Raw genomic sequence first — 288,358 nt, forward strand, 5'->3', positions numbered from 1 at the left:
GTAACATAGCTAATCAATTGATACTGCCATAGCCTTTTTTCATACCAATAACCGCGACACCCTGCACATGGTATCTCTGCATATTCAAAGCAAAACAAGAGATCTAGAGTGTACGCTCTATAAAAACTCGTAATTCCGGTTGTTATCTGTACGTAGTGTGTCTTTGAACGGTGGTCTCCGGTACATGGTACAGTCCGGTTGTATTTTTGATGTTTTTGTTAATTCCCCATTAATTGTCTTATCTTTCCAGATGAAAATTGTACCTGATAATAAAAATTAATACAGGTCCAGGAACCCGTGTAGGAATCTACAGATCCCATTACTCAATTTGAAATGGACGATACTCTATTGGTGGGGGACTCGGGTTCAAACTCCACTGAAGTATTTGTGCCATACTGTGCCAGAAGCCAATGAATGGGATTTGTAGTAGCAGATCAAATGGACCAACGCCTGAAAAGCCTAACCCTCCGAAAAGGGTGGCAAGCTTAACATCAGCTGGGACAAATGTAGCCGAAAGTGTAATGATTTAGTGGTATGAGTTAGAGTCATACCACGAAGCTTCCCTACCGAAATGTGGTTGGACGATAACCTAATGATGATGCAAACATCAGTCCTTGGCAATATTGTATAGGTAAAGAAAGGCTTCTTTAAGCCAGGCTGGTTGACATTTAACTACTGAATGGTATTGAGTAGAGTCAGAAATAGTAATATCATTAAAATTAACTTTGCACTTGACTCAAGCATATCTGATAGAATTAATCAAGGTTTGGATACCGAAAATAACTTTAGAAAATAGATTTCAACATACAGACATACAAAAACTTAATCCACTCGGATATCTATAAGGATCCGTAATTTACATACATATGTATGTACTTTATAGTGTCGGAAAATTATATTGTGGAAATTACATACAGTATGACAAACTGTCAAATGGTAGCCACGGGCAGTTTTCTTATTTCAGAAAATAAAAGAATTCATGATAACTGAAACAGTGAATGCATTCATTGAATAATCTGTCCTGCACATTAATAAGAAGGATATCAACATTGAATATCAGTGGGTGCTTACAAAATTGTATTTATATTCATTTTTATTATATTTTTTTTTCTACTTCGAGAAAAAAAAGTAATTTCGTAAAGGCAACAAACTTTTGTAGATTATTTTTGTTTTTGTACATTTTTATGAAAAAATACATGAATATTTTTGTTTACCACCCCCCGTCATAGCGCCATATTTCTGAGTTGAAGATCCTCTGCTCCTCAAAAAAATCAACAAATATAAAGGGGGAGGTTATTATAGAATATTGTTAATAAAATGTTATTTTTTGTTGTTGTCTTTTTTTCTAACGTTTCTTATAGAATTTTAGTACATGCCAACAATATTTGTACATGAATATTTTCCATTTGGAATTGGGGGGCTGGGAGGTTGAGTCCTTTTTGGTTTAAATGGTTTCATGTCGTTGTCGTTATTTTGTTGTTATGCTTGTCAAGCTATTTTTAAGGGTGGCATAAATGTCTAAACGATATATTGTTTTTATTCGTTTGTTTGTTGGTTTGTTTCTCTTACTTACTATATACATTCATACATATGTACATCGACTGACAAGTTTTTATTATTTGATATCTTTGGATGCCATCATTTAATGTATTTTTATGACTTTCAATGTTTGAAATTATTATATGGCAATGATGTGTTGTAAATATATGTACATACGTACACACAGAAGTATATAACAAGTAAAAGAAAACCCAATAAATACATACTATGTTATATGTGTGTTGTACATACTGCAATTATATTTCTTCCTTAAATTTATGAAAATTATTCTTATTTCCAGCATAAACCCGAACTGCGAGTAGATTAGCATAATTTCAATCCAAACTACATACATAACTACAATCCTAACTATATTTTCAAAAGAATTTTGGTTCTTATAAAACATATGTATGTTGATATTTTTAATCCATCGTCCGATTTTCACCTTTCTTTACAGTATAATTTCTGCAGCCCATTAATTAACCATAATAAATTTAGTTCACGGTTTATTTGGTAAGATATTGAAGTTTTTTTAGTATTATTAAAGCAGCACCCAAAATCCTATCTCTTCGGGACCCCAGTTACATAGAACACGTTCTGAATTTTCCTTTTGTAGATCACAGTATCTCCATAGATTCGTTAGAGAGTTAACTAGAGTAAATTGATGGTACCTGAGACCACAAAAACAAGTAAGTAATCCGTTTAGTACTCTCGCCCTTATTGAGCGCATTTGGATTTTCCTATTGACAGCGAGAGATTGAAGATGTCTTTTGAGGTTATTAAAGCAGCACCCAAAATCCTATATGTACGGGACCCTAATAATGGCAAGTTTCATAGAATATGTTCTGAGGTTTCCTTTTGAAGGCCACAGAATCTCCATAGATTCGTTATAGATATGCCTAGAGTGAATTGATGTCCAGTAAGTAATACTCTGATACTGAACATACAAAGCTTTTGGGATTTTCCTTTTGAAGGCGTTATAAAATGCTTTGTTAGTTTGAGTCCTGGTACTGCTTCCCATTGGCGAAAAATACAAATTTACCCCATGAGTCACACTTTGCCTTGCTGTATCCTCGAGGAACCCAAAATAGGACCAATAAATAGGCGACGAGCTCCTCGTTTTGCCAGGCAATCTGAACTCTCATTGCCAGATCCTCAGATCAGTTATCTAACATAAGGTCAGTTTGTTGTATCTGTCTAATATATTCAGTGAAATTAAGCAGTCCATTACAACAGCCCGAAAAATTGAATTGTAGTTTCCCAGGGGAATGCATTTTTGCATTTATTTGTTTGGAAAAATCTATAAACCAAACATGATCAGCATTTTCTTGCCACCAAGTTTATTCAATCCATTTATCACTGTTCGGTATGATAAAATCAAATGATCAATGGAGAACTTGAATTTATCGGTCATTTATGAATAATTTATGAATATTCATATGCACACCTAATTCACCAGTTTTCAAATTGGCAAAACCTGATGGGCGTATTTCTGATTTGTAAGCTTCATCCTTAATGAGAATAGGCAGTGGAGGAATGAGCAGAACGTGTGTTATATATTCATAAATAAGACGATAAACCTTGTCCAGAGAAGCCCGAATTGTGACCTGTTCTACCTTTTGCACCAAGCCTTAAATCGAGCTAAGGTTCCTGGATAAAGTACACATCCAAGAGATCGCTGGTGCCTCAAGTCCTGGTTGTGGGGGTATTTTAAGGTTTAGTTGACAGTTTTGTCGTTTTTCTGGCATGGCTCGAGCCGTGGCTGCTTCCTAGCTTTACACTAGAGTTTACCGTGTGCAAAGCTAACACAGAGGGAAAAAGAAATATACACGCTTGGTACTAAATTGACACCAAACTGTTTCTAATTTTTCAATACCATCCGTTGTCAAAGTATATACATACATAAGCTCACTATTGACAAACCATCCGTTGCCAATAGTGAGCTTACCGCATTTGTTAACATTTTGACAACGGATGTGTATTTCGACAACGAATTGTTGTGTTGTCGTACGTATGTATATACTTTGACAACGGATGTTATAGAAAAATTATAAACTCTTTGGTGTCAATATGGTACCAGACGTGTATACTACTCCTTTTCCCTCTGTGTACATGAGTAAAATATTTATTATTGTTTAAACTTTATTACGGAGGCCACTTGTATTTTGTCTTGGTGATATCGTGGACCCATTTTGCTCATTTTCAATAACAAGCAACCCTCAGTATCGTAGTTTCAACAGAGAGACGGACCTGGCTAAATCGTATAATAGCCCATGTTCGATATGGAATAAAATCTTTTTGATAATGGATATAAATGGATATTTTACAACTATTGTCTATGAAAGTTCTTTATAAGAGATCTAAATAAAAAAATCCATCAAAGACTGAATCCATAAGTTCACATATCCTTTGATCAGAAGCGTAATATTATCAGGTTCTCATAACTAAAAACCTATAAAGGCTCGGCAACAATTTTAATAATCACAATTTATTATCTACAAAATATAAACACATTTAAATAATACTCGTTTCCATATTACATCTATTATCATGAATAATGAATAAATTTTTTGCTCTCGAGCAAAAAAAAATTGGAAAATCTAATTTTATTTTGCATATTAATCTTCGTATGATAATGTTTTTGTCTGTTTTTCTCATTTTATTGTTCTTTTTCATTTATATCTGATGGGAAATTATTGTCAAACATTCTAGCAGCCAACCAAATAACAGGAGCATCAGTCGCAGCAGTATCACCAACAATTTTATCGTCGTCATCATCATCTTCATCAGAAACAGCAGCCATATTTAAAAGATAAAAATAAGACATAAAAAAGGAAATGCAATCTACTTGTATGTATTAAATAAATCCAGTTGTATGTGTACGAAAACTTCCTTTCTATAATTTCATTCCTTAAAGTCAAGGCTAGGAAGGGGAGAACGAGAAAGTGACATTATTGCTTATGACGCGGCTTATATGGATTTAAAATTTATATTGAATACTTTTGTTGGTATGATTATTAAGCCTATTATTATCTTATATAGTATATGTAAGAGAACATATTCATTCATATGTATGTAAGTGTATACATATAGATGTGTGGGGTTTGCTTTGATTCTTATTTTATGCATACATTTGAAATAAGGATAAAAAAATTTAACAAATCTAGTAAATATGTATTACGACATTTTTGGTATCTTTTAAATATAACAAATATCAAATTCTTATATATCCAACATTAAAACATAAGTCCCAAATTTAATAAAAAATTCAGACGATCATATATATGGACATACATACATATGTAGGTCAATACCGATAAATTATTTGGACATTTGTTATCACTGTTTTATTGTGAATTGTATGAATATGAATATGAACAAGTAAAAGTGTTATATTCGGCTGTGCCGAATCTTGTATACCCACCATCAAAATATTGCCGAAAAGGAGTGCTTGCTTATAAATAAACTTTGATATTTAAGAATCGATGCTTTTGTTATCATCAAAACAATTTTCTCATTCATTACATATATGTATAATTTTACCATCATACATATTATGTATATCGATAGGATCCTCCTAAAATTTGGTAGAGAAATTTGTAACAAATTTTGTCGCTGTACTTGTATTTTTAAGGTAGTATAAAGCGTTAAAGTTATTTTCTGAGAGGGACCTTATTAGGGGGGGAGGTTTGGTCAATTATGGACCGATCCTCGTCAAATTTTCTAGAACGATTTTAGCTAGTAATGAGCGTTAAAGCCATTTGTGAAGGGGACCTTATATGGGGGGTAGGGTCAATTATGAACGGATCCTTATAAAATTTTACAAAGCGATTTAGGTTCCTATAAAATATGTTCATGTTGAATTTCATCGCTATAGTAATTTTCTGAAGGGGACCTTATATGGGGGATAGGGTGAATTATGGACCGATCCTTATAAAATTTTGCTATGATATTAAGGTTCCTATAAAATATGTTCATATCAAATTTCATTGGTATGGATGCTTCTTTTAGACAATTATGAACCTTAAAGCCATTTTCCGAAGGGGATCTTATATGAGGGTAGGGTCAATTATGGACCGATCTTCGTAAAATTTTTCAAAGCGATTTAGGTTTCTATAAAATAGGTTCATGTCGATTTTCATCGCTATAGATGCTTCTCTTAGACATTTATGAGCGTTAAAGTCATTTTCTGAAGGGGATCTTATATGGGGGTTAAGGTCAATTATGGACCGATCCTTATAAAAATTTACAAAGCGATTTAGGTTTCCATAAGATAGGTTCATGTCGAATTTCATTGCTATAGATGCTTCTTTTAGAGAGTTATGAGTGTTAAAGTCATTTTCTGAAGGGGACCTTATAGGGCGGCTAGGGTCAATTATGGACCGAACCTTATAAAATTTTACAAAGCGACTAACGTTTCTATAAAATAGGTTCATGTCTAATTTCATCGCTATAGATGCTTCTTTTAGTCAGTTATAAGCGTTAAAGTCATTTTCTGAAGGGGAGCTTATATGGGGGATAGGGTCAATTATGGACCGATCCTTATAAAATTTTACAATGATATTAATGTTCCTATAAAATATGTTTATGTCGAATTTCATCGCTATAGCTGCTTCTTTTGGACAGTTATGAGCGTTAAAGTCATTTTCTGAAGGGGACCTTATAGGGCAGCTAGGGTCAAATATGGACCGATCCTTATAAAATTTTACAAAGCGATTTAGGTTTCTATAGAATATGTTCATGTCGAATTTCATCGCTATAGATGATTATTTTAGACAGTTATGAGCGTTAAAGTCATTTTTTGAAGGGGACCTTATATGGGGGGTAGGGTCAATTATGGACCGATCCTTATAAAATTCTACAAAGATTTTAAGGTTTCTATAAAATATGTTTATGTCGAATTTCATCGCTATAGGTGCTTCTTTTAGTCAGTTATGAGCGTTAAAGTCATTTTCTGAAGGGGACCTTATATGGGGGCTAGGCGAAATCGTGGACCGATATTGCCCATTTTCAATACCAAACGAACTGCATCAACTAAAAGTATTTATGCAAAATTTCAGCTCTCTAGCTACTTCCGTTTGGGCTCTATCGTGTTTTCAACAGACAGACAGACAGACGGACAGACGGACGGACGGACAGACGGACAGACGGACAGACGGACGGACATGGCTAGATCGTCTTAGAATCTAATAAGGACCCAGAATATATATACTTTTATGGGTCTTAGACGAATATTTCAATGTGTTACAAACGGAATGACAACAAGTAAAAGTGTTATATTCGGCTGTGCCGAATCTTGCTTATAAATAAACTTTGATATTTAAGAATCGATGCTTTTGTTATCATCAAAACAATTTTCTCATTCATTACATATATGTATAATTTTACCATCATACATATTATGTATATCGATAGGATCCTCCTAAAATTTGGTAGAGAAATTTGTAACAAATTTTGTCGCTGTACTTGTATTTTTAAGGTAGTATAAAGCGTTAAAGTTATTTTCTGAGAGGGACCTTATTAGGGGGGGAGGTTTGGTCAATTATGGACCGATCCTCGTCAAATTTTCTAGAACGATTTTAGCTAGTAATGAGCGTTAAAGCCATTTGTGAAGGGGACCTTATATGGGGGGTAGGGTCAATTATGAACGGATCCTTATAAAATTTTACAAAGCGATTTAGGTTCCTATAAAATATGTTCATGTTGAATTTCATCGCTATAGTAATTTTCTGAAGGGGACCTTATATGGGGGATAGGGTGAATTATGGACCGATCTTCGTAAAATTTTTCAAAGCGATTTAGGTTTCTATAAAATAGGTTCATGTCGATTTTCATCGCTATAGATGCATCTCTTAGACATTTATGAGCGTTAAAGTCATTTTCTGAAGGGGATCTTATATGGGGGTTAAGGTCAATTATGGACCGATCCTTATAAAAATTTACAAAGCGATTTAGGTTTCCATAAGATAGGTTCATGTCGAATTTCATTGCTATAGATGCTTCTTTTAGAGAGTTATGAGTGTTAAAGTCATTTTCTGAAGGGGACCTTATAGGGCGGCTAGGGTCAATTATGGACCGAACCTTATAAAATTTTACAAAGCGACTAACGTTTCTATAAAATAGGTTCATGTCTAATTTCATCGCTATAGATGCTTCTTTTAGTCAGTTATAAGCGTTAAAGTAATTTTCTGAAAGGGAGCTTATATGGGGGATAGGGTCAATTATGGACCGATCCTTATAAAATTTTACAATGATATTAATGTTCCTATAAAATATGTTTATGTCGAATTTCATCGCTATAGCTGCTTCTTTTGGACAGTTATGAACGTTAAAGTCATTTTCTGAAGGGGACCTTATAGGGCAGCTAGGGTCAATTATGGACCGATCCTTATAAAATTTTACAAAGCGATTTAGGTTTCTATAGAATATGTTCATGTCGAATTTCATCGCTATAGATGATTATTTTAGACAGTTATGAGCGTTAAAGTCATTTTTTGAAGGGGACCTTATATGGGGGGTAGGGTCAATTATGGACCGATCCTTATAAAATTCTACAAAGATTTTAAGGTTTCTATAAAATATGTTTATGTCGAATTTCATCGCTATAGGTGCTTCTTTTAGTCAGTTATGAGCGTTAAAGTCATTTTCTGAAGGGGACCTTATATGGGGGCTAGGCGAAATCGTGGACCGATATTGCCCATTTTCAATACCAAACGAACTGCATCAACTAAAAGTATTTATGCAAAATTTCAGCTCTCTAGCTACTTCCGTTTGGGCTCTATCGTGTTTTCAACAGACAGACAGACAGACGGACAGACGGACAGACGGACGGACGGACGGACAGACGGACGGACATGGCTAGATCGTCTTAGAATCTAATAAGGACCCAGAATATATATACTTTTATGGGTCTTAGACGAATATTTCAATGTGTTACAAACGGAATGACAAAAACAATATACCCCCCATCTTTTTTGATGGTGGGTATAAAAACAATATACCCCCATCTTTTTTGATGGTGGGTATAAAAATTGTGTGATTTTTTCAATAGGACCTTTAATGCAGGGTTGCGTAAATTATGGACCAAGCACTACAGAATTTTAAAGATACGATTAACGACTTAGAGGTGAAGATTCGTACATTAACAATCACATCATCGACTTACAAAACTTAAGTTTTAAATCAAATTACTTTATCCTCCTACTCTTAACAATCGCAATTAAATCGTAAACAGACGACACAAAAGTAAATTGGGTGACAATTTATGACATACAACAAACCGAACAACTAAAATGAAAAAAGGAATCAATAATGATGCTGCTAATGGCCTCCTAAATATTATTGTTCAAAAATCCATTCCCTCGCACACAATGTAGAAATGAATATCTACGAATGTGAATAAAAAACCAGCATCCTTTATTTGTATATGAATTCCAATTCGTGCGTACAACCAGAAGACCCCTGCTAAACAAAAACTAAGAACAGGTCATTGAAACAATACATGCGGCATTGTACTGGTATGGACAACTACTACTGACACCTCATGTTATATGCTCATATGAAAATCATAAACATTCTTACTCTGCTGATGCTGCTTTTGATTCTGGTTATATTTTTTTCTGCTTTTCTTGGGACTACTGACACAACTGACATGTGAGCAACGAATATGCATTTTAATAAAATTTCTTAAAAGCCCTATAAATCACATACGAACACACCGGCTCACACTTCAGAGTAAATGCATGATGAAAAAATGTTCCAAGATTAACTAAATTTACCGACTATATACAGAGATTTAAATGTTTAAAAAAGTTATGTTTAGGCCATAAACAAATTTTGTTTTTTTTTTGCATCCGCTTTTTTGAAACTTAAATCAGAATTATTGACTTTATCTGGGCTTTCCCTTAGGTATAAAACTGACTTATCTATTAAATGATTGAAGTCTCTGGCCCGAAAAATTAAAAATATACTTACATACCCAGCAAAATCTTTACTTACTCGATAAGTAGGCGAATAATATTGGAGCAAAGTGTAAGTACTTACTTTTTGGGTGAATAACTACTTATTTTTGTTCGACGATGAACAAAAAATAACTGGTTACAAATGTGCTTACAAGACATTCCCGGATTTAAAACCGGCTTTACAGTTAAAATCAACATTTCTTTAAAAAACTTCTAATATTGACTAGGGTCTACTACTAACTTATTCCTTATTAGAAATACGCTATAGACAATTGTCTACAAATCCTATTCAAAAAAATTAATCAATGCTTTTGATAACGCCCACTTATTACCAAGTAATGTATGAAATAACTACATAACCTACAATACCCATTACCAAAATTTGAAAATATTTTACTAACTAACTAACTAACTAACTAACTAACTACTAACTAACTAACTAACTAACTAACTAACTAACTAACTAACTAACTAACTAACTAACTAACTAACTAACTAACTAACTAACTAACTAACTAACTACTAACTAACTACTAACTAACTAACTAACTAACTAACTAACTAACTAACTAACTAACTAACTAACTAACTAACTAACTAACTAACTAACTAACTAACTAACTAACTAACTAACTAACTAACTAACTAACTAACTAACTAACTACTAACTAACTAACTAACTAACTAACTAACTAACTAACTAACTAACTAACTAACTAACTAACTAACTAACTAACTAACTAACTAACTAACTAACTAACTACTAACTAACTAACTAACTAACTAACTAACTAACTAACTAACTAACTAACTAACTAACTACTAACTAACTAACTAACTAACTAACTAACTAACTAACTAACTAACTAACTAACTAACTAACTAACTAACTAACTAACTAACTAACTAACTAACTAACTAACTAACTAACTAACTAACTAACTAACTAACTAACTACTAACTAACTAACTAACTAACTAACTAACTAACTAACTAACTAACTAACTAACTAACTAACTAACTAACTAACTAACTAACTAACTAACTACTACTAACTAACTAACTAACTAACTACTAACTAACTAACTAACTAACTAACTAACTAACTAACTAACTAACTAACTAACTAACTAACTAACTAACTAACTAACTAACTAACTAACTAACTAACTAACTAACTAACTAACTAACTAACTAACTAACTAACTAACTAACTAACTAACTAACTAACTAACTAACTAACTACTAACTAACTACTAACTAACTAACTAACTAACTAACTAACTAACTAACTAACTAACTAACTAACTAACTAACTAACTAACTAACTAACTAACTAATAACTAACTAACTAACTAACTAACTAACTAACTAACTAACTAACTAACTAACTAACTAACTAACTACTAACTAACTAACTAACTAACTAACTAACTAACTAACTAACTACTAACTAACTAACTAACTACTAACTAACTAACTAACTACTAACTAACTAACTAACTAACTAACTAACTAACTAACTAACTAACTAACTAACTAACTAACTAACTAACTAACTAACTACTAACTAACTAACTAACTAACTAACTAACTAACTAACTAACTAACTAACTAACTAACTAACTAACTAACTAACTAACTAACTAACTAACTAACTAACTAACTAACTAACTAACTAACTAACTAACTAACTAACTAACTAACTAACTAACTAACTAACTAACTAACTAACTAACTAACTAACTAACTAACTACTAACTAACTAACTAACTAACTAACTAACTAAACTAACTAACTAACTAACTAACTAACTAACTAACTAACTAACTAACTAACTAACTAACTAACTAACTAACTAACTAACTAACTAACTACCTAACTAACTAACTAATGTACAATTGGGAACGATCATGCAAACCTCAGTATATAGTACGGAGTCGCATTTTTGTTGTCAAATTATTTACAACCAGATTTTTGTACCCGGCGTTCTCCGGGATTTAAGTGATTTCATTTTCCCTTTAAAAGAGACAACAATCAGTCCAAAGTGATATTCTTGTTTTTGCTCTTTTCTCTATTTTGTCCACTTCTGGTCCAACTTTCGCAAAGGCGCTTGACTAAAACATATGTCTGACACTTTAAGCTGCTGAAAATAATAATATTTTCGCTTAAATACAGGCGCTTAAGTACATTTTTGTACAGAAGTACTAATTTTTGCCTGTTTTTCACCCATTTTACCCTTTTTGTTCCTATATACATGCTCTAGGTATATTTCTACATATCTTCCAAATTTCAAGAAATTCGGTCAAGCCGTTTAGGCGTGATTAACGAACAAAGAGACTTACAAAGAGATTTTATAATACATATTTATTAGGATAATTAGATTAGAGCTTTAAAGCTTAGTCAGCTTTTTCATTCTTCTATTATTTCATAAGATTTAAGACAAATTGCCTTTTATTCAGCAAGTATCAGTTGTATCATTAATAACCTTTTGAAACAATAAATAACTAATTTCTTTTGTAATTACTTTTATTTTAAGCATTTAGCATTATACAACATATACACAACATTACTATTTTTTTATGAGCTAGTAAAATTAGTACGTTTTTCATACGAGTATGTGTTTAACCTACGCCCTTTGATTACTAGAAGCAGGAAACCACCGCTCATTCATTATAATCTCTTTATATATTGTTCTAACAAAAACATATAAAACATTAATTCAAAACTTTTATTATACATAACATAAATAGACCAGGCAGATCTTGGAACTTGTTTTGCGTTGAAGAATAAGTTGGTTTTTGAAAAGTTATACTGATTACCTAACAGCCTTCTAGTAATACTGTTGACTGGCGAATTCTTAACATGCATAGGTTATTGTGAGGGAATATCTGTTTCCGAAATTCTGGGTTCATTAATTTACTCATACTTATACTCATATAGAATACTCATACTCATATAGAATAGTATTCTTATATATATATATTTATGTACTTTGGAGTATTATTTACTAGTCATAGCTAAATATTTATAGTACAAGAAGTCTAGGAAGAAAAATGTGAAAAAATTAAGTAAAAATGTAAATAGGTCCCGAGTGACTAATAAATTTACAATTACATATTTAACATACACATTCATATAATGTAACATATACATAAATACTAATACGTACGAACTTACTTACATACATACATTTATAATATATGAGCTAAAATTTTTATATCACCCACTCCACTTTGCTACACACATAAATACATGTCCATATGCAGGACTTAAAAGAATACATTGAGAAGGGAGTTTTTTCAAACTGCTAATGATACGGTGCTACTTCCCAGGTTAAACATGGTAATGTTTAAAATAAAATGTTTTTGACAAAACTAATAGTAGACGTCGTGAAGGATACGTTCTATAGTTTATAGTACTTCGTAGTAAGAACTTATCTAACTGCCTACTTGTGAGCGAACGTGGTAAGTACTTGCCTCCAATGTCACTGTGTTAAAATAATGACTTAAAATGTTATTGTGTAAGTAATACTTTTCGATGTAAGTTTTTCCTGGGTCTGTCCAAGATTTGTCATGAAGCTTGTGTTTCCTTAAGTTAGTCCTCGCTATGTCTTCACTGGGCACACACTTGGGTCCAGTATACTGATCCCTTTGTGATAACTGAAACGAGAGAAAACGATCAGCGTATTAGTACACTTCGACCTAATTACTCTGGTGTCCTAAACCAAACCAGTTTGTCGCACGAATATAGGAATCTATCTTTCGGATGTTGATCTACGATAGATCCGCTAAGTCATGCAAAAAGTAGCTACTTAGCAGACCCATTCTATGATCTGCTAGGGCGGGACAATGACATAGGAAGTGAGTTATACTCTCTTCTTCCTCTTCATCCTGGCAGCTCCTACAGAAGTCATTACTGGGTAAGTTTAGTCTTCTTGCATGGAGCCCGAAAGGCCAGTGGCGCGTCACCATCGCCGTTAAGTTCTGTAGATTGACTCCCGGAATATGGAAAAGGGCTTATGATCTTTGTGGGTTGAATTATGGCCACATGATCCTTGCCTGTCTACAGGTGGCCTCAGTCGACCATCTGCATTGCGTAAGCTCATATAGTTTTTCACGTATAGAGCGTTTGCAGGTTGAGAGCGGTATGCCGACGAAATGGTCGGTTTGCCGACGAAAGGTCTTGCAAGTGAGAAACCTTATACGATCCGTCAAGGAGGATTGTTCCCATCATATTTGGGGCGTGTTGGATAGTCACTAAAAAGCTTCAATCAAAAGGTGGTTTGGCGATGCAATAGTCAATATTGTCAGGGATTTCTCCTAGACAATTGAGAATGTTAGAGTGACCTGAATGCATCATATGCCACATACCAGTTGTGTTGAGTCTAATAGCCTCGTTGAGGAGAACCTCTTGGGCCATTAGATCAAAAGGTGGCCATCCCATCATGACAAAAAGAGCCTTTGTTGGGGTGGTGCGAAGGGCCCCCGTTATCAACAGAGCTGAGGTACGAAGGACGTGAGGTGAGAATCCTTTTGTACAGACTTCTACCATACAAGTGTTCTATATAATAGTATGGGTTGATTACCATGTCAAAGAGTCATTTGGTATTCTTGGGGTTTATGCCCCATGACTTACCAATTGCTCTCTTACACAAGTATAAGGCCGCAGCCGCTTTTGACACCCTAGATTGAGTATTCAAATGCCATGATAGTTTTGAATCCAGGATTACTCCCAGATATTTAGCACTATCATATAACTTCAATTCTACCCCATTTAATCGTGGAGGAGTGAAGATGGGTATCTTGTACTTCTTAGTAAAGAGAACAAGTTCCGTTTTCGATGGATTTACACCAAGGCCGCTGATAGTGCTCCAAGTGCTGAGTGACTTGAGTGCTTTGCGATATAGAATCCATATATTTGCTTAATTCTTCAGAAGTTTGTTTTATTCCATATTCGACAGATGGTAGCCTTCAATCTTCGGAATATGTGAATGGCTAAAAATAATTCTTCTGTTTTGTTCAGCTTCTGGGCATAGCACCATGCAATCTTATGCAATCTTATAATATAATTTTTTTATCTCAATTATCTAACTTGATAATGAATATTAACTATCCAATGAAATCAATGTTTCACATCTCTCTCTATCACTCCCTTCTTTAAACGATTTTGAGAATTCGGTGGACCCCGGGGTTAGCTTATTTTGATATTTCGTGAAGCGGGAAAATCACGTAGCAGATGTTGATTCTTCTTCTATAGCAATTCTTTCGTGAGTAGCTCATACCTTCCGAATGTGTCCAATCCTACATTGTCATTAGACGCCTTAATATATTTCTATTAGATGTATCAATGGTCTTTTCTGTGAAAACAGTGATTTGTCTCCTACTCGTTGATCATATTCAATATTTCTTCCATTAAAACATAAATATCGTTTAATGTCTTGAAGCCTATATCAACCCAATTTCAAGATGTAAAACGACCCATTTGGAAATCTGTAAAAGTTTTCGAACCTTTAGAGTAGACAGAATTTGCGTCGTCCCGAAGGACTGTGCTTACAGATCAATGTGATCATGTCTTAACACGCTCGAATTTCTGAGTATTACAGCCGATCTAAAAGAAAGGTGTCAGGTACATGTACGTCTAGCATGATCGCCTTTTTCATAAGATGTTGATAATAGTAAAGTCAAACATGTCCAAGGGTCTTCATCGCTTACCACTGGACAAGTGAATCATGGATCAGTTTCACGTCCTTTGACTGCTGTCCACCAAGGTATTTACATTTACATGAAAACTCCAAAACTGTACCTATTAAAGATTCGGTATGTATTCTTACTTGTCCCTCAGTCATTAGTATATTGGACAGACTGACAATTTCCAATAAACATAGATTAATTGTTACCCCTTTAGGAATTTAAAAAGAATTCCTTAAGCAATATTTCGATGTGTTTGGTGGCAGACATTAAAAGTGTAACTTGCTATTAATACAATGAATAAATACCTTAACAACTCTGTTTACTGCTACACAAATCCAAGTGTACACTTGTAAAAACCTATAATATAAGTCATCGGTAAAAATTTGTCTAGTTTACAAAAGGCAAATGCACGAAAAAAAGTTTAAATGTTATACACCTTAATTTCATTAAAAGATTAATAACGACTTGTTAGTTTATGTCTCTTTGTACAAAAGAATATTTGTAAAATACCAAAAAGCAAAAAGGAAATAAAGTTTCTTTTTGTATTTTTATATGCATATCCTCCTTTTAAACGAAGACTTCCACCCCTCACATTCACCTTTCCACTCTACACTAATATGGGTGTCACATTTTAGTTGAGGGGTCAAATTTTTTTCAGTTTCAGCAAAAACATTATATTTTTTGGGTTAAAACACGTAAAATTACAATTATTTTTATGTACTATATACGTATTTGTATTTTAAGGGTGTCATGTAATATTTAACAATTTTGCTTTCGTATTGAAATAACGTTTATTATATGGACTTGTAGTCAATTATTTGTTATTCGTATATTTTAAGTGCCTATGACCAATCATGTGTATTACGAGTTTTGTTTATTTTGTTTCATTTTTGGAAGTTTGTAAAATTGCAATTTATGTACGAATAAGTGGAAAATAAAAACATCTGTGACCCTGTTGATAAAATGCGTTAAAAATTTTATTGACATGTATGCAATAATCGGTTATAAATTATGAACACTATGAGTGCCAGGCGGGTACTTAAATGTTTGACATTGTAATTGACATTTTGTTGAAGATTATTTGCAAAGAATAAAATGTAAATGAAAGCTAGTTGGAAAATTTAAAGGGAATATTTAACTAAAGTTTTAAAGTGTTGGGTACTAGGTGTCTATTCTCCCCTTACTTTGAGTTAATAGTCGTTAGCAGCTCATATGGGTCCATTTAATTTGGTCCCGTTACGTTACCCTAGTGATCACAGGAGTATAATAAGGTATCATCACTCTCTGCTTCCACAACTAAACCACCCAGTTCATTTATAAAGTTGAGTATGTTTTTAAGACCTTTTCCCTCAAAAGGTAGCATCAAATTCCCTGCAAAAGTTGAGAGTACTCCGCAAACGAGTACTCCTAAAAGGACTAGGACTGGTCCAAAACGAATCCAAATATAAGGAAAAAACATACTCAATTTTACATTGTGATGTCCTAAGTGAGGACCACGTAATCCATCAATGCATTACATCGGAGTAATCCAAAACTACTCACTTGCTACCATTATGGGAGCACATGTTCCGTAACATGGTCCCATGTAATGCAGGATATGGACCATGTTGTTTTCAATAAACATGATCCATGTCTGCATTACATAGGACTACTAAACGGATCATGTATTCCAATATTGATTACAGGGGAGTAGTTTTTGGATTACCTGACAATGTGTACCAATGAGACAATGTCTTGTAATTACTGATAATAGCATTCTTATCTGCTTTATTCGAAAGCTTATGATGAATTTTGTCTTGAGAACATCATATATAGGCCAAATAGACCCTGAGGTCTGACAAGAGGTTTCGCTGAACCATCTAATTTGTGCTTTATAGTTCATTTAGAACAAATGTATTACAATTTGTAAGAGAGATATCAGTAAAGGTGTCGATTTCTTATTCTGTCCCTGGAAATTGTCGTGGCCTGGGACTCGTACATATGTATTAGCGTTATCCTAGAATGTTTCGCTATATTATTTGGAGATAACCGGCATTCTCTGATTAACTTAGATGTCTGTAAGACACCCGCTAGATTTTGGATAGCAGCTCTTCTTTGGAGTCATCAGTGTATACTCTCGTTACCCCAGAGGTGGGAGAGACTTTAGTTCTGAATTCCTTTCGGGAATCCTATTAGGAAAGTGATTATTGAAGTTGGGTTTCGTAACCAAAAATAATATCAAGTATGTGGAGCGCGGTATGAGCGCATAACGGTGACGAATACTGAGGAAGATAAGGTTGATATTGCAGCGGTTGCACTAACATGACTCATTCAATATAAAATTATGGTCCGAGGTTTTGTTCTATTCTGGTTTGGGTCAAAAGTATTCGATCTGGTGGCAATATATTCAAGATATTTTCAAACTTTGACGATATTGTAGAGCCTAATATTTTTGATAATCTAAGGAATCTATAGAGGACTTATCTGTTATAATATTAGGTATATGGAGCGAAATATGAGCGCATAACAGTGACGAAAACTGACGAAGTTGATGTTAATGTTGCTCAGCAACCGTTGTTGTTATTGTGCTAACTCTTGGGTGATAGCTAGCGCTCTAAAGATTACAACCCTCCTCGATCCAAGAAGTCCAAAAGGGTTAAAGAACTAACACCTAATTTGGGAGTTCGCAGACCGTAACACCGATGACTATACTATTTAATCAGACAATTGTAGTAAGCTTCCGAGAATTTTGATATTGAAAATTTCAAATTGGTCTTTTACTAACAAATTCTAATTTTCCTTTGTGTGTGTATTTGTTAATAAGATACTAGCATTATACATACATATATTTTACTTTATTTTTGTAATTTTATCATTTTATATTTATTACTATAAAAATGGCGTTTTTTTTCCTCCAATACCCCCAATTGCTGTTCAATTCTTTTTGTTTGTAATTTCGCTTTTCCTCTCGCTATCGTTTGTAATCTTATTGTATTTTGTGTTTTTTTTTTCTTATTAGACAAGGATATTTTAAGGATTTACATTGTTTTGTGTGTGTTTATTATTTTAATTTTATGTAAAACTGAATGTTAATGTCCTTCCATTTTTTGTCGTTCCAAATTAGCTGGGGAACAGGATAAAAATGATGTTGTAGAATGTCGTGGTTGTTGTTATTTGTACACTTGTATGTCCTGCCGCCTGACAAATTTATGCATAAAACATTAGAAATTGTTGAGCTTAACTTTTAATCGTATACATTTAATTGAAAATAATAAATCAATCAATTCTTGTGTATTTTTTTAAGCCAATTTAAAATTAAATTAAAAATGACACATCTTTCGCTAACACACAGTGGGTAAGCGTTTTTAATGAAAAATTAAGTTAGAAAATTTTATTTAGCTGACAATAAGATTAAAGACATACGAATACATAATTTAGTATTTTTTTAAACTATGTAATAAAATAATCCTTATGACAAAATTATCAACAAAACAAATTTATCAATTTAAAATGTTCAACCCTTTTGCTTTCAGTTTTAGTGAGTGCCCCCTGAGGTGTCACCCAATCCACCCATATTAAAGCAAAAACAACGAACAACTTAAACAACAGGCCAAAATTCAATTTATCAGTAAATTTGTTTTTTAAAAAATTATTTAAAACCATAATTTGCCATTTATGGTGTTTCCCTTTGAGGCAACAGAAAAAAAGGCGACATAAATATAAAACCCACATTCGGTCTTTCATTTACTTGGTTGCCAGTGTTGTTACCACATATATTTCCGACGCCTCACTCCAGCAGTAAACAGCGAAGAATCCTGAGGGTTTCTGTTGTGCGTGTCACTTGTATGCTACTGACACTGACTTCTTTCACCATTGGTGGTGGTAATGATTATTAGCCTCCCTGTCAGTTGAAACTTTAAAACAAAAACAAGGGGTGACAAGGATTTAAAAATAAAATAAAGATTGAGATGAACTAAATTGTAATATGAATTGTACAATACATTTTCGAAAAAGTAAACTTTAAACCTTAAAAATTTGTAAATATCAACAATACCTCTCATACATTTGTTGTATCAGCGATTTGAACTTTAAAGATTGCAACGCAATCCGGGAAACTATGTTTGTGGATTTTAAGGAAATCAGAAAATCTTAACATTTATAAAGCCGAGTTAAAGGTCATAATTTTGAATATGTACACACCTTTGTATTATTAGCTTTTGTTGAAGTTCGAAAAATCAGCTTCAGTTTAAACGATTCGTCAGCTGATGACCAAAATATACATAAGTCTAAGAGAACCTTCTATAATCATGCAACATATTCATAATCTAATGGGAAGTATGTATGAGGTACTATAATTTCTTTTTTGCCTTGGACCAGTAATCAAATATCAATGTCCACTCATGCGATAGACTGTGCTAGAAATAGGGAAATAGGTTTTGGGAGATAGGATAGAGCAAGTAGTGTTTGTGAGCTCAAGTGCCTAGAAAAACCTCTGAATGGAGTTTGTTTTACGAAATGAATTTTCCTTACAATTTTCTATGGGGACCACTGGTCAATTGTGTTGCGTATAAATCGGTGAGACTATAGACTAGACTATAGACTAGACTAAAGACTATAGACTAGTCTATAGTCTAGTCTATAGTCTAGTCTATAGTCTAGTCTATAGTCTAGTCTATAGTCTAGTCTATAGTCTAGTCTATAGTCTAGTCTATAGTCTAGTCTATAGTCTAGTCTATAGTCTAGGAAAATAGGAAATCCGTACTTCGGAGACTGCTCTGGATTGATTTGAGTACGGATTGCTAAATTTCTTTTTGAGTAATAGCATGTTAGATTCCTACTTCTTTTCTTACTGTACACATTTTTTAAATTAAGTAAAATTTTTTTTAAATACCCTTTAGTTTAATACTTTCACTTTCTAATGATTTATTATTACTTAAGTCTAATGTCAGCCACTTTTACGACATGGTTTATGTGCCATTAACATTTCGGAAAATCTCCAAAATAACCCCGATTAACATATGACAGAACATAATTTTTCAAAAAATTTTCCCAATAAACGGATATAAATCCCATAAAAAATAGATCTTAAAGGAATTAACAGAACATAAATAAAATCAATTGATAATAATCTATAGATACAAGAGTATTGTAGCATAAACTTACAAGACACGCGTGACTTTTATGTACGAAGTTAAAATAATTCTGATATTGGCTTTAGAATTTTGAAATAAAACATAAGTTTCAACATTTCAAATGCTTAAGGTCACAAAAACAAGAGCACAATTTCGATCATTAGAGCAATATGTATGAAACAAAAAATGACAAATGTTTAAGGTAAAGAGTGTTAATCCCAAAAACTTGTCTTCTTTTTTTCCCGTTTGCTGTCAAGTTAAAAATAATTAAAGGGGGAGGGAAAAAAAGTGGAAAAATCAAAACAAAAAATGACAAATTTCTTTGTTTCCGCTGAAGCGGTATTGGTGGTATATTTTAAAAATATATTTCGTATTAAGTGAGTTGGTAATTTAAAACAACAAAATGTGTTGTTGTTGGTGTAGGGGATTTAAGGCGAGTGTGTGTATTTTGTTCCGAAAACTAGTGCATGTGTTGGAGATCATCATAAAAAGGATTAAATTGTGATTTTTTTTTTGTGCTTCTGCTGCTGTTTATGTTGTAGCTGTTGTAATGTTGCAGTTGTGTTACAGTAGTAGTTGTTTTTCATCAGATACTCTTGCTGCTGATGTGAGAACAAGACAATGTGTTCTTGTTTGACATTGTCTGAAAATTAATGAGTAATTTGATGTTAAACATGGAAAATTTGATCTTAAACGTGTGTCCTAAGTCAATACAAAAAGATTAATATTTGCCAAAACAAAACAAAAACGCACTAGAAATGTGAGAACTTTTATGTTTTTTTGTTAAAACTTCGTTCTAGCTTCTTTTGAACAAACACATACATAAATAATTGTTTTGTCATTTTTTAACAATTGCTTTTCATTGTATTTATTTTTCCCCGTTAACGGGGATTTTGATTTGAAAATTCTCTGGGGTTTTGAAAATGCTAAACTTTATTCTATGTTTTTTTTTTTCGGAAAAATATTCAACAAAATGTTGGGTGTTTTTTTTTTTTTTTGGAATGATGGCAAAAAAGTAAGATTAATTTATAAAAATGTTACAAAATCTCTTTTGATAGTTGTCCCTAGAGTACTTGTTTTGAGTGAATTATGTATATTTTCATTCATACAGTAATTTATTTGAAATAGTAAGATTCCCACCACCGTTATTATTTCGCTAGACAGACATAATTTCACACTTGTTTTGTTTACAATACAATTGTAACGAAAGTGACACATGGCACTTGTTTAATAAACAATTTATTAAAAGGTTTCTTTATTCACAGTTATTATGTGATGACCAACCAAAGGCCCTCAAATAGGTTTTTCATTAATAATAGATGTCTACTATGTCATTTGGGAAATTTTCGGAATAGGGAATTTCTTCCAAATTAAAAATATATTTTGGGAAGATTTTATCATAATACTCAACTTTAGGTACGATTTATTGCCAGTTGACTGATTTTCTGTATGAAAGGTTATTGCATTACCTAACCATTTCTTTCGACACAATTCCAGTATCACATCATTACGTAGTCTCGAGAATTCCTCTTTCAGTTAAATAATTGTTTCCGATGGATCCAAGACAATGAAGAGAATTTTTGCATCTTCATTGAATAATTTGGGACTAAAATTTTATTTAGTCCCAATGACGACTGTAGTTACCTTTAAGCTAGAATATTGGATATTTAATAGGGATATCAGAATTTATATTGATAGTCAAGCTGCTATTAAATCCCCGATCTAACGAGATGGCGAGACATTCAAACATTACCCTCGCATGGAGCATGAGACACCGGACTACTTATGGCAATAACACTGCCGACGTTGTACCATGAGCTGAAAATATGTTGAGCGAGCTGGAAATTGACTACCTAAGACTGTTGGGGCCACGTCCTAGGTCAGCTAAGTAATTTGGTATACTTCTGCAGATGTTGCAATAATGAGGATGAAGAAGCTAAGTAATTTGGTATACTTCTGCAGATGTTGCCATAATGAGGATGAAGAGGACGGTAGCCCATCTTCTTTGTAACTGTATATACTTGATCAATCAAATGTTCAATTAGAACGACTCTGGGCTTCCTTGAACTTGTTAAAATGGATGCGAACTTTAAATTCTCACTAGGCTGGACGTAAGATTCACACTATGTCTCTATTTGCGACGTTCATTGTTTTTCTCCCTACCTTATTTCTTTCTCTACTACCTTTCTCCCCAATATCTCTATTCTCTTTGTCCTTACATGTACTTTACAAAGAACAGTTTAAACCGAATTTAATAAAGTTGACCATTATATACGTAAATCCTTCGATAGCAAACTGTATACATAAGCTGTGCATACTGATACTCTTATCCAACCCTTAGACCAGTTTTATGTAACTAGATAACTATATGAAATGGAACAGATGGATAAGCTGCAAGATCTACGATATACATTTGCCCTCTTTACTCTGGGTTACCACGACTAATAGCCTCCTAAGGACCCTAACCGTGAAATGATTTAGACCTGTCTGTTATGGAGATTATGTTGTAATATTTCTAAGTGGAAAGGATCCTAATTACTTTTGTAGAAGAGCTGAGGAGGTTCTGAATAGGGCCTAGAGCTCGACCGAGAAGCCTCAATTTTAATCCGACAAAGATTGAAATATCCCTTTCAGAAGAACGACAAAAGCATACTTAACTCTGTTTCCTAGGCAAGAAGATACTGGTGACAGACAGAGTTAGTACTAAGGTGTAATCGTTAACCGGAAATTAAAATAGAGACACCACGTAGAGGATAGGATTAACGAATTCTATATTGGATACATTGGAAGGCTATACACTAGAGCTCTAATGGTTCTAAATTGTAGGACACATGGGCCTGGCGTTCTATATTGAAGACTCAGAAACAGAAATATACCAACGTTTACCTAATCACAACACAAGTTTCCAGGCAAAAGTCCGAACTATAACGGAATGCGTAAATTAGATTATTATGAATGTGCCGCACACGGGGCTTAATATATTTACCGACAGTCAGAAGGCAATTAGAGCGATATTAGATGATAAAGTTAAATCTTAGACCGCATTGGTTTTTTAAAAAGCTCTAACTGAATGTTCTCACAGAGGTAAGGTTTACATCATATGGTTACCAGCCTACATCGAGCTCCCTACCCTTTAGGGTAGGGCTGAATCAAAAATATGGGTGAGAGAATCCCATAAGGCCTCTACGAAAAATGAAACGGTGGGTAGAACCGCAAAGATCCTATGTGGTGACCCTGATGAGAGCAAGACGAGAAATCTCCTCAAAATGAGCAAATCTGAGATTAGTATGATGGTACGTATTCTGAGTGGACACACAGGATTACGAGCACATCTATATAAAATTGGCCGTGCGGATTCAGACGAATGTAGAGCATGTGGAGAGGACAGTAAAACTCTGGAGCACTTTCTTTGCCACTGTCAGACATTAGTCGAAGTTAGATTCAAGCATCTTGGAAGTGATGTTATTCCGGAAAAAACTTTCCTGACTAACACTGATTGGAAAATTCTTAAGAATTTCGTCCAGGAAACTGAGTTTCTGAACATTGAAAAATAATTCATTCAGTGAACAATTTCTTTATTTTTTTTTGAAAAGGAGCGCATAACAGGCCCGAGAGTAGCCTAGGTGTATTTCTTCAGATTTGTTGTAGTATACATCCTTATAACCTAACCTAACCTATTATCCCTTACGAATACTGATTGGAAAATTCTTAGGAATTACCAATAAGAAACTGAACTGAGTTTGGTCGATAATACATTCAGGAAATAGTTACTAATTATGTAAGATATATTCTTACCAACAAACACTTTCCATAAAAAGGAGCGCACAATAAGTACTCCTATATACAAACTGTATATAAATAGAGTTAAAATAACACCTTGTTGTGCAAATTGTCTAGACTTCTTGACAAAACATTTCATGGCCTAAGAGTTTAGTTCTGTTCATTAAAAAACAGAATTTATAAAAAAAAATATTTGGAAAAAACAAACAGCATAAAAGATTGCACGCACCAGTTCGTTATTAATAATATTAATATGTAAGGGGAAAATAAATTCTTCGAATAGTATAAAAATATGTCCTTTAAACGCTTGTTATTGCCTTAGGGATAAATATTCGATACAGTGTACAAAGTTTAATAATAAAGGACACTTAAATACAACACCACCGAAAAAAAAACAAGAAAAATAAAATAAATTGTAATAAAAAATATACTGCCACACAAAAATTGCTGTCAATGAGGCATGTTAATTTACCATTGACAAAGTGTCAAAGTGATTTCTTCCTGTGGTGTTTTACCACTGCAAGTATGTGTTCAACAAACACTCAAACGAATGCAACAATATTTGTGGCAATACTCTGGCGAATAAAATATACATATTTACATACATACTTGCTTACATATTCATAAGCATGTATTGTTTATACACAGCAACAACAATATGAAAAAAACCATACATACTCATTATAAAACAAATTATTACAGCAGGACATAACACTCACTTATTATATCACAAGGACCTTTCACATACACACGCACACATTCATTCACCAACTAAACGGTGAACACCCCAAAATGAAAATTAAAGAAAAAATGTAAACATTACAAAAAAAAAAAAACGAAAAACAGGATCCAATGAAGAATGACAGAGAGAAAAAAATGACAAGCACTTAATTTTGAAATAAAGTGCGTAAAATAATTGAAAACATAAAAACGCGTAAAAAATAAAAAAAAAACTAAAGCGGCATCTCGACATGATAAGGGCTGTTGTATCAACACAAATAAAACAACCTTAACATTCATATTGTTTGTTGTTCTTGTTGTCCTTATAAAAATGTCAACAAAAGCCAGCAATAACAAAAAAATAACAATAAGCAACTTCCTTTTTAACCAACACTGAAAGCTGGAGATGCTCAGCCAGCCTTGCAACTCTCACATATCCTGCCAGTGAACGAACGAACGTAATAATAAACGTGCAAGATTTGTTTTGATGCCATAATGAAAATATTGGGTTGTATTACAAACAAACAAAAAATCACGGTAATTTTACACAATGAATATTTTTTTTATAAAATGTTTATTATTTTTGTTGTTGCTGCTGCTGGATGTAAGTGACAAATGTAAACAATATCCACTTTATAAGGACATTATTATTCATAGTCGAGAAAAAAATATTGAAATGATATTTCTTGGATGGAGAAAGTAAAATTTTTCATTTTAAATTAAGTAAATGAATACAAGTTAAACAGGAAAATATGAATGACAGGTTTTCCCAAAATATTTTATATTGGAAGACGCTGAAACTGTAAACAAAGGAAAACATTTTTGATATTGTCATCTCCGTAGTAGCCTTTTGCTTGCCACAGGTACTGCGTTATTTGGACCCTACACCGTAACTTTTGTCTTTTTATTTCCTATATTTGTCTTCTTTCCAGTTTTATCCAATTTCATAAGGATCGGTCCACATTTAACCTTTCGACCATATTAGCAGAAAATCACTTCCTTGTCAATAAATCGTCTAAAAATCTGAAATTCTAATCACTCTCTCGAAACCTAACTAGTTCGGTCATTATTGGCCTAAGTGCCTGTAAAAAGGCGCTCTTCTGAAAATGTATAAAATCAATATAAGATTAGATTTTAATTCGTCATAGTTAAGTACCATCATACTAACCTCGGACTTTATCATTCTGAAAATGATTTTCGTATTGCTCTCATTAGCGGCATCCTATAACATCTTTGTTAAACTACCCACAGTTTCATTATTTCAAGTGGCCGTATGTCCATGTTTTTAATTCATCTCCCGTTATCTCGAACGGATTTTCATTTATCAGATTAACTTCCACTAGTTCCCTTCCTTTTATAACAAGTACATTTGCTCTTTTGTTACCGATCATTCTCAAGTGTTCTGGTATCCGTATAATCGAAATCTCATAGAAAGTACATTGCTCTCACCGTAATTGCTTTCTGGGTTTTAGTAAATATATTTACCACAGTTGACACATTCTGTTATAGCATAGACTCCTTCATGATAGATAACCTCACGCTTGGGGGATAATGACTACAATTTCAATTTGAAGTAATTGTAATTGAAGTTTTGCCAATTACTTGTAATTAAAATTGAAGGGTTTCCAATTACAATTATTTGTAATTCTAATTGAAGTTTTGACAATTACAATTACTTGTAATGGTAATTGAGGGTTTGCCAATTACATTTACTTGTAATTGTAATTGAAGAATTTCCAATTACAATTACGTGTAATTGTGAATTTTATTCCTTATAATTACTTGTAATTTGTAATTAGGAATACCGTAATTACAATTACAAGTAATTTTAATTGAAAATTGTAATTGGCAAAAATTCAATTACTAGTATTTATAATTGGTTATTAATCCATTATACATTACAAGTAATTGTCTATGTCCGTCCGTCTGTCTGTCTGTGTAAAACACGTAAAAATGATACTAAATAAATTAATGAAATCCGGCCAAAAGATTCACTATTGTCCTAGGCAGTTTGGTATTGAAAATTAGCAAAATCGGTTCACATCGGCAACTACGAAAAAAATAAGCATTTTTTACACATTCTGATGTAATTTTTTCGAAAACTATGCAAGATAATTCCATGAAAATCATCATACATTCGTTTCTACACAAGAGCTTGATTCCTGCTGAAAATTGCCAGAATCGGTCCACAATACAAAAGTACATATTCCCGGAAAATGAGTTTATTGTTAATAACTTCCGTCAAAATGTTGATATCTTCACAAAATTTTACAAATTAAAATCTTATGTCAATGTAGTTCATTCAAAGAAAAAATTTTCTAGATCGGTTCATAATTCGGCTCCCATACAAGGTCGCCTCCCGAAAATCACTTAAACGCGCATAACTCATTACTGAATTAAGATATCCTTATAAAATTTGGTACAAGTATTGCTCATATGCACAGAAATATTACTGTGAAATTTTGTTTCCGATCGGTCCATAATTGGTCATAGCTCCCATACAAGGTCCCCTCCCGAAAATCACTTAAACGCACATAACTCATTACTAAATTAAGATATCCATATAAAGTTTGCTCATATACACTAAATATTACTGTGAAATTGTTTTCCAATCGGTCCATAATTGGTCATAGCACCCATACAAGGTCCCTTTCAGAAAAACACTTAAAGGCACATAACTCATTATCAAATAGTGATACCCATAATAAATTGGCACAAATATTAGTTTTGTATACAAAAATTCTATTTCAAGATTTTTTCACGATCGGTTCATAACATGGGTGTGGTCGGTCTCATACAAGGTTCCCTTCAGAAAATCACTTAAACACACATTAATTATTACTAAATTACTGAAATATAGCTTTTATGTACAGAAATTTGCTTAAAGGATTTTTACGATCGGCCTATAATTGGTCATATCTCCCATACTAGGTCCTGCCCCTAAAAGCACTTTAACCGCATTATCAATTTGTGTAGAACAAAATTACATATATGTATTTCAATAATCCTTAAATCTTTCACACACATGCATACATGCAAATTATTATATATCGCCAAAGCATATCTTAAGGCGCTATAAAAATATAAAAGAAAATAGCGTTTGTAATGTTCAATAAATCTTGGAATTGTAACAGATTTAAGCTGTTTAAATCTTGCGGTTTTTCTATTTAAGACATGATAAAACTTATTTCTACAAATATGTATTGGATCAATTAAAATAGTATTAATTTAAAAGTAGCTGGTGGAGGGTATTTAAGATTCGGCTCAGCCGAATATAAAGCTCTAACTTGTTACCTTTAATATTTAAATGTTTTTGTAGATAGGGCCTTTTGTTTTTTGTCAATGAAATCCCTAATTTTGGCCGGAGAAGTCCAATTTTTTGTGTGGACATATGTTTTGACGCAATACATTATAAACAACAATAAAATTGATTTTGAATTTTTGGTTAGTTAGGGCCGTTTGCGTTTCAGGTGACGATATGTAGATCTTCGTCATATATTCTGCTTTAATTCATGTTATTGACTTTCCGTTCTAAGGTTTTAAGTAGGAAGGATGTAAGATTTATCGGCAAACAATATTTTGGAGTCACCTAACTAGACTTTCCAGGTTTTCAAATAAATAGGATGCATGGGTAAGTATCATTGATAAATGAGTCCATTATAGATTGCCAGATTCTCCCTACAGCTTTTTAGGATGCAAATCTCTTGACAATGCAAATCTTTGACAATGCCCTTTTCGAACAATTTCCTTATAATAACCGAGTTTACTATGATATTCATTCGAGTATTATTTTTATGTTGTGCTCAGTTGAAGAGTCTTCCCAGCTTTCCGAATATGGCCTGTTAGAGTTGAACTATACAACCGAGGGACTTGTGAACGTTTCTAACTTATTAACTAGCAGTTTCGATGTGCTCCAGGATAATTCACTAGGCTTTCTATAATATTACCGTGTCGAGAAAGTGTTGATTCAATTAAAATGTTTCTGATTCTAGCTTGCGTACGAAGCCGCAACTTACTATTTGACCAATATTGTAGGTAGTATATAAAAATTATATGTGACTATTTTTCTAAGGTTATAACCTAACTAAATGCATAGCTTTATGCGGGAGGCTCTACATTAGCAATCATTTGTTGTTTGTCAGTAAAACAGGTAAGAAAGTATTTAGAATAGAATGGCCTCAAGAATTGAGCACAATATTTATATAAACATCCAGCCAACATAACTCCCACTTCGTAGGTGTAGGATATAAAAGTTCCTTTTTAAATACATCACTCAAAGCTTCTGAAAGTACTTACATTTATTTCATTATAAAAATCGATATTCAATTCACTTGATTATGTTCAATTTAACTTCCATTATGCCAATAAGTATAAAAATTAAATTATGTCTTTAATTTTTTTTCTCTACTTTGAAACTTACGACTGACAAATAACAACAAAATATTCGTGAATTAATAAATTAATCATTTTCAAGCGTTTTGTAATTTATGAGACACACCATTATGCTCATCCACAAACATAAACGAACATAAAAGAAGAAAACTTCCTTCCACCTACTCGTACTCAGTGCTCCAAAGTCAACAAATGGGGATAATTTATTCATTAATTCATCTACATTTTGACATGATATTATTGTTGAATTATATAGCGTATCATAAGCCAACCAACGAAGTGAGACTCAAAGGCAGATAGACAGACAGTCAGGCAAACAAGTCACCCATCATTAAACGATGATGATGATGACTGCTAGTATTAAACTTTAACAAGAACAAACTTTCCACCCACATTTTAAACGTCATCATCGATCAACCGACAAAGTTACTTTTCAGCTAAATTCAGCTATGAGGAAGACGAAGGAACAAAACTCCATAATACCAATAATAATAATAATAATGACGATAATGATGACAATGATGCCAAAAAGAAGTTTTGAATGAATACTTGTACCATGTTTGTTTATTGAATAATACTTGTATCCGCCGCATTCGTACCAGTATGTTGGGGTTTAAAAGCTCCCTTTCCTATTCGTATACATTTGTTTTCTGATTATGCCAAAAATATAATATTTTTCCAAATGGGGGTTGAAGATGACGGTGTATGTACTATATAGAAAGTAATAAATATAGCTTATCATCGCGAAGAAAAAAACATAAAATTGTATGTATATTTTAAAAACTTTTTGGGTTTTCAAAGAAAAAACTTTTTTTAAATTTATAAAAATGGCAGATAAAGTGAAAAATAAGATAAATATCTGTTTTATACACATTTAATGGCAGCATTATTTAATCGATCACACAGGGATTGCATGTTGTTGGGAAAAAAATAATGATGCGCTATTAGGATTGTATGACGAACAAGGAAGTCAGTCAGTTAGTCACTGAGACCCAACAACTACAACAAAAGAAAATTTAATGTTTTGCAACACGACAATGATGATGTTTATTTAGCCGAGCCATTGAAAAAAGATGGATAGATGGTGGAAATCATACAAAAAAAGAAAAAAAATTGGGGTGAGAGTAAAAGTTTGGGTATTTTCTTGTAAATATAATAAAATTATAAAAATCTAGATAAAGAAGCTGCGGTTGTAATATTTGATTGTAAGAAATGTACATTTATAAATACATACCTCGAATTTTCATATTTTGAGCTGGTTGGTATACTTTAAAGCTTGAGGTCCACACCAGGAGTTGTACGCTTCTTCTCACTTTACAAGTTACAAGTACAAAAGTGTAGGATGCCTTGACGCGTAGAATGCTTAAAGTAGATCTACGTCATAAGCGGCGCACGAATATGTCAGCCGATTTTGACAATTTATATTCTATTTTTAATGAGTATTTATCAATTTTAATAGTTAGTTAGATAGATAGATAGATAGATAGATAGATAGATAGATAGATAGATAGATAGATAGATAGATAGATAGATAGATAGATAGATAGATAGATAGATAGATAGATAGATAGATAGATAGATAGATAGATAGATAGATAGATAGATAGATAGATAGATAGATAGATAGATAGATAGATAGATAGATAGATAGATAGATAGATAGATAGATAGATAGATAGATAGATAGATAGATAGATAGATAGATAGATAGATAGATAGATAGATAGATAGATAGATAGATAGATAGATAGATAGAAGATAGATAGATAGATAGAAGTTAGGTAGTTAGTTAGTTAGTAGTTAGTTAGTTAGTTAGTTAGTTAGTTAGTAGTTAGTTAGTTAGTAGTAGTTAGTTAGTTAGTTAGTTAGTAGTTAGTTAGTTAGTTAGTTAGTTAGTAGTTAGTTAGTTAGTTAGTAGTTAGTTAGTTAGTTAGTTAGTTAGTTAGTTAGTTAGTTAGTTAGTAGTTAGTTAGTTAGTTAGTAGTTAGTAGTAGTTAGTTAGTTAGTTAGTTAGTTAGTTAGTAGTTAGTTAGTTAGTAGTTAGTTAGTTAGTTAGTTAGTAGTAGTTAGTTAGTTAGTAGTTAGTTATGTAGTTAGTTAGTTAGTTAAGTTAGTTAGTTAGTTAGTTAGTTAGTTAGTTAGTTAGTAGTTAGTTAGTTAGTTAGTTAGTTAGTTAGTTAGTTGTAGTTAGTTAGTTAGTTAGTTAGTTAGTTATTTTTTAGTTAGTTAGTTAGTTAGTTAGTTAGTAGTTAGTAGTTAGTTAGTAGTTAGTTAGTTAGTTAGTTAGTAGTTAGTAGTTAGTAGTAGTAGTTAGTTAGTTAGTTAGTTAGTTAGTTAGTTAGTTAGTTATAGTTAGTTAGTTAGTAGTAGTTAGTTAGTTAGTTAGTTAGTTAGTTAGTTAGTTAGTTAGTAGTTAGTTAGTAGTTAGTTAGTTAGTTAGTAGTTAGTTAGTTAGTTAGTTAGTTAGTTAGTGTTAGTTAGTTAGTTAGTTAGTTAGTTAGTTAGTTAGTTAGTTAGTTAGTTAGTTAGTTTGTTAGTTTGTTAGTTAGTTAGAGTAGTTAGTTAGTAGTTAGTTGGTTAGTTAGTTAGTTAGTTAGTTAGTTAGTTAGTTAGTTAGTTAGTTAGTTAGTTAGTTAGTTAGTTAGTATTAGTTAGTTAGTTAGTAGTTAGTAGTAGTTAGTTAGTTAGTAGTTAGTTTAGTTAGTTAGTTAGTTAGTTAGTAGTAGTTAGTTAGTTAGTTAGTTAGTAGTAGTTAGTTAGTTAGTAGTTAGTTAGTTAGTTAGTTAGTAGTAGTGTTAGTTAGTTAGTAGTTAGTTAGTTAGTTAGTTAGTAGTTAGTTAGTTAGTTAGTTAGTAGTAGTTAGTAGTTAGTTAGTTAGTTAGTTAGTTAGTTAGTTAGTTAGTAGTAGTTAGTTAGTTAGTTAGTTAGTAGTAGTTAGTTAGTTAGTTAGTTAGTAGTTAGTTAGTAGTAGTTAGTTAGTTAGTAGTAGTTAGTTAGTTAGTTAGTTAGTTAGTTAGTTAGTTAGTAGTTAGTTAGTTAGTTAGTTAGTAGTAGTTAGTTAGTTAGTAGTTAGTTAGTTAGTTAGTTAGTAGTTAGTTAGTTAGTTAGTTAGTAGTTAGTTAGTTAGTTAGTTAGTTAGTTAGTTAGTTAGTTAGTTAGTTAGTTAGTTAGTTAGTAGTTAGTTAGTTAGTAGTTAGTTAGTTAGTTAGTTAGTAGTTAGTTAGTTAGTAGTTAGTTAGTTAGTTAGTTTAGTAGTTAGTTAGTTAGTAGTTAGTTAGTTAGTTAGTAGTTAGTTAGTTAGTTAGTTAGTAGTTAGTTAGTTAGTTAGTTAGTAGTTAGTTAGTTAGTTAGTTAGTTAGTTAGTTAGTTAGTTAGTAGTTAGTTAGTTAGTTAGTTAGTTAGTTAGTAGTTAGTTAGTTAGTAGTTAGTTAGTTAGTTAGTTAGTTAGTTAGTTAGTTAGTTAGTAGTTAGTTAGTTAGTTAGTAGTTAGTAGTTAGTTAGTTAGTTAGGTAGTTAGTTAGTTAGTTAGTTAGTTAGTTAGTTAGTTAGTTAGTTAGTTAGTAGTTAGTTAGTTAGTTAGTTAGTAGTTAGTTAGTTAGTTAGTTAGTAGTTAGTTAGTTAGTTAGTTAGTTAGTTAGTTAGTTAGTAGTTAGTTAGTTAGTTAGTTAGTTAGTTAGTTAGTTAGTTAGTTAGTAGTTAGTTAGTAGTTAGTTAGTTAGTTAGTTAGTTAGTAGTTAGTAGTTAGTTAGTAGTTAGTTAGTTAGTTATAGTTAGTTAGTTAGTTAGTTAGTAGTTAGTTAGTTAGTTAGTTAGTTAGTTAGTTAGTTAGTTAGTTAGTTAGTTAGTTAGTTAGTTAGTTAGTTAGTTAGTTAGTTAGTTAGTAATAGAACGCATATAACATTTTTCTCTAACTGTAACAAATATTGAAGGAACAAAAGACTTCTTAATTTAGCATCACCATCGTAATCATCATCTTGAAATAAATGACTGACGTCTCGTGACAATACACCCTTCCATGTTGCATAAACATGACAATCATAATGATAAAATGTCATGCGATTTAACTGGTATGGGCACAATAAAATACTTTAAATATCAAAATTTTGTAAGGGTACTTATTTATAAACACAATTACCATAAATGTAGAGACAAAGGGAGTTTTATTATATTTTGGCAAAATAAAAAGTATATGTATACAATAAATAAATTTGTTTTTTAATAAAATGAAATACATACTTGACAATATGCGAAAATGATGAAAAATGAATAGAAAATAAATATTTAAATAACAAAATTACAAAAATAATAATTCGGTATCTCGTGTGATTTGAGATATCGTAAATTCCATACTATCGGAGCTAACCATACATATCATAAAACGAGTAGAGTTCTATATTCGGATGTGCCGAATCTTATACACCCTTCACTATAGTGTGTTAAATAGAAGCATCGCCTTTCATATGTTCTCGCTTACACCGGAATCTGCATGCTTAATTTCATTTTTCTAGGTTCAATATTGTATAAAATTCATAAAGTATCTTTAGAGGAACGTAAAACTACTAAAAAATTTCCTTTTATAGGTTATCACTTACTTACAAAGTACCAAAATGTCCCCTTTTATAGGTTATCACTTACTCCGGGACCTACATTCATATTTTTGAAGTACACCTATAGCAGATGTAGGGTATCAAATGTTCTATACTTTATTACTTATTTTAAGCGTGTTATTCTGTAAAGGACCTTATATAAGAGCTAAATATGAACCGATATTGCCATTTGTTGATATTTGTAATATGTATATTATTATTTAAAATTTTATGTTAAAAATTCTTCAAACCGTAAATATTTTTCTATTAACCAATTATTTTTTATTATTTAAGTCTTAAGTGACCGACTCATGTCAAGATTACTACAGTTGATAACAATATTTGATAAATGAGAAAACATAGAAAATAACTTTGTCATTTTGCCTAAAAAGGCAATTTTAATATGATATGCAAATATGATGTGAAGGATTAGTGATATGACACTTTTCTTTTTACTCGACATACACAATAAAAGGGGTTTAGTGTGTAAGTTAGGAATGAGTAAAATGTGAAAAAATACTGTGTAGACTTACATAAGCCCAGTCTGTAACGCCTTGTTAGCCATTCATGTGTTAAAGTTGCATTCAAATACATATGCTATTTAACAGTAACTAAATTTTAGACAGTAGTTTAAAATATTTAATTCTTAAAATAAATAACAAAATACTTATTTAGCATATTATTTTGTAAAACACTTAATTTTGAATAAGGGATTTTCGTAAGTTATTCCGATAAGAGACTTGTACGATTTAAAGTGATTTCAAATACTACATATTGAATCCATTCCTTTAAATTACAGTGCAGCCCTTTACGGGTGTCAATGGAGAAAATTATGCGTATGATTATCGTTTATTCATAATTGTGTGTGAGTATGCATGAATTTAGTAAAATTTACCCCCCAACAAATGTAAAAAAAGGCCAAATAGACGGAAGGAAATATTATGGTGTGATGACAGCGAGAAAGGAAAAACATAAAAGAGTTGTTAAGGGATTAAATTTTTATAATATGATTAGAAACCGATCGGTAGCTGTATACACACACATGTAAAATTATTATTATTTCATTTTCTCTATGAAACATTAATAAGCCGCCTTATGTATTCAGGTTAAAGGGTGTCAAGTTAAAAAAAATCTTAAAATAAAAATTCTTTGAAATGAGAATGAAGGCATGTGCTTTGAAAGGGAGGATTTGAGAAATATGACACGTTTTGACAATGACACGTGTTTTCATTTAGTTGAAATTACTAATTATTAAATTATAATTCAATTAAAAGGTTTTATATTCCTCTTATTAACTGTGAAAAATCTCAACACTTGTCAAGTATTTATGTAGCTGGGAAACGACGCTCTTGTTGCTATTGTGTCATTTACTAAGTATTAATAGAAATCTAAGGAAAATAGATTTAATTAGAAGAGATACTATTCGCAATAATAGACGAGATAGATACAAAAATACATATCGTGGATGTGAAGTAACTGTAAATGAGATTATAGATAGGATAAAGTGTCATAGAATCTTGATTTCAAGAAATATTTCTGTAATATAATGATAATAGTACCATCTTCCATAGATAAACATTGGACGATTGAAAATGTTCACACCATAAAAAAACTTTTTAAATTTGAACATCTTCCCTATTTAACCCCGGAAGTTTGTTAATCCTTAAAGCACTTTACTAATACATACATATGTACACATATACTTAAGAACAAATAAGTGAGAGTGTTATATTCGGCTGTGCCGAATCTCAAGGAATGCTCCTCGATAAACATCAGGAAATATGGCTTAATTCAATTGTGGACCGAGATCTTTTGAACTAACAAAATATTTATTTTTAAAAACAAAATATTTTGTATATGGGCAGTAGGGTCAAGGTTTCGCTTCGTGTAATACTTATTTGTTTCGAATTCCATCGCTCTACTTGTATTTTCGATTCAGTCATGAGCGTAAGAGTAATTTTCTGAAGGGGACCTTATATGAGGGAAGGGTCAATAATGAACCGCTTATTAAATTTTGTACATATGTAGATCTTAATTTGTATAGAACATGTTTATGTCGAATTTCATACTCGTAGTTTTAGATAAGAAATAAGCGAAAACTTTTCCTGAAGAGAACCTTTTTTATAAGGGCTAGGGTCAGTTATAGATCAATCCTCAATAAATTCGGAATGAAGAATTATATGTTCATAAGTATAAACTTTTTGATGCCGATTTCCATTGCTGGACTCGTAATTTTTTAAATCCTACTCATCAAATTAACTGAAGAGAATCTTATAAGGTGTTGGGTCAATAATTGACCGATTCTCATAACACATTTTAGACCAATTTTGGTTCATATAAAACTTATTTACATCGAATATTATCGCTCTCTCATTTTTTTCCAGTAATTAGCTTTAAAGCTATTTCTGTCCTTATATCGGTGGTAGGCCAATTATTATTAACGCTCATTATGTAAAAATCCTGAAGGGGACCTTATATGCGGGGTAGGGTCAATTATGGACCGACCCACATAAATTTTGGTAAAGAGATTTTGGTTCACAAGAAACTTACTTAAGACGAATTTTATCGCTATGCTCGTAATTTTATGCTAGTAGTGTAATTTTATCCAGCAATAGTCATTTTCTTATAGGCACCTTATATGGGGAGTAGGGTCAATTATGGACCGATCCTCATAAAATTTGGTAGAGAGATTTTGGCTCTTATGAAATTTATTTATGTCGAATTTAATCGGTATACTCGGGCTCTGCGAAAACGTGGACCGATATTGCATATTTTCAATACCATACAGACCTTATCAAGGAGAATATTTATGCAAAATTTTCGAATTTATCTATTTTTGCTATTATTTATCTATTATCCGTGTGTCCCTATCGTGATTTCAACAGATAGACGGACAGACATGGCTAGATCGTCTTAAAATTTAATAAGGACCCATAATATATATACTTTTGTGTGTTTATGACCGATATTTTGATGTGTTAGTTAATTTGAAAGGAGGATGTATATACATCAAATCCGAAGAAATACACCTAGGCTCACTAGGGTCAAATACAGACTGATCTTATAAATATTTGGTTGAGGTATTTACTATGTTTATATAGGAGTTAGTTGCACAGAATTTCATTGTAATTCTAACGTTAATAAGGTAATTAACGATGTTCAACCATTTTCTGAGGAGGGCTTTGTATGGGGGTGAGGGTCAAATGTTGTCCGATCATTACGAAAATAGGAAATGCTATATAAGTTTACATAGAATTAAGTTTTGCCTATTTTTGTAGAGATTTTAAAACATAATACATATTTACAAAATTATGAGCAACAAAGCCCTATTCGGATAGATTTCAACAAAAAGAAGCATATGTGCCAAATTTGTTAAAATTAGCTTGAAAATTGCGACCTCTAGTTTGATTGCAAGGTTTACATGGGCGGATAGAAAACTTAGAAAATGATTCTGAGTCGATTGGTACACATAAAGGTGGGTGAGCAACACAATTGAGTTTTGCATTAGCTTTGATAACCCTGCTAAAGTTTGTAATGATCGTGCCTCATTTGACCCCATACAAAGGTCCCTTCAGAAAATAACTTAAATATCCACAATTCGCTTTAAAATACTTATAACGTGATGGGATTTAGCATAAATACATTTTATTCAAACATTAGTTCATCTACCAAATTTTATGAGGAAAGGTCCATATTTTCCCCCAGCCCCAGTAAAGCCCCTTGCAGAAAATTAGTTTTTCATCAATCAATTGTTTACATATTCAGAGGCACGGTACAATTCAACATAAATGCGATTCTGTCCCACTGTGTACAATTCGAGTGCACAGCTCAAAATCCTTGTAAAAAAAATTCTAGAAAACCCGTTAATAATTATCCCAGTTCCTACATTTTATATACTCAAAGTAGAATAATATACAGTCATTTCTATTACATTTCTATTAAAAAATAACAGTCTATTAACAATGGCGACAGTCTAAAATAATTAAATTTTTTTTTAGTAATAACAAATAAAATTTTATCTTAAAAATTAATTCACTTGGAAATTTTTTATTTGGTAAAAATCCTTTAAATGAAAAAATAAATCCAAACATATAAATCCGTGTAAATATTGTACAACAATATCGAACATATTTACTTTATTACTATAGAATATTGAAAAATGCATCATTGATTACAACTGTCATTTCATACTCAAACTCATTGCAGAAATATATATAAATAAATACCCCGACTACAATACATTTATATATCCTAATAAAAGCAAATTCCTATATTCGTATGAAATGAAAACGAGCATGTATTATTTTTTATAGGTTTTTGACTGCAAACAATTTGGTTACAGATTTTTATACTTTTGCTAGAAAAAAAAAGAAACATTTCGTTGTTATTTTTTCCATTTTTTTCAATCATACACTTTCAATAGGTATTGACACGTAACAAATTTAGTGATCCGGAGTGTCTATTTTGCACATGTAAAAGAACATGCATAAAAAATACATATTTTTATCTAAAAGTACCATTGTTTTGTTAATACGTACTCATGCATTTTTACTCGGATTCCTCATTCCCCCAAATCCTGGTAATTGTGCTGTGAGGGATGTATAGAAAATGTTGTTTCGTTGCATATTTCATGCATAGTTTTTGTAAAGCATTTTCAATATTGTTACGAGACAATTGTTTATTTTATTTTTACAACAAATTCTGCAACATTTTAATATAAAGTAGTAAATATTTCAATATTTATACCCTACAGCATGACTATCAAATAGAATATAGCGAATAGGTCTGAAAAGGCATGAAATCAATACTAGTCCTGTCACAATTATAGTTGGGAATACTTAACCCATCATGAAATAACTACATATTTAATATTGCTTCCATTAATAAACGAATAATACTGTAGTGAACATTTTATAACCGTCCTTGCCCAAACATTCATATTTCTATTTACCTGTTATTTATAAACATTTTATTTTTGCTTTCAATTCACTTCAGGAACATTGTGCCGTTATATTGGATGTATGAATATTGTCTATATTTATTTTGGCAAAATATTTCCTTTTTTCCCATTTTTTCCAGAAACTGTTAGGATGTGATATTCAATTTGATTTGATTGTATAGTATAACTTGTACTTTTTTCTCTATATATATTTCTGAATTTATTTACCTTTTTTTGCTTATTCAGATTTTTACAATTTTATTGTAATTGTATTTTATGTTGTCATATCAATGTGCATTGAATAGTAGTATCGGTTGGATTTTGTTCAATTTATTTGCAAATCATGTTCACATGCATATTTAAGATAAGTATTAGAATTTCTATTGTGAAGTCAATATTTATATATAAAAATATGTATGTGTATATTTTTTCATGAAATTTTCAATTTTAAAAATTACGAGGTTTGCATCGATTCGCACAGAATTTGGAAGGATGATTTATCTTGTTTAGTTGTCCTTGGTCAATTACATAACTAAGCACACGTGATTAACCAAACCAGATTGGTATCCATAAAAAATTCCAATAAAAATCGAGACCAAGGTAAAATTAAGCTATGTTGAATCGAATTATCTGCTGAACTTTTGTTTGAGAGATTTTCGGAAGTGGACAAATCCGCTCGGAATTTTGCACCACAAAGTTATACTTAAAAGATTTATAGTCGTAATTAGAATATCGGATCAAGGATTCTGATCCTAAAATGGACCATTTGTGCAATAGACGTATTTTATCAAGAATACACCCATTTGCGATCTATTGACCAATGGGCAGCAGAACACATAGTGAAAATTCGTTCTTAAGTCGTACAACCCGTATTTGAAAAAAACTTTCTGCAGAAGTATTTGCTGCCACTGTCGCTATAAAAAGATCTAAATAAAATTTCTACAGACACTATTCCATTTATCCTCTCTCCCATGACGTTTATAAACAGTTAAACGGGCAGGCATAAATTAGTGTTTGAAATTGATCCTAGCACACTTTCCTGAAGAACGGCAGCATTAATCGCATGATTTTTAGTCACATAATCACCGATATAACTACATATCTCCATTCTTCTGTCTAGCTTTTGAAAGTACGATATTGTCTAAATAGAATAAGATAAGAATTTTCCACAAATATTCTCTAGTAATGAAGTTTGTTTGGATGTGGGCAATATATGTAGGTCCACAATTTCACCTTGCCACCATGTATAGAAATCGTAATATAATTCTGCACAAGATAGTTGTATGAACCCAAAATATATAGTGTGAAGTATGGTATTTAACTCTAACCCCCTTTCCCTTTCAGAAGATGAATTTAACTTATAAATAGATTAAAAATAGAATGATAGCTATGCAATTCGAAAATTTTATAAGGAGTTAAATTTATTTGAGAATACTTACAACAAGTCTTCGTAACAATGTAATGTCCAAGCAAGTGGAGCATGGCACACCACAGGACGGCGTAATCTCTCCACTACTTTGGCTCATCGTTGTTAACTCGATTCTCTTGAACAGGACAACACAATCATTCACAACAAAGACCAAGATTCCAAGCTTCAACTTGCTGCGGTTAAAGAACTGCGAAATCCCCTTATCGAACAATGCTAAATATCTAGGAACTATTCTAGACTCCAAATTATCATGGGAACTCAACATCCAGCACAGAGTCAAAAAGGCAACGTTCGCCTACTATACCTGTCGTAAAATGTTTGGAATGAAATGCGGACTAAGTTCGAAGATATTTTAATGGATGTGCACAGCCATAGTACGTCAACTAAGAAGAAATTTGTTGTAGATCAGCTATACAAAGTTCAGAGATCAGCATGCATTGTGATAACAAGTGCTCTAAGAACTAGTCCTTCAAAAGCTCTGAACACTATATTGCACATCCTACCTATAGATCTGCATGTTATGGCCATATCTGCTTGCAGTGCAACGAGGCTTAACTCATCTTCCAATCTTGAACTAACCATCTGATTATATAACCCCACACATGGACTTCGATAGAGTTTTCAAAGTGAGAATACCTTCCAGGATATTTACAGATGGTTCTAAAATGAACTGTGGTGTTGGTTCTGGTGTGTTCTGTGAGAAGCTGGAGTAAGTATATCAGCCTGAAATATTTGCCATAATGCCAGCTTGTAAGGTACTACATGAACTCAATATTCGCGGCAATATAGGAATTTTTGTCGATAGTCAAACGGCACTTCTCTCACTGAATTCTTACTCTACTACTGCCCTATTAGTTAGATAATACAAGAAGGATCAAGGCTGTTTGACTTACCCTTGTTCGGGTCTCTGCGCATAGGGACTATTATGGAAATGAACAGGCAGATAAGTTTGCCAGAACGGGATCTGCTCTTCCAACGACGTTTCAGTAGCAAACCCGTTAGGCTTTATCAAGAGTGGTATCCTCAGATCTGAGTCTAAGCTTAATGATATCCTGAGATTTTTCACGGCTACAGGCTGGATCTAATACTATACAATACTATATCTGGCGAGTGGAGTGGTCCGTTCAAACGGAGTTTCTTCGATTCTAAGTACTTGACTTTTAGCGCTCAGTGAACTACCACGTTAACCAACCAACCAACAAAATTTCTTTAGCAAATTTCACTAAAAAGCACTAAAGACCAATGGATTTTAACGAAGTAGGAAAGTCCTTACAAATCATGTTGTATATAATTCGCTTATAAGAAAAAAATTCTGAATTTGTTTGAAACACTCTGTTGTAATATGCATTTATGTATGAGTCCTTCTATTATAGTTGTTCTTATTTTTAAACACAACAAACATTTTATATACAAACATTATTTTCTGTTTTATAATTATTTTATTTTAATAGCACATCGTTGTTTTTATAAATACGTGACATAATAACAATTTTGTCATTTGCCATAACAGTTTTTTTATTATTGCATGTATTTTCTATGTAATTTCATCTATTTTTCTATTATCTAATGAATTTTATTACATTTATGGCTTTCTTTTTTTTTTTTGTTTTGGTAAATGTCTATGTGTGGAGGTTTTATCATACTTGATAGGATGAAATTTGATATTTACTTTTACGTGAAGGTTGGTGGGTGGAGTCTATTAACAGAAGGAAATTATATTGAGTCCTATTAAAATGCGTAGTGGTCATATGTTTGTGTGGAATGTCGTTTTTTTCAAATAAAAATTTCATTATAATTGGTTGTGTGACGGTAGTTGGGGTGGGTGGAATGGGTTATGATTTTGCTCAAAAGACCATTTACTTAAGGGTGGACAAGGTATTGTTTATTTGGAAGACAATTTTAATGCGAAGTCACGACAACAGATGGCATTAGAGGTTTTAAAAGTAAAAACAATTGTTGGAAATTATAATTTTTTTAAAATTTCCTTCGATTAGGGGAATAATTTGATAAATTCTTCAACTATTAACCAATTTCAAAATTTTGTTTTGAACCTGTTTCAAATAATACAGATCTTTTAAATCAAATCTAAATAATGGCAAGAGGAGAGGTGAGATGCAATTAATTTATCCACCGTTATTGGTCTAGGACCGTTACTTTTTTATTCATTATTGCTATGAATGAATATTATTTCTCACAAAGCCAAAAATAGTCTTAATGCCAATAATACTCTTTTAGCAAATTATAAAATGATTGTCAGTTTTCAATAATGAAAATTAATTTTAACATACAAAAGATTGACTCTTATATTTGCAACAAATAGTAAAGCAACATTTCAAAGACTACAATACAGCAGCAGCAGGATTAAAATTAAAAAAAAAATATAACCGACAGTTAGTCGAATCAAGTAAATAAATGAAATTTTAATTGATTTTCATCAATAACCATACGGATTCAGCCAGCAAACACACCTCCGCACTTACATGGACCGGCCAAATGCAACAGACAAACGAAAAAAAAAAACAGACATATTTTTGCAACATATTGATGGAATACAAAAAAATAACTACATTTGAGGTAAAAAAGACCGTACGTACCGTGGTAAAATATAAAATAGTCAATGTGGTAAACAGTTTAACGGTTCAACTTATTTTCTTGTTGTTTTTTCTCTCATTTCTTGCCATTTTTTTCATTAAAATTTTTTTTGTTGCAAAAATGAAATTTACACTCACACAAGAAAATTAATTGGAATTTTAATTAATCGCAAAATTTTTCACAAATGATAAAAAAAACAAAAAGAAAAAAATGAATGTAAATATTCTTTATGTATGTTGCATGCAACAAACAAACATAAAAATACTGAAATGTACGAGTATTAAATACCCTCCACAACCTCATCATAGTCATTCAGTTATTCATCAAAAATACAAAAATTAAAAAAAAGAAATTGATCAGGATAAAAAGATTGCAACAACAACTATTGAATGCTACTGCCAACCAAAAGTAAGCAATAATAACAACAAAAATATCCACAGGATATAAAAAGGGTTGATGTAAAAAAATAACAAAAATCGTTTCATTTTCGTTCGTTTTTGTTGTTATTGTTGTTGCTTTATTTATTTAAAATATTTCAATTGTGATTGATTTTATTTATTGTATATGTGTGTGAATGTATAGGAGTATGTGTATGTATGTGAGTATGGATGGCTGTTCGATTGATATGTTTTTAATTAAAAGTGCAGTGATATGCATAAATATTTTAAATATTGCAAAAACAATAATGTTACATTGTATTTTATTGTGAAATTAATATTAGGGGTTGGTATAATCTTCAGACTCTCGAATTGTATTAATCCTACTTACCCCCATTATCTCAATGTCTAGTTATATTTTATCGTAAGGTTAAATTGACAGTTTTCATACAAAAATTATTTTAACCGGCAGAATATCTACCGGTTAAACGATAACCAGAGTTGGTGTTAACGGGGGTTAACAGCATACTTTCTCAATATTCTTGAAGTTGCTCTTTTTTTTTAGTGATAGGGCTTGAAAGTTTCCCATGTTCTTAATAAGGGGACATGATGTCTGTTCATATTGCATATTCCTTGCCCATGAAGGTTAAAATTAACCATCCTTAAACATCTTAAAATGCAGTCTTGCACACTGCAGTGGAAGTAGTGTTTTTGAGCAATTAGACTTTTTCTACCACTATTTTTTAGAATTCTTCAGAAGTCTTTCGATACTTAAGCTTTTGCTCATGTATAGCTTTAGGCGATTAAGTCATTCTGCTTTCAAATACTCCATAACTCTGTTTTGAATATGAAGTAATTGTTTTATTTTAGGTTAGATTTGTAGGACTCATACTCTTTCTCAATCTTTCGTTCTGATACCCAGGAGGATAGCAGTAATAGTTGTTGCATAAGTATTCACGGCTTTGCTTAATCAACCAGATTCTTTGATAACATGGATTTATCCTCAATAGTTCATTGGGACCTGAAAAAGAAGAACCCTGATATTTGAATGTCAAACTATAGCATATAATGTAAGACATAGGCTCTTCCATATCTCTATTGTGACTGATTTTACGATAATCGTTGAAAATGAGACCCTGTCCTTGTAAATGGTAATTACATATATATTATGTTGTGTTTGCTCTCTCCGAAATTTAATATGACCTTTTGTAGACAAGTGGATTTATAGATGTGGCAAGAAATTTCATTGGAACATCAGAATAAATATTGTGAGATGCTCGTTAACGAAGAACACTACAGAAATAAGGCATGTTAAAGAGAATTTTACACCAAACTTGTTGTGATATTGTGGGTTTCATATGCGAAGAGTCTTTGTGGCATCATAATATAATAGAGTTTATCGAAAATAGGCTTGAGAATATGTATCGATTCATTATATGTCAATATTAAGCAAATTCCTTCAGGAACACAATCTGTGTATATAGAATCTTCATTGACCATTGCACAGTGGGGCAGAATGGAAATTTTTTGGAAATAAATCTGGCATTTCTAAACGGCTGATCCGATCGGGATAAAATTTGGCGTGAGCGAAGCCAAGGAGTATTCGAGTTTAAGTTTTGAAGATGAACCCTGCAGATGCCCCAGGGACGGCGCTGTGGCGGCTCAAAGTAGGGTACCTACGACATGTAAAATTTTTAAACTCGTGCCATTTTTTTGTTTTTCACCCAATATATTTTGTGAAAGCGCTCGACGAGATCTTGAAAAAACATGCTTGGACATACTACTTATCTCTTATAATATCCGAGTTATAGACATTTAAAAATTTAGTGATACAAAATTTACCATACCTTGGTCCGCCTTTTTTTGAATACCGGGCGTAATTTTGGACCAAATGGACTCAATTTTTTCTTGTTAGTTAGACAACAAAATTTCCAATAATATACAAAAATTTCAGATCAATATCGTTTACAGATCCAAAAATATACGTTTTTTAATTTAAAAATTCAAAAAATTTTAGATTTTTGGCGTTTTTTTTGCCAAAAATGTGTCTGAACTCTTTTATTAATAAAATAAAATTTTTATTAAGAACATATAACAATTTTATAGTTTTCTAAAAGGTATCTTTACGCAGAACGCTTTGGCGTAAAAAACTTGTCCTATTTTTTGAAAATGTTGCCACTGCGTCCTTCCGAATATGACCTATTTTTTATCAAAACTTCAACTTTGGGCGACATGTTCTAAAATCCCAAAGCTGGGATCAGAAAACTGAAAGCAGTTTTGGAAACCTCAATATGTTTTCTATTTACTCCAAAAGTATTTTCCCAGCCCTGAAAGAAATGTGGACCCTATGGGCAAAAAAGTAAAAAATCCCATTTTTGGGATTTTCATTCCTATTTTTGGGAATTGCGGGATGCCCTTTGACCTTTTCAATTTTTTTTTTGCATATTCTTATTTGAAATGACAAATTTAACAAGCGTTGAAAATTTCATTGAGTTTTGTTCATAAATAAAGATTTTGTCATATATTACATATTTGTTTAATTTCTAAAACTATGATTTATATCAAAATTTTAATAGGATCGCAGATAGCTACAACAATTTAGTCCATATTTATCCCTTAATATCATTTTTTAGTTAGATATGGAAATTCTCGACCCTTTACAAAAAATTTCAAGCCAATATCTCAATTACATTCAAAAATATGTTCATTTAAACCTGTGTCCTTTAATTTCATCTTTTTCATATTTTAGTATTAAGTATGACAGCACATATTTAAATCTTATATTTACCTATTTTCTATTTGTTTGCTTATCCTTATAATTGAAAGGTCCTATTATGCTTGAATTTTCAAAAATTTATAACCATATTTTACCTAAATTTTTTCGACAGATCATTTCGTTCTGTTTCGTTTATGATCATGTAGGTAAAAATATACAGGTAATGATAATTTCGATTCATTCACTAATAAGAAATATCAATGACTGAATTACAGGTTATAGTAATATAGTCCTTAATGTTAATAGGTAGACAATTCGTAATTTTTTACTTTGGAATAGCTGTATCGGAAATGACAAGAATTGGTATATAAGTAAACTTCTCAGATTTTAAGTACCATATTTAATAAATCTACAATGAAGATTACATTAAAGTACGAAGAGTTGTGTTCCGTTTTATGGAGTATATCTTCAAAAGGGCCAGAAAGAATTGAAGACATTTCAAATTATATAAAAACTACATATAGTAGAAAAGTAGACAAAACAGGAATATCAAAAATTGAAAACTTTTTAAAACTTTTTGATGTAAAAAGTAAGTCTGTGGATGGAAATCAAAAGAAATTTCGATTAAAATTTTGTAGTTGGATGGAAACTACTACGGAAATCTCAACTTACAACACATCAACAGGAGCGCCTTGCAAGTCATACGAAGACTTATGTTCAAGGTAAAAAAAAGAGGGTCACACAAAAACTTTTTTCAATCTCAAATGAGGAAATTGCTGATACATTTAACGAAATGCTGAAAAAGGAAAACCAACATATGGATGTCGTACATATTGCAACTATTCTTCCTAATGCATCACCAAAACGACTTAAGCGAATTGTGGAAAGTATACCAACTCCAACATCATAATCAAATTTTACTGAAGAGGAAGCAATAGCGCTTATGTTGGAACTGGGTCTCAGTCGAAATAAGTACCAAATATTAAGGAAAGCTCTGCATGAAAAAGGACACAATATATTACCATCAAGGCGATCCAGGAAAAAAAAACAAACTATCCTACTAAATCAACAAAAAATAATGAAGAATTGAATGAACTGAGAGCTGCGGAAAAACGCAGAATCCAAGAAGAATTTAAAGTTCAGATGGGATTAAACATCGACAAACCACTTTCAAGTTGCGGTAGTACAAATAACGGTAATACGTCGAGAAGGTTTTTTCGTGATTTTAAAATTACTTCAAAAATAACTGGAATCGACAAGGAGTTGCTTCGAAGAGTTAAAACTATTTTAATGGCACTGAATAGTAAACATAAAATTAATGAAAATCGATTTGGGGAATACACATCTGAAATTTCTAAATTACTTGTATCTCTGTATCCATGGAGGGAACTAACACCAACAGTACACAAAGTATTGTGTCATGGTCAAATAATAATTGAATCGAATATTCTTCCACTTGGAGAGTTAACAGAAGAAGCCCAGGAAGCGAGGAATCGAGATTTTAAGCATGTTCAACTATTCAGCTCAAGAAAATGCTCCAGGCAATCACAGAATGAAGATATTTTTAATAGTTTACTTCTATCTTCTGATCCTGTTCTTTCAACTATGCGAAAAAGATGGATTTGTTATGAAACTCTATCATCTCAAAACAAGGAAGATTTAAAGGACTTATATTACCTTCTGGATATGTATACCGATATGACAGATTATTTTATAGAAAATAAGTAGTGTTAGGAATTAACTATATAAATAGGTTGTAAGAATTAATTGTATTATGTTTAAGATAAACAGTTCAAATAAAAAAAGCTATTATACTAACTGATGATATTGTATTAAATTGTGTGGGGTGATTTAGGTGTTGTTGTGCGTGGCTCATAATAAAATTATAATTTTTTTATTTTATATACAATATTATAATAAAATAATTAACTAAATAATTTTTAAAAATTTTCCAAATATTTTATTCAACACCAAATGTATGTTCTGTCATACTTAATACTAAAATATGAAAAAGATGAAATTAAAGGACACAGGTTTAAATGAACATATTTTTGAATGTAATTGAGATATTGGCTTGAAATTTTTTGTAAAGGGTCGAGAATTTCCATATCTAACTAAAAAATGATATTAAATGATAAATATGGACTAAATTGTTGTAGCTATCTGCGATCCTATTAAAATTTTGATATAAATCATAGTTTTAGAAATTAAACAAATATGTAATATATGACAAAATCTTTATTTATGAACAAAACTCAATGAAATTTTCAACGCTTGTTAAATTTGTCATTTCAAATAAGAATATGCAAAAAAAAATTGAAAAGGTCAAAGGGCATCCCGCAATTCCCAAAAATAGGAATGAAAATCCCAAAAATGGGATTTTTTACTTTTTTGCCCATAGGGTCCACATTTCTTTCAGGGCTGGGAAAATACTTTTGGAGTAAATAGAAAACATATTGAGGTTTCCAAAACTGCTTTCAGTTTTCTGATCCCAGCTTTGGGATTTTAGAACATGTCGCCCAAAGTTGAAGTTTTGATAAAAAATAGGTCATATTCGGAAGGACGCAGTGGCAACATTTTCAAAAAATAGGACAAGTTTTTTACGCCAAAGCGTTCTGCGTAAAGATACCTTTTAGAAAACTATAAAATTGTTATATGTTCTTAATAAAAATTTTATTTTATTAATAAAAGAGTTAAGACACATTTTTGGCAAAAAAATGCCAAAAATCTAAAATTTTTTGAATTTTTAAATTAAAAAACGTATATTTTTGGATCTGTAAACAATATTGATCTGAAATTTTTTGTATATTATTGGAAATTTTGTTGTCTAACTAACAAGAAAAAATTGAGTCCATTTGGGCCAAAATTACGCCCGGTATTCCAAAAAAGGCGGACCAAGGTATGGTAAATTTTGTATCACTAAATTTTTATATGCCTATAACTCGGATATTATAAGAGATAAGTAGATAAGATCCCGATCGGATCAGCCGTTTAGAAATGCCAGATTTATTTCCAAAAAATTTCCATTCTGCCCCACTGTGCATTGTATGTTTCCATTTCAGCGTATTGTGGCAAATTCGCTGCTTGGACTTCCTAAAGTGTGGCCTAATCATATGTATTTTCTCACTTTGATTTGTACGTTAATGTCCCTTTGTTGTACAAGACCAAACAATTGGGTGTTAGTAATAACTCAAGGCCAGTAAATTTAAAAAAAAAGTCCGTAAGGACCGATTTATAATGGTTCTCGTGTTGGCGGGTCATGTTTCGCAACTATGCAAAAGAATTGACTTAACACATGCAAAGTGTTTTTAGTGTTGGTGGATAGAGCATTTGATTTCATGATACATATATCGAAGATTATGGAATGTGTCTCTTGCCTTTTGTATTCGGAGATCGATATCCTCATTGGTACCACCATTGGCGTTATAATGCTGCCAAGATTACTCATCTTGTACAAAGAAATACGGAGGTGTACACTCCGCATTTCTTTGTTGTCGACTTTAAAATTAAATGAAGACATACATTTGGAATTATAGTATATTTTTCTGCATGTTATCCTTTGCGGTAGCAACCTAAACTGTTGGTTTACTTTTCACTGTATTTCTCTAGATATGCCAGAGGATACTGATAATATATCATCCAAAGTCGTGTTGAAAAGGAGAGGTGATGCATGTTTAACACTACTTATTCTCTTGTTCTCCCGGCATGTAACATTTGCATAATCAACGGTAGTATAATACTGGCAATGATATGCGCATCAGTTCTATCTTATTCATATAGGGATTTCGATAGGGATCTGTAATGTTGAGGATTGGGTGTTATTTAGTTCATTCTCAAAGCATTCCAAATTATGGTTGTTCAAGACTCGAATGTTGAGTTGAAGTTGAGAGAGTATGTTCCCGTCCTTGTCGTTTACAGGTGCATTGGGAATATGTCGTTTTCCGGATAGTTTTCTTATAACGTCAAAAACTACCTTAATGTCCGCACCCTAATATCCTGCACTTTCTTGATCTATTTTCTAGAGATACAGATGTGGTCTATTAGCTTCGACATTATGGTCCTTTTGTTTCTGGAATGCCATGTAAATTTATGAGGAAAGTATGGACCACCAATTACAAGTTCGAGCAGTGTGTAGACTTCTAAGAACAATTCTCCAATAATATTACTCTCTCCTTAACCGTTTCTGCCTATTACTCTATCAAAACCAGCGTAATCTCCTCCAGTCTCCGTATTAATATCTCCTATTATTATGAGGATGTCATTGCGATCAATGTTGTTAATAACTCTGTTCATAGTTCTTTCTTATCATTCAGTTCAGTGACTTCAGTGGGCGAGTAACAATTTATTATAGATATTTGTCTTAATTTGAGGAGTAATTAGGCGCCCTAAGATTGCGGACAAGCAAATCAGGGACCATGGCGTCCGAAGTATAACCTTGGGAATTAATTAAGTCGCACAACCATTCCATATCATCTCGAGGATAGTTGGGCCAGTTTTGGAATAGTAAGAAATCGCTTGTTATGGTTTCTTGTTGTTGTAATGTTCGTTACTTTTGTTTTTAATAGGGGATTGGCCTAATGCAACCTAGTTTGGTAAAAGGGCTACTATCTTATAGGATTCCTTGTGCTAACATTCTTGAGCTCCAAACATGTCTTATGTTATTCGATTGTCTGAGTATTTATCTCAGGATGTGGTATTGCCTTATATTTGGATGTCAGGGCCTCATTGGTGAGGCCCAGGGTGTGCCACGTGAAGTCTTATGTTGACGGTTATTCTTAGGAGACTATACGAGTCGCATTAAGAACCACGGACTCCGATGGAGCACGCGAATATTATGGAGTGATTTGCTAATCAGGTCAGCTGATAATAATTTTAACATAAATTTTTCAGTGGTTAATCAGTGGTAAGTATGTTCACTAGCCTTCCACGACGTTTTTACACAATAAAACTTAAATTTAGCAGAATCCGTAATTTGCAGAATCTATTAATAAGTTCTTTATTAGTTCTTGCATTCTAGTGATTTCAAGATAGTGTTGATTGACTTCTCAATGTATTTAGGTGGTCGACGAAGGATCGATACTCGTTCCTCAGACTAGGAGTTAAATGCTCTGACAGTCCCAAAATTTTATAACGGACTAATTTGTGGTAAGATACAAGATATCTTGGTCTCTGAAATAATCCAAGCATTTAATATTAATTCTAACACCCAATATTTTGCAAATCAAATGATTTTTACAGCCAAAAACTGCCAATATGAAATCACCGTAAAACTGTTGTATGTCAATTTTTAATAAAAAATACAAATTTAACTTGGTATGAAGGCGTTATTAAAAAATTACAGAAAAATAAAGTGGATTTTTATTTACATAAAGAAAATACATAAATCAAAATTGTATTTATACAAGCAAATAAAATGCATACATATGTATAAATCCAATGACATATGTATGTATGTGAGTAAAAACAATCTGAACGCTTCGCCGAATTATTTCAAATCTGTATGACAGTGAAAGATAAAATCTGTTTATTTTGTTTAAATTTAATTTTTATAAACATAAGTACTTATTGTACATGTGAAAAAAAAAAAACTACAAAAATTAAAAACCCAACATTGGCCTTCTGAATTTGTCAAATTAAAAACAAACAAATGACAAGAAGAGAGCTTGAAGTAGAGAACCACGTTGGATAAGAACATTTCTTTTAAACATATTGTTGCAATGATGAATTGAGAGGAATGGAAGTCAACAGGGTTGAACTGCTTTTGGTATAGTTTTAACTTTTATGTTAACTACTTTTCCCATTTGGTACTTTTCTAATATCAGGGTGCCTGCTCAGGATAGTTGGGAGTGTTCTCTGAACAGAAGAGCTTAACAGGCCCGATTGTGGCCTATTTTTCGGATCTGGCGTAACAAAATTAATTATGTATCTACCAAAAACAGTGTCCGATTATGAAAATCGTACGAAATTTTTTAACAGAAGTACTTTTAGCAAAAAGTTTCATCATCTCTCCCAGATCATCCCTATCATTTGTTCAAAATTGTATTGAAAATTTTGCACCCTTTTCTTGTAACAGTTTTTTATATTTCTGATTTTTGTTTTTCTAAAGTTGCATTATGATTTCTATTGTAAAACAATATTTGAAGAGGGAGACAGAAGGGAAGCAAATAGTTTGTTGACAAATTGTGTTTATTTTTTTTTAGGTTAGAGTAACATCTTTATTGTAGTCAGGGGTTTTTTGGTTAGTTGTGTGTATTTTGGCGGTTGTTTGAAAACTGTCTCTTGTTTGTACACATGTCATCTTTTTGTGTTTTTGTTATTTTGTTTTGTTTAATATAATAGTGCTTTTTAGTTTTTTTCTCTTTTATGAAAGTTATCATCATCAGTAGCAGAAGTATGACAATGGGCATGTAAATATTTGTAAAACATACGTTTTTTGTCAACGTCTATTGTTTTGTTTTTTTTTTTTTTTTTTTTGTTTATTTTGAGGACCAGTTTTTTGTCACCCTAAATTTTTGTTATAAATTTTATTACATTTCCATTAGCCAGATGAAATGCGTAAAAATGATGATTCTAATTTGACACAGATTTAGTTGCATAGATACATCATTATTAATATGATGTCATTTATGATAAGAGTGCATTAAGATTTTTATCATGAGTGTTTTGAAAAATGTTTGATTTTTTGTAATTGTCTCATAATTTGTGCACATTTATGAAACACTTAATTTTTTTAATGTTTCATATTTCTTCCATGTTTCAAACCCTTTTAATTGAGGGTAGTAAAAGGTCTAAAAACAAATATCGGTAGTCAAAATGTAAAAGTTAACTGTTTTAGAGTTACCTAAATTAATTATTCCGTTTAATGTTAAATGGAATAGAATAATGAAATCAGATCGACCGACTATTTACTGAAAATAATATATTTAATTTTTAACTATTACCTAAGTAGTTTTCCTCAATATTACCTTGAGACCCTGCCTACAAAGGGAAACGAACGTTCTCTCGCTCCAGTGGAACCCTCTCATCAATATAGCGATCGAATGATATCACATGAAATAATACTTAGAGGGTCACCCACGCCCATAACATTACTTAAGTTTGGATGGAGCTACAAACCCAAAGCATATGCTAACACGATTTACTCACATATCAGATTTATGCTGAATTTTATAATCGTATATCAATAGAAATATGATAACAATTTTCGGAATACAGCCTTTAATGGTGGTTTGGATTATGGACCGATTTTCAAAGTATATAAAAGGGTGATTAATGTTTAAATCAAATTCATATTATCGAATTATATCATACTACATAAAAGGAGAAGCGTTACGTAAGGAGTAATTAATGCTTCTTCTTAAGAATTAATTATGAACCGATTTTGAGGATGATTCTATAAAAGTTGATTTTTTATAAGCAACTTATGAGCAATATGGAGCAATTCTTATAAAATTTGCCAGATAGGTTTAGTGGTCTATAAAACTTGTTTAGATCAAATTACTTTGCTGTACTGATATAGCTAGTTGTGAGCGTAAAAGCCATTTTCTGAAGAAGACCATTTTGGGGACAATTATGGACCGATCCTTATACATGACTTGTTCATATCGAATTTCATTGTTGTACTAGTTAGGTTAGGTTGATAGGAGCATATATAGTACATCAATTCCGAAGAAATACACCTAGGCTACTGTCGGGCCTGTTGTGCGCTCCTTTTCATGAAAAAAATGTTTTGTTCACTGATTATATTATTTCTAATGTTCAGAAACTCAGTTTCCTGGATGTAATTCCTAAGAATTTTCCAATCAGTGTTAGTCATTAATGTTATTTCCGGAATAATATCACTTCCAAGACACTTGAATCTAACTTTGACGAATGCCTGACAGTGGCAAAGAAAGTGCTCCAGAGTTTCACTGTCTTCTCCACATGCTTTACATTCGTCTGAATCCGTACTGCCAATTTTGAATAAATGCGCTCGTAACCTGTATGTCCACTCAGAATACGTACAATCACACTAACTTCAGGATTGCTTATTTTGAGGAGATTTCTGGTATTGTTCTCATCAGGGTTATCCCATGGGATCTTTGTGGTTTTACGCACCGTTTCATTATTCCAAGAGGCCTTATGGGATTCTCTCACCCATATTTTTAATTTAGCTTTTGTTGCGTCCAAAGGTTTTTGTCAGGTTAACTACCTCGAGCTCCCTTCCCTTTAAAGCTATTACATTTGCCCTTTCGTTGCCGACTACTCCCGAGTGGCCTGGTACCCATATGATGTAAACCTTATCTCTGGGAGAGTATTCATGTAAATCTTTCTTGCAATCCAATACAGTCTTAGATTTAATTATATCACCTGATACCGTCTTAATTGTCTTCTGGCTGTTGGTAAATATATAAAGGGCTGTAGGCATCATATTTATTCTAATCCAATGTACACATTCCGTTATTGCCTGGAAGCTTATGTTATCATTAGATAAACTGTGATATATTTCTGTTTCTGGGTCTTTAATGTTGTACTAGAACTTTTAGCCTGTTATGAGCTTTAAAGTCATTTTCTGAAGGGGTCGTTAATTGGGGTGGAAGAATTATATTGCTATAGTTGAATTTTTAAGCTAATTATGGGCTTTGAAGTCATTTTCTGAAAGGGATTAAGGAAGGGTAGGGTCCCATCCACATAAAATTAAGTAAGGAGGCTTATGTTCCTTGTTAAAGTAGGGAGACTTATGTTCCTTGCCATTTTCTATAATGGCATTTTTTAGCTAGTTGTAAGCATTAAAGTCAATTTCTGAAGCGGATCTTCTATAGGAGTTAGGGTCAAATATGGATCGATCCTCATAAAATTAAGTTTGTAGATGAACGTTGCAATATAACTTGCTTATGTTGGTTTTTGCTATATGTGACCCACATCGCAGAATATACATATGTACATATGTAAGTATATATACTTTGTGAGTCTACGACTGATATTTCGATGTGTTACAAACGGTGTGACAAAATCAATATACCCCCATCCCGATCAAATAAAATGTGCAATTAAAACAGCAAAACTAAAGTATATTTACATAAGTCATTATAAGATTACTTAAAAGTAATGCAGACGGTATGTATTAGTCATTGAAAAGTAATTTGTTGTGTAAGTACAAGTCTTTACTGAGTAATTGCTGGTTATTATATTATTTTGTATTCATTATATTATATTATATATGTATTCAAACACTAAAAGTATCCTCTTGGACAACGCTTTAATGAGAAAATATGGAATATTAGCTGTAAATTCGCTTAGTTTTTGTCAAAATATAATGGGTACTTTCGACTTTATATCTGCGATCTATAAGGTGGCAAGATATTCGAGAATCACACATGTATGAATGATGGGACACCAATCATAATTGTATAATAAATGGGATACCGGGTCTCTTTTAGTAACTTTATTGGCGGTAAATTGACAGAAATGGAACCATGTTGGAAGATTCTGTCATTTACAATTTATCCCATTATCGTCTAATACGATATACATATAAAGGTTTTGACCCCAATTAGCTCGGACTTAAAAATTACGAAACATATTTCGTAACGAAGAACTCGTAATGTTATGTGACATTTTGTAGCATCCATAACTAATGTAAAATTCTTAAAGCTTAGACGTCTTTCAATAATGACATTAAGGCAACACAGGAACAGGACTACACCAAGACACCAAATTCTGTAATATAGGAAGCTACTTAATATTAACTATTCATTGCTCGAGCGCTAAATTTCAATCGATAAATCTATGTAAGTATTTAAATACCTACAGATATTAAACACTAGAAGTATTACTGATAACTGAACAGATTTTACTGTTGTCTTTTAAATTTTATAATATGCGTCACTTAAAATCTGAAAACTATTTACAAATAGTTCTTTTCCACCATTTAAATCTGCTCACCCATTTTCTCAGTTTGCATTAATTTCTTAGACATTTTTGTAATTTATGAATTAATTACATTTCAGACAAAAATTACAAATGCCAGTCACATACACACCGCATGAAATTACAAAAATTTTTCCTTTGTGCACTTTTTCGTGGGTGGAGTTTTGATTTTTTTCAAAAACAATATGGAGCTGAAAAGAACATTTTTATAATTTCTTAATTTTTGTTAAGTCAGCACTATTACGAAGGCAATAATTTTCATGGAAAGAAGCACAGCATCATGAGAGGTAGATAAACAATGCACAAGATACTTATAAGGAATTCTATGTACAGGGTTGCAGGGAATTATCAACATTTCGCAACACCCAAACTTACAGATGCTTCGAAATTTAATGAAGGAATAATGAAATTTTGTCTCCTTTTTATTTTGGTTGTTCTTCAAGGAGTAGTTGCTGCAAAAGAAAGTTCAGTCATTTGGAAAATTTTTCTTATTTTCTTCAAAAGAAAAGCAAAAGGACAGGATATTCAAGCAAAAGGTTCAAACTTAAGAGGAGTCAGAGAAAATGATGTATGAGAACTGTGGACAAGAGTATTCATCGTTATGGAAGGTAATGCCACAGACGAGTTCTTACCGTAAGTAAATGGCGGCCAATAACTTTAACGCTTGCATAGATTTGTCTTCATTCCTTACACTATTTGGCTGCCCTTGTTGTTGTTTCATTATGGCGGCATATCAGGCTCATTAGATATTGTATAAAATAATAGATGGAATAGAAGATAACAGACAGGAAGAAAGAAGGCGGTGGACTGACTGGTGGCTGCATGTATAAAACAAAATTAGGAAAAATATAAAATATGCACTGAAGTGGAGGTGTTTTTTATTTTCCTCAACAAAGTGTGACACTAGAATTTTTCCTTGGCCATTGTGGTTGTTCATGGTTAAATATTTAATCAAAGCCGAACTAGAGGAAGAGAGTGGGTGGCTGTCTTTGGAAAATAAAAAATCTCGCTAAAACAAACTTATTAACCCCCCAACTGCCCAGAGGTAATTATAAATGTGTATTTTTTCCTTCTTGCTTTGCTTAATTTTTGTGATTCTTTTCTCATCTTCGTGCTATTTTTTGTCTCTTTGTCTTAATCATAATGAGTGGCAGTCGGACATTTGTACATAATTGTTCAATTATTTTTGGTCCTTTTTAGAAAAATCGCTTAGGATTTTACATAGAATTTATTTAGTTTTTTTTTCTCTCTTAACTTGATGTCAAGGGGATTATAACTGTTGTTTTGGCTTGTGTTAAGATGGAATGGGGGGTTTTTGTTGTGTCTGAAAATAATAGACAATTATCTAATTAAAGTTAATTTCATTTATGCCACTCAATTGGCTGAAAAAAGTCAAACTGTACTTGATTTTAAACAAGAAATAATAAATATCAGACTTCATTTTGTTTTACATCCGATTTCAAAAATTTTTATATTTTCTGTAAGTGTTTTAGTAAATATTGCTTGTGGTATGACGTATAATATCCGAGTTATAGGCATATCAAAATTTAAAATGTAAAAAAGTACAGTCGGGCATGTCCAACCAAATAATACCCTATACCAAAGGTGACCTACTTTAAGTCAACAGAGTGACGTCCCTGAAGAACTTGTAGGATCCATTTTCAAAACTTAAACCTGGGTACTGTTTGATTACGCCAATGTCAAAATCTTTTTGCTTAAATACATTATAAGTGTCAGTTACCTATTGAATTTTCTTCGAACTTGTAACAAAGGATTTGAAAGAAAAGGCACATTTTGAAAACCAAGTGGAATTGATTGGTTAAATTTTAATAGGATTTGGAATTACAAAGTTATGAATATGTTAATAATAGAAAACTATGTCGCTGGTAATGAAGTGTAAGAATAAAACTTTAGCAGAGAGCTTGCAACAGCCTTTAAAGTCTATGACCCACTGCTAAGAAGAGCTTCCCAATATTATGAAGGAAAGAATGTCTAAGTTCTTAACGTCAACACCTGCCTTGATGGCCGTATTTCACGGTGGTCTTGGGTAGACTTGAGAATGATCTACCACGCGCCTCTGAATCCTTCTATGAAAAAATCAGGTGACAATTTTTGTACATGGCTGTGCCGGTCCATATTAAAGCACTTTGCTGAAGTACTCGAGCTATCTAATCTCTTGTCATAGTAGCCCCTTGAGGAATGACAGGTAGCATGGGATCAATCCCAATGCATACCCCGACAAGGAAAAAGCTATGACTGGTATAAAGTTAATAGAAAGGGTGACGCCAACATCAGGTGAAATCAATCTTCCGGTAAACCGGCAGATGACCACCGTTTTGATTCATGAAATATTGCATTATTTAAAATGCAATACCCATCAACTAATGACCCATCCCAGTGCGTTGCTTAACCTCTTATGTCCAGCGCATTCACACTACTGAGATGACCCTATTGATTCGGCAACAGCACTTAGAGACATATTTGATAGTCCGAAATACTCAGCCAATAAATCAAGATCCCTCTGTATGTTAGATAATGCGATAAAGGATGTAGGAATTTCCAAAGTCAATTCGAATCCAATAATTGCTCTGACAAATTGAGTGGAGGGCCTCAACTATAAGTCGCGTACCATGAAACAAAATGCATCATGTTGAAATGGCAACAGCACCGAGAACTTTTCTGAAGTAAAACGTCTACTAAATCAGTAATAGTCTCCCGGCGTGACAAGGGAGTCTTTCCGGATCGTTCACCAACTTTCATCAGTTCCATTTTTAGATCAGATCATAAAAACGATCTACGGAATGACAGGCAACTACCAATTGTCAACCTGAAAATTCCCCAACCTATATTGGATTCCTACTACGCGAAGAGTAAGAGATACTACTTCAAACCACAGCGCCTACTTGGATCCCGAAGGAAACTAAACCTACTGACCAGTCAAAACATGTGCTGCGGGCAACTTGCCACCTGTAGTGTCATATTATATGGTGCTCTGGTTCGACCCCATGTCAAACCATTCATAGGAAAGTCGGAGGATACATTTGATCATCACCATTTTATAGTCCCAGCAGACTAGAGGTATTGGTAGCACCTCCTTTCCCCGGAATATTGCAATAACACAAAGTTGAAGATTTCAACATGCCGCCGGGGGATTATGAAAGGAAGGGGGATTCAAATTTAGCTTTAGGTCTGAAATCTACATACTCTGCTTAAAAATCGTTTATCGCAAAATAGTTGTCGTGGAGATTATAAGTGAAAGAAGAGTAATTGTAGTCATATAGAGTGTAGAATATTCCAGAGAAATATTGACCTTTAAAATAAATTTGTGTTCGATGTTCAAAAACACAGTCCTGAACGCTGTTCCTTAAACTGATACAATCGAAATTTTAAGGGATACTGTGTCTTATACATATAACACTTTCAAGGCGTTTTGATCTAATTTCGGTGATCTCTGATGTTAATGAGAAAGTGTTCATCACATTTTATATTTATATTAAATACGGACTTACTGATTCTCCTCTCGTTAGAGTTACCAACTCATTGTGGCTATATAAGCTTTACGATCTCAAGCTTTTGACTCGTTGGTAGTACGATTTTGTATTTGCCAGGTTAACTTCCTGAAGTTCCCTATTAAATAAATATTCCCGAGTAAAGTGGTGAGCAAATGATGCTGTTTACCGCTGCAAACCGAGTCCGTATAGTTCTTTTATGCACAGACTTTCGACTGGGACCTAGTTTTGTGATAGTAGAAGTATCATCTTTACTAGATCTCTATATATGGGTTTTAAATTTAGATGTTCAGGCTTGTTCTGTCATCCAGTAACATGTTCTAATGATTCTTTATCTAAAGTCAATGTATCAAAATTTCCAATAACAAAAGTTTAACTTTTCCGACCCGATACGACAGGTGTTAACACTATTATATCTGATCTACCCTATTTTAGACAATTTTTATGTTCCCCGGGGAGAAGATTCAAAAAAGGTTGGGAATCAAAAAATATGGTAAAATTAAAGACTTTTAAAGACTTTTTGATATATTCTTTTAGACATCCCCTTTTAATTACTTCGTTCATATTTTATTTCTTCTAATTTCCAATTGTCGTTAATATTGCAATTTCATGCCGAAATGTTTGCTAATTTTTACTCGCAACGCCTGTTTTTATCTTTAAATGACAACCTATCAACAAATTCAATTACGTCGTTATGTTCCTCATCCAACCCTCTGCCAAACCGGGTTCGTTCTTTAACATCTACAATACATATTGAAAGATTTTCTATTATTATTTCATTTATGCCATTTTTTTTTCGATTTGCAAATAAAATTTAAGTAATAGACGTTTTTTTTTTTTTTTTTTTTTGTTATTTCAAAAATGCCTTCCGGCTTCAGGTGTTGTGTCATTCAATTATAATTTAGTTCCACTCTCACTCGAATTGTTTGTTACGAACAATGTATGAACAGTTTATTTGCCATTTCAAATTTGCAGTTTGGTTTGATTGTGTCTTTTGTTTGGTAAATAAAAAGTAGAATTATTGTTTTTGTCATTTGTCTCTTTGAATTTGTACAAATAATTTTTTGGTTGTATTGTTGCTTCATGTCATGTTGACTTTAAACGGTAAATTTATATGCATTTAAACGCTAGAAAACTTGGTTTTCAAAATTTAAAGGGCGTTTTTTCCAATTCAAATATGAAACGTATGTTTGGAATGTTTATTTAAGGGTATATGGCATGGTAGTCATAGTAAGATGGTATGAAATTGACAGTTATTTTCAAATTAATTTGGTATTTAATTTGAAAAAAAAACTGTAATTTCATCATCATCATTTGAACTTTTAATATTTCACAGTAATTTCAATGTACTTCTTAGTAATGTTATAGCACGTGATAACGTCAGTGGTTCTAATAACCATATTATGACCTTTAACCTATAATTATTTTAGTTAATCATACCTCAGCTAAATTTATTTTGTGTTCGTTTTGATCACCAGTCTGACATGTGTCCACACAGAACGCAATAAATACCCTAAAAAAATAAAAAATTGCTTTGATAGAAACTAAAAATAAAACACCATCATTAAATAATAATCATCTAAGGAGCACCAAAAAACAAAAGAATGAAAACAAAAAAAAAAAAACCTTGGCCGACTGGCTGTTGTTAAACCTTCCTTGGTTTCTATTCGAGCAAGAATGTGGCGTATTTTAACCACTGAAGAACAAAAAAAAAAAAAAAAAAATAAAATAAAATAAATAAACCATAAAAAATGTTTATTGGTAATTTGTTACGCCTAAACGTAGGCACGCGTAATATATTAAGTATAATTTTCATAGTTTAGTTTTTTTTTCATAATAAACTGAAAAAAAACTAAAATTTTTACAGTCAATAGAAAGGGGTTTTATATGGAGAAAATGTGTTAAGTGTAGCTGTGCCTGCTGCAAGTGAATTCCATTCAAATATCGAAAGTTGAAAACACGCGATTATTATTTTTTATATAGTCAGTGAAACAAGGATAATGTTACGTGTTCTTATATTGTTAAATTGTTTATATTTAATCATGTTTAAGTTGGTAAATTGTTTTTTAGGGTTGTCAACTATTCTAGTTACTATTTAATATTTCCTGGGAAATTAGTTTTTCCGGATATCGTCATATTGTACCGATTTTTGCACAGATAATAGTATATTTGACGTAGTTATGACCTAAAAGGTGCATACAAGATTTACACATAGACAGACATACGTAGCATAATCGACTCAGGAAGGGATTCTGAACCGATTGGTATGTTTTAAGGATGGTATATGATCAATATGTTTGGGTGTTACAAACATCAGCACTAACGCATAATAAACTCCAAACTATAGTGGTGTAGGGTATAAATTATGTCAATGGTTACAATTTTTCTTTCTGTACATTATTGCAAAAATATAACTTGCAGACTATCAATGGAAACAATCTTGCTTGAAAGAAATATGGACAATTATTAGGACTTATATAAATCGTTGTAGAGTCAACCTGCCATGAATTATTAGTTTTTGTCAGAAGATATGAAATTCTACAAATACGACCATCTCGATTGGAATATGCAGTTTGGAATTATGTAAATGCATTTCTGCTAAATTGGATTGTCAAATAGTGTTCATGGTACATATATTTTTTCACCATTTTTGGAAAGAACCTTCCTTCTAGAGAATACTAGGTTAGGTTGATAATAGGATCAAATCCTAAGAAATACACCTAGGCCGCTATCGGGTCTGTTGTGTGTTTCATTTCATGGAAAATGTTTATTGGTAAAAATAAAAACCTTTTGTAGTATTCAATAAATGTATTATCGTCCGATGTTCAGAAACTCAGTTTCCTGGACGTTATTCTTAAGAATTTTCCAATCAGTGTTCGTGAGAAAACTTATATACGGAATAATATCATTCCCAAGATATGTGAATCTAATTTCGGCGAAAGCCTGACAATGGCAAAGAAAGTATCTGAGGAGATAACCGATGCTGTTGTGCGTTTAAAGTCCGGTAAATTTTCAGGCCCTGGCAGAATTCCACCATAAAATTCTGAAAACGGATGTATCCCTAATAATGAGGTTACTAAAACCGCTAATTCTGAACTTTTAACTGAACGAAAAATTACCCAGTGAGCTCAGGGAAGGACTTATTATAAAACTTCCGAAAAAGGGGAACTTGCAGGATTGCTCAAACTGGAGGGTAATACCTCTTTTGAACAAGATCATTGCTCAAATACTGCATAAGCGCATCGCGTCCATTATTGAACCCCAGATAAGACGTGAGCAAGTAGGATTTAGACCGATCAGGTCTAACAGCTTACGGGTTATTGTGGAATAGTTGGTGGAATTGTGTTCACCCCTTTACTTAGTGTTCATGGATTTCAAACGTGCTTTTGATACATTGGTTCACAATGATAAATAATAAATTCTGGAGATTACAGAACATCCCAACGAACATCAAACTTAAAGTTTTTAACTCCAATGTAAAGGCTGTACTTCTACATGGTTGCGAAACATGGTACATATCCCGTTAAGAGATGAGTAGTTTACAAGCTTTTGTCAATCGGTATCTCAGACGTATTCTCAGAATTTTCTGACCAGTCACTATCTCAAATCTGGATCTTTGGAAACGTACTGACCAAGCTCCGATTCATATGTGCATACGTTCTCGTAAATTTGGTTGGCTAGGGCAAACTATGAGAAAGCCAAGTACTTACTGATCTCTCCCGACAGGCCGTCGAATTCAACCCCCAGGGCTCTAGAAGACCTGGCAGACCTGCAAATACTTGGACACGACAGATAGAACACGAGCTGCAGGAATTTGGAGTTTCATGGAGCGAGATGAAGATGATGTGTTGTGATAAATCGATCTGTAAAACATTTGTTGCGGCCCTATGTTCCACTGGGAATTAAAGGACTAAATAAAAAGGCCTACTTTGTACCCCAACAGTTTCCTACGGGTATTTGCTCTAATATTCCGCTTTGTATAGTATCTGGTATGCGATCGGGCACGTCCGGTGATTGTATATAACCTTCCAATGTGTTCAGTATTCATTTTGGTCAGTTTTCCCAAAGCTATGAGCCGCTTCATATCTTATACATATATGTTTCAAAGAGTGGAATATCTGAAAACGTTTCCAGAACCTTGGTTGACGTAGAACTCATGGAACCACTTACAATCAAGCAATAAATACATACGCTTCCTGTAGTAGTTTAATATTACACTTTTTAGCTAAAGAAGTCCACCAGATAGCGTGTCAAGTAATCTAAACATCTAATACCCATAACAACTAGTCTCCTCCATTACTAAATCTTAAATACAAGTTCCTTTCATGATCTGAACTTATATTAGAAATTATTAAAAAATAGAAACATAAAAAGAAATAGTTTCTTCTTCCATTCCAAAAATCATCTTATAAAATTCCCAACATTGATTTGGCAACTCTATAATTCCGATTAATAGTTGAAGTTGAAAATATCCTTGTTTGCATATTATTATTTACACTTTTGTTGAAGGGTGCTAGAAATTATCTACTCATGACATTGTATTTTAATTTTATAGAGTTCGTTTTTATATTGTTGTCTTTGGCGGCATGTACCTGTCCGCATTGATAATTAACTTTATAACGTTAAACACGCTTCTCATACCCTAAATATTTCACTTTATACAAACTAATAACCAAGAAAATCTAAATATTTGAATATGTGGTTTAATATACGAGCACAACACCCCTGAGCACCTTTATAAAACTAAAAGAATAGTAAAATATAATATTTATACCTTGAGTCCTTAGCAATCCACTAAACACCCTTAATAACAAAAATCTCAGCAGACATTTAAAGTTTTTCCATTTTTTGAAAAATGACTTTCAAGTAGCGGTTTTTTTAACTGCTTACATACTTTTGTAAAAGTTTAAAGGCGCACAAAACTTTTAAGTACTTTTTCACTTTAGTTCTTTGCAGCGGCATAAAGTTTGTTTTAAGGATTTAATTAAAATAAAGAAAAACACAGTTTTTTTTCTCTCTTTTCATTTTCCATTAAGAAAGTTGTCATAAGTGGTCAACCACTTGAAGAAACATAAGTTTTTCCTTTAAAGCTGATGGGGTGGAGATGTGTTTGCTATAAGTCCTTTCTGTGGTTGGGTGGTGCTTGTTTTCAAATGATTTTTTGACAGAAGTCAGTGAGGCGTTATTAAGCTGCATGTCTTGCGTGTTTAATTTTTAACTTGACTAGTCTTGACTTTTTTATGTAAAACATTCCAATGGCTGTATTAATTGGGCTAAATTGTTCCTTAATAATAAAAAAGGAAAACAGGTTGGCTTGGCTGCTCGACATGATTCCCCCATCCTAGTTGGCCTCATTACATTTGATTTGATTTGTTTTTCCAACATCAGGTGCCGCTTATTGTGTGGTGGAGAAGTTTGTACTTTAAATTTTTTTAAGTTTTTTATTTATTTTTTTTTCATGCCATATGTTAATTCAAGTGGAATTAATAGTTTCCGGTATTTAAGTTTTTTCCATAAGCAAAATTTTCCTTTATTTGTTGTTGTGGTTTAAATACGTTTAAAACTTCTACTTGAGCATTTTGTAATGATTTTCTATTTATTAAGGATATTTTAGGCAAAAAAAGCTTGTAGGACATTTTAGCTATGTATGAGGTTTTTAATAAATAAAAATAATTTAAATTGTTGTGTTTTAAGTTTTTATTCGAATTGAAATACATTTAGGAATAAATTTATTTAATAAGATGAAAGAGTAAACTTTTTATAATAGGTTATGCTTTGCAGTGTTGCCAATTTAACGTTTTCCCGTAATATCTGACGTTTTTGAAATGGCAATTGCGGGAAAAATGTTTTAGCGGTTATTGTAAATTTTGCCGTTCTTTAACAGCGTTCGGAGATTTCTGTTATTTTTTCCCAAATCAAGTTATTTCTAATAAACATTGAATATTTCACATATAAAATGCATTGAGATTGTCTTATGATACCTGTCATACCTCAACGGGCTACTATGGCAATAGATTAGATAGCTCGAAGAGTTAAGTAATCAGAATCATGTACAAAAATTGCCACCAGCGTCTAAGAAACTCAAAGGGGCGATGGTGAGTCGTCTAGGAAGCTCATCATCATAAAATGTAGATTAGTCTATTGTTTAATCAATAGTCCAGTCGAATCTATAATCCAATATATATAATCTATAATATATTAACTGGACTATAAATATACTAATCTATAGTTTAATCTTTTTTCAGTCTATAGTATAGACTAGAGTCTAGTCTATAGTATATTCTATAGTCTAGTCTATAATCTAGTCTGTAGTCTAATCTATAGTCTAATCTATAGTCTAATCTATAGTCTAGTCTATAGTCAAGTCTATAGTCTAGTCTATAGTCGAGTCTATAGTCTAGTCTATAATCTAGTCTATAGTCGAGTCTATAGTCTAGTCTATAATCTAGTCTATAATCTAGTCTATAATATAGTCTATAGACTAGTCTATAGTCTAGTATATAGTCTAATCTATAGTCTAGTCTATAGTCTATAGTCTAGCCTATAGTCTAGTCTAGTCTAGTCTATAGTCTAGTCTATAGTCTAGTCTATAGTCTAGTCTATAGTCTAGTCTATAGTCTAGTCTAGTCTAGTCATAGTCTAGTCTATAGTCTAGTCTAGTCTATAGTCTAGTCTATAGTCTAGTCTATAGTCTAGTCTATAGTCTAGTCTATAGTGTAGTCTATAGTCTAGTCTAGTCTATAGTCCGGTCTATAGTCTAGTCTATAGTCTAGTCTATAGACTAGTCTATAGTCTAGTCTATAGTCTAGTCTATAGTCTAGTCTATAGTCTAGTCTATAGTCTAGTCTATAGTCTAGTCTATAGTCTAGTCTATAGTCTAGTCTATAGTCTAGTCTATAGTCTAGTCTATAGTCTAGTCTATAGTCTAGTCTATAGTCTAGTCTATAGTCTAGTCTATAGTCTGGTTTATAGTCTAGTCTATAGTCTAGTCTATAGTCTAGTCTATAGTCTAGTCTATAGTCTAGTCTATAGTCTAGTCTATAGTCTAGTCTAGTCTATAGTCTAGTCTATAGTCTAGTCTATAGTCTAGTCTATAGTCTAGTCTAGTCTATAGTCTAGTCTATAGTCTAGTCTATAGTCTAGTCTATAGTATAGTCTATAGTCTAGTCTATAGTCTAGTCTATAGTCTAGTCTATAGTCTAGTCTATAGTCTAGTCTATAGCCTAGTCTATAGTCTAGTCTATAGTCTAGTCTATAGTCTAGTCTATAGTCTAGTCTATAGTCTAGTCTATAGTCTAGTCTATAGTCTAGTCTATAGTCTAGTCTATAGTCTAGTCTATAGTCTAGTCTATAGTCTAGTCTATAGTCTAGTCTATAGTCTAGTCTATAGTTTAGTCTATATTCGATATGTCTGTTGTCTAGAGCACCGGTTCCCACCGTTTTTTACTTCGCGGACCCCTTGAGGAATTTATTTAATTTCACGGACCCCCATACATATTTTGATATCTTATTGTTATAAATAACACTGTGATACAAAAGTGAAGAAAAATAAAATTCAGGCGTTCTCATATACCAATTCTATTTCGTTATAGTCCCTAGAGTACGAATATATTTTTAGTTTTCCCCTATCACTTCGTTAACTTACTTTTTAAGAGCAAAAGATGCGAAAAAGAGCCATTTTTGAAGTTTTAAATTTGAAAAATCATAAGTTTAGTAGTTTTCATCCGATTTTCATCCGATATTTTTTTTAATGATACAAGTGTCTTTTAATGCAAAAAAAGAAATCCAAAATTTATGGTCAAATGTCTGAGTTACGGTCGTTTAAGTAAAAAAACTCACACTTTTTTAAAAAATTTTCATTTTCATCATGCTCTACTTTGACCATGAGGCAGTGAGTTCATCTTTTATTACTTTCCTGAAGAATCACATAAATTAAGGTTTCTAAAACTTGTTATTTCATAAAAATCTATGAAAAACTGGATGATTTATGCCAATTTTTCTAATAGCATGTTTCTCGAATTTTTGGTTTTCTCCATACAAATTAATTTTTGTATAAAAATGTTTATAAACATTTTTTAAACTTGTTACAAAGAAAACCAGAAACATGAACGTTTTTGTATGGAAGAAATATGCTATATTTTTATAAAACTTAGCACAACTCATAACCTTTTTCATCGATTATCATAAATTGACCATCATTGGAAACCCAACTTAATGTGCCTTTTTTCAAATGTAATAAAAGCTAAAGTTACTGCTTCATGGCCAACGTAGAGCAGTATGAAAATTAAAAAAATGTGAAAAAAGTGTGAGTTTTTTTACTTAAATGGCCGTAACCAAGACATAACCAAGACATAAATTTTGGATTTATTTTTTTGGGTTGAAAGACAACACTTGTATCTTTAAAACAAAATATCCAATTTGAAAATCGGTTGCAAACTACCAAACATATATTTTTTTTAAAGTTAAAACTTCAAAAATAGCTCTTTTTCACAACTTTTGCTCTTAAAAAGGAACTAAACGAAGTGATCGGGAAAAATTAAAAATAAATTCCTACTCTATGGACTATAACGAAATGGAATTGGTATATGAGAACCCCTGCATTTTTTTGCTGTATCACTGTGTAATTGTTCGTCCGAAAATTGTCTTAGTCCTGGTCCATAAACCCTATAAAATATTCCCGTACATTGAGAACATTTAGTATTTCGGAGATGTTTTCAATTTCATGGTTTTAAATATAGAATGACTTCTAACATGATGTTTAATTTTATGATCGTGAGAGCTTTCATGTTCATTTCTCGTCAAGGTAGAGAAAATGTTTCTTTAACAAGTATTGTCGACATGTGCTTAAAGAGTCATGTTTCTAAATTTTTTTGCGATTGCATAGGAGTGAGCTGAGTATGTAAGATAAGTTTTCGGGAAAATATGTGAAAGTTAGACTTCTTCGATGTTGTTGGGGAATGCGTTACCCCCATAAAATATGACCTGAACTCTTTGCGAATGTACTGTGAATTTGGATCTTAAATTTGAATTTTAAAATACCTACGAATTATTTTATTGCGTGGTTTTGACTATTTACGCAAAACGCTATGAATTTTCTGATGTTGATTTAATAATATTGGATAACAAAATGAAGTTAAAATCTGTGTATCACGTTGGAATGGAATATTTATATTTAAAATTAACTAGATTAACACTTTTGCTTACAATTTAAAAAAATATTATGAAATGTGACCTAACTTCATATTCCGGGATACCAGTATCAGTATTTAATTCTAAGGCAAATCATTATCCGTCTGCTATAAAAACATTTATTTCGATACATATATATTTATAAAAATTACAAATCACGTAATACTTTACTTTATAAAAGTGAAACAATAAATTTGTAGGGCCTAGCTTCATCCTGATAAACGACCGAAACAATAAAATTCAAAGAGTCACCAACAAATCTGGGATTATTGAATAAAAATTGTGTATTTTAGTATTTATGATAAATTTGGAGATACTTTTAATATTTTGTAACATATAGAGAATATTTTTTATTCATGATTTTTTTTCGTTCGTCTTCGCGGACCCCCTAGGATTTTGCTACGGACCACTAGGGGTCCGCGGACCCCCTTTTGGGAACCGTTGGTCTAGAGTATAGTGAAGTCTATGTTCTTTAGTCTAGTCTATAGTCGAAAATATATTGGCAACACTGCTTAATGGCATTAAATTTCACCATGCCGCAAATATCCAATAAGAATGTTATAATATTGAGAAACAAATTGACCGAAGTCCTTCTAAGGATTATGAAGTCGTCTTTACTTTGAATCAAAATTCTTCTACGTGAGCGTGATTGCTCCAAACATTCTACAAACTTAGATGTAGCGGACCCTGTAGTTGGTAAACGAAAACATTTGTAGGATGACAAACTTCATTGGAAAACCTTTCAACCAAAGATAAAGCATCAAAGTCAACTGACCATATAGCGAAGTCGTCAGAAACTTTATAGTTGAAGCATTTTTGACAAAAGTTTAAGCTATGAAGCTAGTTATGATCTATATATGTGTACAGAACAATAAGTCTTGAGGCAGTTGCTATCATTTCGACAAAACACTGAAGAGGTCCTGTCATATAATTCAAATCCTTCAATTCACAACAGGAAGAAAGAATAAATCATGAAGAACGTTCCATTACTAATGAACTATAGATCAATACCATTCGAGTAGATTACCATTTGGTCTGAAATGTCTATTTCAATAATCAGAGGATGGACTTTATATATTTAAGATTCGTTGCCATTTACAAAGTCTTTAATTTAGAAATAAAACATATTGTCTTAAATAGATATCATCATTAAAGAATTTATGTTAATTACCACATACAACACCAACTTAATTTAATTACATATTAAAAGGATGTTCCTTTGTCCAGTTAAGGATTAAATAATTTACATGAACTATTTTATTCAAAATCGAATAAATTAAAAATGTTGATGATTTAATTAAATAAACACTATCTTTAGACCCAGTGTACTTAACAGGTGATGCACAACACGAAAAACAGTGCAACAGGAATAAGGAGAAAACTGTAAAGAACTGCATTCCTAAAACAGATCAAAAGGGTTCGTGCATATTTTAATTTAAACATTAAATACAACATACAAACAAATAAAATAGCGTAATGTTTTGTTTAAATTTATTCTTCAAGTGAAATCTAAATTTGTTCTTTTGCACTATTTAGTTCGTGGTTGTTGCCATTTTTGTAACTATTTTTGCTCCTTAAATAAAAGTGAATTATGTTTTATGACTTCTAGCCCAAAATGGTTATTGAAAGTAAAGCGACCGAACGAATGATCGATCGTCAAACACACAACATACACTTTTTTTTAGTACGACTCGGTCAAAGTCAATAAAATTTACTTTAAAAGCGGATATTTTACTTTGTTCACCACTAAAGTCGACTCAAATAAATTCATCATTATAAATCATGCGTCCCCGTCGGTTTAATTAATCACAAAATCAGCAACAAAAACAACAATAACAATCACATCAACTGAATATTGTTTCAAGCTTGACAAAAATACAGAACCAAACCACTAGAATTCAGCATTATTTGGCGGCATTTTCCTCAACTACTATTACAAAACTCCACACGCTGACACCACATGAGTTCTCTGCGCTCTGCTGTTCTCCAAAAATCGAAAAAGTAAAACGAAATAATAACAAACCAAAAAAAAGATGATATTTATGGCAACTTTGACAGTGCAACACGAGCTTATTCCCTGACCATGCAACAACAACATTGACACAGAAACAACAAAACAGAAATGCGAAAAATGCAACAAAAAATATTCTCAAATCATAATGCAACATTATTTTTATTTACAGAGAAAATTAAAAAAAAAACACAAGTTGATATATAATGATCAGTCAAAATCGATCACTTAATACGCTACATAAGATGTGGCAAGCAGATTTGTTACATCGATATGAATCAATATTGGATGATGATTAGGTAGACCGAGTGTCTCTCTCGAACTCGAGTATATTGTGAATTCTGTGGTCACTAAAAGCCAACTTTCATCAAATTTGACTTGGTGATATATTCATATTGAGGCAGTACGAGAGAATATTGTCCCCTTATACGGACGACTTTGTGAAAGCTGTAGTCCCTTAAAGAACAAACGGTGTTTAGGGTTTTTCTGGATATTTTGCCTGTAGACCACCTTTTCTTCTATCATCTACTCAAAAATCCTGTATACCAAGGCCATTGGAATGTGATTATTTTTTTATGAAACAAAATCACACAAGGACGATACATTAGTTGAGCAGTCGTTGACCCTCATACCATAGAAGCTATAAACCTTTGCAGGGAGTAAAAGCGATTGAAAGGAATTTTTATCTTACTATAATCTAGTTGGAAATGCAAGACTGGCAGCAAATACATAGTCGACTTCTCGAGATAACGTTTTCGCACAAGATATCGAAGTCCCGAGATGCAAAAACATCACTTCCGAAACACGAATCCTTGAAATAAGCCAAGGTCTTTGTTCTTACTCACAAAGAACTCACTGTGGGAAATCTGGTATGAACAGAGTTAACCCTGAACATACCTATACAAGGAAGGAAAACACAATGGTATCACTTGTCATTCATTCGACACAGTCATAGAGAACAACATCCGACACACTCACCATAGGTATACGGGCTGGTAAGTTCTCTTACATTCCACCTGTATTATACACATTTAATACCAACTCCTTTCCAATGCTTAGTCCCATATTCACTCCTCTACGAGATATCTGTCTTTTAAATGACATTATCTTCCCCTAGGATTTGGGTTTAAACCACAGCCACTAGCAGCACCCCGAAGGGACCTCTCCAATAACCGGGACAATATAAAGTCCGAAACTTTGGCCGGCTAACAGTTCCCGTGGTACCAGGTTCGTTAGTACCAGATTATGTAGTTTCCCATTTCAAATCAATCCAAGGAATGGCCGAGGATAGATTTGATAATCACCAGTTTATAGTCCCGGCAGACTAAAGATGAGGTCTTTCATTAAGGTTCGCACAATCTGAGGTGCAAATTTTAGCTTGGGAAGTGGTACAGGCATTAGGCAAACCAATGGAGATCAAAGTTAACTGAGAATATTCTCAGTTTTTAAAATGTCAGTACATACTTAATATCAAGTCATTCCAAATGAGAGTATGTGCAGAATTTCTGGTATTCCAATTCGTCAGTATGCATTTAATCAGTCTTTTGCACCAAAATTGATCTACCTTCTGACGTATTATTGGCAAGGACAGGTAAGTTGGGCATTGTCTCGAGGCATGAGATGTGATGTTATAAAATCAAAATTAATAAATGTTATTGCAATGCGAGGAAAAGGAGGTGCTACCAAACCTCTAGACTGCCGGGACAATAAACAGATGGAGTCAAAAGTATCCTCCGCATTTCTTTGGATTGATTTGATATGGGGTCGAAACAGGGGGCTTTATAATCTGGTAGCACGAGAACCGATAGCCCACAGGGCAGATATGCTGCCTAAGAAGTTTAAATAGATACGATTTTCAAAAAGGGTATAACGAAACCCACCACAATTATCAAAAATATAACTTTGAAAGTTTTACGGTTGTTGAAGATATTTGTGGCCATTACTGACGTTATAGTCGCTGCCGCCGTTGATGTTGCTGATACTTGTGTTATTGCTGTTAGTAAGTAATACTGTTGTTGTTTGTTACTGCTGGTCTACACTTTTATGCTGTTTACTGTTGTTTATTGACAATTTATGATCACCACCTATGTTGATTTTATCATATTCGTATTACGATCATTTCAGATCGTATATTACACACTCTTGCAACGTAATCGTATATATATGTACGTATGTATGTACCATAATGTAGTGCTGTAATATTCTACTACTTTTGATTACTCAATACTACTCAATACTTTTCGTTTGGGTACTCAATACTACTCGATACTTTTAACGGTTTTATTTTAAATTAAAAACGAGGAATTTTTCCTTTTTTTAAGTAAAGTTAGACCAGACATCACACCTCTTTTGAGACATTTTATTTTTTTAGATAGCGTCGATAAATATTTGTAACTGTTTAACTATTATTGCAGTGTTTAAATTATTTTTACATTGATTTGATATTGCTAAGAGTTGCATTTCTAATAATGATATGGTCTATATTAGATTTTAGAGCTGTATTTTTTCACATCATAGCCGTTAAATTTAAATAAGTTAAATCCATATACAAGTCTGAAAGTATTGAGTAACTACTTTTTAGTATTGAGTACCCAAAAAATAGGGCAAATACTCGATACTCGATACCCACTACTCAATACTTTAACAGCACTACCATAATGTTAAGGCATGCAGTATGTATGAATTTGGAATTGTTGCCACCAACCGTCGATCATGTATGTATGTATGTTTGCAGTCATTTACCTGTTTGTGCTGTGTTGACAGCATTTAAACGTTACATTTTTCGTACGTTAGTTCGTTTGTTGATTTCAAATCTAATTGTGATTTGTGTTGAAACTACTTTTTTTTGTTTGGGAGGTTTTTCTTTTTAGTCTTTTTATAATTTTTTGCTTGTTTATTTGTTTTCTTTAAACTTATTAAGAAATATGATGACAATATTTTGGTGTTTGGTTTTTTATAATTGATATGAAATCATAAATTGTTCGATCATAAATGTCAGCGTAAATATTGTATAATACACTGAGAGAAAAGTGTTGTTAAAAGTATAAATGGTTAAGAAATAAGATTTTTGGTCATTAAAATTGTACATTAACGAAACAACTGATATAATGTTCTGGATTGTATATAAGTGGTATCGGATAGCTATACCCAGCCTCAAAGCAAAGATCATTAATAGTTACATATTATTATATTCCTTGGACCAGCACTCAGGGGATGATCATTGTGCTGGAACTAGGAAAATAGGTTCTGGGAGGGAGGATAGAGAGAGTAGTGTTTGTGGACATTTAATTTAAACTCTTTTACATCGAAAGTGGTGGAGAATACTTCTGCAGGAAGTTTGCTCTACATACGATCAGTGCGGCTGAAGAATGAGTTTTCCCTGTAATGTGTTGTGCGGTCCACTGGGCAGTCGACCACAAATGGGTATACGGGTTTCGGGAACGAATTCCCTAATTTCAGAGGAACACATCGATAAAACAGTGAAATACACCCCACGTTGCGATGATGGTCCAGTGGATCAATAGTGATGAATACCCTACTGTCACCGATAAGTACCTTCGCCCTCTAATGTATGCGGTCGTATAGCTTCAAAATAGAATTCGAAGCTCCGGCCGATACATGAGAGTTGTATTCCATTTTCGGTCGGATATAAGTGGTGTAAATAGTAAAAAGATCAGATGGAATGAAGTATGTATTACACCGAGACACTTGAATGCTTCTTTCGACTCTTGAAAAATGTGTTTAGTCCATCGGACATCACACTGTATTTTCATGGCCAGAACATCAAGAGTTTCCGATTCCTTAATATTTACACCACCCATAAATATAGATGGATCAGCATTATCTGCCAAGCGTTTATGTGTTAAAAAGCAACATTGAGTCTTACGGGCGTTAAAATCGACTCTTTTAACAAGACCCCATGCAGAGATTTTTATCAAGTCGTGATTGAGCGATTTATTCATATTGCGCCTCATCTATCTCTCTAGAGGGCTTAGCCCGTAATTAAATGAATAAGAATGGCAGATATTGCTGTCAACGCCAAAAGAGTAGATAGAGTTGGTATTTCTGAATTAATCTTGAACTCGTTTGATGAGATCCCAACTATTGCAATTCGTATAGTATAGAAATAAGTAAATCGAGTGAGGTTATTACCGAGGCCAAATGCAACAAGTTTTGATACAAGTGTACCATGCCAAACTCTATCAAACTCCTTGGAAATATCTAGAGCCACCACTTTACTTTCGCCAAAATGTTGAATAGAATGACACCATTTCTTCGAAAGGAAGACTAGAAGGTCTCCCGTAGAGCGACCTCTACGAAAGCCTTACTGACAGTCGTTAAGCAGTGTCAAGATGTAAATTAATCATTCTTTCCATAACTTTGGAAAGTGCAGAACAAATTGCAATTGAACCATAATTTTCAGAGTTATTAGCCTCTCCCTTTTTGGGAATTGACGTGGTATGGATGCTGAAAAGATGGACGAGCTAGCGTCGAAGAGCACTGCTTCAAGACCAGTGCCGAGATCCGCTAAAACCCTCAAAATAATATACTAGGCATAGTTATTTTAGTTAATACCCAGAATTACTTGAGAATAACTCAGCCAAAAAGGTTAGCTTTATCAACTGGGTCGATGAATGTTTGATCGTCCCTGAAAAGCGTCGGAATTGCAGAACTAGCATTATCCTTTACACTTTTTACGAACGACCAAAAGGTTTTATTGCCTTTGACATTATCGTCTAGGAAACAAAGTTTCCATTTGAATTGCCGAAAGAATTCGTTAAGCTCAGCCCAACGAGCCTTTTCATAGATAAAAATTTAACGTTCCGTAGCTGGTTGTAAAACGTTGTTAAGTTCACAGTGCGAAAAGGATGCGGAAATGGTGCAGTGATCCGAATTTCCTAGAGGTGCAAGAACATCCACTTCATACTTGTCAGTGTGTGAAGTGAGAAAAAGATCGAGGGTATTATGTTGGTGCCCTTAAACACATGAGATATGTGTTGGTTCATTCGCTAATTGTGCAAGATGGTTGTGCGCGGTGAATAGCTCAGGGCTCCGCCTGAACGACTATATTTTCTCACTTGTTTGGATATGATAGGTGCCTTCAATATATGTGAATAAATACGAAGATCTGAAAGAGATAATGATGGATCTACCTCTGCCTTAACACCTTGTCATTTTGATAGCTTTAACAGGTTCTTTCGAATCGCTATAAAAGAAGACACAAACTGTCATTTGGAACGAGCAGATCTCAGTATACACTGATAGTTAAAAGAACAGTAACGACTCAAAAAAATGTCCAATAAGCTTACAAAAAAATTTATTTGTTAATAAATATGCCATTAATGAAATGTCCTTAGATATCGCTATATCGACCATAAAGTTTTGAAAAAATAAAAAATAAAGATACCTGTAAAAACCTTAGCTTAGTTTTTTGTTCAATTAGTAGGGTTTAGCTATTGATAATATTTATTTTCACTATTGATTCAGCCACTAAGAACTGTAGCTAGAATTTTGTTGTATGTTTATTGAAATTTTAGCAGTTTTCTTTTTATAAAAAATATTTTTTACGTTCAGCATGTATGTTCAAAAAAAAAACGGTTTGCATTTGCTTTATGCAAAATCAAAGTCTCCAAAGTATAAAACACTTGAATGTTAGAAGAATATTTGATCGTGTGTGTGCATTTAAATGTTTGTGCATTGAGGATCACTTCCTTTTGGTCCATAATTCTAAACAAATCTGTTTTAAGCTTCTTTTTATTCTTTTCTGGTTGTTGTAGTTGTTAGTTTTGGTGTATCTGAAATACATTTGTTTATGCTAAAATCATCCAATTAGCAAGATTGTTATTTTTTCCTGTATTTCTTTCTCCTCTTGCAATGGTGTATGGAGTTTTTCTCTCGATGGCGCAGATATTGTGCACCAGATATGTCTCTATGTCTGTCTGTACGTATGTCCGTCCGTCTGTCTACTTAGAGTCCTCTTTTTTTTGGAATCATACATGTATGAAATAGTTTTTTTTAAGTTCAATAAACAATATAAAAGAAACTTAAATGTTATGAATCTTATTTCTTACAGATGTGGTAATTACGAGGGTTATTTATTTATGTATTTTAATTAGAACTAAATTTCAAAATTTCTAAAAACTTTCAAAAGTTATAAAAACATTTCGTTTGGGATCTGCTATTCACTTAAAAACTTAATAGTTTTTAGTAGCGAAAAAGAACTTTCTTAATTTTTGCTACAACCCTCGTTTAGTGGGTAGGAGTTAAGAATTCTTAGGCTCTTTTTTTTTTTTGGTACGTTTTTGTGGCTTAAATATACGAGTATTTATAAAATATAAACTACTCTAAAAGCCATTGTATTTTTGCATACAACATATTTTTTTGTTGCTGCTGCTGATCATCCTTCTGTTGTTGTTATTATTATTGTTGCTGCTATTCCTCTATAAATGTATATTTATGCAAAATAAACAATATCAATTGTAATGATATTGTTCGTTTTCCGTTTTTTTGTTGCAAGCATCATTTTGTATGAGCATGTCGTTAAGGATGTTTTAACAAATGAGAAATTTAAAAGAGGGCAGGCAACCAGGCTGGCTGGCCTGTTGGCCGATCGATCGACCGACCGGCTGGTATTTAGTCTAGTGTATAAATGGAGCCATGTATAAAACAAATATTTGTTCACTGATTATTTTAAAAGATATGAATATGGTTCCCACCATACATATAGTATGAACTAAAGTGTTCAGTTGCCTACAAAAATTTGTAAAAAAATCATACAAATACATTTAATTTGTTTTCTTAAGAATTTCCCTTTTCTACAAACAATGTAAAATTTTAATAAAAATATTTCGTATTATAAGACTTGACATAATTATGAAGCTTTTCTTTGAGATTGTTAGTAATGTGAATGTCCTTGAGGTCATAACGATCATGATATTGCCGTCTAAATGGTTTATATTGGGTTAATTGTATGGTTTTGGTCAGTCTTTTCCTGGATTAGCATGATAATAGTTCCGTCTTATCATTAAGTACTTTTAAAAAGCTAGAATACTCGTCTTTTGCGATCTAGTTATCCTATGTAGAATCATGGGTCTTCGAAAGCCGCCGCTACCACGGTAGCAATACAGATTACCGAATTCGGGGAGTTCATCTAGTTAGTCGAGGTCTCTTATAAGGGATGATTAAACATTCACTGACCCGAGTGATATAGCTAATCTTTTAGTTGAATTTTTCGCAAGTACCACTTGCATGCCCGAAAGCAATCAACCATCAACCCGAGCTTGAAAGAGTAACTAAGTCAAACACATTCTCAGCTTAAAGCATATTAGCGAATCTCAACATAAATAAATCTTCTGGGCCATATGACTTCCAGCACTGATCTTGAAGCAGTGCTCTTCGACTGCTAGCTCACACATTGAATTCCCTGCACTGTTGAAGATTGCTAATATTACGCCAATTCCCAAAAAGGGAGACGGTAATGACTCCGCCAGTATGGCATTCGTTGCGGAAATTCTCCGGGTGGTCTACTAGAATTTATTTTGCAATAATGGCGTAATTCCAATCATCATCACGGTGAAAGTTAAGTGGAGGCTCTAGATATCTCCAATAGAGTGAAGCATAATGCAATTTTATTAAAACTAATTTCTTCTCTCGATTTGTATCGAGCTTTCTCAGGGATCGCTCTATACGAGTTGTTATAGATGGGATCTCATCAGTGGAGTTCTGAATGAATTCAGAGCCTCCGTTCTTTCTCCTACTCTATTTCTTTACATTTTGCAAGACCTTCTATGTCAATCTTCCAACCCATCTATTATTTGGATAGTAACAACCGCCATTTATATTCATTCAAATATATGCAACACCCGTTGGCGATTGGAGTAATGAGGCAAAGCATGAATGACTCATTTAATTAAGAACTAGAACTAGTAATCCGTGAGTGGGATCATACCAATAGGGTCGTAAAACTAAATGTTGTATTTTAACTCAAGACAGATCATGTTGCTTCATCTATTTTTATGTGTCATATTAAGGAATCAGAAGCTCTTGATGTTCTGGGCATGAGAATACAGTGCTTAACTCTCTGAAACAGACGTATTGCCACCTCTATCGTTGTGCTCACGTTCCTTTAGGAATGGTACACTCTGACGCACACACACAGTATAGTGTTCGCAAAACACGTTGGTGTCGCCACTCGAAGACTACCCAGAAGAGAGTTTTAAAACTCCGAACCTTCGCTGATGTCTCTACTCCACCTTTTCTCAGACAGATTAGGAGCAGTTTACCGCCGAGCAAGTGCGGTGAAGCTTATTGGTGTGTCAACGTTGGAGGGAGATAACTTGAGGAGAGTTTATACTCCGAAGTCTCAGAGGTGTATCTGCACACGGAAACTCAGCAGCACTGGAAGTACCAAGTATACTCTAAAGTGTCGTTGGGTATACGTGCCCAAGAGAGGAGGAACCTAGGGGAGGTTGCTCAGCTGATAACCTGAGGAGAGTTTTAAAACTCCGAACTCTCAATTTAGCAGCTAGTTCAACCACTTTGACTTTATAGTTATATTCGGTCTAAAATGGGATAAGTACAACTGTCATGTATGGTCCGTTGCTTCAAAGTCTATTTTGAATCAGACTCTATTGACTCACTGGAGCACCGTTTCAAAGCGGGGTGCGTTTCACTGTTCTATCGATAATACAATAGAATGTGTTCTTCTAAAAATTTGCCAAAAACCGCAACCCACATCATTCATCAATAGCAAATCCATTTGTGGTCAATTGACCAGTGGATTGCAAAATGCGCTATAGAGATATGTGTAACAAACTTCTCCCAGAGATCTTTCCTGACACTTGAAGTGTGATTAGGTTTCAATCGAAGGCTCGCAAAACTATTCCCTGTATTCCTGTAACCTATTGCCCTAGTGCCATCTCCTGAGTGCTGGTCCAAGAATAAAAATATAGAAACTTTCTATATATGTATGTACCCTATATAATTCGCTCTTAATAGAGAGGGCAGAACCTGCTAGTTTTTTTACATTTTATACATTCGATTAAACAGAAAACATCCAAATCAAGCACCTTTACTACATACAATCAGAAATCATTCCCAAAATGCACCATTTTTTAATAAACCAATTTGAAAGCCTTTAATTTTGACAACAACATGTTGCATGTTAGTTGATTTAATCATGTCGATATGGATTTTAAATATTTAAGTGATTTTTCTCAGAAATTTCAATAATAACGTTTCCTTTGCAAATATTTTTGTCAACCTTTACTCTTTTTACGCTGTTCAACATTTAATTAAAAATAATTTTTAAAATTTAAACTTTTAATAAAATCTGATAAAATTTTTCTGGACTTTTAAAGCAAATTTTGAAAATAATTCTCCCTACATAAGAAAACACAATAAAAAAAATGCAACATCTTCGAAAAAACATATCTGCATACGATCAAATGTCTGAGTAACTCTGTCCGTCTGTCTAAATGTTTCATTATATGAGATAGAGGTAGAGCAGTATCCTTTCACAACCAATAAAAATAAAATTCGAAGGTATATTTAAAAAATAAAAACAAAAACAGTCAACATTTTATATTTATTAGGCCAAAAGAAAATTTTAATGAACTACAGCTTTTATAAAAAAATGAAATCAACAACAACTATAACAAGTATGAAAAAACTTCTGTGAACCAAACATTTTTATATGTTTGTTGCATTGCAAAATTAATGAAATAAAATTTATATAAATAAATATAAACTACAAGAAAAAAAATATATGGCAAAAAAAACGATTGAATCTAAAAAATAACTGGAGTAAAATGTAAAGACAAAAACATCAACGACCAGCCAAGAAAATAAAATTATTATCATTTTTCGTGTTGGTGGCATTTAACCACCACGCGATCACACAAGACAAGTCAACGAACACAGACAGACAATTAATGCAGAGAACTTTAAGAGTTCATTCTTTTCATGGCATTCAGACAACATTAAAAATTGGCCTTAGCTTGAGACTCCCTAATAAAAAAACTATCTAACTGTCTTCTATGTTGACTTGCTTCGGCCGACTGTGGTCGGTTAAATCCAACTCAGAAGCGTCTGCCTATATGTTTAGGACGGCTACTGAATGTTCGGACCGATTACAATCACCAACACTCTGAAATTTATCTTCTTTCTGGTTATTAACTGTTTGCATGTTAGTTGATCATCCTTGGCTTTTCATTGGAATGATTTTGACCTGGGAACCGATAGTCACAGGGCAGAGTTTCGGACTTTGTCTTGTCCAGGTTATTTGAGAGGTTCGGGGTTCAGAGAATGTTGGTTAAAAGTCAGATACATGGTAAACTCTATTGTCGGATGCTGTTGCCGAGATAACAGATACCTAGAGTAAGTGTGTCGAATGAATGAAATGTGTGCAGTGTTGAATGGTGATGGATGTCTTATATCTTATACAACTGATACCATTGAATTTTCCTTCCTTGTCCGGGTATATTCAGGGTTTACTCTGTTCATACCATATTTATCACAGTGTGTTCTCTGTGAATAAGAACATGTCCTCGGCTTATTTGATGAATCAACAGAGGTCAAGGTGGTTGTAAACGGAGGTAATGTTTTTGCATCTCGAAAGTTAAGCAATGGGACATCAATGGTTAGAGATTATATAGGTCGAGTACTTGAGCAAAGAGCTTATACATGGAGCGGCAGAACCAGCTACAAAAATTGCTCACTCTGTGGTTGTAAAAGTACGAACGTGCAGTAAGACCAACACGGTAGGTGATCACGTCAAGCACTTCGACTTTTTACCAGATTAGTGAACCATAGATAAGACTAAGTCTTATTATCAAAGTGTCAATGTAAGTATTAGGACTCCATCTGTTTTCGAAGGTCTCACAGGTCTTATAGTCTCACAGCTCTGTTGCTAACTCGTTAACTGTACATTAAAATATACATTTTAAAGTAAATGTGTTTATTCGGAGTAGATTTATTACATTTATTCAGGGATTTCGCTTTCCCGAAGTCTAACTCCACATAACTGTTAACTTAGATAAAGATATATGTATGTATAATCTAGATCAAGATATTTAAATACACCAAGGCAAATATCTGGTACTACGAGATCTATCAAAACTCTTATGAAAGATGTTTATGATGAAGTCTCTCAGAATAGGATATATATTTACCAAATAACATGTCAAGAAAATCTTTTAACAAATTCATTCTTTGAAAGTTCTGCTAATACTAAACTATAAAACCAAAAAAATACCAATAACGATGGATTTACTAAACTGATCATTTATGGTTAAAATTTTCATGTTTGAATTATACTCCAATGAATGAATGAACGAAGAAAAAACTTATTTTTTTAAAAAGAAAATTTCAAGAAGAGGGAGAAAAGAACAACTCACAATCTGCGTACGATATTTACTTCTTCCGTAGATACATTCGCATGCAAATGATACAGATACACGTTGTTTGTTGTTGTTGTACGTTCTTAACGTTCCCCACAAATCGCACTATAAAGTATTGAAAGACGTAAGGACAGACACTTCTGTTCTTGATATGCGTTTAAAGCTGCTGCTGCTTTAAATAAAAAAAAATAACATTCCAAGTTTTAGCCAAGTGTAGTCAGTGTTGTGTCTTGTCTGTCTGTCTTCTGGTTGGTTTTATAATTTTTTCTCTTGCTACATTTTGTTGTATTTATGTATTTATTTTGCTCTGATTTTGTTTTTGTCATCGATATTATTGTTGTTGCAGCTCCTATTGCTATAGTTGTTGTTGTTGCGTTATTTATTTATTTTTGTTATTTATTGATTTAATACAATAAATTTTGCATGTTTGCATCCAATTTAAATAAAATTCGACAATTCTAAATCACCACATTTTGACATTGGCTACTGTTGTTCACAATTCATGTTCTCGATCCGTATAAACGTATGAATGAGTTTTTTTTTTTTTGTTTGTTTTATGTCTCTGTATTACGACACACACCTGAGCCGGGTTTTTGAGATACAATGTACTGGAGGAATAAAACTAGAAATTCAAGATGTTGGTCTTTCGTAAATAGTTGATATGATTTTTTATTAATTTTCAGAAAATTCTGCATTTAAATTGAAATGTTGTAAACAATTTTGAGTTAAATATATTTATTTGCATTCGTAATCGTGGTCACGACTCATGGGCTATGCAATATTTTGCTTTTGGGGTAGATCATCTAACACATGTGTATGTCAGCACTCGATCTATTACAGCCACCACTGGAGACAGCGGATAACTTACCGAACCTTTCAGCTTATATTTCTTATATACTATACCGGCAATGAGCATTTTCTTTATATAGAGACTATTTGTAACCCATGGAGTCATTTTGCTTCTCATATTTTTTTATACCCTACACCACTTTAGTGGGGAGGCTTAGAATCGTTTTCTGAGTCGATTAAGCTATGTCCGTCCGTCCGTCTGGCTGGCTGGCTGTCCATGTAAACCTTGTGCGCAAGGTACAGGTCGCAATTTTCAAGATAATTGGATGAAATTTGGCATGCACGTTTTATTTGACCCAAGGACGAAGCCTATTGAAAATCGTTAAAATCGGTCCATTATTTCACCTAGCCCCCATAGAACAGAACCCCCCGAAAAGGGCTTCTGAGCTCATAATTATGTTAAATATACAGATATATTGATAAAATACGGCACAACTAAGTTTTATAGAATTCTTGATGACCCTGCCAAATTTCATAAAGATCGGGCCCCATTTGACCCTAGCTCCCATACAAAGTCCCCTTCAGAAAATTACTTGAATGTCCAAATTAACTTATAAACACAAATATCGCGATGAAATTCAGCACAATAAAATATTATGTAAATATAAATATATTCACAAAATTTTATCGGGCTTGGTCCATATTTGCCCCTAGTCCCCATATAAAGCCTCTTTAAGAAAATTAGTTTTTCATCCATAAATTGCTTAAATGTATCGGAATAAGGAAATATTGAAGATAAATGCTTTATTATGAAAAATAAATCACATTTAATATTCATAACTGGTGTAGGGTATCATATGGTCGGCCTCGCCCGACTATACTTTCTTACTTGTTTGGTTATGAAAATATCCTTAAAGATGCTGATCGAGGAAAACCGGCTAAGGTTTAACACGCAAAAAGTATTAGGTGTATAAATGGAAAAAATATCGAACTAAGAAGTTCATAATATAGGTTATTGAATACATAAGATCATATACACATTACCTGCCAGATTTAGCGCATAAAGCTCCAACATAAAGTCTTATCAATGCCAGAATCAGTTAACAATATAGAGACCCAGATTAATTCTCCTTGTTCCAACAGTCCTAATCTATATGAAATATTGGTGATGATCAATAAGACACGATGTCGAAGTGCTTTACATGAACACCTGCCTTGTAGGCCTAATTTCACGACAGTCTTTTTCATCCACAACTCACCACTACACAACCCTTTCTGCATCTGGAAATTGTTGTACATGGTTCAGCCGGTCCATATACAAACACTTTGCTCAAGTACTCGAGATACTAGATGTAAACACATCACTTCCGTTTACAACCACGCAGATGGGATGAACTCAGGTGAGACGGCAACAGTAACTAGAGACGTATTCGGTAGACCGAAACACCAATCCATCAAACTTTGTTCTTACTCATAGAGAGCAGACTGTGGTAAATCTGGTATGAACAGAGTTTTCTCTGAACATATCTTGACAAGGAAGAAAAATTCAATGGTATCACTTGTATAAGATACCTTTGACCATTCAACCAAGCACACTTCCTATTCATCTAACACACTCGTAGAAAACAACATCCTACATACTTACTCTAGGTATACGGACGGGGGAAGGCCATATACATCTAACCCAACTTATTTTCAACGCTTAGTCCCACAGTCACTCCTCTGTGGAGAGCACCGAACTTAGCTCGAATTATAGATTTCAGCGTGTATCAGTCATTTAACCGACATTCTCTTCCCGCAAATTTGGGTTTAAACCACATCCACCACGTACACATCTCCAATAATAGGTACAGGACAAAGTCCGGAACTGCCGGTTCCTGTGACACCAGATTATGTGGTGCTCTGGTTTGACCTCATGTCAAATCATTCAAAGGAAAGACCGAGGAAACATTTGATCATCGCCTTCACTTCTTTTCTCGGGGATTGCAATAACCCCCAGATGAGGAAAGATTAATCAAGGTAACATTCCCTCGGTGGATATGAAAGAGATACGATAAAGTCGAATAGTCAACAATCCGTAATAATAGTAGTTCTATTGGAGGTGAAAATCCTGTGTGTTGGAGATTTGTGGAATTGTGCTAGGAATCTCATTCTAAGTTGTTTAGTGGATCTAATCTATAACATCTATAAATTTAAGCATTTAGCATGTACAGTGGACGTCCACTAGTACGAATTATATAGTGTCAGGCTCTTTCGTAATACCGAAAAATTCGTATTATTGAACAACACATTTTGTATGTTTAAATTCAAATAATACACATAAAATATTGGATTTTATTTATTTTTGTTTTATTTTTCATGAAAAATTACATAACGGAACAAAATATAATAAATGTGTATTATTTTAAATAAATTTCTTGTACATAAACAGGCATAAAAGGGACATATTTACGTATATGAATTGTTAATTTTGAAAGTATCGTGAGTCCAATGGTTGAAATGAGATATATGTAGAAGGTTTTAAATTTTAATGTTTTTAAAAAGATGTGTGCCAAAGACAATTTGCAATTTACATATGTGTTCTAAAATGTATTAAAATGTTCAGATTACATAAAACTTTTATTAGAAACTTGAATGGAATATACCACAATTCTCTAATTTATAATTTTCTCTTAAAAATTAGAATAGTTATCCTTAAACCCATTGTTTGGAATGTGGAGTCACACTACTTTCAAAATTAACAGTTCATACATACATATGTATATAAATATCATTTTACTTATTAAAAAATCCATCATTTAACATCGATGTTTATTACATTGTAAAATGATTCTTACGGCTTTTTCAATAACAGCGCTTTTGAGGCTTATATTGTTCTCAGCAGAGTTATTGTCGGGAACTAATAAAATACTTTCCTCATTGTCGTTATCATCCAATTTAATTTCTTCTCTTGGGTCATCAAAATTCCAATTAAATAAATTAATAACACTAAATAATTGTTGATTTGTAAATATACATGCAGTAAATTGTGTGTATAGGATTTTTAAAAATACAAAACACTTGTAATAAATACAAAAAAACTTCAAAATTACTGAGCTTAAGGTGAATGATACCGAAATAAAAAAATAAAAACTTCATTCATACGTAAATAAAACCAAAATTCCCATAAAAAATGCGTTATTCGTACTATCGAACAGAAAAATTGTGACTTTATTCGTACTATAGAGTAGACAATGCAACAATTTTGCCATTCGTATTATTGGATATTCGTAATAAAGAGTATACGTACTATTGGACGTCCACTGTATAATAAACAGTAATTACATATATTTACTAACAGACAACATTGGTCTTTGTTCAACAATTTTTGCTTTAGATTTGGTCATATTTTGTATTACAAAAAAACTCAAAAACTCCAGTAGTTATTAGCGGAAATGCAAAACAAGGCCATTGGCAGATTTATTGACATATTTTGCGTTTTATTTTAGTTCTATACTCCTTTTAGTTCCAAAAACCACACAAAAAAAACACATACATACATTTCAAACGAAATAAAACTACAAAAATCATTTTCAAGTTCAAGTTCTCGTACAAGTATGAGGTGAAGTTTGACTGTAGTCACCATAATCTACGACAGCAACCAGCCAGCCAGACAGGCACATGCACATGCAACAAGAAACATTTGCATGTCTCTCTCTCTTTTCTTAATTCCATCTTCGAGGAACGACTAAGTTGGACAAAAAATATATAAATATAAATAAAATAAAACAGTTAATGAATTGATTTTTTTTTGTTTGTTTGTTTTTGTACATATATGTATTTTTATAAGAGAACTACGATCATTGATTGTTTATTTGTTTATCAGAACAAACGTCAATTCATGATAAAAGAGATAAAAATCATTTTTTTTTAACCAAAATAAATTGTTTTAAATCACACACATTGCATGATTTTGGAAACCACAACATTTTATTTAATTTAAGTATTTATATTTTTGGCAAAATGAATTAATTTTTAAGAGAATAGAAAATTTTTATAAGTATTGGAGGAAGTTAAATTTAAGATACTATACACTTTAATTTACTTTAGTACCCACCTATTGTTTTGACAATAGCCGAAACTATGGAATCGTCTATATCTGGCTAACTTTTGATCAGTCTACAGTCAGAGACTGCAGAATCAACTATGGATTAGTTTATAATCGAGACTATAGCTCAGTTTATAGTCTAGAGTTTTGACTCTAGTTTAATTAATAGTCATGACTATATACGTATGTGTTTATAGACAATACTATCAGCTTTTTGTCGAAACTATAGATCAGTTTACAGTCGAGTCCGTGTATAGCCGGAAGAATGGTGACTATTGGTCAGTGTATAGTGGAAATTATATAACAGTCTACAGTGATGTCTATAGATCAATCTACAGTAAAGATTATAGATCAATCTATAGTGAAGTTTAGACTATAGATCAGTTTAAAGTCGAGACTATAGAACAGTCTGTAGTCGAGAATATAGATGAGTTTATATCTAGCAGAGACTAAAGAAACATTTATTGTTGAGACTTAAGTTCGGTCAGCTGTCAAGATTATTAATCAGTCTATACTAGAGATTATATATCAGTCTATAGTTAAGACTATAGATCAGTCTATAGTGAAGACTATAGATCAGTTTATAGTCGATATTATAGATTGGTTTTTATTTAGTCGAGACTAAAGAAATATTTATAGTTGAGACTAAAGTTCAGTCAGCAGTAGATACTATTGATCAGTCTATAGTGAAGACTATAGATCAGTCTATAGTGATGACTATAGATCAGTCTATAGTGAAGATAGATCAGTATATTGTTATGTTGCATTAGATCAATCTATAGTGAAGATTATAGATCAATCTATAGTGAAGACTATAGATCAGTTTATAGTCTATACTATAGATCAGTTTAAAGTCGAGACTATAGATGAGTTTATATCTAGCCGAGACTAAAGAAACATTTATTGTTGAGACTTAAGTTCGATTAGCTGTCGAGATTATTAATCAGTCTATACTAGAGATTATATATTAGTCTATAGTTAAGACTAAAGAAATATTTATAGTTGAGACTAAAGTTCAGTCAGCAGTAGAGACTATTGATCAGTCTATAGTGGAGTATATATATATCAGTCTATAGTGAAGACTATAGATCAGTCTATAGTGATGACTATAGATCAGTCTATAGTGAAGATAGATCAGTATATTTTTATATTGCTATAGATCAATCTATAGTGAAGACTATAGATCAGTTTATAGTCTAGACTATAGATCAGTTTATAGTCGAGGCTATAGATCAGTTTGTAGTCGAGAATATAGATGAGTTTATATCTAGCCGAGACTAAAGAAACATTTATTGTTGAGACTTAAGTTCGGTCAACTATCGAGATTATTAATCAGTCTATACTAGAGATTATATATCAGTCTATAGTTAAGACTATTGATCAGTCTATAGTAAAGACTATAGGTCAGTTTGTAGTCGAGATATAGAAGAGTATATATTAATCGAGACTAAAGAAACATTTATAATTGACACTAAAGTTCAGTCAGCAATAGAGACTTTTGATCATTCTATAGTCAGAGAATATAGACCGGTTGATTGTGTAGACTATAGTCAGAGACTATATATCTGTTTATTGAGTAGACTATAATCTATAGACAACTATGGATAGAGACAAATCTTTATCAGTCTATGATGGCAACTATGGATCTCTCACCAATGTGGTGATCTGTATTGACAACTATAGGTTGATCTACAGTCTCAACTATATAGACTGATCTTAAATCTCAGCTAAAGACTAAACTATAGTCTCGACTATAGATCAGTTTAAATTTGTGGCTATAGATTAGTTTATAATTAAGAATATAGATCAACTTATTGTCAAGATTATAGATACATTTAAAGATAAGTTGACCAGTTTGTAGTCGAGAGTTGATATATAAGATCAGTCTACAGTATATACTATAGATTATTCTTTAGACGAGATTTTAGATCAGTCTATATTGGTAACTATATATCAGTCTATAGTGAACACAAAAATGATCTTGTGTGTATATGGTCTAGAGCGTAGATCTATGGTCGACTCTTCAGATTAGCCCATAGGGACTATACAGTACTTCAATCCAGACTACTTAACAGAGTAATTCTATGGTATTCAATTGATTAAGTGTCGTCCAGTTAAGACATTATATTCGTCGATTAATTTGTTTGAATAATTGATATTTGCAAATTTTCAATTTTTGTTTTACTCGATTAACCGAATAATTTTAAATTATCTAACTATTAACCGGCTATTTGAATCCATGTTATAGCTTATCTAAATATTCCATTTAGAATGTCACGCTACTAAATAAGAGCAAAACTGGAAATTATGAATATTTTATTAATCAGCTCAGCTTCAGTTGAAATTTATTGATTTGTAGACCAAAGACACATTCATCTTTTCAGCTTTTGTTTTCTTGTGGTTGTTGTTTTTGTTTCACCGATACGAGTATACGTTTTTGACTAAATTCATGATTTTCTAGAAATCGTTCGCATATCTTTTTGTTTAGATCGTGAGAACATTTTTTTTTCAATATATATCATTGTCACTTTATCTACACTTAGTATGTTTACTTTTTTTAACTTTTTGGTGACATTTTCTCATATAAATTTAATAATAATTAATGTATAAAATTAATTTCTTATTTATAAATGAATTTATGAATTGATTTTCATTAATTTTGTTTTAAATTTAAATTAAAATTGAAATTAATTCATTAAGCGACAAATGATGATGATGATTTTTATGTTTCTTAAAAAAGTGAAAAAGTTTCAAACAAAAGTGAAACAAACTTGTTTTGCATGCTTTGACAGCAAATATTTAAATACGAAAACTTTTTATAATTTAAAACGAGGAAGGAAACACAATGGGACAAGTGTTAAAAGTTCCTCTGCCTTTGTTACTGTCTGTCCGTCCGTCTTCTAAGCGCTGATAAGATTTGTATAATTGGTTAACTGGCATTGTTAAATTGTTTAGACCATTAAGTAAATTTAAAGTTTTCATTTTTGTCTAAGAAGTTCTCATAACTTGTAAAACAGCATATGAATTAAAGGATTTAAACGATTTTGTATGACAAATAATGTCATTTGGTTATGTTTAGTTAGTTAGTTAGAATTTCTTTATACATTAAACTGCACCTAGAGAAAATAAGGCACGACAGCATATACTAATTATTCAGATTGATTTAATGCGGTAATTTGGACCCAGGTCTTCTGTAAGAGAGATATCTTAGACTCTTACATAACACAATTTTTTTATATTTAGACTTCCGGCTTCACATTTCAGCTGAAATGAAATTTTTACAGTGTATTTTCAATTTCATTAGTTTTAGAAAATTACTACCGAATTACATAAGTATCTCTGTGCTGCTCAAATCCTAATAATGGGCATTAAAGAAGAAACCAAAATCTGTTTATGCAAAAATGTCATTAGTAAATAATTTAAGCTGAAAGTATGAAATTTGTTGTGAAATGATTTTTATTTTAGCATTTTTAATGACAAATAAATATTAGTTTAAGCTATGAAATTCATATTTAGAGAAAATCAAATAAAAATTCGTTGCATATGGGTTATGGTTTATTATAATTGGTGTTTAGGAAGCAAATTATAATTGTTTATAAAAATTCGTTTTGAAAATGTTTAACAAATTCATTTTAAATGCAGAAGAAAAAAATTCATTGTAAAATTTTGGTATATGAAAGATTTGTATAACATAGGCAGGACTATTTTAATAAAATCTTACATAAGACTTCGCAGTACCCTAAAAATGAAACTTAGGCCGATTTTGCTGATTTTAAATTGTTCAAGATCCCGAATATATTTCTCGTCTTCAGAAAATATATTTCAAAACTGACACAGAAACAGGAGGACATAGTTTAGTCGACTCCGCTATCTATAGGAATCCAAAATATATAACATATATTCTGGATTTTTATAGATATACATATTATGTACTTTATAGGGACAAAAAAATGTTTTGTACAAATTACAACCCGAATGACAAAATTATATACACCATTCTCAAGGCAATAACAACAGTAGGTGCTTAGAAAATTATCTAATGTTACCTTCGTTTGTCGTCTGAGAACAACTGTGAGAGCAGATATCTGTCTGAGCGGAACAGGAGATTACCTCGATATTATTGTCGTTGTAAAACCAAACGAGACTCTTGTATTTAGCGTAAACGACATATTGATGATAAAAAATTTCTATCCAAAACTCATGTCCAACAGGAATCTATGATCGATGACATGGGCAGGAGGCTGGTAAATATGGTGGATACAATAAAACTTCTAATGGACTCTCATATCCCATCTGGTATATCAAGTACCAAAGATCAACCGATATTGGAGGAAGGGGAGGCTAACACAGAGAACTTCACACCCTATAAAGCTGCAGTACTGGATGGTATATTCCGGCACTTTTGCAGATGGAGTTTGGTACTGGTTTCCGTACATCAGTCAAAGTGCAAGCGTAATATTTATACCCAAACCCGAAAACCAATTTATGGGACACCAAAGAAACCGAGTTAAATAAAGTAGTCCACTATATAGGTTAATCCTTAGATAGCAAATTGTATACACTGACGGTATGCACTGACATCGAAAGTGCCTTCAGTAATGTGCACACTGATACTCTTATCCACTCTTAGACCAGATTAATGTTGACTGAGTGCCCTGTAACGGGATCAACTATATGCTAATGAACACATGGATAAGCTGTGAGATGTACGATATAACTATCAGGAAAATAGTATTTCGTGGTACACCACAGGAAGGCAGGATATGGTCAACGAGGCATATTGGTACTGGGCGCTATATAGGAAAGCCATAGACATGAAATGGGGCCTTAGTCCTACTATGACACATTGGCTTTATGCCGCAATAATCTGATGGATTTCTTTGGACAAAAAGTGTAATATCAAACTACCACAGGGAGTTCAGCGTACATGATGCTTGGGTATATGTATATGGTGCTACGAGCACTACGTCAACTAATGCTCTGGAAACATTGCTAGATATTCGAAACGTTGCTAGATATTCGACCCATTGAACGGCTCATAACTTCAGGCGAACTGGCCAAAAGCGGTTATAGGACATGTGACCAATGTATATACTGGATACGTTGGAAGGCTATACACTATAATCGGACGTGCTCGATCGCATATCATTCAGAGAATACGTCGCAATCTTTGAAACACTGATCCCATGATCAAGCGAAACATTGCTAGACGGATGGCTCTAAATTGGGAAAAAGTGGGCCTGGAGTTCTATATTGAAGACCCAGAAACAGAAATATACCAAGTGTTTACCTATTCACAACACTAGCTTCCAGGCTAAAGTCCGAGCAATAACGGAATGCGTAAATTGGATTAGAATAAATGTGGCGCCAACAGGGCTTAATATATTTACCGACAGTCAGAAGGCAACTAATGAAGTTAACTCTAAGCCCGTATTGGATTGTAAGAAGACACTAACCGAATACTCTCCCAGAGGTAAGGCTTACATCCAATGGGTACCTGGCCACTCGGGAGTAGACGGCTACCGAAGAGCGAATCTAATAGCTATAAAGGTGAGGCAGCTCAAGGTAGTTAACCTAACGAACGCAAAACTATTTGACGCAACGAGGGCAGAATTAAAAGCATGGGTGAGAGAACTCATAAGGCCTTTTGGAATAATGAAAAGGTGGGAAGAACCACAAATATCCTAGAGTGACATTAACGAGAGCAGGACGAGAAGCCTCCACAAAATGAGCAATTTAAACGCATGTAGAGCATATAGAGAGGACAGTGAAACTCTGGAGCACTTTCTTTGTCAGGCTTTCGCCGAAATTAGATCCAAATATCTTGAAAGTGAAAAAAGTGGACACTTTATTATTTATTACTTCACAATTATGGATTTAAAAGTTGTATTATTACAAATTTACTTACATAAGCAAATATTTTGGTGATCATTGGAGAAGGATTTAGTTAACACCCTCCAAATAATCCAGACTCCCATCATACCTGAAATGCAGATAATATATGTTTAAAATAGCCGAAATACGACTTTCTGTAATGTCCGATTTTATTAAGAAAACGGTTTACCGAAGTTTATGCAAAGTAATTTTCGTAATCGTAAGGACTACATTGTATTTTCAAATCTCTACAGATTTGTTATATCCTTTTACTCTTCGAAAATGTTAAAGTCGCAAACTGTGTTGTTGTTATATCACTAATAAGCTTGTTTTATGGCGTCGATCATCAGTGTCCTTTGGTTATCAACTTTGAAAGTGTGTATAATCATAAATAGTCGTCGATATAGTGTTATCAATGACCAAATAAACCTAAAAGGGCGCTTGTAACCTGTCGGTCTTTTTTGTTTATATTCTCTGTTTTACTCCCTTCATAGTGTAGAGGCAGTACTATTTGGAGCATAAAATATAATGTCTAGTACCAGTAGCTTCAGTTGTACTCCTCAGCTCACCTTACATACCTTACTCATTCTAAAAACAATCTTTTCTGATCCAAGAAAAAATAAATAAGTAAAATTCGCTCCCAACAGCTTAAAAACCATTAGTCAGTCAATAGAGAACCTGATGAATAAAGATTGTTAATTTTTGTACCCACAATTATCCAGAACATTTTACCATTGAAATATGTAAAGAATCTTCAAATTTTATTACCTGCAATATCTAGTCCATAATAGTAAGAAAACTAACTTCACATTGTCATTAAAATTAAAACTTGAGCTTTTTGGATTCAACTAGTATATTATGCGCAAATGTAGATATAAATTTACGAGCATATAATTGCAAAAAAAGACATCAATTCCAGCTTTAGAAGCCGAACGACAAAAATAAATGCTAGAACTACATAAAACTAAAATTGCAATCTACATGGTCATACACAGAAAACACATTTTTCTTTATATTTCGAAATATTCATAAGATGCATTGGCTGGCTAGACAGACAATGTGTGGCTATGGTATGTGGAGTACAAACAAGAAGATGCGGAATGGAATGAGGCAATGTTGGCGGTGGTAATAGATGCCTAGTTTTAGTGGATGTTACATGCGTTAGTTGACTATCATCATCGTTGGCATAAATCAAGCTTCTAATTAATGGTATAACTTTCATGTGGTGCCTCCAAGCACAAGCTCCTCAAAGTTCCAGATAAAAAACACCCATTTAAGTTTTTCAAAAATTAGAAGTCATTTGTGTTTATCAATTATATTTATATTATACTGCAAATAACAGCAGAGACATTACTTTGTTCTAAGGACGCTTTCTTTTGATTTTGGTATTTTTGTTTTTGGAATTCTATCTTTCGGAGAGATTGTAACAGGTTGAAAATTCTGTAGGGAATTTAATTTTCTTAAGATTCTAATAGAATTTTGAGTCAGCTACTAATGTACAAAAAAATTACACACTTGAAAATTTTGAATTATTCTTGATTTCCTGGTTTCTTGGAATAAATTCTTTTTGTCAAGTTTCAGATCTGAGGGTATTTCAATTGATTAAGCTGTTTGCTTAGGTGATTTCAGATGATGTCTCAGTAGATGAGTTCCTCCATTTAAAAGGAAATGTTACAAAATCTTCGATAAATTAATACTCCCGCGCAATTTCAGGCAGTGATTATAAAAATGTTAATTGGTGGTATAAAAACGCTGGCAAAAAGAGATTAATAATTGTGATTAAAAATGGAAGGAGGAATCAGGCACAAATAAACGTATTCATTTTGTGGTGTATTTGTTGTTTTTTTTTTGCTGTATTTTTAATTTTATACTCGCTCTCATATGTATTAAAAAAAGCCGATAATTAAAAATTTATTTGCATTTTGTTGTCATAATTAATTAAATCATGTCAATGCTATTATAAAGTGTATAATTGTTTATAATTATTTAAACAATTTTTTTAGGCTTTTTACTGCAGGATTTTAATTTATCTGTTTTGTTGTTGTTTTTGTATTGTATGCATGTACGCTATGGACCACATGTGACATTAACGAAATTAACGTGATTTTCACTTCGAGGGTTTTCAGTTCTCGTTTAGTTCCAGTTCAGTTTTAGTTCAATTCTAGTGCAGTTCTCTTTCAGTTCTTGTTCAGTTCTAGTTCTGTTTTAGTTCAGTTCTAATTCAGTTTTAGTTCAGTTCTAGTTCAGTTATAGTTCAGTTCTAGTTCAGTTCTAGTTCAGTTCTAGTTCAGTTCTAGTTCAGTTCTAGTTCAGTTCTAGTTCAGTTCTAGTTCAGTTCTAGTTCAGTTCTAGTTCAGTTCTAGTTCAGTTCTAGTTCAGTTCTAGATCAGTTCTAGTTCAGTTCTAGTTCAGTTCTAGTTCAGTTCTAGTTCAGTTCTAGTTCAGTTCTAGTTCAGTTCTAGTTCAGTTCTAGTTCAGTTCTAGTTCAGTTCTAGTTCAGTTCTTGTTCAGTTATACTTCAGTTTTAGTTCAATTCTTGTTCAGTCTAGTTCTGTTTTAGTTCAGTTCTAATTCAGTTCTAGTTCAGTTTTAGTTCAGTTCTAGTTCATTTCTAGTTCAGTTTTAATTCAGTTCTAGTTCAGTTTTAGTTCAGTTCTAGTTCAGTTCTAGGCTGGGTTAAAGTTAAATTCCAGAACAGTTCTGGATCTATTTCAGTCGTCAAAGTAATTAAATGCCAGATTAATTCTAGATCAGTTTTTATTTAAGTTCTAGTTCAGTTCTAGTCTAGTTCAGTTCTAGTTCAGTTCTAGTTCAGTTCTAGTTCAGTTCTAGTTCAGTTCTAGTTCAGTTCTAGTTCAGTTCTAGTTCAGTTCTAGTTCAGTTCTAGTTCAGTTCTAGTTCAGTTCTAGTTCAGTTCTAGTTCAGTTCTAGTTCAGTTCTAGTTCAGTTCTAGTTCAGTTCTAGTACAGTTCAGTTCTTGTTCAGTTATACTTCAGTTTTAGTTCAATTCTTGTTCAGTTCTAGTTCTGTTTTAGTTCAGTTCTAATTCAGTTCTAGTTCAGTTTTAGTTCAGTTCTAGTTCATTTCTAGTTCAGTTTTAATTCAGTTCTAGTTCAGTTTTAGTTCAGTTCTAGTTCAGTTCTAGGCTGGGTTAAAGTTAAATTCCAGAACAGTTCTGGATCTATTTCAGTCGTCAAAGTAATTAAATGACAGATCAATTCTAGATCAGTTTTTATTTAAGTTCAGTTTGTGGCAAGAATTCAAATCATATCTTAAGTAATTTATTTATAGCTAAATTCAAATTCGTGTTACTACAATTATCTGATTCATTAACAGCTAAAAGTTTAATTTATTTTATTTTTTTATTTCCACTTATAGCTTCATATTAATGTCAATACTTTCAATTAAATTTGTTTTCATCAATATTATCATCATTTCACTTTTTTCTGTTTTTGTGGACAATTTTTTGCATTAATTTCTGCATTTTTTTTGCACAAATCTGCAATATGCATTCATTCATTTATTTTCTTTTTTTTGTAGTATTTTTTTATGACAGCGTTTATGTAAAAACATAATTTAAATTATAATAAAACATTGTAATATTGCTGTCATTATTTTAACAGATTTTATTTTTTATAATTTTTTTTCTCTTCATTATTTGTTAATTTGAGTTGTCTATGGTTGTAATTCAATTAAAATTGATGAGTTTTTTAATTGATGTTGTAATGCCCTTTAATAAGTTCATACTGATTTTTTATAATTTTTATTATTTTTTTTTGCTGTTGCATTTTGTTTTACTCAATAATATTATGCATGTTTAACAAAAATAATGCATTGCATAATCTAGGCATATAAACAATTTATGCAAAAATTAAATTGTAAAAAAAAAATCATGAATTATCATTTTGACATGATTACTTGAAGTGCGATGTAGAGCAGTACAGTGCAGCGAATAACGTTGCAATAATGCCAAAGTGGAGTGCTGAGTAAAACGGTTGGGTTGCAGCCGGTAATAAATTAATGTAAAACATTTGTGAAAACAACTGAAATGATTGTTTAAAATGAGTGCAATGTAATAGTTTTATGCAATAAACTGTTAATAAGTTTATTATGTTTTTAAATTTAAGTTGGCATTAATGGGTGATGTTTTTTTTTTTGTTGAAAAATGTGGAAATTTACACAAAGATAATTGAAATGTATTTTTTAGATTTTTCTGTAAAACTTTTTTAAAGGTGTTCTTCTCGAGACATTGAGTTCTAATGGTCCATAAAACAATAGTAAATAAATTAAGTCAAATCGGTTAAGGCTAAACTCCCCGTTTTCCAAAATAAGTTATATTATATAATGATTTCCTGTAATCAGGCATGAGGAGTAATGACTACATTTTCAATTACAATTACATTTGAAGTAATTGTAATTGAAGATTCACCAATTACAATTACTTAGAATTGTAATTGAAGTTTATCCAATTACAATTACTTTTAATTGTAATTGATAATTACATGTAATTTTGTAATTAGTAATACCTAAATTACAATTACAAGAAATTTTAATCGCAAACTTCAATTGCAATTATAAGTAATTGTAATTGACAAAACTTCAATTGCAAGTAATTGTAATTGGTTATTGGTCAATTCCACATTACAAGTAATTGTAAAACCTTCAATTACAATTACAAATAACTGTAATTGGTAATTTCTCTATTACACATTACAAATAATTGTAATTGACCATGTTGTGAATTACTTTGTGTAATCAGTACCCCCATGCCTGCCTGTAATACATTCAAAAATCAATTTAATCACATTACTATTCTTGGTAAAATTTATTTATTTATATATGTATCTTTTAAAGTGAACTAATACAAGTCTTGAAACGTTTAAATACTGATTAATTTGCGCAATTTTGCACCTGTATTTTAAACACAAACATATTTTTTCATTTAATCACAAAACTTAGAGAAGATTATGCTCATGGCTGCCTATTAACAGACTTTGAACATGTTTTTAAGGCAAACTTTATAAAGATAAGAAAGTTTTTTGACTAAAAAATAATCAAGCACCCACTAGTAACTAGTTCCCCCCAAATTTATACTTCTTCACAATGATAAAGAAAAATCGATTAATAATTCATTCGCAGACAAAAAACATGACATACCAAACATTTGTTAATGAAATTGTACAAAACAAGGAAGGAAATGCGATATAGTATAACATTTCAAAGCCCAGTGGCATATTTCTTCTTAACTATAGTTTGTAGTTATGGCTATTGCAGTTAAAGGTGTTTAAGCATTTAGATAAAGTTTATATCATTTTTATATATAAAAGTATTATGAGAGAGGGATATTATAATGATCAAGTTTTATGCATAACAATACGCATTTGTTAAATAAAATTTATTATATAGGGGCTTTTTAGAATAAACCTAACAAATGTTTAGGCGTTGAGCATGCGCAAGGACTACAAATTAATTTTCACTTTTTGTTAATGCCCTACATAATAAGAATATGAGAATTTGGAATTGAATGTTGTTATGGTGAATTAAGTATGAAGGATTGGATATCTTCCAATGATTAAGGATATAGATGATAACCAATCTTCCAAATGGTGTGCGAGTTTCACTCTGTTTAATCATCTTCCAAATTAGTTAGATTTTTATTTTTGATTTAGTCATTCCGTTTACAATACATTGAAATATTGTTCATAGATCACAAAAGTATACACATATATTTTGGGTCCTTACTTAATTCTAAGACGATCTTACATGTCCGTCTGTCTGTCTTTTTGTCAGTCCGTCTGTTTGTTGAAAGCACGATAGAGTCCGATAAGGTTTTTTTGGTACTGAAAATGGGCAATATCGGTACACGTTTTCGATGAAATTCGACATAGGTAAGTTTCTTATGAGCACCTCTCTACTGACTTTTATGAGAATCGGCATATAATTGACCCTACCCTCCATAAAAGCTCTCCTTCATAAAATAACTTTAACGCTCATTACTGCCGAATATAGAAATGAAAATTGCCATAAGTAAGTTTCTTATGAGCCAAAACCAAATTTTATGTGGATCGGTCCATAATTTACCCCTTTTTATATAATTTTATGAAAAACGGTCAATAAAGTTCTTTCAGTAATTTGATGAGTAAGATTCAGAAAACTAAATTTTACGATAATCGGTCCACAATTGACCCTACTGCCCAAATATTTATGTTAACGGCTTAAAAATATTTCGTTAATTCAAAATAGCTCGATCCATAATTTAAATTAAGTCCGGATGCTTATAAATAAGCTTTCCTTTTACGGCATACGGTTTGATGGTGGGTATATGAGATTCGGCACGCCGAATATAACATTCTCACTTGTTTTTATTCAATTCATATAGGAGGTACCTAGAATGTCGAAGTTCATCATACAAATTCGTATGGGAGATACCATGCCCCCTACTGCTAGTCAGCCAATTTAGTTCCCAAATGTTTAAAGGTCTTCGTGCATAATTTTAGGTTTCTAGCTTTAATAGTTTCTCAGATATACGACTTTTTTGTACATAATTCATACGGTAGGTGCCAGACCACCTATAGAAATTCCGCCCATTTTTGAAGCCAATGTTCACATGGATGTTAAAGTTTTTCCTAAAAAATTTAAATATTCTTGCTAAAAAAATCATTTTCCAAAATTTCGTATTTAATTAATATGGGGGGTACTGACGGACTAGCAAGTTTATTACTCAAATGTTCACTTTGACTTCAAAGTTCTTCATTCAAAATTTGGAATAGTTTCTCAGATATACGAATTTTTGTATATGCCACGCCCACCATTACTAGGCCCTCCATTTTATCCTCAATTGTTTACATTAATGATAAAATTGTTCTTGTAAAACCAGTATTTGAATTTATGTATGTAATTCATATAGATTATTGCTAGTCATTCCATTTTTGGTTCCAAATATTCATGGCTCCGAAAAAATTTAAGGAATTTATCTGTAAAAGTCTCTGAGATATTCGACTTTTAATATTTATTTTGTATCCTTCCAGACATACAGGAAGACACTGTGAATATTTCAGGAAAATTGGTCCCGCCGATTAGCGGCCTATAGAATCCAAACATATATTCACTACGGTGTTCTCCTGGGATGTTTCTAGGAATAGGTAAATAAGAAAAATAACAAATAATTTTTCTGGAATGGGCCTTAATGCCCTTTTTTGCAGCGTTTAAAAATCTTGATATCAGTACAATAAAATTGTGGGAAAAAATTAATATTAAGTCGATGTTAATCGAGTTGTATAAATAAGTAGTCGAAATTTTGGAAAAAGTTTAAAAAAGTTAAGAAAGTGCTGCCATATTAAAAATTCCTAAAAAATAAAAGGCTCGGCGGCATTTTGCTCTCATGCTGTGTGATATTCCTGATAATAAAGGAAGAATTACCGGGTATGACGTAAGAACACACGATTTAAAAGAGTTTCCTACCGGCTTAAAAACTGAAAACAGTTGTGCATCCTGGTATGAAACCTCACTATAACAGAATGATCTGTACAGAATACTAAGGTTCAATCTCAAAGTAATGAGATTAATATATTGATTTTTGGATTGGTTAGGACTAGTTATTACTCAACGAGAGTTTTTAGCCGTAATTAGGTCAACTGCATATCAGATTTTAGAAGATTGTGTAAGGATGTTGATGAACTGATAATAATGAATTACATTATTGCAATGTGATTTTCTAAGTGGAAGAATAGGTGGTACACAGTCCTTTTAAGCTAAACAATGAACCGATTCTGGTAGGATTTTTATAACTTTTGAAAAAAAATAACGAATTGGAATAAGTTATAGTGATTTTAAAATTCGTCTTATACTTATTAAAAGGATATTTAATTATTACCATGTTTAACAATGATATTTGTGTGAATATTGATGTTGAACATATATTTCTACCTTTTAAGCGATTATTTTGAAAGAAATGACCCTACAATTGTCATTGTATATGTTTACGCCGTTGTAAAATATTTCCGTTTGTTAAATTTATCATTTATTCCTTAAGCCTTTGGTATTAATTGGATCTTAAGATATGAAATACGACGTTCAGCAACCCTTAGCAAAGTTTGTTTAAAATAAGTTAACATATGTATGTGTGTGTATTTCATCATACATATGTTGTTGTATTTTATTTAAAAAAAAATATATTATTACCATTTATTTGTACTTGTAAATAATACAGAGTCTAAACACTTTTTTTTTTATTTTTTCATTAAATGTTAAAGTTTTAGCGTAATAAATAGTTGTCTTTAAGCATTGACAACTTGATAAACGCTCATCAGCACACATTGCCGCCAATCCTGATGTTATTTTTGTTGTTGCTCTCTACAGGATACTTAATATTTGTATTTATAATTTCATATGTTTTCGTTGTTGCGGCACTGCATTTCAAGCGTTGTCCTTTATTCAACAAAAATGTTGCGCATGCGCATAACACCTGTTAATATTTCATTCTTTTATTGGAGGAGTTTTTGAAAGTATGTATTTTGTATTTGTGGGGGCGATAAACTATGTTATATAATGGCATGTGTTTTTTTTTCGAAAAAAGGTTAAAATTTCTTTTCTAAGGGTTAGTAAGTTTTATTTAAATTCATCTAATTTTTATTCTAATTTCTTAGTTAAACAGCAGGTTTCTTTTTATCTAATTTTTATGGTTTGTTTTCATCCATTTAACACCTTTTTTGTATGGTTTCTACTAGTTTTATTTTCAAACGAGGTGTGTATAAACATTAATTTGAAAATCAACCATGCTTATGACATTTCTAGAGTATTGTCTAAAGAAAGTAATTAATTTCGAAAAACTAACATAATATAAAGAAATTCACATAATTTTAGTTATAAAAACATTTTAAATAAAACATTTGTTACGCCATATAAAAATGGGTATTATTTATATTAAAGTTATATATTTAGTAAAACCCTTTTAGAGCATCTTTAATACTCCGCTTAAGCGCCTAACATCTGTGTGAAAGAGTTCAATCTACATACAAAGATAATGGACAAAGCCATAATAAAGTAATTTTGTCTCCATGCCCTCTTATTTTAGGAAAAAAATCTCAAAATATTCGATTTTCTTTGATTGAACTCTAAGTTAACCTATAACAAGAAGCTTTTTTATCTTTTCGGTTACTTTCTAAATATCGGTAAAAGCAGCGTAGAATCCTAATCTGACCTCAGATATTCTCCATCACATCTGGGATTTAAGATATTGTGTACTGAAATGTAAGAAAACGCAATTTTTGTCCTTTTTTGAGACGTTATAACAGCGCCGAGAAAACTTTATTTGTTTCTAAAACCTGAACTACTATAGTATGGAGGATATTATGCTTTGAAAATATTATTTTTAACGAACAAAAATATAAGATCCACACCTATATGACCATGTTCCAATCGACTCAAAATCATTGTTTGATACCACTTAACGATGTCTGTCGGTCCATCAACTTCTACGGATGATATCTCGACAATTATTACAGATATTAAAACAATTCAAAAGGTATTTTCAAAGGGAAAAATTGGAATGTATAAGTTTTTTTGTAAAATAAAAGCGAAATATACGAACAAATACAGTTGTTGTCTATTTATCGTTATATCAAGCTTTAGGTGAAGATATCTCGAAGAGGAAAGAAGATATGTATGGCGGATGTTAAGGATTTATTTTAAAGCTGACAGAATGGACTTTCAGATGGCATACACAATTTTATAAATAAAGTTGTCTTCGAGCTATTATAACGTCTTATAAAGTGCCAAAAATTGCATTTTTGCAAACTTCAGGACTTCAAATCCCAGATGTGATGCATCCCATCATGATGTAGAAGTTTTGAGGGCATATTCGGATTCAGTGAATAGATTTATATTTATAAATTATTAATTATACCCTACACCAATTTAGTGGGGAGGGTATATTGGGTTTGTGCTGATGTTTGTAACGCACAATAATATTGGTCCTATACCCACCTTAAAGTATACCAATCGGCAATTTTGAAGATAATTCAATGAAATTTGACACACGATCTTTGTAATCCTTGTAATCAAACTACAGGTCGCAATTTTGAAGATAATTCAATGAAATTTGGCACATGATTTTCTATGGTACCGGAGACGAAGCCTATTGAAAATGGTTAACATCGGTCCATTATTTCATCTAGCCCCCATACAACTGTACCCACCGAATAAGGCTCTCTTAAACCATTTATTGTTGAATAAAATTGTGGACATTTAATTCAAATTTTGAAGGGGGCTTTGTATAGGGGCTATGGTCAAATGAGACCCTATAACTATAAAATTTTTGAGGGTCATCAAGGCTAGCATAGAACTTGGTTTTGCAGCTTTTTGTCCATATACGAGTATATTAAGTATATCTGAGGCAAGGTACAATTCAACTTAAATGTTTTATTATGAGAACTAAAACACATTTTAATTTTGTAACAGGTGTAGGGTATTATATGGTCAGCCTCGCCCGACTATAATTTTTTACTTTTTTTAATGATGAATTTAATCATGATATAAGTGCTTATAAGTGAATTATAGATATTCACGTAATTTTCTGAAGGGGACTTTGTATGAGAGAAGGTCATCAAGGCTTGTATAAAACTCAAAAGCACTTTTCGCGGGGTTCTGTTGTATGGGGACTAGGTGAAATAATGGACCGATTTTAACCGTTGGCAATAGGATTTTTCATAAAGAAATTTTTATGTTGAATTTTAACTGAATTCCGATGTATTTAAGCAATTTATTGATAAAAAGAGGCTTTATATGGAAGACAGGGTCAAATATGGGCCAATACTTAACAACTTGGAAGGAGGGATGTATTTTTATATAAAAGTTAGTTATGATGAATTTCATCGCGATACTAATGGTTATAAGTCAATTTTTGGAAGTTTAAGATATTTTTAAAGGGTGGGTAAAGGGTTAAACGACGGCCGATCATTACGAAAATCGGCATGGTCATTTATGCCTATATAAAACTTAGTTTTTGGAGAGATTGTATTATATTTGAAGTAGTTATGAGTTAAAGACCCCAAATCGGAATGTCATGTTGTATGGGGGCTAGGTGAAATAATGAACCGATTTCAGCCATTTTCAATAGGCATCCTTGTGCCAAAAAAAAAAAACACGTATGCTCCGAATTTTATCAAAATATCTTGTAATTGTGACCTGTAGCTTGCGCGCAAGGTTTACATGGACAGCCGGAGAGACAGACGGACGGATGGACAGACTCAGAAAGTGATTCTGAGACAATCATTATACTTAAAGGTGGGTGTAGGACCAATATTTTTGTTAAAAACATCAGCAAAACGCATAATACCCTCCCCACAAGGACTGCCGGACTTAGATGGGGTTATGGTTAGACATTTTGGTCATATAGGGTTTTATTTAAATGAGTGTAACTTTTCACCTATTGGTCCTGTAGCCGCTTAATTGTATGCTAGAGGGAAAAAAAATATTTTTTAACTTAAGAATAAGATTTTTCCCCCTATTTTTTCTGGCCTACTAGTACTAACCTTGGTAAAATTTCATCCTAAACGGAAGACATCGATTTCAGAAATTCGATCACTTGACATGAAATTGTCCATATAGGAAATTCACTATAAATCTGTGACAAAGGTTCTGAAGGTGTTAATATAAGCACTTTATTAATCTCCCACTTTTTATAAAAAAAAAAAAAAAATAAGTGGAACTGAAAATACTTTTCTTTATTTATGAATTTCTTAAAGAAAACAAACATTAAAAAATAATATTAAGCTGATCATTAACACACTATTAAAAATGTTCACACCTTTTTGACTTAATGGTGAAATGATCAAAATACCAACACATTATTTCATATTCAAAATACGCTGATAAACGACATGATAAATGAATGAAAAAGTACAAGTAAACGCAATAAATAAACCGAATAAAAAACCCACAATTAAAGAAGAATTTTTTTTTCAAGTTGATAAAACAATAAACTGACAAGGCGTTACCATAATTCGTCAACACCCAAAACAAAAAAAAGAATAAATTTAAAAATTATAAAAAATATCTATAATATTATCTGTAACTTTATGTATGGCTGCTACGTATGAACATAAGTTAAAAAAAAGAAGAAAAAAAACGTAATAGTAATATAAAATTTTGACACAACACATTATTTTTTCTGTTTCATACGAAATTAAAATTCTCAACACATTATAATTATAACGAAAAAAAGATTGTTTAAATAAATAAATACAAATAATAAAATACAAAATATAATAAAATAAATTGGATCACATTAAAATAAAACTGTATCGATAGTAGAGAAAGGAGACCAGGTGTATGTGAAGAAATCATACATACAACAGATTTTAGTGATAAATATCTGAGAAACTTTAAGCTGAAGGGGCTGCTCACCGCAGACATAACCGGTTATATGATTATAACCAGCATTCGAAAAAAATCTTATATGTAGATGTACGTTAGTTATGGGTCAATTCTCTTAATTTATTGGGGTGAAGCTCTCATAGGACCTATACTACTCACCTCACTTGCGTGTTGTGTACTTTGCCGATAACTAAAGAGGTTCTCACGAGCCGCTATAGGCGGTATAATCGTCCGCTAATTTGTAAAAGAAATCTATAATTTGGTAGCCCCAGATCGGGGATCGGATGTGGAAGCCTAATCAGATACACAGCCTAAACAGAACGATTATCGCAACCGATCATTTAACCTGATGACATATTTTAGCTTTAAACAACGGACAGTAATTACATCATGGAATATATGATCCTTCATAAACTGGTACATCTTTGTAGGGAAATGTTTTTTATACGACTCATCGAGACCAGATGGCTTGCGGAATTAAGAAGATCGAGAGAATAAATCCTCATATACTCGATAATGTTGTCGACCGAGCACCGATCATGTGGAGTTGCATTTTTACTCTCTAGGAACGCTATTCTTGATTCGAAACTCCATTACAACAGGATAATAATGAGTAAATTCCGCTCAAAGGCCAGGAATATGACGTGTGTGCAATTTTAGGCGCCAATGGAAACGAAAAATCACTTCTTTATAAAAATCTCTCAAGAGTTATAACTGGCATAAATTGTGGGGTATTTTGTTTCCAATACGAGACCTCTATACCCAACTAGAAGCTGACAATATCTACGGGAAGAGTATCATGGAACGTCATGTACTCAGGAGAATGCCCGAGAATTGTGTGTTATTTATACACATTAATCACATTTATACTGAATCACATTTATACTAATGAATAAATCCTCATGTACTCTATAATGCACCGATCATGTGGAGTTGCATTTCTACTTTCTAAGAACGCTCGGAACGCTCTTCTTGATTCTAAACCTCATTACGACAGGATAATAATAAGTAGATTCCGCTCAAAGGCCAGGAATATGACGTGTGTGTAATTTTACGCGCCAACGGAAACGAAAGATGACTTTTATAGCAATCTTTCAAGAGTTATATCTGGCATAAATCTTGTGGATATTTTGATTCAAATGTGATACCTCAATGCCCAACTAGGAGCTAACAATATCTACAGGGACGTCACATACTAATGAGAATGCCCGAGAATTGTATGTTATTTACAGAGATATGTACGTCAAATAATCTTGTGATTGGTAGAACAATCTTCCTTCAAAAAAAAAAAACTGTGCAAAAAGTTAAGTGGATATCTCTCGATCAGATAAATCAGAACCAGATCGGACATCTTAAGCTTGAAGTTGATGCGATGAAATATTTGATTTGTAAGAAGATTTAATACTAGGAAATTGAATAACCTTGTACGGTTAACAGGAGTGCCTGATAGGATAAAGGTCATGGATTGACAACTTTGCTAAGAAAGCCCAGGCGATATGTATACAATTACAATGACAAGAATCATCACATGGCGCCTAAACGGTCGTCTGAAGGACCTGGCATATAGAAGCGACATACGCCTTCTATCCTATTGATTCGATGATATGCGGTCGAAACTGAGAGATTGAGATCATTATGCGGTCTTGGTATAAACATTCCCAAGATAAAGGCCATGAGGTTTAACATAACTAACACTAACAGCATTACTGCAATCCGCAGGGTAGCCACAAGAAGGGCAGACCAAGTCTTGTGGCTAGAAGTGGCAAAACTCAAAAAATCATCGAACAAAATAAAGAACAGATAAACAAGAAGATAACGCAATCGCGCTATATTATTCATAGGATCATACGTTATTAATATTGATACCATTTTAAGAAGGATGTTCAAGAAGAAGGCCTAACTTAATCGACGCCCAGCAAAAACATATATTGAAAAGTAAGGGGTTTAAATGCTAAAATTTACTTACACAATAGCATTTTAAATCATTTATTTAACACTGGTATGACATTGGTGGTATGTACTTACCACACTCGCTTACAAATAGGGAGTTGGGTAAGTACTTAATACGATCGCCTGCAAATAGGGAGTTAAGTAAGTAGCTTTGCCTACGTGCATACGTCCACTGCACACATACAAGCCATTGCCATTTCTGGGAATTATAATCATATTTTATTACAAATTAAAATAATATTTTTACAAAAATCATATTTTTTTCTTAGATATGGTCACCTTAATTATAACAATCATAAATAAAAAAGAAACTATCCAATATAATAAAAATAAAATAAAAAATAAGTAGTCCATTGAAGGTAGAAAACCCCATAATTTGTGTCGAAAATAGAAATCTCATTATTAAAACTACATCGAATAGTTAAAGTAATAAATTGTTTAAGAATTCATTTGACTGTAAAAAAAATCATGAGACTTTTAAACAAAATCCAAGCAAAATTACTATGAATTTCATTATTTTTTACAATCTTATAATGTCATTCACACTAAAAGTGAACCATAAAGGCCTTATGGCAAAATAAATTGATTTTATTTTTATTTTCTTTAATTTTATACATTTTGATTAATTTTTCGTATCCTTGTTTTGCTTGACTACGGTGTGAAAAGTGTAAAAAAAATCTTAAAAATTTTAAAAGGATGAGCAAAAGGAATATTATAAAAGTTTTACTTTAACAAAAAACTATATATGTATGTGTATAATATGTACTAAAGCCGGGAGGGAGTCAGCATTGCAGTAAATGCAATCAAATACGTTTGACCAAAAAGGAAAATCATTGAACGGTATTAAAAGTAAGCAAAAGTATAGTATACGAGTCTACCGACGTTTGCGTTCCATCATTCACTCACTCATTCATTGATTCATTCGGGCATTGGGCAAATGATTATGAAAAACATCAAGCTGACTATGATGATGCTGATGATGAGTAAAAAACTGTAAGCTTTAAATACTTATAAAAAAGTAGGAGAATGCACTGCAAGAAATTTAAATAATTATAATTGTTTATAGTTAGATTAGGTTGATTTGGCAGTCGCAAAGCAAAGCTTACTTGAGTCCAAGTAAGGTCCCGTTGTGTTTGCAATGTTGTTACAACTTACCAATTGTCTTTAAATATTTCAGACTTTTGGACTTCAAATTGAAATGTGAGAATGTGCTTTCATTTGCCTCATTTTCATCACTTCAACTAATATGGAAGTCATTATGAGAAGGAAATTGTATCCTCTGTGCATGTATACCCAGTGGCCAGTATAATGTTAAGATCGCTATGAGGTTTCTGAGATGAAATCTTATAGCAAAACTCGTGTGTACGATACCCATCCTAGGCCAGATTTATCTGGTTTCAAGCTGGTGGATTAAGCTTTACAATTTCTATTAGCGATTAATTGAATGCCAATGTTACAGCTTGACTCATTCACTTGTTGAGTATTTCCCTTTTTTGTTAGTGCGTCAGCACGGTTACCTTTAAGTCTCCGTATCCTGAAACCCATGTAAGGGTGTGTAACCGATTAAAATCGGCTCGAGATGTATTCTTCGACGTGATGTACACATTCTCTTGGGATTTGATGACTGCTTAACTATCAGTTAGTATATGAATTTCCTTTTCATATATCATAATACTGTATATTTCAACCTGGACTGTACTGACCAGAGAGCCCTACAGACAGTTAAATATTCAACTGTTCCGAGTATATACCACATCCTACGCACACCCAAGCGTCAACTCCATTGGTGAATTAAACATCACATGTAGGCCATTGGTGTAACTTGTTTTAACTGTGATGTTTATTGCAAAGCTCGGATCGACTGTCGGTTCAGGTATGGCATAGTCACGAGATAACCTCACAATGATTTGCTCTTAAGATTTTGCCATGACCACATATATTATGCTTCCATACCTGTTGACATAATTGCTACCATTCTCATGATGCGTTAAAATTTGCGTAACTTTGAACTCTATGCACTCCTGGAGAAGCAATTCATAGAGTCGAATATGTAGGCAACTTTTGTAATTCCAAGAAATCGCTTCCTAATATGTACACTAAAATTTTCCACTTCAAAGATTTTTTACTTATCTATAACTGTGTAAAAATCGATATTGGAGCAATCCAAAATAATCCAGTCACTTTATGACATCCTAGTGACCCCAGGAGTCTATACTGAGCATTCCTAACGTCTTTCATAAAGTCAAAGAAATGTTTAAGATATATCCCAGTCTCTTAAAAGAAAGGTACTGCCAAAGAGACACTCTATATTCTCGGCAAATGTCGGGCAGTAGCAGAAGAGATGGGGCACTGTCTTATCATTATTTCAATTATGACTGCTATTGCAGTGAATATTTTGAAGACCTTAGTCTTCTGATATGAAGGCCCATGACTCAGTGTCCTGTAATTATTAATAATAAAAGCATTCTTATCAGCTCTCTACGGAAGCTTATAAGTAAGCATGATCTAAACGCATCATACATAAGACAGTTGGATCTCGAAGGCATAGTAAGAAGATTAGTAAGTTGTTTACAACTTGTAAGAGTGATATTAGTAATGACATCGATTCTCGCATTCTACCTCATAGCGCTAGTCTGGGCTAATTAATTAGTTATACGGTTACCCTGACACTTGTTGATTCTAGAAAGTCTCGCTATATCTAAAATACATCCGATAGATTTATTTATTAGAAAGCAAGTCCCCTGAAATATAGTTTAAGCAGTTATAAATATATTGATTGTGTAGCAATCATGGTTTCTTAAGATTTTGCACCATGTAATTTTATGTACCCCGAAAGTTTACTGTAAAGTTTGGTAAAAGGCCCTCTTAAGAATATGGCCTTTATTAAAATACTAGTATTGTCTTATGAAAGGATGAAGATTAGAGTAACCTATTTTATATTATGGTCAGCAACTCAATATATTGCCTAACAATTTTGCCGAGTGTAAAAAATACATTGTATATAAAAATATTGCCCCTAGGATGCCTAATCCGGATTTTATATAACAGTTTTTTTCTTTATTTTTATTTCGGAAAATAAAAAAGACCACTTCCACCGACATATAAATGAAAATTATCGTTTTTCAAAAGCATTTTAGCGTAAAAATCCAATATTGAATTTTATTCATTCATATAAAGACTTTTTATACAACTACATTCATATACACATCCTTTCATGTATAAATATATACACAAAAGGACGATTTTTATATATGGATGCATGGATAAGTGTGAAGGTATGTATATGAGCAAAAAAAAAGTCAATTATGCATTGATGAAATGGAATTACAAAGTATCGGGCACACAAGTAAAGTAATTCATATTGTATTAAACAACAAAATGATAAAAAGAATTTCATTCATTTCATTAAAATTGTAAATAAAATGGCATGTAATCATCATTGTTGTACTTGTTTTTCATTACACAGATCCACTCACACACACACACACACTCTTAATCGAATATACAAAATGTTAATATAAAATTTACATAAAATCATAAATTTTTTTTTCAGGAATTTCGCGAAAAAGATGATGATTCTGTTGACAACAAAATCGCAGTTGTCGTCACTCATGATGCACGTGTGAGAAGAATGAAAAATAAATGGAAAGATTTCAAACAGCAAAATCTTGAACAATTTTTTCCATCTTATTGACAACTCATAAATTCAGAAGAATATAAGTAGGGAGTTCGTTGATAGTTTAAGGCGACTTTTGGGAATCTCTATATTAAGTGATAAAATTGATTTTTGCCATAATTCAATTCAAAATAGACCTTGGATCAAAAAAGTAAGGTCTGGTTAGAATTCGTGTAGTTCCAAAGTATTGAAATATTTTAATAAATAAAATTATTTGAGATTTACAGTAAATAGTTCTACTATTACTCCTGATGCTAGTGGGTAAAACATTTCTCAAGTTATGAAGACAAACATTAAGATCTGCCTATAAAACCATCGCCAGTGATGTAGAGTATTTAAAATAAGAAGAATAATCACAATTGTAAGAATATAAAAATATCTGTCACCTATCAAAAATCACCATAAAAGGACATAACTTAACGAAAACATAACAACCAGCAGAAATATAAGCAACAATAAAAACAGAACAACAACAACAACACCAGTAGCAATATCTGGTTGCAATTGCGGCATTAGCAACTAGCAGTAGTGACTTAAGGATATTTTACTATGACATTGTCACAAATATGTATGAATGTATGACTTTAACTTGTGTTGATTTTGATTTCCCTCTAAATACAATAAACATCATTGTCATGCCACATATTCAATACATTAATGCTCATGACAATCGGCCAAAGATGATGATAATAATGATGTTGATGATGTTGCTGGCGATGCTTTACAGCTGAAGAAAACGTTTACTGCTTTAGCTACTGGCTGCTAAGAAGATGACAAAGATGATGATGATGATGACGATGGGGACGATGACAATCAATGTTTGCATTGCATTATTATTATTGGAATAAATGAATAAAGTTTATTTTTATATGCAACCACCACAGCAGCTTTCATACATATACGAGTACAATAATATGCAGTGACAATGGTTCCACCAAACTTAGCAACACTTTCAACTTTAAATCTCAACTTAACAAATGTTTATTAGGGGTAATCACCTTAACATCGTAATAATCTTTATAATTTTCTTATTTTAAGCCGGAATTCCTATGGAATGTTGGAACTTTGGTGTTATCTGCTATGGTTATTGAATGAACTGCGACTGAACTGACAACAGTTCAGAATTATTCGATCAAGGGCAGTTAACTTCTCTAAAATCTATACAATTTTAACAGGAGGATTTTTCGCAGAATTGTTGTTTCCTATCCTATTATTTTGCGACTAGTTAAACTAAACTTGAACCTTATAAGACGGTGATTAGCGACTATTATTGTTATTTAATGAGAGACTGGACATGCGCGTTAGCATTAAAACAAGTCGACTACCCCATACGGTTATAGACAATTTCATAAGCTTACTAGATATAATAATAGCTACTCCGATCTGATCTTATCAACTCTACTATTTCATCGTCTCTGGACGAAGAAAATACATGAGTAGAAAAAAGGGCGATATGATGATCTTACATCTCCATCGCACATACACCAAGCAAATAGGAAATTTCTCGAAATTAACATCTGGAAACCAATCTCTTCTTTTTGATGGTCGCACAAAGACAGCGAGACTAGCCAACGAAGGCAATGATATCCGCAGCAACAACCCCGGCGACCTGAATGCTCTTCGCGTGTATTCTGACCTATTTATTAAGAGAGAGAGATCTCAGCAATAGTTCCTCTTTCTTTTACACAACGATTGAACGACAACACTATTATGGTGATGATCCTCGTTTCCGATAGTTTTATAATTTCTTGACGACATGTAAAATAAAGTTATTCCTAGTAAATTATTCTCTACCACCGTTATGCTGATTAGATTAGAACTGTGAATGGCTTAGTTCTTGTAAAGAGTGAAGAGTGTTGTGACTTGTAATGTTATGGTTTATCTGGACTGATTTGAAACATGTCGGAAATGTTGGACAAAGCTGAGAAGAAAATACTCCTAAAATTTAAGAAGAAATATTAATCTGATATCACCTTTAAATCTACTACATTTCGAGTGACCTGGTACCCATATGATGTAAACCTTAAATCTGGGAGAGTAGGTATTCGGTTAAAGATTTCTTACAATCCAATAGCGTCTTAGATTTAGCTTTATCACCTGATATCGCCCTAATTGCCTTCTGACTGTCGATAAATATGTTAATCCCTGTTGGCGCTATGGAGCCAGTGTTGTGATTAATTAAACGGTAGTATATTTCTGGATCTTCTATATAAAACCCCAGACTGGCTTTGTCCCCCAAATTAGAGCCATCCGTGTAGCAATGGATTCCTACAGGTATTTGATCTAATATTCCGCTTGACTATGACATTCTATCTAGGATCAGTGTTTCAAAGTTTCAGACATGTTCTGTGTCAGTTATGCGATCGGACACGTCCGATGATTGTGTTTAGCCTTCCAATGTGTTCAGCTTTTGGCCAGTTTGGCTACAGTTATGATCCGTTCGGCTGTAAATGACTCCTCATATCTTATACATATGTATGCATATGTATGTTTTAATGGGTCGAATATCTAGCAAAGTTTACAGAGCCTAGGTTGACGAAGTCTATTTCATCACTTACCATAAACTGTGATCACCCCTAACTATTTGAACAACATTTGTTCTAGATTGTTAATATTATATTACCTTGATTTGTTTCTTCTGGTTCTTGTTACTTTATGATTGTTTGCTGATTCTTTCTATACATAACTATGTACTAGTCTGCTTATAGAATTTTTTTCCGATTTTTTTTTTCTCGTTTCAAAGAATTGTCACAATTCAAAGTCAAAAATCAAAACAATTGATATCAAAAATTGTTTGCGTATGACAATCGGTAACAAGATCACATAAAAAGTAAAACATAAAAAATAATAAAAATAACTTTAACAAACCTGTTGAGTTGTATAAACTTTGTAACGTGATTGTTGCTGTTCGGAAATTAATCTGTTTCTATAGATAAAACAATGTCTTTTTTTTATGGCATAAAAAATTCTGAATTATTTTTATTCAAGTATGAATTTTTGTATTATAGTTATGTTAAACGTATTTAGTAGGGAATATGTTTTACATATCAGAAATCATATTTATTGTATTTATTGGTTCGAGCATTGCTGTACAGAATATATGTATGTATGTAAATAGTTTTTAAAAAATCGAGGTCTGGGTTAGTGACTTGTATTACGACAACTTTTGTGAAATACAAATCCGAATTCCTGGGAACAATTTCGATATATAGACCTTCCCCAATATATTAGCGAAATTGAAAATAATTATCCAACCAATCTAACTAAATTGCTTTAATTTGACAATTCTAAAATTTTAGTTCTTTTTTCAGCTAAAGTTGATCAATTTCACTTTAAATTCATCTCAAAATATTTGTCACATTTTTCATTTTAATGCTCCGTTATAGATTTTTCTTCTTCCACACAAAAAAAGTCCATTAGACGACAGCAATTTTATTTAGTTTGCTTTTTGTTTAATGCTGGAGTGTAATCTTTAAAATTTTTATCGACATCATTATTTCTCATAAGCCCGTAATAAATAATTCTTTGGAATTTCGATAAAAAAAGACAAACTTTCATAAATGCAATTTTTACCTTGAAATTCATAACAGGATGTGTTAAAGCAAAAAAAAAAAAAAAATTACTTAAAAAACTTTAATATCAAAATTTTTTGTTAAAGATCTTTATGAGGTTTTCAAAATGTTGCTCCCTATATTAAGTATATATACAATAGCAAAACTTTTGTTACAGTAAGGAACAAGATTATTTTAAGTTAATTTAGAAATTTAAAAACAATGTATGTATATGAATATTTTGTCGAATAAGGTCATTAACAATGGCCCTTATAAATTTCTTATCTAGTGTAGGGTACCATCTAAATCACATCGTTACTTAATAATTTCTCCTTATTTCTTTATAGAAAAAAACACAATATGAACAGATATAAAAAAATATGCCATTAATGTATGACAAGTGTTGATATTTTGTATGGGTGACAATTCCCTAAAGATGGCATTGTATACTAAATCGCTTTTAGTTTTTTTTAGCTTTTTGAATTTCACCAAAAAGATTTGAGTATAAACCACGAACAAAAAGCCAATAACAAGAACTTAAATATTAAACAACATTCCAACAAATATGCAATCGTTAAGATGATCGTAAGGATACACTTAAAGAAATTTTTATTAGAATAAATTACAAAGTTTTCCATCAAAGGGGGATACCTCAACCGGGGATATATTTGATTCCTTTCATCGAAGGACCATTGATTGTGTTTTCTTTGGCAACTTCACTCCACCAATGCCCATATGTCGTGGAACCGATATCAATTCGTCTACGTTAGGGTTGGGTCGGATCATCGATAATGTATGTTTTTAAAAATGAAACCCTTATATAGTGATCAATCATGGTATTAAGCCCGATATTCAGAAACTCAGTTTCCTGAATGCAATTCCAAAGAATTTTCGTGAGGGATGTTATGTCCGGAATAATATCTTTTCCAAGATATTTGGATCTTATTTCGATGAAACCCTGACAATGACAAAGAAAGTGCTCCAGAATTGCAATGTCTTCTCCGCTTGCTCTACATGCGTCTGAATCCACAAGTCCAATTTTGTATAGTTGTGTCAGTAATAGTGTGTGTCCACTCAAACTACTTACCATCATACTAAACTCAGACTTTCGCATTTTGAGGAGGCATCATGCTGTCGTTAGGGTATAGCATCTTTTTATTATTCCAAGAGGCATTATGGAAATCTCTCGTCCATAGTTCGTTATGTCAACTACATCCAACTGCATTTACTTTAAAGTAAGTAAATTCGCTCTTTCATTACCCGAGTGGCCGAAGTACCAATATCATATATCAATGAGATTTAGCCTGAACACCTGATATCGCCAAAATTGCCTTCTTGATGTCGGTTAACCATTGCGGACTTCTGCATGGAAGCTAATGCTGCGACATGGTTTTCGGGTCTTTACTATAGAACACCAGGCCCGCAAGTAATTCGGATCCTTTTCATTAAGAAGTATTTCGTAGTCCTTTCTCTGTTACTTTCTTTAGGAGGCTATCAATAGTGGTTACCCGCAAAATACCCTTTGCCTGATAATTATATCTACAACTCACATTCCCCGGGGACATGTTACCTTAATGAAATTTCTATCTTGGTGTTATTGAAATATCCCGGAGAAAAGAGGTGCTACCAATACCTCTAGTCTGCCGGGACTATAAACAGGTGATGATTAAATTTATTCCCGGCCTTTTCTTGGAATCATTTGACATGGGGTCGAACCATAGCACCATATAATCTGGCACTACGGGAGGCAAGTTGCCCGCAGGACTTGTCCTAGTTGGTCAATTGGTGAAGGTTTCTTCGGGATCCACGTACTGGCTGTGGTTTAAACCCAAATTCGCGGGGAGAGAAAGTTGGTTTAATGACTGAAATATCCTAAGCCATATATGTCTGGATTCCCTCTCCGGTGCTGTTGCTATCTCAACAGCTGTCACTGGATGATGTAACAGAGCAAATTATTCAGGATTCCTGAACCCGTTGAGTATCTCTTACTCTTCGCGTAGTATGGCGCCAGTATATGTTGGTAGTTGCCTGTCATTCTGTAGATCGTTATTTATGGTCTGAAAATGTAACTGATGATTATTTTGGAAGATCAGATTTCTAATTTAACAAAAATTATAAAAGCGAGAAAACTCTTATTCAGAGTGCCCAGAGCCGACACTTTTATGTAATTATAAATTTTGCTAAGTGTAATAAAAACCCAACAAAAAGATGTATAAAATGCGCAACAAGAAGAACAAATATTTTAAGAGGAAGAAACATAAATATTATGCAGAGTGAAGAGAGAAAAAAAAGAGATTCAGTCGCTTTTTTGATGATATTCGTTTATCGCACCTTTAAATACCGACAATATGACAACACAAGATTCATAAATACAAAACATGATTCTTTGACCGACCAAACGATTTTTGCAAACATTTATGTATTTCACACAGTTCCTTTTTTTTTGCTGCTTTTAGGACAATGTTTTTTAGACATTTGCGATTGTTTTGTTTTATAAACATTTTTTCTTAAACAATAAGTAATGAAAACGAAAAAGAATAAAAACTAAACGATTTTTTAACAAACTGTTGCATAAATGAAATGACAAAATGTGTTAAAAATACATAGTTTTATTGTTGTTGTTTTTGTTGAGAAAGGGGCGAAGATGCCCATGAACCAGTCAACCATCTACTCCAGCTAAACTTTACAGACATACTGTCTGGCAATGCGGCAAACATGTCTAGAGGACATCTACACTGAGAAGAAATATAGGCTGCTTTTTTGTTATTTGTTTTCCTATAAAGTAATATGAAAGAAGAGCTTGCATTCATTAGATGTTTTCTTTATATTATTTTTTCCCATCTGCCTGTCATATAGGATAAGGTTTAAAATCTGAAGACTTCAGTATTTTCCTTTCTGTACATTAGCCCCAAAAAATGGAAATTACCATTATTTCAGGTGTAAAACATAATCAGCATCAAAGCACAAAATGGACAGACAACTGGTTAGCTCATCATCACCATCATCTAGTCCACTTCAAACGTATGTACTTGTTTGAACATACGATGCGACACCACTCATTGTCTAGAACACTTGGGAATCGATTCAAACTTAGCATTTTTTGTTAACAATTGTAAGCAGATTTTTTGTCCATCGTTTATTTAAGATTTCAAACACCTTTCATATCTTTTTTGTAAGTCGAATCAGAAATTTGTTTTGTATCTTTTTGGATTTTATCTAATCATTGGATGTTTTACGTTTATTGTGTTCAAATATTTTATGCAAACAGCATAAATAAAAGAAAAATATGATCGAAATCTTAAAATGTCCATATATGTATAGTACATATGTATATATGCATGTATGTTGCTCATGTTGAACTAAAAAACAAAAAATGTATCGAAAGAAATCGTATGTAAATTATTATTTTTATTAAACTGAAGTAAAAAATGTATGCATTTATGACCTATGAGACCCAGAAACAGAAATATACCACCGTTTACCAAATCATAACACAAGCTTCCAGGCAGAAGTACGAGCAATAACAGAATGCGTAAATTGGATAAGAATAAATATGGCGCCCACAGCGCTTAATATATTTACCGACAGCCAGAAGGCATTTAGGGCGATATCAGGCGATAGAACTAAATCTAAGACCGTTTTGGATTGTATGAAAGCATTAACTGAATACTTTCACTCGGGAGTAGTCGGTAACGAAAGGGCGAATGTAATAGCTTTAAAGGGAAGGGAGCTCGTGGTAGTTAACCTGACAAACGCAAAACCATTCGACGCAACAAAAGCTGAACTAAAAATATGGGTGAGAGAATCCCATAAGGCCACTTGGAATAATGAAACAGTGGGTAGTATCACGAAGATCCTATGGGGTGACCCTGATGAGAGCAAGACGAAAAATCTCCTCAAAATGAGCAAGTCTGAAGTTAGTATGATGGTACGTATTCTGAGTGGACACACAGGATTACGAGCACATCTATGCAAAATTGGACGTGCGGATTCAGACAAATGTAGAGCATATGGAGAGGACAGTGAAACTCTGCAGAACTTTCTTTGCCACTGCCAGGCATTTGTCGAAGTTATATGCAAGTATCTTGGAAGTGATGTTATTCCGAAAATAACATTCCTGACTTACACTGATTGGAAGATTCTTAGGAATTATAAAAAAATAATTCATTCAGTTCCCTTTTTTTCATGATAAGGAGCGCACAACAGGCCCGATAGTGGCCTAGGTGTATTTCTTCGGATTTGATGTAGTATACATCCTCCTATCAACCTACCTACCTACCTACCTATGACCTATTTTCTAGGTTCTTGTGTCATGCTTCGCTACATTTATCGATGTAAAATTAAACTGAATCATTTTCTGTGTCGATTAAGCCATGTCCGTCCGTACGCGTGTCCATGTAAACCTTGTAATCAAACTTGTGGTCGCAATTGGAAAATAATTGGATATCGGTCCATTATTTCACCTAGCCCCCATATAAGCGAACCGCCATAATTGGAATTTGGAGCTCATAATTATGCCAAATATACTAATATCACTACAAAAATAGACGCAACTACGTTTTATACAAGCATCGTAATGAGCCCCCCTCTGAAAATGCTTCAACGTCGTTAATTCCCTTATAATCACGTGTATTTCAATAAAATTTGGCATAATTAACTTTAGTTATCCCTTCACCAAATTTTGTTAGAATCGGGTCATAATTGACTCTAGCCCCCATGTATAGCCACCATTAGGCAGTTTCTGCTACATGGGCATAAGTGGTGCCATGACTCTGGAAACCTTGCTAGATATTCCACTCATTGAAACATATTTGCGATATGAGGCGGCGCTTACAGTCGAACGGCTCTTTACTTTAGACAAACTGGCCAAAATTGGTTATAGGACACGTCATCAATGTATACTGGACACAATGGAAGGTTATACAAAATCATCGGACGTGCCTGATCGCATACCAGACACAGAATATGTCGGAAACTTTGAAACACTGATCCCAGATAAAAAGTCTTGTTTAAGCAGAACATTAGAGAAAATACCAGTAGGAATCCGTTGTTTCCAGGATGGCTCTAAATTGGAACACAATGTGGTCCTGGGCTTCTATATTGAAGACCCAGAAACAGAAATATACCAAGGTTTACCTAATCATAACACAAGCTTCCAGGCAGGCAGGCTCCCGAGCAATAACTGAATACTTAAATTGGATTGGAATAAATATGGTGCCCACAGCCCTTAATGGCGATATCAGGTGATAGAATTAAATCTAAGCTTTAACTAAATACTCTCCTAGAGGTAAGGTTTACACCATATGTGTACCAGGCCCCGAAAAGGCGAATGTAATAGCTTTAAAGGGAAGGGAGCTCAAGGCCGTTAACCTGACAAACACAAAACCATTCGACGCAACAAAACCTGAATTAAAAATATGGGTGAGAGAATCCCATAAGGCTTCCGGAAATAACATTCCTGACTAACACTGATTGGAAGATTCTTAGGAATTACGTCCAGGAAACTGAGTTTCTGAACATTGAAAAATAATACATTCAGTAAACAATTTCTTTTTTTCATGAAAAGGAGCTCACAACTGGTCCGATAGTGGCCTAGGTGTATTTCTTCGGATTAGTATACATCCTCCTATCAACCTAACTTAGTAGAGGGATTTCGATTGATTTTGTTTTTTTTTTTTTCGTGGGGGATAGGATCAATTATGAGACGATCGTCATAGAACTTAATAGAGAGATTAATATAAAAATCCGTTTTATATATTTCAATGAATTTTTAAATCAGATATGAGCGTTAAAGTAATTTTCGAAAGGGAACTTATAGTCAATTATGAACCGATAGTTGTGCAGTTCGGTAGAAAGATTTCGCTTGATATAAAATTAGTTATAAACGTTAAAGTAATTTTCTGAAGCGGTCCCTTTAGAACATCAGCATAGACTGATGCTTATGAAATTCGGTAAAAGGATTTCTGTTTTTATAAAACTTGCTTATGTCAAGCACCATTTTTGTGAGTAGGTCTAATATACAAACGTAGATTCCAAAATATTTATTTTCTAAACCAATTGAAATCTTAATAAAATATACTACATCCACTTAATTAAACATTAAATTGTGAAATTCATAAGTTTCAATACGATCAAAGTCATAAATCCTACTTGTATAAATAAAATAATCTAAATTTATGTAATAAATTGTTGATTATTTATTTACACTTGTACGCCAACAATATTTCGTTCAATATTAAACAAAAGATTATAAAGGAAATAAATAAGTAATAAAAACAATAAAAACGATTTAATGCTACGACGCGTAATAAGCGATAAAAACATCTTTAATCAAGTGATTATCACAGCTGGATATTAAAGGTATAACTACACAGGCACAATAACAGCAACGTCCACACACATTCAATGCAACCAAAAGTAACAAGTTGGAGCAGTGAGTTCTTGCTCGATAAAGAGTTTCAAGATGACAGAGGTCCCAACAATTGTTGTTTTATTTTTCGTGTAATAATGGAAATATCCCTGGTAAACATCTAAGGTAAATGGGTTGCGCATGCATATTCATATTGTAGCAGCAGTATTTAGAACAAACAAATGATTATTATGGTCCAAACAAATGGCGCTTTAATGTGTGAACTCAAACAGAGGTGGTGCCACTTTGACACCTTTTTTTCTCTTACTTTTCTGTTCTTTATTTCTTTCACCTTCTGCAGATGCATTGGTGTTTTTTTAGACACAGTATGAGTTCCATAATTTCATAATTTATAAGCGATTGTGGAATGAATAAAAAATAAGACATTTAAATTATTTTTGTATATTCTTAATATTTAAAAAAATATCAGGCGCCTTAAATTAACTGAAGACTTTTTACTTTGCGGCACAAAAGAAAATTCAACGTTTTTATTCCAATGCGTTTGAGGCGGCAGTGGTTGTGATTATGTTTTCTGTGGTTTATTGGCCAAAGTGATTAACACCACACGATATTGAACGAGAGAACCATTAAGGTGAACTAATAAAAACAATTTATAAATCTTTCTTTCAGTTAAGGGCATAAATATTTTTTTAGATCAGCTTATTTTTTATTATTTTATGGAAAAAGAACAAAAAATAATATTTTTGTTATGCCGCTTAATTGCTGTGAAATTTTTAATTTAGAAATTAAAAAAATAATAAATAAATTAAGAAATAAATAAAATCCATGGAAATCAAGTGGGAACATCTAGTTAATAGGTTATAAATACACGCTAAACACCCTATATGTAGTATGAATGCAGAAATATTTCTCCATGGACCCTTAAATCAAATGGATTAAAACATTTTCTTTTATTATAATCATTAAACAATAGAAATGTACCATTCAAAAAATAGAAACATATAATATTTTGATCAAGTAAAATAAGATCGACCGCGTTCCCATTAAGATCTGAAAGAGTAATTCAAATCTCGAACAATATAGATCCGCAAGTAAATGGTAATACATTTCAAGAATGTTTTAAATTATAACTTGATGTTTATTTTAAAAAGTAATTATAAATATTATTGACACAAGTTTATTTATTCGATTTAAATGAAATAACTAAATGTTTATTTATTAAATACTAAATTTATGGCAAACAAAAATATTCATTACAAAATTTTATTCTATTATTTTCTTAAAGATTTTGTGAGAATTATTAATGGTTGTTTTTTTTTTTCAATTAACAAAATAATTTCGCTTATCAAATATATATTTTTGTAGCCAAATTGCTCAAATCATGTTTTTTTATATACAGGGAAACCAAAAATATTTGTCCGTTATTTCAAAAATATTAATTTTTTGTGTGCTGAAATTCTAGCTTTAATAGTTTACCAGTTGATGTACTATTTTTATACCCACCACCGTTTTCAGCACATCGAAGTATTGGTCATAGACCCACAAAAGTATATATATCATGGGTCCTTATTAAATTCTAAGACGATCTAGACATGTCCGTCTGTCTGTTGAAAGCACGATAGAGTCCGAACGGAATGAGCTAGAGGGTTGAAATTCCACAAATATTGTCTATGGATAAAGTTTGTTTGGTATTGAAAATGGGCAATATCGGTTCACGTTTTCGGATAGCCCCATACATGTGGACCCACGAAAAAAACTTTAACAGGCATATCTGTTTTAAAAGTACGAGTAAAGCGAGGAAATCCGACATAAATACGTTTCATATCAGCCAAAATCTATGCACCAAATTTTATGAGGATCGGTCCATAGTTGACCCTACCACCCATATAAGGTCCCCTTTGGAAAATCACTATAACGCTCATTACTGGCCTAAAAATATGAGTATAGCAATGAATTTTAACATAAGTAAGTCCCTGACGAGCTAAATTTTTTTGTGGATCGGTCCGGGGGGACCGTACCCCCCATATAAGATATTTAACTGTCTTTCAAATACTGTCTTTCAAATACGAGTATAGCGATAAAATTCGACACACATAAGATCCATGCGAGTCAAAATATGTCTATAAATTTTTTTGTGGATCTGTCCGTCTGTCTATATGTTTATTTGGTCCATGTTTTCGGATAGCCCTATACAAGTGGACCCACGAAAAAAAGCTTTAACCGACATATCTGTTTTAAAAGTACGAGTATAGCGATGAAATTCGACATAAATAAGTTTCATATCAACCAAAATCTCTCTACCAAATTTTATATCGGATCGGTCCATAATTGACCCTACCCCCCATATTAGGTCCCCTTCAAAAAATTACTTTAAGGCTCATTACTAGCTTAAAAATGCCAGTATGGCGATGAAATTCGACACACATAAGTTTCATGCGAGTGAAACTTATGTGTGTCCAAATTATATATGGATCGGTCAATAATTAACTCTACCCCTCATATAAGGTACCTTCAAAAAATGTCTTTAACGCTCATTACTGGCTTAAAAATACGAATATAGCGTGAAATTGGACACACATAAGTTTCATGCGAGCCAAAATCTGTCTATCAAATTTTATATGGATTGGTCCATTATTGACCCTACCCGCAATATAAGGTCCCTTTCAGATCTTTACTGGCTTAAAAGTACGAGTATAAAGATGAAATTTTACATAAGTAAGTTTCTTACGAGCCAAAACCTTTATAGGAACTTTTATAGGAACGTAAATCTTCCTACCGAATTGAATGTGGAAAGTGTCGGGAACTGATATTCGATATAAACATGTTTTATATGAACCAAAATCGGTCTAAAAAAATTTATGAACAATTTTATGAAAAACGTTCAATAATTCACCGTACCTCTCATATAAGGCCCTCTTCAGTAAATTTGATGAGTAATATCATCCTGATGTTTATAGGAGAGTATTCATTTTATGGTATACGGTTTGATGGTGGGTATATTAGATTCGGAATATGCGAATATAATAATTTTCTTGTTTTATTAAGTAATTAACATTAATATCCCTACTGAAAGGGTTCTAACATTAATAGTTTCCCCATATGTTCACTATTATAAATGTATAAATTTGAGAATTTATAATGTTACGTTTTCCAAGATTTAGAAGTTTAAATTTTTAATTCATATGGCTGTTGCCATGCCCACTATTGCAGATCATTAAATTTTTCAAAATATTCATAATATTGAAACTAAAGTTAATTGTACACTGAAAATAATCCATGCCTAACACGAAAAATGTTGTACATTGTACGAAATGCTTCGTGGTTTCGCACCACGAAATTCTTTCGTAACATATACGAAATCGTATGAAATATTTTAGTAAAATGCGTAATAATTTTATATAATTTTAGAAAAAAAAAATTATGATTTTTTTAAATATGTTAGTTCTTTAAAAATAATTAAAGATTGCGAATTAAAAATAAACAAATTTTTTGTTTTTTAAAAAAACATAAAAAAATTACAGGAAATTAGGCAGCTAATTTCCTGTAAATTTAAAATTACGTTTAATTTAACTCGCTTAAAATTACGAAAATAACAAAAAAAAAAAAAATCGTAACAAAATAATTTTTTTTTGTGAAATCAAAAATAATTCTTGTATATTACTAAATAATTTTGTTACGAAAAAAATTCGTTACTTTCGTTAAATATTACATGTCTTAACGAAATTATTTTTGTAAAGAAAACAAAGTTTTTTAATATATACGAAAAAAGATATTACGACAGGTTTTCGTACTTTCGTCTGGTGCACTATGTTATACAGCGCTGAAAACCACATTCACCAAACCAATGATCAAAGTCAGATTTTTTTCAACAAGGGATTCAAAATTTCTTATCCGGGCATTTTGGTACAAATTGTAGGGATTCAAATTACCATGATTCCGCAGGTTCATATACAAGCACTTTGCTCAAGTACTTGAGCTATCTAATTTCGGACCATTACTGCCCCACTGCTTAACTTCCAAAATGCAAAAACATCACCTAGAGACGTAATCGGAGGACCGAAATATGAATTCATCAAATAAGTCGAGGACTTGTTCATAGTCAGAGATAATACATAGTGCTAAATCTGGTATGTATATAATAAACCCTGAACATACCTGGAAAAGGAAAGGTAACTCAAAGATATAACTTATATAAGATACCATACATCCATGAACCCAGGAGACTTCACATTTATCCGACACACTCACTGTAGGTATATGAATGGGTTAGACCCGCATACTCCTATATCTATATCATCATCATATACACTTAACACCAACACATTTCCAACTTTTAGCCGCACAGTCACTCCTTTGTGGGATATCTGTTGCCTCGGCAGCTGCACCGACTTTATCCAGAATTATAGACATGTTTCAGTCTTTTAACCGACATTCTCTTCCCGCAAATTTGGGTGTAAACCACACCTACTAGCTGCACCCCGGTGGTACGTCTCCAATAACCTGGACAAGACAAAGTCCGAAACTCTACTCTGTGGGTTAACGAAACCATGTCAAATTATTGCAAGGAAAGACCGAGGATACATATGATCATAACTGCCTTATAGTCCTGGCAGACTAGAGGCATTGGTGGCACCTCCTTTCCCGGGATTGTAATTACACCGTCAAATTTTTTTTTTAACATATTTTTGATAGCCCTGGTTAAAAGTATTTAAGGTTTTCTAATTTTTTCACCATTCTCACTGTTTTCAATTCATTACTGTGTTTTTAAATGATGAAGAAAGGAATTCATTCAACCTTTTCATACCGTATGTTCTCCTCCATATTCAGTTCAATTCAACTGCTGTGAGTATAATTTTCCGTTAATTTTTGTTGTTTTTTTTCATTTCTTCACTTTATACAAAAATTATCTTGTTCCCATAATTTAAATGTCAAGTTTTGTCCATATTCAAAATTGTTGAATTTACCCGTATTCGCAAACGTCTTCGTTTTGGCCACCTTTATCTTGTTTTGCTATGAATACCAAATTGTACCCACCATTTAATTTGTTTTTATTATTTTTATACCCACCATCAAAAAAGATGGGGGGTATATTGATTTTGTCATTCCGTTTGTAACACATCGAAATATTGGTCATAGACCCATAAAAGTATATATATTCCGGGTCCTTATTAAATTCTAAGACGATCTAGCCATGTCCGTCCGTCTGTCCGTCCGTCCGTCCGTCCGTCTGTCCGTCTGTCCGTCTGTCTGTTGAAATCACGATAGGGACCACACGAGAGGAGCTAGACAGTTGAAATTTTGCATAAATATTCTCTATTGTTAAGGTTTGTTTGGTATTGAAAATGGGAAATATCGGTCCACTTTTTCGGATAGCCCCCATACAAGTGGACCTCCAAAAAACAGCTTTAACGGGCATAACTGCTTTAGAAGTACAAGTATAGCGATGAAATTCGACATAAATAAGTTCCATATGAGCAAAAGTCTTTCTAGCAAATTTTTTGAGGATCGGCCCATAAATGACCCTACCCCCCATATAAGGTCCCCTTCTGAAAATTACTTTAACACTCATTACTGGTCCCAAAATGCAAGTATAGCGATAAAATTTGGTATAAGTATGTTTTTTACGAACCAAAATCTCTCTACCAATTTTTTTTAGGATCGGCCCACAAATGACCCTACCCCCCATATAAGGTCCCCTCCTGAAAATGACTTTAACACTCATTACTGGTCCCAAAATGCAAGTATAGCGATGAAATTCGACATAAATAGGTTTCATGTGAGCCAAAATCTTTCTACCAAATTTTTTGAGGATCGGTCCATAATTGACCCTAACCCCCATATAAGGTCCTCTTTAGAAAATTACTTTAACACTCATTACTGGTCCAAAAATGCGAGTATAGCGATGAAATTCGGTATAAGTAAGTTTCTTATAAACCAAAATCTCTCTACCAATTTTTTTTAGGATCGGCCCATAAATGACCCTATCCCCCATAAAAGGTCCCCTTCTGAAAATGACTTTAACGATCATTACTGGCTAAAAAATATGAATATAGCAATAAAATTTTACACAATTAAGTTCTTCGCGAGCCAAAATCTTTTTAATAACTTTTATGTGGATAGGTCCATAATTGGCCCTACTCTCCCTATTGGGTCCACTTCAGGAAATAGCTTAAACGCTCATTACTGTCTTAAAACTACGAGTAAAGCGATGAAATGCTACACACGTAAGTTTCTTACGAGCCAAAACCTCTGCACGAATTTTTTTGGATCGGCCCATAAATGAGCCTTCCCCCATATAAGGTCCTCCTCTGCAAATAACTACATGCTCATTACTGGCTTAAAAATATGAATGTGACAAAAATTGACGCACATAAGTGTAATGCGTGCCAATATCTCTCCACCAAATTTAGGGAGGATCGGTCCATAATTTAATTTTCAGAAAATTACTTAAACGATCATTACTGGCTTAAAAATATGAGTTATGAAATACGGTTATGAAATTCGCTCCGAATTTCATGCGGAATGTGTCGGTAATACACAAAAGGTTCCCCTCAGGAAAGAGTTTTGGCTAATAAACTACGAGTGTTCCTTATTTAAAATACGGTTCATAATTGACGCTCACGGTTTAAGAATTGAAATTAATAAAATTGAAATTAAAAATTAATATTTTGTTAGTTCAAAAGAGCTCGGGCCATAATTGACTTAAGCCATATTCCAAATATCACGCTGATGTTTATAGGGGAGCATTCCTTTTACGGCATACGGTTTGATGGTGGGTATATGAGATTCGGCACAGCCGAATATAACACTCTTACTTGTTACCCTTTAAATTTATTTTTTTTTTCTCTACTGAAGATTGTTATTATTATAACTATTGTTTTTGTTGTAGATGTTGTTGCTGTTACTTTTGTTGTTGTTAGAGTGTTGCTTGCTTTTGATGATCAGTGTCAGTGCAATTTAAATTGTTGTTCAGTTTTCGCTGGGTATGATATGAAAATTGCTCTTCTTTATGTTTATTGTTGATGTTTAAATAAAGTTTTGGTAAATTATTTTAGCCTCTTAGACAGCCAAAATGTATGCAGTTGGAGTGAATAGTATTATGCTGGGAAATATGTTGTTGCTTTAAAGAAAAAAGGACATAATTATTAATAATCTCTTTCCAAATTTAGGTATAACGATAAAAGCTTAAGAATTCGATTATAAGCAGAAGTTAAATAACCTTCACCTAAACTAAGTCAGTTTCACGGAAGTTTTACTCTCCACTTTGTTTAGGTTAGGTTTAGCTGAAAGATTATGGAATTACGCGATTGTTGAGCTACTTATTAGGGGTCGTGTAAGTCCAATTTGGCTAAAAATAATATCGTACGGAGTCTTTAAAATCATTCGTTTAATTCAGACTATTTTACACAATCCGTTTGGTATTCTTCTTAAATCATTAATCGAGAGATGTGCTGTAATTGCTGATGACATTTGGCGTATTATGATGAAAATATTTTGCTGTTGATGACTCCAACTCTATAAGTTGATTTCGGTTTGACAAAAGTTATATTAGTGCTGAAAAATGTTGATCTGTTGTTGAAAAATACTTTACAATTTTAACTCCAACCAATGTTAATTCAGAGAGTACACGTTACTAGCATCTCTGGACAAAAATTTGACATTATTATATCCGTCTAGGAAGAGCTTAGTATTGACAAACTACAATAAGTTTTGTAGATAATATAGGGACAAATCATAGTGTTGAGTAGATGTCTCCTCTTTTGTGGGACATCTACTCAGCACACTGGACTCTCTGAAGTGGAAGTCCGTTATCTACACGAGTGACGTTACGGTAACATCTGAATACAATATCTCAAAGACTCGAGGAAGCACTCAAGATACTAAAGCGATGAATTATCGCCAGTGGACTGGATGTAAACCCAAGCTAAATATTACACTAAAAATCGATAATTTCGCACTGCGTCGATTAAATATGGTTGGACTGTGGTTGGACAGGAACTAAAACTTCTTACTAATTGACAAAGTTCTTAGTAAAACAAATTCAACACTTGGATCCAATATATTAATCCCTTTGTAATACCTGAAACGAGTAAGATGGTCTGCGTATTAATACACATCGAGCTAATAACTCTGGGTTCCTATCCAAACCAGTTTGTCGCATGAATAAAGGAGTATATCTTTCGGATATCAACCTCTGATAGATCTGTTAAGTCAAGCAAGAAGTTGCTACTAAGCAGATTCAATGTCCGCATGGGCGGGGCAATGTCTTCTTCTTCCTCCACGTTCTGATAGCTTCTGCAGAAGTCATTACTGGATAAGTTTAGTCTTCTTTCATGGAGTCCGAAGAGTTACTGGCTAGTTACCACTGCAGTCAAGTTCCGTAGATTTACTCTTGGAACGTGAAGTAGGGCTTGCGATCGTTGTGGATTATATGACGGCATATTAATATAGTTTGTCACGTATACAGAGTTTGCAGGTTGAGAGCGTCATGTCGACAGATTGGTCAGCATCGTCACCTGCTAGTGAGGAGCCAATATTGGTAAGAGAGTCCGCGATGGTATTGCCAGGAATCTGTTGATGACGTGGAATCCAATATAGTCCAATTGTGGAATGTTTGACCATCTCATTTAGGGATGCCCGGCTTTCTGGGACTAAGATTGATGTATAAACACCACTTAGAGCCCTTAGAGCTGTCTGGCTGTCGGTATAAACCTGAACCAGTTTGCAGCCTATTTTATGGCCGATACCTCTATGTACTACGTAGAAGCCATCGCCTATACCATAGTTTGTTTTTGAGCCATCGTTGATGACATTATAAGATCCGTCACGGAGGATTGATTCCATCTCATTCGGTTGTTGAATGGTCACTGAAAAGCTATTATCAAAGGATGGTTTGTCGTTGAAATAATCACTGTTTTTAGGGATTGTTCCTAAACAATTGAAAATGGTAGAGTGTCCTGCAACCTCTTGAGCAACTATCTCAGAGCTAGAGCTATTCCATCATGATGAAGATGGGGTGGTGCGAAGGGCCTCCGTTATCAGCAAAGCTGATGTGCGGTGGATACCATCAAAGCTTTTGCGGTGTATGTCTTTTTGTAAAGATTTCCACCGGAAGAGTTGACGGGCTTAACTACCATGTCAAAGAGCAATTTAATATACCTGAGGTTTATACCCACCCCATGACTTGCCTATTGTTCTCCTACACCAGTATAAGGTAGCATCCGCTTTTGATGCCCTCCATAAACAATTATTACTTACTGATCAATTTTCATTCATTCTCTATTATAAATCTACGTCCTATACTATATTCTATCAGAAATCTCCCTCCTTTCTATCTTCTGTTTTATAATTATAGGAGACCAAGAGTACCTGTGCTTTTCTACAGCGTATCTTAGTCTTAGTTTAAATAGTATACATTACGGAATAGTTTGTGTTAATATGAGCAGAAATTGTGTACCTCACTGAGCTATAATCCAATGTCATTAATAATAATATTTTAATTTCTTTAAAAATTAAATGAACACATTTTATGATCTCATATTTACAGAATGAACGATACGATTTAGTGAGAATTCTGCATCGTTATTTAAATATTACAACGTTTTTTTTATTCTTCATAAATCCTGTCATGTTAAAAAAATGTTATACAGTGTAACTAATTAAACCTTTATTTTTTTTTTAATTTAAATTTTAAGTAGGTCTCACATAAAGAAGCAAAAATCGGTGAAAAAAAAAAAACTTCCAAACTGGGTATAGGAACTTAAAATAAAATACATTATATGTCATTTTTAATTTGCATATTCTTTCAACATACACTTCTTCATAATACAACGACGCGACGTATTGTCGACTTCTTTGCATTGTTGTTGTTTTCGTTGTCGTCATCATCCGAAATATATTTTATTATTGCTATGAGTATCTTTTAGGGATTCAAATGGGATGATACTCAAACACTATCACACGCATACATATCCCGACTAAGTTTCGTCTCATTGTGGAGATGCAAAATCAAAAGGTAGTGGTGGTGATATCTCATGTTGCCTACAACCATTGAGCAGCCATAACAAATGAATTATTGACATTTTTAAACAATATTCGCCAATATTCATTCAACACAGTCAAAAACAGCAATAACAACAACATAACAAATACAACATCAGCATCAACAACAGATATGGAAATTGTCAACAGAACCTATAAGAGTTTGTGTTTATAGACAACAACAACAGCAGCAACATCATCATCTAAAGACAATAATAACGATAACAACAACAACATCAACACCACCAACAACAACAGACGTATAAACTAAAAACAAACGTGTTTGTCACATGAGTAACATTTTCGATGCAGGGATTCTTAAATAAATTATTCTTGTTGATCTGGCAAATTATACTCTACACCACTTTAGTGGGGAGGGTATATTGGATTTGTGCTGATGTTTGTAACATACAAAAATATTCGTCCTAGACCCACCTTAAAGTATACCAATCGGCTTAGAATCGTTTTCTGAGTCGATTAAGCTATGTCCGTCCGTCCGTCTGGCTGGCTGGCTGTCCATGTAAACCTTGTGCGCAAGGTACAGGTACAGGACGAAGCCTATTGAAAATGGTTAAAATCGGTCCATTATTTCACCTAGCCCCCATAGAACAGAACCCCCCGAAAAGGGCTTCTGAGCTCATAATTATGTTAAATATACAGATATATCGGTAAAATACGGCACAACTAAGTTTTATAGAAGTCTTGATGACCCTGCCAAATTCCATAAAGTTCGGGCCACATTTGACCCTAGCCCCCATACAAAGTCCCCTTCAGAAAATTACTTGAATGTCCCAAATTAGCTTAAAACACAAATATCGCGATGAAATTCAGCACAATAAAATATTATGCCAATATAAATATATTCACAAAATTTTATCGGGCTTGGTCCATATTTGCCCCTAGCCCCCATATAAAGCCTCTTTCAGAAAATTAGTTTTTCATCCATAAATTGCTTAAATGTATCGGAACAAGGGAATATTGAAGATAAATGCTTTATTATGAAAAATAAATCACATTTAATATTCATAACTGGTGTAGGGTATCATATGGTCGGCCACGCCCGACTATAATTTCTTACTTGTTTTCCTTTAAAAATGTCCTATCGTCTATTTCCCAGTCGATAATTGATCAAACTGTTATCAATCAGACACCACGACCCAACTGATCAACCGTTAATTTGCATCTGGTTCGAGATGACTCACAGCACGCATTTTGTTTTGAAAATCTATTCAATCGAAGCACCATATACACGTTATTGGCGAAACACATCGGTAAGTCGACCATTGGAAGTGTGAATAATAATGCTACTAGAGTCTAGTAACTAGACTGATCACAAATTCTGACATAAATAAAGCCTATGTTCAGATTATGGTAACTGTTAAGAATCCCTGATCTTTAACACTGACAATCTGTGCGACAATATTATTTAAACATGTAAAAATGAATCTCTGTAGCTCTGTCCGTCCGTCCGTCCGTCTGTCCCACTATTGGTATGTCCATCTATTCATTCATACTAACTGTCCACTCTGCCCATTTAACGTATAATATTTTTTTAAAGTATGGCTCATTAATGAATTTAAATGGTTTTATTTTTTAATATTTAACGGCTTCTTTGCATCATTTTATGGTGATAATATTTTTTAAATGATTTTTTTTTTTTGTTTCTTCTTCTACTCTCTTCATTTAGGAAGCGAAACTGTTGCTGGAGGTGGATTTGTTGGAACGTGTATATACATGCGACTAAATTGTCTGTATGAAAATGAAATGTTTGCTGATTTTTATTATAGTATATTATAAAAAAATTAAGTTTTTAAAAATTTATTAACTAAAGACTAAAAAACAAAAAATAAATACAAGGAAATTAATACAAGAGATGTTAAATTCTGGTTCTTGCAGTTGTTGATTTCTGTCTGTCTGTCTGTCTGTCTGTCCATCGCTGGCAATGGGTCTGTTAAAATTGTTGTTGAAGTTGTTGTTTAAATATATATTTTTTTTTACCTTGTTATCCCTTGGTGTTTTTTGGTTGGTGTTGCTGACGCTGTGAATGTTGTTGTGTTTGTTATTGGCAGTGTTAATTTTTATATGTTGCATGTAGTGTGTGGTGTGGTAATCATATGATGTTTTTTATGTCCACTAATGAAATTTTGACATGTGACATGGTACTTCTCTGTTTAATGTTTTCCTGTGTCTCCCAATACCTTTCATATGTAAATCTTTATACCATGATGGCGTGGAAAAATACACATAACCGTACGCTTATAAGCAAACGTACAAAATAAATGTCTTGACAAAATTTTCTTAATATTCCAACATTAATTTGACGGTGATCTAAGGTATTGTAATTGAAGTTGTGGCATGGTTGTGTTTATGATCAGGAAAGAAACGTAGAGAAATATTTTAAAAATTAACCTAAAATGCATCACTAAGCAAGTGAAATTTCTCAAAACTTTCACATATTTCTATGACTTTTCTAGGAATGTTAAAGTTATAATTAATAGTTAACAGTTTTGTAATGGATATTATTACAAATGTTCAATTAGAGAAATTCATACATTTTTAACTGAGATATAACTTAGAAATTTCAATATAATTTATAAAACTAACAAACTTACAAAATTAGTTTGAAAGGAGGATGTATCTACATATATCAATTCCTAAAAATACAGCTAGTCGCTATAGGGCCAGTTGTTCGCTCCTTCTCATGGAAAATTTTTGTTGGTAAAGACGAGAAGCTTATATAGTATTCACTGAATGTATCATTGTGCGATGTTTAGAAACTCATTTTCCTGAACTTAATTCCTAAATATTTACCAATCAATGTTCGTAAGGGATCAGGAAGAATATCACTTTCTATTTATTTAGATCTAATTTCGGCGAGAGCCTGATAATGGGAATGATAGTGCTCCAGATTGTCACTGTTCTCTCTAAATGCTTCACATTCATCTGAATCCGCACGTCCAATTTGTTATTGCAGAGCTCTTAATCCTGTCTAACCACAATCATATTAATCTCAGACTTGGTCGTCCTGACTAACTAACTAACTAACTAACTAACTAACTAACTAACTAACTAACTAACTAACTAACTAACTAACTAACTAACTAACTAACTAACTAACTAACTAACTAACTAACTAACTAACTAACTAACTACTAACTAACTAACTAACTAACTAACTAACTAACTAACTAACTAACTACTAACTAACTAACTAACTAACTAACTAACTAACTAACTAACTAACTATAACTAACTAACTACTAACTAACTAACTAACTAACTAACTAACTAACTAACTAACTACTAACTAACTAACTAACTAACTAACTAACTAACTAACTAACTAACTAACTAACTAACTAACTAACTAACTAACTAACTAACTACTAACTAACTAACTAACTAACTAACTAACTAACTAACTACCTAACTACTAACTAACTAACTACTAACTAACTAACTAACTAACTAACTAACTAACTAACTAACTAACTAACTAACTAACTACTAACTACTAACTACTAACTAACTAACTAACTACTAACTAACTACTAACTAACTAACTAACTAACTAACTAACTAACTAACTAACTAACTACTACCTACCTACCTAATACTAACTAACTAACTAACTAACTAACTAAACTAACTAACACTAACTAACTACTACTAACTAACTAACTACTAACTAACTAACTAACTACTACTAACTAACTACTAACTAACTAACTAACTACTAACTAACTAACTAACTAACTAACTAACTAACTAACTAACTAACTACTAACTAACTACTAACTAACTACTAACTAACTAACTAACTAACTAACTAACTAACTAACTAACTAACTAACTACTAACTACTAACTACTAACTAACTACTACTACTAACTAACTAACTAACTAACTAACTAACTAACTAACTAACTAACTAACTAACTAACTAACTAACTAACTAACTAACTAACTACTAACTAACTAACTAACTACCTAACTAACTAACTACTACTAACTAACTAACTACTAACTAACTAACTCAACAAACAACTAACTAACTAACTCTAACTAACTAACTAACTAACTAACTTAACTAACTAACTACTACTAACTACTAACTAACTAACTACTAACTAACTAACTAACTAACTAACTAACTAACTAACTACTAACTACTACTAACTAACTAACTAACTAACTAACTAACTAACTAACTACTAACTAACTAACTAACTAACTTAACTAACTAACTAACTAAACTAACTAACTAACTACTACTAACTAACTACTACTAACTAACTAACTAACTAACTAACTAACTAACTAACTAACTAACTAACTAACTACTAACTAACTAACTAACTAACTAACTAACTAACTACTAACTAACTAAACTAACTAACTAACTAACTAACTAACTAACTACTAACTACTAACTAACTAACTAACTAACTAACTAACTAACTAACTACTACTAACTAACTAACTAACTAACTAACTAACTAACTAACTAACTAACTACTAACTAACTAACTAACTAACTAACTAACTAACTAACTAACTAACTAACTAACTAACTAACTACTAACTAACTAACTAACTAACTACTAACTTACTAACTAACTAACTAAGTAACTAACTATCTAACTAACTAAGTTTTTTAAGTGTCAACCCTCTAGATTTCTTAGGGACAGTAACAGGTCTCTCAAATAATGACAGCCTTCAATTCGTTTACAAAAAGGAAGTTCCCCTGTATCATTTCACTCTAGGAATATCTCTCAAACCATGAGCATTAAGTTCGCTACCACCTTTTGAATTGTGATTTCAGTACAATTCATTAAAAAAATTGTCTGCAATCGATTGCAATTCGTTAAAAAGCTGTTCCTCGGGACACATTACTGGACATTTTTGAGAACTCAACTCATATTTCAGACGAAGGTGTGCAAATAATTATGACTTCTCTTCCTTATAGTAATTTATGTTATATTCCTTAAAAAAAAGACCCTAGTCCAAATGTGCATTGCTTAATAAGTTAAATGCGAAGAAATAACCACAGGCTGGTTATATGTATGTGAGGGCGGTATGGTCATTGGGATACCAATATATGTTAAGATGTCGCTCTATCCAGATCTTAGTTGTACCAAAACTACACTCAAGTTACGATATAGACGACCTTCAAGTAAAACAACGTCATGATTTCGCATCAGTTCCATTTGGGATGACTTCTGTGTATCATCCTACATAAGGCTATTAAAGGGCACCATAAACGATAACCATACCTTTCTAACGATTATATTAATTTGCCCATGGTAAAAGCAAGGATTTTGATTTTAATGTTTAGTTACACATGTATATTTTATTTGATAAAAACATATTTTAATTGATAAAAACTATCAAAATTCTACGGAAAAACGTTAAAACAAAGTTAGTATATTTTGGCAAAAAAAAACTAATCCCTCCTACTTCGATTTATACTTAATTTTAACTCATAAATTCCATTTGATGCGTGTATGTCAATTTTTGACAGATAGACCGACAGAAATACACATACATAAATGCTTACATATACTCTCATCTCTGAACACGATTTAGCCCACTTAAGTTTTCACCATTTGTAGCAGGCTTAATCGCCAAATATGTAGTAATTTTTGCAACAAATCGATTTTTGATTGTATTCATTAGAAGTCTTCCTCTGTAAGTGCCTTCATTCTATCTGTCTTACTTTTAGCCAACATTTAATATAATTTCATGTACTTAATAAAATACAAACATATTGAGAGCAAAAAAAAAAATTTATCGTAAGTCATCATCACTTGTATCGAGAAATAAAAAAAAAAAGTTTTGTGGAGTTTTTCTTTGATGATAATATGAATGCATCATAAGTTCAGGCGGCAGCAACATATGAGTACAATAAATAAATCCATCCCTGGGGTATCATAACGTAACTTACAACTACATACTACGTATAAATGTATAAATGTTTTCTGTGTTTTTTTTTTCTCATTAAATCCAATCTGGTGTGATATGTTACCATTATTTCAAAAAGATACTTGTTCATTTATAGATGTTTCCTAAGTATTTGCTATAATTCGTATTACTTATTGTTTTTCTTTTCCTTTTTTTTCATTTATTTAACCTTGTGTAATTGTTGAGTGATTCCAACAATAATATAGATATGTATGTATGTAAGTAGTTGTTGTTGGTGTTATTGTTTCATATCAATTTATATCCTTATATGAATTTATATTGATTTATGTCTTGGTTGAATGACTGACTACTTACTACTGCTGATTGGAATTTGGTGTGGGTTCCATCATTATCTTTTCATTTGCAGGCCTATTTTAGATTAACTAACTTTTATTTTCTTTGATTTTGTTTCTTATTTGTAACGAAAGATTTGTGTCCATTTTTGTAGTGAAAACTTCATTTTCATTATAGTTATTTTCGACGTATGTTCATATTTATGTAAGAAATAAGTGTGTGTTTTTGCATTTATCCATTGTAAGTATGTATCTGTCTGTTAGTATAAGTATTTAGTTTTTGAAAGATTCTTAATTGGATTTATGTGTTTCAATTAAGCTACTTTAGCTTTTATTCGTCTTCTGGTGGTTTGTTTTTGATAAGTTTAATGAAATATTTACGCGCATAAATAGTTTATACATTTAAGCTTTTATTTCTTCAAATGAGGACTAAACTTCTTAACGTCTTATCAAAAGTTGGTTTTGTAGAATATGTAACTATATAAACAATGGGAAATTTTATCAGAATTCGACCAAATAAGGTTTATAAGATTCTAAATATATAAAATATTTTGTTCAGTCTTGTCCACAAAACTTTTTCTTATAATGAACGTAGTCAGTTATATATTCCTGGCTTCATTGTCTGACCTTAACTATGTGAAATCTGCCTAATAAGAGAGACTTTGCAGGTCCATTTCAGATTAAGTCTGGCAATTTATATATAATTTCATCCTGAAGCTTTCTTAAGTTTAACATCAGAAACCACTGTTGCGATACTTGCTCGATTTATTTCTAGACGAGTGTTACCGTGATACGTTATGCCAGATAATAGATACACATTTTATAACTGATAGTAAGTCATTATTAAGGAGGGAGTATTCTTCAAAAGTGGCCCGCATATTGGTCGGTTATGGGAAGCTGATGTCGAAAGCTTTATACTTCATTTTATAAGTTTAGAAGAGGTCTCTACTCCTCTTGCTGAAATAGAAATTATTATAATTGAACTGTGTGTGCATGGGCGCCTTTAATACTCCGCCCAGAAATACTGCCTAACAATTTGTAATTACTAAATTAGTGGGTACGATTGAAAGCTTTCTTAATAAACTTAAAAAATGGAGTACATTAAGGAATTAAGTACATAAGAGTTACAAATGATAGGGACGTTGTGATCCGATCAACAGTAAAACTATATGTGCTCCCGTTTTGTGAAAAATCCATATGTGTTTCTCTTTTCCTAAAAGTTCTTTCCAGATTGGATCCAGCCTAAAATCTTTAGTTGTGTGCTGTTCAGCTACTGAAAGTTATTCTACAATGGAGCAACAACTTTATGTAGAGTGAACCCTAAATGCTTCCCTCGGTCCCAACAAATTGGGTGTTATAACCCAATGAGTGCTTGTAAGTTATACTGCGATCTGTACCACACTCCGCTGCACAATCGGAATTCCACTCAGGTGCCATATTGAAGCTAGAAGGCACAATCATGCCCACACGTTTGTCGGAGACTTCAGCAACCAAACCCACCGCAACAGAGGGCACGGCTAAATGACCACCGCCAATGCCAGCAAGCATTAGTGTTGGAATTAGGAAAATAGGTTGTGGAAAATAGGATAGAGGAAGTAGTTTTTGTGGACTTATGATTTAAATCTTCTTACAACGAAATTAGCGAGAATACTTTTGAAGGTAGTTTATTCCACATGCGAACAGTGCGGCTGAAGAATAAATTTTCCCTGTAATGTGTTGTGCAGTCCACTGGCCAATTGATCACATATGGGTGAGTACATTATGAAAGATGTGTGTTGCGTAACAAAATACGAATATCGAGAATAAGTCCCTAAATTAGGGGCAACATATTCCAATATAATATCGATAGAACAGCAATAAGTATCTACGACCTCTTCGATACGCGTTCGAGTAGCCCCAAAATAGACTTTGAAGATCCGGCATTTGCAGGCATGTACATACCACGCACGCTTACAAATAGGTAGTAAGTACTTACCTATTAAGATCGCCAATTCTGTTATAAGTTTTCACAAAAAAACCGTTTTATGTTACAAAGTTCGAAAACAATATGTCAAGGCTTAAAAGTAAGTATTTATATAATATATTAATTGTAAGTCATTACTAGACTCCATAAAAGTAATGTAGACAGTATTTAGTAGTAACTGAAATTTAAATTGTTGAGTAAGTACAAGCTTTGCTTGGCAAATAGAGGACCTAATCGTCCACTTATCGGCCCTGAATAATATCCCACAAGGTTACGTCAGACAAAGATACGAATAGTGGGTCGAATCTGGAAAGCTACAACAGGGCTTAGACAGACAAGGCGCTTAATTAAGCTATCAAGAGGAAAATCCCACAAGTTGCAGATTTTGTGGCTACCAGGAGGAAATCTCTGAACACATATTGCGCAATTTTCCAACACTAAGGATTCGTCGAGAAAGAATCTTAGGTGTTGTATCCCCGAAGGATATATTCAACCTCTCACCAATCAAACCCGTTATTTTCATATGTGAATTAAGTACAAGTTTTTGTTGGGTATATTTATTATAGTCTAGACTGTATATTGACTATGGTCCAGATAATAGATTGACTTTCGTTCAGACTATATATTTAGTAGGACGATAATGCTGGTCAAAGATTCACACTATTGTATATACCAACTTACTCAGAATCCCGAGTTCATACATTGGATGATATAAAATTTGTGAAACAGAAACGGTTTATTAGGAATAGAGGAATAATGGCTCTTAGGATCGGATCAACAAAGGCAATATCGATAGTTAACTAAAAATCGTATGAGATCACATAAAAGTGTATATATTTTTAACGAAAAATTTATTTTTGCATAAACAAATATTTTACTCATGTATATGAACATCTTTAGTACATTTAAGAAATGTAATTGTAATAAGAAATCTGATCCTAATATAACTCATGATCATTTCATCTAAACACTAAATCTTCACATTAATGATATTTTATGCGAGAATGAATTACGAACGTTGAATGAATGTATGTAGGTTGTAAATAGAGAGAGAGAATAAAAGAACTGAACAAGATTTGCATTTATTGTATTTGCAACACAACACACTATTTGCAACCAACATGCAACAACAACCGAAATAAAAACAACATTTATGAATCAATGCCACATTTAGAATTTCATTCAATAAAATTTATTTATTTGTTTTGTTTATTATTCCACCAGTTTGGTTTCTTTCTTTCTGCATGAAGGACTGACTGAATGAATGAAGAAGTAAGGAACAGGAATGAATGTGTCCCCCTTTTTGATGTAGGGTTTGGACGATTTCTTTTCAGAAAATAAAAGAACTTAATTTGCATAAATATTACGACACGATCATTTTCGAAACCAAATACAACTGAAAAAAATACAAACTTTTGAAAAAATATGGCATACAGCAAATAAATGTTAAAATAAACATTCATACATAAATATTTTATAAATCTTGAGCACAGCCAAAGATGCCTATAATGCTAAACAGTTCCAAGCCACAAAACTGCATCTTTTTTTACTTCCTTTCTTTCGTTTTTTTTTTTTAACACTTTCGTGCAATTTTCTTTCAACACCTCGTTTAACAAATTCAACCACCAAGCAGTCTTGTTACGATCAATGGCCAAGAACACGTCTTATGCAGCATGGTTTAAACAAACATTTGTCGCAAATATGGTCATAATTCATGCAAACAAATAAATTTACATCGTTTTAACCAACATCATATGTACAAACGCTGTAAACGTTTCCAACAAAAACCCACGCAGTTTTCTTAAATTGTTTCTTTCGTTTGACATCTAAAGTGAATTACTAAAGGATTTGAAATCTGTTCATATTTGCTGAAATTTTATTGAAAAATAATATTGTTTGTAATGTCATCATCAAATTTTGCATATTATCATAGTGGAATCTTTGGTTCGTAGCGTATAAGAATTAACATAAGTATTGATTTTTCTTAGGGAAAATTACACATATTTAGAACTTTTGATAGGCCAACATATTTTTAGTACAGAACGAGACTTGTGTTATAACATACATAGCTAAGTGAATGAGTAGTGAACCGTAATTCGAAGAAATCTTTAACGGAAGCAACATATTCTTCTAAATTAAACACTCATAAATAAAAAAATTTGTTTTCCAATATTTTTCTGTATAGTTAGTTATATGCATAACTTTAATATGGCGTTACCTAGGATGAATTGGTTATATCTGAGACCGCAGTGTCCCGTGGAAAAGCCCGTTAGTATTCTAAGATCGCTTTTGTTATGCGATAGATAGCGTAATTAAGAGCTTTGTCTGTCTACGACCTCTTGTAGCTTCCTAGTGGCGAGAAAATTCGCGTCTTTCTCTCGCATACCCTTGTGAGATACCAAGAATGGTTCGGGACGAAAAGTGAGCGCCAGTCGCTCGTTATTTAGTAGTTAGTTAGTTCGTTATTAGTAGTTAGTTAGTTAGTTAGTTAGTTTAGTAGTTAGTTAGTTAGTTAGTAGTTAGTTAGTTAGTTAGTTAGTTAGTTAGTTATTAGTTAGTTAGTTAGTTAGTTAGTTAGTTAGTTAGTTAGTTAGTTTAGTTAGTCGTAGTTAGTTAGTTAGTTAGTTAGTTAGTTAGTTAGTTAGTTAGTTAGTTAGTTAGTTAGTTAGTTAGTTAGTTAGTTAGTTAGTTAGTTAGTTAGTTAGTTAGTAGTTAGTTAGTTAGTTAGTTAGTTAGTTAGTTAGTTAGTTAGTTAGTTAGTTAGTTAGTTAGTTAGTTAGTTAGTTAGTTAGTTAGTTAGTTAGTTAGTTAGTTAGTAGTTAGTTAGTTAGTTAGTTAGTTAGTTAGTTAGTTAGTTAGTTAGTTAGTTAGTTAGTTAGTTAGTTAGTTAGTTAGTAGTTAGTTAGTTAGTTAGTTAGTTAGTTAGTTAGTTAGTTAGTTAGTTAGTTAGTTAGTTAGTTAGTTAGTTAGTTAGTTAGTTAGTTAGTTAGTTAGTTAGTTAGTTAGTTAGTTAGTTAGTTAGTTAGTTAGTTAGTTAGTTAGTTAGTTAGTTAGTTAGTTAGTTAGTTAGTTAGTTAGTTAGTTAGTTAGTTAGTTAGTTAGTTAGTTAGTTAGTTAGTTAGTTAGTTAGTTAGTTAGTTAGTTAGTTAGTTAGTTAGTTAGTTAGTTAGTTAGTTAGTTAGTTAGTTAGTTAGTTAGTTAGTTAGTTAGTTAGTTAGTTAGTTAGTTAGTTAGTTAGTTAGTTAGTTAGTTAGTTAGTTAGTTAGTTAGTTAGTTAGTTAGTTAGTTAGTTAGTTAGTTAGTTAGTTAGTTAGTTAGTTAGTTAGTTAGTTAGTTAGTTAGTTAGTTAGTTAGTTAGTTAGTTAGTTAGTTAGTTAGTTAGTTAGTTAGTTAGTTAGTTAGTTAGTAGTTAGTTAGTTAGTTAGTTAGTTAGTTAGTTAGTTAGTTAGTTAGTTAGTTAGTTAGTTAGTTAGTTAGTTAGTTAGTTAGTTAGTTAGTTAGTTAGTTAGTTAGTTAGTTAGTTAGTTAGTTAGTTAGTTGGTTAGTTACGAACTAGTAAGATAGTTTGAATGAAGGATATATGTATATATCTATCTCGCTTTTTGTGCGCTCAATTGCCAGGTCCTCAGGTGAGAATCGAACCCACGACCTCTTGTCTACTAGAACAGACTAGTCACACACAAATCTATATTGGGAAAATGACAAAAATCGTAAGTGAATTAAATCCTCTGCCGAATATGTGTCGCAAGTCCTTCACACCTCCTTATAATGACATTGCTAACTAGTCTGCTAAAGGATTGGTAATTAATCCTTTTAAGCTTGGGTGTGTTTGTTACCATGTTAAAAATTTCAAATACATATGTTAGTGTTAGCCACCTAAAATGAAAAGCTTTCGTGCAAGTTTTCTATTAAATTTATGGTAAATATACAATTCTATTATTTTCTATATTTATTATAAACCACTTGATGTTTTAGCATGTTTTCGGTTGGATTTTGTTTTCTCAGATGGTTTTGTTTTGATTGAAATTGCGGACAAGAAACATGCAGAATATTTGCACTAATTCAGATTTGCATGTCTTGATTTATTTAGAAGTACAAACATATTTATTTTTTATTACACTTTCAGAGATTTTCAGCGATTTGTTATACGTTTGTTTTACAAATTCATAGAAAACACGAAAATGTAATAAATTTGTGAATAGAAAATAATTTATTAAATTCTTGAAAGTGTTTTAGATTTTGTAAACACAAAGTGTCCATAATCCCAAACTATGTTTGAGATTGTAATAAATTCAATTACATTTTAAATTCAAATAAGTTATTTCCACTAAATATTACTTAAAAACATATAAAATTTAATCAATCTTGATAATAATACATATTACTAAAAAAATCTTCTTTATCAATATAATATTCATATTTATTAATACATATTCTTTATAAGAAAAGATATTTATAGAAAACTTAACCCTAACATCTACTCCAACCAACTTTATCAGCCAATTAAGATCTCAATAATGTGAACATTAATGCGTAGCACTAGTAGATGTTGGTCTTAGCACCTCAAGATTAGTTATTGGAATTGAAATACACAACTAAAAAATTTTTGTAAAAAATAAAGTGAATGAAATGAAAAAAAAAAACTAAAACTTGTTTTAATAAAAGGGACATAGTATCACATCACACACACTCGCCCTCGACCCATCATAATATTTTTGTTCTATTATACTTTAGAAAATGACACAAGAACAAAACGAGACAAAAATGGATGAAATTCTTGAGAAATAAATCGTCATTAAGGAAATCAGTGATAAATATTTTGATATTTTTTTTTCTAACAAAAAATGGAAACCCACAAATTCTACATAAAAAATTAATATATTTTTATTGATTTTTTGTTTCAATAATGAGGCCATATCGGTGGCGTGGTGATAAATAAAAAAGTGAACACTAAACAACTACAAAAAAAGGCAGCCACAAAATCCCAAAGATTCTTTCAACCAGCACAGTACATACATATGTATATCTATTCCATCTTATTCTCTATACATAAAGAACAAAAAACACATGAGAAAACAAAAGGAAACTATAAATTAGATTTCTATGAATCAAAAACTTTTAGAATCATCCTCATTCAGCATCAGTAACAGCAACAACAACGAAACAAAATATTAAAAAAATATCTTTAAATTATTCTAAAATATCTGATTTCGTTGAGATGATAAAAAATATTCATCTTTTTTATAGTTGTTGTTTTTATTATTGCATTTTATGTATAAATTTAAATGTTATTTAAGACTGTTTTTTTTCAGTAAACGTATATGTGAGGGTATACGTGTGTGTTTGTTTTGGGCCATACAAAGGTAGACATTTGGTCTCTTTGTGATCATTAGCAGAGACCTTTGGGAGTCAATAGATTAATGACAACAAACTACAGCAACTATTGAAAAAAAATAAATATTAGAAATATTTTATTTTATTTCCTTTTGGAGGAAAAATATTGGAAATCTTAAAATATTAATTAAAAATATTTTCATAGAGATTTTTAACTAAGATTTTGTAATTTAAAATTATCTTAACGATATTCTAATGAATTTGTTTAAAATTTGTTTTCATTTAACAGTAATAAATATGCCCAGCAAAAACTTACATTGGAAATTATGGGGTTAAGATGCTTAAATTTCCTGACACGTACCATTTAAAGTCCTTACCACGTTCGCACAAATGTAGTTAGGTAAGCACGTACTACGACCGTCCGCAAATAGGGAATTAAGTAGGTCGACGTCCACAGCGTCTAGGATAAGGGGGCCCAAAAGAAGAAGGCGGGGGGAAAAACGAACGAACGAAAGAAGAACGAAACGAACGAAAACGAACGAACGAACGAACGAACGAACGAAGAACGAACGAACGAAGAACGAACGAACGAAGAACGAACGAACGAACGAACGAACGAACGAACGAACGAACGAACGAACGAACGAACGAACGACGAACGACGAACGAACGAACGAACGAACGAACGAACGAACGAACGAAAGAAAACGAACTAACGAACGAACGAACGAACGAAACGAACGAAGAACGAACGAACGAACGAACGAACGAACGAAAAAACGAAAGAACGAACAAACGAACGAACGAACTAACTAACGAACGAACGAACGAACGAACGAACGAACGAACGAACGAACGAACGAACTAACGAACTAACGAACTAACTAACTAACGAACTAACGAACGAACGAACTAACGAACGAACGAACTAACGAACGAACGAACGAACTAACGAACTAACTAACTAACTAACTAACTAACTAACTAACTAACTAACTAACTAACGAACTAACTAACTAACTAACTAACTAACTAACTAACTAACTAACTCTACATGAATTTGTAATAGCGCAATCTGCATGTTTCGATTTAGAAGAGTCCTGCAGTCCATATCTTTGTATTGATATGTTTTAAATATTGTTTAGAGTAAAATTTACTATATTTACTCAGAAAATATCGAAAACTTTAAAACATTTACCGTGAGAACTTTTTTATCATTCGGAAAAAGTGATATAAATATGTATGTACTTTTTCTACTTTATGTGGAATAGACAGGGCCGATTGGTATGTATGTATAAGAGGGGTCCAAAAAATATCGACTTTGCTCAGATGGTTCTTATTTTGTTCATTAGTGCCTGAAACTAACTGGTGTAAAATTTTATCCAAATTGGATAACAAGCGGCGGAAATCTATTGAAAAGTGTAAAATTGGGTAAAAAAATAGGACTTTTTTTAAATTCTTCAAAAATTGTGCTATTAAAAAATATAGTTTCTTATAATTTCGACCAAATCTTATCTTCTTAAGAAAATTATCTTTCCAACAAGGTATAAAATATTAATATGAACGACAAATAACAAAGACACTAATAAACAAAATTAGACCTTTCTGAGCAAAATCAATATTTTTTGGACATCTCTAATGTTTATATACTTATGTCCATAAAATGCTGTTGATATACATACATAGGAGTCACATTGTCTCCAGACTGTTCTTGAGTACAGAGCTTGTAATTGTTAACAAGGTAGTCTTCACGAATTGTACAAAATGGACAAATGCGTTTTTGGCTCCCAACATTTTATTCAAAACAAGATTTTATGATCGCTATATAGTAGATCTAGTTCACAATGTATAAATCTCTTTCGGAAGGATTTCTTAACCACATACAATATGTTCGGCTATTTATTCAAAAGTGTTTATATTTTGTTTCGAAAAACACATTCTAATAACCAATTAAAACAATTTTACACTGTTTAAGCTGTGTTACATTTAGCGTAAAACGCAGAACCCATTAAACATTACATTACCATTGATCTTGCAACTTCAAAGGCAAAGTTCAACATTTGGCCAACGGAGTCAAACGGGATTTATAAATTTTTATGAATCAATTTCAACTTTTACGTCATGATTTAATATAAAAATTCCTGTAATTCAAAGATCTCTTATCACACACCAACGTATTCATGCTCCTCTAAATAGTCATGCAACCAACAAACTATCACACCTAAAATATCAGTGATTTGTATGACACAACAAATTATCCGACGGCTTATGAAAAACCAAGCGAACGAACCAACCAAGAAAAAAGTTCATATGTGCCTTTTTATTGACAAAAACCGAAATAGAGACTCTATTAAGGTGGTCTACTAGAAAACTGAAAACAAAAACAAATTCGACTTAAAAGCCAAACGATTGACTTCTTTGGTGATTTTGTTGTTGTTATTTTTGATACCAAATAATGTTGGTAGTGGTGGTGGCAATGATGATGATGATGCTGACGACGACGATGGTGGAATATCGATATAACTATCGACATATAACACACACTCTAAGCGCACGACACAACTAGTTCACTCACATACACAGTTCCATGGAAGACTATAAAGACTTGTAACCAACAACTACAACAAAAAGACAATACTAGCGATCTTTCTTAGCTGGTAGTAAGCTATTGGGATAACAAAATACAAAAAAAAACATTCTTCAATATCTTAATGTTAAACACCAAATAAGCTTTAGTTCAAAATTGTATTGAAGTCAATAGACAAACGGATGGACGGACAAACAGACATATTGGCAGTAGAGACCAAACCAAGTCAAGCACAGATGATTATGAACGATCGAACATACACAGTCACACATATACACACACATTTTCAATTTGTTAGCGTAGGTCGGGCTCATAGAAGAATGAAAACGTTTATAGAAACTTTAACTCCCTGTATTGATCTGAGATAATAAGGCGAATATGTGTAGCACTCATATAAGTATAAATAAGTTTGTTCAATATGTAGAATGAATACTTTATATGAATTACAGTGGACAAAATGATGAAAAATTTCGAAGTTTTTGTTGTTTCGCATCAGTACTCAGGTTCTAGGTAATAGTTTGTGGGAGTATGGTAAGAAAAGTTATTCTACGATTAGATTAGAGAGGGCATTAAACATCACGAACATGTTTGTGCAGCCTGCATATCCTTGCGGGATTCCACAGAATGGTTTAGGGCCGATAAGTGGGCGATGAGTACCCCTATTTACCAGGCAGTCCGCCCGTTCATCGCCAGAGCGACCTTCATGGCCAGGTATCCAAAATAATGTTAATTTGTTGTGTTTACCCGCTTTATTCAGTAATAGGCCTTGAGCGCTACTTGGCTGTCTGACATTATATAAATTCTTAGACCGCATGTCCTTCTCATCATACACCCCCTAGCACAAATGAAAGATTGAGGAGTATTTTCCCATGGAGATTGCCTTCTGGAAGTTAAGACCACAAAAGCCCGCTCTAATATCACCATATACGTGTGTGAACCCCTTAACAGGCCATACTTGATTAGAGCTTTGCTGCCACTATGTTTGATTGGTCCATTGGTTCCTCTTGGATATGATAACCTCGAAGGAATAATCAAAAACCAGGAATAATCAAAAACCAATGTTCAAATGTCCATGAGATCATTTTCAGTTTTAGCCTTTGACAGGTATATAATGCTCTAATGGCATAATAATGGTTTGACTTCCTCAGAGACGGCTCAATAAATCTCAGAGATCTAGGTCAAATTAATGGTACAAGAATAGTTTTTGAAGGGTTAATTGTTAGCTGCAATGATAATCGGCGCATCCGATATCACCGATTATGTTACATCGTCGTAGCTATGTTAGATATGACAATGTCGTCATATGTACGTAAACCTAAGTCATTAAGTTTTTGAAGTAGACTATCGACGACCAGTGTCCATAATAATGGCGATAATACGCCTCCTTGGGTATAACCTCTACACAGTGGTATAGGAAAAAAAAAAGAGGGAAATAATTCGGTAACTTCTAAACGGTTAATCCGATTTTAATGAAATTTGGTGTGCACAAAGAGGAGGTGTTGTCGAGTTTAGGTTTTGAATTTGGACCTTATAGGCCAACCAGGGGCCCGGCGGGGGGTCATCAAATTAGGACACCTCGGCTATGTTAAATTTTTAAAACTATCCTATTTCTTCATTTGAGTTCCGATTTAAAAAAATTTCGTATATAGAATCTCCTCATCGAGCACTATAAAAAATGTCGTCGTAGCAGTAAATTATCTCTTATAGTTTAGGAGATATTCGCATTTGAATATTAAAATTTTAAAATTTTTACCGTCCTTACTTTAGTTTTTTTGATAATAGCAGGTCCAAATATTTCCGATTTTCGCCATTTTTTTTTATTTGCTTAACAACAAGTTTATATACCAAGCAGTGAAAGAATTATGTAAAAATCATGACTGAGTCCAAAGTTATAGGCATTTAAATTTAAAAAATTAAAAAAAGGCGATTTTTTGTCATTTTTTTGGGAAAAAAGTATCTTTTTCTTTTTAAGTTATCTAAAAAGTTTCTAAGAAGATGTATATAGAATTTATACTTTTTGGAAAGCTGACTTTACATAAAATACGATAAATGAAACAAACCCTAAAAATTTTTGATACCGAGGGGACCAGGTCCATCCAAAAAAACCCTATTTTTTATGGAAAATTAAATTTTGAGCAAAAATTCTCAAATCGCATAGTCGATATCAAATTATAGTGACCTGTTTTATATGACCCAATAAGTTCTTAATCATTTTGTAACGGGTTTCGATAACCCCGCCCCTGGTATGGATATAATAGGCAAAAACCAAAAAATCCCATTTTTGGGATTTTTTAAAACTTTTTTGGGAATTCCGGGATTTCTAATAAGAAAATTCGAAATTTTTATTTAATTTTGGATTTTGAGTAAAAAAATCTACCTAACTGTAAAATTTCATCAAAAAATATTCATAAATAAAATTTTTATTGCAATTTGATAAATTTGTATCTTCGCAAAAACTGAATAAAAAACATTTTTTAATTTTTTTTAAAAAAAGTATTCCGCGAATTTTTTAATTTTCAAAAATTATATACAGTTTTGAAAAATAGACAAAATTACCTTTCCATTGATATATAACATGCCTACCTAATGTTTTTTAAGTGACAAATTAATTAGGGAAAACTCAACATCTTTTAGAAAATTTACCTAGCACTATTATTTTCATCCATATATGTAACAAATTTAAGAGTTAACCTTATGGATGAAAATAATAGTGCTAGGCAAATTTTCTAAAAGATGTTGAGTTTTCCCTAATTAATTTGTCACTTAAAAAACATTAGGTAGGCATGTTATATATCAATGGAAATATAACATGCCTACCTAATGTTTTTTAAGTGACAAATTAATTAGGGAAAACTCAACATCTTTTAGAAAATTTACCTAGCACTATTATTTTCATCCATATATGTAACAAATTTAAGAGTTAACCTTATGGATGAAAATAATAGTGCTAGGCAAATTTTCTAAAAGATGTTGAGTTTTCCCTAATTAATTTGTCACTTAAAAAACATTAGGTAGGCATGTTATATATCAATGGAAAGGTAATTTTGTCTATTTTTCAAAACTGTATATAATTTTTGAAAATTAAAAAATTCGCGGAATACTTTTTTTAAAAAAAATTAAAAAATGTTTTTTATTCAGTTTTTGCGAAGATACAAATTTTTCAAATTGCAATAAAAATTTTATTTATGAATATTTTTGATGAAATTTTACAGTTAGGTAGATTTTTTTACTCAAAATCCAAAATTAAATAAAAATTTCGAAGTTTCTTATTAGAAATCCCGGAATTCCCAAAAAAGTTTTAAAAAATCCCAAAAATGGGATTTTTTGGTTTTTTGCCTATTATATCCATACCAGGGGCGGGGTTATCGAAACCCGTTACAAAATGATTAAGAACTTATTGGGTCATATAAAACAGGTCACTATAATTTGATATCGACTATGCGATTTGAGAATTTTGCTCAAAAATTAATTTTCCATAAAAAATAGGGTTTTTTTTGGATGGACCTGGTCCCCTCGGTATCAAAAATTTTTAGGTTTTGTTTCATTTATCGTATTTTATGTAAAGTCAGCTTTCCAAAAAGTATAAATTCTATATACATCTTCTTAGAAACTTTTTAGATAACTTAAAAAGAAAAAGATACTTTTTTCCCAAAAAAATGACAAAAAATCGCCTTTTTTTTAATTTTTTAAATTTAAATGCCTATAACTTTGGACTCAGTCATGATTTTTACATAATTCTTTCACTGCTTGGTATATAAACTTGTTGTTAAGCAAATAAAAAAAAATGGCGAAAATCGGAAATATTTGGACCTGCTATTATCAAAAAAACTAAAGTAAGGACGGTAAAAATTTTAAAATTTTAATATTCAAATGCGAATATCTCCTAAACTATAAGAGATAATTTACTGCTACGACGACATTTTTTATAGTGCTCGATGAGGAGATTCTATATACGAAATTTTTTTTAAATCGGAACTCAAATGAAGAAATAGGATCGTTTTAAAAATTTAACATAGCCGAGGTGTCCTAATTTGAGGACCCCCCGCCGGGCCCCTGGTTGGCCTATAAGGTCCAAATTCAAAACCTAAACTCGACAACACCTCCTCTTTGTGCATACCAAATTTCATTAAAATCGGATTAACCGTTTAGAAGTTACCGAATTATTTCCCTCTTTTTTTTTTCCTATACCACTGTGCTCTAGTGGCCCATATGGTTCTCAATTTTTCACAAAGGTCAAACTTAACGACTCTTAATGTTGGCATTTCCAGAGTGCAATTTTGTATAACCTTTGGAATACATTTTCTACTTGGTTAATGGAATTTGTATAGCATCATATGATGTATTGCCGAAGGCTCCTTGTATATCTATAAAAGTACATAGGGATATTTATTTTGTACCTTCTCAATTCCCGTCGAAACATGATGCATAGCAGTGACTGACGATTTGCCGGATTGTTAAGCAAATTGAAACCGGTGAATCGGCTTCGTTGAAAGATAGGTTTCCCTAATGTAATTGACAAGTAGTTTTTCGTTTGTTTTTAGGAAAAATTAACTTAGACTAATTGGTCTATTGGATTTGGCAATTGTTCAAATTTTCCACCGGCCTTTGGTATGAAGCCAAGAGTTAGACACATAACTTGTCAAGAGACTCGATTAGAAAATTTTTATAGCTGTGCTATAATGATATACGCACCTTGTTGCAGAAAGCAGAGAAAAATTCCACCATGTCCAGGATATTTATGTGGAATATTCTTTGTTCCCTAATGATTCTTTTAGCCTCTATCCCTATTGGCCATCAAAGGTAACCATGAAAATGATTAAGTTATATACATATATTTGTTTTACATAACTTCTACCTTTTTAAAATTCTATTGGCTCCTTATACAAAGTGTTATTCCTTAAAGAGAAAAATGTTTTATTTTAATGAATTAAAATAAAAAAATTAAAAAATCTATAGTGTAAATATCTAAAAATAATTCACTTGCACCACTGTGCAAAATATATATAAACATAAAAAAAAGTATTTTGTATGTTCATACGATCACATTACATGTTCATGTCTGATGTTTGGCTCAGTTTACTTTTGTTTTGGGACTCGTATGAATGACTGTAACTTTAGCTTTAGAATAAACAGAATATAATTTACAATTGAATTATTAGTTGTACAAAATTTTGCAAAAAAAAGTAAGTAAAAAAACATATTTTATATTAAATGTTTAGATTATTATTTTTTGTAGTTTAAGTTTATGCAGTTTCTTGCCAACATGTGACAACAAAATAACAATATTTTATATGCATAAATTTTTTTTATTTTTTTTAGGTCTCGTTATTGTAGTTTTCCTATATTTTTTGTATTTCTGTTGAAATTCATAACTTGTCGTCACATGTACTCGTTTTACATTATGAATATTATTTTTTTACAATATTTTGTTGTATTTTTATCGATATTGTTGTTGCTATTCATATAGAAAAAGCAAAAAACCAGTAGGTTGTATTTATTTATATTTCTTCTATTGGTAAAATCATTACCTCCCCCCCCCTCCTGTTCCCATTCGATGTTTTGTTTGTTTGTGAGTTTCGTTTGTATTTATTGATCGATCAATTGATAATTTGAACAGATCGATTGTTAAAAGCACGACATGTAAAAATATTAAAAGTTATTGACGTCTATTGCAACAACAAATACAAGAGCAACAACAAAATGCAGTACCAATAACACAAAGTCCATGATGACTTTGACAACAGTCAGTTGATATGAACATGCAACACTCTAATAAATTTAATAAACCTCACACGATACTTGGAAATTATTATTACTGTTGTTGTACTTATTGAGGATTGCCAACTAAATGAATGAGGAGCAGGAATGATGACGCTAGGAAGTATTGAACGTATACATATGTATTCACATAATAATGTAAATCACAATTAGCGAGTACATTGGGAGGCTTTTAATTTAATTTATAATATGCAAGAATTTTCTTTTGATAGTTTTGACTACTGTTACTACTAATATTTAATTTTCTAAACATTTAGGTACGTCCGATTTTATGGCAGCAGAATGATACTATGTAGGATGATGCCATGACACAATCCGCTTTATTCTCCGAGTCTGAGAGCTGATTAGGTGACAGAGGCGGGCATTTTGCTGCGAGGGTCATGTTACCTTGGGAGTCCTCCGGAACATGACAAGGTAACAGAGAACCCAACTTATCTAGAATCACGGGAACCGGTGGTCCTAAGATCATGCTTTTAAAATTTGTCTTGTGCGAATTATTGTATATGTGCCTTCGAGGTGCACGTGGATTTTTTTTTTGCGCGGTGAAATTTATAAATTATTATAACTTCGGTGCTGTTGCAGAGTCAACAGAATCCCTCAAAGGGGTGACTGTGGGAATGAATTGTAACCCTAATTACTCTACATAGGTTAGGTTCTCTGGTCAGACCACCACAACTCAAATGAATTCTCCAGTTCAGAAGCTATAGATGGTATGATCTCCCCGCCTACATGACGTTATTCTAGGAACGTGTCAGGTGAAAAAGTTGAGTGCCTATTTAACTGTTGTCGATAAAACTCCCTTCTATGTCAAGGTATATTCAGGGTTTACTCTGTTTATCCAAAACTTACTTTAGTGTGTCCCCTATGAGTAAGGAGCCATTCGCGTGTTTGTGAAATGCTGTCTAGGCGTCAGCAGAAATCCAGCAGAATTGGTCCAATATTTGGATTTTGTTTATCTTCTGGTTAAAATTTATAATTCCGTTTTATCTGGAAAAAATGATTCAGTGAGATTACTTAACGTTTGCTGATATCATTGAAGATGTGAAGTTCGGTGGAGTAATGCTTTAGGACATTAAGAAATGGTCAGATATTAGATTGCTTAAGATCTACCCATGTACAAAAAAAAAAAAAAACAATTGTATTTTTTGCAAGTCACAATGGGGCCGGTGGTATGCAGGTTCTCTAAAGCTCCATATTTGCCTTATACTGTCTTGGACAAATGTGTTTTGGTTTGGAAGAATTGTCTATCAGAGTTGGTCCAATATTTTGGATTATATATATTTCCTCACTACTACATCAAATCCGAAGAAATGCACATAGGCCGCTATCGAGCCTGTTGTGTGCTCCTTTTCATGAAAAAAATTTTTGTTCACTGAATGTATTATTTTCAATGTTCAGAAACTCAGATTCCTGAACGAAATTCCTAAAAATTTTCCAATCAGTGTTAGCCAGGAATGTTTTTTATACCCTCCACCACCATCAGTGGTGATAGAGGGTATACATATATAACTTTGTCATTCCGTGTGTAACACCAAGAAATATTCATCTGAGACCCAACAAAGTATATATATTCTGGGTCCTTATCAAATTCTGAGTCGATTTAGCTATGTCAGTCTGTTCGTCCGTCCGTCCGTCCGTCCGTCTGTCTGTCTGTCTGTCTGTCTGTGTAAAACACGCTCACGTTAAAACGAAGCAATATAATTTAACCAAATTCCCCAAAAATATTCATTATTATCCGGTACAGTTTGGTATTGAAAATGAGCAAAAGCGGTTCACAACGGGAAAAGTTATATATCAAAATTTAAAACAACCTCGAAAAAAATAAGCATTTTTTACACTTTCTGATGTAATTTTCTCGAAAACTATGCAAGATAATACCATAAAAATCACCACACTTTCGTTTCTGCACAAGAGCCTGACCCATGCTAAAAATTACCAGAATCGGTCCACAATTTCATATACCTCCCATATACCTTCCCGGAAAATGGGTTTTTTGTCCGTCACAATATCGATATCTTCACAAAATTTTACAAAATAAAATCTTATGTCGATACAATTCATTCAGAGAAAACCTTTTTTGGATCGGTCCATAATTGGACATAGCTCCCATACAAGGTCCCCTCCCGAAAATCACTTAAACGCTCATAACTCATTACTAAATTAAGATATCCACATAAAATTTGGTACAAGTATTACCCATATGCACAGAAATATTACTGTGAAATTTTTTTCCGATCGGTCCATAATTTGTCGTAGCTCCCATACAAGATCCCCTCCCGAAAATCACTTAAACGCGCACAACTCATTACTAAATTAAGATATCCATATAAAATTTGGTACAAGTATTGCCCATATGCATAGAAATATTATTGCGAAAGTTTTTTTGGATCGGTCCGTAATTGGTCATAGCTCCCATACAAGGTCCCCTCCCGAAAATCACTTAAACGAGCATAACTCATTACTAAATTTAGATATCCATATAAAATTTGGTACAAGTATTGCCCATATGCATAGAAATATTACTGTGAAAGTTTTTTCGGATCGGTCCATAATCGGTCATAGCTCCCATACATGGTCCCCTCCCGAAAATCACTTAAAGGCACATAATTCATTACTAAATTAAGATATCCATATAAAATTTGGTACAAGTATTGCCCATATGCATAGAAATATTATTACGAAAGTTTTTTTGGATCGGTCCATAATTGGTCATAGCTCCCATACAAGGTCCCTTCCCGAAAATCACTTAAACGCGCATAACTCATTACTAAATTTAGATATCTATATAAAATTTGGTACAAGTATTGCCCATATGCATAGAAATATTACTGTGAAAGTTTTTTCCGATCGGTCCATAATTGGTCATAGCTCCCATACAAGGTCCCCTCCCGAAAATCACTTAAACGCACAAAACTCATTACAAAATTAAAATATCCATATAAAATTTGGTACAAGTATTGCTTACATTTCCAAAAATATTACTATGAAAGTTTTTTGGATTGGTCCATAATTGGTCATAGCTCCCATACAAGGTCCCCTCCCGAAAATCACTTAAACGCGCATAACTCATTACTTAATTAAGATATCCATATAAAATTTGATACAAGTATTGCTTATATGCACAGAAATATTACTGACAAATTCCGATCGGTCCATAGCTGGTCATAGCTCCCATACAAGGTACCCTCCCGAAAATCACTTAAACGCACATAACTTATTACTAAATTAGGATATCCATATCCATTGGCAGAAGTATTGCTCATATACAGAGAAATATTACTGTGAAATTGTTTTCCTATCGGTCCATAAATGATCATAGCTGCTACACAAGGTCCCTTTCAGAAAAACACTTAAACGCACATAACTCATTGCCATAGTGATGTAAATAAATACTATTTTTGTACACATAAATGTTATTTCAAAATTTTTCACGATCGGTCCATTCTTGGTCATAGCTCCCATACAAGGTTCCCTCCCGAAAATCACTTAAACGCACATAACTCATTACCAAATATTGATATCCATACATTTAGCAAAAATATTGCTCTTATATACATAAATTACACTATAAAATTGTTTTACGATCGGTCCATATTTGGTCATAGCTCTCATACTAGGTCCCTTCCCGAAAATAACTTAAATGCACAATATATCTTTATACACATAATTGGTCATAGCTCCCATACAAGGTTCTTTTACGAAAATTTCTTAAACGCACATTACTCATTACCAAATAAAGCTATTTATACAAAATTTGGCACAAATACATATTAGTTTTGTATACAAAAATTATATTTCAAGATTTTTTCACGATCGATTCATAACATGGGTGCGGTCGGTCCCATACAAGGTTCCCTACAGAAAATCACTTAAACACACAATACTTATTACTAAATTACGATATAGATACCAAATTTGACTGAAATATACCTTTTATGTACAGAAATTTTGCTTAAAGAATTTTTTACGATCGGTCTATATTTGGTCATATCTCTCATACTAGGTCCTGCCCCTAAAAGCGCTTTAAACCGTATTTAACTAGTTGCATTATCATTTTGTGTAAAACAAATTATATATATGTATTTTGAAAATCCTTGAATCTTTCACACACATGCATACATACAAATTACTAAGCGCTATAAAAATATAAAAGAAAATGGCGTTTGTTTTAAGTTGTTTAAATCTTGGGATTTTTCTATTTAAGACATGAGAAAACTTATTTCTACAAATAATTGATCAATTAGAAAAGTATTAATATAAAAGTAGCTGGTGGAGGGTATTTAAGATTCGGCTCAGCCGAATATAGCACTCTAACTTGTTCTGGAATAACATCACTTCTTTGATACTTGGATCTAACTTCGACGAATGCCTGAAAGTGGCAAAGAAAGTGCTCTAGAGTTTCACTATCCTCCCCACATGCTCTACATTCTGAATCCGCACGTTCAATTTTGTGTAGATATGATCGTAATCCCGTGTGTCCACTCAGAATACGTACCATCATACTATTCTCAGACTTGCTCATTTTAAGGAGGTTTCTCGTATTGCTCTCGTCAAAGTCACCCCATAGGATCTTTGTGTTTCTACCCACTATTTCATTATTCCAAGAGGCCTTATGGGATTCTCTCACCCTTATTTTTAATGCAGCTTTTATTGAGTTAAAAGGTTTTGCGTTCGTCAGGTTAACTACCTCAAGCTCCCTTCCCTTTATAGCCTGGTACCCATATGATGTAAACCTTACCTCTAGGAGAATAATCAGTTAAAGCTTTCTTACATGCGAATACGGTCTTAGATTTAATTCTATCACCTGATATCGCCCTAATTGCCTTCTGGCTGTCGGTAAATATATTAAGCTCTGTGGGAGCCATATTTATTCTAAGTTATTTAACACATTCCGTTATTGCTCGGACTTCTGCCTGAAGCATGTGTTATGATTAGGTAAACGGTGGTATATTTCTGTTTCTGGGTCTTCAATATAGAACCCCAGACCCACTTTGTCCCCTAATTTATAGTCATCCGTGTAACAACGGATTCCTAATGGTATTTGCTCTAATGTTCCGCTTGACCAAGACATTCTATCTGGGATCAGCGTTTCAAAGTTACCGACATATTCTGTGTCTGGAATGCGATCAGACATGTCCGATGATTGTGTATAACCTTCCAATGTGGCCAGTATACATTGATGTCGTGTCCTATAACTGCTTTTAGCCAGTTCGCCTATTTCATATCTTAAATATGTTTCAATGGGTGGAATATCTAGCAATGTTTCCAGAGCCTTGGTTGAAGTAGTACACATGGCACCACTTATACCGAAGCAGCATATACGCTGAACTCCCTGTAGTATTTTGATATTTCACTTTTTTTCCAAAGCAGTCCACCAGATTATTGAAGCATAAGCTAGAATTACACTTTTATAAAGCCAATTTGTCATAGTAGGACTAAGACCCCATTTCATGCCTATAGTTCTCCTACATATCGACCAGGATCACCCTGTTTACTACTACTTTCTGTGTAGTTATTTACCATTGGATTCATTAGAAATCAATTTCTTTTCGTAGAAAATTTATTCAAATCTTTGTTGAACTATAACCATGACTACATTTAGATTCTATTGAGATTTCGATCGATATCGTATGCCCAGAACTTCTCCATGCCACCTTCTTTATAGAAGGATTCAGGGGCGTGTGGTAGACCGTTCAAGGCAGGGATTTCTTTGGAATTTGAGATTTATTGTCCTGAAGTTTGTTTTAGAAAAGTATACTTTAGTCTTTAGTATACTTTAGTCTCTAGGTCCTGTATTATCTTTTAGCTATGATGATAGTCGTTGCAATTTCTTAGTTCATAAAGCATAAAATGTGTCCAAGTTCACTCAACTGTCTGGATCTTGTAAGTTTTCCAATATGCTAGTGAATTTGAGCAATAAGAACTCAATCATATTGAGATCATACCGGTTGTATAGCCCACTTGAGTGAGGATCGAGATCAATTGTTGATCTACCGCTACTTCTTTTAGTTTACAGAAGCCGTATTTGTTTAAAAGTATAATGTAGTCCATTTGACGTATGCATATCAATCCAATTATATGTAGGTCTTTGTCCTCAATACGGGAGGACTTATTTATGTTTTATGTTAAAAAGGAAAAGTTATACTGTGTCATAAAATGTTTTTAAACAAGATCACCTATTATTTATCATTAACGTTGACCTAGACTTTGATGTGGAGTTGGCAATCCTACAAAAAACTGCAGCAACAAGTTACACTTAAAAATTATGACGCTTTAATACAAGAAACGACAGTTGGCAATTGTACAACAAAATATCGCTTGTACACGTTTATGAAAAATTATTATAAGAGCAAAAAATCCAAAGAAAAATATTATCATTGTTAATTTTAATATTTATGTAAGGTTAATCTTAGTACAAACTAAAACAACCAGTAAATGTTTATTCAAAATTGCCAAGTGATCAGCAGGTTAATAAAAATATTGCTGGTTTGTTGATGCACTTAGATAGAGGCGATGGTGGTGCAGCCGCTTAGCAATCCTCGTTTTTTTTTTTTTTTTTCTATATTCGATCTTAAAAAATTATGACTTGTTTATAACAATATTATAATGAATTATTGCGGTTGATGTTGTCGTTGTTCGCAATTGACAGAGTTGCGACAAACATCACAGCAAGTTTCTAGGAATTATAATTTTGTTTATTCAATTGTTGTACAACACAATACGAATACATGTAATAATACAAAACAACTAATAATAATAATAATTCAATATTCAACTTTTCTTTTAACGTTCAATACAGAACGTCAGTTTTTTCAGTCTCCTGGCAATTGTAAATGCACTTGTTTGTCCCTCAATTGTAGTAAATGTTTTGAAAAATTATAAGTTTTATTTAAATATGTAGTGGTAAGCAGTAGTAGTTACAGTAAGTAGTTTTGCTTATATATTAATAACCATAATCATGATTATTAAATGCTATGACATCGTTTATTGTAAATGAATACAAACAACAACAAAAATGTGAATAATTATTATCATTATGCATAAATTTATAATAATTTTTTATATATTTTTTTTAATATTAAAACAGTGAATAGTTTGCATTTAGCAAATGAAACAGAAAAAATTATAAATTTATTACATGTTAAATGCTGATTTATTAGGAATTTTATTAATAAATTTTAATAAGATTAATGTCATCTTGCTGTGATCGTTAATTTAAATTGGAGATAATTGAATATGCGAATAAAGTATGAAATGTCAATAGCAATTGATTTCATAATAAAATATGTACGTATTTGCTTTTATAATAAAAAAATTCTTTATTCTAACAATAAGTTAACAATTTTTATATTATTGTTTAAAACAACTAGAAAAATAATAATGAAAATTAACTAAAAAGCGTCGGTATATAACAAATAATGTATTAACAGGAAAAAAGGATAGGTCAAAATATTTTTAGTATTAGACACGTTAAAAAAAAATTGGAAACATCGGTGAAAAACTTTATAATTGACGTCAGTACTGTTATTTGTTTGAAATGACGAATGTTTCTAAGAATTATATTAAATCCTAATTTGTCTATTGCTTGTAATTATATTAGATTTTAGCTTAACAATGGAATTATGGATATGATCTGAGTCTAAATGTAAATTAATTTTTAGCCACTATATCACAATTTAATTGAGTCGATTTATCTGTGTTCGTCTGTTTGCCTAAAACAAAGCAAAAGAAATCAGCTAATTTACCAAAAATATTTATCGTTGTCCTAAGCTGTTTGATATTGGAAAATCAGCAAATTTGATCCACAACGTAAAAAGTTATGAATAAAAAGTAAGAAGTTATAATCGGGCGAGGCCGATCATATAATACCCCACACCAGTTATAAAAATAACATGTGATTTAGTGTTCATAATAAAGCATTTAAGTTGAATTGTAGCTTGTCTCAGTTATACTTTAGCCATTTTTTGTTGAATAAAATTGTGTACATTTAAGTCTTATTTCGAAGGGGGCTTTGTATAGAGGCTATGATGATATATGGGTCAAATGAGGCCCTATCATCAAAAAATTCATCAGGGTCCTGAAGGCTGGTACAGAATTTGGTTTTGCAGCTTTTTGTCGAGATACGAGTTTATTGAACATAATTATGAACTTAAAAACCCTATTCGGCTGATTCAGTTGTATGGGGGCTAGCTTAAATATTGGACCGATGTTACCTATTTTCAATAGGATCCGTCTCTAGTACCATAGAAGATCATTTTCAAAATTTCATTGAATTATCTTCAAAATTGCGACCTGTATTTTGATTAAAAGGTTTACAAGCTCTTTTCGGGGGTTCAGTTGTATGGAGGCTAGGTGAAATAATGGATCGATCATAACTGCAATAGAATGTCATATACCAAATTTCATTCAATTATCTTCAAAAATTCGACCTGTAGTTTGATTACAAGGACAGGCGGACGGACGAACATAGCTAAATCGACTCAGAAAATGATTCTCGTCGATAGGTATACTTTAAAGTGTAGGGCCAATATTATTGTGCGTTACAAACATCAGCACAAACCCAATATACTCTCCCTACTAAAGTGGTGTAGGCTATAAAAATTTCAGGCTACCTCGAACTACTAATACTTAAGTAGTTCTCTCAGAAACTATCAAAGAAAATTGGATAAATTTTGTCACACTTTATTGTTTTTGCCCAAGTCTGAATTCAGTTCATAATTATAACAATCGATCCAAAATTTCCCACAGCCCCCATACAAAGGTACATATTCCAGAAATTGGATTTATCGTTAATAACTACCTACAAAATATCGGTATCACCATAAAATTTGGTAAATATAAAAACAATATCAATAGATATCATACTACCAACGTAGATCTATATCGGTCCACAATTGTTCATAGATCCCAAAATAAGGTCCACATCCGAAAATCACTTCAAAAACAAGTAAGAATATATAGTCTGGCATGGCCGATCATACAATTTGTTGACAAAAAAAGAAATTTCTTTCAAGAGGGTTTGTTGGGGGTAATTGTAAATATGAGCCTATCCTTAAAAAAAATTAGAGCAATATACGTCTACATAAAGCTATTTATGCAGAATTTATCTTGACAATTGCGACCATCTTTACATGGAGACACAGAAAGACGGACGGACAGACGAACAAAGCTAAATCGACTTCTGAGCCGATTGGCATATAGTGTGTTACAAACATCAGCATAATAACCTAGCCACTATAGTGGTATCATGAATGTGTTTAAAATTTATGTTAATCGCCCAGCAATACTTTATATATGGACAATTTCGTGTCAAGTAACCCAACTTTTATCGATTGATGTCTTCCAACATGAAAAAAATTTGGAAACAATGAAGAAAAAGCTACCTGAGCTTCTTTGGACAATTATTGCTAGGACTAATAGGTGAAAACTTAAACTCATTTGAATGATGTTCTTATAATTAGTCATTGCTCTCACTTAATACATAATACCTGTAAGAATATCTCTAACTTTTTATACCCACCATCAAGAAAGATTGGGGGTATATTGTATTTGTCATTCCATTTGTAACACATCGAAATATTGGTTATAGACTCTGACGATAGGGACCATACGGGAGGAGCTACACAGTTGAAATTTCGCGTAAATATTCTCTTTTGATAAGGTTTGTTTAATATTGAAAATGGGCAATATCGGTTTTTCGGATAGCCCCCATACAAGTGGACTCCGAAATAGCCTACAAATAACTCTACCCCCACATAAGGTCTCCTTCAGAAAATGACTTTACTCATTACTGGCTAAAAAATACGAGTATAATAATGCCATTTGACATAAGTAAGAAGATCCTCTGCGATTACTTTAATACATGAATCAATGTTGCGCCCAAGAATTATTTTGAATTTTATTTACTTTACTAGTTTGTCTTCTGTTATTAAGTACAGGCTCTTAAATATTCATATCAAAAGTCAATCTGGACCAAATGCTAGGCATACCTATCCTTGATACCTGCACAGAGGCGCACCAAGGTATGAATCCAAAATTTATGGCAAACCGAAATAGTTTTATTGGCGTTAAAATGAGTTTAGTAGCGATAAATGAAAATAAATTTATGTACAGATTAACTGAAGGCATAAAAAATTCAGAACCAACGACTAGGGTCAACTTAACTGAATGTCTGTCTAAAAAGCAGCTGGCTAGTAGTGAATTAAAATGTTTAATTGATTTAACTTTAATTGAAGTGAAAAGTGTAAATTTTAACTCAAATATAAGTGATGAAATATGTATATATACCATAAAGTCATATATTAGTGAAATAAAAAACGTATTGTCATAATTAATGATGTTAAAGTTTTATATTCTAAAAAAAAATGTTTGCAAATGAAAAACGCCCAAAAACAATAGTGATTTCAACATACACAGCGGGATATTACTAATCTAGATAGGTAGATTTTATTAGTATAAAAACAATTTAATGAATAATTTGGCGTAAAACTAAACATTTGACAAATGAAATTTAAAAAGTGGAACATGTTAATAAAGCAAATACGGTGTTGACACTACAAAAGGAAAGGGTTTGTATTATTTACATAAAACATTAATGTTTAATATTTGATTTAGTTTAAAAAAATACTTTGTTTGAGCTGATCACAACAATCATTAATCTTTAGAATAGAGTTTGACATTTGTACGTCTGACATTATATTATTTTTATTTTTTCTTCTGATGACAACTAATGTAGTCAAAGAAATGATTGCATTAAAGTGTTAATTATTATAAATGATTTTTAGTGGCAAATGCAGTGATTAATGAATGTGCGTTATTTTGTGATGATTTTATTATGAATTGGGGATGAAAATATATCGCTCAGCTGGTTATGTTAGTGTTCTAATAATATGATTTAATAAAGTTTTTTAATTGTTTCAAAAAAATCTGTGTTTTATCCCAGCAAAAACTGGGTAATGGCTTTCAGTTGTAATTACTTACCTATCAATGTACTTTTCAATGACTACTACATATCGTTTGGATTACATAGAAGTAGTCTGATAATGTCTTACTAATAATGTGTTACATAACTAATTTATAATTCATTAGTAATCTTGCTAGAAGCTGTATTCGTTTTTTCATACGATTTACATTGACTACTTTTTCTAATTACTTGCAATCGTTTGTGGTATGTACTAGCCTCCAATGACATCACCATGTTAAAATAATGACTTAAAATGCTATTGTGTAAGTGAATTTTAGCATTTGAATCGCTTACATGGTAATGAAAGTTTTTACTGGGATGATATCATTCATTTTGTCCAATATACTGGGGAAATATCAGTAGATTACAGAGGACATAAAATTTTTAACTCAGACACAAATGTATCCTCCAAATTTCTCGATCATATCAGTGCAAAGCCTCCTTTGTTTTTAAAATCTTTTATGTCATCGGAAGACTGATTCTGTCTACTCCAAAGTAAAGGCTGAAGAGCTCAGATAATTTCCACGTTCCATTGCGTAACGAATCCGCAACTTCGTGCTTGGTAGTGAGTTTAGTTAGTTAGTTAGTTAGTTAGTTAGTTAGTTAGTTAGTTAGTTTAGTTAGTTGTATTAGTTAGTTAGTTTAGTTAGTTATTTTAGTTAGTTGTTAGTTCTTAGTTAGTTAGTTGTTAGTTCGTTTAGTTGTTTTAGTTAGTTCGTTCTTTTTTAGTTAGTTAGTTTCAGTTGTTTCGTTGTTAGTTTAGTTCGTTCGTTTCGTTGTTACGTTCGTTCGTTCTTCGTGTCGTTTAGTTCGTTAGTTTCGTTTTCGTTTTCGTTCGTTCGTTAGTTCTTTCGTTAGTTTTAGTTCGTTCGTTCGTTCGTTCGTTTAGTTCGTTCGTTAGTTCGTTCGTTGTTTCGTTAGTTCTTCGTTCGTTCGTTCGTTCGTTCGTTTCGTTCGTTCGTTCGTTAGTTCGTTCGTTCGTTAGTTTCGTTCGTTCGTTGTTCGTTCGTTCGTTCGTTCAGTGTCGTTCGTTCGTTCGTTTCGTTCGTTCGTTCGTTCGTTCGTTCGTTCGTTAGTTCGTTCGTTCGTTCGTTCTTCGTTCGTTCGTTCGTTCGTTCGTTGTCGTTCGTTCGTTCGTTCGTTCGTTCGTTCGTTCGTTCGTTAGTTCGTTCGTTCGTTCGTTCGTTCGTTCGTTCGTTCGTTCGTTCGTTATTCGTTCGTTCGTTCGTTCGTTCGTTCGTTCTTCTTCGTTCGTTCGTTTCGTTCGTATTCGTTCGTTCGTTCGTTCGTTCGTTTCGTTCGTTCGTTCGTTCGTTCGTTCGTTCGTTCGTTCGTTTCGTTCCGTTCGTTCTTCGTTCGTTCGTTCGTTCGTTCGTGTCGTTCGTTCGTTCTTCGTTAGTTCGTTCGTTCGTTAGTTCGTTCGTTCGTTCGTCGTTCGTTCGTTTCGTTCTTCGTTCGTTCGTTCGTTCGTCGTTCGTTCGTTCGTTCGTTCGTTCAGTTCGTTCGTTCTGTTCGTTCGTTCGTTCGTTCGTTTCGTTCGTTCGTTCGTTTACGTTTCGTTTCGTTCGTTCGTTAGTTCGTTCGTTCGTTCGTTCGTTCGTTCGTTCGTTCGTTCGTTCGTTCGTTCGTTCGTTCGTTCGTTCGTTCGATTCGTTCGTTCGTTCGTTCGTTTCGTTCGTTCGTTCGTTCGTTCGTTCGTTCCGTTCGTTCGTTCGTTCGTTCGTTCGTTCGTTCGTTCGTTCGTTCGTTCGTTCGTTTCGTTCGTTCGTTCGTTCGTTCGTTCGTTCGTTTCGTTCGTTCGTTCGTTCGTTTCGTTCGTTCGTTCGTTCGTTCGTTCGTTCGTTCGTTGTTCGTTCGTTAGTTCGTTCGTTCGTTCGTTCGTTCGTTCGTTCGTTCGTTCGTTCGTTCGTTCTTCGTTCGTTCGTTCGTTCGTTCGTTCGTTCGTTCGTTCGTTCTTCTTCGTTCGTTCGTTCGTTTCGTTTGTTAGTTCGTTCGTTGTTTGTTCGTTCGTTCGTTCGTTCGTTCGTTCGTTCGTTTCGTTCGTTTCGTTCGTTCGTTCGTTCGTTCGTTCGTTCGTTCGTTCGTTCGTTCGTTCGTTCGTTCGTTCGTTCGTTCGTTCGTTCGTTCGTTCGTTCGTTTCGTTCGTTCGTTCGTTCGTTCGTTCGTTCGTTGTTCGTTCTTCGTTCGTTCGTTTCGTTCGTCTCTCTCGCTCGCTCTCTCCCTGCTGTTCTCCCAACGTCTCGAATATGGCCAACTAAATGCTTATTCAAGTTTTACGAAACGATATCGCGAAGACCCTATGTGATGCCTAAATTCAAGTTTAGCGAAGCTCAAACCTTTCTGGTCTACGAATTACGACAATGCAAAATTTTAACTAAAATTGTGGTTCTCGGCCTGTAATATGTCACATTGTTTGTTTTTATTAATATATTATTAACAAAGTAAGATATCGCTGGTACGTAAAAATTGCATTTCCCACAAAAAAATAATTTTTATTATTTTCTCTTTATTAATAGAAAGTATAGAATTTTCTAATTTATTCAATATCATTATGCTCGTACACAAATATTATGGTGGAATTAGCAAATATGTATTTATAATGAAATTAATTTCTTTCCAATGAAAACTGTCACAAATGTTAAAACCAAGACCATGTCTAGCTTCAAGCGAAATGAAAACTTCAAAATAATAATAATAAAAAATTCGCATAAAAATCATGTATTTGTTTAGTTCCATGCGTTCATACCTAGTGACCGATAAAACGCACCCAAAGAAAATTAAAAAAAAAAAAGCGAAACAAACAAAAAAAATTAATAGAAAATATTGTAAAAAATTATAATTCTTGTATGAAGAACGTTTTATTTATAAAATATAAGTGCAAATTTTTCATATTGCAATTTTTTTTTCTTCCAACCAAATGAAAAAGACCATGTTTGGAATATTTAATAAATTTGTAGATTTGTTGTGAAAACAAAGAAAAAACAATAAAGTGAAAATATTCTTGACAATAAATACGAGGCATAGACAGAAGACACACTAACTACTATGTTAAAGAAAACATTAAAATATTTTAGTGCTGACAAGGTCGAATTCAAAACATCTTTAGGAGCAGACAGACGATTTTAGTCGTTTGTATTTTAATGTTAGCACGATATGGATTATATGAAATTCTGGTAAATATTTCTTTAGGGGCTAGATGAAGTCACGGACCGATTTAAAGTTTTTCGAATCAACGACTTGAAAGAAAGACAAATGTAAAAAGTGAGTCAGATATGACTTAAGAAGAGGGACCATTATTAGCGGGTGTTACTAACACCGACACAAATGCATTATACCTGAACCACTAATGTACAAACAAATACAGTAAAATTTTAAATTTACTGGTTTTATAATAACATTTTCATATATAATGACCTGAATCATGTCTGTTTTGTAATACTCAACGTAGAGGCCAGAAATAAGAAATACATAATGAAACGAAAAGAACCTTTTTTATAAAACTCGTACTTATATATTTAATTATTATAAGTTGGCAAAACTACACATAAAATTAAATACTTTTTTTTTGCCATTTTTCTTATTATATATTTTATTTAATGTGATTCCATGTGTCTGCAAAAATTCTCATTTAAAATCATATTTTATAGTTGTTGAAAAAACATTAATTTGTAAATTTACTATTTAAAAATGTTTTCTTTTTTTATAACTGTAACTAATTTAAATATTATAGTTTAAAGTAGTACTGAGCTATCGAGAGGACGTTGTCGTTGTGGCTTTCGCTTTTGTTTCCTTACATTTTTCTTAATGTTCGACTGTAATTTGTTCCAAATCAACAACTTTCCATAATCGAAACAAATCGTTTTTACACCACCAATATAATGTGGAACTTCTTCATTTACAGAAAAAAACAAGCAGAATCTGATGTTGAATACTTTTTGTCAAATAACAAAAAAAAAAAAAAAATGCAATGTAAAAGTTGCCTGTAAAGCTCATTTTTTTACTTTGTTTAATTATCCAAAGATCCAGTGTTATATGCCATAATAACCTACCATCGTTACTGAATGTAAAATATGCAAAATAAAGTCGTTTTTTATTATTTTCCTCCACTACATACATACTTAGAGTTAAAGTAACAAAAACACCTTAAGGCTAAAAACTTGAATGATTCATTACCTTCAGCAGAATAGTTTTCCTGCCACCATCATGATCATGTCTTCAGGTTCTCATCAATGTAATTTTATTCTTATACCCTTCAGTCGGAAATGGTAACAGTTCAACTAATCTGTACAATAAAAAGAATATTAAAATTGAAGAATAGAACTAACATATTCTTTTTCGAGCAGTTGTTACGCACAGAGCTCTAATTACAGAAATCTTTAAAATTTCCAGTATTCCAGTTTGAAGTCAACATTTATTTCTTCAGTTAGTTAGTTTGAAAGGAGGATGAATATACATCAAATCCGAAGAAATACACCTAGGCCTCTATCGGGCCTGTTGTGCGCTCCTTAACCAGTGCCTCAGGTGGGAATCGAACCCACCACCTCCGGTCTACCAGACTAGAACACTAACCACTAACCTACCGGAGGCCTTCAGTTACTGAATTATACAGTCGCCTACAGTCGACTGTTTTTCTTCTGTTTGTGTGTTTTTTTGAAAGTTAACAGAAAACATTAGACTTCTGTCTTCTCTACTGTGTTGAGTTCTAAAAGACTTCAGTGATGTGCATTAGGGAGCTTTTGCGTATATTCTTTTTCATTTTAGGAATTATGGATTTAAGTCAAATCAATGTTTCTTCTTTGTGACTTTTTGAGAGCTTCGGATTTTTTTGGACAAAAAGTGTAGTATCAAACTACTAAAGGGAGTTCAGCGAACATGCTGCTTGGGTATAAGTGGTGCCATCATCACTACGTCAACTAAGGCTTAGGAAAGTGTTGCAAGATATTCCACCCATTAAAACATATTACAGCCGAAGGCCTCATAAGTCATTGAGCTCGCGATTGAGCACATCCGATAATTGTGTATAACCTTCCAATGTGTCCAGTAACATTGGAGACAGAATTGCTGTTAGAAAGGGATTAAGACAGGGTTGTGTATTATCGCTTCTCCTATTTAATATTGTCCTCGACTCTATTATGCTGAATGCAACAAACGTCAATCGAGTCATAAGCTGGGGCTTACAGGGGCGTTTAGAGAACCTCGACTACGCGAATGATATCTGTGTCCCAGAACACAGACACTCTGATATGCAGGATAACATTAGAATGGTCGAGGAAATGTTCGAAAAAGTGAGACTGAGGATCAAAGCTTCGAAAACCAAAATGATGTGTATAAATGCATCTACGACGGAACGATTTTTTCTAAAATCGCCAGCCAATAGAAGATGTAACCTCCTTTATATATCTAGGTTGCACGATTACGACAACCGATGGTTCATCCCAGGACATAAAGTGTAGTCTAGACAAGGTAAGACAAGCATTTGGCAAGTTAAGCCCCGTGTGGCGATTCTCCAATTATCTAGTAATACAAAGCTTAGAATTTTCAACTCTTGATGTTGGAGTTAATATTATTTTATGGTGGTGAATTGTGGAATACTGCGCAGATGGGCGGTAATAGTATTCAGGTTCTCGTAAATGGTTGCCTCCGTAAAATCATGTGCATATTTTGGATACGTAGACGCAAATGGCGCTTAATCGGGCACACACTCAGAAAACCTTCAGATGACATTACTAGAATGGCTATAGATTGGAACTCTCAGGGCCAGAAACGTACTGGTAAACCTGCTCATACATGGAGAACACAGCTGGACTTTGAAATTAGATCTTCAGGTTATAAGTAGTTGGAGTGAGATAAGGCGTATGGCTAACGTGAATGATGATTGGAAGAGTTTTGTTTTGTTATAAATATGGTGACATCCAGAAGGCAATTGAAATTGAAAAAAAAGCTTTAACCCAGAGGTAAGGTTTACATCATTTGGGTACCAGGCCACTCGGCAGTAGTCGGCAACGAAAGAGCTAATGTACTATCTTTAAAGGAAAGGATGATCGAGGTAGTTAACTCACTAATGCAAATCCACTCGAAGCAACGAGAGTTTAATTAAACATATTGGTGAGAGAATCTAAAAAAGGTCTCTTGGAATAATGAAACGGTGGGTAGAATCACAAGGATCCTATTGGGTTACCATAACGAGAGCAAGACGAAAAGCATCCTAGGTTAGTATGATAGTACGTTTTCTGAGTGGATACACAAGATTACGGGCACAGCTGTTCAAAATTGGACGTGCGGATTCAGACGAATGTAGAGAGGCCATTGTCAGGCTTTTGCCCATAATTAGATCCAAATATATTGGGACCGATATTATTCCTGATATTACATCCCTCACGAACACTGATTGGAAAAATCATAGGAAACTGAATTTCTAAACATCGGGCGATATTATATTCATTGAATACTACAAAAGGTTTTAATTTTACCAAAACCGATAGTAACGTTTCTTCGAATTTGAGGTAATATTCATCCTCCTATCAACCTAACTTAACCTAGAAGTGAGAAGAAATGTTCTGTCCAGATAAGGACTGATCTTAATCAGAGCAAACATATGTACACAAATAAACTCGGGCGTTGACTTTTAAGGTTAGTCCATACTCATGTAAGGTACGCTCATAGTTAGGGGTCATGATTTCATCTGAATTGGCTCGTCCAAAATTAACCTGAAGTTTACTCATTTTGAAGTAGGCTTATCGTTGGGGTTATCACATAAGATCTTTGTGTTTTCACCCACTGTTTATTATTCTAAGTGGTCGAATTCACATTCGAATGGAATGTTGTTATGATTGAAAATTTAAAATGAATTCTAATCTAGTTCCTTAGGCCCAGATATGCTTAAATTTGTACAAAAAATTTTATAACAACTTAAACAGCTGCTTATGGTAAGGAGGATCATGTATATCGATTTATATATTTATGTATGTATATATTGAATGGAACTCTACAAGATCTCATACTAACATATCTAGTTAGAAGTCTTTTTCTCTAACTGTGACCTGGGAAAGATTACGATAAATTCCAAAAAAAACACCTTAATATTCATAAAACCTGGTGGTTCACATTCATATCTTCAGCATTAAGTTTAAGATCGTAAAGTTAAATTTTACGAGTGTCAAAAGTTACGCCTAGTTATGAGTTATTAAATCTTCATTTAAGCCAATTAAGTGTAAGCACTAATAATTCCAAAACTTACCAGCTGAGATCTCATATGTGCATTTTGTTGATTTGTGTTTACGTCCATGTCTAATTGGGTGGTTTATGGAGCAGTGCGTAGAAGTGTTAATCTTCATATGTCAAGAAAGAATATGTTATTGTGATGAAAAGTAATTATGGCTTCTATTAAATTTAAAAAAAGTACATTACAATAAGATATTAACATTTATAAATCTGAATACTTGTTGCCAATTTTGGTAACAAAGTGATCTTAGGGGTTTAGTCCTTGAAATTAAAGAGACAAGAGTAGTTGTACTGTAGTTAGAGCTTTAGCAGAAGAAGCATTTTATTATATTCAAGTTTTTCGCTAATAGCTAAGAAAACTTTTGTTGTTTCATAATTTTGTGAATTGAATCTACAAATTGCAACTGTCTTTGATGTACATTTGTACGTCAAAGACATACTCATGAATTCAATTTAAACAATGACAACTGTCATCTGAGTAAAAATAAAATGGGTTAAAATGATTAAGCACACCGAAGTATCCGGCATATTTAACTACAAAAGTCGTAATATTTTTATCTAAATTATTCGAATTATCATCTATATTCAGTTTAAGTTTTAACTGCACTCTTAAACAAAAGTAGCAGCAGCAGTAGCAGCAACAATAAATAATGCAATTCATAAAGTGACAATAAAGAAGCCGCACATTAACGCCTACAAAATAAAAATATGCGAATATTTTGCAAAAATGGGAAAACAAAACTAAAAATATTAAAAATTCATAAAAAGCTGGGTTTGTAGGGAAAACGAAAACAGCGAAAAAAAAACTTTACAAATCACGTTCATAATGAATTGACAGCGGCAATGTTGTAACAACAAATGTTTGTTTCTAGATTTATTACAACAATTCTGTTGATGACTTATTTCGAATTTGCAACGTTAAGGAATTCGAATTTTCTATCTAAAAGGTGAAGTGTTCTCTTATTTTTATTGGAGATCAAAGTTGCAAATTATTATAGAGAAGAGAAGAATAAGTTAAGATAAAAACAAATTTCTGAAGCAAAAATAATAAAAATATTACAAAAACAGTAAAAAATATAGCAAAAACTTGCAAGCACTACACGCATTGTATAGAAGTCGTACCAAACATTTTAACTGTGAAGAAACCACTGCAGTTATGAGTATCTGGATCAACGTCCTAAGGGCAAATATACATATATGGGCAATTTAATGTCAAGTGACCCAATTCAAAAAATCGATTTTGATGAAATTTGCACCAAGGTTAGTATTATTGGATAGTAGGCCAGACAGAAATTGTTAGCTCTATCGGTCCTGAACTGCCGGACTTAGAGAATGATCAATTCCAATACCACACATTGATAATAAAAGTATCTGTAAGATAGATTATATGGTTAAAGCCAATAACGGACCGATCATTATAAAGTTTGGTGGAGAGATTTCTGTATTTTTAAGGCAGTTATGTTGAATTATTTTTTTAATGGGGACCGTTGGCAATAACTTATATTATTATTTTAGGATTAGAACCCTATGTGAACACCTGTCTTTTTCAAACACAGGGTAAGTTATAGACGACCCACCACCGCCCCTTGTGATCGCTAAGGTGGCAATTTTTGTACATTGCGGACACTGGATCATACATGTATAAACTTTTGATCAAGTACATGATCTATCAATCTCTTACCATCTTCTTGTCCGGCAATCGTTAGTCGCTATATGAAACATTACTTGACAACAATTCACAACCACACTTATTGAATGACCTCAGCACCTAGAAACGTATTTGGTGCACCAGGGAAACAGACTTCATTAACATTTCCTTAGAATAAGAACCCAAAATATACATACAATTACTGACCATCGCAGTCCTGTTTCTTCCGACAATCTTTTGTCACTATCTGAAGCATTCCCTGACAACAATTCACAACCACACTGTTTCAATAGCCTCTGTTGATTCGCTGCAGCACCTAAAGACGTATTTGGTGGTCCGGAAGTCCGGAGCCTCCATCAATAAGCCGTGACTTCTTTATTTATTCACGGGGGATACATAGTGTTTACTTACAGCGAACACCCAGTATGAACAGAGTACATGGAAAATAAGGGAAACTTATCGATAACACTGGACTAAGTATACCCCTTTTATTCCAAACATTTAGCTCCAAAATCACTCTTCTGATTGAATTTGTTGTCTCGGCAGAAGCACAAAACTTATAGCAAAACATGGACTTCACTTTGTATCAGTTTTTTTACCAGCATTTTCATCCTGAGATTTAGGTTTCAACCTCAACCACTAGGTGGAGCCAGAACAGACCTCAAGCAATAGCTAGTTACAACACGAATCCTGCTGATCTAAGATCTTTCCCCCAAAATTGCATTAACACCAACATGAGAGCGGTTCATCAAGATAATATACCTCGAGAAGAGAGGGATAAGGTGTAACATTTTTAAATATTTGGATATTTGTATTTATAACAGTTTAAACTGTAATACGGAGGATTCTTCGGAGGAATGTTACCTTGGTGAAATTTTCTTATTGATATTATTGCAATATCCTGGGACAAATTGTGCTATTAATGCCTCTAGTCTGTCGGGACTATTAACTGGTGATGATCAAATGTATCCTCGGCCTTTCCTTGGAAGGAATTGACATGAGGTCGAACCAGAGCACCAGATAATCTGATACTACGAGAGGACAGCTGTCCGCAGGACTTTGTCCTGGCTTGTCAGTTGATTGAGGTTTCTTCGGGATCCACGTAGTGGCTGTGGTTTATACCCAAATTCGTGGGCAGAGAATATTGGTTTAAGGGCTGATATATGCCATATATATCTGGATTCTGTCTCCGATGCTGTTGCTATCTCAACAGATGTCATTGGGTGATGTGACAGAGCAACTTATGCAGGATTGCTGAACCCGTTGAGTATCTCTTATTCTTTGCGTTCTCTATGGTCTTAGAATGGAATTTATGTAAGTTTGTGAGCGATAGGGAAGAACTACTCTGCCCGACAGAGTTGCCATCTGAACAGAATGCATATTGTTTCATGCTACGCGACTTATGATTGAGGCCCACCACTCAACTTGTTGGGGCAATTATTGGGTTCGATTTGACTTTGGAAATTCCTTCATCCTTTGTCACATTATGTAGACACACCTAGGGATCCTGATTTATTGGCTGACTATTTCGGATTACCAAATACGTCTCTAGGTGCTGTTGCCGAAGCAACAGAGCCTTATGATGTGTTTGTACGACTGAGGGACGAGAAATCTGCCTGAGCGGATAGTTAAAGGATTGGAACGCTACGGCGTCGCTCATGACAACGCTTATAACTGATGGTTAGTTATTTTACTTAACAATAACAAATTAATTTAATTATTTCACAAAAATTCAAAAATCGTATATTTTGCATTACAGAAGCAGTCAGTAGTTGATGATTTTATCCAACATATTGATTGATGTTGAAACACGCCGATATAGACGTGTGTTTGTTAATGATAAAAACAAAACTTAAACTATAAACAGCAGCAAAAGACATTAATTTTTATATTTGCGTTTCTATTTTAAAAATTTAATCGACAATTTTCACACGCTATTAATTTTATGGCCAAAAAAAATGTAATTAATTTTTCTACCTTAAACCTGAACCTCATTAGCCTGGCTAAAACACAAACATACATATGTACATGATGGTGTGTCTAATAAAAAAAAAACCAAAAATCACATTTGAAATACTTAGTTTAAGTTAAAAAACAAATATATATAAAAATACATATGCATTACGATTGTATTTAAACACTAATGCCAACTTAATTTTGATCTAGATTAGATTACTTATAAGATTTCAATTTAAATTGTACGAATAGTTGTTTGATTTTATGATTCAAACGTGTATATGTACTAAAAACGCAACCAAAAACCTTCTTTAGAGGAAAAAACTAAAAGAGTTTCAAATCTTTTTTTCTTTCTATTTTCCCCACAATAAAAGTTATAAACAATTTTAATTACTCTTAAATACTGGGTAATACACACGCACACAAACTCACATACGTTAACCAAACTCATTAAATACAATTTCAATTAATTTTATTTAACTTATATTTAAATATTTATATAAAAATGTATTTCTTTTACTTAAATAAACCCTAGTTTATTTTGAAAATTTATGTATTTGGTTCAAAATTTATCAAACCGCATGAGTGTGTGTTATTTACGTCAATGTTTTTTACTATTTATTTATTTTTTTACTTTTAGCCCAGTTATTTATTTTTTGAATGATTGTCTATCATTATGACAAAATGTATTTTTAATACCAACAACTACCGTCTTTTAGACCGTCCCTCCATATACTCGTACTCTTTAGTACTATTTAGAGTACATTTAGTGCTGTTATCGCAAGACAAGCCACAATAATATTAAAACCAAATTAGTATGCACAAGGCGCTATTTTCTTGATAATTGTCAATAACACTTTTAACAATTTCTATAAGAAATTTAACAAAAAAAAATAGAAAAAAAATTGAATTACACGAATTAAACTTTTAAAAAAAGCCAATTTTCTGCTGTTTGTTAACCATGTTTAACAGTAATTGCATGTCAGTTTAAATAAATTACTGTTATGAGTCTAACAAAAAAACAACTAAATAATAATTCTAAAGCGTTTGATAATTTTTAGATGTTTTCAATTTTAATTGATAAAATAAAAACAACAAATAAATGTACTTAAATAACACTTATAAACATTGGTTTTGAAATAGATTTGAAATTTATATTATCTTAATTACCGAGAAAACCAAAAGATCAATTCATGTTGATAGGATGATGGATATTTACTTTAAAGAGACATTCTCAGAAGTACCATATAAAAATGAAACTAAGCGTTGAACAAAAAGGTACTTTAACAAGAAAGAGTGTTATATACGACTATACCGAATCCCAGTTGTTCGGAGGGACAGTCCCGAACTAGCTTTTAAACTACTCCGTCGGATGACTGACTAAATAGAATAAATTGATATTTGGGATATTTTGTATCAAGTGAAACAACTTAAAAAATTGATTTGGATGAAATTTACACCAATGTAAGTACTATTGGATAGTAGGCCGGACACAATTTTTGCTGGAACAATAAATTGCCACGAAATTGCCCATCTATGTTACTATCTATGTATGTATTTGTGGTCTTTTTCATCCACTGGGTAGACTTGAAAACGGTTTACAACGCGCCCCTGAATTCATCTATGAAGAAGTCAGGTGGCAATTTTTGTACATGGCTGTGCCAGTCCATGTTCAAGCACCTTACTGAAGTACGCGAGCTATCTAATCTCTTGCCATATTAGTCCCATTGCGGAATGATAGGCACCATGAGATCAATCCTAATGCATACCCCAATGCATCACTGGTCTAAAGTCAATAGAAGGTGCGACCCCATCATCAGGTGGAATCATTAAAGATTGCATTATTTAAAATGCAATCCCCATCAACTTATGACCCATTCCAGTGCATTCCTTAAACTCTTAAAGCCCCGCTCAACCACACTACTGATATGTACAGTACACCTACAGCACCTAGAGACGTATTTGGTAGTCCGAAATACTCAGCCAATAAATCAGGACCCTATGTATGTCGAGATAATGTGACAAAAGGTGTAGGAAACTTCCCAGAAGTAAATGGTCTACTTAATCAGTACTAGTCTCCTCTCTCTTGAACTTGTTGGATGAGATCCCATCTATACAATACCGACGCTAAAAGCAATTAGTTTCGATAAAAGTGCAATATTGCCATACACTATCGAACGGCTTGGACATGGCTAGAGCCACCACTTTACTTTTGCCGAAATGGTGAATGGTATTGACGTTACATTAGCAATGGTATAAAGATTAAAAGATTAGTTAAAGGACGAGCTAGCGTCGAAGAACACTGCTTTAAGGCCATCAGGTCCAGAAGATTCATTAACGTTGGTAAATGCTTAAACCCTTTTAACTGCACGAGTTCGAAATAATATTTTAGGCATAGTTATTAGTAATCTTTCCAGCTCGGGCAATGATTTCCGGTTTGGACATCCATTAAAAGGGGTCTAAATTGAAGAACTAGCATTATACTTTACTCTTTTGATGAATGAAATAAATTGCTGAGCTCAGCCCAACGTGACTTTTCTTATATAAATGTTGACCGTTTTGTAGCAGATTTTGAAACGTTACGATGTCTGGAGAGCGAAAAGGAGGCGGAAATTGTGCAGTGAACCGAGTTAACGAGAGGTCCGAGAACATATAAAAGACCCAGTGTATTACACTGGTGCCAATGATGACACATGGAATACATATGTGTTGGGTCATTCTGTATTTGTATGGCTAGAATAGCGATGTCAAGAAGTATTGTGAACAATGAAATACTAGCAATAAAAATGTCACTGTTTTGTCAACTCTCGAAAATCTTCTATATGGACTCGGGAAGGGCATCGAAATTTGATAATGTAGTATCCTTTTCTGCATTTGGAATTCATTAATGAAACCCGAAGTGCAAATAGTGTGTTCTGATTTTGAATTTAACTTATTAAACGTATCCTATTAAAAATTATTATTTCACCTAGTCCCCATACAACTGAACCACCAAATATTGCTTTTGAGCTTATAATTATATTTAGATTACTCGAGATTTTAATTTCCTAAACTTATGCATAAGTATTTTTTAAATACCTAAAAATCGGATCGAAAAAGTATCATATACCTATTTATATTTTTAAAAACAAATAGTATCTTCAATAAATCTTTCAAGTTCTCAATGCTATTTTTGATGATTCAAATACATTTTTTGTTTCTATTCGAAAAAGGCTTTTTTTTTAAAAAGTTATTTTTTCTTTTTCATCTATTTTTTTGTAAATATTATATTATTTAATATGAGTTTTCTAAACAAATACCCATTCATACGTATATATTTCAAATATTTTATTTTCCCCAAATATCAGCAAAAATTTTTGGCATCACGTTTCTACTTTATATCCTTGTTTGTATTAGATAAACGTGCTTGTATATGTCTGTACGTGTTTCAATAGAAATTGTTATTATTCTTTGGGGAATTTGAAAAGTTTCCACGAATAGAGAAAAGAAATCAATACATTTATTTATTCTTATGAAATGTTATTTTTTTTTAGTTTATAAATTATTAAATATAATCTAAATAAACAAAGTTATTTAAAAAGTAAGTAAATATTAGTGTTTTATAACAAATTATTTTTCATTATTGGTTGAATTTAATACTAGTCGATTATCTAACAACTTTTCATACTAATGAGATTTTTCCATATATATTTTTGAATGGCCTTTATCTGTATATCCCTTTTAGGATTACGAGATTATAAAAATAATTCATACCTAATATATACGAAAAATTCTTCGTGGCTTCGCACGACGAAATTGTTTTGTAATATGTATAAGTATACGCAACCAGGTACGTCTATGTCGATATTCGGTTAGAGTCGTCTGATGGCTATTAATCTTTACCTGATATATCTATTATATGTTTAACAATGGTAACCACTTAACCTTATCGGTAGATAATAATTCATTCTCTCGTAAATAGATTTTCACATTTAACAGAAAAGTCGTTTTTAACAAGTAACAATGTTATATTTGACTATGCCGAATCTTATATACCCACCATCAAACCGTATGCCGTAAATGGAATGCTCCCCTGTAAACATTAGGTTGATATTTGAAATAGGACTTAAGTCAATTATGGACACATCCCTTCCGCATTAAAAAAATATTAATTTTTAAAAACAAAATATTTTTGTCCAACTTTTAAACCATGAACATATATGGGCGGTCAATCGGGAGTCACTTATAAAATTCGGTAGAGATTTTGGCTTGTAAGAAACTTACTTCTGTATATCGAATTTCATAACTATACTCGCATTTTTAAGCCCGTAATGTGGGTTAACCTCATTTTCTGAAGGGGGCCTTATATGGGGACCGATTCTCGATTTTAGTAGAGAGATTTGTGCTCGTAATAAACTTACTTATGTCTAATTTCTGCGCTATACTCGTATTTTTAAGCGAGCGTTAAAGTCGTTTTCTGAAGGGGCCCATATATGGGAAGTAGAGTCAAATGTGGACCAATCCTCATAAAATTTGGTAGAGAGACTTTAACTGATAAGAATCTTTCTTATATCGAATTTCATCGCTATACTCTTCTTATTAAGCCAGTAATGGAGGGGACCATATATGTGGGGTATGGTCATTTATGGACCGATATTCATAAAATTTGGTAAGAGAATTTGACTCATATGAAACTTATTTATGTCGAATTTCATCGCTGTATTCACAGTTATGACTGTAAAATCTGTTTTTAGGGGGACCACTTGTATGGCGGCTATGCGAAAACGTGGACCGATATTGCCGATATTACCTAACTTATAAAAAATATTTGTAGAAAATTTCGGACTCTATCGTACTTTCAACAGACAGACGGACGCACAGACATGGCTAGATCATCTTATAATTTAATAAGGACCAAGAACATATTTACTTTTGTGGGTCTATAATCAATATTTCGATGTGTTACAAACGGAATGACAAAATCAATATACCCCCCATCTTTTTTGATGGGTATAGAAATCAGGTTTGGGAGGTAATGACTACATTTTCAATTACATTTGAAGTAATTGTAATTGAAGCATTATCAATTACATTTACATGTAATTGTAATTGAAGTTTTGCCAATTACAATTATTTTCAATTGAAATTTTGCCAATTCCAATTACTTTTTATCAGGTATGGGGGTAATGTTTACACAAAGTAATTAATTACAAGGTCAATTACAATTACTTGAAATGTATAATTGAACAGTAACCAATTACAATTACTTGTAATTGTAATTAAAGTTTTCCCAATTACAATTACTTGTAATATGTAATTGACCAATAAGCAATTACAGTTATTTGTAATTGTAATTGAAGTTTTGCCAATTAAAATTACTTGTAATTGTAATTGAAGAATTTCCAATTACCATTAATTGTAATTGTGAATTATGTTCCTTAATTAGTAATACCTAAATTATTATGTAATTTGTAATTAGTAAAACATAAATTACAATTACAAGTAATTTTAATTGAAAACTTCAATTACAAGTAATTGTAATTGGGAAAACTTTAATTACAATTACAAGCAATTGTAATTGGTTACTGTTCAATTATACATTACAAGTAATTGTAATTGACCTTGTAATTAATTACTTTGTGTAAACATTACCCCCCATACCTGCTAAAAATATGTATTGCGAAATGTAAGGCAAGGATTTAACTTGTTCGGGAATACCAAGGCACTATTATATGATCAGATATTACTGGTTGGATTTGACAATTTAGGGGCAGAATAACAAAATATTTTTTAATTATAATCTGCTTATTTGTCAAGTGTTCCTTCCTAAAATGTAAAGCAAAAAAATGTATACATATTATAGTAGGAAAGTAAATATTTTTACAGCGCAAAAAGTATGTAGACATTGAAACTTTCTTCTACATATTTTTGACAAGTTTATTAATTTTAAATCTCTTTTACACGTTGTGCTAATATTTATGAATCTCTTCAACCGTTTCTGATGACAAAAAATTGTAAATAAAGTCGAAGTCGACAGAGTGATAGCCTACAAAATTGTGACTGAAGGTGATATACTACTTATGCAGATAATTAATATCATTATCTTTTTGATTTCTTATATCAAACCAAAGTCGTAATGGTAATAACAACTAAAATATGTTATAAACAGTACATACCACTTCCAATTGTAGAGTGTTGAAAAACCTCGAAAATCTAAATGAAAATATGTTTGTTATTTTAGCTTAAGGCGTCTTTCTTTTCTCGTCTCTTTCGGTGTCTTATGGTTTTGAAAATGTAAACATGTTAGCAAAACGTTTGGAAGGGGTGATACCTAAAGGTGGTTGGGGTTTATAGCTGATGGTTTATTATCCTTTTGCATAAATATTTTTTGGGGATTTAACTTTTACGCGTTTTGCGTTATGTACATAATGATTTTTTTTTTTTCATTCTCTGATAAGTTTATTGTTGCTGTAGTCCTTGCTGTCTGGTAGCTGGCAAACTTTAAGTGAAACTTCTTTTTCTTTAGCTTTGGTATGTCAACAAAACCAACAACGTGACAACCCTTTCGCTTGACTCTATTATTTGGTTCCTTCTACTACTTCATCTACTACTACTTCATATCCACAAATTCCCTTGAGGACAAAATTATTTTTTGTTGTTTATTTTTCTTTGGTACATTTTTTTCTTATTTTCGTTGTAAAACTCTTCATTTGTTAGTTTAAAGTCGTATTACAGTGTAAACATGTATTATGAACGTGATCTTATTGCATTTATGCGCGAAAATTTTGTGGCCAGAATTTTGATGGAATTTTAGGATTTTCCTTTGTATGAATATGAGAAAGTTTTATAAACTTTCTTTGCTTTGGGTTAGAAGTTAAACCGCAAAATCTTTATAATGTTTATAAACATGTTATTATTGTTATTATATTTTAGGAGGGGAAAAAATAATTTTATAACTTATTTTGTTGTTGGTGTATTTTATATCATAAAACTTAAACTTTATGAAACTATATCATCAGCCCTTGGCTGGAGCTCTAGTGCACTGAAATATGATAGCATCGGTCAGCGCCATTAGGAAGACCCAATTCGAGGCACATTTCTTTTATAGGACTTTCCGATATAGAATATTCCCAAACATTGTCCTTCAGGTCCGCCCGATTTAAAATATGTTTAAAATACCGGATGGTACCCTCTGAGACCATCGTCGCCCAAATTAAGAGGCGATATCCAGATTTAAAAACAATAAATCTTCCTGAGCAGATGGCTTGTAGGCGGAACTATTAAAGGCATGGGGGTACGAGTGACTTGGTTACTAATTGATGAAATGTGACGGAATGAACACATGTCCGAAGAGTGGAACCTCAGAGCCTGTGCCCTGTAAAGAATGACTTTAGCTGAAACCAGCTTAACAGTTAAAATTGGAAAAGACCTCTAGGAACCATTTAGTGCCAAAAGAGGATTCAGACAAGGTGCTAGTCTATCATGTGACCTTTTTAACATACTGTTGGAATAGTACCCGCACAATCTGCAGCAGAAATCACATGATTCCCGCATTTGCAGACGACATATTATTGGTTGAACATTGCGAAAAGTTAGTTAGTTAGTTAGTTAGTTAGTTAGTTAGTTAGTAGTTAGTTAGTTAGTTAGTTAGTTAGTTAGTTAGTTAGTTAGTTAGTTAGTTAGTTAGTTAGTTAGTTAGTTAGTTAGTTAGTTAGTTAGTTAGTTAGTTAGTTAGTTAGTAGTTAGTTAGTTAGTTAGTTAGTTAGTTAGTTAGTTAGTTAGTTAGTTAGTTAGTTAGTTAGTTAGTTAGTTAGTTAGTTAGTTAGTTAGTTAGTAGTTAGTTAGTTAGTTAGTTAGTTAGTTAGTTAGTTAGTTAGTTAGTTAGTTAGTTAGTTAGTAGTTAGTTAGTTAGTAGTTAGTTAGTTAGTTAGTTAGTTAGTTAGTTAGTTAGTTAGTTAGTTAGTTAGTTAGTTAGTTAGTTAGTTAGTAGTTAGTTAGTTAGTTAGTTAGTTAGTTAGTTAGTTAGTAGTTAGTTAGTTAGTTAGTAGTTAGTTAGTTAGTTAGTTAGTTAGTTAGTTAGTTAGTTAGTTAGTTAGTTAGTTAGTTAGTTAGTTAGTAGTAGTTAGTTAGTTAGTTAGTTAGTTAGTTAGTTAGTTAGTTAGTTAGTAGTTAGTTAGTAGTTAGTTAGTTAGTTAGTTAGTTAGTTAGTTAGTTAGTAGTTAGTTAGTTAGTAGTTAGTTAGTTAGTTAGTAGTAGTAGTTAGTTAGTTAGTTAGTTAGTTAGTTAGTGTTAGTTAGTTAGTAGTTAGTTAGTAGTTAGTTAGTTAGTTAGTAGTTAGTTAGTTAGTTAGTTAGTTAGTTAGTTAGTTAGTTAGTTAGTTAGTTAGTTAGTTAGTTAGTTAGTTAGTTAGTTAGTAGTTAGTTAGTTAGTTAGTTAGTTAGTTAGTTAGTTAGTTAGTTAGTTAGTAGTTAGTTAGTTAGTTAGTTAGTTAGTTAGTTTAGTAGTTAGTTAGTTAGTTAGTTAGTTAGTTAGTAGTTAGTTAGTTAGTTAGTTAGTTAGTAGTTAAGTTAGTAGTAGTTAGTTAGTTAGTTAGTTAGTTAGTTAGTTAGTTAGTTAGTTAGTAGTTAGTTAGTTAGTTAGTAGTTAGTTAGTTTAGTTAGTTAGTTAGTTAGTTAGGTAGTTAGTTAGTTAGTAGTTAGTTAGTTAGTTAGTTAGTTAGTTAGTTAGTTAGTTAGTAGTTAGTTAGTTAGTTAGTTAGTAGTTAGTTAGTTAGTTAGTTAGTTAGTTAGTTAGTTAGTTAGTTAGTTAGTTAGTTAGTTAGTTAGTTAGTAGTTAGTTAGTGTTAGTTAGTTAGTTAGTTAGTTAGTTAGTTAGTTAGTTAGTTAGTTAGTTAGTAGTTAGTTAGTTAGTTAGTTAGTTAGTTAGTTAGTTAGTTAGTTAGTTAGTTAGTTAGTTAGTTAGTTAGTTAGTTAGTTAGTTAGTTAGTTAGTTAGTTAGTTAGTTAGTTAGTTAGTTAGTTAGTTAGTTAGTTAGTTAGTTAGTTAGTAGTTAGTTAGTTAGTTAGTAGTTAGTTAGTTAGTTAGTTAGTTAGTTAGTTAGTTAGTTAGTTAGTTAGTTAGTTAGTTAGTTAGTTAGTTAGTAGTAGTTAGTTAGTTAGTTAGTTAGTTAGTTAGTAGTTAGTTAGTTAGTTAGTTAGTTAGTTAGTTAGTTAGTTAGTTAGTTAGTTAGTTAGTTAGTTAGTAGTTAGTTAGTTAGTTTAGTTAGTTAGTTAGTTAGTAGTTAGTTAGTTAGTTAGTTAGTTAGTTAGTTAGTTAGTTAGTTAGTTAGTTAGTTAGTTAGTTAGTTAGTTAGTTAGTTAGTTAGTTAGTTAGTTAGTTAGTTAGTTAGTTAGTTAGTTAGTTAGTTAGTTAGTTAGTTAGTTAGTTAGTTAGTTAGTTAGTTAGTTAGTAGTTAGTTAGTTAGTTAGTTAGTTAGTTAGTTAGTTAGTTAGTTAGTAGTAGTAGTTAGTTAGTTAGTTAGTTAGTAGTTAGTTAGTTAGTTAGTTAGTAGTTAGTTAGTTAGTTAGTTAGTAGTTAGTTAGTTAGTTAGTTAGTTAGTTAGTTAGTTAGTTAGTTAGTTAGTTAGTTAGTTAGTTAGTTAGTTAGTTAGTTAGTTAGTTAGTTAGTTAGTTAGTTAGTTAGTTAGTTAGTTAGTTAGTTAGTTAGTTAGTTAGTTAGTTAGTTAGTAGTTAGTTAGTTAGTTAGTTATAATTCTCTGTACAATGTATGGCCCCAACTGTGTTCATGGAGAATACCAACATCGAATGAAACATAAACTAACTGTATGAACCATATGATGACGCGAATATAATCATTTGTATGTCAATTTTGAACGGTCCAGCAAAAATAAAATTTAATTTGTAGAATGAAATTTTATAAAATAATATATAATTGCATACATATGTTTATCATTAGCCTAGGAAGTAAATAATATTTCAATTGCATTTTTTATTCTTTCCTAAATTCAAAACATCTGCATCTGTGCAAAAAATATATATTTCTTAATTACAACAAAATAAAAATCATTTCAATTGATTTATTTGCACACAATGTCTTTTGAAACAGTCTATTAAAATTGAGACAAAAATTAAAAAAAAACGAAAGTTAAATTGATGTTTAATTATTTCTCTGTACTCAAGAATTGACATTTGTCACTAGCACTTTAAAGTGATTTATGCCAGAATTGTTTTCGTTTCGTTGTAGTCAAAATAAAAAATATTTCACTATTTAAAATTTACTTAAACCATTAAATTAAATGATTTTTTTCGTATTTTAGCAAAATTTCAGACGAAAATAAAAAACTGAAAATATATTTTATATATATTTGTCAATGATATGCCTATTAGAGTTGTTGTTATTTTTGTTGTTCTTGTTTTTTTTTTTTTTTCTTCAAAAAATAATGCCACTGTGTGTGTTTGTGCAACAAGAATCAAAGAGATTCGGTGTGTATGTTGCACAATTCATTTACACTGACAATAATTATATTTTTTAAAACACTTAATTGCAATATTACTGAATTTATTCTGGTTGTTGTTATTGTTGCTGCTGCTGTTGCCGCTACTGTTGTTGCAGTTGTTGTCAATAAAGTCAACATTGTTGAATGATACATGCATGCATGAATACATTCATGCATTTATGTTGGGTTGTGCGAATGTGTGTGAATATGAACAAAATGCATGTACTGCAACATACCTTTGTAGTCAATAAGATGAAAATTGAACGATTGCAACAGCAGCAGCAACAACAAAATTATATCAACCAATGACATGTCATTACAATTAACAACAACACCAGCAACAACAACACAAGCAATGAAAAGCGAATTATATTTAAACAGCAACAACAACACTAGAAACAAAAATAAAAATATGCATCCACAAACAACATCAACATCAATAACAAAAATAAATGAAAATTTACAATTTTCTCGATAATTTCACAAAATTTTTTTCGCTTTTTTCTGCATTATAAACATATTTTGGCCAATATCCAAAAAGAATTTTCTTTTTTAATCAGCACATTAAAAAATAAAATAAAACAAATAAAATAAACTGCATTATTGTATTTAACAAATAAAATACCGAAAAATTCTTTTTTTTTTTTTGCAAATACTTATTTATTTTATTTATTTTTTGCATTCAATTCTGAAAATCATTCTTTATTTATTTTGTTTTATTACACATGAAAACGATGAAGATGATTCTGGGGGAAGTATGGGACACTTTGGGAAGTTATTTAGTTATTGTATTAATGGGTAATTTTTAACCCATTAATACAAAATTTGTCATTGCCTACGATATAATGTAGACTAGACTATAGATAATACAAGTCTACAACCTAGACCAGTCTATAGACTAGACTATAGACTAGACTATAGACTAGACTATAGACTAGACTATAGACTAAACTATAGACTAGATTATAGACTAGACTATAGACTAGACTATAGACTAGACTATAGACTAGACTATAGACTAGACTATAGACTAGACTATAGACTAGACTATAGACTAGACTATAGACTAGACTATAGACTAGACTATAGACTAGACTATAGACTAGACTATAGACTAGACTATAGACTAGACTATAGACTAGACTATAGACTAGACTATAGACTAGACTATAGACTAGACTATAGACTAGACTATAGACTAGACTATAGACTAGACTATAGACTAGACTATAGACTAGACTATAGACTAGACTATAGACTAGACTATAGACTAGACTATAGACTAGACTATAGACTAGACTATAGACTAGACTATAGACTAGACTATAGACTAGACTATATACTAGACTTTAGACTAGACCATAGACTAGACTATAGACTAGACTATAGACTAGACTATAGACTAGACTATAGACTAGACTATAGACTAGACTATAGACTAGACTATAGACTAGACTATAGACTAGACTATAGACTAGACTATAGACTAGACTATAGACTAGACCATAGACTAGACTATAGACTAGACTATAGACTAAACTATAGACTAGACTATAGACAAGACTATAGACTAGACTATAGACTAGACTATAGACAAGACTATAGACTAGACTATAGACAAGACTATAGACTAGACTATAGACAAGACTATAGACTAGACTATAGTCTAGACTATATACTAGGCTATAGACTAGACTATAGACTAGACTATAGACTAGACTATAGACTAGACTATAGACTAGACTATAGACTAGACTATAGACTAGACTATAGACTAGACTATAGACTAGACTATAGACTAGACTATAGACTAGACTATAGACTAGACTATAGTAGACTATAGACTAGACTATATACTAGACTATAGACTAGACTATAGACTAGACTATAGACTAGACTATAGACTAGACTATAGACTAGACTATAGACTAGACTATAGACTAGGACTATAGTCTAGACTATAGACTAGACTATAGACTAGACTATAGACTAGACTATAGACTAGACTATAGACTAGACTATAGACTAGACTATAGACTAGACTATAGACTAGACTATAGACTAGACTATAGACTAGACTATAGACTAGACTATAGACTAGACTTGTAACGAACCATTTCCCGACGAGCCTTATCATTCAAAGGAGAGTGCTACTAATCAGTCCGGCCGTGCTCAGGGATAATGGGGGGATCTTTTCCTCGGATAAGATAAGGCGGTTCGTTATCTCAAAAATAAAAAAAATATAGTAGCAAACAAACCCTAGAAACGACTATAACAATTTCGAGAGAGAGAAAATCCTAAATAGTGATGAATGTAAATGAGTCCTGGTTCGGAATAAGTATTAGCTGAAATTCTACTCACTCCTCTCTTAACCCACCCTTAACCTATGCTATTCAAAATAAATTCCATGAATAGCCCAATTTACTTTTCTAACTAAACAGGTCTACATTTTTCGCGAATTAATTAAATAAATTAGAAATCCATATTAAAGAAATATTTAATTCAAATTAAGAAATGTATATGTCATTATATATTAAAATTCGTCAATAAAAAAAAATTCATAAACTAATAACAATAATGCACAGTGGGGCAGAATGGAAATTTTTTGGAAATAAATCTGGCATTTCTAAACGGCTGATCCGATCGGGATAAAATTTGGAGTGAGCGTTGCCAAGGAGTATTCGAGTTTAAATTTTGAAGATGAACCCTGCAGATGCCCCAGGGACGGCGCTGTGGCGGCTCAAAGTAGGGTACCTACGACATGTAAAATTTTTAAACTCGTGCCATTTTTTTGTTTTTCACCCAAATACAAAGATTTTTATATTTTGTGAAAGCGCTCGACGAGATCTTGAAAAAACATGCTTGGACATACTACTTATCTCTTATATTCCGAGTTATAGGCATTTAAAAATTTAGTGATACAAAATTTACCATACCTTGGTCCGCCTTTTTTTGAATACCGGGCGTAATTTTGGACCAAATGGACTCAATTTTTTCTTGTTAGTTAGACAACAAAATTTCCAATAATATACAAAAAATTTCAGATCAATATCGTTTACAGATCCAAAAATATACGTTTTTTAATTTAAAAATTCAAAAAATTTTAGATTTTTGGCGTTTTTTTGCCAAAAATGTGTCTTAACTCTTTTATTAATAAAATAAAATTTTTATTAAGAACATATAACAATTTTATAGTTTTCTAAAAGGTACCTTTACGCAGAACGCTTTGGCGTAAAAAACTTGTCCTATTTTTTTAAAAATGTTGCCACTGCGTCCTTCCGAATATGACCTATTTTTTATCAAAACTTCAACTTTGGGCGACATGTTCTAAAATCCCAAAGCTGGGATCAGAAAACTGAAAGCAGTTTTGGAAACCTCAATATGTTTTCTATTTACTCCAAAAGTATTTTCCCAGCCCTGAAAGAAATGTGGACCCTATGGGCAAAAAAGTAAAAAATCCCATTTTTGGGATTTTCATTCCTATTTTTTGGGAATTGCGGGATGCCCTTTGACCTTTTCAATTTTTTTTTTGCATATTCTTATTTGAAATGATAAATTTAACAAGCGTTGAAAATTTCATTGAGTTTTGTTCATAAATAAAGATTTTGTCATATATTACATATTTGTTTAATTTCTAAAACTATGATTTATATCAAAATTTTAATAGGATCGCAGATAGCTACAACAATTTAGTCCATATTTATCCCTTAATATCATTTTTTAGTTAGATATGGAAATTCTCGACCCTTTACAAAAAATTTCAAGCCAATATCTCAATTACATTCAAAAATATGTTCATTTAAACCTGTGTCCTTTAATTTCATCTTTTTCATATTTTAGTATTAAGTATGACAGAACATACATTTGGTGTTGAATAAAATATTTGGACAATTTTTAAAAATTATTTAGTTAATTATTTTATTATAATATTGTATATAAAATAAAAAAAATTATAATTTTATTATGAGCCACGCACAACAACACCTAAATCACCCCACACAAATTACCTTTCCCGCCCACCGAAATATAAAACACAATTTAATACAATATCATCAGTTAGTATAATAGCTTTTTTTATTTGAACTGTTTATCTTAAACATAATACAATTAATTCTTACAACCTACTTATATAGTTAATTCCTAACACTACTTATTTTCTATAAAATAATCTGTCATATCGGTATACATATCCAGAAGGTAATATAAGTCCTTTAAATCTTCCTTGTTATAGAGTGATAGAGTTTCATAACAAATCCATCTTTTTCGCATAGTTGAAAGAACAGGATCAGAAGATAGAAGTAAACTATTAAAAATATCTTCATTCTGTGATTGCCTGGAGCATTTTCTTGAGCTGAATAGTTGAACATGCTTAAAATCTCGATTCCTCGCTTCCTGGGCTTCTTCTGTTAACTCTCCAAGTGGAAGAATATTCGATTCAATTATTATTTGACCATGACACAATACCTTGTGTACTGTTGGTGTTAGTTCCCTCCATGATACAGAGATACAAGTAATTTAGAAATTTCAGATGTGTATTCCCCAAATCGATTTTCATTAATTTTATGTTTACTATTCAGTGCCATTAAAATAGTTTTAACTCTTCGAAGCAACTCCTTGTCGATTCCAGTTATTTTTGAAGTAATTTCAAAATCACGAAAAAACCTTCTCGCCGTATTACCGTCATTTGTACTACCGCAACTTGAAAGTGGTTTGTCGATGTTTAATCCCATCTGAACTTTAAATTCTTCTTGGATTCTGCTTTTTTTCCGCAGCTCTCAGTTCTTTCAATTCTTCATTATTTTTTGTTGATTTAGTAGGATAGTTTGTTTTTTTTTTCCTGGATCGCCTTGTATGATGGTAATATATTGTGTCCTTTTTCATGCAGAGCTTTTCTTAATATTTGGTACTTATTTCGACTGAGACCCAGTTCCAACATAAGCGCTATTGCTTCCTCTTCAGTAAAATTTGATTATGATGTTGGAGTTGGTATACTTTCCACAATTCGTTTTGGTGATGCATTAGGAAGAATAGTTGCAATATGTACGACATCCATATGTTGGTTTTCCTTTTTCAGCATTTCGTTAAATGTATCAGCAATTTCCTCATTTGAGATTGAAAAAAGTTTTTGTGTGACCCTCTTTTTTTTACCTTGAACATAAGTCTTCGTATGACTTGCAAGGCGCTCCTATTGATGTGTTGTAAGTTGAGATTTCCGTAGTAGTTTCCATCCAACTACAAAATTTTAATCGAAATTTCTTTTGATTTCCATCCACAGACTTACTTTTTACATCAAAGTTTTAAAAAGTTTTCAATTTTTGATATGCCTGTTTTGTCTACTCTTCTACTATATGTAGTTTTTATATAATTTGAAATGTCTTCAATTCTTTCTGGCCCTTTTGAAGATATACTCCATAAAACGGAACACAACTCTTCGTACTTTAATGTAATCTTCATTGTAGATTTATTAAATATGGTACTTAAAATCTGAGAAGTTTACTTATATACCAATTCTTGTCATTTCCGATACAGGTATTCCAAAGTAAAAAATTACGAATTGTCTACCTATTAACATTTAGGACTATGTATATTACTATAACCTGTAATTCAGTCATTGATATTTCTTATTAGTGAATGAATCGAAATTATCATTACCTGTATATTTTTACCTACATGATCATAAACGAAACAGAACGAAATGATCTGTCGAAAAAATTTAGGTAAAAAATAGTTATAAATTTTTGAAAATTTAAGCATAATAGGACCTTTCAATTATAAGGATAAGCAAACAAATAGAAAATAGGTAAATATAAGATTTAAATATGTGCTGTCATACTTAATACTAAAATATGAAAAAGATGAAATTAAAGGACACAGGTTTAAATGAACATATTTTTGAATGTAATTGAGATATTGGCTTGAAATTTTTTGTAAAGGGTCGAGAATTTCCATATCTAACTAAAAAATGATATTAAGGGATAAATATTGACTAAATTGTTGTAGCTATCTGCGATCCTATTAAAATTTTGATATAAATCATAGTTTTAGAAATTAAACAAATATGTAATATATGACAAAATCTTTATTTATGAACAAAACTCAATGAAATTTTCAACGCTTGTTAAATTTGTCATTTCAAATAAGAGTATGCAAAAAAAAATTGAAAAGGTCAAAGGGCATCCCGCAATTCCCAAAAATAGGAATGAAAATCCCAAAAATGGGATTTTTTACTTTTTTGCCCATAGGGTCCACATTTCTTTCAGGGCTGGGAAAATACTTTTGGAGTAAATAGAAAACATATTGAGGTTTCCAAAACTGCTTTCAGTTTTCTGATCCCAGCTTTGGGATTTTAGAACATGTCGCCCAAAGTTGAAGTTTTGATAAAAAATAGGTCATATTCGGAAGGACGCAGTGGCAACATTTTTAAAAAAATAGGACAAGTTTTTTACGCCAAAGCGTTCTGCGTAAAGGTACCTTTTAGAAAACTATAAAATTGTTATATGTTCTTAATAAAAATTTTATTTTATTAATAAAAGAGTTAAGACACATTTTTGGCAAAAAAACGCCAAAAATCTAAAATTTTTTGAATTTTTAAATTAAAAAACGTATATTTTTGGATCTGTAAACGATATTGATCTGAAATTTTTTGTATATTATTGGAAATTTTGTTGTCTAACTAGAAAGAAAAAATTGAGTCCATTTGGTCCAAAATTACGCCCGGTATTCAAAAAAAGGCGGACCAAGGTATGGTAAATTTTGTATCACTAAATTTTTAAATGCCTATAACTCGGATATTATAAGAGATAAGTAGTATGTCCAAGCGTCGAGCGCTTTCAGAAAATATAAAAATCTTTGTATTTGGGTGAAAAACAAAAAAATGGCACGAGTTTAAAAATTTTACATGTCGTAGGTACCCTACTTTGAGCCGCCACAGCGCCGTCCCTGGGGCATCTGCAGGGTTCATCTTCAAAACTTAAACTCGAATACTCCTTGGCTACGCTCACGCCAAATTTTATCCCGATCGGATCAGCCGTTTAGAAATGCCAGATTTATTTCCAAAAAATTTCCATTCTGCCCCACTGTGTAATGCAAGAAATTGAATTTAAGGAAAGTGAAAAATAAATCTAATGTCAAACAAAATTTGAATCATTTATTTAAAAGTTAAAATTATGTAAATTAAAAAAATTTAAGAATTAAAAAAAAAATACAATATTCTGATAAAAATTTAATCAATTAAAGTAACTCATTAGAAGGGAAAATGATGTATTTAGTGTTCAATTTAATGTTGAATTATCATGTCAATAGCATAATATTTATAATTGATCAAGTATATATATTTAATTTATTTTTTTTTTCTAAGTCAAATTTAAAATCATCATATATATATTTTAATAATATCTTTTATTAAACTCACCACTTATAGGTTTCCACGATGACTGCAGGCCTGTAGTCTTGATCTTATGGGGTTTTCTTATTGTAAAATTTCAGTTATTATATATATGGGCGCAGATATTTGACTTCGATTTTACTATATATGTACTTGTTTTCAATTATGGGGTTAAAATCAAGGTAGTGTAAAACATGTAGATGTGCTTGTGATGTAAATATGTCAGTGTGAATGTGTTATTAATGTTAGTGTCCCTTTTACAAATACATTTTTTTTTTAAATCTTTAAATTACGTTAAATATTAAATTATGTGTAAAAATTAAAATTGTTTATATTAAATTATATTTTATATTAAATTTGCTTCAAAATTTGGCTTAACTTTCATTTTCTTCATTTGTCATTATCTTGATGCATCCAAAAGAATGTTATTATTGATTTTAGACCATCGTTGAACTTCTTAGATAAAATTTTAGCAGATAAGATTCACAAAACAGTTGTCAGGATGCAGTTAAAATAATAAGTCCATGGAAGGCTCAATATTTTATATTGTCACAAAATTTACAAAGCAGCAAAATAATTATGAGCACATCTATCTCATACGTCTGAAACTAGATTAGATGTTGTGGTTTGTTTGTCTAGCTGCTGACCCTGGTCCAAAAGTTAAGTGATAAATTATTCTTATCAATTCGTCACAATAGCCCAAGGAAAAATTTGAAAGGATCTCCTGTCTTGGCTCTTCTCGTAAAAATTTTAAAATTTTCCTTTTTTTGTTCTCTTTTTCTCAATTTATAATTTCAAAAAAAAATTTATTTTCAAATAATTTTATTTTTTTTTTTATTTTACGTCTTTCTCCAACAAACAAATTTTCAAAAAGTCCCTTTATTTTTCATTTTATCTGACAACCAAAACAAAACCATACTCTGATCAAAATATAAAATTAAAATTATTTTCACACAAAGTAAAATGGACAAGAGTATACTTCTCAAATTAAAGTCGCACGGCCTCACAGACTATAGACTAGACTATAGACTAGACTATAGTCTAGACTATAGACTAGACTATAGACTAGACTATAGACTAGACTATAGACTAGACTATAGACTAGACTATAGACTAGACTATGGACTAGACTATAGTCTAGACTATAGACTAGACTATAAACTAGACTATAGACTGGACTATAGACTAGACTATAGACTAGACTATAGACTAGACTATAGACTAGACTATAGACTAGACTATAGACTAGACTATAGACTAGACTATAGACTATACTATAAACTAGACTATAGACTATACTATAAACTAGACTAGACTATAGACTATACTATAAACTAGACTACAGATAGAATAGACTATAGACTAGACTATAGATAGAATAGACTATAGACTAGACATAGACTAGACTGTAGAATAGACTATAGACTAGACTATGGGAAAGAATACCACTGTTACCTCTCTCCAAGCTTTAAGAATGTACTATGTTTTCAGGCTACTCTAAATATTCTGAGAAGTCTTGACATGATGACAGCAGCAAGACTAGAAATATGATAAAATCTAGTCGTGGATTAAAGGTCCGATTTAAACGTTATAGTGACTAGTTTTAATACAAAATAATTTTGTACAAGAGACCTTTTTGGGAATTCGAAATTTTTACAAGCTATTTAACAGAAATTAGACTACCATAATCTGTTCGGAAACAATAATTTATCCAAAGCACCATAGTGCGGAGGAATATAATTAGTATCCCTAAAATATACTCTCCATCTCTTTCTTAACTATCATTACGAAAATCGGTAGTAGGATTTTTATAAAACCTAGTAGACAGACAGAAGGACGGACGTACATGGCTTAATCGATTCAGAAAATAATTGCAAGCCAGTTGGTATACTTTAATGGTAGGTATAGGGCTAATAATTTTGTACATTACTGTAGTAGTGTAGGGTATAAATAAAACTTGAATTCTGAAAATTCTGAAAATAAACGAACACCCTTTGTCTCCCTCATTTCCCCTCAAAATTCTCCCATACAAAGTGGTAAATTACAAATAAGAAAAAATTTAATTTATTTTTTTGAATTATTTTTACTTTTGAATGTGCAAAATAATCGATACCAAGGAAAAATTTTCATTTAGTATTGTTATACATAATTAAAAAAGAAAATAAATACTAAACTCAATACAAACCTAAAAATATAACAATTAATTTGCAAACAATTATAGGAAAATTTTTTTTTATAGTTGTTTGCTAAAAAATTGTTGTCTAACTAAAAACTAAAAAAATAAATTTAAAAAAATTAACAATTTGAAAATGTCAACTGATTGATTTGTAACAAAAAATAAATAAATAGATTAAAAACAATTTAAGAATTTCAAAAAAAAATAAAGATAAAAAATGCTACAATTCTTCAATTATTTTGTAATTTTTCAATAGAAATTTCTTATGAATCACTTAAATTATAAGAGAAGAATAAAAAAAAAGTACAAACATCAATATGATTTCATTTTGCTATTTTAAACACAAATAAATATTTTTTATGGAATAAAACCTCAAATCAATTGATTGCTTTATGGTATCCCCTTATCATTATTAAAGAGGATTAAAAATGGGCATCCATAAGGGTAAAAAATCTTAAATCACTTAACTTAAAAGCCTGTAGTTTGTTTTTTTCGTCCTTCATACAGGAGATTTCTTTCTACAAAGTGAATTTAAAATTCATATGAATTTTTTATTTTTTTCCTTTCTATTTGAAGGGAAATATTTTTATATTCTTTATGTAAAGACAACAGCGTTAATATGAAATCATATGAGGTGGTTTTTCCCATCACGTATTTTAAGGTTTAAATGTACGTTTTTTCTTCAATAGCTTTTCTTTTTGCATTATATGACCATAAATTCACTTAAGGCAACCTATATTTCGATAATATTTTCTATGATCATAAAAATTTCAAATTTATTTTATATGATTTTAGTTAAATTGAATTGAGAATTGCACATTTTGCCATCAACATGAATAATTTATTAAATGGAAAATACGAGTGGCAAATCCAATTGAAAAATGTTTTTTTTTTTAAAAAGACTTTTCATTTTCAACTTAAATAATAAATAAGTAATGTTATGACCATCGAGCTCAAATCAAGTAAGTTTTGGGATTAACTTAATCTTTTACATTCTTAAATCAATCTTATTTGTATTTCATATCAAGTACCTATGCAATTGAGATTAAATCAAACTTAAAATGGACCTAAAAAAGCTTCATCAGATTTTTCGTACTTAACGGATCCGTACTTGGATCAAGTATTTTGTACATTTTTTAAGGAAAACCGTACTTATAAAACCGCTTCGGATTGGTCAGAGTTCGGACTATTAAATTATTTTTGGAGTGTAACATTGTCCAGACATTTCAAACCAAAATACATTAAGTGTCAAATAGGCTACATTACCAGGAACCGTAAATATAAGTACCACGCAAACCAAAACAATAGAAATAAATTAAATTATGGACTAAAGAAAACGGCTAAGACCGACTCGGTACTTTTTAGCAAAATATATTGATTGGTATAATTTTGTAATTATTAATAGACGGGCAAATTAGACCCTATGTTTTCGTCGTAAATGTTATGCTGAGAGTCGAATGAGTAAGGTGATCTGTGTTCTCAATTAAACAGGCCAGAGACCAAATTATGTTGTAACATTGAGCGCTGAATACGAATCTGTCCTCATCACATCATATCGTGAGTCCATCTAAAAGTCCATTTTGTCAGCTTTAAAATTAAGGCTTAACGTCTGACATATCTTCTTCGAGATATTTTCGACAGATTTGTATTTAGGAAATTGGTCTCAGGTTTTAGATTATTTTCAAATTTTGTATTATTGTAAAAAAAGACTTTCTAAAAGAGACAAGTCACTCTAAACGGGAAATAGTCAGCTGCAATGAGACTTATTCTGACCTACGGTTCACTAACCTGGTAGTATAGTCAAAATTTTTAGGTTTTATATTCTCGCAAATAACCCTTCGGAAAGAGTTGGGTTCTTAAATCTTACATTGTACACTAGATGTGGTTATGAGATCTACTCTAATATATGGTTCAACAGTCACATCTAATTTTGGTCCAGTATTCGGTCTATATACTACTTACCTCAACGTTTGATAAGACTTTCTGAATCAGAATACCAAGAAGAGAAGACTGGGCCTAAACACTGTCCTTTGCGATGACGCTATTTTGATTTTTTCGGAGAAGAATTCAATAACTGTATCTCGAGACGAGGACATTAAATCTGAAGAAATACACCTAGGCCACTATCGGGTCTGTTGAGCGCTCCTTTCCATGGAAAATGTTTCTCCAATCAGTGTTCGTGCGGGGTATTATATCCTTAATAATATCACTCCCAAGATATTTGAATCAAATTTCGGCAAAAGCCTGACAATAGCAAAGAAAGTGATTCAGAGTACTACATATTCTACATTTATCTGAATCCATTATTCCGATGTTTCGAAACTCAGTTTCTTGGACGTAATTAATTAGAATTTTCCAATCAGTGTTCGTGAAGGATGTTATATCCGGAATAATATAACTCCTAAGATATTTGAATCTAATTTCGACGAAAGCCTGACAATGGCAAAGAAAGTGCTCCAGAGTTTTACTGTCTTCTCTACATGCTCTACATTCGTCTGAATCCGCACGTCAAATTTCGTAAAGATGTGCCCGTAATACTATGTATCCTTGTCCATTTTGAGGAGGCTTCTCGTCCTGCTCCCGTGGTTCTACCCACGGTTTTATTATTTCAAGAGACCTTATGGGTTTCTCTCACCCATAATTTTAATTCTGGCCTCGTTGCGTCAAATGGTGTTGCGTTCGTCAGGTTAACTACCTTGAGCTCCCTTACCTTTAAAGCTATTACATTCACTCTTTCATTTCCGACTTCTCCCGAGTGGCCTGGTACCCATATGATGTGAACCTTGAGTCTGGGAGAGCTTTTTTACAATCCAATACGGTCTTAGATTTAACTTTATCATCTGATATCGCCAATCACCATTAACATCAACCTAGACAACATTGTGCTTCTTAAGGTTCTCAATACGAACATAAATACAACATGATAGACGATTGTGTGCTAGAAAAATCGTAACTCAGATGATCCAGAACATCTAAAATGCACTGTCTGGCCCTAACTTTCCGCAACTTGAGTATTTTGTAATTTGAAGTTGTTTAGACGAAGAAGAATTGGGTCTATACTTTCTATGTTACTGACTCGTTCTACAAGAGTGCTGACTGAGTCCAGTCATGTCCAGTCCACAATATCCAAGATGTGTCACTACAAATCTAATCATATTTATTGAATGATTCTTTCGGAATCCAACATTTGAAAGGTATCACAATATTCTTGCTAAAATTTTGTGATTAAATGGACAGAATTATTAAATCGACTCAAAAATTAACTCTGACACTTTAAGTTTAATAAGAAACCATTTATTAGAAACAGTCAAGACACGCAGATTAAACAATTTCAAAGTCCCTTATATTTACATCAATTTAATTTAAATGAAGCCACTAAAAGTATCTGTGTATATATATTCTAAGACATAATTTTTCTTCATAAGTTCATCATTAATTAAACGAATGATAAATATATTTATCAAAATAAATTAACAACCAGATATCAAAGCACCAACAGTAAACATGCCACATCCAAGTAAAGCAACTCATCACCTGAAACCGACGTAATAAAATAATATAAATAATAGGAGAAAAATAATGAAAGAAAGAAAAAAAATTTACATAAGATCTTAACAATAAAAAACTAAAACTATAATTAATTAAAATGTTTATCTAACAAAAATGTAATTTGAAAAAATGGCAAATTGTATTAAAGAATAAAACGAAGGCAACGAAAAACCCACCATTTATTTGGATTCACGCATTCGCGAACCAAAACAACTCTCGCTAATGCAACTATAGAGAGGACCCACCACAAACATCACTTTCTCCCTCTCCCACCCGCTGTTCTTGGTAAAGACAACGTCATCGTCAAACCCAGTTAAACAGAGTCGTATTTTAAGTAATTTGTCTTTCTTTTATTTTTTCACTGTAATAAAACTGCAAAGAAAAATTTAAATAAAATATAGAAATTGTGAAAAAAACAACTACTTCTTCTAAGTTTTTTTTTTTTTTTGGTATATGGCAGAAATCTAAAGCAACAACTTTATGTCTTCAGGCATAATCTTTTATTTTGACAGTTAAAAACAAAATAAATAACGACTAGGAGCCTAGAGGGTCTCAAAAAAAAACCCACAACAGCAATAATAATGTGGTTGGCTCGCTGACTGGCTGGTTGGTTGGATGATTATTACTCTTATAACATGGTTTAAGATTGGTAACACAAAACTATTTTAAATGGCTGACATGCTTGATTATAGCGGAAGAATGAAATTTTCCAAAAACAAAATAAAAAAAAAACGAAGAAAAATTAACTAAAACTCAACTATGAAATCAACATAAAAACTACAAAAATTAAATTAAAATGTTGTGAAAAAAACTAAATTATAATTTTAACACAACAATACAATGAATTTGTTGTACATCCGCATGCCAGAGAGGAACAACCTATTTCCATATTCATACGTAAATTACCTTTTTCATAACATTTTCCAAATTATAAAATCAAGTTGTATTTTTCCTTCCTCTTCTGGATTTCAAGTTTTTACTGTAGGTCGTCCCCGTACTCACATTTTTGAATCCCATTTTTGGGATTTTTGTGATTAATTCTGACTAAATCCTGCAAAACTTACGATTACGGAAACATACAAGGGTAATTAAATTAATTTAAATTTATACTAATTAATTAGTATAAACTTTTTGAAGTCTCTGTTCCCGGAGTAAACCAAACTGATAATTCATTTGTGACACATTTTTTATGACACAAATCTATGACTTTGTAAATCGGAGCTATTACATAGAAGGGGATTCACTGTCAACAGTGGTATTTTACTTGGTTCTACACTGCGCAATTAAAAACAATCTAAGAACCGGCTTATAGATCTGGTCGGACTATCGCCTATGTGGACGATGTTGATATTATGGCACGTAATGCTCGTTATGTGGAAGAGCAAGGAGGTGGGCCTCAATATAAATGAAAGCAAGACCAAATATATGAATATCTAAATTGGAACTAACAACTTTGGTGTAACAAGCTTTTCATATCTGAGCGTCCAGCTAAGAAATGATAACGGAATAAGTGCCGGATATCTGCAACATATAGATCGTGTTTTGTCCACAGTAAAATCTTCACGTCCAAATTGGTTTCAAAAACGTGAAAACTAACAACTACAAGACCATAATCAGACCAATTTCCACGTATGCATGCGAAACATGGGTCATGGCGGCTAACGATAAACAGCGACTAAGAATATTTGAAAGATAAATTTTACAAAAAATATTCGGCCTTTGGCATAACATCTTAAACTATATCCAAAGAAGTAATGACGGTCTAGTTATGTATAGGAGAGGACATAGCGAAATTTTTAAAGGTGTAACCCATAGGATAGGCAGGACACGTAGCAAGTTTGGACGACAGTATGCTAAACTGCGACATCGGAAGTACTATAAAACGAGGATGGCCGCGAAGGAGAAGGTGACTTAAAAACAATGAATATTCGAAACTGGAAGAAGAAACCTGAAAACAGAGGGTAATGGGGCAAAATAACTGATCAGGTTAAAGCTCAAATCGAACTGGAACGCTATAAGATGGTAAATTGTCCGCTAAGATCATGCGATTTGAGACCACTAGACTACTTTTTGTGTGAATAGAGGGTATCTTGTATACAAGAACAAACCAGTCAAAATTGCAGCCCTAATAGATAAAATTATTTGGTTTCCACGAGAGCTTAGAGTCTAAAACTTGGTGAAAGTATTTAGTGTCGCTTGAAAATAACTAAGCTACAGCATCTCTTGAGGATTAGGATATTTAATAACATCTAAATGGTTACAATTCGGTCTTTGAGGGATTGATATTTTATTTTCTTGTCCCACTTGTATATTAGATTCGATTCAGGCCAGACTAACATTAGATCATTTCTTATTGGAATATTGGAAAGGTACATTTCTATAAGGTAAGGTCGGAGGAGCCATGTCTTTAAACTGGTGCCGAATTGAAAAATTCTATTCTAAAATTATTTTCTGTTCTAAAAATTTAAGTCCCCCCGAAATATTGTTAATGCGACATGATGGTCATAAAGCGATTTGAATATAGTAAAATGTTTTTGTACCTTAATATCTGTGTAATCTATTTGTATTTTGTTTTATAAAATGTATGAGCATGTGTTAACTGTTCACTTTATTATATCAAGTTTTTAACACCATTATTACTATTTTAACACCATTGCCAATTGAAATCAAGAAAATTTTTATTAATAACTATTTTTAGATAGATAGATAGATAGATAGATAGATAGATAAGATAGATAGATAGATAGATAGATAGATAGATAGATAGATAGATAGATAGATAGATAGATAGATAGATAGATAGATAGATAGATAGATAGATAGATAGATAGATAGATAGATAGATAGATAGATAGATAGATAGATAGATAGATAGATAGATAGATAGATAGATAGATAGATAGATAGAGAGATAGATAGATAGATAGTTAGATAGATAAGAAGTAGATAGATAGATAGATTAGATAGATAGATAGATAGATAGATAGATAGATAGATAGATAGATAGATATAGATAGATAGATAGATAGATAGATAGATAGATAGATAGATAGATAGATAGATAGATAGATAGATAGATAGATAGATAGATAGATAGATAGATAGATAGATAGATAGATAGATAGATAGATAGATGATAGATAGATAGATAGATAGATAGATAGATAGATAGATAGATAGATAGATAGATAGATAGATAGATAGATAGATAGATAGATAGATAGATAGATAGATAGATAGATAGATAGATAGATAGATAGATAGATAGATAGATAGATAGATAGATAGATAGATAGATAGATAGATAGATAGATAGATAGATAGATAGATAGATAGATAGATAGATAGATAGATAGATAGATAGATAGATAGATAGATAGATAGATAGATAGATAGATAGATAGATAGATAGATAGATATATAGATAGATAGATATATAGATAGATAGATAGATAGATAGATAGATAGATAGATAGATAGATAGATAGATAGATAGATAGATAGATAGATAGATAGATAGATAGATAGATAAATAGATAGATAGATAGATAGATAGATAGATAGATAGATAGATAGATAGATAGATAGATAGATAGATAGATAGATAGATAGATAGATAGATAGATAGATAGATAGTCGGCAATATTTATATCCAAAAACGAAACTACTTTCCAAACTCCCCAAAGTACTTATTTAACAGCTTATTTGTAAACGAGTGTAGTAAGTACTTGCCTTTAATGTCATCACCGTGCCTGGATATGCTATTGAGTAACTAAAGTTTTAAGCCCTAACTTGGTAATCAAAGTTTTTTCTGGACAATATTCAGTTCTTAACGATTGCCATCTAAAATAATTGCACTTCAATAGAAGAAAATGAAATGGTGTATTTATATATTCGTAATGATTGTCTAAATATAAATAATATAATTTTATGCCGGTTAACTGCCTTTTAAAACTAAAACCCAAATAAACTTATTCGCTGCCATGAAACGAACAAACGCTCCTTCCAGTTAAAAGCATTAAATTTGAAATTTTGTTTTTATTTCATTCACATTATTTCTGTAAATTATTTTTTTTTATTTTTATACCCTCCACCACCATCAGTGGTGATAGAGGGTATATATAACTTTGTCATTCCGTGTGTAACACCAAGAAATATTCATCTGAGACCCAACAAAGTATATATATTCCGGGTCCTTATGAAATTCTGAGTCGATTTAGCTATGTCCGTCTGTCCGTCCGTCTGTCTGTCCGTCCGTCCGTCCGTCTGTCTGTCTGTCTGTGTAAAACACGCTCACGTTAAAACGAAGCAATATAATTTAACCAAATTCACCCAAAATATTCATTATTAGCCGGTACAGTTTGGTATTGAAAATGAGCAAAATCGGTTCACATCGGGAAAAGTTATGAATCAAAATTTAAAACAACCTCGAAAAAAATAAGCATTTTTTACACATTCTAATGTATTTTTCTCCAAAACTATGCACGATAATTCCATGAAAATCACCATACATTCGTTTCTACACAAGATCTTGATCCGTGCAGAAAATTGCCAGAATCGGTCCACAATTTCGTATACCTCCCATACAAAAGTACATATTCCCGGAAAATGGGTTTTTCGTTAATAACTTCCATCACAATGTCGATATCTTCACAAAATTTTACAAATTAAAATCTTATGTCAATAGAATTCTTTCAGAGAAAAATTTTCTGGATCGGTCCATAATTGGACATAGCTCCCATACAAGGTCCCCTCCCGAAAATCACTTAAACGCGCATAACTCATTACTAAATTAAGATATCCATATAAAATTTGGTATAAGTATTGCCCATATGCATAGAAAAATTACTGTGAAAGCTTTTTCCGATCGGTCCATAATTGATCATAGCTCCCATACAAGGTCCCCTCCCGAAAATCACTTAAACGCGCATAACTCATTACTAAATTAAGATATCCATATAAAATTTGGTACAAGTATTACTCATATTCACAGAAATATTACTGTGACATTTTTTTCCGATCGGTCCATAATTGGTCATAGCTCCCATACAAGGTCCCCTCCCGAAAATAACTTAAACGCGCATAATTCATTACTAAATTAAGATATGCATATAAAATTTGGTATAAGTATTGCCCATATGCATAGAAAAATTACTGTGAAAGTTTTTTCCGATCGGTTCATAATTGGTCATAGCTCCCATACAAGGTCCCCTCCCGAAAATCACTTAAACGCGTATAGCTCATTACTAAATTAAGACATCCGTATAAAGTTTGGCAGAAATATTGCTCATATACAGAGAAATATTACTGTGAAATTGTTTTCCTATCGATCCATAATTGATCATAGCTCCCATACAAGGTCCCTTTCAGAAAAACACTTAAAGGAACATAACTCATTACCAAATAATGATATTAATAAATACTATTTTTGTTCATAAATATTATTTTGTAATGCAAAAAACACTTAATGTTATTTCAAAATTTTTTCACGATCGGTCCATCCTTGGTCATAGCTCCCATACAAGATTCCTTCCCGAAAATCACTTAAACGCACATAACTCATTACCAAATCTTGATATCCATACATTTAGCAAAAATATTGCTCTTATATACATAAATTACACTATACAATTGTTTTACGATCGGTCCATATTTGGTCATAGCTCTCATAGTAGGTCCCCTCCAGAAAATCACTTAAATGCACAATATTTATTATATAAATACAAAATTTTGAAATTTTGTCTTTATATACATAATTGGTCATAGCTCCCATACAAGGTCCTTTTACGAAAATCTCCTAAAAGCACATTTCTCATTACCAAATAAAGCCATTGATACAACATTTGGCACAAATAATAGTTTTGTATACAAAAATTATACTTCAAGATTTTTTCTCGATAGGTTCATAACATGGTTGCGGTGGGTCCCATGCAAGTGTCCCTTCAGAAAGTCACTTGAACACACATTACTTATTACTAAATTACGATATAGATACAAAATTTTACTGAAATATAGTTTTTATGTACAGAAATTTTGCTTAAAGAATTTTTACGATCGATCTATATTTGGTCATATCTCTCATACTAGGTGCTGCCCCTAAAAGCGCTTTAACCGTATTTAACTATTTGCATTATCAATTTGTGTAGAACAAAATTATATATATGTATGTATTTTGAAAATCCTTAAATCTTTCACACACAAGCATACATGCAAATACTAAATATCGCTAAAGCATATCTTATGGCGCTATAAAAATTTAAAAGAAAGTGGCGTTTCTAATGTTCAATAAATCTTGGAATTGTAGTAGATTTAAGATGTTTAAATCTTGGGATTTTTCTATTTAAGACATGAGAAAACTTATTTCTACAAATATTTTATTAATTAATACAAAAGTTGCTGGTGGAGGGTATTTAAGATTCGGCTCAGCCGAATATAGCACTCTAACTTGTTTTCTGTACTTTTTTACCCCTATTATTCATTCATTTTACTATTTTTTCTTTTCTTCATATTTATTTGTATTTTTTTTCCTACTTATTTAAGGAAAATTTATTTGAAATTTATGCGAATGCGCGCGCATGCTTAATACACATCTTTCTTTATTTTATTACAATTTCTTTTAAGGTTTTATTATGTAGGAGTTTTTCAAATTATTCAATATGTTTTTTCTGAATTTGTATGTGACCGCCTAAGGTGTTGTTTGTTTCAATTGTAATGTGAAAAGAGGGAGTCTTACATATGTTTCAGTTTTTATTGGATTCTTTTTTTTTAATAAATAGTGGTCGTGTTTCATATTCAGGAAGTGTTTATTACCCAAACAAATACTTAAAATCCTTAATATAGTTTCTTTTATATTAACAACCACTTGACCTTTTCTTAGTTTTGAAAGAAATGAAAAAGCAGGTGACAACCTCAGGGTATTAAAAATATGATATTGTATTAAAAACATGTGTGCTGATCGAAAGAGTTAAATTGATCGAATCGAAGACAATTGGCAAACACCTTGTATATTCAAAAATGTGGTTAAAAGCTGATATTTTCATTAAATGATAAAATTTATCAAAAGTTTAAAGGGAAAATTAATTATAAAATTATTTTAAATAAATTGAACTCAATCAGCTTTATTTAAGCCTGCATACTTTTAGGCTGCAACTCACATAGAAAAGTATCACATATTAATGTGCACTTTAAAAACTTTGGAACAACGCTATCTAAGTCTTTAAATTAAAAGTTTTAGTTACAATATCTCATTATTAATAATGTAGATTATAAAATGACACATTTGACCACGGCTGTTTTCTGTCTTTATTTGACCAAACTAAAAATGAACAATAGCAAAATTTATAACAAAAAAAGAATAAGGTTAATCCATTAATTTAACACCCCTACATTAATACAAAAACTACAACTTAATTCAATTTCATTTCTATTTTTCCCACTTTAAGGGGGAAATATAAAAACGGATATGATAAGCGATTGAAACATGGAAAAAAACTATTGTTTAAAGTGAAACCATAAATTTTTAAAAGTGCCATAACACCCGCTGATTTAAAAAAGAAGACAAAAGAAAAACTATTTGGGAAAAAAACTACTGGACACTGGCACATGATACAATTGTTAGAAAGACTGTGAAACGTACTTTTGAAGATAACCCCGATTAATATTGGGAATATTTCACATTTTTCTGAAATGAAATTTAACACCTTTTACTTAATAAAATAAATAAAAATTAGTATATGATTACAATTTTAACACATTTTTATAATATATTATTTTTTCAGGGTCCAGCGTGAAAATTTAGGGGGAGGTTTGTGCTGGTGTAGTTTTATAGCATGACATTTAAACTGTTGTCCTTTTAGTTTGTTGTATAAACTTTAGATTATTTTAATAATGTGTAAAGTTTCATGATGTAACAGTTTCTTATCTATTAAAATCTGAAATACTTAGGTAGTCGATATCTCGTAAATGGAAAGATTTTGATAAAGGAACCGGGGACCATTACTAAAGAAGTCCTTAATATTTATTTTTTCATGCGCCAATGTGGAAATGGTGGCATAATGTCCATGGACGTTATGACACGCCAGAAAGCGTCATAGAGTCCATGGACGTTATGTCAATTCTTAAATGTGTCATAATGTCCATGGACATTGTGACACTTCTAAAACAAAAATGTATTGGAAAATTTGTTTAGAATTTAGGAAAAGGACACTCTTATCCCGAATAGAATAGCTCCGAAATTTGATGTATGTTGCGTTTTGAATTCCTTTAAGAAAGGGTCCAGGATAGCCGGCTTCGCTAAATTAGGCTTTGTTTGATAAATGGACTCTTTTTACATCAATTGAACTAAGATGCAAGCATATTAATTTGAGAGATTATTACGGAAATCGGTTCTTATATTTGGTGGCGTGTAATGTTCAATGTTATAGTGTCCATAAACCTTATGACACACCATAAAGCGACATAAAGTCCATGGACATTATGTATAGTCAGTTAGTTAGTTAGTTAGTTAGTTAGTTAGTTAGTTAGTTAGTTAGTTAGTTAGTAGTTAGTTGGTTAGTTAGTTAGTTAGTTAGTTAGTTAGTTAGTTACTTAGTTAGTTAGTTACTTAGTTAGTTAGTTAGTTAGTTAGTTAGTTAATTAATTAGTTAGTTAGTAAGTAAGTTAGTTAGTTAGTTAGTTAGTTAGTTAGTTAGTTAGTTAGTTAGTTAGTTAGTTAGTTAGTTAGTTAGTTAGTTAGTTAGTTAGTTAGTTAGTTAGTTAGTTAGTTAGTAGTTAGTTAGTTAGTTAGTTAGTTAGTTAGTTAGTTAGTTAGTTAGTTAGTTAGTTAGTTAGTTAGTTAGTTAGTTAGTTAGTTAGTAGTTAGTTAGTTAGTAGTTAGTTAGTTAGTTAGTTAGTTAGTTAGTTAGTTAGTTAGTTAGTTAGTTAGTTAGTTAGTTAGTTAGTTAGTAGTTAGTTAGTTAGTTAGTTAGTTAGTTAGTTAGTTAGTTAGTAGTTAGTTAGTTAGTTAGTTAGTTAGTTAGTTAGTTAGTTAGTTAGTTAGTTAGTTAGTTAGTTAGTTAGTTAGTTAGTTAGTTAGTTAGTTAGTTAGTTAGTTAGTTAGTTAGTTAGTAGTTAGTAGTTAGTTAGTTAGTTAGTTAGTTAGTTAGTTAGTTAGTTAGTTAGTTAGTTAGTTAGTTAGTTAGTTAGTTAGTTAGTTAGTTAGTTAGTTAGTTAGTTAGTTAGTTAGTTAGTTAGTTAGTTAGTTAGTTAGTTCGTTAGTTAGTTAGTTAGTTAGTTAGTTAGTTAGTTAGTTAGTTAGTTAGTTAGTTAGTTAGTTAGTTAGTTAGTTAGTTAGTTAGTAGTTAGTTAGTTAGTTAGTTAGTTAGTTAGTTAGTTAGTTAGTTAGTTAGTTAGTTAGTTAGTTAGTTAGTTAGTTAGTTAGTTAGTTAGTTAGTTAGTTAGTTAGTTAGTTAGTTAATTTGAAAGGAGGATGTATACACATCAAATCCGAAGAAATACACCTAGGCCTCTATTGCGCTGTTGTGCGCTCCTTAACCAGTGCCGCAGGTCTACCAAACTAGAACACTAACCACTAACCCACCGGTGGCCACACTTGCTCCACCTTAACAAAGGGACACTCTTATACCGAAAAGAATTTCTCCTAAAATTGGTGTATGTTTCATTTCCTTTTAAAAAGTGCCCTGGATAGCCGGTCTTCGGCCAGGCGCAGCAATATTATGAAACTTTTGAAATTGTTATAACGTAGACATTATGACTCGATTTAGTGTGTCTTAATGACCCTCGACACCACCTTTATAGAAGACTAATCTTCTATAAATGCTGAAGATATCTCATAATATAATTTATGAGATATCTTCAATGATTAACGTTTATAACTTAATTGAGCAAGGATAACGTTGTTAAAAGACATACATATTATTGCAAAGTAATTTTTGTTAAAATGAGTTAAAGTTAATTTATAAAAAATCGCATTTATACCTCAAAAATAGTTATAATAATTGCATTACTCGCTCTTACAGGGACCACATTTCTTTTTTTTGTTTGTTTGTTGCATTGCACGGCATCAATTGTCAATTGATTTTGTGGTTGAGTTTTGTTGTTGCACAAACTGTCCTGTTGATTGTTTTAACAAACTACAACAACAACAAAAATAACATTTTTTTAACACTTATGCCCACATTGTTGTTGCAGTTGTTGTTTTTTTTTATAAAACATAACAAATTGGTTAGAGTTACGCCTATTTACGCCTCTATATTTATGCTGGAGCTTTTATCACACGATTATACATAGTTTTTTTTGTGTTGCAAGCGTTGTTGCACTTGTTGGCTGGCGTATGTATGTGTTTTTTACACTCCCCCATTTGGCCACAATCGTGTTGACCAATTTTTTTGTTGTTGTTGCATTTCATGTTTAGTCAGATCCTAGAAAAAGAGTTTTTTTTATACCACATTTATTTTAACACTTTTGTTTAACAATTGACAATATTTACTTTGGCTAACCAGAGTGTTGATGTTAATGAAAATACACACGAGGCAAAGGATAAAAAAACAAATATGTTTTTTTATTATTTAAACAATTACAAAAAAATTTGCTAAAATAAAAATTTAATTGCAACCAGAGTACTTTACAGGATGATAGTGCAAGGTAAATAAAATTTAATTGTCATAAAAATTATTCCTCCGAATTTGTGCAGTAAAAAAATGCAAATATTTTACCTGCAGTCAAGTACATATTTTCCTTTAATTTTTAAAAATTTAGTCCAAATTTCTTTATTCATGTTGCTCACACAAGAGCGTTACAAATTACTTAAACAATTAATGTCTTTAAAAATTATTAAAATTAATAATTGTCATTAGAGAACAACAATAGTCTTTAGAAAACCAAACAATAAAATTTCATATTTCATAGTGGCAAAAGTTATTAGAAAAAAAACTAAAACACGATTCTTTAGCAATCATTAACCTTGACCACATTATTATCATGGCAAATCTTTTGTAGCACAAACTCAGACACACACTCTCAGCTCAACTTACCACACGCAGTTGCACCAACTGAGGCAACATCTTAAACTAGACTGCCAAAACAACAGACTGTAGGCTCTAAAGTCGTGTAGAAGTATTTTTTGTCTTTTTAACCAAAAACTATTTAAAATTTATACATTTTTTTATAGAATAGTTGTTGTTATGAAAAACAGTTTAGACATATTTACGATTGTCTTTAAATATTGTTATTAATTTATGACTATTTGGCACACACACACTCAAATACCATCATGTATAGATCCAAATCATGTTGAAAGAAATCAGTCACTAGATCTCAGTTTGTAGTCAAGTCAGTGTGGCCTCCTAGTTGAACTCATAAATAATATTTTTATTGTTTCTTAAAACAAAAAGAATACAAAAACAATGAAATGTTTTTTTATTTATTTTTCTTAAACATTTTTAGAATAGAATGAACTAGATTCTAAAGGTCATCTGAAAATGTAGAAAGAAGTTGGCAAAGGTGCAACACACGCCCATTTGGTTGCATCGATAATTATTTATTGTTTTGTCTGCTATTTTAATATTACACAACCATCTGTTGAGTGATAGATGAATTGGTTGATAATATTACAAAATTTGCATATGTTGCAAAGAGTGTTAAAATGGTTCAACTTCCGGATTTTAAATTAAATATCTGAGAGATGATAATTATAAAATTTTGACAGGGACTACTTACTGTCTGAGTTCTAATCACTCAAACCCATTTGCTAATCGACTTAATTATGTCCGTCAGTACGACTGTAAAAGTTGCCATTTTTATACCCTACACCACTATAGTGGGGAGGGTATTATACGTTTGTGCTGATGTTTGTAACACACAAAACTATTCGTCCTACACCCACCTTAAAGTATACCGATCGATTCAGAATATTTTTTTTGAGTCGGCGTCCGTCTGTCCGGCTGTCCATGTAAACTTTGTGCGCAAGGTACAGGCCGCAATTTTCAAGATAATGAAATTTGATGAAATTTGAACCAAGCATGTTTTTTGGCACAAGGACGAAGCCTATTGAAAATGGTTGAAATCGGTTCATTATTTCACCTAGCCCCCATACAACCGTACCTCCCGATTTGGACTTTTTATGCCATAATTACGTGAAATATACTACTAACTCTCTAAAAATTGGCAAAAATAAGTTTTATATAAGTATAAATGACACTGCAGATTTTCGTAATGATCGGCCCTTATTTGACCCTAGCCCCCATACAAAACCCCCTTCAAAAAAGTCTTAAACGTCTAAAATTGACTTGTAACCATTTGTATAGCAATGAAACTCAACAAAACTAACTGTTATTTAGAAATATATCCTTTTCCCAAATTTAATGAGGATCGGTCCATGTTTGACCTATACTCCTATATGAAGCCTCATTTAGAAAATTAGTTTTTTATCAAAAAATTGCTTACATACTTTGCAATTAAGGTAAAATTCAACATAAAAGATTCGTTATGAAAAATAAAAATTTTTAAAATATACTCATGGTGTAGGGTATTATATGGTCGGCCATGCCCGACTATACTTTCCTACTTGTTAATATGAAATTCTAATCTTACCTACAGACTCCCTTGTACCCCCGATCAAATCTAGAGCAATCTAGAATAACAAATAAGAATAAATAAAAGTATCCGGAATGAGCTAATGAGTCTACAAAATTTGTTTATATCGAATATCATCACTGTAGTTAAAGTCATTTTCTGAAGGAGTCTTATACGGGGGGCCAAGGTAAGTTATGGACCGATCCTCATAAAACTCTGAGAAGCGTTATTTTGGTAAAAATTAAACTTGCTTACGAAAAATTTCATTTCTATACTGGCATTTTTAAAACAATTATGAAAGTTAAAGGCATTTTGACCTTATATGGAGTTCAAAAATTCTACTTCTATTTATCTGACTTCCGTTTTATCTGAAGAACCTACTGATCTAACTGCATTTATTCCTGGAGACTTCATAAGAAGAGCACCCTTAATGGTTTTCCCAGAGCAAAGTATTCAAACAGATGGGAAAAACTGAAAGCCGTCCATCATTAATTCGCAATCAGATGGAAGCGAGATTTGAAGTCTCTTCACAAGCGATACAAATGGAAAAAATAATGTTCGGAATCTAGTAATCGTAATAGATGACGTACTACCCCCGTCTGAGTGGCAATTAGTTAGAGTCGTTAAGTTATATCCAGGATGTGATACTAATATTCGTACTGTTGATATACGTACCGCATCAGGAATAATAACTCGCTCAATCGTAAAATCCATTACAATTACTTGCTCATGATCTACACAGAAAAAATTATCAGTAGTTTATTTTCAATTAACATGTTTTTCTCTTTCTTTAATTTTTATTTAAGCAATTTTTTATTTGTCTTAATTATCTCGTTATTTAAACCTAAGTTTACAAATTTGATTAAATTTTTAATTGATTCAATTAGTTTTTTAATTGATTGAAAAAAATTTTCTGGCCAACTTTTCTATTTTAGTTTTTTTTTTTTAAATATTTTATTTTGATTTCTTATGCTAACAATGTTTATAATTCTTAAATAGTCAATACGATTTTAGGCATATAATATTCAAGTTTCATGACAATTTATAAAACACTTTATACAGTGGCGAGCAAAACTGGATACATATCAATCAAGTGTATGTTAAAAACCCAATAAAATCCAGAAAATATTAAACAATAATTTTATATTGGTTTTAAAATAAGCAATAGAAGAATAAGAAAATAAAACAATAGAAAATTCGCGAATATTGAAACTTTATCTCAAGTTTTAGCTAATTTTATTAAAAAAGTCTATGTATCCACTTTTGCACGTTTAAATTTAATTAATCTAGCAACACAAGTAAATTTAAAAATAACAATGAATTTGAGTACTGCTACTTGATTTACCTTTGAAGAAAGCATCAAAACAAACAGTTACCATTTTTGAGTCATATTTGTAATTTTTTTGCAAATATTTTAATTTTCTAGTTTTAATTAGAAAAATATCAAGTTTATTGGGAAACCAAATGGTCGAAATGACAAAAATAATTACTGTGCTCGTCAAATTGCCAAGAAGTTAGGAATTTGCCACCGAAGAGTACTACAAGTGCGAAAAAGAAAAATATGAGCACACCAGAAGTTAAGAAATGTCGATCGTGTTTGCTTTCGGAGAGAGATGCCAGAACTATGGAGCGTTTATTGACATCCAAACAGGTAAAAATACAAAAAACAGGCTATAGTCGCCATAAATAAGTCCTTAAGTGAATGGGCAGTCCGGGGAGCTCTTCGTAGAATTGGCCTTATATCAGCCGTAAAGCAGAAAACACCAGCGTTATCAGAAAAAAGTGTGAAGGATTGTCTTAAATTTAGCAAGAACCACAAAAATTGGAGTGTTGATGACTGGAAAAGGGTTATATGGTCCGATGAAGGGTTGTATGGTCCGATGAAATGAAAACTAATCGTTTTCAGTCTGATGGCAAGGAATATTACTGGCACCGCCCTTATGAAAGCTTAAAAAAGCACCAAGTAAAACAAAAGAGTGAAACAAGCGGGTGGTAGTCTGATTGTGTGGGCTTGTTTCACTTGGTAGAATCTCGGTTCTTTAGTAAAATTAGATGCTATAATGAAAAAGGAGGATTATTTGAGCATTTTCAATCCAATATTCCAGATTTTGTGGAAGAATGTGCATATCCAGAGTTAGAGGTTATACTCCAACAGGATGGGGATCCGAAGCATACGGCAAAAATCGTAAAGAATTGGCTTTCAGCGCAGAATTTTCAAACGATGCAATAGCCAACTCAATGCCCGGAAATCAATCCAATTGAAAATTTATGGGCTTTGTTAAAAAAAACGTCTTGCGCAATTCGATAATGCGCCAAGAAATCTTAAAGAACTTTGGTCGAGAATACAAACGGAGTGGTCTAGTATTCCGCACCGGACCATTGAGACCTTGGTCAAAAGTACGCCTAAACGTATAAAAAGTGTCATAAAAGCAAAAGGACTTTGCACAAAATATTAAAAATCAAAATTTTTTTAAAACGTGCAAAACTGGATACTTCGACTTTATTTATAAATATGTTTCAATCTTTAGATTAATATTTAATTATCATGAATTTAATTTTGTTTTCTTTTTATATTGTTTTACTGAATATTTTAAATTGAAAACTTTATTATTTTTCCTTTATTTTATGGGTTTTATAGCATTTTTAAGTCTTATTAGCTAAACATGTATCCAGTTTTGCTCGCCACTGTATGTTCAAATTTGATAATAAAGTGATATTTTTTGTAAATGCTCAAAGCATTGTTAAAGGTCAAACATTCCTTTAACATTGTGAGTAATCAATTAATAATTTGATTGTTTTAATCATCAACTTAATTGGTTTTTAATACATTTTTTACCAAACAAACTAATTCATTTGATTAATAAATTAATACAAATTAGATTATATTTTTATTAAATATTTAATTTATACAATTAATGAATTAATCAATTTTAAATTTTGTCTCAATTATTGATATTAATTGTTCTGATTAATTCGTTATTTGGAAAAAAAAGTATTTTTTTAATTTTTTTACAAATTTAATAATTGAAATTTGGTGATAGGTGCAAAACTTGCTTGATACAATTATTTTGATAATTGAAACATATTTTTAGTTTTTTCTGTGTAATAACTTTAACGCTTCATTCACAAACTTCTAACATAATTACATTTCTCATTTACATCATTCATAACTCTTAAGATCTCTTTATTTCACTTCAGATTTTAAAAATGTTTCCTTAGTCTCTCACTGTTAAGTTCTCCACTAATTTTATCATTTTTCTCAAACAGAAACCAGAAGAAACTTCAGATTTTAAAAATGTTTCCTTAGTCTCTCACTGTTAAGTTCTCCACTAATTTTATCATTTTTCTCAAACAGAAACCAGAAGAAACGTTTAAAATAAGCGCAACTACCGCTCAAACAGCAACCATATTAGACGACATAGTGAGCGAACACGAGATTCGGACATGCATCCATGTCTAATATGCAGAAAATATCATCCGTTCAAGTTCAAGGCTGTAGATCCCAACGATCTGAAATTTTTATTTATACCCACCATCAAAAAATTCCATTTGTAACACATCGAAATATTCGCCATAGACCCACAAAAGTATATATATATTCTGGGTCCTTATTTAATTCTAAGACGATGTCCGTCCGTCCGTCTGTCTGTCTGTTGAAAACACGATAGAGTCCGAACGGAATGAGCTAGAGGGTTGAAATTTTCCAAAATGGGCCATATTGGTCCACGTTTTCGAATAGCCCCCATACAAAAGGAACCCCGAAAAACAGCCTTAACGGGCATATATGTTTTAAAAGTGTAACTACAGCAATGAAATTCAACATAAATAAGTTGTATATGAGCCAAAAACTGCCAAATTTTATGAGGATTGGTCCATAAATGACCCTACCCCCCATATAAGGTCCCCTTCAGAAAATGATTTTAACGCTCATTACTCGCTTAAAAATACGACTACAGCGATGAAATTTGACATAAGCAAGTTACTTTCAAGCCAAAACCTCTCTACCAAATTTTATGTGGATCGGTCCATAATTGACCCTACCCCCCATATAAGGTCCCCTTCAGAAAATTACTTTAACGCTCATTACTGGCTTAAAATACAAATACAGCGATGAAACTTAACATAAGCAAATATCTTATGAACCAAAATCTCTCTACCGAATTTTATGTGGATCGGTCCATAAATGACCCTACCCCACATAAAGGTCTTCTTCAGAAAACGACTTTAACGCTCATTACTGGATTCAAAATACAAGTATAGTGATGAAATTGTACGAGCCAACATCTTTCTACCAAATTTTGTGTGAATCCGTTAATAATTGACCCTAACCCCCATATAAGATCACCTTTAGGAAATGACTGTAACGCTCATTAATGTATTCAAAATACAAGTATAGCGATGAAATTCGACCGATGTAAGTTCCTTGCGAACCAAAATCTCTTAACCAAATTTTATGTGGATCGGTCTATAATTGACCCTACCCCCCCATATAAGGTCCCTTTTTAGAAAATTTCTCTAACGCTCATTACTGGGTTAATAGTACGAGTATTGAGATGAAATTCGACATAAGTAATGAAATTTGATATAAGAAACTTTCATGCGGAAAGTGTCAGTAATCTACCCTACCCGCCCATATAAGCCTGCCTCCAGAAAATTACTTTAGCGCTAATTACTGACATTAAAATTCGAGTACAGCGATGCTACTCGATGTAAACATGTTTATATGAACCAAAATCGGTCTAAAAAATTGTATGAAAAACGGTCAGTTAATTTGATGTTAAGGGAGCATTCCTTTTATGGTATACGGTTTGATGGTGGGTATATGAGATTCGGTACAGTCGAATATAACACTCTTACCTGCTTTTTTTGCTTGGCAACCCATGCAAAATTGTATTCTCTTTTGTCAGAAGAGGTAGTTTTATTATCAAATATTGATTACACTAAAATGTCAATCGGTTACAGTTATAAAATTCTATATTAATTGGCTTTGTAATAACATTAATCACACACTATAATAAAAATATATATTTTTTTTATTTCCCAATTAATTTTTTTCTTAAATCTTTATTATAATTTTATAATTGTCAATCATCAAATCAACACAATTTGTTTTAAATTAAATTTTAATTGCCCGTGTTTTTATCGCCTTCAGTTAATCAAAATTTTTACTCAATATTTTGCCTAAAAACCAACAATATTTATTTTTTTTTCGAACAGCAAATTATACTAAGAAAAAAATAAAATTCCCATAATATACTTAATTACTTTATTTTTTTATTAAACACTTTAAATGTCAAAATTTCACACGGTTTAAATAAAAATATATATTTTTTTTATAAATTTGTTAATATAACAGAAATCATATGTATATGGCTCAGTTACCGGCAGGCTGATGGACTTACCTTCAACTTCATTTAAATTCCAAACTCAAAACAAAATACTTTGTTATCTAAATTTGAACAAAAAAATAATTGAAATAATGTTGTACTTTATCGCTTCATTATACAAATCCAAACAAAAAAAACAACAATTTTTAAATTAATTATAGACTTTATTTAAAGTAAATGTCACACTTTAACATTAAATTTATATAAAATTTATTCATACATATATTTTTTAAAGAAAGCCCATATTCATTTACAATAATTTGAAACAAAAAGTTTAAAGTCTTTAGAAAAAAGTCTACAAAATAATTATAATAAAATTACCAAATGTTTAAGTTCATTATTTTTATATCACAAAAAATAAAAAAAGAGTTTAATGTTAAAATTATTACCCTGAGAATTTGTTGTACGTTTCTTTTTTTCTGTTCCTCTAACAAATAATAATGTTAATTTTTCTAACAAAAAAAAACTACGTTAAACAAACAATTACTATAGTTTTTTGGCCTTTCAGTTTTAATTTATTTTTACAGTTTACCTTTTGTTTTCTTGGTTAATTTATAACCGAAATAGATAAAAGTTTTAAATACTTATGTTTGTATCGGTGGTATATGAACTATATAATAAAATATTTATATACAATTTGTTGCTACCTTTTGTAAATTTATAGGACGTGATATGAATTCAATTAACAAAAAAATGAGCGCTAGAAAATTGTTAAAAAATATATATTTATTTACAAAGTATTATACAATAGTAGTAAATTACTAAAGTTTACATGATAAATTAATACTTTTTTATACTTTCTTATTTAAATTTAAATAAAAGCAGTGGGAAAATTGGTCATCAAATTAAAATTATTTCAATAAAATATATCCCTCACGAAATTTAAATTCAATTTAATTCACACCTACATATGATAGATCATTATTATTTCTTCATAATTGAATTCATAATTTTTGTGACCACCCTAGTCTTTATATCCACAGTCGGAAAGTAGGGGGCATATTAATCAAGAATGTATGGATGTTGGTTCTAAAGACGGAATTGTTTGTTACTAGATCGATCGTTTCATTTATTACTAGGATTCAGTTATTTCGTAGATTTATGTGTATCGTTATTAATATAAACATCAGACTGATTTTCGGAAGAGGGTATACAGAATGTAAAAGTAAATTATGAATTTCTTAAAATAAATCATTATACCCTACACCAGGATCTGTACTGATATTAGTATATCACAATAATATTGGTCCTATAGCAATCTTAGTAAACCAATCGGCTTAGAATCCTTTTCTGAATCAAGTAAAGCCTGTGCGCAAGGAGCAGGTCACAATTTCAAGATAGTTTAATGAAGTTTAGCCTTTGGCTTTTTGGACTTTTGGATGAAGTTTGATGAAAATGAACTCCTACCCCCACCCCCTGAATACCGCTTTTGAGCTGTTACTTATGTTAAACATGCCAGTATTCGACAAAAGGTTGTACAACTAAGTTTTATACATAATCTGCTGATGAATTTCTCAGAATTTCCAAAAAATTACTGGAAAAATATTGGTACTATACCTATCTTAGAATCCTTTACTGAGTCGAATAAAGCCTGTTTGCAAGTATTAGGTCGCAATTTTCAAGATAATTTAACAAAGTTTGACACATACAGCCTTTTTATACGAAGCCTATTGAAAATGGTTTATATACAACAGAACCCCCGCATGGGGCTTATGAGCTCCTAATTATGTTAGACATACCAGTATCTCGACAAAAAGTGGTACAACTAAGTTTTACACATGCGCCAGCGATTTAGCACAAATACATACACTTAATGGAAACATAATTCCATCCACGAAATTTTATGAGGACCAATTTATATGAAATTCATCTCTTCATAACTGATTGGCCATGTCAAACTACTGAAGTATACCAATAGACTTTACCGACCAAGCCTATCATTCTAGCTGGATGTCCAGTAAACCTTGTGCGCAAGGTACAGGTCGCAATTTTCAAAATCATTTGTATATGCCATGAGCGAAGCCTATTGAAAATTGTTGAAATCAGTTTATTAATTCACTTAGTCCCTATAAAACTAGAACTCTCAGATATTGTTTCACAACACAGGCCAACAAAATTTGTAAAAAATCAAAACCCAGTGACTAATATACTTTCAAAAGCATTGAACTGCTGAGAACTAGACAAATCTGATCTCAGAATTACTCCATCACGTCAGCTATTAGAGATATCGTAGCCTTAAATTTTAAAACCCACCGTTTTTGCTATATGTGAGACAATATAACAGGTCTAAGACATATTTAAGTCATCTGAAAGTTATATTTGCCGCTTTCAAATAAAGATAACTTTTGTTATATCTGCTTATTGTGAATCGTTTGTAATGGAATCCGATTTATTGATGAACATTTTGAATCATATTTCAGGGTTCATTTAGTTAATTAGGTGACGAATTTTGAATATTAATGTTGTAATCGATTCGATTGACTCTGTATATTCTGTATTTATAAACTAGCCTAGTTAACTAGTCAAAACGGAGTCCCTTCGACTTTACTTGACAGTTCGCGCGCAGTGAACTACTACGATAACCAGTCTAAAGACTTTTATATTGACAAATCTATGGATTAGTTTATTAACTCGTCTATTGATTAGTCTGTGGACTAGTCTATTAACATACCTATAACCTACACTATGAACTAACCTAAGAATTTGTCTAATGACTAGTTTATTAACTAGTATATAGACTAGTCTATTGAAAAGTATATAGAGTAATCTTGAGATTAGTCTATTTACTAGTTTATTGACGAATCTATTAATTAGTCTATGGATCAGTCTATTGAATAGCCTATATACTAGTCTATTGTATAGTCTACATACTATCCTATAAATTGGTTTAGTCGATAGTCTATGGATTAGTTTATGGACTAGTCTATCAACTAGTTTTTGGACTAGTCTAGTAAATAGTCGATGGTCTATTGATTAGTCTATGTACTTGTCTATTGAATGATTTATAGACAGAACTGTCAAATAGTTTTTGGACTAGTCTAGTGAATAGTATGCGCACTAGACTAGTCCAAAAACTAGTTAACAATGAAATTTGGGGAAAAATAATCAGAATAAAAAATTAAAATGTTTAAATATTTTTTATAAAACTTAAGAATTCCACGGCCCTATGAAGCCGGCTTTATTTTGCTACCAGTTCAGAATCAAAAAAGGGTGATTTTTAAAGCTGTTTTACGAAACTTACGGCTCTGTTAGTTTCTACGTTCCGTGATAAAACAGCTGATTCGTTTAGATACCAGTTTGACCGTGAGGTTGCCGTTAGGTTTTTCTATGAAAAACATGAATCAGCTGATTCGTCATGGAACGGTACGTAAAAACTAATTCTTGCTTTAAGAATTCCATTTGCTATTTCTAATTTACATTAAAGGCTTATAAAGTCGAATGGGGATTTTCTTCGTAATTTCTCTTGAAAGTCTGGATGGAATATGTGTGGTATTGGTGGTGGCGCACTCACTCAACATAAATTTATCTACCTAATTCTTAATAGCGGCCGTCAAAGGATTGCTTTTTCGATATCACAAAAAACTTTCAAATTTTAATGAAATTATTGTAAAATTTAATTTAATATAAAAATTGTCAAACTTTTATAATACTCCAAAATAACAGAGTTGAAAATTTAAATTCTTCCTGCAATAAACTCTCTATAACAAATAGTTAACAATTTCATAAATATACTCAACAACTATTAAAATGATTAAAACATCTCAAATTTAAGTTCAAAAAACTTTGCTTATCTAGCTGTAGGTCGTAAAATTCTTAATAGTTTTTGAAAAAAATTCCTTTAAAAATAACAACAATATGTTCAAACGAATAGTCATCATTATCTATTTGCGAAGATCTTTTAATTTAAACTTATTTCCGTTAGAAATGAGTATTATGTATTTTATAGAATTTAATCAAGAAAATTACTATTGTAACAAATTTGATAAAATTGCCCTTATTTTTTCACGGTTTTCATTTGAAAAACCAATAAAGAAATTCTTTTTGGCTACAAACTATCAAAAGGAAATTCCCCCAAAAATTTTAACAGAAAGACAACAAAGACTCATAAGATATTAAACAATTGAACTAATTTTTGAGATTAAAAATTGAAAACGAAATTTTAAACACATTAATAAACAAAGACCAATATAATACGCGTACGAGTAGTTTGGTAAAAGACAACAATATACCCTTTGAATATCAACGATTTAATTTTCGAAAACAAAAAATTCTAACCCCAAATATTTAGTAGAATAAAAAAAAAAGACAACACAAACTGCTGACCAGTGGTCAATTGGCACACGTTTAAGTGTGTATAAATGAATGAAAAGCTGACATATGTCAGCACACCCTCATTTTGCCAATGATTTTCACAAATGAAATAAAATTTTTATTGATGTTTCAAAAACATACACGCTCGCTGAATAACTCTAAACCTACTACTCCTTCATAGAACACAATAAAAAGTGTTACAAATTATTGCAAATGTTACAATTGCTGAAAGATTTTTAGACAATAAAATTAAATTTTTCAAATATTTTCGTTTGTTTAAAGAGAAATCTCCACAATGTCATCAATAAAAGAAATAGTAGATTAAAACAATATAAAAGTTAGAAATTCTAAATCATCAGGATGCCGATGAAAATCAAATTCAATTAAATAAAAAGATATAAGCGGATTTTTTAACGCCCACAACAATTTGTAACGGTCATCGACAACAATCAATATTGTATTGATTGTTTATGTAGTTGTTGTTGTTGTTGGTAGCTGCAACGTATATTTAAAAGTATCCCCCTACAAAAGTGTGAACCTAATAGGCATTGCTTAGACTCCTCACCTTTCATCATGCACAAACTGAGGACAGGGTGTAAAAGGCAGGATTCATTAGTTTTTCATATAACTGCTGGTATCAAATGTATTCTTGGCCTTTCCTTGGTTAGAAGATCGATATATGGTTATATGCATATTTCTGGATAAGTTCGGTGCTGTTGCTGAAAAAGACAAAAGATAGCCCTCGAGGAGTGACTGTGGAGCTAAAGGTTGGGAATATGTTGGTTTTAAATGATTGAATGATATCTTTATCCAGATATTTTCAGGTTTGGCTCTGTTCATACCACACTTAACACAGTGTATTATCTGTGAGTAAGAACTTGAGAATGGCTTGCTTGATGGATTCGTATTTCAGATTACCGATTAAGTCTCTTAGTGCTGTTGCCGAATCAACAGAGGCCATCCTTTATATGAGGTTGTAAACATAAGTGATGTTTTTACATCTCGGAAGTTAAGCAAAGATACTGCAATGTTAGGAGATTAGATAGGTAGGTACTCGAGCAAAGTGCTTGTGCATGGATCGACGGAATCATATACGAACCACCCGAGTATTGCTTGCAAAGAACAAAGGGGCGATGGTGAATTGTGCGTTCGACAGGTGTTCGAGAAAAGCACTCGACTTCTTATCCGTATAATCGAAACAAATTTAAAGATTAGGTCCCCTTAACATCGCGGTGAAAGTCGGTATATACCCAGCAACAACTCGGTAATGGGTTGTACTTACATTACCACTTACTTTTCAATGGCTACTACTTACCGTCTGCATTACTTTGAAGTACTCTAGTAATGACTTTCTTTTAAAACTTATATAGAAGCACTTCGCAATAAAATAGCTAAGAAGTTGACAAATTGGCTTCATAGAAGTGTAATTAGACCAATTCTAGCTTATGCTGCAATAATCTTGTGGACGGCTTTGGCCCACAAGTGTAATATCAAACTACTACAGGGAGTTCAGCGTACATGCTGCTTGTGTATAAGTGGTGCCATGTGTACTACTTCAACTAAGGCTCTGGAAACGTTGCTAGACATTCCACCTAATGAAACATATTTTAGATATGAGGCGGCGCTTACAGCCGAACTGCTCTTTACTTTAGGAGAACTTGCCAAAAGCGATTATAGGACACGACATCAATGTATAGTGGACACATTGGAAGGTTATACACAATCAGCGGACGTGCCCGATCGCATACCAGACACAGAATATGTCGGAAACTTTGAAACGCTGGTCCCAGATAGAATGTCTTGGTCAAGCGGAACAATTAGCGCATTAGAGCGGAACATTAGAGCAAATACCAATAGGGATCCGTTGTTACACGGATGGCTCTAAATTGGGGGACAAAGTAGGGCTGGCGTTCTATATTGAAGACCAAGAAACAAAAATATACCACCGTTTACATAATCGTAACACAAGCTTCCAATCAGAAGTCCGAGCAATAACGGATTGTGTAAATTGGATTAGAATAAATATGGCGCCCACAGCCCTTAATATATTTACCGACAGCCGGAAGGCAATTTGGGCGATGTCAGGTGATAGAATAGAAAATCTAAGACCGTATTGGATTGTAAAAAAGCTTTAACTGAATACTCTCCCAGAGGTAAGGTTCACATCATATGAGTACCAGGCCAATCGGGAGTAGTCGGCAACGAAAGGGTGAATGTAATCGTTTTAAAGGGGAGGGAGCTCAAGGCAGATAAAACCATTCGATGCTACAAAAGCTGAATTAAAAATATGGGTGTGAGAATCCCATAAGGCCTCTTGGAATAATGAAACGCTGGGTAGAACCACAAAGATCCTATGGGATGACCCCGATGAGAGCAAGATGAAAAATCTCCTCAAAATGAGCAAGTCTGAAGTTAGTATGATGGTACGTATTCTTAGTGGACACACTGGATTATGAGCACATCCATGCAAAATTGGACGTGCGGATTCAGACGAATGTAGAGCATGTGGAGAGGACAGTGAAACTGTGGAGCACTTTCTTTGCCACTGTCAGGAATTCATCGAAGTTAGATCCAAGTATCTTGGAAGTGATGTTATTCCGGAAATAACATTTCTGACTAACACTGATTGGAAGATTCTTAGGAATTACATCCAGGAAACAGAGTTTTGAACATTGAAAAATAATACATACAGTGAACAATTTTTTCATGAAAAGGAACGCACAACAGGCCCGTTAGTGACCTAAATGTGTTTCTTCGGATTTGATTTAGTATACAACCATCTATCAACATAACCTAACCTAAACATTCCAAATAGCAGGAGAAAAAACTTGTTAATGGAAGATAGACTAATAAACACAGAAAACAACTGTATAGCCAGGTCTAAGTTCGGGAAAGTCGGATAAGTACGTTGGTAACCAGTTATCAATATTACTTGTCTGCTTACCGACTAAGTAAAGTTTTTCCTGGGGTATTCTACTCAATGTAAGTAAACTACAAAAGTATTAAGTTATTGTAAGAAAACATCCTTTAAAATGTCTGTTGCATGCAGCAATATTCCAGCTCGTGTCCCATGCAAATGAATTTCTATACGAAGGGATTAACACATGCTGTTTTATTTGTATTCCTGTTTTTTTTCACAATTTTCTTTTACTATTTCTAAAACTAAACCGAAAGTATAACCAAAACCATTGTTTCGACTATTACACGTACTACGACTACGGTGTTAAATGTCTCAATTGATTCCTACTATATAGTTCTAAATATGTATATTGTATTTATTTATATATGAATATATTTTTTCGGTTCCTCGTGTCTATTGTTTGTTCGATGGCTCTGTGTGTGCATTAGTTGCATTTAATAATAGTCAAGGTGTTAAAATGCAGTTTTTCCTCCTTTTAGTTACAGATACAATACAATCAGATAGTAGCAATCATACATACACACACATGCTTGTATGTATATCATCTTTATCAATATTTTGTAGTAGTAAATAATTCTGTTATAAACAATTGTATTTATTTATTTTGTGTCCATGTTCATGTCCATGATTTTTAACAATAACAATTGTTTTTGTTTGAACAAAATCAATAATTTCTAGTTTTTATTTCCATAATGGACACATGCCATAAGTGTGCCTGGCCTCTCTTCCATTTTTAGATCTGTCTGTCTATCCCTTTAGTTTTTGTTAAGTTAAAGGGCTGCTGCATCGTTTGCAGCTTCTGGCGTTAGTTGCTGTAAAGAATTTTTTAATGTCTGCATTTTATCTCTGGTATTTAATGTTGGATTGTCTAAAGTCTATTGTTACACTTTTGTTCAAAGGTTATTGTTCATAATTTTAATGTTTTTTAAATGTTTTCCGATCACTGTACAAATCAATTAATTAATGTATTGTTTTTCTTAGACCCACATAGGTTAGAATACAATAAAAAGTAATTTAGAAAAAGTCATTAAGGTATTAGGAATAAGTAGTTAAAGAGTTTGTCCGTTATTAAAGTAAGCAATAGGTAAGCTATAGAAAACTTGTTTGAGCTCAGTTTTAGCTTGACCTTAACTCATCTGAAATCTCGTTAACTCAGATGACTCCATAAACAATTACTTACCCAGTAATCAGGCAAGTAATATTGGCATAAAATGGAAGTACTTACTTATGGGGGGAATAACTACTTATTTTTGTTCGACGAAGTTAAACAATTACTAATAACAAATGTGCTTACCCGACTTTCCTGGGCTTAAAACCGATTATAACGTTGTTTGCCGATCAAATTCTATTTAACAAAATAAAACAATGTTATTGATAACGACTAGTCATTACCGGGTAACCTATTAAATAATTACTTCATCTAGATTACTCAATAGCAAAATTTTAAATTTTTTATTGCTCTGAACTGCTTCTCGAGAATAAAAACAATCTAATTAACAATTCAAATTAATTTGCAGAAAGATGAAACTTCCGTTAACAAAACAATAAATTTGTCAAAAAATACAACCCACGCATTTTTCTTACAAAATCAATCACAAACTTTTCTTCGATAATTTCTCCAAAAATTTACATTAATTTCTTTCAAATTACTTCCTTTCCCCAAAAATATGTTTGTTCTAAATTAGTTCTTTTTTTCTTCTTCTTCTTCACCAGCCACACCTTTTATCTCATAAATCTTTAATGAACATCTGAAAATAAATGAATGATTAAAAATTCAATATTCTAAAATTTTAATGTGGCATAACCGAATTGAAGCCATAATAATGTCATCCATAAATTATCACATAATGAAAGACAATAAATAGTGAGAGAGTTTTCCATTTGAAATGAATTAATGATTAACAAATATTTGAAAATACTTGAAGCAAAATTTTGGAATAGATAATTATAACCATAAATGTCCTCAAAATAAATAATAGATTATACAACAGCACATTACGCAAATCAAATTTTAGGGGAAATTCTCTAAAAAAAAAAACAAATTAAATACAAAATCTACCACTTTAAATTATGAGGAGCCAGAAAATGCAAATAATATTAATGGTAAAATTGATGAATAATGAATAGATAAATTTGCTATAATTTTAAATGGTATGAAGAAAGTGCGACACACACACACACACTGCCCACAGGTAACTAGAAAGTCGACTCTATACTTATGTCTACAATTAACCTTAAGTGTGCTGACCTTTATGGTAATAGACAATACAAATCTAAAATGAGGGGAGGAATTCTATTCTTTTACATGTAATACTAGATGACTTTTGTGAATGAAATTTTTGCATAAGTACATGTAAATATGTATATATACATATATCCTTAGAAACTTATACACATTATCATTTAGAAATGTTTAATTTGTCTATCTGATTTTTCATAAATAGGCGTTTATGTGTATTTGTTTTAAATGTAATAAATTATTGTATAATTTTCTCAATATTTAGTTATTAGACACACACGCACACACGCACCTAATATTCATATTAAAATCTACACACATTTAAATGTGCAAACGTCATATGATATTTTATTAGAATACAGAGAAGCTTTTGTAAATTTAGATATAAATTGTTGTGATATTCTACAAAAGTTGTACATATTAGCCATAACGATGATTCGATAAGTATAAAATGTCCTCACTTCGTCTAACTGCCACCCGCCACCGAATCTCTTCGATAAAGGCAATTTTTGCTCATGGCTGACGTCGTTCCACGTACAGGCATTTTGTTGAAGTACTCGATCTATCTAATTCTTAACATAAGTAGTCCCGTTGCGAAATGACAGATATACACGAGAACAATCTCCATGTATACCCTAATCATTATTCTCATTCTGTAAAGATCTCGCAATCACTGTATTTCAAAGTTTGAATCATGATTTCGTTATTACGGCAACAACACCTGGAGACATATTTGGTAGACCGCAGTAGGGCTCCATTACAATTGACAAGACTTATTTATATGATACAGCGACATAATATGTGAGGTCAGACGTGATTAGAGTAAACTCCAAACACAGCCAACCAGGAAAGAAATTTACCTTGTAACGATTCACGCGTTGTGCCCTATCCTTTAGAAGACCTGTGCTACCTGTTATTCCGACCGTGCTCAGGGTTTGGGGTGGTGTTCTTGTCTCCATCAGGATAGGCTAAGAACCGCACATTCATTTAAAAAGGTAGCTTTAAAATATTAACTAAACTAAAACCAAAAAAAAAAAATAAAGAAAGTTTGAATTTAAAAATCTCGAGAAGATGGTGGCATTTCTTCTCATTCTAGACCCTCCCAACCTTACTATCTTTAAAAAAAAAAAATCTGCAAGATAGCCCTATAATGATTCCCTATCTACATGTTTAACTAACCTTTCGTGGAATAAAATTTAATTTAGATTGTCATTATTAAAGTCTAATAATTAAACAAATTTATTATTAAAATGCAAATTGTTTACAAACTTCATATTAAACATTAATAAAGATAATTGGCTAAGTATTGTTGTGTAATGTAATGGTTTGTTTTATTTTGAAGTATTCTAAATTGAAATATTCAACAATAAAAAAAATTTAAGTTTATTTTCAAATGTTGTTAACATAAATCTTTAAGATATTATGTTAATAACATAAATGCTTTAACATAAAAAAAAAATATTCAATTTAGAACACTTATGTAGATAGAGAATTTAAATGAACACTATAGTAAACACAATTTAAAACTTACCAAACATAATCCAACGATGACAACAGGCCTGATGTGATGCTGAATTAGGGTTTATTATTTAATTTTGAATTTTAAATTCTCATATTTTTATAGATTTTTAAATGTATTTATGTATGTATGTTAGTGTATATGTGTGTAGGGTGTATAAAGTGTTAGTACAAGTTTTAAGTTAATTTAAATTATGATTAAGTTTAATTTTAGATAAAGTTAAGTTAATTAAATTGAAATTAAGTTAAAATTAAGTTAGATTATTATCAAAAATTAGATAAAATTTAAGAAAATTTAAGATTTTCGTTAAATTATATGTAATTAAGTTAGAAAAGTTTAAGTAATTTAAGATAAAATTAGGTTTAAGATAATTTAATTAGATTTTATGTTAAATTATATAAAATTTAAGATTTTTTTTTAGATAAAGATGATAGTTTTAGTAGCTTTAAGTTAAAATTAGCTTTAGTTTAGCGTTTTATTAAACCAAACTAGTTTTAGAGGCTTCTCAAAATTAGAATTAGATTTAATTTAAGTTTAGATTTAGCGTTTAATTAGGATGAAATAAGTTTTAGTGATTAAATTAGTTTAGATTTTAAGTTTAAGTAGGTTTTAGATAAGTTTTTCCTGATTTTAGTTTAGATAATTAGTTATATGTTAGTTTTAGTTTGATTCTTGTAGAATTTTAGAAAGATGCTGAGGATTTATCCATGCTTATTTTAAAAATTTCCAAAATTAAGTGTAAATTATCCCCAAATTTCTTCTATTTGATTGAGTAATAACTTGAAATGATGGAAAAATTGAGAAATTCTGAATTATCATAAGTAATTGGCCAATAAAATTTATATAATTGCTTGGTTAGTTCTTTATCTTTTGCAAATAATTTATTTGCCAATGCAATAATTCCGCTTTCACGAACCTGTATATATAATGTTCTTAATGGAAGTTTATTCATTATGTATTCAAAATTTTACCTGATTTTAATTCAATTCCCTTTTTTTTTTATTTGCAAAAGAAATGATGATAATGTCCGTCTGTATTCAATTTTATATTCTTCAAAACGGAAATTGATTAATAATATTGTATTTCCGTATTGTTAAAAAAAATTTTTCAAATGAAAATTTTTGAAATACAAATTTTTCAATACATACAAAAGTTTTTACGAAAATTGTTGTTGGAAATTTTAAAGTATTTGAAACCCAATAAACAATTTGAAAACACTTAGCCCTCACAAAACAGATACAGCTTAAGATATGCACAAGCAGATCGACAACTGGATCTGGAAAGGGCGATTTTGAAACTAAATGCTCTTGACCTCACAAAACAGATACAGCTTAAGATATGCCTAAGCATATCGATAACTGAATCTGAAAAGGGCAAAGTCAAACTAAAATTTGAAAAATGTAATAAGTCTTAAGTCCAGATGTCTTTTGCATGATATATTCCTGTACTGTTGCTGTCTATGTCTTGTAGTTCGTAATTATACTGTCCTATTTTACGCAAAACTTTGGCTTGAATGCCCACTGGAGCAAGTTTTGAGTTAAAATTATTAATTTTTGAGCTTTGCGCAAAATTTCGTCTGATAACAGTCTGTCCGATAGTAAAGTCCTTTGTCCGAGAACGTAGGTTGTATGTCCGCGCGTTTTTGTCGAAGGCCTTTTTAATCAACTCTCTAATTTTGTTCCGTATTAAAGTAAATTCGTCCTGTCGTTCGATTATTAAGTCACTGTCAGCCAAAAGATTAAGTCTTCTCAAAAGTTTATAGTCCTTACCGTGAGTCACCATAGTCTGTCCGAAAACTACTTGATATGGGGTCCTGCCAATGGATTGATGGATACTATTTCGAAGAGAACAATTTATGCTGTCAGTATATAGATCCCACTCCCGTTGGTCTTTTCGAATATATGAGCGTAAAGCTTCGTTAATGCATCGATTGACTCTTTCGCTTGCACTCGCTTGTGGGCTATATACTGCAGTCAATATGTGTTTAACACCGTATTTTTCTAGAAATTTCTCAAAATCTTTGCATTTAAATTGAGATCCATTGTCCGAAACTAAAGTCTCCGGTACCCCATAGCAGTTAAAAATGTCAGTCCGTAAATAATTTATAATGTCCTTCGAAGCAAATTTCTTAAGCGGTTTAAGAAAAGTGAATTTTGAAAAATGGTCCAGTACAATTAGTAGTCCAATGTGTCCCTTCTTCGACCTTGGAAATGGTCCTATTAAGTCTACGTATAGTCGTTGAAATGGTCGTTCAGTATCTGTCATCTGTCCCAAAGGTGGTCGTAAAATATTTGTCGGAGTCTTCGAAGTCTTACAAAGGTCACAATTTTGAATATAGTCCTTAACGTCAGTAACAAGTCGAGGCCAATAAAAGTATTGTCGAATCCGTTCGATAGTTTTAGTGATTCCACCATGTGCCGATGTTGGTGTATTGTGTGCCGAATATATAACGTCTCGTCTTAGTTCTGTCGGTACATATAGTTTCCACAAATTTGATTCGTCAGTCTCACCAGAAGAAAATTCAGTTCTCTTATAAATGTAATTGTCCAAAATTTTGTAGTCCGGTAACCCTGAATTTTGAAAATCGTCTCGTAATTTAGAATATTCGACAGTTTTAAATGCGTCCGAGTCAAGGTCAATTGCCGGTAATGTCTCCAACTCAATAGAGCTCAAAAAGTCTTCGCCAAAGGAAATGTCAACGCCGAATAATCCTGAATAAATCTCCTGTACCATCCAGTCATGCCTAAAAATCGTCTTAAATGTTTTATGGATTTTGGTACAGGGAAGTCTTGAATAGCTTTAATTTTGTCTTCGTCCACTTGCAACGTCCCGTTTCCTACAACAAATCCTAAATATTTAACACGGCTTAGTGCAAAGCTACTTTTCCTTACATTGATTGTCAAACCTGCTTTTCGAAGATTCGTTGCAACCTCCATCAAGTGTGTCAAATGTTCGTCAAAAGTCTGCGAAACAACAAGTAAGTCATCTAGATATACAAAAACGTGAGTTCTCAAGTTGTACGGAATGACCATGTCCATTAGTCGGCACAACGATTGCGGTGCGTTACAAAGTCCAAACGGCATTCTTGTAAATTGATACAATGGCCGATTAGGGACTGTAAAAGCTGTCTTTGGTTTCGAGGCTTCGTCCAGTTTAATTTGCCAAAAGGCGTCTTTCAGATCAATCTTTGAAATACAATGAACTGGAGGAAGTCTCGATAAAATTCCGTCAATGTTCGGTATCGGGTATGCGTCCTTAACTGTCACGGAGTTTAATTTTCGACTGTCCACACACATCCTAACTTTTCCAGGTTTGACAACAACGACTGTTGGTGATGACCAAGGGGAATTTGGAGCTTCCTCTATAACTCCGAGAGAAATCATACGATCTAATTCCCCGCAAAGCTGTTTCTCTACCGCCGGTGAAATCGGATAATAACGTTGTTTTATAGGTTTTGCATCACCCGTGTCAATACTATGCTGTATAAGAGTAGTACAGCCTAAACCATCTACTTCAGAGTTAGGGAACGTTGCAATAATTTTGTCTAGTCTATGTTTCTGTTCAGCAGTCAGTTGAAGTTTGTCCGGGTCAGATTCGGCACAGTCAATTTCACCAACAATTGGCAAAGAAATTTTTAGTCCAAAATCTGTCCAAAAATCGTAGCCACAAATTATGTCTTGTCTGATTGTCGGAACCACTAAAAATTCAAAATGTCTAGTCTGTCCTTGAAATGTCACGTCTAATGTCGCTGTCCCTAAAACGTTCTGTCGTTGCCCGTCTGCAGTACGTACGTTGCCTAAACATTTACTAAAATTTGGTTCACTCTGAATTTCTAACGCTAAATTTCCTCCAATTTCGCTCTTATTCGCGCCACTATCTAAAAGAGCCAAATGGAATTTATCATTAACTTTTATGTTAATGTAGGGCCTACTATCAAATTCTTGAGAAATAATTGGAGAAATTGTATAAATTTTGAACTTCCTAATTTTGCGATAAAATTCTCTAATTCTTTTTGAAGATCTACTAATCTTGTTTTCACCGAAAATCCTCGCACGAGCTTTCTTATATTCAGCCAAACGGATGTGATATGGCTTCATCAGAGGGTGTACGTTTTCTGTTTTATTGTCTTTAGTATCAGTCCCGTTTTCGTTGTCCGAGTTAATGACCGAAGTTTTATGTCCAATATCACCGGATGTTCTTAATGCGTCCGTCGAACATCCTTCTGTCCGTTTCCCGAATGCTTTTTCGAGCATTTAGTACAGTTCGGTTTGTATATGTCCTTGGCACCACAACCGTAACAGAAGATTCGTCTTGGTTCCATACAGTCGAAATATGTATGTCCATCTTTGTCACAATTCCAACATTTAACTTGTTGAAGTGCGCAAATGTCCTCAGTTTCTGTATTATTAATGTCAAGGTCATTGTCCTCGCCGTCAATTTCCGAAATACGTCCTCTGTCAGTCTTGCGATAATCGTATTTTTGTACGTCCTTCATGAACTTTTCATGTTTCCTAACCTCTTTACGAAGTTGGGAAACACTGGAAATTTCCAAATGTAGCAGTTCATGACGAACTTCTGTCTTTAAATTTCTAATTAAAGTCTCACATAAGTCTCTGTCTGTAATAGGGGTCTTAAGTCTATCTGTCATTGCCAAAATTGAGTCTAGATATTCGTCAAAATTTTCATTGTGTTTCTGTCTTCGTCTTCTAATGTCTTTAAGGATGTCAAAATCCGTCGTGTCATCCTTGTACTGGTTCCGTAATGCTGTTGTTAAAGAATGCCAGTCCATGTCATATGTCTGTCTGTGGTATCTCCAATACCATTCGAGGGCCTTGCCTTCAAAGAGGCAGTGTGCATGTTTGCACAAAATATCGAAGTCTCCTCGAAGATTGTTTGTCGTCAAAATATTAATTCTGTAAATGAATTCGTCCACAGTCATTTGATTGTCATGTCCGGTGAATTTTATTCGCCAATTGCGAATTATATTGAGAACTTTCTCAGCAAGAAATGGTTCTTGTTCTGAGTTATGGTTAGGTCTCGGTTCAATAGGTGAAATATTATCGTGGTTTTCTTGTCTAGTCTGATTGTTTTGAATAGCAATGTTTTGAACTACTGCTGACAATTCATTTGAAATTAAATTCATCATTTCATTTCGAAATGATCCCAAGGACTCAGCAACAATTTGTCTAATTTGTGTCTCGTTTGAATTGCCAGTTGGTCCGTTTTGTGATTGTCCTGTTCTTTTCGATCGCGTTCTTACACCTGTGTTTGATGAGTCCATATCTACCGTGAAGCTCACATTAGTTGGCTGATCGATGTTTGATAAATTTTCTTGACTTCGTGTCAAAGGCATGTTTCAAATTGTATTTAAACTCAATAAAGATAATATATTCCACTACTCGGTTAATTAACATATAGTTAGGAACCAGATAATAAAAAAAAATATGACCTAAATTCAAACTATAAAACAAAAAAATAAATAAGGCTTATCTAAACTTTCCAAAGAGTATTTTATTGACAAATAAATATCAACAAATAAATCTCATTAAGAAAGTATAGAAAATATAGAGGAAAAATCTCAGTTATTATATGAGGGTAGGTAATCAAAACAACTCCAATTACAAAAATCCCGATCATAATAAAAACTAAGCAAAAATTTTGAAAACTAAAAATTTACCCAAAAATAATGTATGTTATTCGCGAGTAAGATCTCAATAAAACTCAAGATCAAAAATCTCAAACAAAAAAATCATACAAAAGATAGAAGTTTTATTAAATATTTGGTTCAGAATTCTATTTAAAAAAAATCTGAAAATCCAAAATATTATCAAAAACGGAATTGAGGAAAACAAAATAAAGAGAAAGTTAGTTAATACCACGATTGATTGTTTTGTTTGGAACTTCAGCCAAGATGTAAATAAAATTGTTCAAATTATATGTCCTAAGTGTTTACCAAAGGCATGTAGAACTATTTAGCTGAGGCCCCACGTTGGGCGCCATTAAATTTATGTAACGATTCACGCGTTGTGCCCTATCCTTTAGAAGACCTGTGCTACCTGTTATTCCGACCGTGCTCAGGGTTTGGGGTGGTGTTCTTGTCTCCATCAGGATAGGCTAAGAACCGCACATTCATTTAAAAAGGTAGCTTTAAAATATTAACTAAACTAAAACCAAAAAAAAAAAAATAAAGAAAGTTTGAATTTAAAAATCTCGAGAAGATGGTGGCATTTCTTCTCATTCTAGACCCTCCCAACCTTACTATCTTTAAAAAAAAAAATCTGCAAGATAGCCCTATAATGATTCCCTATCTACATGTTTAACTAACCTTTCGTGGAATAAAATTTAATTTAGATTGTCATTATTAAAGTCTAATAATTAAACAAATTTATTATTAAAATGCAAATTGTTTACAAACTTCATATTAAACATTAATAAAGATAATTGGCTAAGTATTGTTGTGTAATGTAATGGTTTGTTTTATTTTGAAGTATTCTAAATTGAAATATTCAACAATAAAAAAATTTAAGTTTATTTTCAAATGTTGTTAACATAAATCTTTAAGATATTATGTTAATAACATAAATGCTTTAACATAAAAAAAAATATTCAATTTAGAACACTTATGTAGATAGAGAATTTAAATGAACACTATAGTAAACACAATTTAAAACTTACCAAACATAATCCAACGATGACAACAGGCCTGATGTGATGCTGAATTAGGGTTTATTATTTAATTTTGAATTTTAAATTCTCATATTTTTATAGATTTTTAAATGTATTTATGTATGTATGTTAGTGTATATGTGTGTAGGGTGTATAAAGTGTTAGTACAAGTTTTAAGTTAATTTAAATTATGATTAAGTTTAATTTTAGATAAAGTTAAGTTAATTAAATTGAAATTAAGTTAAAATTAAGTTAGATTATTATCAAAAATTAGATAAAATTTAAGAAAATTTAAGATTTTCGTTAAATTATATGTAATTAAGTTAGAAAAGTTTAAGTAATTTAAGATAAAATTAGGTTTAAGATAATTTAATTAGATTTTATGTTAAATTATATAAAATTTAAGATTTTTTTTTAGATAAAGATGATAGTTTTAGTAGCTTTAAGTTAAAATTAGCTTTAGTTTAGCGTTTTATTAAACCAAACTAGTTTTAGAGGCTTCTCAAAATTAGAATTAGATTTAATTTAAGTTTAGATTTAGCGTTTAATTAGGATGAAATAAGTTTTAGTGATTAAATTAGTTTAGATTTTAAGTTTAAGTAGGTTTTAGATAAGTTTTTCCTGATTTTAGTTTAGATAATTAGTTATATGTTAGTTTTAGTTTGATTCTTGTAGAATTTTAGAAAGATGCTGAGGATTTATCCATGCTTATTTTAAAAATTTCCAAAATTAAGTGTAAATTATCCCCAAATTTCTTCTATTTGATTGAGTAATAACTTGAAATGATGGAAAAATTGAGAAATTCTGAATTATCATAAGTAATTGGCCAATAAAATTTATATAATTGCTTGGTTAGTTCTTTATCTTTTGCAAATAATTTATTTGCCAATGCAATAATTCCGCTTTCACGAACCTGTATATATAATGTTCTTAATGGAAGTTTATTCATTATGTATTCAAAATTTTACCTGATTTTAATTCAATTCCCTTTTTTTTTTTTATTTGCAAAAGAAATGATGATAATGTCCGTCTGTATTCAATTTTATATTCTTCAAAACGGAAATTGATTAATAATATTGTATTTCCGTATTGTTAAAAAAAATTTTTCAAATGAAAATTTTTGAAATACAAATTTTTCAATACATACAAAAGTTTTTACGAAAATTGTTGTTGGAAATTTTAAAGTATTTGAAACCCAATAAACAATTTGAAAACACTTAGCCCTCACAACCTTCAGCCAGCAGCCGAATTAGAGCTACATCACTCTACACAGAAAAAAATATGCACAATTTTTTTCTTAACAATCGTTTGCTTAAATTTAATTTCGATTTTTATAAATATTTTTATTTGGGCTTATAACGAATTTGTTTGATGTTCACACAGAAGGAAAATATTTTCTAACAAACACTTTATTGAAATAAATTTAATTTTCAGTAAATATTTTTACTGATTCAATAAATGTTTTTGTTTGAGTTTTATTTTTATGTCAGCATATGGAATACAACAATAAAACCAGTTTTGGAATGTACTAAAATGAATTGATATAATTCTTATTTGGTTTATAACATTTAATGTATAAGTGTTTCAGTTTTCACAGTACAAAATAATAGTTTCTAGAATTAGAAACGTTTTCTTAAAAATGTTGTAAGTATATATGTAATTTTTTTACTACTTTTAGTTTTAAATATTTTTTGTAAAATTTTTGTTAAAACTTAGTATATATTTTTTAACAAAATTTTTATAGATTCAATAAAGAATTTTGCTTATTATTATTGCCAAAATACAATAAATAATTTAACTGTTTCAGATAACCTATTTGCTTGAATTTCAGTACAAATACTAATAACTTGTGTTATTGTTTCAGTAAAATAATTGTTTGGAAATGTTGCGATTATTTATTAATGTTTTTCGTAAATAGTATATTATTTTAATAAGAAAAATCCTGAAATTTTTTCAATAAAGAATTTACGAATTTGAGTACTTGATTTTACGAATTTCGTGATAGGTCCTATTTTAGTAAAAAAAAATACTTGACTTTATGAATTTTTTGTTTGATTTTGAATTCCATTTTTTTCTGTGTACAGTTCCAACTCAAACTTTATCAGTATTCTTCATACAATCATCAAACTTCAAAACCCAATCTTCGTATTATTAGCTCATTAGGTCACAGTCAGCGGTTGTACTGTTCTAGGAACCGTAACATAAACTTACCCTTTCCGTGATGTTTGGGTTAAAACACAGCCACTAAGTGAATCTTGAAGGGGTCTCAACCAATTACTTGTTACAAAACGAGTCCCGTAGTACCAGATTTTGTGGTTCTCTGATCAGACCCCAAGACTAAAGACTACATGGAATGACACTACTAGTTTGTAGTCCCGACAAGACTATACAGATATCTTATATATCTTCAAATTCCAATAACATCAAAGTGTATCAAAGGAGAAACACCAAGGTAATATACCCCTTGATATTAAGAAAAATATAATGGTATATTTTTTGGATCCTTATTTCGGGACCGGTTTATCAAAGAATAACGTACCTACTAATCTTATGGAAACTTGTTGTAATTAAAATATGGGTACAACGATAGCCGCAAGGGATATTTTTTTGTGCAAAGATATTATATCAAGTATATATGTAAATAGGAACTTATATTAAGAGTGTCGTGCTTATTGATGCATGATCGGTTTTTTCACGGCACTATCCTATACAAAAGTATGTGGCAGTTGTCTGATATTATTCTAAATATGCCAAGCTTTAACATTGGTGCAAATTTCGTCAAAGCCGATTTTTTTCAATTAGGTCACTTGATATGAAATTGTCCATATGTACATATATTCTAGGAAGTGAGGACATTTTGGGAAAATAATTACAAACTAAGGCACAATTAACAAATCGTCCCCGGAGGCGATATTGAACATGATCGATAAATTGGTGGCAGAAACTCAGTTGGTTCACAGAAAAAACTAAAAATATGTTTCAATTATCAAAATAATTGTATCAAGCAAGTTTTGCACCTATCACCAAAATGATGATATCAATTATCAAATTTGTAAAAAAATTAAAAAAATACTTTTTTTTCCAAATAACGAATTAATCAGAACAATTAATATCAATAATTGAGACAAAATTTAAAATTGATTAATTCATTAATTGTATAAATTAAATATTTAATAAAAATAAAATCTAATTTTTATTAATTTATTAATCAAATGAATTAGTTTGTTTGGTAGAAAATGTATTAAAAACCAATTAAGTTGATGATTAAAACAATCAAATTATTAATTGATTACCCACAATGTTAAAGGAATGCTTGAACTTTAACAATGCGTTGAGCATTTACAAAAAATATCACTTTATTATCAAATTTGAACATATAAAGTGTTTTATAAATTGTCAGGAAACTTGAATATTATATGCCTAAAATCGTATTGACTATTTAAGAATTATAAACATTGTTATCATAAGAAATCAAAATAAAATATTTAAAAAAAAACTAAAATAGAAAAGTTGGCCAGAAAATTTTTTTCAATCAATTAAAAAACTAATTGAATCAATTAAAAATTTAATCAAATTTGTAAACTTAGGTTTTAAACAACGAGATAATTAAGACAAATAAAAAATTGCTTAAATTAAAATTAAAGAAAGAGAAAAACATGTTAATTGAAAATAAACTAGTGATAATTTTTTCTGTGTTAATAGTATCATTTAAAGAATATCCAAAGGCCCTGGAATCTTAACACTCTTGACTATTGATCACAATTCTTTAAAACTTCTTATAGACATTCCTACTGGGCACGACCCAGAAGCAACAATATACCACCGTTTACCAAATCATAACACAAGCTTCCAGGCAGAAGTACGAGCAATAACGGAATGTGTAAATTGGATTAGAATAAATATGGCGCCCACAGCGCTTAATATATTTACCGACAGCCAGAAGGCGATTAGGGCGATATTAGGCGATAGAACTAAATCTAAGACCGTATTGGATTGTAAGAAAGCTTTAACTGAATACTCTCCCACAGGTAAGGTTCACATCATATGGGTACCAGGCCACTCGGGAGTAGTCGGTAACGAAAGGGCGAATGTAATAGCTTTAAAGGGAAGGGAGCTCGAGGCAGTTAACCTGACAAACGCAAAACCATTCGACGCAACAAAAGCTGAACTAAAAATATGGGTGAGAGAATCCCATAAGGCCTCTTGGAATAATGAAACAGTGGGTAGAATCACGAAGATCCTATGGGGTGACCCTGATGAGAGCAAGACGAAAAATCTCCTCAAAATGAGAAAGTCTGAAGTTAGTATAATGGTACGTATTCTAAGTGGACACACAGGATTACGAGCACATCTCTGCAAAATTGGACGTGCGGATTCAGACGAATGTAGAGCATGTGGAGAGGACAGAGAAAATTTGGAGCACTTTCTTTGCCACTGCCAGGCATTCGTCGAAGTTAAATCCAAGTATCTTGGAAGTGAAGTTATTCAGGAAATAACATTCCTGACTAACACTGATTGGAAGATTCTTAGGAATTAGTTCAGGAAACTGAGTTTCTGAACACTGAAAAAATAATTCATTCAGTTCCTTTTTTTTCATGATAAGGAGCGCACAACAGTCCCGATAGTGGCCTAAGTGTATTTCTTTGGATTTGATGTTGTATACATCCTCCTATCAACCTACCTACCTACTGGACACGTCTTATTTACTGCAGAGGTTTTTTTGATAAAAAGGTGAAACTACTCGACCACCGAGTAGTTGGTCATAAATCCAAGAGGATTTATGATACAATAAACCCGAAGAAATACTACTAGGCCTCCAGCGGGCCTGCTGTGCGTGTCTTTAAAAGTGTCTCTGGTGGGAATCGAACTCACGACCTCCAGTTTGACAGACTATTACACAAAGAAAATATTAAAATTTGTTAGAAGTAACGGTAATTTTCTCTCTGGTAATTCAGGATTCATAATAAATGTACTACACAAATATAACTTTACATAAATGAATATGTACAGATGTAAATGTTATGAACATACTAAAATGAATATAAATTATGATATGTACAATGAACATAATATTTACTTTAGAGAGATGTTATTTTGTATCTCTCATTATAAATTACAATACTCAAGTGTTTTTTTATGCTCTCTAACAAATTACTTTTATAGATACAAGAATAGAAATGGCAATTAAACATTGATGAATAAACAACTTAAAATGTTGTGTACACATTTCCATGAATATGAACAAGCTGTGGGGGAAATATGTATAAATTTTTGTTAATAAATTCTATACTCCACCTACCCTAATATGCATCTTGTCAAAATCGTTTTTTTTTATTTTTAATATTTATTTATGACCCTCTATAGCTGTGTATTTATACATTGATATTTGTATATTTTTGATTTTATTTCTTTCTTTTTTCATTTCATTAGAATTTTCTTTTTGGTGAAAATTACAACTTGTTGTTCATTTTATGAATTGATGATGTTTTCGGTTGTTAAATCAAAATGTTTGGCGCGTGCATAATGACATGTCTTTGTGGATCATGACAGGGGGATTAATGGTTAACCGAATAAATTTATAGCATGATACAAGGAATTTTCTTTTACTTTTTAAGTTTTCTATTAAATATGATCATTTAGTGAGTTTTAAGTTGAATTTAGAGATTTTTTTGGTTTGCTTTTGAAGGTGCATTTGTAATAAATTGTTTTTGAAAATTAATTGATTCTTGAAGGGATGAAATATTTTATGATTTAATTTAAGTTTCCTCAGATATTTTTGTCCACATTAATTTGTTCTATTTATCCTTATACCCTTTAGAACACTCATTGCATTTTACTGTTATTAGGATTTCCAGAAATATCCAAAAAATATTTACCTCCTCCTTGACCTTTGCGTAACTTTGTTGAGTCTTTCGGTACACGTCCCAAGAATCTGACGCTCAACTCTCACTTTCTTCGTTTTTTCAAATTACTTCTAGCCTTAACTTTTTTTTGAACCTCTTGTATCTTCGTTCCCACGAACTTCCTTGCTAAATTCAAAACATACATTCTCATCGATGTTGGAAAAGATTTTTGGTCCAAAGAAATTTACTTATAAACAGGCATGGACAATTTAGTGCGATACTCCACTATAGTCTAGTCTATGGTCTAGTCTAGTCTAGTCCAGTCTAGTCTATTCTATTCTAGTCTAGTCTATAGTCTAGTCTATAGTCTAGTCTATAGTCTAGTCTAGTCTATAATCTAGTCTATAGTCTAGTCTATAATCTAGTCTATAGTCTAGTCTATAATCTAGTCTATAGTCTAGTCTGTAGGCTAGTCTATAGACTACACTATAGTCTAGTCTATAGTCTAGTCTATAGTCTAGTCTATAGTCTAGTCTATAGTCTAGTCTATAGTCTAGTCTATAGTCTAGTCTATAGTCTAGTCTATAGTCTAGTCTATAGTCTAGTCTATAGTCTAGTCTATAGTCTAGTCTATAGTCTAGTCTATAGTCTAGTCTATAGTCTAGTCTATAGTCTAGTCTATAGTCTAGTCTATAGTCTAGTCTATAGTCTAGTCTATAGTCTAGTCTATAGTCTAGTCTATAGTCTAGTCTATAGTCTAGTCTATAGTCTAGTCTATAGTCTAGTCTATAGTCTAGTCTATAGTCTAGTCTATAGTCTAGTCTAGTCTATAGTCTAGTCTATAGTCTAGTCAATAGTCTAGTCTATAGTCTAGTCTGTAGTCTAGTCTATAGTCTAGTCTATAGTCTAGTCTATAGTCTAGTCTAGTCTATAGTCTAGTCTATAGTCTAGTCAATAGTCTAGTCTATAGTCTAGTCTATAGTCTAGTCAGTTGAGCTGTCTGAGCTGTCTTCAACTGAAATGCTCTAACCGTAATAATAGTATCGGTTAAACACGGCAACATCCATTCGTTTTTAACAAAAAAAGAGAGTAAATTGTTCGATTAGATGTCCTAAATATTCCGGAATTCAGTTGGAAACATACGAATCGTATGATACTATACTGAATGGTCAAAGAATCGGAGCCTCTCTTTATATAGAGAACAGGCTTTAATAAGGAATGGGTAGTTAGTTGGCGTCATTTAATGGTTATTCCCATGTTCTCCGCTCGATGAAAAATCTTCTAAAAGCCTTAATTTTTATATTTAATTACACAAGTATTAGTTATTTCCAATATGTCAATATTATTCTTACAAAGATATAAGAAATGTAACCATAACTTTGACAGCACGTGCCTATAAGCTATTTTTAAACGCAAAAGGATATTGTGAAGGATATTATGAAAAGTAAATATCCAATGGCTACTACTTTCTTTACAAATCCTTTTCTTATTGGAAAATATACTCTAAACTCGAATGATTATTAAATTTCATACAAATATGTACATACATATAAACTAGTGACTGGTTCCATATCACTGCACAAATAAATGTGTGTATGAGTTTTTATAGAAAATGGTTATTGGGTCATTTAATGCAAACAATAATAACAATACAAAAGATAAAATATCAAATTTCATAAAATCCCTTTTTAAAAATAATCAATAAACCATACGGAATACAAAAACATACTAATACATCAAAACACTCTTGAGTCCTTATAGTAAAATATGTATATGTCCTTCTTTGTACATCTATACATTTGTATGTGTATTTGTGTGTGCTAAATATTTTAAAACTCAAAATGTAAAAACATTAATTTTTCATTGGAAAATGAAAAACTATTTTTAACTGCCATGTGTCAAATTCTCCAAGAAATAAAAACGAGTCAGTTTTATGAATCGGTAGTAATAAAATTCTATATGAGAGTGTTATATTTCAATATTTGACAACTTAACCTTAACAGACTCGCACACACATCCCCCTTTAGTCGAACTCCCTCCCTACACTTTAAAAAGGAAAAATGACCTCAGGTCAGTACGTTTTGTCATCGTGCACCACAGCCGCATATTGTCATCATTGTCAATGTTGTTGTTCTGTTATATTTCTGGTTGATGATCAACACCCCCTTTCATTAAATCATATTATTATCCTGAGGGTCCTTTTTCTACAACATTGAATTGATGATGGTGACCTCTCTTCTGGTTTTCACTATTGTCTTTTTTATTTATTGTTATTTTTATTAGTTCATACTTGTACGTTTTAAATAAACTAGAGGAGTAGAAGAGAATTGATATGAAATTTATATTTCTCAATTTTATATTTTTATTTGTTTTTGTAGTTTTTACGGATTTTATGGTTTTTCATCCTTTTGTTTGCCATTGACACGCGTTAGTTGTGCAGTATTGCATCCTGTTAATGTTATTTTCGATTTTTAAAAATAGTCATTAGTTTTTGATTTTAAAATTTATTTCTTTGTTTTTGTATACACCATTTCTAGAATAAAGTTTAAAAGTTTGTAAATGATTTAAAAGAAACATCCTAGCACTGAAATAGATTAGATTGATTAGATACATCTGAAAATATTTATATTTTAATAATAAGCAGTAATTATTTCATACATTACTTGGTAATGGGTGGTCGTTATTTAAACGCATTATTAAAGATTTTTAGTAGCCCAATTGTCTGGAGTATCTGTTCAACAAATAAAGGACAATTAAGTAATCTGCTAGACAAAGAAACACCGAAATAAACTGTGTAGTTGGGTTCAAATCCTTGCACAGGAATTTGATTTAATTTTCTTGAAGGAATTGATTTTTTTGGTTATATGTGGCTTACACTTCCTTTCCGCTCTTAGCAGCAACATCTACTTAATTTTTGGCCATATGGTTTGACAATAAAGCTTAAACAATATGTTAGAGTGTAAACATGGTAATGACTAGTACTTACGCAAGGTCTTATTCTTCAATGACTACTACGTACCGCCTGCAGTACTTAGAAGGAGTCTAATAATGATTTTCAACTAACTATATATAAGTAAGTACTTACATTTTAGCCTTGACATTTCGTTCTCGAGTTGCATTTTTTACAAAAAGAAAAACCATTTTGTAAAAACTAATAGTGGACGCAGTGGACCTATCATCGTAGACTATATTTTTTCTCAAAAACCAAAAAAATTTTTTAACTCCTTATTTGCAATCGATCGTAGTAAGCACTTATCTAACTCCTTACTTGTAAGCGATCGTGGTAAGTATTTGTCTCAAATGTCATTACCGTGTTATCACATAATGACTAATGTACATTGCTTTTGTCTAATCATATCATAGCATTTTAACCGCTAACTTTTCAAAGCTATTTTTTGCTGGGTATATACCCATTATATTCTTTATGAATCGATCCTTTTGTTATTTGCTGCCTTTGTGTGCTCAGTTATCAGATATATGCTGAATTTTATTATCGTATATCCATAATAATATGAACAGTGAGATTAGGAGTACGATCTTTAATATATGGTTGGATAACGGACAGAGCTTTAAAGAATTTAATGCTTTTAAACCAATAAATTTTTTGACGAATTATATAATAATAAAATATTTCAATGATTGATTCATTGAGAATAAATGTACATTTTGGGTATAGGGTCAATTATGAACCGATTCACATAAAATTTTGTCGGGGAGTTTGAATCCTATAAAACTTGCGTATGTCGAATTTCATTTCTATAATAGTATTATTAGACCAAATGTGAGCTTTAAAGTCCTTTTCTGAAGGGTTAGGTCAAACATGGATCACTCCTTATAAAATTAAGAAATATTAGTTCCTATTAAACTAGCTAGTTATGGTGGGTTGGGTCCATTATGATCCGATCCACATTTTTAATTATAGACCAATGTTCGCCATACTTTACAAAATAATTTCTGGGTACATAAAACTTATTTGTGCGAAAGAAATTCGGCTATGACGAATCTTAAATACCCTCCACCAGCAAGCTACTATTTATTAAAACTTATGAACTTATTTTGATTAGGTCGATAAAAAAATATTTTTAATGATTTTCGGATTGATTTTTTCAACGATGTTGTTGGCTTTATATGAGAGTTACGACCTATAAAGGATAAGTTGGAAAACATTTTAGCTGAATGATTTATCTATACGCAGAATATGCTTATGCCGAATTTTATCCGGATATTATCATTTCATAACGAATATGTGATATTTAGAGATTTTCAGAAGTGAACCTTATATGGGACTATGACTGTTTATGGACCGATCCAGAAAAAATTCCATGTACTGATTTATATATACAGAAAAAATATTCAAGTTAAATATTATCCCGATAACTTTTATTGTCAGTGAAATAGTGAATTTTTGGAAATGATCCTCATATGGGAGTTGTGACCATTTATGAACCGATTTGGTAAAAATTTTACATAATGATTTATTTATGTATATATAAAACATATTCGCGTCGAATTTTACTCCGATAGCTTTATTAGTTAATAAAATATGTGCGTTTAAGTGGTTTTCGGAAGTTGACCTTATATGGTAGCTATGACTAATTAGGGCCCTATCCGGAAAAAAAATTGTAGAGTGATTAAAATATACACAAAACATATTCGTGCCGAATTTTAACATGATAGATTTATTAGTTAATGTAATATGAGCGATTAAGTGATTTTCGGAAGTGGACCTTATATGGGAGCTATGACCAATTATGGACCGATTCGGAAAAAAAATCGTAGAGTGATTTATACATACACAAAACATATTCATTTAACTCGATAGCTTTATTTATCAGTGAAATATGATCGTTTGAGTAATTTTCGGAAGGTGGTCTTATGTATATGGGAGCTATGACCAATTGTGGACCGATACAAATCTACGTTGGAAGTATGATTTCTGTTCATATTATAAATATATGTATATTTTTAGATGATACCGATATATTTGAGGAAGTTATTAACAATAAATCCATTTTCGGAAATGGGAAATTTTGGATTGATTGTTTTGATTTGCAACATAAAAAAATAACGTATAACAAAACTCGTCGAATTATTATTTGTAATTTCTGAGAAAACTACTTAAGAATTACGAAAAAAACGTAATTTTTTTCGAGGTAGTCTGAAATTTTTACTTATAACTTTCAACGCTTGATATCTTTTGCTTAGTTTTAACGTGAGCGTGTTTTAGGCAGACAGACAGATGGACATAGCTAAATCGACTCAGAATTTGATAAGGACCCGAAATATATATACATTGATGGGTCTCAGATGAATATTTCTTGGTGTTACACACGGAATGACAAACTTTTATATACCCTCTATCACCACTGATGGTGGTGGAGGGTGTAAAAATTATGTTATTTAGTCTAATTCGGGAAGTATACCATTAATCGAAAATTATAAGTTCTAATCCATTTTTAAAATAATTAGAAAATGTCCACGATACAAGATGGTTCAAATATGTGAACTCAACTGTATATATGAATTCGAAATTACAAACAAGTAAAAAATTATAGTCGGGCATGGCCGACTAGTTATGAGAGTGTGATTGAGTTTTCATAAAAAAGCATTTAAGTTGATTGGTACCTCGGCTCCGATATATTTAAGCAATTTATTGTTAAAAAATTAATTTTCTGAAGCATGATTTTTACGCAGCCGTTCCCCAAGACCCCATATAAGCCGATCCTCATAAAATTTGGAGGATGAATTTACGGTTACATAAAATTTACTTATGCTGAATTACATTGTGGTATTGGTCTTTTTAAGCGAATTGTGGACATTAAAGTCATTCTTTTAAGGGGAGCTTTGTATGGGAGCTAGGATCAAAAGAGGCCCGATAATTACAAAATTCATCAGGATCTTCAAAGCTAGTATAAAACTTAGTAGTGCAACTTTTTGTCGAGATACGAGTATATTGAACATAATTATGAGCTCAAAAGCCCTACTCGGGGGTTCAGTTGTATGGGAAGTAGATGAAATAATGCACCGATATTAACCATTTTCAATAGGCTTCGCCCCCTGGTACAATAGAAGATCATATACCAAATTTAATTTAATTATCTTCAAAATTGCGATCTGTAGTTTAATTACAAGGTTTACCTGACTGTCTATTCTCTGCAGGAGATCTTATATAGAAGTTAGTATTTAATATGTTACGATCACATTTCGTTTACATTATTACGAGGTTTTGATATACAGATTGATGGACATGGGTAGATTGATACAGAATCTTATTAAGATCCAAAAAATACGTTTTGTAGCTTCTTAACCGAAAGGTTAAACTTATTACTAGAATTGACCAAATACGCACAATTGGGACGAACGACGAATTTTTTGGAACGAATATTCGTCGTATAACACACTTGGGTATATGAAAATGTATACAATCATTGCGTATGACGAAATTCGTCGTACGTATGCGATAGGTTTATTTCTATTTCTTACGCGGACGAACGACGAATTAATTGGGGAAAATTGTTTTAAAACCAATTCCGGTAGCCTGAATTTGCTGAAATTTGGCAGTTGTGAGTACAGCTAATGACAATACAATATTATGTTCGAATATTCGAAATTATATTCGAAAATTCGAAGTTATGTTCGAAAAATTATTTATGCTCTTAAAATAATCTCTGGGTCATAAGAAATAAAAATTAAATTTTCGAAAAATTAGAGCTTAAGTTCGAAAAATTTTTAAACCCATTAAAACCAGTTCTCGTGGCACGAATTATCTGAAATTTGGCAGACTGGAGTACAAAATTTTGAAGCTGTTAAAATAATCTCAAAATTGGGGATATTCACAAAAATATAATTTTAGTTCTTTTCGAGGCCAACTTCTTACATTTTATAATATCGAAATAATGTCCGTATAAATTTTAAAGCTGTTAAAATTATCTCAAAATCGTGGAGATTCACAAAAATATAATTTTTGTTCCTTTTTCTTACTCCTTCCAATTTCGAACAAACAAATTTTGAAACGAATTCGCAGTACGAATAATTTGATTGTGTTCCATTCGACGAATTTACGCAACGAATTTTTGTCGACTAGTTCGTCGTGCTATACGAAAGTCGTCGTTCGTCCCAATTGTGCGTATAACATTACTGATTTTATTGAGTGAAGTGATCTTGTCGGATAGAAATATTAGTTACAGAATATTAAGACGAAGATTCTACATGGATATATGTACGCAAAATCGGTTTGAGTTCAGAAATTAATAAGAAATTATCCATATAAAAAGCACATCTTTTAAATTCGATTATTAATGTTTTGTTAAATTTCTTTTTTAAATGGTGTATTTATTAAAAATCCACCCTCTGTTTGTAACTACATATTATATATAGATGATGGTCATCTGTAAAAATATTTCATATAATTCCCCTTTTATTCATAAACTCTTTACAATAGAAAAATGTCGATATTAAAAATGACATTTTCACAATTGTTATGGTGAGTTTCTCGAGTTGAAAACCAATAAATGTCATTAAATTTATAACTGTAGCGCTGTATACCAATACTATTTATACATTCTGTTTATTTATCAGTGAATGGTTGTCAGTCAATCGTTGTGACAATTGAAAGAATATTTTTAGGTTTTACAAAACATTAAACACCCGCTTATTTGAAAATATGTTTTAGTTTTAAAATTAGTTGTTAAAACAATTTAAAAAAAGAGCAGTTTTTTCTTTAAGTTGATAGTTTATTGTATTTTTTTTTTATTAATTAAATATTTTGTTGTGCTATTTGTTTCACTATTTTTTGAAATATATGTTGTTTATTATTAATGATTTTGTTGTTGTCATATTTGTTCGTTATTTCCTTTCGTTTTTAAAATATTAGTTTCACTTTTTACTATTATTTATTTGTTTGTGGGTTGTTTCATTTGTCACTTCATATGTTTTGAAAAAAAAAAAAAAAAAAACTGTTATAATTTATGGCTCCTTAAAAAAAAAGCAGGGGATATACATATGTAGGGACTAACAGAAAAAAAAAACGATCCTTTTTTCAAGTGGCTGTATGTTGTTTAGTCATGTCACGGCCTGTAATGTGTTGACAAATTGTTACTTTTTAAGGACATATGGAAAATTGGTATTTGTCATAAATTATGATTTTATAAGAAATGAAATTCCTGCTTTATAATATTTTAAAATATCTAAATAAAAATCGTCCTAATTGAACCACTTAAGTAGTCAATGAAAATGCATTAAAGAAAATATATTTAATTCTCTTCCATATTCCATCGAAAACTATCAAATACTAATTAATCATTAGAGTGCTAAAAGTTATTCCATTATGTTTTTGATTTATAAACTCTTTTAAAATTTTTAAAATATCATGAAATTAATCAAAATTCCTCCTTATGCCCTCAAACAAAACAAACACTTAGCAGTTTTTTTAACCCTCCCCTCTCCGAAATTATGTTTTCTCTAAACAAATAAATATTTGTAAAAAAAATTAAAAACATTAACTCATAACACAAACAAACATTTCCCTTACAAGAAATAAACAAAATCATTAGAAAGAAAATTTTTGATTATTTTGGCTTATTAACCCCGCCGCACTAGCACGTCCGCCACCCGCCCACCTTTAACACGCAACGACATATGCAACAAAATTGAAAGTATTAAGAAGAAATGAAATCTTTACAACGAATTCATTTTGAAAATGAAAACATCTCATTCTGAAAAAGATCATCTTCGAAAACAGCTTGTAAAAAAAAATTTTAAATGAAAAGTTAAAATAAAACAAGTTAGAGTGCTATATTCGGCTATGCCGAATCTTAAATACCCTCCACCCTCCACTTTTATTGAAACCCATTTAACTATCTAATTTTTAGATAACTTGGCAAAATTTTTGTTTATTTATATTTCAAACTAATTTTAATTAGGTCGAGAAAAATGTATATTAATAGGCCAGTTTGAAAACATTTTAATATCATGATTAACTGTACACAGGACATACTCATTTTGAATTTTATCAGGATATAATCATTTAATTACGAATTAAGTGGTATTAAGTGATTTTCAGAAGTATACCTTATATGGGAGCTAAGACAACCTATGGACCGATCCGGAAGAAAAAATCAGTAGAATGATTTATATATACAAAATACACATTTATGTCGAATTTTATCCCGATAACTTTGATTGTTAATGTGCATTTGAGTAATTTTCGGAAATGGTCCTTATATGGGAGTTGTGACCAATTATCAATCGATAAGGAAAAAAAATCGTATAATGATTTATATGCCAAAAAAATTCAAGTCGAATTTTACTACAATAGATTTAATAATTAATGAAATATGTGCGTTTAGGTGATTTTCGGAAGTGAACTTTATATGTATAGGAGCTACGACCTTACACGAAACATATTTGTGTCGAATTTTATCAAGATATCTTTATTTGTTAATGAAATATGTGCGTTTAAGTGATTTTTTTGAAGGAGCTATTACCATATATGGAACAATCCGGAAAAAAATTGGTAGAATGATTTATACGTACTTTATCCAAATAGCTTTATTATTCAAAGAAATATGTGCGTTTAAGTGATTTTCGTAAGTGGACCCTCTATGGGAGCCTATCCGGAAAAAAATTCGTAGAGTGATTCATATAAAGACAAAACATATTTGTGTCGAATTTTATCAAGACAACTTTATTTGACAATGAAATATGTATTTTTAAGTGATTTTCGGAAATGGGGTTATAAGGGAGCTATGACCAATAATGGACCGATCCGTAACAAAATTAGTAAAATAATTTGTATGTATACAAAACATATTTGTGTCGAATTTTATCCCGATATCTTTATAATTCAATGAAATATATGCGTTTAAGTGATTTTCGGAAGTGGACTTTATATGGAAGCTATGACCAATTATGGACCTATCCGGAAAAAATTTCGTAGAGTGATTTATATTTAGACTAAACATATTTGTGTCGAATTTCATCAAGATAGCTTTATATGACAATGAAATATGAGCTTTTAAATGATTTTCGGAAGTGGGCCTTATATGGGAGTTATGACCAATAATGGACCGATCCGTAACAAAATTAGTAAAATGATTTGTATGTATACATAACATATGTGTGTCGAATTTTATCCCGATATCTTTATAATTCAATGAAATATATGCGTTTAAGTGATTTTCGGAAGTGGTCTCTATATGGGAGCTATGACCAATTATGGACCTATCCGGAAAAAATTTCGTAGAGTGATTTATATTTACACTAAACATATTTGTGTCGAATTTCATCAAGATAGCTTTATATGACAATGAAATATGAGCTTTTAAATGATTTTCGGAAGTGGGCCTTATATGGGAGGTATGACCAATAATGGACCGATCCGTAACAAAATTAGTAAAATGATTTGTATGTATACATAACATATGTGTGTCGAATTTTATCCCGATATCTTTATAATTCAATGAAATATATGCGTTTAAGTGATTTTCGGAAGTGGTCTTTATATGGGAGCTATGACCAATTATGGACCTATCCGAAAAAAATTTCGTAGAGTGATTTATATTTAGACTAAACATATTTGTGTCGAATTTCATCAAGATAGCTTTATATGATAATGAAATATGAGCTTTTAAATGATTTTCGGAAGTGGGCCTTATATGGGAGGTATGACCAATAATGGACCGATCCGTAAAAAATTTGGTAGAATGATTTGTATGTACACAAAACATGTTTAACTCGAATTTTATCACAATAGCTTTATTCATCAATGAAATATGTGCGTTTAGGTGATTTTCGGAAGTGGACCTTGTATGGGAGCTATGGCCAATTGTGGACCGACTTAGATCTGCGTCGACAGTATGATTTCTGTTCATATTATATTTGCATGTGCAAAATTTTGTGTTGATACCGTTATATTTGAGGGAGTTATTAGCGATAAACTAATTTCCGGGAATATATACCTTTGTATGGGGGCTATGGGAAATATTTTATCGATTGTAAAGATTTTCAACATAATTGATCACTGCCATGAAGAAATAATGTGTGACAAAATTCATCGAAATATCTTTGGTAGTTTCTGAGAAAACTTCAAAAGAATGATGAAAAAAACGTAATTTTTTTCGAGGTAGTCTGAAATTTTTACTCATAGCTTTTTACGTTGTGAACCGATTTTGCTGATTTTCAATACCAAACTGCTTAGGATAACAATAAATATTTTGGGTGAATTTGGTTGATTTCCTTTGCTTAGTTTTAACGTGAGCGTGTTTTACACAGACAGACAGACAGACGGACAGACGGACATAGCTAAATCGACTCAGAATTTCATAAGGACCCAGAATATATATACTTTGTTGGGTCTTAGATGAATATTTCTTGGTGTTACACACGGAACGACAAACTTATATATACCCTCTATCACCACTGATGGTGGTGGAGGGTATAAAAATGTTTATGAAAAGAAAACATTTACAAAACGATTAATCATCGAACATCTTCAGTTTATTAGCGCTTTAAGAGTGAGAAGTGTGTAAGTGATTCCCCCCTTTTTTTTCAGGCGTATTTTGTATGATCATTCATATTTGAAATATATACATTTAAGTTGTTTGGTAGCTGTCATCGTTGCCATCACCATCAGTATTATTTAAGACTTCATCATTATCAACTTAATGATCATTGTAACGAATTTGAATGGTTCTCAACTTATTAATTTGTTTAAGCAGATTCTCAAAGGTATTTAATCAATTGAAATGAATTCTATTTGGGAATTAAGAGCTTTATTTGTGATCTTATGCTTTCCTGAGAGAAGTTTAAGATATCTCTTTCCTTTATTCACACAAATCGCTATCTTTAAAGCCCCCTTCACACGAGCACACAAGTAATATGATCTGTCAAAATTTTGTGTAAAAGAGAACGGATGGGATCGTCTAAACGCAATATGTAATAAAATCATCACATATTGAGAGAAAATACGGATGGAAAATTTGACAGTCGTATGGCTCTCTTCATTTTTTGAAATGATTCAAAAAACAAGCAAGTCGCATTAAATCAGGGATGTATTTTTATGTAAACACATACAAAAAAGTGAAATCGCTGTTTCCATCTTAATTTGTTATTGTTTTATACCAATCGTGTAAACACAAAAAATATTGATCAAACGACTTTTGTTCTCTTTTTTGTCATACGGATGGAATTTCATTTTACTTTTTCATAGACTTGTGATCGTCTGAAGGCCCCTTAAGTAAAACATTGAAACATGATCTCGAGATGGACAACAGCCTTATTATAGGCTGAACTTCATTAAAATGCAATTATTAGCCAGAATGATTTCTAATAACGAGAGCACACAAGATCGAGGATGATCCATCAATTCTATTAACTGATATTTTTCTGTTTTGCAAGATATCAGGAGATATACATTATACACTCAATGTTTATTCATAAACGAAATCATACCTTTCATCACCTGCCCTTTGAAATTAACGTGTAAAAAAAGCTTAATAATCTCCACTCCGCCATATGCGATTGTACATGATATTAGATCAACATCAATTTCCATAGACATGTCTTCCAAGCAATAGAAATACATACATACTTAGATATATGCATGAATAAATGTATGAGTGTCTGTATGTTTGTACATAAGTATGTGATTTGCTGCTGTCTATTAAAAGTGTTAAAGATCTGGTAATTTTCTTGTTTTACACGCTCAATTCTTCTCGAATTATATACATACTTCCATTTACAATTTCGATGGAGTATGAATGTTGCTGTTGTTGTTGTTGTTATTCATGTTTTTCGATTGTACTCATAGTTTGTTTCTTTTTTTGTTCGATTCTTTAGCGTTTTATTCAGCTTCATTTGAAACTAATTTGTTAGACAAATTGGTAACATTTTATTGGACAAGATTAAGATGATGTAGTTAAAAGATCATGTTTAGAAAAATTTAAGTTTTATGTTTTTTTTTTCTAGTATGTTTTTTTAATAAGCTTAATGAACTTTGTGTTTGTGAACTTCGATTTTTTTCTAACAAACGTTCATTCATAAGTTCAATTAAAGAGTTATATATATTCCCAGCTAAAACTTTCATTAACATGTAAGGTTTAAAATGCCAAAATTTGCTAACACAATGGCATTTTAAAACGGTGATGACATTGGAGTCAGTACTTACCACAAGTGTTTGCTAAAAAGTTGTGTAAAAAACAAGTTGGAGTGCTATATTCGGCTATGCCGAATCTTAAATACCCTCCACCAGCAAACTACTTTTTATTGAAACCCATCTAACTATCTAATTTTTAGATAACTTGCCAAAATTTTTGTCGAACTAATTTTGATTAGGTCCAGAAAAATGCCAGTTCAAAAACATTTTAATAGAATGATGTATCTATACACAGAATATGGGAGTTGTAACCAATTATGGACTGATCAGGAAACAATTTCGTATAATGATTTTCATGCATAAAAAGATCAAGTCTAATTTTACTCCAATAGCTTTATTAATCAATGAAATATGTGCGTTTAGGGCCTATCCGGAAAAATTTCGTAGAGTGATTTATGTAAAGACAAAACATATTTGTGTCGAATTTTCTAAAATTAACTTTATTTGACAATGAAATATGTGTGTTTAAGTGACTCTCAGAAGTGGACCTTATATAGAAGCTATGACCAATAATAGACCGATCCCAGAAAAAAGTGGCAGAATGATTCATATGTATACAAAACTTATTCAAGTCGAATTTTACCCATATAGCTTTAGAATTCAATGAAATATATGCGTGTAAGTGATTTTCGGAAGTGGACCTTATATGGAAACTATGACCAATTATGCGCCTATTCGGGAAACATTTCGCAGAGTGATTCATATTTGGACAAAACATGTTTGTGTTGAATTTTATCAAGGTAGCTTTATTTGATAATGAAATATGTGCTTTTAAACATATTCAAGTCGAATATTATCCCAATAGCTTTAGAACTCAATGAAATATATGCGTTTAAGTGATTTTCGGAAATGGACATTATATGGGAGCTATGACCAATAAGGGACCGATCCGTAAAAAAATAGTGAAATGATTTGAATGCACACAAAACATATTTCTGTCGAATTTTATCCCGATAGCTTTAGAATTCTATGAAATATATGCGTTTAAGTGATTTTCGGAAGTGGACCTTATATGGGAGCTATGACCAAGTATGCGCCTATCCGGAAAAAAATTCGTAGCATGATTCATGTTTAGGTAAAACATATTTGTGTCGAATTTTATCAATATAGCTTTACTTGGCATTGAAATATGTGCTTTTAAGTGATTTTCGGAAGTGGGCCTTATATGGGATCTATGACGAATTATGGACCGATCCATAAAAAATTTTGCAGAATGATTTGTATGTATACAAAACAGATTTGTGTCGAATTTTATCCGGATAGCTTTATAATTCAATGAAATATATGCGTTTAAGTGATTTTCGGAAGTGGACCTTATATGGGAGCTATGACCAATTATGGACCTATCCGGAAAAAATTTCGTAGAGTGATTTATATTTCGACTAAAAATATTTGTGTCGAATTTCATCAAAATAGCTTTAGTTGACAATGAAATATGAGCTTTTAAATGATTTTCGGAAGTGGGCTTTATATGGGAGCTATGACCAATAATGGACCGATCCGTAAAAAATTTGCAGAATGATTTATATGTACACAAAACATATCCAACTCGAATTTTATCATAATAGCTTTATTCATCAATGAAATATGTGCGTTTAGGTGATTTTCGGAAGTGGACCTTATATGGGAGCTATGACCAATTGTGGACCGACTGAGATCTACGTTGACAGTATGATTTCTGTTCATATTATATTTACATGTACAAAATTTCGTGTTGATACCGATATATTTGAGGGAGTTATTAACGATAAACTAATTTCCGGGAATGTATACCTTTGTATGGGGGCTATGAGAAATATTCGATCGATTGTAAAGATTTTGAATATAGTTGATCACTACCCTGAAAAAATAATGTATGACAAAATTCATCGAAATATCTTTGGTAGTTTCTGAGAAAACTTCAAAAGAATTATGAAAAAAACGTAATTTTTTTCGAGGTAGTCTGAAATTTTTACTCATAACTTTTTACGTTGTGAACCGATTTTGCTGATTTTCAATACCAAACTGCTTAGGGTAATAATAAATATTTTTGGTGAATTTGGTTTATTTCCTTTGCTTAGTTTTAACGTGAGCGTGTTTTACACAGACAGACAGACGGACAGACGGACATAGCTAAATCGACTCAGAATTTGATAAGGACCCAGAATATATATACTTTGTTGGGTCTTAGATGAATATTTCTTGGTGTTACACACGGAACGACAAACTTATATATACCCTCTATCACCACTGATGGTGGTGGAGGGTATAAAAACTCGAAACAAAATTTCAAAAAGTTGTTGCGTAAGTGATTACTAGTGATGGACTAGTTCACCACCTGTACTGTTACCCTGATTAATACTGTAGACATATGAGTATATGAATATCTCTAGATTACAGACATTTCTATTAAAAATATTATGAAATATTGCCTCGAAAGAACCTCCCGGGGGGCATGTTACCTTGATGAAAGACCCCAACTTGGTGTGATTGCAATCACGGGAAAAAGAGGTGCTAACAATACCTCTAGTCTGTCGGGACTATAAACTGGTGATGATCAAATGTATCCTCAGCCTTTTCTTGGAATGATTTGACATGGGATCGAACCAGAGAATCACATAATCAAGTACTACGGGTGGCCAGTTGCCTGCAGGATTTTGTCCTGGCTGGTCAGTTGGTTGAGGCACGGTGAAATCTACATATAATTCGGGTTAATTTCGGTGCTGTTGCCGAAGTCAATAGATACACAGAGAACTGTGGGACTAAGCTTTAGTTGGTGTAAAATGTATGTATATGATACATGATGAATGTAGAAGTATACAGATCTTACCCGCCAGGATACCTTGAGTATCTGTGTGGGATGTTGTTCTCTATGAGTGTGTCGGATGAATCAGAAGTAAGCTGGTTTGAATGATGATGGATGAAAGATATCTTATATAAGTGATACCATTGAATTTTCCTTGTCCAGGTATATTCAGGGAAAACTCTGTTCATACCAGATTTACCACAGTATGTTCTCTGTGAGTAAAAACAAAGTCCTTGGTTCATTTGATGGGATCGTGTTTCGGACTACCGAATACGTCTCTAGGTTCTCTTGTCGACTCAACAGAAGCCTTCCCATCTACGTGGTTGTAAATGGAAGTGATCTCTGTACATCTCGCAAGTTGAGCAAAGGGGATGCAATGGTTAGAGATTGGATAACTCGAGTACTTGAGCAAAGTGCTTGTGCATAGACCGGCAGAACCATGTTCAAAAATTGCCACCCGCGTGTAAGATACACAATGGGAGGGGTTTTCGTAAAGCACTTCAACATTAATTTGTCTGGAAAGGAAGAAGCGCCCGTCACCTTACCGAAGGAGTTTTCAGTTTTCCGATTTGTGTACACAAGGAGGACGGCATTTAGTGGCTTTTGAGCCGAATGTAAAATGACACCAACATAAATTTCTTATACATTTCGGCTTCTTGCTTCTGATTCTATTACAGCAACGATTTCTTCCAAGGGAGATCTGATGATAATTGCCACATTTAACGGAATATTGTAGATGGACGTTTATCAACTAACTTAATATTTTCTAATAATTTCTGCAGCCGTTTTTCCTCTACATCTTGATATTCATTATGTAAAGCGGATTTGAGAGTTGTGTTGAAGGATTCTCAATTATGTGGCTTAATGAGATGAGGATATCACTTTCAATGGACCCAATACGTGCGTGATATTTTGTGGCATCTTGAGAAATATCGGAATTAAAATATTGACTTACTATTTGACTAAACCACAATTTTCGATTAGTTTTCCAAAATGGTAGAATTTTTACTGAAATGATGAAATCTCAAGCGATGACGTTGGTAATGATGCAAATTATGTTTATGTAGAACTGCAAGGTCTGAATTCATTGTCTGAATATTCAATTGTATTATTTCAAAAAAAAAGATTTTGGACACATTCATTTGTTGATCTACTTAAAATCAATATTCAGCATATATTGACCCGTTAGTCTTACAAGGTACATATGTATGTAGATCCCATAAAGATCAGGTTTAATCGTAATTATCGAGAGAACAATACACAGTTGAAATACTAATCCATTCTTTGAATAGTTCCAAAACCCAAAATTCTTACAATAAAAAATCTCAACTGTTTCTATCTAATAGAAGATCTCAATGTTTATAAAGTCCAAATCTATAGAAAAATCCTTTTTTCTGCTGATCCTTTCGCACGTTTAGTAAATTGAATATTTATTTACATTTTACATATATTTTTCTTTCATTACAAATATTTTATTTTGCATCTTTCTCAAATACAAAACAAAATAAATGAGTTTCGTATTATTTTATGTATTTTAGTATAATACGCAAAATAAACAAAAACATACACATTTTTTCACACAAACTTACAATATTAGCTACGCATACAATCAAATATTTAATGTTTATTTTGGCCCCATCTACGAAATGTATCTGCCTGCACCCTCTGCACCATCATAACCAAAAAGCCAACATTTATTTAACACCCTGCATAACACGAGACTTCTGTTGCCTGCCACTCACTTCGCTATAAATACAAGTAGAAGCGCGATTTCCTGCTCCTGTTTTGCATATTGTATGAGCGAATGGTGTCTGCGTGGGGGTTGTGTATGTATGTACATATGTACGTACTCATGTATGTGTAAAGGATAATGATGATTATAAGGGTGTTACGAGTATTTTTCGTCATAAAAAAAATTATAATTTCAATTGTGTGTAAGAGTGTGCATTAATTTTTTAGTTTAATGTGTGCGTATGTTTTTTTTTTCTTTATTCCCTTTTAATTTCAATTACCATTTTTTATAAGTATTTACTTCTACCACATAGAAAAAAAACACACGTTGTCATAAAATTGGTAACACAAAAAAAAAAGAATGGAAACAAAAATAAAATTGTTAAGCTTGCGTGCAGAATAGAAACACATGCATAATTATTTAATTGAATTAAACAATTTTCATAAGCTTCAGCGAAAGTTACAACAAATTTTTTTATTGTTGTTGAAAAAAAAAAATGAAATAAAATTGAAATAAATGTTTTGTTAAATGATGCGTCAGATAAATTGTTTGAAAGATGGTGATGGTTGGGGGTAAATTTTATGTTTATTTAAATTTATATAAATAATACTTACATATTACATAAGACAATTAAATATAAACTTTTAGGAAATTATTATTTTAGTCCTTCGGATGTGCCATTCACTACTGCCAATAGTCTCAGTTAAGACCGTGTTAAAAAAATATAAGGACTTGTTATTCTACAACTTCAGTATAAGTCTGAGGACCATGCCCATTAGGCAAGTCCGTTTGAATAAAGAACACTCAGGTGGAAAATTTTGAACACTACTAGTCCCGTAGTAAGCATGAAATATATCTTAATATATACGCCGGCAAGTAAAAAGCAATCACTAGTTTAGAGCCTAGGGTCGTACCCAACGTCAGGTTAAAGTACGCTATTTATGCCATGAAATTATGTAAAATGCAATTTCCATCATCTATAGACTCGCCCATCAGATACATCAAATATCGAACACTCATCCAACTTTCATTCTTTGTATTATCAGCTCAATTCCAACATTTTATTCCCTGTGATTTGTACCTTATACCAAAACTTGTAACATTACCATGGCTAGTTTGGATTGAAACCACAGACACTACGCGTAGCCCGAAAAATACTCAGTTGGTCTCCGTATTTCCAGATTATCTGGTTCTTTAGTTCGAACCCAAATCAAATGAGTTCAAAGAAAGGAAGGAGAAGTCAAATTAAGCCCCTCAGGCTAGATGTCGAAGTGCTTTACGTGAACACATGACTTGGGGGCCTTATTTCATGGTGGTGTTTTTCTTTCACTGGGTGGACGTACTCAGATGGCATGTTTTTGTACATTTCTGTTCCTGTCCATGTACAATCACCTTGCTGGAGTACTCGAGCTATCTTATCACTTGTCCAGTGATCACATTACGGAATGACAGGAAGCATGCGACCAATCCCAATGCATATCCCGACTAGGTGGAGACAATTGCCTGTTTGATTATTAGAGAGGGGTTCCCACAAACCCCAATATACGCACCTGTTGAATCAGATCTCGGGAACCACACCGAGATGGACCAACAGAAATCCCGCTGTCATGAGCCATGCCTTAGCACCCACATCCTCCAATGATCCACATTGGAGAATTTTCCCATACTACTTGTTTGATTCTCAGATCATAAAGAATCATCTATGGAATGATAGGTAACCACCGAATGCCGCCCTACTACACGAAGAGTAAAAGATACTCAACGGGTTCAGGAATCTAGCACATGTTGCTCTCTCACATCACCTAGTGACATCTGTTAAGATGGCCACAGCAGCGGAGCGAGAACCTAGACTTATATGTTATAGGATATATCAGTCCTTAAACCAACATTCCTCCTCGCAATTTTAGGTTTAAACTGCAGCTACCTCGAGAATCCCAAAAGAAACTTACCAATATCAGCCAAGACAAGTCCTGCGGGCTACGAGCTCCGTAGTACTAGATTATGTGCATCTCAGGTTAGACTCTATGCCAAATCATTGCAAGGAAAGACCGAAGGCTAGAGGTGGTATTGGTTGCACCTCTTTTCCCCGGGTTTGCAATAACACCAAGATGGAGATTTCATCCAGATAACATGCCCCCGGGGAGTCCATCAGGTAGTATACCATATGAAGAATATGACATATAAATAGTCTCAATCGTATAAGGAACAGTTCTCCGACCAATTTTTAATAATTTTTTAAAAACGTGACGAATTTGTAGATCCATCAAAACAACTTCTGTAGTTGTACAGCTTACAGTTAAATTATTATTTGTCCTTTGAGAGGGGTTTTAAATTACAATCCGAATGTCTAAATATTTAAGTGGTAAGAATAGCCAAGGCTTCTGAAGATCAATCAACACGTTCCTGCTATGATATTTGAATACAAGAGTGAGAATAATGATATTAAGGAACGGGTTAACATTTACATTATGCATCGTTTTATGTAATTAATGACTAAATAGATTTTAATAAAATGCACCCTAAGTGTAATGGATAAGAAAATCTTTATAATAATACTTTTATATGAAAAAAAATGAAATTTATTAGAAATTCAAACCAAATCTAACACTTACACTTATCAATATCATTGCTATTGCTCGTACTTACTAGAACAATAGTATTTTCTTTTTAAACATTCAATAAATAGTACTTTTAAACATTTCAAATAGTTGTTAATTTTTCATTTCACACCACCATTATTAGTTTTAAATTTTATATTTTCTAAATTATGTGCTTGGCATAAATTTTAAAGAAATTCTTTTCATTCGCTTCCAACCTAATAAATGAATATATATTTTTTTCTTGTTTGATTTTATTTTAGATTTTACTACTGAAAAATATAACAAAAGTTAACGACATGTTTTGCATTTATAACTAGTAAATGAATGTGACATCTCTTACATTTCACCACGAGATAGATTTGTGTGTTTGTTACTTTTAAAAATGAAAAATTTGATTTCTTTTTAAATGTTCTAATTAAAATTAGTACAAATCATGAATTTGTTTGTATTCTTAACGAGGAGCGTGTGTGTGCGCAGGGGCTTTCTTTTCATGGGTAAGTGTCGGTATAAATGGATTATCAAAGATTCTTGATTTTATAGATTTTGTAAAAATTTATGTTTAAAGGTGTGTTATGGGAATATTAATATTCTGTTAATAATTTTAATAAAGTTATTAAAGGCTATACGAAATGTAATAAAAATTATTTAAAAACAATTTTTTGAAATTACCGCCAGAAGTTCTGTTTAAAATGCTTAAGGTGGATTGTGATGGTATTAATGTGACATAAGTATTTAAATTTTGAGGAAAGTATTAGAATTATTAATTTTATGATCATTATTTCTAGCAATAAAGAGATCTTCGTGTGTTTGACCGATATCCACGTTAATAATTTCGAGTCTATGGTCTAAAATATTAAGTAATGGCAGTAGGCCAGTTACGTTCCAACAAGAGATGGCCTTTATATGACGATCGATAGGCATAAGGTACAATATGCTATTTGGAATTTCTGTAGGACCAGTTTTTAGGGCACTCGTTAGAATTAGAATCTATAATCTATAAAATTAGGAGCACTGAAACATTCGAAATTATTACTCTACTTTACAAAAGGTATTCTGGATGTATTATATAACACTATAGACCATACTATAGATTAGCCTATAGACAAGACTATAGACTAAACAATAGACCAGTCTATACTATAGACCAGCATAGATTACAGACTAGACTATAGCCTAGACAATTTCCTATAGACACAGAATATATACTAGACAATAGACTACACTAGACCAGACTATATACTAGACAATAGATTAGACTATAGACTATACTATAGACTATGGACTAGACTATAGACTAGACTATATGCTAGACTATAGACTAGACTATAGACAAGACAATAGACATAGACAATAGACTACACTAGACCAGACTACAGACTAGACTATAGACTAGCCTATATACTAGACTAGACTATAGACTAGACTACACTATAGACTAGCCTAGACTAGTCTAGACTATAGACTAGACTAGACTAGACTAGACTTGACTAGACTTGACTAGACTTGACTAGACTTGACTAGACTTGACTAGACTTGACTTGACTAGACTTGACTAGACTTGACTAGACTATGACTAGACTATAGACTAGACTATAGACTAGACTAGACTAGACTATAGACTAACTAGACTAGATATAGACTAGACTATAGACTAGACTATAGACTAGACTATAGACTAGACTATAGACTAGACTATAGACTAGACTATAGACTAACGATAGACTAGACTATAGACTAGACTATAGACTAGACTATAGACTAGACTATAGACGAGACTATAGACTAGACTATAGACTAGACTATAGACTAGATATAGACTAGACTATAGACTAGACTATAGACTAGACTGTAGACTATACACTATAGACTAGACTATAGACTAGACTATAGACTAGACTATAGACTAGACTATAGACTAGACTATAGATAGACTAGACTATAGACTAGACTATAGACTAGACTATAGACTAGACTATAGACTAGACTATAGACTAGACTATATATAGACTAGACTATAGACTAGACTATAGACAGACTATAGACTAGACTATAGACTAGACTATAGACTAGACTAGACTATAACTAGACTATAGACTAGACTATAGACTAGACTATAGACTAGACTATAGACTAGACTATAGACTAGACTATAGACTAGACTATAGACTAGACTATAGACTAGACTATAGACTAGACTATAGACTAGACTATAGACTAGACTATAGACTAGACTATAGACTATAGACTAGACTATAGACTAGACTATATACTAGACTATAGACTAGACTATAGACTAGACTATAGACTAGACTATAGACTAGACTATAGACTAGACTATAGACTAGACTATAGACTAGACTATAGACTAGACTATAGACTAGACTATAGACTAGACCTATAGACTAGACTATAGACTAGACTATAGACTAGACTATAGACTAGACTATAGACTAGACTATAGACTAGACTATAGACTAGACTATATACTAGACTATAGACTAGACTATAGACTAGACTATAGACTAGACTAATAGACCAGACTATAGACTAGACTATAGACTATAGACTAGACTATGGACTAGACTATAGACTAGGAGAATAGTAATTTACTTACGGTGCAGGAAGTAATGACTCCAGTACCGGCGGCTGAGTGTAGTGAGCGAGCAGGCTACCCGTCGTCGTCATCCAGCGTCTGCAATGTTACCCCTGTTACGAGCTTGGCAGGGACAACAGATAATGCTACAAGCAAAAACGAGAATGCGAAGAATAGTGCCCCACAAAGAAAACCAGTGGATAAAAGTGCGCCCCCAACACAAATAGAAGCGAGGAAGTATCCCGACCAGAAGCCCGATTCTTTCACAGAACTAGGAGACCTTATCGTTGATCTTTTGGACTTCTTTAAGGATAAAAACAACATCCACCTTGCCATAAAATGGCAAGTCAGAAAAATGCGTTCCGTGTATAACAAAGCGAAAGACGAGATATACCGCGACACCACCAAATCATGCGGAGTTATTGCCGACAAGGTAACTCAAACGTCACCTCTAGTTTGGACGAAAAAGAGAGAGGAGAAGCGTAAAAAGGACAAAAGCGAAAACTCGGCAAATCTAGCTAGGAATATAGAATGGCAAGTAAGTGAGCACTATACCCACAGCGACCATCAGGCTATTGTGTTCTCTATTCGAAGGGATTCGCAAATACCTCGCGGAAAGACAATCTTTCAGGGTTGGGCGAAAGATAAATTTGACTCCGATGTTTTTACTGACATCTTCAGTAACCACCAAATCGAAGAGAGTGAGGTAGAACATATGGCAGAAGAAGTCATAGCACTACTAAAGAGTGCCTGTGATGCATCTATGCCAACGAAACGTTTAAACAATAGGAGGAAGGAAAACTATTGGTGGAATAACAATATTGCCTTGTTAAGGAAAAAATGTTTAAGATCTAGAAGACTTTACCAGAGATGTAAGTCAAGGTATGAACTACCAACAAGAAGAAAAGATTATCATCAAGCGAGGAAAGACCTCAAAAATGCCATAAACTCCAGCAAGGCTGAATGTTTTAAACAATTGTGCAGGGAAGCCGATGCCAATCCATGGGGTAATGCTTGCCGCGTAGTAATGGCTCGACTTAAAGGCAAAAAATTGCAAAACATTACATGCCCCTCCCTTATAGACAATGTAGTAGAAGTCCTTTTTCCCGTAGGAGAACCATACACAGATGTTCCAACTGTGATAGAATCCTTCGATGTCGAAGTTACTGAAGAAGAAATAACAAACATGTGCTCGAAAATTGGTGACAACAAAGCTCCAGGATTAGATAGTATCCCTAACAAAGCTCTAAAACTTGCGCTTACATTGAGACCAACCGTATTCGCTCGCCTATTTCAAAAATGCCTCCTAGATGGAAAGTTTCCAAATGACTGGAAGAAACAAAAGCTTATCTTGATTCCTAAACCGGGAAAAGCCCTTGGAGAACCGCAGTCATATAGACCAATATGCTTGCTGGACACTATAGGTAAATGCCTTGAAAGGTTAATATATGAAAGATTACTGGATGTCGTTGAGAATGCTCGTGGCTTATCCGATAGACAATATGGGTTCCGAAAGGCAAAATCTACTATTGATGCAATTAAATTTGTCGTTGACAATGCCAAGAGAGCAATTGCTGGCAAGGGCAAGCAAAGGAAGTACTGTGCTGTCATAACACTTGACATTAAAAATGCCTTCAATTCCGCTGGATGGAAACATATTGTAGCGTCGCTGAGATATATTAATACCCCAGAATATTTAATTAGAATAATCAAAGATTACTTTTCTAATAGGTCTTTGTGGGTTAATACTGATGGTGGTATAAAAACCTATAATGTCACATTAGGCGTCCCTCAGGGTTCTGTCCTAGGACCCCTGTTGTGGAATATTATGTATAATGGAATTTTTGGAATAAAAATACCTGAAGAAGCAACTATTGTAGGCTTTGCAGATGACATTGCAATACTTGTTCAAGCGAGATACATTGACGAAGTCCAACTGTACGCAAACGAATCAATCAGATCGATCAAAGACTGGTTGTCATCAGTAAACCTGAATCTAGCCGAACATAAAACAGAGATTGTTCTAATTAGCGGAAAAAGGAAACGAGAAACACTATCAGTAGAAGTAGGCGAGACCACAATTGTGTCTTCGGAAGCAATAAAATACTTAGGTGTCATGATAGATGACCGATTGAACTTTAAAAAGCACATGGAATATGCATGTAAAAAGGCGACGATTGTATCAAACGCATTATCAAGAATGATGCCAAACATCGGAGGACCGCGACAAAGCCGTAGAATACTGATATCCCGCGTAACTAACTCAATACTCCTATATGGAGCTCCAGTCTGGGAGAAAGAGACCAATAAATCTATAAGAAAAAGTATGATGTCCTTATTTAGGAGAAGTTGCTTAAGAGTATGTAGTGGCTTTCGGACTATATCAGGGGAAGCAGCAAATGTTGTTGCAGGAATCGTACCCATAGATATTACAGTAAGGGAAGCATCAAATATATATAAAACGCTACTTGAAAATCCGGAGATTACCAAAAAGGAAATTTGTAAAATCGAGAGAGATAAAAGTATTGAAAGTTGGCAGAGAAGATGGGAAAATTCTCCTAACGGCCGATGGACCTTTAGACTTATCCCTTCTATTAATATTTGGGTAAATCGGAGACACGGTGAAGTAAATTATAACTTAACACAATTTCTCACGGGTCATGGTGGCTATAGAAGCTATCTGCATCGCTTTGGCCACGACAACTCCCCAAGGTGCCCAGAATGCACCGAAGATGATGAAACTGCAGAACACATAGCATTTGCATGTCCACGATTCTTAAGAAACAGAACAGCTCTAGAATCTAGCCTAGGAGAAAAGATTACAGTGAACAACTTAATTAGTATAATGTTGAAATCTCAAGAGCAATGGGACGCAGTGAATACGTTTATTAGCAATATAAACAAAACATTGCGTGATGCTGAAACAGCACGTAAAGCATCCCGCAACAGTGTGCTGACAAATTCTTTGTAATACAAACGAAGTGTACCCAATAATGGGCAAACCCCCCTGCGAAGTAATACCAATTGGCAGTTCCGCGGGGACGGGGGACGTAAGGGGTGTGGTTTAGTACGTAGGACGCCTAGGCGAGTCGTGCATGTTTTCACAATACGGGTTGGATACATCTTTGAAGATTCCCACACCTCCGGCGCATCAAAAAAAAAAAGAACTATAGACTAGACTATAGACTAGACTATAGACTAGGACTATAGACTAGAACTATAGACTAGACTATAGACTAGACTATAGACTAGCTAAGACTAGACTATAGACTAGACTATAGACGTAGCTATAGCAGACATAGCCTAGGACGCAGTAGACTAGTTAGACTATAGTTTTCCACTATAGACGGTTGATAGGATCATCTTATAGACTAGATTCTAACCTAGCCTGCATAGACTAATAAGACGACTATAGACAGACTATAGACTAGAATAGACTAACATAGACTAACTATAGACTAGACTATAGACTAGACTATAGACTAGACTATAGACTAGACTATAGACTAGACTTAGACCTAGACTATAGAAACTAGCTATAGACAGACTAGACTAGACTACAGACTAGACTATAGACTAGACTATAGACTAGACTATAGACTAGACTATAAAATAGACTATAGACTAGACTATAGACTAGACTATAGACTAGACTATAGACTAGACTATAGACTAGACTATAGACTAGACTATAGACTAGACTATAGACTAGACTATAGACTAGACTATAGACTAGACTATAGACTAGACTATAGACTAGACTATAGACTAGACTATAGACTAGACTATAGACTAGACTATAGACTAGACTATAGACTAGACTATAGACTAGACTATAGACTAGACTATAGACTAGACTATAGACTAGACTATCGACTAGACTATAGACTAGACTATAGACTAGACTATAGACTAGACTATAGACTAGACTATAGACTAGACTATCGACTAGACTATAGACTAGACTATAGACTAGACTATAGACTAGACTATAGACTAGACTACTATAGACTAGACTATAGACTAGACTAGAGACTAGACTACAGACTAGACTACAGACTAGACTATAGACTAGACTATAGACTAGACTATAGACTAGACTATAGACTAGACTATAAAATAGACTATAGACTAGACTACAGACTAGACTATAGACTAGACTATAGACTAGACTATAGACTAGACTATAGACTAGACTATAGACTAGACTATAGACTAGACTATAGACTAGACTATAGACTAGACTATAGACTAGACTATAGCCTAGACTAAAGACTAGACTATAGACTAGACTATAGACTAGACTATAGACTAGACTATAGACTAGACTATAGACTAGACTATAGACTAGACTATAGACTAGACTATAGACCAGACTATAGACTAGACTATAGACTCCGGCGCATCAAAAAAAAAAAAAAAAAAGACTATAGACTAGACTATAGACTAGACTATAGACTAGACTATAGACTAGACTATTGACTAGACTATAGACTAGACTATAGACTAGACTTTAGACTAGACTATAGACTAGACTATAGACTAGACTATAGACTAGACTTAGACTAGACTATAGACTAGACTATAGACTAGACTATAGACTAGACTATAGACTAGACTATAGACTAGAGTATAGACTAGACTATATACTAGTCTATATAGACTATAGACTAGACTATAGACTAGACTATAGACTAGACTATAGACTAGACTATAGACTAGACTATAGACTAGACTATAGACTAGACTATAGACTAGACTATAGACTAGACTATAGACTAGACTATTGACTAGACTATAGACTAGACTATAGACTAGACTTTAGACTAGACTATAGACTAGACTATAGACTAGACTATAGACTAGACTATAGACTAGAGTATAGACTAGACTATACTAGACTATAGACTAGACTACAGACTAGACTATAGACTAGACTATAGACTAGACTATAGACTAGACTATAGACTAGACTATAGACTAGACTATAGACTAGACTATAGACTAGACTATAGACTAGACTATAGACTAGACTATAGACTAGACTATAGACTAGACTATAGACTAGACTATAGACTAGACTATAGACTAGACTATAGACTAGACTATAGACTAGACTATAGACTAGACTATAGACTAGACTATAGACTAGACTATAGACTAGACTATAGACTAGACTATAGACTAGACTATAGACTAGACTATAGACTAGACTATAGACTAGACTATAGACTAGACTATAGACTAGACTATAGACTAGACTATAGACTAGACTATAGACTAGACTATAGACTTGACTATAGACTAGACTATAGACTAGACTATAGACTAGACTATAGACTAGACTATAGACTAGACTACTAGACTATAGACTAGACTATAGACTAGACTATAGACTAGACTATAGACTAGACTATAGACTAGACTATAGAATAGACTATAAACTAGACTATAGACTAGACTATAGACTAGACTATAGACTAGACTATAGACTAGACTAGACTATAGACTAGACTATAGACTAGACTATAGACTAGACTATAGACTAACTATAGACTAGACTACTAGACTATAGACTAGACTATAGACTAGACTATAGACTTAACTATAGACTAGACTATAGACTAGACTATAGACTAGACTATAGCCTAGACTATAGACTAGACTATAGACTAGACTATAGACTAGACTATAGACTAGACTATAGACTAGACTATAGACTAGACTATAGACTAGACTATAGACTAGACTATAGACTAGACTATAGACTAGACTATAGACTAGACTATAGACTATACTATAGACTAGACTATAGACTAGACTATAGACTAGACTATAGACTAGACTATAGACTAGACTATGGACTAGACTATGGACTAGACTATAGACTAGAATATTCAGAATACTAGAGATCACCGGAGATCCTCTCTGATACTTATCACGAGCGCTTTTCAGCCAAATATTTACGAGAATTAAATCTCGAGAAATCGACCAACTGAGACAATGAGCAATGTGAACAACTTGATAGACAAAGAGGCGACAAGAGAAACAGCACTAAAGTGATCCACCATCAGCAGTTATAGAATATCAAGTCTTTTACGAAAAAGTAAATTGACTGTTTGTGATCTACATAGAAACTCCTTACATGCGATCAATGCAACCTAACCTACATAACTTTTTAAAGTATCCCAATAATTGAGTAGAGCAGCAGCAATAAACATTTGTCAGAACAATTTGCTGGCATATTAATATTAACCAAACCATATAAACCATAAAATTAAACATCATCTCGGTAATCAGATGGCGTGACAGTTGACTTTTAAGTAAAAATTACCCACCGAAAAAAATTAATGACATTTCAGCGTTGAGCATTTACTATGTTTGCCCGAAAACAATAAGTGATAACAAAAAAGAATATTCTTTTAACTTTAATTTATGACAATTAATTCACTGAGTGATTATCAAAGTAACGATTAGTTAAAGAAATACAGAAAGACCTTAAACAAACAATAACCAAATATTGCTTAATATTCAATTTCAAAATAAAATTTTAGGGTTCATCGAGCAGCCAACCAACCAACATTTATTCTTCTGTTATTTTTCATATCCAAAATGTATGTGAAAAAAAAATATGATAAAAAAACAAGAAACCATTCAAGCTCATCTTTTTTCCCCGGTTTTATTATTTTTCATTTCGGTAGTAAATTTCGATAATATGAATTTTATTCGATTATTGTTTTTGTTGTTTTGCAGCAAGTAATATTTATAAATTTTTGAAACAAACAGATGCGGTCATATTGGCGGTTTTCATTACAATTCATGTACGTTCAGACAATTATATAGGTGCCCGGCAGTTCGGATTGGTCGTCCCGAACTAGTTATTTCAATTATCTGGCTAAAGAATGATTAACATTTTAACGATATAGCTACACTTTGATAACAAATGAAAAATTTACTCTACAATAGGCCTTTCACAAAAGGTTTCATATAATTACCCTGTGCAATACTTTGAGACACTTAAGTAATTAATTGCTCTCTTCATTACAAAGAGAACAAATATAACAAATATTTAAAAAAAATATATACATAATTTGGAGAAGTTAAAAAAGGATACAATGTGTCTTTTTAAAACTGCCGGATACAGTCAATACTGTATCGCTAACGATTTTATAATGAAAATGCGTGGTAAAAGTCATAAACATTAATTAATTGGAAAACGAAACTAAAATTTAATAATAAAACCATATACTTTCGTATGAAAAGGGAGAGAATTCAATTTTTTATTAAAAACCATAAACAATTCAATAAAAATGAATGAATTTTTTTTTTTTTTGGTGTTTGTCAAGATAAATTTTTATTTATTTATTTCGTTAAAAATAATTTATATTTTAAAATGTGATATTGAGACCATAATGTTGAATATCATGCTAAAAAGCGTTAAAAATTTCAAGATTGACTTGAATAGAAAGCAAATATTTAACAAAAACTATTTAATATTGTCGATTTTAATAAAATCAAACGGTCAGCTGCAGTTAGTAGAACTAAGAACTACTTAGTTCAAGTTCTGAACAATTGATAGTTTTTTAAACTTAAATTTAATTTACACATATTTTCTGTATTTCCAAAATGTTCGAGCACTTTAACTCTGATATTCATCCTCTAGTTTCTAGAGTTCCAAAACCTATTAGGAGGGTAAGGTGGTATGAGGGTTAAGTGATAATACACCGATTTCAACTAAAATTAATATGATATGATCAAATGTTGGAAGTGTACCTAGTAGTCTTCTAAATTTTGACCTGCAGTTTAATAACAAGGTTTATATGGAGTGACGAAGAATAGACAGAAAGTATACCATAAGGTGGGTGTAGAACCAATATTTCTATACGTTACAAACACCATCACAGACTTATAATACCCTCAACCCCAGCTAGCATTTGAAAGATTGTTGGATGATTAATCAGTAAACTGAGTAATTTTTGACTTTTTTTGTTGACCTAATAAGTGACTAATAAGTTGAGCGCTTAAAAAATTATTCGAAAATGATTCCGATATTTGATTGAAAACTGATTATTTGAAAAACAATAACAAAATGTATTGCAATCATAAATTGATCATCCTGGTGTTTAAAATATGATGGTTTTAAAAACTTATTTTGTGATCATATTTCAAGCAGTTGGAAGATCTAAAATTGTTATTTATGTAATTGTTTTTGTTTGTAATGGAACAGCAATACTTACACTTAAAAATGACTCAAAAACGATTCAAAAATGAGTCGAAACTGATTAGAAAAGTGGCTCAGAAAAGACACTCTTAGAAGAGTTGACAAACAATTTTGTGTGGCCTAAAATGAGTTAATTAAATTCTTCCAGGCGCCTGTTTAAGCCCCATGTTATGCCTCAGGCAGTGAATAGCTCCAGTAACAGAACTCTATCTAATACAATGTTAAAAAGCATTGTAGAGAGAATACATCCTTGTCAAAAAGTTCTAGCTGAGACACTATACTAGTGATGAAAGGACAGACGTACAATTGCTTGTATTTAGTTAATCGAGTAATAGTCGTAGGTAATAAAAATCGTAGTCTGTGATCTTGTAGAACGCGGTAAACCCATAACCTTCAGTGTAGACTGAGATGGCGTCTGAACAATGTTGGAAGCTCAATGGCATGATTAAAAACGTTAAATCCAGAATAAGTCAAAGTATTAAAAATGAAAAATTAAAAACTGGTCCATCCTGCTGAAGTGGTGGAATTTCTGTGATTTTATATCTAGTGGTATCAAGAACCAATTTGGTTATTTGTGATTTTTTTGATAATAGTTCACTAAGCTTTTAATTAATGAGAGCCTTTATCGTTAGATGAAAGGAATTGTGGAATTATACGGGGCGTCTTATAATCGCCATTTTGCACATTCTTTAATTCAATTACAAATAATAAACAACTGCATACAATTTGGTTTTAATTCCTCTTTAAATTTCTGTTGAATATTTCAAAATTACACACATACCTCTATGCCATATACAAACATCCCTCCAAAAATTCGGTAATGACTTTCAGTTGTAACTACTTATGTACTAGCACACTTCTCAGTGACTAATACATATCGTTTTGATTACATATAAGTAGTATTATAACGAAGCTGTATATGTTTTTACGTATTATTTAGAATGACTACTTTTTCTAATTACTTGTAAGCGGTCGTGGAAAGTACTTGCCTCCAATGATGGTAATGAAACTTTTTGCTGGGATCTTCTATTCATTTTTTTTATTTAATAGTAAACAATTTTCTTTTGTTAAAATTTCACTTAAGGCATAAATTTCATTAGTTTAAAGTTATGATACCTGAAGTTAAAATCATCAACGATGACATCTTTAAAATATCCATTTATTAGCAGCACCAAAAAAACACCAACAACACTAAACACTAATAGCAATAGCAGTAACATCATCATATTCATTCTGATCTTTTAAAGTAAATCACTTGTGGTTGATTGCACACAATTTAAAATGTTTCTTTATATTCCCTAAAAAAAAAACGAGGGAGTCTTTTTCTTACAATTCTTCTTTATACAGTCCTTTTGTTACATAAAAGTTTTTTTGTTTACTTCGCTACTGTTTACAATGAAAAATAATCTTTAAAAATCGCAGGGGATAATAACTTTTTTATTTCTGATCCTTTCGGCATAACAAGAAGATCAAAAGCGGTTGCTTTTACAACACACTGGGTTATTCATTTAAAACAAATTTAATAATGATTATAATTTTGTTTTTGTTCATCTTTTGTTAGTGAAGAAAAGATTTTGTCATAATAGAAACCTTGATAGAAAAAATATTTACTTCTAAATGGAATCAAGTAGCTGGAAGAGTTACAAAGTGAGTATATGACATATTTTAGACAAAAGAAAGGATTTCAGATTAAGAGTAGATTTTTAGACAAAACTCAGTGTCAAATAAAAACCTATGATCGAAGAGTTTTTAAATCGTTTCATGGTATTTTTACGATAGGTTCACTTTATTCAAATATTTTATGAAATAAATGTTACTAGAGTTCGCCCCGCGGCCGAAATTCGACCGGAACCATTGAAGTAAAGATTTTATTCTTATACTGCAAAATAAAACCCTACTTTTATAGTCCAAATGTCTGAAAAAAATTATTTCAATTTCTATTATCAATGCGTATAACTTGCTTTGATCAACGTATTCTTTTAGAAAATGTGATAAAATTTGGTTAAAATTCTGAAAGAAGTTTAAAATCTAAGTTCTAAAATTATTTATGCAACATATTTTTCAAAAATATTTGAACTTTTTTAAAAGCAAAAACAACGAACATTTATTTTTTCGATTTATTATCCCCTACATAAATGTTCATAAAATCTATGCAAAACTTACAATATGATATATTCATTCCTTACAATATGATATTTTCCTATGTTTAACAATCTGCCAATTCCTCCAGCAATCATCAATGCCCCTTGTCGTAAACAATGTCGGACCTGCCCAGCACTATTCCTATGTAACCTGTAATAATATTCAACCTATATATCTATATCCCAGCAAAAAAAAGAAAAGATCTAGAGAAGTGATGATTTTAACACAGATTATTTATAGGCGGAATGTCTCTTTTATTTGATTCCAAATTCATTACTCCTGAAGTCATTCTCAAGAATAAATTTTTATAATATATTTTTTATAGTTGAAATTGTAATTTTTTAAGAGGAATCAGAAAAGTACAAACCGCTAAAAATATTTTCAATAGGGCTGTAACAATTGAATTCGAAAAATCATTTATTTATGAAACTATCCAAATTTGTTTTTTGCTTTTTATAGCTGACAGATAACAAAAACAAAAATAGATTTATATTCTCAAGAGCGCACAGAATCCAAACCTATAAGCTTTTTTCAAAACTGGACATAGATTTTAATAACCAAAATTCAACGTATCTTCTGTGTTTTCATCTTTTGTAACTATGTTTTTCCGCAGAAGGTAGACTTGAAGTAGTCCTTCAAAAGTACAAATTACGATCTAACAAAATTTCATTTAAAATTCAATTTTTCAATTATTGCTATCAGGACTGTAAAAGGATTTCATTCCGATCAAAAGTGGAATTTTTTCCGGGTTTTTGTATTTTGAATAAAGTAAAAAGACCTTTTTTGGAATGAAACCACTTTCAATTTTTAAAGTGGGATGTTTTAAATCATTGTTTTTTTAAGTTTTAATAAATATCTTTACTTAAATACCTCCATTTATTTGGCTTAAATTTAAATGTTTTTTAATCGAATTTAATAGTAGATATTCTATGAAGCTGTACTACTTATAGACCTTTAAGCGAAGACCTTTTAATAGGCATTCTATTAGCTTTCGCATAGAAGTGCATAGGCAAGAGAGATCTTGCAACAGGGATAGATTCTTGAATCTGGAGAATAAGACTTAAACGCCTCTTTACTTCAAGAGTTTGTCCATGATTTAGTTATTATTTAATTTTTCATAATTATTTAAGTACTTCTTAAGAAATGTTTGAAAGAAAACGTTAATAAACTATAAATTCCAGCCTTATACCTATTAACATATGTAAGTTTAATTGCAAGTAAAAGAATAATAAACGATAAATTGCTAAAGGTGGTATTAGACGACATGTATTTTACTCTTATACCACCTTAAGAAAGGGCAGTCATCAACCATAATTTATATTTGACCAGATTCAACATTTTTCTATTTTTATAAAACATATAGGTAACCATCGCCTACACTACAGTTTTCACTTTACACTACTATTTTAACAACCGCCTTTTTCCTAATTGGTTAGAATAACCGGAAAAAGAAGAATATCATCAAATCCTCACTGTGCTAAACCTACGTATTAGCGATATACTGATTCATTTATTACGGTGTATCATGTACCGACATGACAAACTAAACTATCCTACTTATATTTTAAAAGGCTTTGTTTTTGTCCATCATTAAAATATTTAAAATCAATAAAAACTAACATTTATGTAGAATTGTTGTCCCACCACTGTTTCCCAGGTCAAACATCATCATCCTCTTGTATCTTACATCATTAATATAATAATATATCATTATTACATTCAAAATTGATCACTTTACACTTTTAAAAAATAAAAAACAATAAAATCATATTATCGCTTTGTCTAAGCCTGTCTGTATACTTATTAGTTTACAAAAATCTTATTAAAAACAACAACAAAAAATATCATTGCAATTTGCAAAATACAAAATACAAAAATAAACCATCAACAGAGAAGTAACATGTTTTTACACTCTCCTCTCTTTTATGAAAAAACAGTGTTGTTGTTTTGCTTTCTTATTTTGTTTTCTATTTTTTAATTCAAGCACATGTTTGTGTGATTGTGTATTGGTAGAAACTTTAAACGCTTATATTTCCGAAAATACTGAACCGATTTTGATCATATATAGATTCTGCAGTGAGGCTCGAGAATCTGCATTCATCAAAAAAAAAAACCAAGAAAATCGGTCAAGTAATAGAGCCGGAAAATGTTCCCAATCGTTTTGGCTTTGCTTATTAATATATATGATGATTTCATTTATACTATTAAAAATTCATCAAAATTTGTTTGAATTGTTTTAAAATCGATAATGACCCGAGCAAAAGGTAGTGACCGGGCCTAATTTTGGTTATAATATGTATATTAGAGTGCTCTAAAAAACCGAAGTTGCGAATTTCTCATGGGGATTAATGGACAATACATAATGATATTAAACGGCAAAAAATTGATTAGATTAGATTTTTAGTATGACATAGTTTTACAACCCAAAGAATAATTGTAGGGGGGGGGGGGGCCATTTTGTCTATCAGTTGAAAGTGTCCGAATGGGAGAGTTAGTTAGTTAGTTAGTTAGTTAGTTAGTTAGTTAGTTAGTTAGTTAGTTAGTTAGTTAGTTAGTTAGTTAGTTAGTTAGTTAGTTAGTTAGTTAGTTAGTTAGTTAGTTAGTTAGTTAGTTAGTTAGTTAGTTAGTTAGTTAGTTAGTTAGTTAGTTAGTTAGTTAGTTAGTTAGTTAGTTAGTTAGTTAGTTAGTTAGTTAGTTAGTTAGTTAGTAGTAGTTAGTTAGTTAGTTAGTAGTTAGTAGTTAGTTAGTAGTTCGTTAGTTAGTTAGTAGTTAGTTAGTTAGTTAGTTAGTTAGTTAGTAGTAGTTAGTTAGTTAGTTAGTAGTTAGTTAGTTAGTTAGTAGGTTAGTTAGTTAGTTAGTTAGTTAGTAGTTAGTTAGTTAGTTAGTTAGTTAGTAGTAGTTAGTTAGTTAGTTAGTTAGTTAGTTAGTTAGTTAGTTAGTTAGTTAGTTAGTTAGTTAGTTAGTTAGTTAGTTAGTTAGTAGTAGTAGTTAGTTAGTTAGTTAGTTAGTTAGTTAGTTAGTTAGTTAGTTAGTAGTTAGTTAGTTAGTTAGTTAGTTAGTTAGTTAGTTAGTTAGTTAGTTAGTAGTTAGTTAGTTAGTTAGTTAGTTAGTTAGTTAGTTAGTTAGTTAGTTAGTTAGTTAGTTAGTTAGTTAGTAGTTAGTTAGTTAGTTAGTTAGTTTAGTTAGTTAGTTAGTTAGTTAGTTAGTTAGTTAGTTAGTAGTCTAGTTAGTTAGTTAGTTAGTTAGTTAGTTAGTTAGTAGTTAGTTAGTTATTAGTAGTAGTTAGTCGTAGTTAGTTAGTGAGTTAGCTTAGTTAGTTAGTTAGTTAGTTAGTTAGTTAGTTATGTAGTTAGTTAGTTAGTAGTTAGTTAGTTAGTTAGTTAGTTAGTTACGTTAGTTAGTTAGTTAGTTAGTTAGTTAGTTAGTTAGTTAGTTAGTAGTAGTTAGTTAGTTAGTTAGTTAGTTAGTTAGTAGTTAGTTAGTTAGTTAGTTAGTAGTTAGTTAGTTAGTATTAGTTAGTAGTTAGTTAGTTAGTTAGTTAGTTAGTTAGTTAGTTAGTTAGTTAGTTAGTTAGTTCGTTAGTTAGTTGTTAGTTAGTTAGTTAGTTAGTTAGTTAGTTAAGTTAGTTAGTTAGTTAGTTAGTTAGTTAGTTAGTTAGTTAGTTAGTTAGTTAGTTAGTTAGTTAGTAGTTAGTTAGCTAGTTAGTTTAAATTACTTTAAAACAAATAAAACAAGTAAGAAAGTATAGTCGGAGTGGCCGACCATATGATACCCTACACCAGTTATGAATATAAAATGTGATTTATTTTTCATAATAAAGCATTTATCTTCAATATTCCCTTGTTCCGATACATTTAAGCAATTTATGGTCCACGATTTCGCCTAGCCCCCATATAAGGTCCCCTTCAGAAAATGACTTTAACGCTCATAACTTACTAAAAGAAGAAGCTATAGCGATGAAATTCGACATGAACATATTCTATAGAAACCTAAATCACTATGTAAAATTGTATAAGGATCGGCCCATAATTGACCATAACCACCCCCCCCCCCCCCCCCAATATAAGGTCCCCTTCAGAAAATGACAGAAAATGGCTCATAACTGTTTAGAAGTAGCATCTATAGCAATGAAATTCGACATGAACATAATTTATAGGAATATAAATCGCTTTGTAAAATTTTATAAGGATCGGTTCATAATTGACCCTACCCCAAAATAAGGTCCCTCTCAGAAAATTAATTTAACGCTTTTTACTACCTTAAAAATACAAGTACAGCGACAAAATTCAACATAAACAAGTTTTGTTCGAGGAAAAATTTCTCTACCAAATTTCTATCGAAATACATATGTATGATGGTAAACTTATACATAGGTGTAATAAATGAGAAAATTGTTTTGATAATAACAAAAGCATCGATTCTTAAAATCCAAGTTTATTCCTTTTCGGCAATGTTTTGATGGTGGGTATACCAGATTCGGCACAGCCGAATATAACACTCTTACTTGTTTTAATTGAATTTAGTTTCTATTTCGTTATTATAAGCTTTTTAATTAAAACCATGTGCTGTGAATGAAATTCTCCTCTAATACTAATGTAGAAATTTATTATTTAATAATCCAATTAATTGTAGCTCTTATTATTTGCAATATATGTATATTTAGAATATATATCGCACATAAACAAAACGAATACAATACAATAAACAAATTTAATAGAAAATTTACATATTTATGGCTTCTAACAACAACGACATTCATTCGTTCACTCATTCATCCATCCATCCATAATTGTATTTTAATGGTATTAAATATTTGAAAATAGTAAATACTATTATTGAACAAATAACTGAAAAATAAAACACAATAACAAAATGACTAAAAACAAAAACCTTGCTTAAAATGCAAAAAAAAAAATGAAAACGACACACTATGAAATGGAATAAATGTATTAAAAACAAAAACGTAACAAATTGAAACTGGATTAAATTACATTATTCTTTATTTTAATTTTATAAACTAAAATACAATAAACAATAAGTACAAATGAACATTGGTGTATGTACATACCCGTGTGTTCATACTATTCATGCAAATATTCATACCAAGTTGTGTAGTGAATATTAGTTAAGTTTAGCAGAGCAGTGGCAGTTGATTGGGAAAAGACCTATGACTAAAGCATTTTTTAAGTATTTGTCGTTTATGGGGTTTTAAGTAATTTTTATTAAGTTGCAATTTAAATTTTAGCAACAGCAACAACATGTAGCAAGTAACTAACAATTAAAAAATTATTAAAGTCGATTACTGAAAAAATTCTATATAAAATGTGAATCAAAAATCCTTCTACGACCCTGTTTACATGATTATGTCGGCATATATTTTTATATGTATGTATGTATGAGTATTTGTGTCTGTATGTATTAAGAAGATAATCTAGAAAATTAAAAATCAATAAGTTTTTTTTTCAAATTTTTTTCTGCAATGTTCTTTTTGGTGAATTTTTATTTCCATTGAAGGCACATTTTTTCCATTAACATCATCAATGATTAAAAATGTTGAATGCGACTAGTATTCGTATTATATTCAGAGGGCTTTTGTTTCGTTACTTATTTGTAGGATTTTTGAAAATTAAAATAAAATTAATTGCACAAAAAAAAGAAAACATTATTTTATAAGTCGTGAAAATAAACAACAAGAAATAGCAATAATAAAGCAATAACAAAAACAAAGCAAAATAAAATAGATATAAAAAACGAACAAAAATATATAAAAAAAAAACTTAATCGCATTATGCAGAGGATTTTCATTTAAGCTTTTTGTTTCAAATATACTGCGAGTACTTTTTCTGTATTAATTCGTAATACAATGCATATGTTTTGTATTATTACAATAATAAAGAAAAATCAAATAATATTCTATTGAATTTTATTTGGATTATGGCTCTATAAATGTGTAATTTTAATACTTATTAGAACAGCTTAAAAAATCCAATAAACCGACAATAATTTTAAAGAACTTCCCGAAAGGATGTTTAAAATTTTTACCTACGACATAACTGAAACTTTTAACTTTCAAATTGAAGATCGCCCATATGTATACCAAGCGCCAGAAACTTCGATTAGTAAAACAAGTATAGTTTTTCGAAATGTAGGTTCCACTAGTAACATAATGACTTTTCTCTCTGCGCTGTAGGTTCTAATAATACGCCACATGAGGGAAATAGTGACACTATTATGTTCATTTGATCGATTCTGGCTTCATGTACTGATCTAAAATAAAAAATTGTTTTGAGTTATTGGATCGGAATAAAAACGGAAATGGATCTAATAGAAGACGAAAGTGGCAATATATCTATACCCAAACGTCCCACATACTCCATATACTGTACTCTCCCACTTCAGTTCTAATCTAGTTTTAGTTCAGTTGAAGTTCAGTTCTAGTTCAGTTCTAGTTCAGTTCTAGTTCAGTTCTAGTTCAGTTCTAGTTCAGTTTAGTTCAGTTCTAGTTAGTTCTAGTTCATTTCTAGTTCAGTTCTAGTTCAGTTCTAGTTCAGTTCTAGTTCAGTTCAGTTCAGTTCTAGTTCATAGTTCAGTCTAGTTCAGTTCTAGTAGTTCAGTTCTAGTTCTAGTTCAGTTCTAGTTCTAGTTCAGTTCTAGTTCAGTTCTAGTTCAGTTCTAGTTCAGTTCTAGTTCAGTTCTAGTTTAGTTCTAGTTCAGTTCTAGTTCAGTTCTAGTTCAGTTCTAGTTCAGTTCTAGTTCAGTTCTAGTTCAGTTCTACTTCAGTTCTAGTTCAGTTCTAGTTCAGTTCTAGTTCAGTTCTAGTTCAGTTCTAGTTCAGTTCTAGTTCAGTTTAGTTCAGTTCTAGTTCAGTTCTAGTTCAGTTCTAGTTCAGTTCTAGTTCAGTTCTAGTTCAGTTCTAGTTCAGTTCTAGTTCAGTTCTAGTTCAGTTCTAGTTCAGTTCTAGTTCAGTTCTAGTTCAGTTCTAGTTCAGTTCTAGTTCAGTTCTAGTTCAGTTCTAGTTCAGTTCTAGTTCAGTTCTAGTTCAGTTCTAGTTCAGTTCTAGTTCAGTTCTAGTTCAGTTCTAGTTCAGTTCTAGTTCAGTTCTAGTTCAGTTCTAGTTCAGTTCTAGTTCAGTTCTAGTTCAGTTCTAGTTCAGTTCTAGTTCAGTTCTAGTTCAGTTCTAGTTCAGTTCTAGTTCAGTTCTAGTTCAGTTCTAGTTCAGTTCTAGTTCAGTTCTAGTTCAGTTTTAGTTCAGTTCTAGTTTAGTTCTAGTTCAGATCTAGTTCAGTTCTAGTTCAGTTCTAGTTCAGTTCTAGTTCAGTTCTAGTTCAGTTCTAGTTCAGTTCTAGTTCAGTTCTAGTTCAGTTCTAGTTCAGTTCTAGTTCAGTTCAAGTTCAGTTCTAGTTCAGTTCTAGTTCAGTTCTAGTTCAGTTCTAGTTCAGTTCTAGTTCAGTTCTAGTTCAGTTCTAGTTCAGTTCTAGTTCAGTTCTAGTTCAGTTTTAGTTCAGTTCTAGATCAATAAGGAATTATTTAAGCTTTACTGATCAAAGTTACAGAACCCACTTTCATGAAATAAAGAATATTTCTGGACAAGGTAATGTAGGGCATGTCCGGTTGTTAACAAAAATTTGAAGCAGTTTTATATCCAAATGTGTTAAGTCCATTATCGGTAAAAAATATCATTAGTAATGAGCAGTTTTTACTTTAAAATCTTAGAGCTGTCTCTCTCATAAATTACACAATATTTTATAAATACCCTAAATTTCAATTTAATATAGATCACATAATCGTACTCATATAAATATTGACATTGTATAAGAAAAAAGGCCGCCGCAATATGATGACAATCATTAAGCTGGCATTTAATTACACAATGTGTCACCAGTTTGAGTCCTTTTCTTCTACATCGTCAGCAATTTCTTTGTCATTATTCTTCCCAACGTTCGTACCGATATTACAACACACAACATTATGCAGACATTAATATCCCTACAAAAGGAGAGTAAATCTGAAACAACAATGTCGCTTTCTTTTGATGATTATTCTTGAACGAATAAGAATGAATCAAAGAATGAGAAAATGAAATTATTAAGGATTTATTATGATTATTTTATTAAAACCCAGCAGGCCTAAATAAAAAAATAATCACATTCTTTTAATATAAAAATATTTCTTTTTAAATTTTTTAAGATTTTCAAAACAACAATTGTAAGTAAGTGTGTGTGTGTCCTATGTTTAGGTACTATTTGGTTCTTAAGTCCTTTTCTTGCCTTAATACCGAACAACAACAAAAGGTTGACAAATTCTGAAACAAACAAACAAAAAAAAAGAATTATAATTCTTTTGGAGACAATGGAAATTGTAGTTTCAACAATTTGTCAACCATTGCAGGAGTTTAGTGAAAAAAAAATATCATTAATATTTTGTAGGAATTTATTTGTGGAATGAGAGTGTGTACGTGTATTGTTTTTGTTAAGTGAAATATTATTTTACATATCAATTATTTTATTATTATTATTTCGTTTATAAGACGCACTTAGATTTCTTTCTTTCCTAATTTCCATTTGTGGTTATCATTACTATTATGATTCGATATTTTTTGTGTAAAAACCCCTGAGTAGAAGAAATGATTCATTTCTACTAAAATTGCATTAATTTTTTTTGGTTGACGACTGACATAAATTTGTATGACGTCTACAATGATGTCTTTTGAATAAAAATTTATGACAATGGCGTTCAGGTTTTCTTTAAGACATTTAGGAGCTTCTGACTGGGCAGGATATTAAAATTTTGGTAATTTGATATTTTTGTGAAAAATTTATTTTATACATAATTTTGAATGGCGTATTTATTGTCATATTTTTATGGTTTTTATTAATAATACCACAATTAGAAATACATTAAGATTTTAAAATATAATGCGTATATGTGTAAAAATAATGGTAATACATTACTTGTTCATTACTAAAGAATATATTGCGAAGGTTTTTATTTTGAGAATTCGCTTTAAAGATTGAAAAACTATGGTAACAGAGGCTGGTAGGGTACGTTTTAAATTCTAACGCTTTATATGAAGAGCATCTAAACTTGTTTCTTATTTCGATAACAAGCAAAAATAAGTAAGAAATTATAGTCGGGCGAGGCCGACCATACCCTACACCTGTTACAAAAAAATGTGATTTAGTTTTCATAATAAAGCATTTAAGTTGAATTGTACCTTGCCTCAGATATACTTAGGCCATTTATTGTTGAATAAAATTGTGGACATTTTAGTCGAATTTTGAGGGGGGCTATGGTCAAATGAGATCCTATAATTAAAAAATTCATGAGGGTCATCAAGGCTAGTACAGAACTTGCTTTTGCAGCTTTTTGTCGAGATACGAGTATATTAAACATAATTATGAACTTAAAAGCCCTATTCGTCCGGTTCAGTTGTATGGGGGCTAGGTGAAATAATGGACCGATGTTAACCATTTCCAACAGGCTTCGTCTCCGATAGCTGTTACAAAAAATGTAATTTAGATTTCATAATAAAGCATTTAAGTTGAATTGTACCTTGCCTCATTGTTGAATAAAATTGTGGACATTAAAGTCGAATTTTGAAGGGGGCTTTGAATAGGGGCTATTGTCAAATGCGACCCTATAATTAAAAAATTCATGAGAGTCATTAAGGCTAGTATAAAACTTGGTTTTGCAACTTTTTGTCGAGATACGAGTATATTAAACATAATTATGAACTTAAAAGCCCTATTCGTCAGCTTCAGTTGTATGGGGGCTAGGTGAAACAATGGACCGATGTTAACCATTTCCATCAGGCTTCGTCTCCGGTAGCTGTTAAAAAAAATGTGATTTAGTTTTCATAATAAAGCATTTAGTTGAATTGTACCTTGTCTCAGATATACTTAAGCCATTTATTGTTGAATAAAATTGTGGACATTTAAGTCGAATTTTGAAGGGGGCTTTGAATGGGGGCTATGGTCAAATGAGACCCTATAATTGAAAAATTCATGAGGGTTATCAAGGCTAGTATAGAACCTGGTTTTGAGCTTTTTGTCAAGATACGAGTATATTAAACATTATTATGAACTTAAAAGTCCTATTAGACCGGTTCAGTTGTATGGGGGCTAGGTGAAATAATGGACCGATGTTTTCAACAGACTTCGTCTCCGGTACCATGGAAGATCGGGTGCCAAATTTAATTGAATTATCTTCAAAATTGCGACCTGTAGTTTGATTCCAAGGTTTACAAGCCCTATCCGGGGGTTCAGTTGTATGGGGGCTAGGTGAGATAATGGACCGATGTTAACCAAATTCAATAGACTTCGTTTCTGGTACCATAAAATATCGTGTGCCAAATTTTATTGAATTATCTTCAAAATTGCGACCTATAATTTGATTACAAGGTTTTACAAGCCCTTTTCAGGGGTTCAGTTGTATGGGGGCTAGGTGAAATAATAGACCGATCGTAACCATTTTCGTCCCTAGGACAATAGAAGATCATGTACCAAATTTCATTGAATTATCTTCAAAATTGCGACCTGTAGTTTGATTACAAGGTTTACATGGACATACGGACAGACGGACGGACATATCTAAATCGACTCAGACTCATTCTAAGCCGATTGGTATACTTTAAGGTGGGTATAGGAGCAATATTATTGTGCGTTACAAACGCACGTGGTGTAGGGTATAAATATTACTGCAAGGAGTTGAGTGTATAGCTTTGGTATTCATAAGTAAAGCCATATGCGCTACATCAGCCAAAGCTCTAGAAAATTTTATGGATTTTCCGATTTATATGTTATATCGTCTTTAAGCACAAGCGGAAGTACGTGATATTACTGAATTTTTAAAATGAAATATTTTAAAGTAAATGTACAGTAAAGGCTTTAACTGTCAAAAAGGCTAAGTCTAAGACTGTAGTATTGACATTTACCCCAATTAAATGGCAAGGTGCAAGCGTACTATAAACCCAAGTATTTCGACCGATAAGCCTTGCGTCGTTCCTACATAAAACCTTGAAACGGCGAGTCCTTCGACATCTAACAACGTTCACGCTGATACTTTCATCCAATATTTAGACCAGTTTTTTGTTGACCAGATGCTCCGTAACTGCATCAACTACTTACTATGGAACAGATAAGCTGCGAAATGAATGATATATGTAACTATCAGGAAAGTGTATTTCGCGGTACATCACAAGGTGGCACTTTGTCCACTTTACTCTGAGTAACCACCATAGCCTTCTAACCCTAACTGAGAAGGACTTAGACGACATCATAAAACTTCCAAGGGGAATTGATGCAAATTACTAAATACGGCCTTTAGTTGGGCTGAACCGAGATGCATTAATGTTAACCCAGCGAAGACGGAAACCTGTTTTTTTCACAAGAAAGACAAAATTTCGGTGACAGACAGACATCCTTTAATACTAATATAATACAAATTCTAAACTTTAAGTTTCTCATGAATTAAACACAATATAATAAAAATATGCATACATATGTAGAACAAATAATATTTGACCTTAAATAAAAGCCGATTTCTGCATCTTAAGGAATAATTTTTAAAATTTTTAGATTTTCGTTTTTTTTAGATTTTTACTTAAGTAATAATCAAAATTTTGCGAATAACATCGAATTATCAAATATTTCCCACATCAAAAAACAACTTAAATCCCTAATAATCACACACAAAATCCTGGCAAAGGGATTTGTGCCGCTAAATATTATGCCGAAAATGAAATAAAAACAATAAAGATCATAACAAAACACATGTACAATGTGTAAATATGGTATTTGGATAAAAAACAGACGTTTTTTTTTTTCGTTCACAGTTGACAAATGTAAAATATATTAAAATTTTGAAAAGAAACGTTTTTAAATCACTACCTAAATAAACAACATGGTGGAATCCTTAAATGAAACATTCGCATAAAACACATCATGTTGTGATAAGAATGTAATGAAATAACAATAATTGAATTTTATTCCTTTTCTAGTGAATTAAAATTCATGGATGGATTACTTTTCAACCCTCCAAAAATAATACAAGATCAGTAAAGGCTACGGCTACTGGATCGACTAGTATTATTTTTTAATATAAATATGGACGATTATTTACTTTAAAAAAACATACACAATAGATATACATAAAAAACATACATACATACATACATACATTTGTATCTTGATAAAATAAATGAATTTAATTTGACTAACTGAAGACCATCATACAGCCATAGTCGTATATATTTACACACACTAAAAAAATTAAGTAAGCTAGGATAAAATCAAAATTTTGCGGCCTTGTAAATAAAATTGGAAAAAAAAATTTCTATCACAATCCATAGACTTTATAGATAATGATAGCTAAGAAATTTTATAAATAAATCTACCAATTAGTGGTTCAAATCGAAAAAGAAGTTCATACCATTAGTTTTCAAAATTATTTACTCATATTTATTTCCTTTCAAAATTATTTACACATCATTAAAAATAAGATAAAACAACAAAAAAGTAACGTTTTTTTTTAATAACCAGATAAATTTCCATCCGCGTCTATAACAGCTTGTAGTCTATCTGGAATTGAATCAACTAATTTTCGCACAAAGTCAATTTCCAGGCTATTCCATATACATTTCACTTCTTCAATTGTTTCCTCTCGTTTACGGCCATTTTTCAATGTTCTCCTCCTTTTTATGGCTGCCCAGACATTCTCAATTATATTTAGGTCAGGACTCTGTGGTGGCCACGGAAGAACATCTTGTCCAACCCTATTTAAAAAGGTAGTTGGTAACCATGCTTTGTGGCATGGAGCATTATCATGCTGAAGAATCCAATTTTCACTAGCAAACAGTCTTCGTGCGGATGGAAACACATGGTCATTTAATATATCCAGGTATCCCGATTGGTTTAGTGTCTCTTTAATTGGTATTAGATCCCCATATCCATTATAAGAGACACATCCCCAAAACATTACCGAGCCACCACCAAATCTATTAAAAGGTTGCAATGCTTTTTGCCTTGATCCCTTTGAAAGATGCAATATGTTCTTCCAAATGAACCTTCAAATTGGAAAGAAGATTCGTCTGTCCATAATACATTTTGCCAAAACTCCTTTGGCTTATGGATATACTCCTTAGCAAACTCTAGACGTTTTATTTTGTTTTTGGGAGATATATCTATTATTTTTCGGACAACATAAGTCCTTATATCATAATTCTTTAATCTTCTTCGTATTGTACTGTCACTTATATGTTTTCCAATAATGTTTTCTGACTCCTCAGCAACTTTAATTGGACTTGCATCTGGATTTTCAGCGAATACTTTCACAATTGAACAATCTTCCTCTTTGTTTGTTCTCATTTTTCGACCACTTCTACTTCTATTTTGAAGACTTCCGTATGTATTTTTCTTTTTTACTAAATTATATACTGTTTTCCGACATATTCCATACTCTTTTTCTAATTCCAACGCCGATACACCCATTCTAAATTTGGTTACAATTTCAGTTCGCATCTCGAGGGGAATTTCCCTTATTTTCACCATTTTGAATGCTTTTTATAGACTTTTTTTAAGAACATTTGAATTTAACTAATAACAAAAACTGACTAGCAAAAACCATGACGTTTTTTCCAAGACTATAGAGGTTTTAGTCGCTTTTAAGGAATGTGTAAATACTTTTGAAAAAGAATAAATTTGTGTAAATATTTTTGAAAACTGAAGGTTAGGTCTACTTTTGCGAATTTAAGCAATACTAGGACCTTTCTTCGTAATATTTTTTAACGAACGTGATCTACACCCTTTAAGGATTGTAGTAATGAACATTTTTTTCTTCAAATGTATCTTTAAAGTACCAAAATGTTGTTTTATTTTTTCGAAGAATACTTAAATTTTCAGTGTGTGTAATAGATACGACTATGGCTGTACATACACATGACTGATTTGTTAGGGAAATTTTAGATGATCATCACATTAAGTTTTACTGATTTAAACAAAGTGTGAATGCATTCAAGTGTGAGTATTTAAATCGGTATTAAATATAATTCATTCGTTATATTTTTTGAATTGTAATAAACATAGACTTTTTTGATTAATTTTTCTAGCAAACATTTTGCTATATTATTCGCATAATTCGTCTTCAAAAAATATTATCCGAAATATAAAATAAAATAATATTAAGAACAACGGAATAATTATATCGTTTTAGCTTGGATAGACCAATCTGTAATCGATTAAATTTGATATTATCTTCAAGTTCTTTATGGAAAAACTTCGGGCTATTACCGTATAGTCGACAAACATATAGTTGAACGTTTTAGGTCAATTATCGTATAATTCATACGACAATTATGGAAGTTTCGACAAATCTGTAATGATCTTATCTACAATCAGTCAATCTTATCTATTTCGGTCGATCTATTATTGACCAGTCCATGATCAACTACTTCGACTATCGACTATTTCTTGTTTGTTTTACGTTCGTGATCAGGACTCTAGTCCTGAAAATAATAACCCATCTTTTCCACGATTAACTTAGAACGATCGTTCTTTTTTGAATTGCCAAATAATAGCCCATATATTCCACGATCAACTTAGGACGATCGCTCTTATTTCAATTACCAAACCATTTACTTGCAAAACTTCACATTAAGGATATTATCCGCAAAAGTGTGCGATGAAGGCCAACTAACTAACTAACTAACTAACTAACTAACTAACTACTACTAACTAACTAACTAACTAACTACTAACTAACTAACTAACTACTAACTAACTAACTACTAACTACTACTAACTAACTAACTAACTACTAACTAACTAACTAACTAACTAACTAACTAACTAACTACTAACTAACTAACTAACTACTAACTAACTAACTACTAACTAACTAACTAACTACTAACTACTAACTAACTAACTAACTAACTAACTAACTAACTAACTAACTAACTAACTAACTAACTAACTACTAACTAACTAACTACTACTAACTAACTAACTAACTAACTAACTAACTAACTAACTACTAACTAACTAACTAACTACTAACTAACTAACTAACTACTAACTACTAACTAACTAACTAACTAACTAACTACTAACTAACTAACTAACTAACTACTACTAACTAACTAACTAACTAACTAACTAACTACAACTAACTAACTAACTAACTACTAACTAACTACTAACTAACTAACTAACTAACTAACTAACTAACTAACTAACTAACTAACTAACTAACTAACTACTACTAACTAACTAAACTAACTAACTAACTAACTAACTAACTAACTAACTAACTAACTAACTAACTACTAACTAACTAACTAACTAACTAACTAACTAACTAACTAACTAACTAACTAACTAACTAACTAACTAACTACTAACTAACTAACTAACTACTACTACTAACTAACTAACTAACTAACTAACTAACTAACTAACTACTAACTAACTAACTAACTAACTAACTAACTACTAACTAACTAACTACTAACTAACTAACTAACTAACTACTACTAACTAACTAACTAACTAACTAACTAACTACTAACTAAAACTAACTAACTAACTAACTAACTAACTAACTAACTAACTAACTAACTATACTACTAACTAACTAACTAACTAACTAACTAACTAACTAATTAACTAACTAACTAACTGACTGACTGACTGACTGACTGACTGACTGACTGACTGACTGACTGACTGACTGACTGACTGACTGACTGACTGACTGACTAACTAACTAACTAACTAACTAACTAATTAACTAACTAACTAACTAACAAACTAACTAATAGCCCGGG

The sequence above is a fragment of the Lucilia sericata genome, unplaced genomic scaffold (genome assembly GCF_015586225.1).
Source record: "Lucilia sericata isolate MDLA Ls3-8-SP2 unplaced genomic scaffold, ASM1558622v1 Contig000095F_arrow, whole genome shotgun sequence".
NCBI classification, from domain to species: Eukaryota; Metazoa; Arthropoda; class Insecta; order Diptera; family Calliphoridae; genus Lucilia; species Lucilia sericata.